Genomic DNA, 288,358 nt, shown 5'->3' on the forward strand with positions numbered 1-288,358 from the left:
GAAATTCAAAAGAAAAATTAAGTGCATGTTTTAACAATGCAGATGATAAACGACTAAAACAAGCTAGGATGGGAAGGAGTAGATTCACCAGTTCTTGATGCCTTCAAATCAAAACCAAAGGCTTTTCTAGCCAAACACAACTTACGGTGAGTGAGACGTGGTCTCTGAACCACTCTCCCCTACAAAACATGAATGATGATTTGGGTTTCTTACCAAGCAAGAAATATAGGTTTGCAACCAGTGTGCTGCCATCCTCACGCTGGTCCTGATGCCAGCTAAGAGAAAACCCAGGCATGACCAGAGAAGACCCAAAGCCCTAACACAGTCCACACTCCTCAAATGGCTTTCATCATGTCCCTTAAAGCTGTGTCCCAGCATGAACCAGCAACTGCTCATTCCCTCTGAACCCAATGCTGGTCATGCAGTGCCCCTGCCCAGAGGATCCACAGTGCTCCCAAGTGCAAACCGTTGGGCTCAAAACTTGCTCTGCACAGACTTGATAGTGACACAGACCTTACATGGTCCCAGGGCCGGGTCTGGTGGGAGAGCCCCACACTCAGAGCTGGACCCAGAGCTGGGTTTAGGCACTGTGTAGGGCATGGTCCACCCTGCCATGCCATTTCAACATCGCATAGTTCTGGCACACCTTCTATTGCACTCGATGGGGACTGCTGAGAGTCACTGCTCTCTCATGAGCTTTTCCCCTCCAGGTGGTGAGATTGTTTTTCCCAGTCAGCTATACCCAGAAGCAGGAAAAAAATGCTTATATATACTATCCCGTTGAGCTGTTCCACATCCCCTCGCCTCCAATTGCAATCCCATAGCTTCTGTGAAAGAAGAGCTGTGTCCAGAAAGATAGGAACAAGTCATCCAAAAAGCAAAATTTGGGGGAAATTACTTCACTGTGCCAGGCCAGCAGATGCTTCTCAAATATATTTTTCAATCTGTGCACATCTGGAGTTAACACAGATGGTGAATAAGAGCATCCAGAGAGTTACATGTGATGGCTCACCACTTGTCATCTATGGGATCCTGTTTCTTAATAGTTCCTCCCAAAATCGTTTTGGCCAATTTATTGAGCAATGATGCAAAAGCCTGAGGCTGCTGAAGTCAGAAGAAGGTTGGCCAATGACTCTGAAGGTTTGCAGTCTGGTTTTAGCCTTGATGGGATGAGAGGGATCAAACAGGAAAGAGGGTTTGGGAAGAGAGCCAATCTCTGGCCAGCACAGAAGAAAAACCAGTCATTTGTTACAGCGATGGTTGTGGGGACCCTACAGTAAACATGGGCCACTGAAGGATTCAGTGCCATGAGGTCAGGGCTGGCCAAGCTGGGATCTCAAAGACAATGCATGTGTAAAGGACAGGATGGAAATAAAAGGCGTGAAGACAGGCTGTGTCCATTGTTAATGCTGTCTCACATGGCAGCTTCCTCCTGGCCCAGCAGTGACCTGGGACATGTCCATCCCATGGTGATGGACCTACCACAACATGCTGTCTGGGATGGTCCTGGCCCATAACCCCCAGGTGGCATGGGAAATCATCTCGGTGACATGAATCACTCATTTTACCCAGCTTCTTCCAATTAAATGGTCCCTGCAAACCAATCAACACACAGTCCTGCCTTCCTGAAGCCTAGAAAAGTGCCACCATTTCATTTCCCATTTGTACAGAGGGCACTGGTTTGCTAAAGTGACCCTAGAATGCTAGCTGGTATCTCCAACACCAAGTGCTGTCTTATCCATTACTATGGACAACTTCAGTCATAAATATCACCTTCAGTGGTGGTAAATAGCTTCCTCCAGGCCAGACAGCAAGACTCTGCCCACCAGCTTACCCCAGGAGAGGAATGGGGCATCTCCTGGCCACAAAGCACAGGGCCCCATGTCCCATAGCATTATCAAAGTATTCAGCTACAAGGATCAGCCCAGGTTGCTTATGGCTGAATCCAGTCTCATGTCTCAGGATGGAGACTGGACAACCTGTCTCTTTGGCTTCACAACCTGTTCATCGTTTACCTCAGCTGGGCTAGGGTCAGGTCCCCCACACAGGCTCAGGCATGTCAGAGTCACCTCGTCATAAGCACCCCCAGAGGAGGTAGCCCAGGGAGGATACACGAAGGAGCAGGGCCATGCTCACGGAAGCTGAACGCAGCCTGGCAGCCTGCCTTCATCTCTCCCTAGGAGCAGGCAGGCCTATGATCCCACTCAAGGGGGTGCAAGGGGCTTTGCCATTCCCACTCCCTCAGCTCCCATCTTCTCGTGGCCTTTCCCAGGCCACGGGAGGCCAAAGGCACCTCGCACTGCTGCAGGATGGCTGCAGCTCCTCCCAGCTCAACCTCTCGGGCAAGGGTGCCCTGTGCTCCTTCTCCAGCTCACTGCCCTGCTGTGATTCACAGCTCCTCTCCTGCCCTTCCTTATATGGGAACTTTGCATTTCCTCGCATTTCCTGCCCTGGGAAAGCCAATGCCAAATAGTGCCTCTTTATATGCTCTGCCACCAGCCCCGTTTGTTCCCCCAGTCCCTTGCCCAGGGGCAGGTCACAGACCCACCATGCTCCATAGTACTCTTCACGCAACAACGGTTCCTCCATGCTCCCATCCCATGCCATCTCCCACCACCTGAGCCATCACAGATGCCATCCACATCCATAGACACACGTCTCTTCGCCATGCAGCAACCCCTAGTCATTCCCATGTCCCCAGACAACACCACATGTGCAGCAGAACAGATCAGCCAGGCAATGCATCCCTGCTGACTGCAGCATGGGCAAGGGGCTATGGTATAGCAGCCTCTCTCAACATGGACATTCACTCTTAAGTGCTGAGAAACTTTTCAGAATATTTTCCCTTCGAGGTCTCCAACCCGTTGTCACGTTTAGTTCCAGTTAGAGCATGAAGGAACATAGGGAAAGATGGACAGACATCCATTTCCTTATGAAACCAGGCTAAAAATAGGGTGGCATCAGCCCTTGAGAAGGCACCCAGTCCATCCCTTTGTGCCAAGGTGGGACCGCTTCTACGAAAGCATTTGGGACAGAAACTATTTTTAGCCCTCTCCAGCTCCTCCCCAGGCAAGCTGCACATGTTTGACCCCACCACCCTGCTCCCTCGTGTCAGGGGCACGCCACAGGGTTGCTCATCTCTTCCCACCACCGATTCTTCCCTTCCCAGCAGCCATTTATGGATGCAGAGGCTGTCACCATGTGCCTGCATTCGCAAGGCCCATGAAGATGGTGTGTCCTCACCCTCCTCTTTCTGTTCCCATTTCCAAATACGTCAGACACCCAGGGGTTCAAGCTCTTGTACCCAGACAACATAAGCCACAGAAGCAATGAGTACCTCCTTAATTTTTACAAAATAAAATGGAGTAAAATTTGTATCTATTCCAGCTATTTCTTTATGGTTCATTTCTGCCTCTAGACTTCATGGCTGATTTTTTCATTTCCATCTGTTTCCCTGGGAGATGCTTTCCTACAGTGAATGCCATCTGCTTCGATTCTCCTGTCCCTCCTCAGCACCAGATACACCCAGATCTCCCCAGCCTCTTTGTTCTGCTAAATATGAAATGGATCCAGAAGTCATATACTTACCCTGCAAGATGGACTAAACCTGATGATTCTCCAACCACGTCAAACCCATGTCCTCAAAGGGGCCACATCCTTGGAAATGCCATCCCTGCTCATTTCAAAATCCTTCTCCCAGCCAGCCGCTGCCCTGGCAGTGGTGTTCTCTCAGCTCACCCCCCTGATTTGAGTCAGAAAGTTTGCCTTTCCCCATCTTCCTTCCATTCTGCCCCTATGGACCAGCCATCCCCTGTGGCTGTTTAATCCTGATTAAGATGTTCCTTATAGTCTACTTGCAGCAAAATCAGAATTTTTGGCTTTATGTTGGGAGGTGAGGCTTTGTTTTTATTTTGGGAGGTAAGGGTCTCCCTATTCAAAAAATAAAGGCTGAGGATTTATTCAGGGAGCAAAAATGTAATCAAATAAATTAAAATAAAATAATAAAGTAAAATAAAATAAAAACACAGAAAGGAGTGCAGTAGCTAAATCTCAGAGCCATTAAACCACGTGCTTTTTACTGACTGCATCCTTGACGGAAAGATTTTGATGTGTAATCACAATCTGCCTTCTCAGCAGCTCTTTCTTGTCCAGCAATTTCCAGACAAGAGTATGTCAGTCCCGACTATGGCAGCCAGCTTGAAAATGCTCCTTTTGCAGCCAGGGAAACTGCGACACAGCAGATGTGGCAAAAAGGGAATGGCAGTATCAGGAAGGCAATTCCCAGAAAAAATCTTCTGTCTGTCAAGAAGAGCATGGAAAGGAAAACTCTCCTGGGACAGAAAAGCCTGTGGAGGAGAGACGAGATGATGCAGAGCTTCAGACACTCCAGCTCTCTCCAAACAACTGATTCTCCTGAATATAAAAATAAAACAAGGGAACACGAAGGGACAAACAAGTGTGGTGTAGGAATGAGCTGGTCAGAAATTCTGGAAGAGGAAAAAGCAGAACAGTCTTTTCCAAACAGGCTGGACAGGAGAAAAGCATCCAGCAAGTGGGCACACAAGCCCAGCAGGATGGGGAATCATTGAACAGTTGCCCCCCATCCCTTCCCTCCCAGCTGATGGCAGGCACAACACCCATAGTCACAGCCCCACTGGGGCAGGGGATCATTGCAAACAGTGCAAAGAGAAAGAAGTCTGAGCAAGAGGGAAAAAGGGACCCTGCTGGTTCTTGATCTGGATGAGCTAAGTTTTTTTATAATTTCTTGTTCATCCCTTTCTGTTTTGCTACCTCCAATGTTTTCCACTGCTGCGTCTCATGGTAGTTTTTAAGCTGTGTTCATCCCAGCTGGTTTCCAGTAGGTTAAGCCTTCCTTCCTCTCCATGCAAAGCCAGCTTGTCCAAATCTCCAGGAGACTGCAAAGGGATGGAAGATACTGCAGAAGTCCCCAGGGCCCTGATTGCACAGTCGTGTTCCTGGAAGGAACAGGGAGGTTTAGCCAGGGTGATTCCTGTTTGCAGATCTGACATGCACAGCTGGAGTTTGCAGTTTCAGAAATTTGGCTCCAAAGCCCCGGGTGTGATTTCAAATCTGACAGTCCGTGCTGCCTCCCTGCACTGCTGCTCATTTTCCATGTCCCTGGCAGGTGAACAAGGAGGAGATGACACGTAGTCTCATGGGGCTTGGGTGATTATTGCTTTTGCTGCTCACATTTAACAGCCACATGTTCCCATTGACATTTATGTCAGATGACTTCCGTTTCTTCATAAAATGATCACATCTCTCTGTATGGAAAATTTAGCTGCTCTAAGTATCAAGCTGTGCTGCTTGTTCCATATGGGAAGGATCGGAAACGGTTTAAGAGGGGTTTCAAAATGCAGATTAAAATGATGGGCTGGAACAAGATCTTGGTTTGGAAGCACCATGAAAACATCATCTCAGGTTTCGGCAAGCTGAAAGTTAGGAATGAATTGCATGCCAGGATTTTTCAGGCTGGAAAAAAAGATGAGCAATAGGAGGGATGACAGAGTTTTATAAAACCATGAAAGACACAGAAAGGATAGAGAGAGTGATTTTTCATGGCTTCATTTAATGCAAAATCTAGACCTTTAATCAAACCAACAAAAAGAAGATTCAAAGCGAATGCAAGGCAGTTCTTCATGTAACGTGTGGTCAAACTGTGGAAATCCTTGCCACAGTATTTTGTGGGTGCTAAAAACTGCACAAGTAAACAGGACAGTAGGTCATGAAGAAAAATACACCGAGGATTGCTAAATATGTAAAACCCACATGCAACTCAGAAGACCTTTAATGCACAAGTATTGGAGGCAGGGAGAGTACTTGAAGGAAAAATTTCATGTGTGTTTACTCTGTTCTTATACACTGTATGTACATACAGACCATAAAGCTTCAATTCCCCTGTAAGCACAAAGGAGACATCCAGCCATCCTGAGCTGGGTAGCACAGCAACTTGAAAATGCCCCAAATCCTGTGGTTTTAATCAGGTGAACACAAAGGCTGTGCAAAATAGCCCAGTCGCTGCTCAGGGACAGTTCATTCCTTCTGTTGATTCCCAGTTCAGACGGGCCCCCCTCCAGTAATGAAAGGATGAGTGAAGGGAAAATCCCCATCCACTGGCATCACCGTTTCCCTGGGGATGCTGTCAGGAAGCAGCAGTTTGACCGGAGGTGACTGTGAATGTCCCAGGACACAATGAACAGCCTTGCTTTGCCGCCGGTTAAGTTCCCTAAGGCGTGCGTACGATAAGGTACCTTCTTGGTGTTCAACCACAAAACAAACATCCAGCCTCCCTGGATGTACCCTGATGCTGCTTTGAGCCAGCAGAATGGACTAGAGACTGCAGAGATCCCTTCCGACCTGAATTATCCCATCACCCTGTGATCTGGTGTTTATTTAATTATCCCATCACCCAGTGATCTGGGAGGAGTGGCTGGAGAGCGGCCTGGTGGAAAAGGACCTGGGGGTGTTGGTTGACAGCCGCCTGAACATGAGCCAGAAGTGTGCTCAGGTGGCCAACAAGGCCAATGGCATCCTGGCTTGTATCAGGAATAGCGCGGCCAGCAGGACCAGGGAGGTGATAGTGCCCCTGTACTGGGCACTGGTGAGGCTGCACCTCGAGTGCTGTGTTCAGTGTTGGGCCCCTCACTACAAGAAGGACATGGAGGTGCTGGAGCGTGTCCAGAGGAGGGCAACGAAGTTGGTGAAGGGTCTGGAGCACAAGTCTTATGAGGAGCGGCGGAGGGAGCTGGGGTTGTTTAGTCTGGAGAAGAGGAGGCTGAGGGGAGACCTTATTGCTCTCTACAACTGCCTGAAAGGCGGCTGTAGCGAGGTGGGGGTCGGTCTCTTCTCCCAAGTAACAAGCGATAGGACGAGAGGAAACGGCCTCAAGCTGCACCAGGGGAAGTTGAGGTTGGATATTAGGAAAAGCTTCTTCACCGAGAGGGTGGTCAAGCATTGGAAGAGGCTGCCCAGGGAAGTGGTTGAGTCTCCATCCCTGGAGGTATTTAAAGGACGGGGAGACGTGGTGGTTGAGGACATGGTTTAGTGGTGGACTTGGCAGTGCTGGGTTAACGGTTGGACTTGATGATCTTAAGGGTCTTTTCCAACCTTAACGATTCTATGATTCTATGATTTGCAGCTGTGGTTGGATTCCTCCATTGCTTCCTTGGCAGTGGATCAGTCCATCCTTGCAGGGTTAAATCCACAGCAATGCAACACAGCATTTCGGTGTGAACAAACCACAACGACACCCTGTAAGATGGTGTTTAAGTTGACTGTGTAGACCATATTCAGGCCCTTGGGATGCTCCTGTATGATTTACTGGTGTAGACATAGCCTGTGCACCCTCCCAGCTGCAGCCATGACGGGACAGGTGAAGCCAAGACAGCCTCAAGGCTGAGCTCCACTGACATTGGGGTGCTGGACAAGGTGGGTTCAACTGTGCCTTAAGTCCCCTATGCTCCTCATTGCCTATAGCTGTCTGGACGTGCAGGGAGAAGATAACATTTTCCACCTGATCCAACCCTGCTGCTGATGCTCCCAAGCATCAACGATCACTCAGCATCGATTAAACGCTCAGTCTCCCCCCGAGCGTGTCTCTCTCTCCTGCTCCGTGCCCTCAAGTTCAGTCTCGCCTCAGGGGAATTGCAGCACAACTCAGCTTTAACCAAAATAAACTGTCCTGGCAGCAGTTCCTGTTTTTCAAGATACAGCTTTAAAATAATAAAGAGCAATTTTCCCCTTTCCTTGCTCTTACAGGCAGCATGGGCTCCATTGTGACAGCTTCAAAGATTGTCACCTACAACACCATAGTGACCCCAGAGTACCCGTCTATTTATTTTCTCATGAGAGGCAATTCTGTAGCCGATGGAGATTTATAAGTTGAAAACAGACAAGATTTTCCATTACTTGTAAACTTGTGGAAAAATCAGAGGGACAGAGACAGCTTGGGGCTTCGAAGCTGTACAACAACACTCAGCTCATCTGATTTTAAGCGTTTTAGACCTTATATCAATATTGTTCTTCCATCGGGGGGGTAGGAAGAGGGACCCAGCTACCCCAACAGCAGGAGAAATCTTTTGGAAACAACAACAAAGCCACAGGCCTGGGTAATCCCTGTTAATAAAAACAAAACTGCAGCTCAGATTGTCTGTACAAGCTGGAATCAGGCAAATTTATTCCCGTGGTGCTGTGAGACCAAAGAGATATCAAAGTGGTCGCAGAAGTATTTTGGAAGCTCCCCAAGTGCATCCTTTTGTCATCTTCTCTTTTCTCTTTTAATTTGAAGGCATCGAGCCCTGAGTACTATAATCCAGCTTGGATCTCCCACTCTGTTCCTCCTGTTATTTTAACTTTAGGCACAGCAGTCCTTTGAAAAAGTGGCCCGTTCCCACTGCCTGGGAGCTATGGGAAAAAGCTATCTTGGTCCTATCAGGAATGTGCCTCGCCTCTGCCCTGCGGTTGTGCTGCCTTCGGAGAAACTGGTGTCACGAAGCACCGCAGAAGGACGGGCCACAGCTTTCCCTTGGAAAAGCTGGGGAAAGTGGAGGACAATTACATCAGGCTGTACTGTCCCTTTGCTTCTTAGACTTGGAGGAAAGTTGGAGACACCTGTTTTGGGGGGGTTTTTTCCTGCTTCTTGGGGATGAGAATGTTTTAGAGAGGTGGAAAGTTTAGGACAACATGCAGCAGGGCTTTGGAAAACCCATGCCCTGTGAGCAGCTGGAGGCCAAGTGAGATGCTGGAGAGCATCTCACATAGTGCTAGGAGCCTGCACATTTGCAAGTGAATCAAGACCTTTTTGGCTGGTCTCTGTTAACTGGTTCGCCACAGGGTATAATGGGAGCTCAGACACCTAGTACACATGGATACATGGACATGGAGACTCCTACATGTCTGGGTGTCCATCCAGAGCTGAATCCCCCGCTGGATCTGGTGAGATGAATTCCCACCCACACAGCCAAAGGGTTTCATGGGTATGGGGACCATGGAAATTACACAGCAAGGGTTGAGTGGGAAAGAGCAGGTTTTGTAGCTTGGGTTTGCTGCAGGTCCTGCCTGCCACAGCTCCTGGAGTTCATCTTTAAACCCAAAGGTTCAGTCCCTTTGAAGGTGGAAGAGCTTAAGTGAGAAAAGAGGAGTCCAATGAGCAAGTACTGACCCATGATGTGAGCATCTAGAACTTGCCCCCCAGTCAGGAGGGGAGTGAAGCCGGATGACATTACATACTGAAAAGATACATCTGGCATTCCCCAAATAGAACCCCTACTCATGGAAAATTAGAGTATCCTGCCCCAGATTCCCTAACAGAACTACAGGGAGTGACCAGGACAGACATGCTGAGATATCAGGACACCCAGGCTCAGAGGATGAGTCTGTGCATTAGTTCAGCCTTCGCAAACAGGGCCAAAATCTACTTTCCATGTCAAAACCACTGTCTCCCTTTACCTGTGCCACTGCCCTCCATCCCACAGCTTATGCAGGCTCCAAGCTCCAAAAATGTCTCATGCCAGGGTGTCTGAGAGGTCCGTCTGGGGGTGGAAAATTTGACCTCCCAGGAGCTACAGGAGGTCCATGACCTTCTGAACGAATTGATCAGGCAATATTCCCAAGGGCATCTCAAATACTACTAAATGCCCCTGTTTAGGCAACTGGAGCCTGACAATGCCTGACCACCTTCTCATACACCCAAACCTAGCATCTCCATCTGGTTTGCAGGTTCAGCTTGTGACACCTGGTTGTTCAGAATCCAGAAATGGGCGGGCCTTCCTTCCCTTGGTGCCCATAGCAAAATTCTCACTGACCTCAGAGGAGAGGACCAGAAGTCCTTGGTGGCGGAAAATGCACAGACAAGTGATGAGGAGGGAAGTCACAGAAATGAGCTTACCCAAAGCTCCCTCAAGCCACTGTCATGGCCCTCTTCACCTCAGCCTCCTCCTCAAGCACATGACCCCCATCCACCAGTGAAACTGCTGGGGACATTGCACTTGGCACCTGATGTGCCTCCCCCAAATACCTTCAGCTGTGCAAAACATGGTTGGCTCCAGTCTGGAAACACAAGCCGCTCTGAGAAGAGCTCTTCCCCCACTAGCTGTGATTGGATAGAGCTGGTTAATCCTCTCGCAAGGGTGCTAGGCCAGCTGCCAAGCCTGCCTGTGGGGAAGCCATCCAAACCTGACTCATCCTCAAACGATTCAGATTGTTCCCTTTAGTACTTTGGAAAAGGTTATCAGTCTTCTTGCTTCAGGCCAGAGCAGGATTGATGGATGGGGGGAGAAGGCAACATGCACCACACTTGGCCTCCTTCAGAGAAAAGGACTTTATCTGTGGAAGGCAGATAGTAACGTGTGATTTGGGACTGGCTAGTTGCTTGCCCTCCACAGAAATCCATTTTCCACATGTGAAATGAAGGGGTTTGCACTTCTCTGCAGTATCTGACTGCCTCAGGAGATGTCCACAGGCTAGCCAAGCACCCCAGCTCTACTGGACAGGGACCCCGTAAAAAGCAAAGCAAGTGGTGAGTCAAGCGCTTGGTAAGCTGCCCTTGCAGCAGCACTCTGCAGTAAATGCATTGGCCAGAGCACAAAACCCGGTCAAAGAAACAGAGCGTCCAGCGCAAGCACAGCCTAAAGCTGGGAACATCACACTCTCCTTTCCACAGACATCCCCAAGATCTTGCTGTTTTCTAGGCTCTGGAGAAATCTGGGTGAGAACACCTCATCTTTGCTGAACCACCAAAGCCAGGAGAGGAGACAATAAGCATCAAGCCACAGGTATCACTGCTTCCTTCCATCCTCCCTTGGAGCAAGCAGGCTCCTCATCTGCACACTCTCAGATGGGTAGGATCTCCTTCACCAGTCATGCAGCCATGTCAGTGTGTCTTCTGCTAATGTCAGGGCTTGAAAATAACTATAGGGACCCTGTAGGAGGGAGAGGGGAAGAGCAGCACAGGTAGCTGGAAAGGACTAGGGTGAGCTGGTTCTGCAACACCACGAGGCTCCACACATGGTTATGCCTCCAGATTGTCTCCCCTTTGACTGAGCCCACATCTGCCCTTGCAGGCACCCCAGGGAAGATTGTACTTCAATACCTCCTGCCTTTTGTCCCTGTTCAAAAGGCAATCCAGCAGCTGCTCAGATTCTGTGCATCCAGAATTTGGTCTTTCCAGCCTAGTTTCATATGAACGTCTCCAGAGATTTTCCTTTCTCTGAGAAGCTTCAGCCTTGCTCTGCCATGTCCCCGTCCTCCTGCCCAGGGCTGGCAGAAGATGCCTCATAATTCCTATGTGTCCTGTCTGCTGCAGGCTGTCTGACTCTTCAGAAGAACAACAGAAATTGCACAACAAAAAGAAATTGCCCATGGTCTCTGCCCTGCAGGAGTGAAGGTGAGTTTAGATAGAGCCCACATGGATATGGTTCTATCTAGCAAGCTGCCACATGCCTGTCCATCCACATCCCCACACACACGCACACCTCTTGGGTGGAAGATGCATCTCTTCAGGTAGCCATGTCTCCTGGAGCTGCTAAGGAGGCAGCTGCTTGGAGGGGACCTGCTGGTTTGCTTTCCAGATGCATTTACTAAACTATCATAGGCAGGGATTGCAGGTGTTGTTATAGCACTTTTAAGACCAAGAATATCTTGGAAGGTGTCGTGGTTTAACCCCAGCTGGCAACTAAGCACCACACAGCCTCTCACTCACTCCCTCCAGGTGAGATGGGTGAGAGAACCGGAGGAGTAAAAGTGAGAAAACTCATGGGCTGACACAAAGACAGTTTAACAGGTAAAGCAAAAGCCGCGTGCACAAGCAAAGCAAAACAAGGAATTCATTCAGTACTTCCCATCGGCAGGCAGGTGTTCAGCCATCTCCAGGAAAGCAGGGCTCCATCACACCTAGCAGTTACTTGGGAAGACAAACGCCATCACTCCCCCTTCCTTCTTCCCCCAGCTCTATATGCTGAGCATGACGGCATACGGTATGGCATAGCCCTTTGGCCAGTCTGGGTCAGCTGTCCTGGCTGTGCCCCCTCCCAGCTTCTTGTGCCCCTGGCAGAGCATGGGAAGCTGAAAAGTCCTTGACCAGTGTAAGCACTGCTTAGCAACAACTAAAACATCAGTGTGTTATCAACATTATTCTCATCCTAAATCCAAAACACAGCACTAGACCAGCTACTAAGAAGAAAATTAACTCTATCCCAGCTGAAACCAGGACAGAAGGAGATTTAGGAGTCCTTTTGACTGAGTAATGAACTGAAATGAAGAACAAAGCAGATTAGAACATCACTTGCAAATACAGAGTCTTTGCAAATTAGGTTGAATATTAGGAAAAACTTCTTCTCCAAAAGGGCAGTCAGGCATTGGAACAGGCTGCCCAGGGAAGTGGTTGAGTCTCCATCCCTGGAGGTATTTAAGAAGGACAGACCTGGTGCTTGAGGACATAGTTTAGTGGTGGACTTGGCAGTGCTAGGTTAATGGTTGGACTCGATGATCTTAAGGGTCTTTTCCAACCTTAATGATTCTATGATTCTATGATTCTGTGATTCAAATAATGGGGTGTCAGAATAGTCCTAATTAGATCAAAGAAGACATAAAAAGCAGGTCATAGCAAATATAATCTAAATGGAAGGGCATGCTTATCTCATTGTGTCCCACCCAAAGTGGTCAGAAGTAACCTCGGAAAACCTCAGAACCAGAGGCCATTTCCGATAACAGCACAGAGCAGCCGCACAACCCGCATTTGTTCATCAACGCTTGATATTGCTTTGCCTCAGAGCTGTGCTGGCAGCCAAAGATGATTAACAACATCACTTTCCTGTTGATCTGTGGCCCACACAGCCATTGGGTGCATGGAAGCAAAACAATACGTTGCTGAGGTCTACTTCTTTCCCCCGTTTTTACATCCACTGTCCTTTGCCAAAAGCTCCCAAAGCCATCAATAGGAACAAATCAATAACAGGCCTGTAATCACTTCCAGGAATGAAATGTGTGCCTGTTTCTAGTAAACTCCTAAAGGAAAGACCTTGGCCTCATTGCTCAAGCACACAGAAAGGCTTCATAGAGTGCAAATTAGCCAGCTATAAAATATACCAATGAACTAGCTATTCCTTAAACACTTTAGTGCTTTCTTTTGTGTTAATACATCTTCTTGGGCTTGAGGCTGAAGGCACGTTGATGGATACCACCAGTTATGTAAGTAGATGGAGGGAGCTCGGCGCTTTCTCTTTAGTGCACATCGGCCAAGCTTACACAACACAGCCCCTCCAACAGGCTGGTACAACAGCACAGACGGTAATGTTAGAAGCTAAGTATGCATCAGAAAAGAAGCATTTTCTGACCTCAGAAGGATAATGACTCGTGGGACTGTGTCCTTACCAACAACTGACTGAGTGTAGCATGGCAGTCATCTCCAACCAACGCTTAGTCCATGCTGTTGCAGCAAGGACCAGTCCTGCTTCGACCACCATGACCTTCCTAGCACACATGAGCTCCCACACTCCTTTTCTGCAAAAAGGCTGGTCGGGGAACTGGTCCAGCATGGGATTAAGCAATGTTTCATTCTTCCAAGTCCCCTTCACATCACTTCTCTGAGTCAGTTCCCAGGAAGTGACTCCAGCATTTGTGGAGTGCAGATAGGGCAGGAGAAATGTGAGGCTGTGAGGGAGAAGAGGGGGTAATGACTGTGGAGCTCTGACCAAAGCAGAGGAAACTAACAGTGCTTCATCCTCAGGCATGACTCCTGCTCACCCATAGCCAAGAGAGGCAATTTCAAAGAGGGTGGATGTTTGTCACCACCGCCTGCAAGGTGTTCCCACAAAGCAGCCTCTTGTGGCAATCTGCCCCATCCATTTCAGTGCAAGAGCCTGCAGCCCAGGTCAAAAGCCAGCAGAAGTGGGTTCTTCCATGTTTTCTCTGGAGGATGTGGCCTCCAGCCTGGAAAACAGTCACCTGAGAGTGGTAACTTTGGCACTATTACCAGATCCTCTTGACCTCCTTTGTTCATATCTTTGTTTCCTCCATGCCAGAGCAGAAATGAAAAAAAACCTACATTTTCATCCTCTTTTAGGCTCCTTTGCATCATCAGAGGAAACTTTGCATGATTCAGAATCAGACTCAAAACTGAATTTGTCTCTAGGAACCTATCACTTGCACATAGCATGTGGCATGTTAATGGTTTGGTATATTCGTAGAGGAACTTGAGAGACCATTTTAAACTGTAGTTCAGGGACAGCCCAGAAAGCGTCCTTTCCAAGGCAGATTTCTGGCACCCTCTGATCTGAGTGTAGACAAGGCCACTCAGTAGATATGCATATCCCTGCTCATGGGAAGAGGAGCATTCAGCCATGAGCCACCTGATGCTATGCAGAAAATCCTGATGCTATGCAGTTGATTGATTGTTTTTTTCACAAATAGTTTTGGGAAACTCTTTTACCCAAAATTATTATTCTGCAGAAGCCAAAGAAAAGCTATTACATCTCACGTAAAGACACATAAAGTCCTGTGACAACTCTTGTATTCACGTCACAGTGCATGATACGTTGCCTGCCATAATTCATATTGAAGGCCCTGCCTAGAAGCTGAAGGACCCAAAGGCAGAACTCCCACTGATTTCAACAGGTGTAGAATTAGCCATAAAAGATTAACTCCTTTAATTGCACCATTAATGTTCAAATTGTTTACATTGTTACTCATCAACAAGATGAGATTGCCTGGGAGTCTACCTAATGTCAGCAGGCTAACTTTGGCCCAATAAAGTCCTTGCTATTCCTCCATTGGCTGAACTACTTTACATAAAACAAGTGTGTTATTTTCTTTACAAACATCTTAGCTCATTTCAGCCACAAATCTTTGAGTTCACTACACCCTTAGAGCAAACTGGCCAAGGGACAGCAAGGACACGCTTAATGAGAGCAGGGCTTGAGTCAGTGAAGCTGGAAGTCAAAGGGAATAGCTATTTCCCCTTCCCCCCTCCTTTTTTTGCTCTGGGATAGATAAGTCCCTCTGATGTCAAAGTTCATGTATTACCAAAGATGGTCAGCACTGATTGCATACCCACAGAGGAAATGCATTTTACCTGTCAAACTCACATTAAGTAGCCAAGGGGTAAGTGCACAAATCACCACCTTTGCATCAAACTGGCATTCCCATGGTACACAGTTTATTCTAACTCTTGTCAAGGTTGGGCACAGCTCTGCACACCAGCCCAGCTGGTGCTGGCATTGCTGCTGTGCTGCGGGGAACTTGTCCCATTGCAGTGCAAGGACGGGAGGAGGGGGTTCCCTCAAGAGCCGCACCTCCTCCATCAAAGTTTAAACCATGGAAAATTCCCACTTACCAGGGATCTGCCATTTGCAAATCAGGCAGTTAGTTATGTGTGTCCTCCTCTGACCAATTGAACTAGGACCTATATGGGTTGTCCTGTTGACTAATGGAAAGTTTGAAGGTTGGGCCACTCCGAAGTTTGGGCCACTGAGCCTTAAAATCGCTGTGCTTTGCCAGTTTGTCTGAGACACTTTGGGCAGTACAGGACATTGTTGTTGGGGTTTTATTTCTATTTTTAATCTTAATTTTAGCTAGAATGGAAGAGCAAAGCGATGGAAGAAATGTAGTAAGAGTATGTGAAATGGGCATGGAATTTTACACAGGACAGAGCTCCCAGAAATAGCTCCAAAACAGACTGCTTAAAAAAAATTTAAAATAACAGATTTTATTGGTGTTAGAAGGGTGATTTCTCAGGTCTGTTTACTGTGGCAAGCCTAGAAGGGAGGGAACACATATTCCTACACAACAGAAAGCAGGAGATGTGCCATTACGCTGACAGACAGCACATGAGACCAGGCTGCTCCACCATATATGCTGTTTAGATAGTGGCATTGCAGTCCTATATGTTCATATAGCAAAATGCTTTTGTAGATGTAGATGAAAGACTCCTGGAGATTTGCTCAGATCACAGGCTTATTGGTTTGAGGAGGGGAAGGGTAAAGATGCAGAGCAGCTGCAATCTGCTTCTTCACTTGGTCACTGAGAAAGGGGAAAAGAAATCCAGGTAACTGCTGCTACATGTTCGTTTTCTAAGTAAACTCCTTGGATATGATTTCACATCTCCCTAGGTCTGGGCTGATACCTAAATTTCTGCAAAATGGGAAAGAAGGGAAAGGAAAAGCTCCTAGCAAAATGAGCTCAGCCCAAGTTCCCACCATCCTTACCCCGAAGCCCCTTTCACAGAGGTCTGTGAGCAGCAAAGCAATGAAACCGCAGCCTCTGAATGCAACCTTCAGCTCAGGCGAAAGTGCCCTGGGAGAAATAATAACCTCTGGCAGGGCTTCAAACGAACCATTATGTCTTTACGAGCTATTGTTTCCCTTATCGATGGACCAGCTCTGATTCACAAAAAGCCACTTTTGCAAGGAAAAAACACATTTGAAAACACAGAAGTGAGGCTCTGCAAGGTTAGGGCACCATGGGAGTGTTTCTGGAGTGATGCAGATTTGCCTGCCTGCAGAGGTGGTTTGGAAGCAGCTGTTGGAGTGGAGAGATCCCACTCTGCTCTCGCTCTCCCCAGGATACCTTGGATATTCGTGTCTTCAAAGCAGAGAGCCATGCTCCTGCAGCCTCCAAGCACCACCTTCACTCCCAGCACTGGGAACTGCAGGTAATACTTTTTTCCATCCTAGAAAGCTCCTCAGATATTTGTCAAGCTAGAATCTGCACTGTCCCAGCTGCTCTGTGCTCCTCTACACAGTGTGGGCTTGGAAAGCCAGTGCATCAGCTCATCTAAGTACCTAAAAAGGCCCCCCAGCAGCTTGAAGTCTGACCCTGCCTGGGGTCTCTGCCCTGGGAGAAGGGGGAAGCTGGGGAAAGGAGCATCTCACTTGGAGCCAGGAGCAGCTGAATATGCACCAGGACATCCTAAAGGCAAGGAGCAGCCAAGTCTACCCTGCAGGGGCTGGACACCTGCTGTTCAGCTTTGAAGAAGAAAACATCCCGCAGGCTGCAGCCACCCAGCAGAGGACCTGTGGGACCCCATCCTCATGGAGGGTTTGAGAGCCTACAGCCTCCCTAGCTCCCACCTCAAGCACAGATGTCTAAAACTGTGGTCCTAAACCTCTCCTGCACCAGCTACACTGGAGCCTGAAGTCCCCAGTGTATCTGGGGGTGGGGTGGGGGGGTTGCCAATCTTTTTCACTGGGAGCCTGAAGGTACCTGCTTGAGCCTAGAAGGACCTGTGTTTTCAGATCTGGTCTGCTCACCAGACCCATCTCAGCATTGAGCCTTGCTGAGATCAGTGGCAGTTCAGCCCAGGAGGCACCTCAGCACAACCGGCCCTGCATAAGAGCCACCAAAGGATGAAGACCTGCTTATTCAGATTTTTTTATCTAGTAGCTCAGAAACTCACTCAAAATAGGGAGACAATGCTTTTTCTCACTGCAAATCTCCCAGTTAAAGTCCCTCCTGCACACAAAGGGGTTCAAATCCACATCACCTGACTCTCAGTTACCAAGTTAAAATATCCAGGGATGAGGGCCTCGTATTCACCTCTGTGGAAGATCTTCTAGTTTCCACTAGGACTCCCTGTACAGACAGGGCACATTATTGTGCAGCTGCATAGCCAGGATCATGGAAGAGATGCCATGGCAGTCCCCACTCTAATGAACATTAAGACATTTCCAAAAAATCAGACCCTGAATATACTCCTCCAGAGTTAACAGAGCAAGGACTGCAATGCAGGTGTCCAGCTAGATCTTCTTATCTATGAGGTGTGACAAAGAGACCCCAAATGTCTGCCATCCTTGGATGTTATCATTGTCCACCCATCAAGGACTGCCTAGGCTTTTCATTCAAATTGAGAGCTCTGAACATATGGCTTTTAAGTCCCTTCAGCCAGGTGTGCAGTGGCTAGTAGACCTCATTCCCCAGACATCTCTGAGAGCCCTAGCCAGGATATGCCACAATTCCCTTTCAATCCAACGCCTTCATGATCATAAGATCATAGAATCATAGAATCATAGAATCGTTAAGGTTGGAAAAGAACCTTAAGATCATAAAGTCCAACCGTTAACCCAGCACTGCCAAGTCCAGCACTATACCATGTCCTCAAGCACCACGTCTCCCCATCGTTTAAATACCTCCAGGGATGGAGACTCAACCACTTCCCTGGGCAGCCTCTTCCAATGCTTGACCACCCTCTCGGTGAAGAAGTTTTTCCTAATATCCAACCTAAACTTCCCCTGGCGCAGCTTGAGGCCGTTTCCTCTTGTTCTATCGCTTGTTACTTGGGAGAAGAGACCGACCCCCACCTCGCTACAGCCGCCTTTCAGGCAGTTGTAGAGAGCAATAAGGTCTCCCCTCAGCCTCCTCTTCTCCAGGCTAAACAACCCCAGCTCCCTCAGCCGCTCCTCATAAGACTTGTGCTCCAGACCCTTCACCAACTTCGTTGCCCTCCTCTGGACACGCTCCAGCACCTCCATGTCCTTCTTGTAGTGAGGGGCCCAACACTGAACACAGCACTCGAGGTGCGGCCTCAACAGTGCCCGGTACAGGGGCACTATCACCTCCCTGGTCCAGCTGGCCACACTATTCCTGATACAAGCCAGGATGCCATTGGCCTTGTTGGCCACCTGAGCACACTTCTGCCTCATGTTCAGGCAGCTGTCAACCAACATCCCCAGGTCCTTTTCTGCCAGAAGAGCTCTCCAGCCCCTCTTCCCCCAGCCTGTAGTGTTGCATGGGGTTGTTGTGGCTGAAGTGCAGGACCCGGCACTGAGCCTTGTTGAACCTCATACAGTTGGCCCCAGCCCAACGATCCAGCCTGTCCAGATCCCTCTGTAGGGCTTTCCTATCCTCCAGCAGATAGACACTTCCACCCAGCTCCTGAAATCTGAATCCTGAAATCCTGAGATCTCCCTGAACAACCCTTCACAAAAACCCTTCACAACCTTTCACCCTCCAAAAGCTGTGAAAGACTGTAAAAACCCCTGCCAGGTAAAGGAAGAGTTAATATTCCTGCTACCTGGGAGGTTATCACTAAAATGGGACTCCTGCCCAGGAATGATGGGTTATGGGCACAGCTCTGTTGTGATGGTTTCTTCAGAACTAGCTGGTCTGCCTTCTTCTGTTCAGGAGGTCCATTTGTAGTAAAAATCTATAAATAGTCTGATAGGGTGGGAGAAGAAATGAAAAAGGGCCACTGCTGGGTCATTTAATGTATAGACAAATACACGTTCACTTCATCTGCCATGTAAACCTCAACTGTTCAAGTTTATCATTCACTGCCAAAAATGCTATTACAGCAGCTTGAGATTTCAAAGACAGTTTTATTCCTGTTTCTGACTGACCTTTGGATGGATTTTTCAGCTCGGAAAAAGAAAAAAACTTTATGTGCTCTGAAATGGAGCTTAGAAGGTTTAACACATTTCTAAGTATAGACATGGTGATTTATGAGGACCTCTTTTTCTGGTTTTTATAGGACTCTGTCTTTCTTCAGCCATGAACAATGTATTGGTTCTGACAAGGACACCAGGAATCTTTGAGACTTTAGCATAATTTATGGTGGAGAGTGTGTGATCCAATGGCCGAGAAACTGGACTTTTGACTTGCCTCTGCCATGGACATGCTGAACAACCTAAGACCTTTTCTTTCCTGGGTCTCTTCTTCTCTGTCGTGACGGCACACTAGGGCCAAAAACTATTTTCTCACTACTGGTTTTCAAATAAACCAGTACAGCCCAGTCATCCTGGTGGTACCAGATGTTTCCTTGTCAATAATCCTTGCTCCCTGCAAGGTTTTATTACTGCAGTTTCCAAGGGTCACCCAACCCAATTACATCGATATAACCAGGTGGTTGGGGCTCTTTACGAGTGCTGGTGCCTGGATTCATACAGACTAATCTCAGTGCTTGTTCCTAAGAGGTTACAATGAATGGTTTGCATCAAGGTATCATACAGATGGTCTAATAACGGATGACAGAGCAGTTGCGTTAAAAGCTGGACAAATGCATCATAGAAAGGTGATCCGTGACCCAGAGGGAGCACAGGTTTAATTGCTGTTGTGCAACAGCACTGGGGCAAGCTCCATATTCGTCCTTACGTGAGGCTCTAACATCCGAGTGCTCAAGCATTTGCATCACACTACCCAAGTGAGTGAGTACTCACAAACCTACTAGAAAACTATCAGCATTTAGGGCATGAAAGCCTTACATAGGAATTCCTGGAAGTTGTTTGGCCACGCAAATAAATCTGGCTTCACTCCCAGCCAGAAAGAAGCCCTAAACATAGGTGTGATTAATCTGCTGTGAATAATTCAGCGTTAATGATCACACTAGCAGGTTCCACTTTCTGCCAGTGTTCTCCAAATCCCACACAAGCACCAACCCAGTGCATGCTCCAAAAACGTGTCCATGCACATGTCTGCTGCACGGTGGGTGCACAGAGCTGGGGGATGGATGTACACACCATGCAACAAAAATCCCACGATGAAGTCTGAGTCTTAACCTGACACAGCAGGATCTCCACAGGAGACAAGTAGTCTCCAGCCTTACAAGGGTCTAGGGAAAGGTGAGTTATTCAGGTGCTTGAATCTGAATACTAGATGCTGCGATCTCTGTAAGCCTGTAAAAGGTTGACTGTATGTATATACAGGCATATTCAGGTGCACGCTCATCTACAACTGCATGGCCCATAGAGCCCATGTCTTTAAGACCATTCTTTGTGACGGTAAAAGCAACCCAAATTAGCATCTCCTATTCCCTTGGAGACAGACACTGGCCCTGGCCTGGGCACAGAGGCAGCACAACTGGGCAGCTGTGTCCACGTGGCACTAGACCTCCCTCAGTCCCTCGACATTCCCTCTTTCCTTGAACCAGCACCCATGTGCAAACAACCGCCAATGTAGGGGAAGGCAGGGCTCGTGCTCCCAGTTGGGGTGCTGGTGCAGGTGAGAAAGCAGCACTCTGTGCAGATGTGAGGGTCAGGCCTCCAACATACCTGTGTCCAGGTGATGATCTACACCCAGGGTCAACGTGGGCTCCATAATTACTCCTTCTTTCAGCATTAGCCCCTAAAATCTCCCACCACTGGCTGCCCACATCACAAAAACTCATCTCCAACTCATCCTTGCTCCTCTCCCTTTCCGACCCCTCCCCTCCACCCTGAAGACATCCTTTTACCAAAACGAGCCGCGGAGGCTAGAAAAGACACTGACGTCAATGTAAAAGTAAACCAAAGAGGTCTGGTTCCTGTATCATCACTGCACCGGGCTAAGCGCTGGGGAGCAAGAGCACGGTCACTCAGTCGAGGAATCTGGGAGCGAGCTCAGGGATCAGCAGCTGAGCTTTCTCATTCAGGCTGTGTAAGTACCGGCTGTGGAATGCTTTGGGCTGGGAGAGGCGGACAGGCAGCGAGGGGGGAGAGGGAGGGAGCTTCACCAGCTGCAGCTCGGGAAGGCAGCGTGCTCTGGTCCCGGCTGGGCTGAGAGTTTGGAGGCATGCAGACGGGGATGGAAGTCCTCACAAGCCGGGTCGAGAGCAAAGCACGTGGGTTTGGATGCGGTTTGGCTCCATGCAGGTGGGAACAGCACTGGAGAGGAGGGTCTCCTATGCTGGGTGCTGCAAGGGTAGAGGAGGGTCGGGGAGTTTAGGGCTGGTGCAAAGGAAGAGAACATCTCATCGAGGGAAACGTGGGTGTTTCTAGATACTGAACTGGTCCATTTGGATGGCAAAGTATATTTGTGCTGGTCCATTATCTCAGTCAGCGACACAGGCATGGGGACACGCACATGTCTCTATGTATCAAGCAGGCTGTGGGCAGAGCCGTCTGAGGAATTCTGAATGAAAAACTGAGTGTTTCTGGTATTACTCCATATACTGACTACCTCTGTCAAGTCCAGGTACATATATACATACACGTCCTGCAAGTGTCCCTGTATAGATATGCAGGGCTAGACACAAGGCTTTTAGACTCAAGCCACGAAAAAGTGGTCTGAGGGCTCAAAATGAACTTTATAATATAGGTTAGGAAGCAGAAAACTTTCCCCAGGGAAACCGTATGGAAATGTCCTTACTTTGGGTACTGTGTGGATGGGGGAAGCAGCCGGGCCATAGCTGGGGTGGGTGAGAGGGATGAATGACCGTGCTAGCTCCATTGGCAAGTCACTGCCAGCTGAGACGTGTCCGGTCACAGTATATCATCTAGAGAGCACCTCCTGTCGTTTACACAAACTATATTCTGTGGCAGAGTGTGATGAATTGGCAATGCGGCTCTTCGGACTCATTTCAGCTGTGTTTTGGTAACATGAGGCGCCTTTTCTTCTAATATTTCTCACATGCCTGGGCCAATTTCTCTTCTTCAGCAAAAAGCCAGCCCTTTTCCTGAAATGGCAGCTCCTTCAGCAAAGCTAAAACTCCCCCATTCAGAAATAAAAGAGAGCAGGCATACAAGTTTAATCCCTATTACATGCGCGTGACAGTCCCAATTGAAAACCACTGGGGCAAATGCCTCTGTCGCCCATGATTAGATGCAGTGCTGCATCTCAGCTCGCTCTGTGAATCCCTCCCTGAGCGAGGAAAGCTGGGCAGCCACGGAAAAAAGGAGGCAGAAATGCCTACCACCTCCATGTTACAGCATCTCCTGGCACAGGTGAGGGCAGAATCCTGACATCGATGGAAACCTCTTTACTAAGAAACTTTTCTATCTCCTTTGCGCGCAGAAATCTCTGCCAACCCACAACTGGAAAGCAAATGTCCTTCTGCCCCCCTCCTTACTTACAAAGATACATGGCAACTTAGCAGTGCAATCAGGCAGCTACTTTATTTATCAGTTGATTTCAGTGCATTTTTGCTTAACTCGCTTGAGCCTCCTTCCCCCTCTCCCCAGTGCATTGAGATAAAATACAGACAGGGAGCCATTTCTTCCCTCCCCACAGAGCGTAAAGGCTCCAAAATCACCCTACAAGTCTTCCTTCCCCCGTTTTGAAGAAGGAGGCAAAGGCCAAGGAAGGAATTGTACATGAAACATCTTTCACGGCACGTTCTCCTGAAGGCAGAGCAAGCAGAACGGGGGAGGCTGCGGAACAGAGCAATAAATCCCACCATGCGCACGTACAACACCACCGCAGTTCTGCTCTCCCTTACGTGCATCGTGCCCTGGGGATGACGTGGTTCCCACAGGGATGTGGGCTGTCCTGCCCTTATGTCCTCTGTCAGGGGGGAAGACCGAGTCCGGCACTCCACCTTGTCAGAAGGGCTGTGGGATTTTGGCCATCTGCATTTCAAGGGGCTGGAGACATGTAAACAGGGATGTTTAGCAGGCAGGTGCTCAGCACGTTCAGGGAAACCTCACTCTTTAAGGAGATGTGAGTCCTGGCATCTAAAAACAGACATCCAAATTCCTGAGCCCTTTTTAAAGTGAGAGCCAAAAATCCCCCATGGGAGTAACGCTCTAACAAACACACAAAGCGCACATTGGTTGGACTTTCCTTTGCACCACGGACTGTTACAGCAGGTTTCTATAAATGCCCAGTTGCTAGGTTTAGGGGGAGATGAGACAATTTATTACCTAAATGTGCATGTTAGCAAACCTTCCGTGACATCTAAGGTAAAGTCTACAGCCCCTTCTGAGGATTTGCTGCTTCTTAGCAAGCCTTTCTGTAAATATCGTAAGGACCCTGCCATCCCTTCTTGCTCTCTCCTTTACCCCTCCTCCAGTTTTCATACTTGCATTTTAATTTGTAGTTTTTAGCTGTAGATTTTGCTCCTTTTCAAAATGACTGATTAAGGATAGCTGAGGAAATCCTGGTGATGGTTTAGCAGAGAAACACTTGCCATCCAGTAAGTCTTAGGCACGGCAGAGTCCAGCTAAGCATGACAAAGTCCAGAGACAGAAGTAGTTGTGCTGAGGTGAAGGGTGAATCAGGGGAATAGAAAAGTGAAGCCCAGGGCCAGAGCAAAGTGGATCAGTAAAGCTGTGTGGGTCAGATGGGACTCGGCTGAGCTGGCTGTGACACCCAAAGAAACAATGTCACCCATCAGGATGACACGAACCAGGGATGCTGCTGTTCACGCTCAGCGTGATATTTACTGGGATTAATACACCACTGGTGTATAGACACAGAGGAACTGAATTCTTTATTACCTCTTATGCATAATCCATAAAAGATGTGCATCTCATCTATCACAGCCTCAAAAGCACCACTAGAGCCATTATCACACAAAACAAAGGATTACTTCTTCCACATTGGTGCAAAAAGATTTACTGTCAAATGTCCCCTCCTCTTCATGGCTCTAGCCACCTTCTCTACAAATACCTGCCAAAAAGATGGGGCTCTGGGAAATACCCCTGAGGCTAACAAGCATGGTGTATGGCTCCTGGTGTGGTGGTCCAGTAGGTAGCTCCCCATCCTTGCATGCACTGAGGTTATCAGCCCTCTCTGTGGGACACCTGGAGAGATGGTTTTGGGTCTCTTTGGGGAGCTGCCCCATAATGAAGCTATCACAAAGTAGGCTTTGGCCTCATGGATGAGGCTGGGGAAGCTGTGGAGATTTGCCGAAATTCTGTTTTATCCAGAGCTACAAACAGCTGCAAAGACCTACATCAGAGTAGCTCGTTTGCCACAGGTAGACATTAGCAAGAAGAAATGGCACTGAGCTCTGAGCACACGGACTCACACAGAGACCATGGAGGGCATACGTAACCCACCAGGGTCCTCTCAGAGTGACGAATCCAGAAGGACATAGCGAAGTGGGTACCCAGAAGGACGTAGTAAAGTGGGTACGTGGGCACAGCAGGAGAGGACACTGAAGCAGGCTCAGCAGGGCGACCAACTTCTTGTATGACATGAAAAAGGTGTTTCTAGCATTCAGGTGCAGAGGACAGGAGATTGCTGGTGGAAGGCTTACATGGCAGACTGGTGGGCACAGACCTCTACCGCGCAGGGCCAGTATTGTGCAACCAGCCCCTCGGCTCCGTTGCCGGTCTGCTCACTCTCCAGGAGCCGGCCGACAGGCAGTGCAAGCTGAACATGCGGAGCACAGCTTCCCCTATAACCGGCATGGCCTGACTTGTCATTACCCATCTCAGCAGGGAGGCCAATGCATTAGCAGGCTTATTAGTGGAACATTTATCTGAGTGCAATTTCATCCTCACCCTGAGGGTCCTCTTCTGGAAGGATGGAGAGAAAAAGCTGGGTTGTCATGCCGGGTGTCACCTTCTTGGCACTCGCAGAGCCGCAGTCCCCCAGCAGCCAGGCTGGCTCCTTTTGCCTTGGTTGAATATGCCAAGCAATACATCTCAGAAAAATCCAGGCTGCCAAGCTGTGTTACGCTGTCTCCAGCTACTAATTATGTGGATAAATTGATTGTCATTAGAGTGATGAAGTAGCTCAGCAAATAAACTTTCAGGAACAAGGCAGCCCATTTTTCACACACCAGCCTCAAGGCTTCCTGCTGCTTTGCTCGAACACACAGAAAATTGTCTCCAGGCTCCACTGATGGTAGAGACACAAACTTATGAGGGCTGGAGCAAGCCAGGGAGGAACAGAGATTTATAATACACCAATAACGCCACGCATTTGTGCACTGTTGTGCAAGGTTGAGCCGATACTTTCCAAACAGGTCCAGGGCTGAGTTGTGGAGCAGGGTTGCACGGGGCAGGGTTGCATAGGGTAGGGTTGCACAGAGCAGGGTTGCATGGAGCAGGGTTGCATGGAGCAGGGTTGCATGGTGCAGGGTTGCACAAGGTACAGCCCAGGGAAAGAGGCTGCCCCCAATCTACCTCTTCTCCCACCACCCACAAAAGGATTTGGCAATGTTGGGAGTAGTGCATAGGCATTTCCCACCCCTGTCTCAACCATCCAGATTCAGGTCAGCAGCACAAAAAGAGATGGTTGTCACATCCCACTCTTGCATGAAGCCATCATAAAGTTCGCTCCGACCAGCAACCGCCTCGGAGGATACCCAGGACTGAAATAGCAAGGGGCAGACATCAGGAATCAGAGTCACTGGCAGGAGAGGGAAAGGAAGGGGAGTCATGCTGCCTCTGGCCCCTGCCTAGATTAGGGCTGTCTCATACCAGGGCTGTTCATCTCCCACTCACAACAGTATTAAGTTCACCCAGCAAATCGGAGCTACTAAGGCATGAGCAGTAATAAATCCCAATGTATGATTCCTCATGAGCAGCTTACCTAAGAAAGCGCATGATTATTTTAAATGTGCTGATTTATTAATACACTCGGGATGGCTCAAGCCACTAGTTCTTGCCCAAGGGAGTTCAGCAGTGGAGCTCAGCATCTTGACTCACAGTATTGGGACTGATATATGACTAGCTGTGATCAGATGGCATATCTAAAAATACAGAGCCTGTGGTTTATTTTTCTTGGAAAATGGAAAGACACCCAAAGAAGCAGAGCCCAGATTAGCAACCACAGCAGGCTGGATTTTTGCTTTAAAGAAGCCAGCAGAATTTGCCCAAAAGAAGGTGCCACTTCGGTTGTGTTACAGCCATGGGATTAACCTGCAGCTTTAGCACCATGGGGGGATCCTCTGGCTGCCCCAGCTGCTGCTGCTGTAGCTCTAACTCTGTATTACAGAGGGCAGGGATGCTGATCACACATCCCTGCCCTAGGAGACATGAGCCGTGGGACTCCTCTGATGCAAAGGAGGTCTCTACACTAGGACCATCAGGAACTGGGCTGGTCATTTAGTACGCATCTGTACCAGTGAACTAAGCCCTGCAAGATGAACTTGCCTTGCACCATTCCCAGGAAAGCTGCCACAGACATCTCTGGACCTGTTATCAGGTCTGCCTTCAGTCATCTCCTCTCTAGACTAAACAAGCCCAGTTCTGCTGGTCTCTCCGGTGGGTCATGTTTGCTGGACCTCAGCTCATTCCCACTGCTTTGGTTTGGACCTTTTCCAAGGCAGAAACACATGCCCCTTTTATTAGCCCTTTTAACACTATTTACTACATCTAATAGTGCTTTTGTAGAAAAGAATCCCTCCAGCCCACACAAAGGGCATGTCAACCAGCACCTTGCAGCACCTCGTAACATCACAAAGACTGACGCTATCGGTAACAAGGTGAAGCTATGGAGAGGAATGATTCAGCAATGGCAGGTTGAGCTTTTGCTCCTGATAAAAAAATTGTTTTGAAGCCATAAACACAAACTGGAGTAGGGCCTTGGTCTTCCCTCCATGATGCCATCTATTGCCCACACCTCAATGAGTTCAAGGCCTCCTTGATAACCAGCGGTGACAATCTGTTCCTGTCCATAACCTCATCCCAGGCAAAGAAAATATCCCCCAGGATTTCTGAACTGTCGTGTCTCCACCTGACTCAGGTCCACAGCAGGTTCCCTCTGCCCCATGTGAGAGCCAAAAGGGTCGATGATCCTATAGCAAAACCCACCACCACCACAAACAGTGCCTGCTGGATTCTGCTGCTCACCCATTGGTCTTCAAGAGAAAACTGATTATTCTGGCATTGCAATTTCCAGTAAGAAACCCCTTTAAATCACGCATATGATTCTCTTCTTCCCTTCCTGAAAACTTTCCAGGGCATTTCTGCACCTTGTGCTTAGAGGCGTTGTTTCAATGATAGGGAAATTGAGGCACCTCCCCAGAAAGTGGGTTTTTGTCCCCGATGAGGCCCCTTGCACAGAGCTCACTGTGGGAGCAGGAACTGCCTGCAGGGACAGGAGCTGTAATTCCAAACAGCTGAAAACACAAAGGAAAACACCCCCTCCGAAATAAGAGGCAAAAAAAAAATCAGCAAACGTACCAGCTTCTTCCAAAGGCAGCAATTTTAGGAATCACTTGTAACCAGGCAGCAGCAGCAGGGTGGTTGCGGGTTTTTTTTCTCCCCAAGTGGGGCCCTTTCTTTTCTTCCTGTTCCTATAGGGTTTTTCATCACTGTGGCATTTCCTACGATAATCCATCAGATTTATGCTGCCCTGTTCCAGATCAGAGCATCGCTAAGCTCTGTGCATGTCTAACAAAAGACAGCCCTGCCCTGAGCCATTCGAAATCTCTACAGACCAGGCAAACAAAGGGGACGGGAGAGGAGGATTAGCATGTTTGCGGAGAGAGAGCAGGGAGAGGATGTCTTTCTCTAAAGCCATGTGAGGAGCATGGGTCCAAAGACCAGATTTTCTGAGTTGCAGGTGTCCTTCCTCCTGGGCTAGGTTGCTCATACAGCAAAGGACCCCGGCCATTGAACAGACGGCCCTGGGAGCACCCCGCTGCTCCTTGCCAGGCTTGTGTTTGCTACTAAATTGGAGCAGGTGGAGGTACCAGACTGGTCCCCTAAGGTCCCCACCACTTCCTTGCCATGTGTTTGCAAATGCCCCTTCTGTCCTCTGCAGCCTCGCAGGGCACAGCGCACCTTGCATTCAAGGTTTTGCAGCTCAGCCCTGCCACGCTGTGCTTCCCACCTCCCCCGAAGCAAGAGCAGACTGCTGCGAGCTGCCTGGGAGCTCTCTTGACCACCCTCGAACCACATCCCCATGCGGCCACGCCAAGCGTCCTGCCAATTCCTGCTTTGCAGCCCTCGAACCAGAGCTGGGCAAGAGCCGCTGCGTCCGGCTCTGACCTTCCCAGGGCATGTGTGCCCAAGCGATGCCAAAGCCCTGGCTGCCTGCGTAGGTTTCCCCTCCAAGCACCAGTGTCCCTATGTGCCCAGTGACAAACAAATCCGGCAGGAAATACTTTGCTGGGAATGGGGAGAGCTCTGCGGTGAGGTTGTGACACTGGACATTGTGTTCTTGGCAATTAGCTCCTGAAACTTTGAAAAAATATCAAGAAAAGAACAAGAGGTGGCTGCTGGCCAGAGCTGGGTTGGGGGGCCAGAAAGGTCAGAGGGGACCCTGCAAGGGATCCCAGTGCGGGTTGGATCACAAGGGACAGCCAAGAGACATGCCTTGTTGGGTGGCCAAAGGGTCTCTGTGGCTCATTTTGTTGGTGCCTTGACTGAGGAACCTTGTCAGAAACCTCCCTGTTGTGAGAGCTGTGGTGAACTGGGCAGACTGGGATGGAGAGGGATCCTGACTCACCCCCACAGGGTACATTTACACCAGGACAGGGCACATCCAACTTCACACCCTTTATCATGCAAGAACTGGAGAAAGGCAGGACTGATGTACTCCAAATCAGTCACCGAGGAGAGACCTCAGGGTCACCCAGAGGACCAGCTTGCTCTTTGTGCCCTGCAGACATCTTCATTTTTCTTTCAGCTCAACAGGTCCATCAGCAAAAATGCCATGGAAGAAAAATGGAGGAGGAGGCAATGGTCAGAAAAGTCAATTCCCAAATATGCAGCAGGCAGGCAGGCAGGCAGGAAACTGGCTCCTACACACTTTCTCCCCCGTGCCTGACTCACCCAACAGGAGCCATGACCATCATTTGGGAACCACTTGTCTTTCCCTGTTCCTCATCAAACAGACAAATCACGGCTGGATCCCATCAGCAGAGGCCCCCATATGGCGACTGTCTGATCTCGCTCCCTGTCTAAACACGCAGATGGGGAGCCTGTTCAGAGGCAGGGCCACACGCTAGGGGTGGCCTCTGCCCTTTGCAGTCCTCTGAGGACAGTGAGCGACAGCCCAGCGAGCACTGAGAAGCGCTTGTGATCTCGAGCAGTTGGCAGAGGATGCTGACTGCTCTCTGCTGAGCTTCTTATGTCAGGTAGGTGCAGCTGCCTCTGGGCCCTGCTGAGATGCCATTACAGAGGCAGCTGGGCCATCTTTTATGGCTCGCCACAGCCTCTGTTGCCCATGCTGAGAGTCAGGCAATCAGCCCTGGGGGGGCTGAACATGACCGGGGCAGTGGCCCAAGCCCTCCTTCTCCAGGCAGAAGCAGTTTCTTTGCCTCTTTGGTGTTTCTGCCCCAGCATGGCAGGAGAGGGATGCAGATTCTGTCTAGGGCTCAGTGCAGAGGGCTTTGATCTTTCCCTACAGCCCCTCCAGCTACCACCTTAGGCATAGCCATCATGAATGTTTCAGGGTTCAGATCCTAAAGGAGTCTCTGATCTCCCAGACATCCCAGCCTGGCATGCCCGGATCACCATGAGAACAGCAGAGAATGACCTCTCGGTAGCCCAGCAGCTGAAACCCCTTCCTGCACTGGCCATGCAGCAGGACTGAGTGAAGGACAAGGAGCAACCCCCAGCCCTGATCCCCTGTGAACTCCCTTTTCCCTGCGGACCCTGTTGTGGCCACCCAAGCCTCTCTCTCTGCCATGGGGTTGCTGCACTCACCTGAATTCCGGCATGCCTGCAGGAGCCAATTTTGACTCAGCTTGAGTAAATGGAGTTCTGCAGGGTCAAATCCATCCCTGGAGCTCCCTTCCATGCCTGTCCACAAGGCCTCCCACCCTTGTGCCTCACTGGCAAGGAGACTGCCACGCACAGCATGAGCAGGACCCAAGCTGGATGTGGGACAAGGAGTCAGGGGTTTTCCCTGGCCCTTCTCAGCTCCACCAAATCAGAATAGCTACAAGCTGTTCCCACCAAATATCAGCTTCTCTCCCCTCTCCTCACTGTTGGCAGGGGGCTATAAAATTTAGGGCAGGTGATTTCATCCATCAGGCAGCACCTGCCAGATCCCTGCTCTGCTCCATTACGGTCTGCAGCAGGGCTGGGACCGAAGCCAGTGTTCTATTCCTCGTCCTTTGACAACGTTCCCACACTGCTGTCCAAAGCTTTCCTTCCAGGGAAAGGCAATGTATGTCCTGCTCATTAACAATAAGGAAGTGTGATGGGATTGAAGCACAAGCCCCTTTGCAAGGAGGGAAATTCCTACACATTTGGGGAGAGTCTCAGTGTCCACAGATTTCCCCCTAAACCAAATGCCATGTGGTGCTTTCCTGGCATTTATCCTCTGTAAAAGGTGGCTCCTGGAGGGTGGTCCGGTGCAGCAACTTCTCCACCCTTGGTCCATCTGTGAAAACCTACCTGGTTCTCTGGGTGAATTCTGAATCTGATTCACAGCATTCCACGATAGCCCTGGAGATTGTAGAGAATCAAGTATTTAGGGCTCACGGGCAGTGCATATCATAGGGACATACATGAATGTTTTCCAGCACTTACTAAGGCCTGGGGATCTTCTGGGACAGACTTACTAGAAGGAAGAGTAGTTGGGGAGGGTAAAACAGATGCAGACTCTCCTCCATGCCATTAACTTTATCTACCATGGCAAAGGGTTTACTCACCTGGCAGGGAGCAGAGCCATCTACTGTTGCCTCGCCATCAAGCCTGCAGCTAACTCAACTGGGCAACCTCCCCTGCAAGCAGTCTTCTGAGGACAGGCTCGTGTTTGTGAGTGGTTGCTGTGACTGTGGGCATTACTTGTTCCCATTTCCCCTTTTGGTTCTCCTGCTTCCTGGTGCAGGAGCAAGACAGTGGAAAAATGTCTCAGGAAGACGTTTGTTTGTTGGAGGGAAAATGGGAGAATGTTCAATGGAGAGACTACAGGCATGTGAGTTCACTTTCTCTGAAGTAGCTGGTAAAAAAGGTTTCCCAGACAGCTCAGTGAAGATCCCACCCTTCGGTGTCCTCCATGTAGTGAGGATCCCACCTTTTGGTGTCCTCCATGCAGTCATGACCATAGGTGAAGGTTCCTTAATTTTCTGAGCTCTGATTCCATTGGGTTTGGGTCCAAGACCTTCTTGGGTAGAAGCTCTCCTCTGCCACTGAAGAAGAGAAGTCATTTCTGATAATTTGTTCTGTATAACAGAGCCTAAATTCAACTTCCTAAAAAAAAAAGCAAACATGTTCAGACACTAAATTCTGCTTTGGGTCCTTACAGAGTTGGTCAATAGAGACATCTTGAAAGCTGATCCAGCCATGTGCCTTAAGCCCATCTCAGCAGTGCAACAGTTTGTTATGCTGTGCCCAATCTCAATCTCTTCTCCTGCAGCAGGGGATGAAAGGATACTCCACTCCCCTCTTTAGGGCCACAAAAATGATCAGAGGGCTGGAACACCTCTCCTATGAAGAAAGGCTGAGAGAGTTGGGGTTGTTCAACCTGGAGAAGAGAAGGCCTTATTGCGGCCTTTCAGTACTGAAAGGGGGCTTATAAGAAAGTTGGGGACAGACTTTTTAGCAGGACCTGTAATGATAGGACAAGGGGTAATGGTTTTAAACTAAAAGAGGGTAGATTCAGACTAGATAGAAGGAAGACATTTTTTACAATGAGGGTGGTGAAACACTGAAATGGGTTGCCCAGAGAGGCGGTAGATGCCCCATCCCTGGAAACATTCAAGGTCAGGTTGGACTGGGCTCTGAGCAACCTGGTCTAGTTGAAGATGTCCCTGCTCATTGCAGGGCAGTTGGACTAGATGACCTCTAAGGGTCCCTTCCAACCCAAACTATTCTATGATTCTATGTTTTTTTGAATAGGACTGGAGAAGTATACCCTTCTCCTGACAAAACCTGAGAAGCCATCTCCCCAGGGTGCTGTGTGGTATCAGACTTCTGACAACCTCCTTCAGAGCCGTCCGGCCTCCTACTTTGCTGCTCTGTGCCACAGAAGACTTTTAAAAAGAGCCCTGTCCCACCCCTATTTTCCATGGCACAGTTAAGGGATTACTAAGAATTATTATGGGCCAGTAGCACCCTTCCCTGCCGTAACTATTATTCCTTCTCCTACGTGCTAATTTCGGCTGAGTCAATACTTTCTTCCACCTACAATCTCAAGACATTCACTGCAATATTTAATACCGTTGCATATTCAGCGAACAAGCTTGAAAATTTTCCACTTACTAAAGCTTCCCTTTTTTTTTCTTCCTTTCCCCCTCCCTCTGGGAGGGTGATAAATGACTGAAAATCAAGAGATGATAGAAGCTCTTCATTCATCAGCTACGGTTGCAACTCCTCCTGAAGTCGAGTGTGGGAACCGCGTCTGGGACAAACCGTGGCCCCGAGCCCGGATGTGCCTTCTCCACCTTAACAGCAGCATCTGCTTCCCAATATGGCATGCTCTGCACTATCTCAGGCACAACTTGAAACTTTGCAGCTGTTACCACTCCGAGTCTATAAATCCAGCAGAGAAGGAGAGGCTGGGATAGTGGGGGAGTGCAGGGCACTTGTTATCCTGTGCACAGGGATGGGAACAAAGCTCACATGCATCACGCAGAAGCACAAAACCAAGGCAGTCCTCGCATAGGAAGGGCTGGGCAGTCCCAGAGCAGGTGAACAGAGCATAGGTACCAATATCTCATCCTGGAGAAAATTCTCTTTCTTTCAGTCTTGCATTTGTAATTCCAGAGAGCTATTCCCTAAATACAAAAGTTTCATTTACAGGCTGGGGGAAACTTAAGCATTTGCCACCAGAGGCAGTAAGAATGATAGGGTCAAGTTGATCCACCCTGCCCAACGTTGGACTATAGGCTGGTTTCTTCTTTTTTGTTCTTCCCCCTGTTCAACTCCCAAGATGGAAGGAAGCGAGGGCAAGATTATTACCCAGACAGGACTCATGGGAGGCCCTCCAATCACACTTGCTTTCCAAGTCATAAGGAAGTGAAAAGCACATGAAAGCCCAGGCACGTGCCTGAGCTGGAGGTCAGCTGTGAAAGGCTGGATGCCTGGATCAGGGGGCACATAAAGTCAAGGAGGATGTTCCTGAAACTGGGGGAAGAATCTGCCCCTCAATGTGAGGAAACTCAAAATAGAAAATCAATAAAATAACCAGACAAAAAAGATCAGCTCTTTCTTCCTGGGAAAGATCCAAGGGTGAAAAACTAATTCCAGAAAATGAGGTCAAGCTTCTCTAATAACCATAGCTACTGTTTGTGCTCCAGTGAGACATGCATGTGTGGAGTTTACCTCTCCTCTATTTATGGATTTGGCCTCTTGACCTGGAATTCAATGCCTCTCAGTTGATCCTGTCGTGTTGTGACGGGCCATATCCTGCATGTTTATTGCACTGGCACCAGTATTGTCTTTATCTAAAGGGTGAGGGAAAAGAGCAGTCTAGGGCTGACACTAATCCAGCATCCATCCTCCCTGTCCTTCTAAACAATTAAATTTGGTGCAACTTCTCACTTTATTTTTTTCTGCCTTTTTTCCCAGAAGGGTCCTCTAAAGCTACTGTAAACCCTCCTGGGGAGAACATCTGTGCAAGTCCCACAAAAGATGGCTTTTTTGGTACCCGATTTAGAGCAGGAAGTGTCCCATCATGAGGTGGGACTATGGGGGATTTGGGAGATTTGAGTCCTTACAGCATTGGTCAGCAGAGACATCTTGAAAGCTGATCTGTCCATGTGCTTTGAATCCATGTCAACAATTGGATAGTTCGTTATGTTTTGCCCAATCTCAATCTCCTCTCATGCAGCCAAAGGTGAAGGGTTACTTAAATCCCCACTCCGAGAGGGACCTGATACCCACAAGGACTCTACTACCAGTAGGGAAGAGCTGTGTGAGGATGGAGAAACATGTTGGAGGGCTCCTCAGTGGAACCTCAGACTCTCTGTTTCCACCCTCAACTCATCTACGCTCAGTCACTTCAGCCCAGTCCTTGGACAGATCTTATTAACCACTCTCCCAAATGACTGCAGCCAGAGTGTCACCAAAGTGTGCAAGGTCACCCTTCGTCTCACTGTGCCAGGTTTTTTCTCAGGGTCTGGACAGCTGGGTTGGTTCAAAGCATGTCACAGGCTTTGTGGCATTTGGTCCAGCACCTTCCTGCTACCGCCAGGCATGCTTCTGTCTAATCCCAGTTCATATCAGGAAGATGAAAAGAGAGGTATTTTCCTCTTGTGTCACACGGCGGTGGCTTGGTGGCATTGTGGTGGCCTTGAGCTGGCGAGTTCTCAGCAAGGAGATTTTGTTCCCACAGAGACAAAGGAAAATTGACCTGGGGAGGGGACAAGAGCGGGGCAGCAACATTAGTTTTAGTTTACTAGAGATGTTCAGGCATTAGCACTGTGAGGAAGGCTGGAGCACTCTTTAGCGTTTCCAGCACTTCATAAATTTCAGAGAGATTTAGGGCAAGGAGCCAGATGTTTAGGGAGAAATTCTGAACACTAAAGACAAGTGGAAATTTTTTTTTTTTTTGGTAGTGTGTATTTTTTCCCATTAGTTGCAAGGCTATATTTAGAAGAGAGAGGGAGAGAGAGAGAGCACGAGAGAGAGATTAGGCATTTCTTCATGTTCTGTAGTCACTCCAGTTGTTCTGCTTGTAGGAACAGATGTCTCTTTCCTGGGGTGATAGCATTCAGGTCCACAAGGAAATTTTCTTACCGGCAGCTCCTGTACCATAGAAGGGAGATCAGGCCAGAGGTAAGTCAGTCCATCGTGGGGGAATACGCTGCAAGGACCATTGCAGTGAATGCTTTGGGATATTGGTCAGAGAGAAAGTGGGGGCATGGGATCGGAGAGGTGACAGCGCAGGGCTAGGAGGGAATTGCTGGAGACCCTACCCCAAGTCCAGAGTGGAAAGCGTGGCTATTGCAGCAGGGAGCCCTGGCAGCGATGGGAGGGGAGAGGGTCCTGCGCCGAACACGTGGAAGGGCAGCTCGGGAAGCCCCTGGCTCTGCCCGTGTGGCAGGTGTGGAGGTTCAGCTTGAGGTGCCCGACCTGGAGATCCAGGCTGCACCAGTAACTGTGAGGGGCTTCCTCCACTGTGAGCTTCTCTGCTTTTGGGTTTTGTGGCAGTGCCATGATATTTCGTTGTTTCCCGAGGAGATGGGGGGTGATGAAAAGTGTATGAAGGTACCGGCTTTCCCCCATTGAAAAGCCAGCTCTTGTGAGGAGTGGGGTGATGCCTTGTTTGTATCTGTGTATTCCCAGACATAATTAAATTTTGGGGAAATGCATTCAGAGAGGTTTTGTAAGCCAGGAGAGGAGATGGTGTACTGCCTGGCATGGGGTCGGTTGCAACTGGTGATGTTTTACCTCTGTTTGGCTATGCAGCAGGGTGCGAGCTCAGCTCTAGGAAAGATGCTGTTTTCTTTCTCTGAATCCGCTTGCTGGGTCAGTCTAAGGAGAAACAGATCTGTACCGAGGTCCTTAACCAGGTCCCTTCAGAAATGCCCCCTGCTTTCATAGCAAGACACTCACCAACAGCTCAAGGTTTTTCCAGGTTAACCTAGTTAATCCAAAATTTGCAAAACCCTGAAGGTACTGTGGGGTCTGTCTGCACAGCACAGTGTCATATATGCCTAGCAAGGGAAACCACAGATACCAGCCTCCCAAACGGTTAACGATCTGGTTAACCATCCTGGGATGCCTCAAAAAATGTCTGCTCCCTGACTAGGTCTCCCATCTCTCTGCCTTCCGTGGGCCAAGCCCAGGCATAGCTCTGTGCCTCAGTTTCTCCCCGCAGCCAAGAGAGCCGCACAACTCTGCTGGGCTGCAGAGCTGCACCCACGGCGGGCTGGTCTGCTGCTCATGGCACACCTGACCCCTCTCCCCGCTGCATCGCCCCTTTATCCCTACCTGCATTTGGGTCACCTCCATTCCCTGTGCTCCCTAGGGTGTGAGCGTTGCCTCTTCTGTCCTGCATCCCTGGGCCAAGGTATTCCTCAACAACAAACCTCTGTTGCTGCTCTTCCCCCACTGTCTTCTCAGGCTTCTGAAGGCAGAAAGAGGGAAAAGTGCTCAAATATTCCTAAATTTGCAATTAAAAATTTCCTTTTCAAAAGCAAGCAGCAATGCACAGTCCAGAAGTTGCTCAGTTTAATCTCCCGCAATGTTTTTGCATTTGCCTGTGAAGTTCCTGTATGTGCCTATATGGTAATTTTCACTGCAGGGTTCCCCTTGTACACAGCCACAACAGCTTTTATTCCAAACTGACAATTCTAGCACTTCGTCCCAGGCACCCTTGAAATGCTAGATGGATTACTGTAATCCCAATAAAATCAAACACTTTTCTCTTGTACTGTTACAACCTCCCAAGAAGACAGGCACAAATCCACCCATCTCTCCTGGCTGGACCTATAAAACTCCAAATCTACATGTTTCTTTCCAGATTTAGGTTTTTAAAAAAATTTTATACCCTTTTGGAAAACATTTTCCCCCAAAACATGTGCTCCCCTCACGTTATATTGGTCCCCGAAGGACAAAGAGGGATACATGCAGGAAGTCATGCTCTGATTTCTCTTACAGTATCAGAGCTAGAAATACCCAGCATCTACTGCAGAGATGTCACTCCATGCTCCCTCGTGACAGATGGCACTTGGTGCTAGCCCTGACAGGCTATGAGATATTGGTCTTTTTAATGCTAACAGCATGATTTATAGAGCATTCACCAAGACACTTAATATTTCTGTCATTCCAAGGCCAAGATCTGGTAATGCAGAGAAGAGGACCATGAAAAATGCAACAGTATCAATAAGGCATTGTAGACGTCTAAACATTTCAGGAGGGACTTTTCTATACAGTGTGGTATAAACAAGCAAGTGGAGGTGTAAAGCCTTTATTAGCACTTCTAAGGTGACCAGTACTAGCAAGCCTCATCAGAGACGTGCTGAAGGACCTCTAGGTGCCCACCACTGCTGGGTGCACTTCTGCAGGTCTGGAGAGGCAATGTATGTACAATCCCACTTCTATGTTTGCTTGTACACGTACATCTGGGCTCCTTCTTTCAAAGGCTGAGGCATTACTGCTGCAAATGGGCATAGAGGAGGTATAAGCTCACAAGAAATCTGCCAGCACATGAATTTCCTGCTCTGTATATCTTTGAGAGCTTCATTCCATATCTTCCATGCATGCTCAGGACAGGGCTGGGGGAGGACCATGCAGATCTTTCCAAGTTTTAAATAGATTGTCTCTGGGGTGTCCAGGACTGGAGATCCGTCACCTGGTTTTAAGCAGCAGGTTCAAGCCTAGATGCAAAGAGTGGGCATCTGGGCCAAGCCGAGTGGCCTCCCTCCCATCTGGGTCACTTTGCTCCATGAAGAAGAGGAATGTAGTTCGGAGAGTTGTGCTCTCCCTCTTCTAACTGGCAGTGATCCCTCATGGCCTAGGATGACCTGTTGGACTAAATCATTGCTTGGGCACCCACAGGCTATTGCTTGTTCCAAACTGAACCAGGCAGCTGGGTCCCTCACTCACATAGGATCTGATTTTGGCCTTAGGCTTGATGGGGAGTATGGGGTGCACCCATGTGCACACAGAGCATTGAACACAGCATGGTGGGTGGAGGTCAGATCACAACTCACAGCGATACCCATTGCCCATCCACAGCAGGGCCTTGGAGGTGAGCGACCACGTAGGCTAACTGGGCACGTCAGGCAGGAGGCATATGGCTCAACAGCCCATCAGCAACATAAGCCCAATGACCACCATTGCATTAGCCTCCACACATCCTTAGGCCGTGATTGCTTAAATGGCTTGAAGGAGACAGCCCCTGACCGTCCTTGGGACTGGACAACCAAAAAGTCAGTAGGTGGTATTAGTCCCTCTTGCTGATGTGCAAAGTGAGTTCACACCTTTCCCCTTCCAGGCAAAGGCTGTAATTCAGCACATTACCATTCAAACCATTGGACAAGGTAGGAGTTGCTGGCCATCACGCTCTTCATTGCACGTGGGCAAACATGCCGTGTCTGACCAGTGCATACACCAGGCAACCAGCTATCATCTATCCCCAGGCTGGTTCTTCATGAGGAAGATATGATTTGGTGTAAATCTGAAATTATTTCACTTCAGGCAAAGAATGAGAGGCAGGCAATGCTCGCTCTTTGCAAAGAAGACATCCAGCCCTGCTTGCAGTGTTTCAATGCCAAAGCAACTGTGAAGTTGCAGCGAATAAGACCTAAATTAAAGGATGTGTGGTGGAGAGTACTAGCAAACTCCTTGCAGGTTCATATTAGAGAAAACAAGGATTGTGCTCAGTGCCTATTTACGTGTTTGTCAGCTCTGATTTCTTCCATCCTCCTAATGTTTTTTTATCTGTTGGCTAAATTCAACCAAAATTTGGCAGAAGGGAAAGATCACCTCAATTTTCAGGAAATTAGGCAGCAAAGAGAGGAGAAAGTCAAACAAGTGTCGGAGCCAAGGGACAAGCTGGAACGTGAGTGCTCATTAAGGCAGCCAAGTGTCCACATGGGAAAAAGTTATAATAAGCATCTCAGCCAGGGCAAAGCATTTATCCAGCCCTGCGAGCCACTGCAAGACATGAAACCGTAAGAAAGCAGGTGTCATTTAATCTGACACTCACAGAACTATGTGTTTTGTGTCTCCAAAGCACTTTTTATTTCCACAGCATTGGAGGGGAAGGAATAATCCAACTCTGGACTGGGTTTGACCGTTTCCAACTGCAATTCCCCAGCAGTCAAGTGTTTCACACACTCTGTCCAGCTGCCCTCAGACCTGGAGGCTTCTAGGAGACATCAATGCCTAGGAATCAAGTGAGAGCAGAGATCTGATGCCCACAAATATGGGATCTTCCCTGCCCTGGGAATAGCTCCATTTCTGCTTCGGGGTGGGATCTTTCTCCGCCGGACATTAGCTCCCTTCTCACAGCCTGAGGGCTAGATGGGCACCAGCTTTTCCCTTTCAGCAGCTGGATTCATTCCCTTTCTCTCCCTTTCTCCCTCAGTTCCCACTGTCAGCAAACCCAACCTCCCCGGGCTGAGCATGTGGCACACAGAATAAGCTCTACCACGTATAGGGCAAGGTCCTCGACATGCACAAAAACACCATATTTGGCCAGTTTGAGCCAGAGTTGAGTGAGAGCTTGCCAGAAGGAGAATCATACAATTTAAACTGAAAGAGAGTGAGTTTAACCCTTCATTTATAAATATGATGATAAATCACCCAGAGAACTTTAAACACAGAAAGGCTGCAAAACTAAACACATGCTGCTGCCATCCCACAGCGGGGATGATAGAGGAGCCATGTTGCCATATCAGATGTTCTGATTCAGGACAGGGAGAAGAGAAAAACTGAAGCTGTTTGTACTAAATAACACTCACTCTCACTTGTTAATGTCCTTTTCATCTTTCTGATCCCAGTGCATGGCTCTCTTGTTCTCTGTCTCTGGGTTTGAATGCAGAGATCTTATCTGCACACACCAATAAACAACCCCTTTGGAGAGAGGTTAGGACAAAGCTCAGTTGCCTGACCTGCCGTTTCTTTTGTATCCCATTACTTGAACTGCTGAGCCAGATCCAAATTTCCCCTAGGTCAAGGAAGCACTCCCCATTGACTTCAGCAAGTGGAGGGTGAGGCTTAAGGCTGACACTGAGCTAAAAGTTGGGTGGAAAGAAACACAGGATGGTCAAGGATATCCTCCTGGGGCAGACGTAGCACTGAACTGCCCATGCTCAATGAACAAGTGTGATGCCAAGCAGCGAGTGAGCGAGGGAAGAGGCTGCAGGACCCGGTTCCAGCACAGCGACCATCTGTTTCCTATTTGGCCCCAGAATGATGGAATTGGTTGTGTCACGCAACAATGAGACAGTATTTCAGAGCAAGTCCCCCTCTCCCAGTGCTGAGCAGGGACCTTTATCAGAACGAGGGAAACCAGGTCAACCTCCAGTCTCCGTCCCTCCCCTTATCCCATTTCTACCCAGATGCCTGCTGTACTTTTAAGGAAATACTACCCACAGTCTCACAGCCAGACAGACAAAATCCAGCCTGAGAGGTATAATATAACAGCATAGGCCAACTGGCGCAGTCAGACAGCGCTCAGAAGGATGCGTGTTTACCCATCTTGGGCTTTGCAGACTGCCAGCTCCAAGAAACAGGGATTGCATGGAAATCTGGGGGGCTGAGAGCTGCATTAGGCATGAAGAAGGCTGAGCTTCAAACTCTTCAAAGATTTTAGGAAAGGGGTTAGCACAGGGGCTATTTACTCTGTAAGCAAAGGTGATCACGGCTCTTGTAGCTCTGCATGAGCTCATGCAATAGCTGCAAGCAATAAATAGTGCAAAACATAGCAAAATAAAGGTTTGCAGAGGCTGCGAAGCTTCTCATGTATTTAGCCATGACCCCTGCTGACTCCTATATGCCACCGCTCCATGGTGATGGAGCGTAATTTTTTCACTGGGAGGGCAGGGGAGGGCAGAACTGGAAATCTTTGGAAATGTTTGCTTTTCCTCAGATGCGAGGTCACGCTGCCATTCTGTGCCTTGTTCAGCCTACTGCAAAATGGGGCAACGTACCTTTGTCAAGTGCTTGGAGACCCACAATGGAAAAATACTTAGTAGCTGTTAACCAGGGGTTTGGTCCAGCTCCATCTCATTAAAAGCACTCAGAGGAATGCTATTGCTTTGCAAGTCCAGCTCTCCATCCCTTCTGCTTGTGAGCCATGAGATGAGGGCAGTGCCACAAAGAAAGAAAAAGGCCATTCACCCAAACATCCATCAGTAACAATTTGATTAGAGGAAGACTTTTCCCACTGCAGCCCAAGAGGCAGCTTTTCCACAGCCTGTCAGTGAGTACATCTTCAGAATTACTTAAATTTGTTTCATGTAGCTGCTTGGATTTTGAGTTCAGACAGAGCAGCGATGGAGTGGGAAGAGACAGAAACTCTAATTCAGCTCCTCCGTTGCATGTTCAATTTGGCAAACAAAATGCTACTTGTTTTTTAGCTGTTTACTATATCTGGAGTTTATTTCACTGCCCATGGGGCTCAGTGGAAGAGGTGACTATGTAAGCTATCACACCATATATGCTGATGATTTTAATTTCTCTGTATGGACAGTCCTCATAGGGGATCCTTTTCTATCAGTCCGTAAAGTGCCCCACATACCTCAGCAGCATTGTGAGGATGAGGAACGTTTGAATGCATTTTGAGTTACTGATTTCACTGAGGCAGGAAAGGAAAAATATAAGATGAATATCAGGTGTTTGTGATAAAGGATCTGAGACTGAAGAATAATCTCCCAGAGAAGCCAGACTACTAACAAGATGTAGAATCAGAGGAAACAGCCAGTGCCTTAGAGTTACAATAAGAAGACAAATGCATACATAACTCAATACACTCTAGTGCAGGCTAAGGGATGAGATGGGTGATTTTGTCTTCTCCACTTGCTCAACTACCTCTAAGAACACAGATATACAAGCTCACGCTGCACTCAAGGAGCAACAAAGTCTTTATTTCTTGGTTTACACTGGTGCAGTGGCTTCCACAGTGCTCCTCCTGACAGCATCTGCAAAGAGAAATCCGGGAGCAGATCCAGGCATCTGCTCATTTCAGTTTGTTTTTGTAATTAAAGAGTGAAACAAACAAACAGAGAAGATCAGATGGTGAGAATATTAGGAAATCATTAGAAAATGGGCCAGCGTTTTGCATCCTCCCTGTGCATCTTTTTCAAGTGCCAGACTTCGCAACTTCACTACCTTCAGCCAGTCTTGGGTTCAGTTTTTCCTGTTATTCACTGACAGTGTGCTTGGCACAAAATGTAAAGAGACAAGACCCTCCTCCAGGAGTCTGCAGGCTCAATCAGACCCAGACAAAATAACGTGACCATGTGTGCTCCTTTGGCTGCCACTGGAGTTCAGTGCAGGGTGAGGTAATCTGGTCGTTCCCGAAACACAAGCTGTTCCAACATCCAGCTGCTGCTGGAGATGGCTTACTTGCCAAAGTGGACAGAAGTTAGGGTTGCTCCTCTTTGCCCAGCAGTTCTTAGGGACATTACAGGTGGTCTGACTCCAGGCTTTGAGATTTGAGTCCTGCGGCATAATCTGGCACTGGGTTTGATCTCAGGAGGGCTTTATGGTTGAGCACCAGCCATTGCAATGGACAATCCAACTACTTGGGCTCCCTAAACAGAACAAATTGCCATTTGATTCTAAATATCCTTCCAAGTTCAAGGATACTAAAAACCATCTTTTTCTTTCACGCTACTTCCATAGACTAGATGAGAGGCAAGAAGAAACTAGACCAATCACCAGACTCCAGGCCAACAGACCTAAACTCCATGATGATGGCAAAGTCACTTCTCCAAGAATTTCCAGAGGGAACTTCACACCAAGTCTTCTAAATTCTCAGTCCTAATCTCTGCTTTTGCCCAACAAATGTTCTGCTTTGTGCTCACCTGGCTTGAATGAACCACACAGAGTAACCACGGCTAGACTGTAGCATCTCATGAGGACTCTTGATCTTGAGTGTTGACCATTTACCAAACATACTTCATTCCCAGCCCTCTCCAAAGTGAGAAAAGTCAGGAAAGCACCCACACTTTGGTCACTCAGTCCTCCACAAAAGCCTGCCTGGCCATATCCTCTGACCCTATTCATCAGTACAGGCTAGGAACTGTTCTACTGAAAAGGTCATGGATGTTATGGTGGATCTTAGGCTGAAAATCAGCAAGCAGTGTGCACGCATTGCAGACAAAGCAAAGTACATACTGTGCCACATTAGGAGGTTCGTGGTCAGCAGATGGAGGGGAATTATTACCTCCATCAGTTCATCACTGGCAAGGTGTCCAGTTTGGGAGCTCTCTGCTCAGGGGAATGTTGAAAGACAGGAGAGGGTCCAGCAGAGGCTTTACCAAGATGGGAGGAATGCACCAGTACAGCCTGAGGCCAAATAGCTGGAAACTGGCTTTGCAGAGGACTTGGGAGACACCAAGTTGCACATGAGCCAGCAATGCACCCTTGTGAGAAAGAAGGCCAACAGCCTCCTGGGTTGCCTTAGGAGGAGTGCTGCCAGGAGGCTGAGGGAGGTGATCCTTCCCCTCTGCTCAGCACTGGTGAGACACATCAGGAGTGCTGTGTCCAGCAAATGCACAGAGACTTGGGAATCTCTTCTCCTAAATCTCAGTTCCCCAGCTCTTTATCCCAGACAGCTGGAAGCCTTCTGCTTTTGTCAGGAGGTGTGGAGGAGTTCAAAAGATTGAGAGTTACAGCTAGCAGGGATTAGTAGTTCATTAGCCCAACAAGCAAGCTTTTAGTGGCTGGGCAGGAAAAGCCTTTGTCACTTGTCAGGCAGGCTCAGAGCTGCTGGGATTCTCTCTGGACCCAGTTAGGATTGTCCCAGCAAAACATTTGCTTTTGGTCAGCAGGAACACTCCTGAGGATCCACTTTTCACTCAAAGGCTTCTGATCTAGGTAGCTTCCTCCTCTGCATTCTACACGGTCACCAACAGCTTGGAGCACCTCATAGGCAATGTGACATCTTCAGTCCATTCTCCAAGTCCCCATAAGCAGCAAAAAGGATGAGTGCAGGCAGAAAGCCAGCATGCTTGGGGGAGCTGGACATCCAGACCCCCTTAGCAATTCAAGCCTTCCTCATTGAGACATGCAGCCCAGGCACACTGCGGTTCCTGTGAGCACTGGAAGATGTGTTTGCCGCTCCTTGTCTCCAAGCCCTTCCGCACTTGGCGCTCTGGTAGCAGGGATTTCAAACCCTCATAACTCAAGTCTTTCAGCATCATTCTCTGCTGATTCAAGCTGATTTTTTTAACCTCAAAGTTCTGCTCAGCCGCTTTGAGATATTCCAGACATTTTTCAACCATTTATTTTTATTGAAACCAGCCAAGTCTCTGTATATATTGGGCTTTTTTTTATCTTTTTAATATACAAATCAGTTTAAAATAGTGTGTAAGTCAGGAATGATTTGCAAATTAAACTGTCAAACCCTGGCAGGAGTAGCGCCTGACACCCTTGGTTTGAAATCTCCCAGCTGCTGTTGCTGTGAGTGCAGATCTCTAGAAGATGCCACACAACCTGCTCGTGCTTTCCTGGAAAATTCAGCCATTCTTTGATTTTAGGAAAATCTTACCGTTCCTGAAAATGCTGCTGCACATAATTCTCTAACGGGATCACCTGGCCAAGGGAAGGGATGGGATATTTTAGGAGTCAGATGCTGGGGCTACGGTTGTACCAACAGGTTGGGCAAATGTCTTTCAGCTGCCAGCACTATCCTGCTCCCATGGCAGGGGAAGAAGAGCCTCCAGTCAGGAAGAAGCTGCTCCAATGTCGAGCAATGACTCAAAAGAATAAGAGCCATGTTCAGGAAACAAGACTTAGTGTGAGCTGCATATTGGCCTGACCCTCCCTGTCACAGCAGAAAATGGCCTGTGCCCTCCATGAGTATCAATGCACCCTGCTTGGACCCATCAACCCCATGTGTTTCTCTGGGCCATTTGCCACATGGCTGGCTCAAACATGACCACATGTAGGTCCCCTGACTTTCCCTTCTCCTCTGCTTCCCTCAGCATAGTTCACTTCTTTGTTCTTGCTCAGGCCTTAAAAAGACTTTTGCACAGGGCAGAGAAAGAGAAATTTGAAGTGGGGATTGTGTGTCTTCTCCAAAACATGCATCTGGAACCACAGAAGACAGTAATTATAAACCCAGATATTTTTCTAGCGATTATTGGTAATTCCATATTGACAGATGAGACGCTCAGAATACAGCAATATATATAACTACTGAAGATGTATAAATATGTTGGTTAAAATGTTCTTAGGTGACAATATTCTGAGCCCTAAGGAATGCTGACATACCCATTGATATGCCTCTGTTTCTTTTCTTCCAGATCACTGGGAAGTCAGTGACCATGTCGACCTCTTCCACCCAACTTCCAGCTCTTGACTCTATCAACTCCACCCAGCAACCCAACTCCAGCATCTACTTGTTCTCCAAGTTCATTCACCCCGACAAAGAACTGTACACAGAATTTTACAGCCTGTGGATTGCCCTGATGGTAGTCAATGCCATCATTTTCTTGGTGGGTGTTGTGCTGAACAGCTTAGCGCTGTACGTCTTCTGCTTCCGTACCAAGACAAAAACCACCTCTGTTATTTACACCATCAACTTGATTGTTACTGATCTCTTGGTGGGTTTTTCCTTGCCTGTCCGGATCATCATGTTCTATAGTGCAGGGGACTGCCTGAATTGTTCCTTGGTTCATATCTTTGGCTACTTTGTCAACATGTACTGCAGCATCCTCTTCTTGACGTGCATCTGCGTTGACCGCTATCTGGCAATTGTACAGGTGGAAGCCTCACGTAAATGGAGGAACCCCACCTGTGCCAAGGGGATCTGCATCTTCATTTGGATCTTTGCCACTGTGGTGACTTTCTCCATCCTGACCATGGCAATACAGTTTGCTGCATGCTGCCTGTCCAAGATTCTGGTCCTGATGGTCTGCGAGTACTTCTTCCCCCTCATCATAATCATCTTCTTCACCACCAGGATTCTGTGTGCTCTGTCCAAGCCCAGCCTCATGCACCAGAGTCGGGAGAGGAGAATGAGAGCTGTGCAACTCCTTATCACCGTCCTCATCATCTTCATGATCTGCTTCACTCCTTTTCATGTGCGACAGGTAGCAATCTCCATCAACCCAGACATGCCCCATGATGTCAGCCTCCTCGTCTACCATGTGACAGTGACTCTGAGTAGCCTCAACAGCTGCATGGACCCCATTGTCTACTGCTTTGTCACCAATAACTTTCAGTCAACCATGAAAAACATCTTCAGGAAAACCGAGCCAGAGCAAACCAGTGTGGACATCCTGGGTATGAACAAGAACTCCAAGGGCCCCAATGCAATCATCGCCTTCTCAAACACAATAGGAAGCCCTGTGAGCTTGCCGTCACCAAGCAGTGTCCAGATATAACCCACACTTGATGGGACACACTGCAGTAAGCCAGTGTAATGATGCTGGAACATTGCTAGGATGTACAGTACTATTGTCTTTGACCTCTTTGGTTTTTAGGCTGAGGTTCAGAATGACAGTGGTGGAATTTATTCCTCAAGAACACTGTGGTATGTTTGGAAAATGGAACTTGCAGTGCTGTTAGTACCCATACAAAAGAGTCTATTAATTACTGTTCCAAACAGGAAACTTTTCTTTGTATTTTAATACAGACATTTTGCTAGCAACAAATTCTTTACTGTGGTTTTCTTTTCGTGTTTGTCTTTGTAATGTGACACTCATAGGATGACTTAGAAAGCAGGAAATCTCTACTTTCTATGAAAGCTTTTGGGCCTTGGGCATGTGCTTAGGAGTAAAGGACAAGACGGATGTTTCCAGAGCTATCCACTACAAAGATTTTAGATGCTAATGGAGTGGGAAAGAAAGTATTCCAACCCACCTGTCACTAGTAACTACTCATTTGTTTCCAAAAACGTCTGAATCTTCTCAGGGAAGAGAAGATGAAGTCAAGCAGTGAAGTCTCCTCTCATTATTTCAGCTATAATAAAAAAATACATGTGGGTGTATATGTTTTCATACACATTGCCTGGGCTTGGGGAGAGGTTAAGGATACGTTCCACCTTCATTTGGATCGCTAAATCCCCTAAACTGCAGATAAACATACAAAAATCTGTGAAAATGAACATGCTTTCCAGCAAACTCTGCTGTTCTGCTCTCCCTGAAGAACAGCCAAGATGAAAAGCAGAACCAGACTATGATACTATACTACTCTTGGTTTATTTTTCTTCCTGGCATGTTGTGAAATCAGGGCTTGCTGTCCTCATTCCCATTATCAGTCCATCCACTCAGTCACTTAAACACTGATGCTTCCAAGGACAGAAAAAGAATCCATCTCAGGCATCCAGGTTGAAATTCACCCCAGTATAAAGTCACTGGGACGATTTAAGAGCCATGTTTAATAGGTATGTTAGGCTAAGGATGCTGGAAAACTCTGTCCACAATGGTGGGTAAATGTTTTCAGTTACACTGTACCCATTAAGCAATGCGAATACAAAAAATTATGCTAGGAAAACAGCAAGACCTGCAGCATGAACAGCAATAACTGTTGTTACTGCTCCATGTCTCCTCCCTCATATGCCTATTGCCCCTCCAGCTGGAAGGTTACTATGAATTCATCAAGTCTAGTGAGCGGCTTTTCCTGGCACTCACTGGTGTTACCATTCAGAACGGCAAGATTTATGGTTGGTCCAAGCTAGGGCATCCTAGAGTACTCTGCTTCCCCGGGGTCTGACCATGGGGCAGTCATCTCCATTTCACAGGAACACAACATAACCAATGCTTCAAACTGCCCCTTGCACTGAGTTTGCAAGAATTTGCCCCTTGCAACACATATATGTTTCCCTAACCTGTTTCCCTGGCCAATCCAATGGTAATAAAAATTGAACAGTCAACATCACTGCAACACAGGGATCTCTCCGGAGATGAGTGTAGCTGTCCCTAGGAGCACTGGGTGTCCCAGTTCCTGTTCTGGGCAGTGGAGTCCATGGAGAGCTATTCAGCTCATGGAAGCAGAGACCTCCCGGCTGAGTGACCCTGGCCTCCATGTTGCCTAGATCTCCAGGGATATAACAGGAGCCCAGACACCATCTGCATATGCAGACACTTTAATGCATGCATGCATCTCAATCTGGCACCAAAGTCCCCCAAGGGAAGGACTCAGTTGCCAACAGGCCAGTGCCTAACGCCATGGTAGGCATGATGGGGTGTCACCGCACCTCCAGCTCCTGCTGCACAAGACTGTGGTTCTCCTGCAAGTCCTGCACTGTCCCGATGGCCCTACCCTCAGGTATCCCATAGCACTCACTTCTGCTTGGGAAGTTGAGTCCTGTGCCTGAAATATAATTATGTATCTGGAATCTACAAATAGGCAGTGTTCAGTTGGCTAGTGCCAGGACCTACAGGTCTCACCCAAAACATCAGCACGACGCTGTCAGATGCAGTTGGTCCATTAACTCAGGCTCTTGATCGTCCTGGGGCACAGCAATTGCCATTGCTGGGTATGTGACTCTTCAAGGCTTTCCCAAGCAATACAGCTGACTTAGTGCCCTTTTCCTGGGAGCTCTATTCCCTTGAAGAGGATTTTCCTTCCAAGAGGTTGTGATGAGGGCCACCAACACTGTGGCACTACCCCATGGGAGGTAAGACTGTTGTCCTGGTCATTGTTTCCCATTCTAGACATAGAATCATAGAATCATAGAATACCAGGTTGGAAGGGACCTCAAGGATCATCTGATCCAACCTTTCTAGGCAAGAGCACAGTCTAGACGAAATGGCCCAGCACCATGTCCAGCTGAGTCTTAAACATGTTCAGCATAGAGGAGTCAACCACTTCCCTGGGGAGATTATTCCAATGATTGACTGTTCTCATTGTGAAAAATCTTCCTCTTGTGCCCAATTGGAATCCCCCTAAGAGTAACTTGTACTTATTACCCCTTGTCCTCACCATCTGACTCCTTGTAAAAAGGGAGTCTCCATCTTCTTTGTAGCTCCCCTTTAAGTACTGGTACATGGTGATGAGATCACCTCTAAGCTTCCTTTTCTCAAGGCTGAACAAACCCAGCTCTCTCAGCCTATCCTCACATGGCAGGCTTCCCAGACCCTTGATCATCTTGGTGGCCCTTCTCTGGACCCCCTCCAGCCTGACCACATCTTTTTTGTATAATGGGGACCAGAACTGTACACAGTATTCCAGGTGTGGCCTGACAAGCACTGAGCAGAGTGGGATAATGACTTATCTCTGCTGGTGATGCCCTTTTTGATGCAACCCAGCATCCCACTGGCCTTCTTGGCCGCAGCAGCACACTGTTCACTCATGTTGAGCTTCCTGTCCACCAGGACCCCCAGGTCCCTTTCCACGGAGCTGCTCTCCAGCCAGGTGGATCCCAGTCTGTGCTGCACTCCTGAATTATGTTTTCCCAGGTGCAAGACCTTACACTTGTCCTTGTTAAACTTCATAAGGTTCATGTTAGTCCACTCTTCCAGCCTATCCAGATCTTCCTGCAGAGTGGCTCTCCCTTCCGAAGTGTCTACTTCCCCACTCAGTTTGGTGTCATCTGCAAACTTCATCAGGCTACACTTGATCCCGTTATCCAGATCACTTACGAAGATATTGAATAGCGTTGGGCCCAGTATTGGTCCCGGGGGACCCCACTTGTGAGGGGTTGCCAGTTGGACACGGCCATGAACATGGTGAGCCTTCCCAGGGCCCAAGTGTACTGTGTTTTCCTTCTGCCTCTTCTATTTCCTTATTCATCTGCAAATCACTGACATAGGCACCTAACAGCCAACGCCATTTCTTGGCAGCTCTCTGTTAAATGATGCATCAGCACACACGCACTACGTTCTGACTTCTCGGCCAGGCTAGCCACTTCACATTTCTGCCACCATTTTCCACCAGCCCCTCATTTGGAGAAAGTATTTTATGCCTCAAAGGTCTGCGCTTCCCTGCAAACCCCCAAAACTCATGCCCACCAACAAACAACATGCTCTCAGACCTTCCCATGCCACCTAAGCTGTTCGTAATGAGAATGTGTCTCACATATACAGAGCTGTTAACAGTACTGTCTTTTGCCAAGACTATTTCAGAGAAACAGGAGGAAAAATGCAGGCACAGTGCATAGCTTATTTTAGTTTCTTTGTTCCAACAAGCTACAGCTTCACACCTCCCTTTTTTTTGCTATCGACAGTATTTTTGCCATATACAGAAATGTCTTAACATCTTTCTCAGTGCAGTTGCTCATTTGAGGTCAGAATAAAACCTCTAAGATTCTTTGCTTAGATTTTTAAGTTCCTAAACAGGGTCTCAGTTGAAGATCTCTCTGTTGTAAACTTAACTTGTAGTAGTCTGAATTCACTTTACTGTCAGTGTATTATTCACTCCTCATAAAAGCCACCTGAGATGGGATAATTCTCTTTATTTGGTAATGTCTATTGCCTTATCCAGAGCTGCCAGTGGTCCTTCTTCATTGTATACCAGCTCCAAAGCCGGGTCTGGTCCCTTATCAAGGACAGTCTCCAAAAATTGGAAAGAGGCTAAATCATCCACAAACTAGCTTATTTTTTCAGTGACTTTTTGCGCTCTTTGTTTAATCCGTATGGTTTACACATCTTGCTTTTCCTCAGGGTGCAGCACTTGCTAAACTTCTGTCCTATTTAAAGTCATCAATTTCTGCTCAGGGCACAATGTCGAAAATCAGTACTGAAAACTCAGCTATTGTCAGAAATACTCTGCCAAATGGCAGAGTTTTGGTGGGCACCTTCCACCTGCCAGTTCTCATTGCTGCTGAAGCCTCCCTCAGCTCTCTGTGTTTCTGGAGATTGGGGCCAGGTCTCTTGCCCCTTGACCTGCACCATCCCTCTGCTCAGGGTATCTCCTTGGGTTGCCTCTTACTGATGACCAACAGGGATTGCAATAGTCCTATTCCTACCCCAACCTGTCCTTTCTCTGAGGAGAAAAACCACACACGACACAATAGGGAAGCCTCCAAGGGCAACGTGAGTAACTTCATGCATCATTAAATAAACACAGAGACTGCTAAGGTAAAGCACGTACAAGTCAGCTTTTGCAGAGCAGCCTTTTATGCAGAGTATTTAAAGATTTAGATGCCAAATTCCCAATGGTTTCAAACAAAATCAGACACTTAGCAGCCTCTGAGGATCCAGATCATTACCCAGAGGCTGAAATAGTAATTACAGCCCAGAAACCTGTAGCAAGGCAGAGGTGCAGAATAGCCATCCCTCAGTCATACTGCAAATATATCTGCAAAGATGAAAATCTCCATTTCTGCACCAGAAAAGGAGACTCTGACTCCACACACCGGGTTATCTGTCAGACCAGCTTCCTCCTGGGCCCTGAGCAAGCTCTGCCCTCCCTCTACAACTGTCCTGATATAACTGCAAAGAGGAAACAGCACAGCTACATGCAAAGGCAATTTCTTCCTTCCTTGTCCCTCTGGGGTTTGCTGCCCCTCAGATGTGTGCACAAGAGTCTCATTAGTCAGCCTAATCAGCATTAATAAGTACTGTTAGCAGGTGTAGGCTTGACTTACGGAAAGGCTGAGGAAAGGGGAATTGCCCATGTTAGAGCTGTCAGCACAGGTCACCTGCATTAGCATTGAAGAAACACGGGCCTGGCACCCTGCCTACTCCATACTTGTTGGCTGCCTCCTTCCAGGTGTAAGGGCAGGAGTGGCTCTGGGGAAGGATTTGGGAGGAGAAGGCAGGTCTGATCCCCACAGCTGTTCCGGGGCAGGGGAAGATGAGAAAGATATTGCAGAGGAACCAGAGCCCTGGACAAAGTAATAACAGAGGAAGGAGAAAGGAGAGGGAGCCAATGGGTTAAACAACAAGTGGAGTTCCACGGAGGGGAGGGCTGGTGAGAACAACGACGAGGAAGCTAATACAGGAGAAAGCAGTCAGGGAACACAGGGACCTGATATCCAGCAAAGGGTAATATGGGAAAACAAGTGAGGGCTTGGCTTGCTTTTCCCCTTCTGGGCATCGTTAGTCCCAAAACAGGAGCTCTGGGGAGGATTCCAGTGCTTGGATCAGAGCTGGAAGACTCCCATTTTAGGAAGAAAAAGCCTAAAAGCAGAGCACTTTATCCCCTTCCCATGGTGAGGCCCACGAAAGGCACAAGAGTGATCTCCCCACACCCATCTGAGCTTTTGTGGTCTTGTGGTAGAAGACAGAAAGGTCTCCTGTGTGCTGGGAAAGAGGAAAAGGGCCTCCATCCCTCCACCTTTGGGAAAAGGGTGCAGGGGGTGCAGGAGGGGATCTGGTGCGGTGTGCGTGCTCATGGGCTGGTAGCAGCATCCATTGTGTATGTTGGCTACGTGATGAGCAGGACTGTCACGGGGAGTGCTGGGTGAGGCTTATGCTAGATGGTGCCACCTGAAATGTCACATCACAGCACAAGTCCCATGCTCTGCAGGGCATCCCAGGTAGAGGCAGACTGGGAGATGGCAGCATGTTCCCAAGCACAAGGAATGATTCACTGCAGTATTTCAGTGGTTTTTGGTGGGTACTGTTGGGCTATTGGGACCTAATAGGGATGCAGAGGGGAATATCCACTGCAATACTCACCCACTTTCCATCTCTCCGATCCCTTCTTATCCACATGCAATTCCTTTTCCTCATGTCCCCAGTCTGCTCCTTCCCTGTTCCTTTTGCTGCAAGACCCTGTCCCTGTATGTTCCCGGGTCTCCAGGCCTTATCTGCAGAGAAGTCCCAAGTCCTGCCATCTTGGGGTTTTGCCATCACAGGGTGTGGAGCCACGAGTCAGTTGCTCTCTGAGATTTGCAGCCTGATGTCTTCCTCTGCTGACTGCTGGCTGTCCATATAATCATCTACACAACAGTCCCATACCAAGCTGAGAAGAGGACATTGAACCAGCAGAGTCCTTTACCCTGGGCAAAGAACTAGCTTTGCCTAGACCTGGCTCCATCCCTTCTGTACACCCAGCAGATGCTCAAAAAGCACCAAAACTTTCCTGACAGAGATGAGAGATTCTCTAAGTGTTTTTATAATCTGCCAATGCTGGCAGCGTATCAAGGTCTTAGTTCATGAAACTATCCTCCTTCAGGATGCTTACCTATAGCATCAGAGATCAGATTAATTTAGGTATGGGTTTGAGTTCTAACACAAGTGATTTTGCTTTTCCTTCATGGCTCTATGTAGAGCTAACAGCCCAGCTCAGGACTGAGGTTCTCCTTTCCAGCTGCCCATGCAACAAGAAAGAGCCTGTCAGATGAAATAAAGCTCAGTTTATGTGCAGGAGAAAGTCCCTGTTCACCTCAGGGCAATCTCAGTGAAAGCTCGCAGAGAGGAGCTTCTGCCATCCCAGTGAGAAGGTAAGTAGACCTCTCCCAGCTCCAACCCCCTTCTTGTATTTGCCTTAATAAACCCAAGTCTTCATATTGGGAAGGGCAGACTGCTGTCCATCACCGGTCAACACTAGGCCACAGAAAAGCAAGGGAAATATTTAGCATAGATGTTTAGTTTAAGCACCAGTAATAGCAGGGAATTAAACAACTGGCAGCCCTTCCTTGCTGGTCTGCTTTCTCCATTGACTTGACAATATACGGCCATCTTGGCAACAGCCCACCAAAAAAATGAAACATGCTTAGGACCACAAGGAGAGATGAAACAAAGGGATAACGTGGACAAGCATGTCCCCCATCACTCTCGATGTTACGTCCTTTTGACTCAGTTTGAGCTGGACGAAGAAAGCTCCTTACCTGCCTCCTTCCAGCCCTACCCCCGCCTCAGTCCAGCTCTCTCAGGTAACGCATCTGACTTGCAGCTGCTGTAAAAGGGATGAATGGGATGTGAAGAGCCGATTTTCCTCGAGCGCTCTGCTCTTGACTACAAGATGTGATTGAGTAGGTGTGGTACAGCGTGTAGGCCTCTTGTAAGGAGGGAAAGGGGTCGCTTCAGGAGGGCTTTCTGGAGACCTGACTTGAAGCTGCTCATTGAAAGATAAACGTGGGCAGAGGTCAGAATGGGCTGCAGTGCCATGCCTCGGTGGGCAAATGTGATCCAGAGTTTGGTTTTCATATAGGTCATGGAGAGAAATATATTTGAGCACCAGCTGACTCTCAGACAGCCATGTGGAGTTAAGCAATGCTCCATGAATGTGTAGATCTGCCAGAATAGGTTTTATTTTGTCAAAATATCAATCAAGAACTCTGATCCAAACAGATCTCCTCTAACCATGTCACCTTTGCTCTTCTCAGTAGGAATAACCAAAGAGCAAGTACTACTCTGAGCTCCAGCCCCAAAAGAGGTATTCTTGGGGATGCCCTGAAGGCCTTGCCTCTCTCCCTTGCAGAATACCCCTTGGCTTCTCTTTTGTCCCTCAGTGGACCCAAACAGGACCTTCCTGACATGACCTTAAAGCAACCAAACAAAATTCCCTCTACACGGTTCAAGCACCCAGGAGCAAAATAACAGTCAAGATTTTACTCAGAGCAGCTTTACTTCCGTCTCCTCCAAAAGAGGCCTCTAAAACAGGCCTAGAAGTGCTTGTTTGTCTCTACAGACAGAGAAAAGTGGAGATTGCTGCAGGTCAGTTAAACAGATTCCCCCAAGAGACTTGCCATGGGGAAGTCCATATCGGAGTAGGGCACGGCATGAAAGCCTTGGGCCAGAGCCCAGCCATTTGCTCATCCTTCCTTTGATCTCGCAGGCAGCATCTCTCCAGCCAGAGAAGGACCCCTATAAATTCATCCGTGAAGCTCATGAGACAGAAGCCTAGACCAAAGCCCAGTATCTTACCCCTGGACGTTTTGGATAGCTCAGAGACTGCCCAAATCCTGGTTTCCCAGGGCAGGCCTCTCTTGATTGATATTATTTAGAGTTGGAAATGCCGTCCTGCCAGCATTGCTTGGAGAACACGGCAGTGCTCAAGACGCCGGTTCAGACGGACTTCTCTGCACAGCTGCCCATTCGCAGTGCATGTGGTGGGAATCTGTTGATAGGTTCTTGACAGAAGTTATGGCTTGTTTATCTGGTAGCTTTACTTTGTGCCTCCTACCCAACCCGGAAACCCTTCGTCTTCTAACCTCTTGGCCTGCTATTATATACAGACTAGTCTACACGGTAATTTTGGTAACCATGTTTCATCTTATGACAAACACTGCATAAAGCAAACAGATTGGTATTGTCATAATTAAAGCAAACTATTGGATGGTTTATCTATACAATCCTAACAGTTCTGCCACTCCTAACGCTCTACCTGGCCTGCAGAGGTTTCAGCAAGCCGCTGTGGGGTGTATTAACCCATGCGATATCAAACCAGGCACAACAACCCTGCTGCCTCCCAAGGCTGTAAGGACTTGGAAGCTGGCAGGACTTCTTCCTAAGGCTACTGCATGCCTAACAGAGGTGAGAAAGCCTCACCCAGTCATCCCAGCATCAACCCATTTAAACTGGAGCCCTTTTTTCAGAAACGCCTGCAGTTTTGCTCTAATGTCTCTTTGAGGATTAGAGAAGATAAAGCACCTTCTTTGTCTTTGCAGTGTTACGTTCCAAGCCATGGATATTTGCTCTGTCTTTGTCTGACAGATTACTACACCCCCAGATGCCAGACTTTTTTTTCTTCCAGCAAAGGTATTTGTAAACAACACTCCATTCCTGCACTCTGAAAAAATTAAATTACTCTGTCTCTTCCTGTGAGGCATGTTTCCAGGGTCAGATTTTCTGGTGGTTATTTGCTGAGCTTCTTCATATGTTTCATCTGCCTTTTTCAGGTAGGGGCATTAGAGAAAGATGGGCATGGGGGATGGAGGGGTGTTAGTCCATTGATTTAATGTAGGCTAAACCCCTTCTTTACAGTGGGGCAGATGGAGGATGATACAGACAGACTGGGGGACACAGCTGGTGCTCAAGGACGATGGGAGCATAGTGCTTCTCTACCCACCACCCAGAGCTCCAGGTCTGCCAGCACCAATGTGTATCCTTAACATTTTTAGCTTCCTTTCAGTCCCTACACTATCTGGCCAGACCTGCTTAGCAAAGCCCATGTACTCCGCATTTGGCAGCCATGTGTGTAGCTCTTCCAAGTCCAGAAGGATTGGAGGAGATGGAAGGTCTTCTCTGCATGTTGTCTCTCCAGCTGCCATGTTTAATACCAGCAGCAGCAGCTGCCAGTACAGGGGATGCGGATGTGCTATTTGCAACTTAACATTCACAATCAATAGAGCGGCTGTTTGTCCTGCAAGCTCCTGGGGGGCAAGAAAAATCAATTGGTTCTGCCAAGAGTATCCTGGAGGCTCATTTGTCAGCAATGCTGAACAAGGGAGCAGGAGAGTCCGAAGGGAGAGCTGCACAGAACAGAGTAAGATACCTGCAGAGAGACGCAGGTGCGCAGAGCCATGCGGAGCAAGTATGGGTGGCAATGCAGAGTGTGCGTTTGCAGTTATAACTGTGTGATGGAAAAACAGGGCAAGGAGGCTGGCAGAGACAGCTGCAGGCAGGGAAGTCCTCTCATCTGTGGCAGGCAGCAGGAGCCTGTGGGCTGTTTAATACATCAGCAAATTCCTACTACGTGATGCGAATCAGAGATCACCCAAATCCCAGTCCAGCACTCTCTGGCAGCCAGGGAGGATTTCAGTGGAGGGCTTTGGGTCTGTCCTGGGCTATTCATGGAAGTCCTTCTCACCTGCAGTTCCAGCAGCGTGGTGCCGTTGGTGACTTTGCAAGAAAAAGCACTCTTGATCCCCTGCCCTGGGGTCTGAGAGAGCTGAGCACTCGGCTGAACACCCGAGGACACAAACACCCTGAGAAGCAGTGAAAACAAATAAACCCAAAAGGGCCAAGTCTGTGGAATGATGTGTTCATGCGTGTGTGCATGTGAAGAGAGAAAGAAACGCTTCAATGTGGCTGGGGAGAGGACTTGCAGACCCCTACCACAACGCTACAAATCCTGAAGAGACACGGAGACGAGAGAGAGGCCACAGGTACAGCAGGGAGGTGCGGGGTGAAAGCGAGAGGGAAACTGAGGCACAATCTCTGCATGCGGTCTCCAGTGAAAGATGTCAGGAGCTTACCTACACCACATCCAGAGTCACCTTAAGAGGTCTGCGGAGATTCCCTTTCCCATGAGCTGTGTTTGTGGTGGGAGAGCAGCCGGCAGCGTGGGCACCACCAGACAACATGAGCAGATGAAAAATACGTAGGACAACTTTTGGGGGGTGAGCTTTGTAATGCAAGCACAAAGAGGAAGGGGATCCCTTCATTCTCTCTCCAGTCCCCTCAAGGACAAACTTTGCCACCCGTACGTGGCAAGGTGCAATTTTTTTCCCCTACCATCAGCAAAAATCTTTCTCAGATTAAATATGTTTTAATGGCTCCCTAGGGAGGCCTCTTTGCCCAGCTAGCGATCCGTAAAATCACAGGAAACAGCCTGCCTGAGGTCCTTCCAGCAACTGGAGAAAAGAGAAAGCTTCTGGGACTCAGGTGTAAATATCCCACCAGCTCTTTTTAGACTTGGGCCTGATCCTATGAAGTGGCTCATCCCTTTTGCCTGCAGCGGGAACAGAGGGTGCTCAGCACCAGGCAGGATTGGTGTTACACCTGTTCTGGGCATTACACCAGAACAGGCCTCCCGTTTGCCCTGGGCCCCTCCATCTTTCCAGGCTTTCACAGCTCTTCCCAGCTGGAACATATATGATACAATATATATGATATAATATAATATATTAATTATAATTAACAAATACAGCTAATTTTTTCTGAGCCATTCATCAGCCCTGATCCCTCTCTCCAAGGATTGATCCTGCCAGCAGAAGTGCAGGAGCAAGGAATTGATCAAACAGTTGCTATTTTCTGGCTCGTTCCTGTAAGTCAAAGTGAGACTGTCACTTGGGCCATCAGGACATATCCCCTCTGTGCCCTAAGAGTAGCCCTGTTGGGCTGTGGCTGGTCCCTGTACAGTCAGCGCTGAATGTGGATTTTGACCCAGATTTCACATTTAAGAGACCCATATATCTGTGTGGGGAAGGACAGAGGGCCATGGCAGGCACACGATGAGATGAAGGGCCCAAGCGGGGCAGGCAGGTCATGGCTAAGTGCTTGATTTTATTCTTGACCTTCTTCACTCCTGGTCCTCCCAGCCTGTCCGGTTCCTCACAAGCTTTGCTCTGCATTTATACTTGTGTTGCAGTCATTCTCCCCTCTTCTCTCATCCACCCTTACTCACACCAGCGCACCCAGTGTCAGTGAACTGGAATCCAACTCTTCCTCCACAGAGGTGGCGTCCTAAAGCTGGGCTACTCCAGCAACCCCAAGGCTGCCCCGCACCTACAAGTTCAATGTCATGTTGGTTGTCATCAGTCCCGTACAGAGCAACTGGCCGGGAATCCCCAGCCTTGGCCTCCTTCCTGCAGCAGCATCTGGCGTGCCAGCAGCCGCAGGGGGACCGTCACAGGAATTGTCCCCCAGTGTTCCCTTCCCAGGCTTTCTGGAGCAGCTCAGAGCAGCTCCATGCCAATTTTGCTATGTTTAAGTAACTTTCCCAAGGCCACCTAGGATACACTGCTCGGTCCAGGTGGCTGGTACCCTTGTGTTGGAGGAATCTTTCCATTTTCCTGCATCTCTTCCCTTCCCACGGGAACAGGATGCCCGGATGATGAGACGCTGTGTGGTATTCTTCACTCACATGAGCAGTACTGGTTCCATTTACTGTTTAGGGAAATTTTATAAACACATATATCAGGTTTAAGGGGTTTTTATTATTATTTCAATTAAACACTTGCAGATAACAAAATGCCAAACTTCTTGAAAACCAGCAGTAAATCAGCAGATTTAAACCAGGTCAAGGAATCATAATTTTTTTCCTTGGAAACTCTTTTTTAGTTTTGTGAACTGGCACAGGGTGGGAAGAGGGATGTTTGCTGAATTTCCCCAAGAGACTTCACTCACCCACCGTTACCTCTGCATTGCACTGCTGCAACGCAAGCAGGATCTGCTTGCACCATCCTTTTCTACAGCTTTGTCAGATACTCTGCAGCAGAGAGATTTCAGCAAACGGCAAATTCCATGGCGGTGGTTTAAGAGGTTTGACGCTGCCAGCCAAGCAGTGACCAAACCAACCACTGCCCTCTGCTGAACACAGCCCAAAATCCCCACGGAGCTCCCAAGGGTCCAGAAAATTATGGTTGAAATCCTGTCTTCCTGGGAGGATGGGGAAAACTCAAACTCCTCCTTATCCCAGATCATGAATCTCTCCTTCAGGTCAGCTGCTGAAGTCTTGTATTTTGTGGCTTCCGTGTCGCATCCCTGCTACACCGTTGCACCTCTACAGTACATTTAAGTATGCATTGCTACACAAGGCTGCTATTTTGTGCTGACCAACGAGCACACTTTGTATGTACATCTGGCTAGTCCACCAGCCACCCTGGTTAAGGATTTTGGCAAATATATAAGAAAGAGAACGGTTTCTCATGAGAATTATCACAGGAGCGCATCCAAACAGGCAAAGACGTGGGGAACGTACTACATTTGAAGGGAATCACCCACAGCAACCAATTTCTAAGGGACCTTGTGGAAAGACAGGAGGGCTGGGTGCCCTCCCCAAAGGCACACCAACATCCAGCCACAGGCGAGAGGTGAAGTCTCTAGCCCCTGTTTGGGTGAAGGCCAGACTAGGTAATGACCTCGTTCAACTTCAGAATATTAATCGCTCCCTTGACTAACACAGTTTGGGATCAGTTTCCCTCATTGGGAGGGCCCGAGGAGCCTTGAGGGTTGCCTCATGCATGCCTTGGTGGGCAAGAGCCCAGAGAAATCCTTGTCTTCTAGTCCTGAGCATCAGGCCACTGCTGGCAACAGACAGCGTAGCTTGTGCATGGCTCAGGGCGGTAAGGATTTCTTGTCACCCCCAGAGCTTGTTGTACAGCTGTCCCCAAATCTCTGAGGGTCACCACCGGTGCCCCCAGGGCAGCCCCTGCTTCAGGCTCTCTGGCCCTGGAGCTTCACCCGTTCCCCTCAAGATGGCTGCAGACCATCTTGAGGTCCCTGGTGCTACTTTTAGCTGCGGACAAGCGAAAAACTGTGTCAGAGCTCACGACAAAGCGTCTTTAGGGCAGCATTTGAGGGAACTGATGTTCACCCTTGCCTGGGAGGGGGGCAGTGGCAGAGAGCTGCATGTCATCCCCTGGGGCTTCTCAGCACCCCTGGTCAGGGCCCCAAACACAGGCTGGGCTGTTCTCCCTACTCATTCTCCGCAGCCCTTGCCCGAGCTGCGAGCTCAGATCTGATTTCTGGCTCCGCCGCCACCTCGCTGGTAAAGTGTAAGGCGGCCGCCCGCCCTGTGCCCGGCGGGGGAGGCTGAGGGGAGAGGGAGTGAGGCGCCGCCATGGCCGCTCTGCGCGCCGCCGCTAGATGGCGGTGCGGGAAAGGCCGAGGGCCGCCATGGCGACCCGGCCCCGCTCCGGGCGGCGGGGCCGGGGACGGCAGCGGAGGGGTGAGCTCAGCGTCCCCTCAGTGACAGGAGCGTCGGTGGCGGGGCTCAGACCTCGTCCCCTCAGAGGCAGGAGCGTCGGTGGCGGGGCTCAGACCTCGTCCCCTCAGAGGCAGGACTCCCCCGCTGTGTGGCTCTGACCTCGTCCCCGCAGAGGCTGGACCCCTGCTCCATGCCCTCCATGACAGGGCCCAGGGTGCTGGAGCTTTTCAGGCACTGCTGCAGCTGCTTGCAGAGCACTGACTACTCCGGGCAAGAAGACCGCGGGGACCGGGGCTCAGCAATGGAGGAAGCCCAAAGATTGCTCCAGGCACCCCCTGCTTCCCATAGTCCATGAGACGAAGAAAGGGGACATGCTCATCTCTTTCGCCCACCCCGGCATGTAACGTAGCCGAGGTTTGGCCCCATTTGCTCAGCCCCTGGGCACTGAACTGCCCAAATGCTCCCAAAGCCAGCGGCAGTCAGGCATGAGACAAGGTCGCGGCTGGAAATTGTCTTTGGGCGATGCTGTGCAGGAGCAGCTCCTCTAACTAAGCACGCAGAAGGGACGTCAGCCTGCTACAGACCCTGCTTCTCTTTGGGTGGTGCTGGCATCGTTACAAGAAGCGTTCCCCTGTTCTTGCCTTGGCATACTGTTGCATAGATCACCGTGGGATAGCCCTGGGATAACCTTTCCCACTACAAGTCCTTCCTCTCTACACTGTAGCCTTGGTTTGGTTTAAATGACCCCTTTCATCCTGTAGATACATGGGGGGGCGAGTAATTGTCTGTGTCTTGACTTGTTTGCCAGGCTGAAATCAGTGTCCTACACACACCTGGCTAGAGCTGCTGTAATGGTCTGCAACTCATCCACCCCAGGGACAACCGGTCCAAGCCCAGGCCTCCAAATGAACACCAGTTAGTATCTGGCCTGGGTGCACTGCTGGATCCAGGACTTGGAAATGCTCCGGGTCAGGCATATCACAGACAGCATGTGTGGGAATGCTTCAGCCCCAGTACAAACCTGCACAGTTACACACTGCTTTAGACTCTACCAGTTTCCTGTGTGAAACTGCTTTATTTGTCATCTTCTGGGATTGCTAGTAAATCAGAGGGGAAAAAAAAAAAGCTATGACTTATCCCTTCCATTCTCAAACACAAAGCGCTCCTGGTTAGGCAATGCCTGCATCAGGAATTTCCTTTGGGTTACCAAGTCACTACGGAAGGAAAAGGTCTTGATGGAAATAAGTCACCACACGTCAGTCCTGTGAACCACTTACTTCAGAGTGCAGAACTCCAGGCCAAACCACCATGGTCACCTTATGCATTTTCCCCAGGCGTTAGCTGCGTGTCTGAAAGAGCCCCCAAGAAGCCCTGTTCAGACCCTCGCTCGTCCACCACCTTCCATGTGCATCACAAAATACAACACAGCATCTCAAGCAGTTCGCAGTCAAGGGGAGACATGAAATACAAAGGACTTAGAAGCCTCCAAGGACAATGTGCCATTGCAAAAAGGCAGGAGACAGCAAGTGTGTTGCCAAGGTCATGGGTCCATGTCAAATGACATCACTCACCCTCTGCATTACAGAGAAGGAAGGACCCAGCCCAGTTCCTCCCTGACGTTAGGTCTGACTTTGGGATAAATTTTGGGTGTGTGGATGAGACGGGCACTCAAAACATTTCTTTCTCCTTCTAAAAGCACAAGTGGAGTGCTTGCCCCCCCAAGCCGATTTTCACTTGGGCCAGTCCAGTGCTAACAGGGAAGGGAGAGAAAAAAGCCCCCAGAACATATCAAACCCAAAGCCAAGTTCTGCATCTAGGAGGAAAGGTTTCCTTCCTCCTGGCAGAAACCCTGAAATATGGGAATGATTCAACACAGTCAAAGCAGCATGTAGCAAACTAAGAACAGCAATGATTATCCCCTTCCAATGCCCTCTTGAGGATATCAACAAATCCCACACCCTCACCCAGGCTCTCTTCACCTCTGCCTATGGGATGGCACCTCTCCTGTGCAGTCCTTTCCTCAACTTTACCTGTTGCACACTGAAACAGGTTTGATGCCTTTCTTTGGAAAGATTTCCTAAAATGTCTCTGAGGCTTGGAAATGTTATTCTCTTTCCCAAGCCAAAGATGCCCATGTCCAATTGATTCCCATTTGATCCTCCATTAGTACTATCTTTTAACATAAATACCTCTTTTGCCCCAACATATTTAACATAAGTACTTCTTTTGCTTTGCTCACAAAGAGCATCTTTCAGCCTTGGTTGACAAAGTGATCCATGTTCTTTTCTCACAAAATACATCCCCCCTTTCCCTGATCATCCAAAGGACAGTCTGAACTCCCTGAGATTGTGTGCAGCCCTCTGGGGACCGGCTTGTAACACCCAATGTTTAATTCCTGCTTGGTTTTACTTAGGCAGAGAAACATTCATGGCTCAAAATGCAGCAAGGGAGCCAATATTTCTATTGTCTCCCTTCCATCCCTGATTGCACGTACCTCTCTCCGTGACACATAGCCTACTGCAAGGCCATGAGGCATCCATATGCTGGGAACATTTTTTGACGTTCCTTTCCTAATCCATTTGAACCCTAACAATTTGACAGGTCAGGCAGACCTAACAGGTTTTGCTACCAGCTGTCAGAGCAGAACAGCTCATCCTTCTTTAAGTAGGACCCAAAGGACTAGGAGGCCACGGCAGCCTCCAGCCCTGTGAAATGCACAATTCAGTGGGCCGCTCAGTAATCCTGGAGCCTTCCCTCTAATTCACACTCACGCGGACAGGGCATGTAACCTGCCTGTGACTCATCTCGGGCAAACTGCCACAAAGGAAGAACATTCAAAACTGCCCACAATGACTCTCCCCTACTTCGCTCCAAATAAAACAGGAGAAGGAGCGGCAGCTGCAGAGCCTGTTTCAAAACACAGAGCCACAACGAAAAGGTGACACAGCAATTCGCACAAGCCCAAAACAGAGCAAGGCTCTGACATAAGCAGCCTCTTTTACAACCCAACCTACAGAGGCGGGGAGCTCGCCTGGCTGGTGATTTGATGTGTTTCTGAGTGACAAGTCAATGCAGAAAAATGTGGTGACGCATCACAGTCGGAAACAGTTGTGCGCAGCAGCCAGGCAACCCCAGAAACTGCCGTCTTTTCCCTTTTCCCTTTTAGCAAAGCGGTGTTGTATCCCAGGGGTCGTTGCTATTTCAGAGGCAGGGGAGTCCCCAGCCTTGCAGGTGAAATGTAGATTCCATGGAGGAAGCACAGTGAGTGGCTACATCTGGCTAAATATCCATACGGAGAAATTATACCACCTTGGCACCGTTGTCCATCAGGGCTCTGGGGCCTCTTATATCCTCTACCCTTACAGATCTTACAGTTTTCTCAGTCTACTGACACTTTCTTACTTAGACCACATTAAACCTCTCTGTTGCCACTGTGAGAAGTAAAGTAACTTTATTTCTACATAGCTTCATTCACTTTGACCTGGTTTAATGAACACACTTTAAATTCACCCCTTTGGGTAGTCCAGTTTAACTTGCAAAGATGTCTCTGCAGAGATGAGCTCCCCCATAACTACTCCATGCTACTTCTTCGTTACACACCACAGGCTTCTCTGCACTTATTTAGTCCGGTTTTAGAAGTGGAAGCTCTGAAAACCCCAGCAGGAAGGATTAACCTGACTACTATTTGTAGGGTGCTATCTACATCCTAGCTGGAAATTTCAACATAAGCGTTGACTGTATATCTGCTCTCCCTTGCATTTGCTAACACAGGATCTACCTAATCCTCTTCCCAGTCATGCCCATCTGGTGAGCTCAGCCTAACCCTTTAGATCTGAGTTGATACCAAAGCCATAGCATGGGAGGGCAGAGAGACATGTGGAGCAGGGAAAATACAGCTACGCCCATCCAGGGAGAGGAGCTGGCACAAACTGGCAGGAGCAGAATGAATGGGGCAGGAGCATTAGGTAGACAGGGTGTCCTGCTGAGGATATGGGTTTGTTGGCAAGTCTCAGGCCATGGTGGTTGAAAAGAGGAGAGTGCTAACAGCTCAGACAGCAATAGCGTAGGACACCCCAGTCAGACTTCATTTGAAACTCTTAGCCCATCATTTGTACACACAGAAATGGGGTGGGAGGGGGTCCTCCTTCACCTCCAGAAGAGGTAAGACCTAAGTCAACCTCATCAGCAGAGGATGACCCCAGCCAAAGACAAGGGAAAAGAAAAGGCACTAGTGGCTTTTGTGAAGAGGCCCAGCTGCATCCCAAATAATCTTGCTTGCTGACAGTACAGGAGCCAGCAAAGTCTGGCTGTTCTGCGTGTAAATCATGACCAAAACAGAGAACATGATGGATGTCTTCAGGAGGACTATTGAGCATGTGAAGGGAAGCTCCAGTAAGATGAAAGGAGCTACTGTATTTTTTTAAGTGTAAATTATGCCTCTGCTTGTAGGTATAGATTAGGTTTCCCATGGATTGGAAACTTTGCATTCTCAGGAACATCCGAGCTGATCTGTATCTATCTCCATAAAAGCCCGGTCTTCATTAAACCAAGCAAATGTTTCATCATTTGAAGGAAGCCATTGTGCACTCAAGACACTAACTTCTCCAAAATCCCCCCAGCTGGGGCAATTTGCTTGGAGAGTTCACTCTGCTGCTGCAGTACAGGCAGCCACTGTGTTTCAGCTGACATTCTGGTTCTGGGAGAAGGTTCAAGTCTGCCCAAGGTTATAACCAATAAGTGAAATTAGCAGTGGCTTCATCTCAGTTAACCTCAAATTGCCTATGATGTCTACACAGACGTGCCTTGAAGCAATTGAACTCGAGCTTTCCCTTGGCACTGGATCAAGCACCATGAATTTGCATTTGGGTTTTAGCTCACACTGCACATAAAATTTATCCAGACAACAGGCATATATGAGCAGTTATGATCAGCTTCCCTTCCTTCTTCCTATTTCCACAGCAAATTGCTGAGGAGTGTTTCTGACAGCCTTTTAAATACAAATGGTTAAAATATATAGATACGGTATTTATAGACTACTACAGCTATAGGAATAAAAATAAGAGTCTGCTACTTTGCTGCAAAGCTCAGATTCAGTCTACATTAAATCATGCTGTTTGCAAGCCCCTCCACGCACAGCACAAGACTTTGTCTGCACACGGAGATTGTATTCACATGTGACACGTGGTCACTATAGGTGAAGAGTTACAGTACTTGCAAATTATCCCCTTCACCCTCACCATTCCCAGCATTTTGAGGCACAGAGGTCACCAGGGATGCGTTCCTGGATCTAGCTTCAGCCACTGAGTCCCATTGCCTTCCCCACTGGGAGAAACAGGCAGATGGAAAAATCAGTGGTGCTCTGGAGAAGCTGGGAGTTTGGCTCATTGCAACCAGGTGCAAGGCCGGAGGTGACATATATTTTGTTTATACAAACTTTGCTCCTGGGATTGTCCCACGTTGCACCATGATGCTGAGGAGAGCCTGAGGACCCATGTGGACTGCTATATCAAATCTCAAACACTGAGGTTTTCAAAGACCTTGAGTTTTTTGCAGATCAACACAAGCCATTTTAAGGTATTTTTTGGTGCTTGAGAGTGAGTTAGGCTCTATGGGGAGCATAGCCACTGTATTAGGAGGTGTAAACCCCACTCTACGCTGCCCAGCCTGACCCAGCAGCAGGTCCACAGAGACAGCTAAGACTAGCCAAAGCACAGAATAATTCTTGCTCTGTGCTGCAGAGGATGGAGGTCTGCTGAAGGTCACTAGAGTTTGCTCTGTGGACTCTGCCCTCATTAAAGCAAAATGTCTCTTCTATGTGCCTATGTCCAGTGCTAAAGATCAGGAATTAAATCTTTGCTATTGTTGTTGCTGTGGCTGTTACCAGTGTGCATTTGGAGCATCCCTTCTCAGGAGAAATGGAGAATGGAGTGAGAACCCATCCAGCAGGTCATCCATCCTTGTACTCATTACTTGACCATGATAAGGTATGTTCCACAGGCTATGAACCACCCTGTTATCATGAGCCATATAGGAGCTTGATCCAGCAACATGAACACTGGCCTGATGGTGTTTCTGGCATTGGATGCACTGGGGAGAGCAGATCATGCAAAGAAATGAATTAATGGTTAACATTCAGTGTTTTTTTTGTGTAAACAGCAATGTCAACAACTCTTTATTCTTGCAAAGCATAGCTATGGGTGTGTCATGGCCAAATCTCTTCCACAATGCCCTAAAACTGGCAGCAATACTTTGCTGAGATGTGCAGATGGGCACATGTAAGAGAATACAAGGAGAAAATCACAGAGCCGTAATGCAGCCAGACACGTGCCCTGTTCCTTCCCATATCTCCAGGACTTTGCTTTGTCATCCTACACAACACACTGTGCTTCAACCATGAAGCTCTGCAGAAGAACAGCCTTGCTATCGCTAGTGATGTGTTACAAAACTTCAAAAAGTGACAAGGCTCCTTGGGATCTGGCTAGAGGAACTCAGAGACAGGCCAAAAGTGGAAGGTTGTTTACATGGGGAACAAGTTCTGCTGCGAGATACCAGCCTTCCCTTTCTTCTTTGGGGGATAACACCCACTGTGCAAATTCGAGTAGTCCATAAAAGTTACACAAAGTGAACGATGGCTGGAGGAGGCGGCAGAAATCTGGCTCAGAGGAGAGTACAGGCTGAGCTGTAGCAGATGTCTGCTCATACACCAGCCAGACAAAATCCTCTTTTGTCTCTCCCCTTACGAAACAGCAGTCAGATCCACCTCAAGATCTTGTGACGTTTGTCAAATACAGTGGGGTCTTGGCAAAAGACACAGGGAGATGCCTGGGATTTGCTTACCTGGTCCACGCATCTGGTAGTTGAACTGCATTTCTCAGGTCAAAAGGAGAGGCTAGGGTTTTTTTTTTTCCAACTGTACAAGGCCTGAAATCCCCAGTTCCCTTCATCATTTCTGTTTCTTTAGCACTTTGGAAAAATCCTCTTCTGTGCTGATTCTCATCTCCATCTGAAAGTCTTGACTCTTGGATCCAGGTGCTGTGCTGTGAATCAGGTACTGTCAAGGAATAACAATCTGTCCTGTTAAAATGACAATGGGTCCCTTGCTTTTAAAACAAGACTCATTGCTATTGGTACATTTGACAATAACGATATTACTGCCTGCTGGTCTCATCCCCCATTAATCTGTCCCCTTTCCCACTGTCCTTCTGGACACACAGACACTTGCAGATTGTAATGCTGCATTCCCATCTTCTGATAAACCTGCCCACAGACAGTCAGTTACCCACATAGATAATTGCAAGGTATGTTTTCTGCCTTTTTCTTTTCAAACCACTATGACCTGAAACAATTTCTACACCCATCGCTGCTGCTAAATTTCAGACCATCTTCCTCAGCTGTCTCTAGAGACCGGAGATTGCCACCAGCCCAGGCCCGTTCCCTCAGCCTGCTGTACGGCCCCACAGCCAGTGGCAGTCCCTGTTGTTTCAAAGATGACTTCACAGCAGAGACAAAACAGGAGGATGGAAGAAAAGGACACACTCACAGAGACTCCTTTCTCTAACACCTTCCCAGACCAGAGCCCTTACGACCAGCATAAGAGTCAGGCAGAGGCATCTGGAAGACCTCTGTGTCTCCAAGCCCTTTAGAAGTCCTCTGCAACATCTCCGCCTGGCCAAGCTCTCCCATCCCACCTTGGGCCATAAGGGGCTGCGCTGATGTACTCGTTCTCTAACAGACATAAAGCACATGTTGCTGAGCGCCAGATCTTTTTCCCTTGGCCTGTTTATAAGGACGGGTGTCAGTGTCAGGCAGTCCTCGCTCACCTGGCCAGGCTACTCAGCACAGGGAAGACGCTGGTTTTGTGCCGTTAGTCATACAGGCTGCTTGTTTTTCCCCTGCAAAACCAACATGATCATATCAGTTTTAATAATACCTGTAGGGTTTAAGCCCCTGGTGCTACACCTCATGGATAATTCGGGCCAGACTCTAAGCTGTTATAAGTGGGTATAGCACCACTGAAGTTGTTTAAGCTGGTGTAAATCAGGAAGGATCTGGATCCTTTGCCTCTGGTGCATCCCTGCATGTGTTGCGACTTAATAAGCAATAGCTAAGAATAACATTTAGTCTCCCAGCCTGAGTGCTGTGCAGAATATCAAAGTATTTCACCAGGAGTCCAATAACATGACTTTCTCTGTCCTTCACAATCATAAAAATGCCCTCACCTCCCACATCCAGGGAAACAGTGAAGTCACTTATCCCCTAAATTATACTGAAGCCAACAGAAGCAGCCGAGTCCTTGTTTTACCTGACGTTCCACTTGAAAAGGAGCAACGCAAGAGCCTCTGTCATGGCAACTGCCTGTCTCTAGCAGACGAGCTGTCTCCAGGCCTCTCTGATTACATCTTTGCCGTTATAATTCACATCCTGCACTTATTAGTGATAAGGTCAATGGGAGCAAATACAATGGGAGCTGCTGAAAACTCTGTTGTTGCACATGCTCCCGACGACACTCACTGTGCTACAGAAACCAAAAATAACTTCCTGGTCTCCCAGAGCGGCATGGAAAATATTTCCCTGTATTTTCTGGGTTATGGATAACTTCCCTTCTTTAGGTTTATGGTGGTTGTTTCTCCAGGAGAGCTGAACACAAATATCCCTTGGGGGCATGTGCCATTTTCCTCTGCGCTCTGCAGAAGTGCTCTCACCCTGGAGATCTCCATGCCCTCCTTACAAGGGCAGAAAATCACTCTCCCTCATTTTCTCTGACTCCTACTTATGCATACACAGCTTTAACTCAATATTTCACCCTTTCTTTGTTTTTTTCCCAACATCCTCAGCCTTATCTTCTTACTATAGGGCTCCTATACTTGTCTGAGAGTGTGGGCTCTCAGTGCATGCCCATAGCAGAGAGCAGTAAGATTGCTTGTGTCTTCTGTTGTTCCTCTAAACGAAATACACACAACCCCTGAAAGTCCCAGAGGCTCTTTCCTACCTGTTTCTAGGGCAAGAGAACATGCTCCAGAAGCTCCATTTCTTCCCTAAGAGCAGCCACATCTGCAACTGCTAGACAGCATGACAGCGATGGACCAGGAAAATTACTTCCGCTCAAGCGATCTACATTTTTTTACTTCTTCCTACTACTTTTCCCATTTCTTCCCATGCTGTCTGTCACTGCCTTCGCCTGGCTCTGGCTCTGAGTGGCGAATGCAGAGACTGTCTCTCTGCACTGGCAGGGTCTGCTCTGCTTAAAAGCTTATGAATTATCTTTAATGGTCTTCAAACGCTATTTGTTTTTGACATAGAGTTGTGAACTCCAGAACTGCAGTGCGTGTCAGAGGAGGTGGGAATGGGACATGAGAATCCAGCTGGGTTGAGAGTGAGCAAGAAGTGTATCCAGAGACCTTTGTGAAGGTCAAGTCCTGCAGATAAGCCACCATATCTTAAAAGCCATTAGCACAAATTGTTTTTCTAGTGAGAATCCCAGTCCCTTTCCCCCCATGTATTTGAAAATACAACTCACACACACAAGGGGTGAACCTAGAACTGCTATTGCAGTGACACCTGGAGACCTCAGAAGCCAGCAAGGCCCCATTGTGCTGCTATATGGAGACACATAGAATCATAGAATCGTTAAGGTTGGAAAAAACCCTTAAGATCATCAAGTCCAACCGTTAACCTATCACTGCCAAGCCCACCACTAAACCATGCCCTCAAGCACCACATCTACACGGCTTTTAAATACCTCCAGGGATGGGGACTCAACCACTGCCCTGGGCAGCCTGTGCCGGGGCCTGACTACCCTTTCGGTGAATAAGTTTTTCCTAATATCCAACCTAAACCTCCCCTGGCGCAGCTTGAAGCCGTTTCCTCTCGTCCTATTGCTTGTTACTTGGGAGAAGAGACCGACCCCCACCTCACTACAGCCGCCTTTCAGGCAGTTGTAGAGAGCAATAAGGTCTCCCCTCAGCCTCCTCTTCTCCAGGCTAAACAACCCCAGCTCCCTCAGCCGCTCCTCCTAAGACTTGTGCTCCAGACCCTTCACCAGCTTCATTGCCCTCCTCTGGCCATGCTCCAGCACCTCCATGTCCTTCTTGTAGTGAGGGGCCCAACACTGAACACAGCACTCGAGGTGCAGCCTCACCAGTGCCCAGTACAGGGGCACTATCACCTCCCTGGTCCTGCTGGCCACACTATTCCTGATACAAGCCAGGATGCCATTGGCCCTCTTGGCCACCTGAGCACACTGCTGGCTCATGTTCAGGCGGCTGTCAACCAACAGCCCCAGGTCCTTTTCTGTCAGGCAGCTCTCCAGCCACTCCTCCCCCAGCCTGTAGCACTGCATGGGGTTGTTGTGACCCAAGTGCAGGACCCGGCACTGAGCCTTGTTGAATCTCATGGTAAATCCTGACCTCAAGCAGGATAAACAGGCAGGGCAGAGAAGGCAGAGCAGGGACAGGCAAAGTGTTCCCCAGTTGGGCAGGGTAAGAAGGGATTCAAAGCCCCTTCACTATAAATTTATTATTGCACTGGCCACAGAGAGGGAGTCCTTTGCTGGGACTGATTGGTCTGGCTGACCCCAGACTCCCAAAAATGCACATGAACTTCTGTAGTTTTAAGTATGCTAAAGCCTTTGACTTTCCCTGATCCAGCTGCAAAAAACACCAGCTTTCTTGACAGCCACAACTGTGGTAATGACTCACTGTCAGAGCAAACATCTGTGTCTCATCTAACATATGGTGCAGCACAGAAAGGGACCAAGTTATTCTGTAAAGAAACCAACAATGACCTGCTGATCAGGCCAAGAGGAGGAAGGCTTCAAGCTGGTTTGCACTGCTCTGCAGTCTCTAGAGTACTGTTTAAATGTACAAGGATACGCAAGACCTGGAATGGAGATCACATGCCCTTTTGTGACCTCATATGCTGCATCCAAGTTAGAGATACTGAGCACCACAACTTGTGAGCAGCCAGCTACTTGGGAAGCAAGCCTGGATTTAGTAGGAAGGATTGAATCCTTCAGGGCAGGAGTAGGATCTCCTCTGAAAGGTAAAAGTCCCAACAATCACTGTACCAAGACTGCAAGGAGTCCAGGAAGATTCTGCCAGCAAGAAGGGCTTCTACTTTCAACTAAGCAATAGAAATAGTGACACATGTTGGATGTGTGCAGAGTGGTGTGTTTTCTCTCTCAGATGGGGAAAGCAAGATGAGCAGGCAGAGTTACCGTAGCCCACTGAGATCCTGGGCCATGTCATTAGAGCTAAGTGACACCATGGGTCACACTGGGAAGGGTTGTCCTCAAAAAGCCACTGGTGGTAGTGGGGACTCCATCTACCCTGGGACATGGTTTGAACAGTTGCACCGTGGGGCGCAATTCAGAAGGACCCTGTACTCGATCTAGCTGTCCCATGCTGGCCATGAACCCCCAGCCTCCAGCATGGCTCCAGTCACACCAGCTTTGGGGGTGAGCCTGGAAACTGGACTCAGTTATGGCCCAGCTAACTGCAAAATGCCATGCTGGGGGACAGTTGAGCCACTTTGGAGTCTGGGAGCCTGCATATCATGCTAAACATGGTTATTTAGCCTTTGGGTACCTTTGCTCAGGGCCCTGGCTTTGGAGCAGGCAAGAAGGCCAGCTGGCTTCAGGTCACCAATGTCACCAGCAACAATGACTGGCATCCGTTGAGAAAACTGAGCCCAGAGGCATCCTGCTGCATTGTCACCAGCATGTTACCTCCAAGGTCATGTCTAGCCCAACCTCCTACTCAAAGCAAGGTCTGGTATGGAAGTCAGACCAGGTTCTTCAGGGCTTTACACAGCCTGGTCTTGAAAAGATCAAAGGACAGAGACCACACAACCTTGCTCTGTCCCAGCCATCCAGGCGAAGAGCTGATCTGGGAATCCCACTGAGCAAACCCCTACCTCCTTCCCGCCATCAGCCCAGGTAATGAAGCCGTGGGTAGCCCTACTCTGTTGAACATGGGGCCTACACATCCGCTGGATCTGAGCCTCTAACACCTGCAGGACCAAGGAAGGCTGACACATCCCTGTGTACATGGGGAAAAACTCTAGAGACATCAAACCATGCACAATGCTAAAAGTCCAGTGTTGAACTTGCTACAAGAGTCCAGAGTTGTACCTGCTGCCTCTGCTCATTTCCAGCCTGTCCCGTGCATTTCCAAGAGCTCTAATATCCTGCTTGGCTCCCCTTTACTAGCAGAGGATCTACCTGCTCCTGCTCTTTTAGTCAGCCGGAGCCACAACACTGCAGATGAAATGAGAACTGCCATCCCAAAGGATGTCATTTCTTGGTGGCTTGGCCTCATGATCCAGGCCTTGAGGGAAGGATAATGCAGGAGCCGTAACTCCTTCAAAAGGTGCCTCCACACTGGCAGCAGTGAATCTTGGTAGCAGTGAATTGCCACAGCCTTCAAAGGGACCTGGGAGGCTGTCTCAGATACTGCTGCTGGGAAAAGACAGCCTGGACTAAAGGGGAAACCACTTTCTGGTTGCAGTGTTGGAGTCTGTGTGGGACTGGACACTTCTGCTTTCACACGCGGGTGTCACATGGTGGCTTGTGTCCTTCACTGGCAGGTCAACATGGATACACACAGGCAAAACATAGCCAAGGGTCTCCCTCAGGCAGTTTGATGGACACTGAGGGGGAAAGGAACATCTTGCCAGTGAACTGCATGATGCTCACTTCTCCAGCACTAGCAAGGCCCAATTTACGTGGGGTGCTCCAAGTGAAAAAAGCAGAAAGCTCCCCAGACTGCTGGAGGTTGGGTTGGGTTTGGTATTGAGACTCATGGCCCGGGGGAACCTAAGGACTTCCAAACACCCAGCAGAGCATCTCAGCCTCAACTCCCAGTTGCCACTGCTGAAAACCTTGCTTTGGAGTCTTCAGACCGGGATGCCCGAACACCTGGCCACGTGTACTGAAAGTGTATTCTTAAAGTGGGAAAATGACTCAAACATCTCAGACATCACTGCAAAATCCCTCGTTCAGTTTCAGATTCATTGAAGAGGGGAACCATTCAGAAGAGTTATTCTTTCATCTAAATCAAATTTGGGTGTTCGAATGCTCCCCTGACATCAAAACCGAGGTAAAAGAGCTTGAACAGAAATCAGGGACATTGAGAAATCTCCTTCCCTCCTTCCCAGCCAGCCCCACAACCACTGCCCAAAGTCTCAGGCAGTCTTCTTGGACCTTGCACCACTGTCTTTCCCAACACACACCCTCTCACCTGCATCACTACAGACTTACACCCTTTGCCTCCTTAAGTCCAACCCCATCTGCTATCCAGACCAGACCCATAACAGGGCACACAGTCTATGGCCACTTCTCACCTCCATGTGTTGCCCACCAATACTGAGATGCAGCTGACTTCACACCAAACTCCTCCTGTGGTCTTGTCCTCCATCCCAACCCAGGTCCCCAAGCCTATGGCCTCCTACCTTCTCCTTCCTGCTCACCTCAAACCAAGACCCTAACTCTTAGCTTCTGCTCTCCACCTCCTTGACCCTGTTCTCCCTGATTCCCTGTCCTCCTCAAGAGAAGCCTTCCCTACATCCATCCCATCAACCTCACCCAGCCTCCTTTTTCTCTTCCATCTACATCCTCTAAGGCGCAAACCATGGGTGTTTTAGAGCCAGTCCACCCCACTGCAGGGAACCATTTGGTTTACTCCTGCTCTCTTATGGGATCAGATGTGACAGCAATGAACACAAGAGAAAAGCTCTCACTAGAGGCAATATACAGAGACTGGACTTCAGATCTAATGACTGGGAACCATTTCAAGTGTTAATCATTCTTCTTTGTTGTTCTTTATCCAAGTTGAAGCTAAATCTTAATCTCCTTAATCCCACTATTTCCATGTGAAAGGTCTGCAGGCAATGTGGGAGATAAACTCATTTATTTCTCTTAGAAGTTATGTCAAGGAGCACGACAGAAAGATCCGCATAGGCAGGAATTTTTAGCGACACTCCCCCAGGGTGCGAGAGCCGTGTTCTTTTTTCAAACCTGATTAATTCTGCATCAGTTGGGCACATTACAGACACCATTTTCCTGCAGTCTACAGTGTATTCCCTGGGCCACAGCTGCTGCTTCTGCCATTACTTGCTATTTGTGGAGTGATTGCATCTGACAAATAGCAGTGGGAGAGATTTCAGGAATGACTCAGAGGCAAAGGCAATTTCACATCCAATTTTATATCCAAGGACAGCTTTTCACTGGTTACAGAAATATGAACGAATGAGGCTTATTCCTGCCCCAGCACCCTCTTGGGAGCTTGTTGAATGTCACATCTTAAGCCATGTGCAGTCCATCGCCCTTCAGCTTTTCTCTGCTCCAAGCACAAGGGACAATGACTATCAAGTCCTCAGCACATTCCTTGGGTTTCTCCCAGGTTGGTGACAGTGTGCTGCGTTTGGATGTACTCTTTTTTCCCCTGGAGGAGCTGCCAGTGATGGGTCTCTCCATCCTGTCCTACATTTGTGAGTCACCAGGATTTTACTCACTGGCTTTTGTCTCCCAGCCTGGGTGTCCTGAGTCAGTGCACGTAGATGGGCTGGGATCTTGCTGATTTGCTCATCTAGGGGCCATTTACACCCGCTATTTTTGTGGCCTTTCTGCTGTCTTTCCCTCCTGGTGCTTCTACACCAGTCTTCATCCAATCTCCATTCTTGCCAGTCTCAACATTTCCATTATAACTCCCCAGCACACGCAAAATCCCTTCTCCCACTGACAGCATAACATCTTCACGATGGGGAAAGATGTTGCCACACAGGAATCTGCACAAACAGACTGCAGCTGAACCAACCTGGTCTGAACCTTGCTTCTTGGCCTTGCAGGCCCATTAAGAGCAAATCTGGGACTAACACACACTCTTGGGCCTCTCACCAACCAACTAAAATGTGGGAAAACAGAGGAGAATGGCATTGCCCAGAAGCAGTGCTATTCAGCTATCTGGACAGGGGAAAATTTGCTGACTGCTTGATGGTAGCTTAGAAAGGCACGTCTGTATATGCTGAGCAGCAAAGTACACCTGAGACATTTCAAACACAGTCCCAAGCTCCTGTGGAAAATATTGCAGGATCAACAAATTTGGGCTATTGCTCTTCAAATCCCTTCGTTAGAAACAGCTGTAAAGTTTGTGTGTGTAATCAGCCAAGCAACATACCCTGAGCCAGGGGTATATGTTCACACTGAGCTGTCCCTAGGGGATCATTTCTCTTTGCTGGTAGTGCATTGGTGTGAATTTATCTCTGGGAAGGCTAAGACAACAGCAACCCTCCCTTCCTCCCCTCCAGCACCATTCAGCTGAGCACAAGCTCTCTCTGCCCCATCCTGGGGAGGTCTGTAACATGCTGTCTCCTCCTGGCAGCTCTGCAGCCACGTGCAGCCCTGGCATGGTACTCTCTCTTCCACTCTTCAGTAGCCCAACTAGCCTGTGTTCCCTTTGGAAACAAGTTTCTGTGTTTCATCACCAGAGACAGAGGTTTGGTCTCCTGTGTGCCACCTTGGAGGAGACAGCACGTCCACCAGTTTCACAGCACGTGGCACCACTGGTGCAACCTGCCAAGGTCAGTATGTGCAGCAGGGGCATGGTAAGAGCATCCTCAGGCTGGAGTGATGATGCAGCATTAGCAAGCAGCCACCCTGGCAATAATGAGTGCTCAAGCACCATCAGGGTAATCAGAATTCAGACTGTTCCCCTTCACGTCTAGTCCTTCCCGCAGCGCTAGCCAAAGCCCATTCAGGAAATAAAGCGGCAAGCGGCAGATGTCAGCAGAGTAGCTTGCGAGCTGCAACGTTGCCGAGTTTCTGACACAATCCCAGAGCTGGCATAATCCCCAAACAATGAAAAATGGATCTTGAGTGCTCAGTTTCCAAAGTGCCACTGGTGACAGAACATCAAGCAGGTTGGTATATAGCCACAGTAGTGACTTCCCTGCATCTGTATGACCCACCTGCTAAAGGAGACCTAGAGAGCCCTTGTCCTCCATGGTGGGTAAAGTTGCCCCCGTTACCACGTCCCTGCTAGCTCTCCACCTCTGTCTCTGCTTCTGCAAAACAAGCAACATCATCGATACTGCATACCATGGGAACACAGAGACCTGGGCCAGACTGTGCCTGCCATCTCAGAAAACCATGTGGACAGGAGCTGCTGTTGCTCCCAGGTTTTAGTTTTCAGAATCTTATTCCACATCACAACAATATTCCAGAAGTTTTTGGGTTTGGGTTTTTTTCCACAGAAGAAAATTATGTGACAGGTGATACAGAGGAGGATGGAAGGGGAATTTCCTTTTTTTCTAATTGGGGTTCAGTTTTGAAGTGCTAACTTTGCGTTAAAACACCATTACTTCACAAGTTGGAAACGGTCTTCTCAAAACACAGATTCAAAAAATATCTTTCAGAAATACTAAACCTCAGCTTTTCTCTATCATAGAATCATAGAATCATAGAATCGTTAAGGTTGGAAAAGACCTTTAGGATCATCAAGTCCAACCGTTAACCTATCACTGCCAAGTCCAGCACTAAACCATGTCCTCAAACACCATCATTATCATTAGAAAGTGGGCGAAATCCCCCCAGCTCCAGGAACCCCCACTTTGCGGTGGAGGCGCATTGACCTCCCAGGGGAACATCCTCCTACCTGTACCTCCATTGCTGTGTGATCAGGATGATCTGTGGCTACAGGCAGCGATGCACACAAAGCTGTCGTCCAAACACAGGGTTGAAAATTCAGGTGGGAAACCTTCAGGGTGAACATGACAAGTGCCACCCTTGCAGTTCTGAGCAGCATCCCTCTGATGTACTGCCAGAAGCCAACCCTTGACCACCACCAGTTCCTCTGCACTCCAAATATTCCTTATATTCCTGCTATAATTCCTAACCCTGGAAATTACACATTTGTGCATCTCTTCCACTCCTAGAATTTGCCCGTTCTGTGATTCTTTTTCTCCTCTCAGGAATAGCCTTGAGCATCTTCACAGACAAATGTGCAGCAGGTCACTCCTGCCTCTTCTACCTGGTCTGACCCAGGCTGAGCCTTTTCTTTGTGGCCTTTTGAAAGTAACGTGTCTCACAATGCCAAATCGCTGCCCTCCAATTTCAGGAGGACTAATAGCAGAGATGATAATTAATATGATGGAGGAGTAACAGTAATTACCAGTAGATATTAATGCCTATTTTTACTGCCATTGTTATTAATATTAATAATAGCAATTGTCATTATTCCTCTGGCAATTAGAAGAGCAATAGTGTTATTGCTGTTATCATATGCTGTTGTCATTGACCTGAAACCCTGAAGCACCCCGGAGTGCTGGTCATGGGTGAGGACACCCCTGTTCTAGGCTTTCTGTGATCCAAGCCAGCCATAGAATCATAGAATCATGGAATCATTTAGGTTGGAAAAGACCTGTAAGATCATCAAGTCTAACAGTTAACCTAGCACTGCCAAGTCCACCACTAAACCATGTCCCCGAGCACCACATCTACACAGCTTTTAAATACCTCCAGGGATGGAGACTCAACCACTGCCCTGGGCAGCCTCTTCCAATGCTTGACCACCCTTTCGGTGAAGAAGTTTTTCCTAATATCCAACCTAAACTTCCCCTGGCGCAGCTTGAGGCCGTTTCCTCTCGTCCTATCGCTTGTTACTTGGGAGAACAGACCGACCCCCACCTCGCTACAACCTCCTTTCAGGGAGCTGTAGAGAGCAATAAGGTCTCCCCTCAGCCTCCTCTTCTCCAGGCTAAACAACCCCAGCTCCCTCAGCTGCTCCTCATAAGACTTGTGCTCCAGACCCTTCACCAACTTTGTTGCCCTTCTCTGGACACACTCCAGCATCTCAATGTCCTTCCTGAAGTGGCCCAAGCCTCAAAGCACAGGCCAAGAGGCAGCTTGGGGAGATGCTAAAATGGAGATGAAGGAAGTGGGCACACAAGGCGTCAGTGTCAGCACCCTGGCATGAGCGAATGGATGCTAGCATGCAGGGTGGGGAGTCAGGAGATACAGAGGCGTTCCCCGTCTCCACCACAACCTTTCCGCATGACCTCCAAGCAGGCATTTGGAAAGCCACCAGGGACAGGAGGCAGCTGCAGGTTACAATGCTTAATTGTAGGTGTCTCCATGGGCGTTAGGTTCCTGATCTCACATTACAGCCACCAAGGAGCTAATCAGCACTGTCAGTGGAGACTAATAAGCAATTTAACTGACTGATGTACAGCTAACCCACTTGCCTAAACATAAGCACCACACGTTATTTGAGATGCTCGGACGTACCTTTGACTGAAACCCACTGAGTCTCTTCATGGCGCAGTTCCCCATCAGTTACACAATGTTGTGGCTCACTCCTCTACAACTGCGTGTTTCAACATGCCATCCTCCATGATAAGAGGAGTCCAGAGCTCTGTGCTTGGCTGATAGACATCAATTATATCACTAACAACATAAGAGTTTTGTTTTGTGGTAAAGTCACGATGCTTAGTGCCTGATATAACTCACAGTGCTGGGCCCCTATATGAATCTCATGTCTGGATGTCAAATCTCAAGATGAGCCAAACACTACATATATTTTGCATATATTTGCACACTTCAGCCCATCCTGGAAGCCTATGACATCTGTGGATGAGAAGACAGTCCAGCTCCATGGGCTGACCACATCCCTAACACTAATTCACCACCTATCAGTCAGGAATTTTGCAGAAACCAGCACTGGTCCTGCAGGCCACCCTCTGCTCTCCAGGAGTGACACATAAGAAAAGGGACTCCTTGTCCTCCCCCCAGGTATCACAGAATCATAGAATCATCAAGGTTGGAAAAGACCCTTAAGATCATCGAGTCCAACCGTTAACCTATCACTGCCAAGCCCATCTATACCATGTCTTCGAGCACCACATCTATCCGTTCTTTAAATACCTCCAGGGATGGAGACTCAACCACTTCCTTGGGCAGCCTCTTCCAATGCCTGACCACCCTCTCGGTGAAGAATTTTTTCCTAATATCCAACCTAAACCTCCCCTGGCGCAGCTTGAGGCCGTTTCCTCTCATTCTGTCACTCGTTGCTAGGGAGAAGAGACCGACCCCCACCTCGCTACAGCCTCCTTTCAGGCAGTTGTAGAGACCCGTAAGGTCTCCCCTCAGCCTCCTCTTCTCCAGGCTAAACAACCCCAGCTCCCTCAGCCGCTCCTCATAAGACTTGTGCTCCAGACCCTTCACCAGCTTCGTTGCCCTCCTCTGGACACGCTCCAGCACCTCCATGTCCTTCTTGTAGTGAGGGGCCCAACACTGAACACAGTACTCAAGGTGCGAGTATGCAGCAGGTTGTACTAGAGACCTCCCAGGGTCCACTCCCACCTGAATTATCCTGCGATCGTAGGCTCCTGCAACAAAGCATGGATGCCTCCATGTCAACATTGTGCCCAGCGGTGTGACGTCGTGTCAGGAAGGACACTTCAAAGGGCAGGGGTTTGTTGATTCCAGAATAACAGCATTTGTGCCATTTGTCCTTCGCTCACATCCCTGTGTCAGGAGCCCTGGGGGGCTCTGCCCTGACAGCAAAGCCCAGGTTGGCTTGGGCAGACATGGCCGTGGAAAGCCTGTGAAGGCGGGGTAGCTGGGGCACACCACCACCTCAGTCCACCTCTGGGTAACCGCACAGGAGGGCCAAAGCATTACCTTTGGCCCCTCTCCAGCAGGTGACTGACCTTCCCTCTTCTGAACAGGGCTTTTGCCAACAAAACACATGATCAGTACTTATTTGCGAGCCAGGCAGGTAATAGCAGTTAACCCGCTGCTATTACAGTTGCCTTTCCTTATGCGCTTTGTGAGGATGACAACTTTGCGCCCTGGACTATGGCTACACAACCAGACTGGCTCCCCATCCCAGGGTGCTTTTTCTTTTTCTCCATCCAGGTCCTCCATTCACCGTATCTCATAGAACAACCTCCCTCCGCTCAGCTGGTCTGCTCACACCACGGACAGACACATCTTTCCATGGGACCATAAGTGGTGCGGGAGAGGTGTAAAAAACAAAGCTCCTCCCTGCTAACATTGGTGATACTTCTTACATGGAGTCCGTGATTTCCTCCTCTTGGCCTAGGGCCGTGGGAAGGACTCTTTGTTACACAGCGCCCTGTTTGATCATTTCCACCAGGGCAAAGTCAAGGTGGGACAGACACCGTGTTCCCAGGACCTCAGTGCCTGGGGAGGTGTCACACTGCCAGGACCCCCAGCCTGCCCAGCGTGCTTCTGCAGCCTCACACCAGGGACTCAGCCCCTGCTGCGGCAGAGTCCTCCTGGCAGGCTGGGTTATTTTGGAAGGGATTTCAAACCGCTGTTAAGGTCCACATCCAGCCACAGATCTCCCAGGTAATGCCATTCCTGTGCTTCACACTATTTGAGTACTTGACTCACACCCAGTTCCTTGCCCTCCCCACCCAAAGAGAAATTAACTCCTTCCCACCCACGGTAAGACTCCCTGTCACACCCAGGGAGCCCCGGCCATTACCTGGTGACCTGCTAACAAACACAATCTCCATGCCACGATGCTGACACTCTCTCTGAACCCCGAAAGGTGCCAGGGGGCATCCTGGTCCCCCGCCCTGGGGTCAGGAGCACCTCTGGACTCCCCATCCCCAGTGGCATGCATTGGGGTAGGTATTCACATTTCTGGTGGGTGAGCCCCTGGCCTTGTGCTCTTAGGAGAGCTTTGCAGGAGGAAAGATAGTACCTGGTATAACAAAGAGAGAGAGCATGGTGTGCAGAGCAAACACCTGATGTGGCAGAGAGCTGATACAACATTAACCCATCAGTATTTTGTGCAGAAGCAAGAACCAGCAGCGGGGCTTGATCTAGGGATCTCTTTGCAACATGTACTGGTGACGCAGTTCAAGGAGCTCTGCGCATCTCATTCACTGAATCGTCCACTCACAGCCCCAGAGCCCCAAGCACTGTAAACCCTGTGGGAACAAGAGCATCAGTAAGACATAAACAGGAAGACTAAGAGAAATTTGTGTGTCACTGATGGGACGGCCTTGTTTCCAAAGTAACTGGGTGGGCCTTCAAACCACTGAGAGCAGAATTGGAAAGGACATGAAGAGGTGACCTCGTCCTTCCCTCTGCCCCAAGGCAAGATCAAGCATGCCTGAACCAGTCCTGAGAGCTCCCAGTTTAACCTGCCCTTGGAACATCCAGGTCCACAACATTTGTTGCCCCCAGCTCTGCCAAGTCCCTGCCTCAGTTTCCCGACCTGTAAAAGGAGGAACAACCAGAACAAATGGATCCATTGCTGGGTTACTGGAGAGGAAGGCAGTGGGGAGGGGAATCTTTGGCTGATGGTTGATGATTTGCAAACATCTCGTGAAAAGCAAGAAATAAGCATTGAGTATTGTGTATGTATGGGTGTTTACACCTGCTGATGTGAGTTTGATACAGCTACAAAGTGCTGTCGGAGTCTTACGCAAGATGGTCTGGGTGTGCACACACGTGAACATTTGGTTCTTCTTGCGGTCCTCCAAGCATAAGGTGGGCATTTGCCTTGCAGAGGAGTTCCCAGTGCAAGGACCGCGACCAGATTTCCAAGTGATACCAGGTATCTCCTTTTAACTGTAGTTTGTAGCACGCTTTGCTTTTTTATTCTATTGGGCATGGAAAAGTGTGGGAATCACAGGGCTGGACTTCCTAAAAAAGGTCAACATTTGGTAGATTGGGCCAGCATCCTAATTCAGTAAGGAAAGTGGCAAGAAGATTATTATTTGTGTCCAATACTGCATCTATGTGATGCTCATGTGGACACATGACTGCAAGTACACTCAAACGGGTGTTTTAAAAAGGGCTGCATTTTTATGGCACTACCCTCAAGCTTTGAACTCTACTGCTTCGGAAGACATCCTGAGCCTCCAGAGCTGGTTAACGTGGGTCCAGGTCTCTGGTCAAGACCAAATCAATGCTTTGCCTGAATTGATAACTCTCAGTCTTGTGCAAAATCATGCGATCAGCTTGGGCTTGAATATTCCCATTGCATCAAGGCACGCCTCGGACAGGGTCTGTGTGCAGCAGACATCTCAGAGAACCTCACAGGTGTCTACCAGCCCCTCCTGACCACTGCAGAGAGACGTTGCAGGATCTGCCCAGGATCTACAGGTTCTTAGTGTGATTCTCCAGTGCCCCATATTAAACATTATGGCTTGTCCCTGTGCAAGCAAGCATTTACCTTGCTTCCCACAGGTACCATCTCCTACCCAGCCATGTGAGAGACAGGGAAATGGACACCATCTCTCTAGTAGGACCTGTCAGCCTAAGCCAGTGCCTCAACAACTATGTTAGATGTAACTAGAAGCAAGAAGAGAGCCTGTTTGGAGACAGGAGGTGGTGAAGGCTACAACACAGGCTGTGGCTCATAGAGTCCTTTGGGTCCTGGGGCTCGTTCAGAGGCACAAGCCTATTTCAGCTGGCCGAAATCACTATCCAATGACCTGCACCTCCACTGGAAAATGTGGGGAGCCACAAACAAAGTGAGGCTGAAAACCAGGCTTTTATGCCCAGATGCTCTCCTGCCCTGTAACAAGCACTGAAACATACATTCCAGAAACCTCCAGTGACTCCAATTTGCCAAAGGATTGGGGAAAAAAAGCAAAGACAAGTAGGATTTTTTTCTCAAATCTGGACAATAGTTTTGGTACCTGTCAGAAGACCAGAGCAAACTTAGCTGACATTGGCTCATTGTCCTATACCTTATTATGTTCCTAGATTAGCTCTTAAGTCCCTGCTCCAGTCACTACTTAGAACACTAAACCTGTGTCATTAAATCATCTCACAGCCCTCCAGGGAACAGTTAAGACTCAGGATGGCCTCTCAGCATTACGGTGTAATTTAGCTCTGTTTAATTCCCATTAGCTGAGAAAGATGATGAAAATGTATCCAGGAGACCAGTGATCAGCAATACAGCTTCTATTCTTGACAGATGCACAAGCCCAACTTTCCATTGATAGTAACTGCTGAAAACTAGGACTTCATGATTTATCCAAGGCTCTTAAGAGCTTGATAGCTGCTGTTCTTCCGGCACGGAAATGCAAAGTTTAAATATAAAACCTGCTTTGAAAAGTTCTGTGCAATCCAATCAGCCAGTACATTTCTTACAGATGATAGCACACTGATCCTGGCATAATCCAATGTTTCATAAATGACTTAAAAGATTAAGGCATCATTTTCTGCCCAAATGACAGAGGAGATTCACGTCTCTGCAGAGTAAACACTGGCAACAGTCTTGCATAAGAGCCAGCAATATTGCTAAAATTCTCCTCTGTGCTTCCTTACAAGGGCAATTACACAATCAGAAGCCTTCACCTATCAGAAGCAATCCTTTTCCTTAAACAAGATGCTCTGGTGTGAGCCCACAAGTGCACTTCAAATGGGAAGGAAGGGAAGGTAGCTGGATTGCGTCCCCTGACAGACCGGGAAAGAGGATTTTTAATCTTTTAATGACTCATCCCTGCTTGCTATTTTCTTTTGTTAATCTCTAGCTCCAGCTGTAAGAGTATGGTTGAAGGAGCGCACCAAGACCCTTTGACTCATGAACCATGGTCCCCAACACGCAAGGCTCTGTGCTTAGAATCACACGTGCCCATCCTTCTTTGTAAAACAAGGATTGTACCTACAAAGGAGAAGGGGGTCAAGCAAGACTGGCTGAAAGACCTGTGGGTGCGGAACTGCCCAAAAAGCCTCACTTGATCCTTGGCAAAACTCTGAAGAACTAAAGACACTGTCCTGCTCAGCCAAGCTCCTCTAGGGACAAGTAGTTCTGCTGCTCCCTCTGCCAAAGGGTCCCTTAGTTCCTAGTTTACCCTAAATCCCAATGAAGTCTGCAAATTAAGGCAATTACTGCTTGAATCTTAGGGTCAGCACAGACAGGAGTGGGTGTCTGCACGTGAGCTTGTTATCCAGACTCCGTAGCATCCATGGGGAGACAATGCTTAATAAGAGATGTCCTAGTCATGCCTGGTCCTCTCGAAGGGTGAATCTGTCACAATCTGCAACGCTCCTACTATTTCCCTGCATCAGCTCTGCAAACAGATACAGCAATGGGCACCATTGGCACCACCTCCTGATGAGTAGAGAGCTACAGACAGCAGCTGTCTCAGGACAAATGACATCAAGACCCATATACGTGTCCGAAAGAACGATGTCCAGTTACAAAACCATCAAATATGCTAACTAACCTGTTACAGAAGATCTCTGCTGTGTTGTTAACAAGAGCTGCTGGGAGAGCCTGGGCTCTAGCACAGTTTGCTGCCTCACAGGAAAGACATGGGACCTCTTGCCCTCACTGGGGCTTCCTCTTGAGTTGGTGGCTCAGATTAGGACGCAAATATTGTCCTGAAGGAAGATAAGGCCAAATTGTGCAGGGGCCCTGAGATTGCCCATCTGGGTTTGAGATGGGCCTCACAACTCTGTGCTTATTGCCTCTTCATGGTGCGTCTGCACGGGGAAAATAAAGGACTAAAAGGCCCGGATTTAACACACGCGATCTCCTCTAAGGCAGCTGAGTGAGGGATGTAATTCACTGAAGTGCCTTCCCTCAGCAGGAGAGACCTTCCTGACTGCTGCTAATGAAATAGCAGGAAACAGTATTTTCCTGCTCAGACCTAGCAAGCAAACAGCACGGAGCGGCAATTTTTGGCAGAGTTCCTCTAAAAGAGTAGAAGGTAACATGGTAATTGGATGAAGGCAAGTGGGAAGCAAAGAGAAGGAGGCCATGACAGCAAGGTCGCTACGGAGGAGGTCAGAGGCTGTGAGACAGCTCAGGACAGAGTCATGAGCTCCAAGAGATTAGCAAGGACAAAATGGGACAGGGACGGAGGGGCAGGAGGTGGGTATCCCCAGAGAGTTTCCACCTGGAGCAGAACTGGAAGAGTCCTGATGTACAGCACTGCTATGACCTGCTAATGTTTCTGGGCTTCCTCAAGGGACCATCTCCTCTACAGAGCAAAAATGTGAAACCAGATGGATTTTGTTCAGATTTTTATTTCTGAAAAGATCCCACCTTATATTCGGGCTGATGCAGTTGTGATCGAAAAGTCCCACGTTATCTCTCACTGCCGTTTCTTTGGCTTCAATTCAGGCCCCTTAGGTTTCAAGGCTAAAATGATGGAACATCCCTCCACCATGACCCACCCAACCTCAGTACTTCTCTCCAGCAAATATATTCCTGCTTCTGAAGCTGCAGCTGGTTCTCATGGTGGCAAAAGGAGTTGATGTAACTAGCACAGAGGCACGTACCAAGGCTGGAGGATACTGCTGTGGTCTTCCCTTCTATTACCAGTATCATAGAATCATAGAATGTCCTGAGTTGGAAGGGACCCACAAGGATCACCGAGTCCAACTCCTGTCCCTGCATAGGACAACATCAAAAATCACAGCATATGTCTGAGGGCGTTGTCCAATTGCTTCTTGAATGTTGTCAGGCTTGGCACCGTGACTGCCTCCCTGGGGAGCTTGTTCCAATGCTCCACCACCCTTTGGGTGAAGAACCTTTTCCTAAGGTCCAACCCAAACCTCCCCCAGCAGATCTTCCTGCCATTCCCTCGGGTCCTATCGTTGGTCACCAGGGAGAAGAGATCAGCACCTGCCCCTCCTCCTTCCCTCGTGAGGAAGCTGTAGACCATGATTAGGTCTCCCCTCAGCCTCCTCTTCTCCACGCTGAACAGACCAAGTGACTTCGACCCAGTATGACCCAGGCCACAAATCCATCCTCCTGCAGTAGCACAGTTTCGATGTTGTATCAGCTCATCCAAGCCAGGACTTACAGAGTGGGGAACTACAAGCCCAAGAAGATACACGAGAGGACCTAGCAAACCCTTGCAAATCATCCACTTCAATGGACAAGTTGTCCTTGGAGAAGTGGAACAATGAAACCTGTGTTTTTAGAGAGAGATTTTGGAGATTTTTAGAGACTTCTGCTCTGCGGTAATATCTAGTGTACTCATAGCATTGTATTTCCATTAGCGGAGGCACGAAAAGAGACGTTTCCTCTATCCAGCAACCAGTATTTGCAAAAGTGGTAGGAATTTTGATATCTAAGATCTTTGGTGCTTCACCAGACTTAGCTGAAATGGGTAAAGGATTCAAAGGTATGGGAGAGTGAGGGGGGAAAAGCACATCAAGAGAAAGCAAGGCAGTATTAGCTTTTTATCTCTCGTATATCAGAAATCGACATCCTTAGCTATTGACTGTGATATTCATTAGCTATTGCAGGATCTGGCCTTGAAAAGCTCTGAAAAGATGGCCCAGTCATTTCAGAGGTTCAAGATGATTTTGCCACTTCCAGTTAGTATTTTCAGGAAAAGCTGGGCACACACTGAGAGGAGGAGAGTAAACACAAGGCGATTGTCTGACTAATTTTTGACATACGTTCACGTGGGCGGTTGTGCAGTGAATAGACTCATTGAAAGCATGTTTCAAAGCCAGGCACGAGATTGGTTGCAGAAAACAAAGTTTTTGTTGGAAAGCATTAGCGCTGGAACTAAATACCTGTTGTGTTCTGCCCATGGGAAGGCTGCAGCTTATCTCCCCAGCAGCGAGAAAGCAACCCAACACTGCCAGCAAAACAGAAGACAGCGGCGGGATTAATCAACAGCACTCAAAGAAGAGAAAGTGGAGGAACAAGCTGTTAATACTGTACTCAGAGGACAGATCTGTTCTGGGAAGCCACTTTCAAATACTCTAGGATGAAATGAAAAAAAGGCTTTTAAGATCAATTAGTCTTTGCAAATGATCCCCTGCAATCGAGTTTCCATGGGTCTGGGGAAGGTAACACACAGGTTGTGGTGGGAACCGGGGGCACCTCTCCATCCTTTTGAGTCTCAACAGGGTAAACATGATCCTGGGACAGTAGAAATGTCAGAGCCTGCACCAGACAGAAAAAAAAAATACAAGGAAAACTGCTGATGTTGCAGCCAAGGGGATTGAAAAGCTGAGCTGACTTAAAGCAGGTCACTTCCACAGAGCTTGCAAACTGCCTTCAAATTATCCAGCCGAATGAGCGTTAGATAAGCAGAGAGTCTTTTTGGGCCTTGAGGGGAATTCAGACAAGAGGGTTATTCAGCAGCTGGGTGATGACTAAAACTTTCTGAGGCAGGTGGGGGATAAATCACTGCTGCAAACCGAAGACTCAGCTGAGGCCGGGAGGGCGTCTGAGGAAACCTGTGTGGCTGAGCAGAGGCAGGGGCAGGGTCCATCCTGCCCAGCTACCACATCCCCGAGCTCTTTGAGGAAGCTGATTTCAAGAAGGGTTTTTTTGCTTGGGTTTGTTTTTCAGCCAGGTTTCCAAAGTGCTAGGAAATCCCCTTACACAATCGCTGCGTATGTCTGTAACTCTCCTCCTGCCCAACAATTTTTACCCTACCAACCCAGAGCTTTCAGAAATCCAAAGAAAAGTTTGCCTACACATGCTGTGAAAATGGGTGGACGAGGAGAGGGGGGAGTTTGGGATAAAAGGGTTTGAGCAAAGCATCATGGGGTCACAGTCCCTCTGTCCCCTCTGTAACACCAGGGGAGAGGACCAGTCTCTGTAGAAAAGCTGGAAGATGGCCACCCTCAAACACACATCAGATTGTAGAGATGGACAGGAGACGGAGAGCATTGCTATCCAGTGGGGACCATCTCTGCCTGCCTGCAGCCAGAGCTGGACCTGCTCTGAGACCCTGGTGAACACACTGAGGCTGTGCACAGAGGACGGACCTGGAGAGTCCCACATCTGTGGTCTGGCACAGGACTATCATAGGAGATAGCATGGCTGGAGACGAAGAGGGCTGGGAGACAGGAGTCTGGCTTCTGCCAGTGTGTCACTGCAGAGCTGGGCAAGCTGCCCATCCTCTTATGCCTCCAGTTCTGGAAAAAACTAGGCTACAGAGCTATCTCCACATTGGGCTCCAAAATGCTCTGAAGGAGGCAAGGTATGTGCGTTAGCCATCACAAGCCTAGCCTTTTGACCCTTGAAAATGGAAAGTGCAAGGTTTCTCCTGTAGGCAGTGATTAGCAGTGCCATGTAAACCAGCTGATGATGATTCAAAGTATATCACTAAGGGTAATGAAGGACACTGAGGTCATCGCTTCCCCCTGCTCGCTCTTCTCCTAGTCAAAACAAAGATCTTCTCCTTCCTGTGCTGTCTGAGAACCACAGAATAACTTAGGTCAGAAAGGACCTCTGGGCATTTCCAGTCCAATCTCCTGCCCTAAGAAGGGTTATCTTCAAAGTTTGATCAGGATCTTACCCAGGTGACTTCTGAGTATCTCCAGGTGTGGAGACAGCACAGCATCCCTGTGCACCTGTCCCAGCACTTAGCCATTCTCAGAGTGAAAAATGTTTCCTTTGCTGTGCAGGGCACCGTAACAGAAATGTTCAGACTGGTGTGAATGGGGATGTTTTGTGTGGACGCACCAGAAGGAACAATGGCAGGGGAAGGGCTATGCAAATGCTGATGGCACCTAGCAGAACAAGTCAGCAAGATGCTAGCACATCTCTGTGCACCATCTCAGGACACCCAGGCTGGGAGACAAAGGCCAGTGAGAAAACCCTGGTGACTCACAGACATGGGCCAGGATGGAGAGATTCAACAGACGGCATCCCTTGTCCTCCGTGGCATTGCAGGGAATCCTGGACAGACCACTTGGACACAAGTGGTTTGGTGCTGAACTGGTGGGTGCACGCCTCTTGGTGCTTGTGGGCATGAAGGTGAGTGCAATGAGTGGCAACATTTTTTGTTTCAGTTTTGTTTAAAAATTAAATCACCTTACCCCCTGCACGGTCTCACATCATGCATTACCATATTGTCACAACATCATTTCCCATAGCTGCAACTTGTGTTTGTTGCCTCATCCTTTCACGGTGCACCTCGGAAAAGAGACCGACTGTCTTCTCTATAGCCTCTTCTTATGTAGCAGAAGACAACAATTGCATTCCCCTGAGCATCTTCTTTCTGAGGCTGGTCAAAGCCAGCTCCCTCAGCCTTTCCTCATGTGTCTTGTGCTCTCCACTGGACCTGGTCCAGTTTGTTGGTCTCTCCCTTGTGCTGGGGGACCCAAAATTTAACACAGTGCTTCAAACAGAGGGGAATCATCACTTCCCTCAACCTGCTGGCTAGGCAAGGAACCTGCAAGGCACAAGTGTGGGCCTTGCAGGAGGACACCAACTCCCACTAACTTCAGTGATGGATGAATCAAAGTCATCTCAGAAGGGCCTGATAGTCTTGCACCATGTCTTCGGAAATCTCATCTGAGAATGAGACAACAGATACCTCCTGTTACTCGCCAAATATCTGGCTGTGTGAGCAGCAAGAACAAGCTCTTGCATCTTTGATGGCAAAGCTTTAAGTATTTGCTGACGTGAACTAACATTCTCCGCTCCGCTCTCTCTGTCTACTCCGCTCTGCCTGATAAATTGGGTCCCACATCTTCATGTCTGCTGAGCAAAATCCGATTAGCAGCAAACCTTAGAGAAATGAACAATAGAAGGTTCCTGCTGGTCTGGAGATGAAAGGGTGCCTTTAAATCATTAAGAAAAAAATATTTTTTTTCTTGTTCCAAAGCAGGAGCCCAGATCAGCTCTTAATTATTTCCTCACCCCTACAGCCTCCATTGGCAAGTTGTTCCCCTGGCTGATTGAGCTCGTTGTGGTCCAGAAGCGACAGTAGGAGGCTGCAAGACAGGATGTCTGGGTTCCTTTCTGAAGTCTGTCCCTGACCCGCTGTGGGAAACACAGCTCGGCCCTGCTCCTGATGGGCCACGTTCGCAGATGTCGAGGCCGAGTCTGCCTGAGCGGTGGTTTTATGCAGCATGCGTCACTGCAGCTGTGGTTTCCACTGCACTTACCATTATGGCACTGTCTTATGGAAGTGTCAGGAAGATTAGTTGGTGTTTGCTCAGCGCTCAACAGATGCGAGGAGAGGGGAAAGGTCCCCTGCCAGCTCTTCCTTCTCACTGAGCAAATGTAATTCTCTTTCATGATGTTTTCAAGCCCTGCCAGGATCCCTGTGCTTGCCTTTGCCTCCTCCCCTCTGGTGTCCCTTGCAGACCAAGGTCCCAGAGCACAGCCTCTCCACCCAGCACAGCAGGAACCTTCTCATGGGAAAAATCAGAGCTCTTAAAAAGCTCTTCTTTCTCATACCTTGCTTTTGCTGAGCTCCACTCTGGACAAGCTGAGAAACATCCTTATCTGCGAAAGCTGACTTGGCCATCAGCCCTGGGGCATGAAAAGGGTCCCCCCCCAGCTCTCGCTGCCTTCCTCAGACTGCACTTGGGCTAAAGCAAGCAGCACAATGTCCCTATGTCTGAGATGGGGGGAGGGGGGGGGAATTGGAAGTGGTGACACACCACCGCAGAGGTGACACACACCAGAGTGCCACTGCAAGAGGGTGCAGTTCAGCCTGGCTGCCACTCGCTCTGTGCACTCTGCAATGCAGCAGCCTTTCTTCTGCAGGTGGCCAGCCAAGAGCTACGCTAGTTCAAAAGCACGAAGCCAAGCCTGGACCTGCCTCTGGCAGGGACATCCCGTTCACTTCAGCTATGGTCCCTCTAGGTTTGTCATTCTCCATGCTGAGGACTGCCTGCATTCATTGAGCATCTCCTGATGCCTCCAAGACCAGTCTGAGCTGTCAGTCTGGGCTGCTGTGTCCCATGGGTCCCTTCTGCTGTCTGGGCACAGATCAGGGTACAACACATGCACAGCTTGTAGGAAGCACCAGACAGACCAAGTGTGGCCAAGCTGGTCACTCCTGCAGCCCCATGAGGCTGGTGATGTCAGGAGCTCTGGTTTTGTGGCCATGTCCTATGCTATGCAGACCTTCACTTCTTCCCACCATGTCCTGATCTTCTCCCCAGCTGACACCCCTTCATGTTTGTCTTTGCTCTAGCCGTTCCTCTAGCCACGGCCTAAAGACAGCACATGCTGCTCTGCTCCACACTGCTTCTCAAAAGAGCTGTGGCCATTTTTCCAAGCCAACACCGCCACGGTGGCAAACACTGTGGTTTTAATGAGCCCCGTGGGCAACAGCCATCACGAATGCAGAAAAGCAGCAGCCAAGCAGCATCACGGGTCTGCACAGCCGAACTACTATTTGAGGAATGAAGAAAGAAATCCCATTTTACGTGACCCTGCTTTTGCCCTGCTCCACTCCCTCTTCACTGCCTGATGCGTAGGCGTTGCGATGGATTCGTCCCCAGGAACGAGAGGCAGGTTAGCTCTGAACTAGCTCTGCTCCCTCACGCAGCACGGTGCCTGCAAAACTCCACATTGCTACCAGCTGAACCAGCTGATGCTGATTGCTGAGCCCTTCTCTGAGGCTTTTCTGGGTTGCAGACCAGCACAGCTGTGGGGCAGGGGTGTCCAAGAGCAGAGGGGGAGCAGCGGTACAAAACCAGCAGGATCGCTTCAGAAGAGCAACACACATCTGGCTGCAGCAGGGAAAAGGGGATGAATAAATGCACTCGCTTCCAACTAAAGGCTGAATTCAATGAACAGCATTTGACTTGATGCCAACCCCAGAACCGGCAGATGTTGAGGAAAAAAAAGCAACCCAACAACAAAAGCCCAAAGCGAAGCATTCCCGTAGTCACAGGGGGAAGTTTCATGAGGCCTTGATCCACAGGATTTTTTTAAACCTTATCCTTTAACATAATCAAAAAGAGGGCAGCCAGGGGATAGGAATCTCGGCAATTAAGAGGACCTTCATCCAGCCAAGCTTTCAAACAGTCCTGAAACCTTTTCCATGAGGTACCTGCTAGGCTGACCCAGCCATGAAAAGCCTCTCACCGTCCTGGAGCCTCTGCTGAGGCAAGGTTCCTGCTATTGCCAAGCTTCCCAGCTTCGACGGAGGACGGCAGTGTGAGCCATCAAGAATTGATGCAGAATGCATCCTCCTCTCGTGATGGGAGAGCTGCCTCTCAGCATCATGGCTCAAGCTCATCCACCAGGCACAGCAGCACAGCCTGGTTGTGCCGCTGAGTTGAGCAGTAAACTGGGCTCCTGCTTTTAAGAGGAAAAGAGTTTCTGCAACGCACCGTGGTGCCCGGCCACAGCTTGCTAGTTAGCATGGGAGCAGTTGCCATGGCACTGCAAAGTAGGAACATTTCTGGGCTGATTAGGATTAAGCATCGGCTTCCCGAAGATGAGGCTCCCCTCACCAAGCACCTCTCTGGCGTTTCTGCCGGGCCCTGCTCTGCTTTCTGTGGGCACACTGGGGTGCCAAAGGAGCAGCTAAGGAAGAGGGTCCAGGAAACATGGGGCGGGTTAAGCGCAGGAACCCTGCAAGAAAAGCTTGGTGTGTTGCAGACAGAAAGACTGCACATCTCCTGGTCTCCTTCCTTTCAAGCAGCTCTTTTGCTCAGTGGTTTGTGGCCAGCTCAAAGCCAAGGCATAAGGATGCTCCCCTTATCTCAGTATCAAATTCTCCCCACATTTATTTGCATGGGGAGCAGCAATTTTGTAAGCAATGCTGCAGAGCACCTCCCTCTCTGTGTAATGGACCCACGTGGCTTCTCAAATGACTGGCTAAGAGGGACTGGTGAGCAGCTGCTGTTTCACAGAGTCACAGGGTTTGAGACACATGGAGTGTACAGTGATAAGCAATCTGCCCTCTTGCAAAACCCAGCACTGACTGCCTCTGCCAGCCATCAGCTTGCCTCCGAGCAATAATTTTGCTGTCTTGATTTAGAAATTTCCAGCAACTACCCCAGGTGGCTGGTCACAGTGGTTCGTAGCCTCCACCGGTTAAAAACAGGAGAGCATCTATCTGACTGAGTCTGAATGTATCTGGCCTCTGCTCCAGATCACTGGATGCAGTTCCATTTTCGCAGTGTGGCTGGAGTGTTGTTCACCCCTTAGCACTTCTTTGCATCGACCTCACCCAGATCAGCTCCTTCGCTTCTGCACTTCATAGAATCAGAGAATCGTTTAGGTTGGAAAAGACCTGTAAGATCATAAAGTCCAACTGTTAACCCAGCACTGCCAAGTCCACCACTAAACCAGATCCCTATGCACCACATCTACACATCTTTCAAATACCTCCAGGGATGGAGACTCAACCACTTCCCTGGGCAGCCTGTGCCAGTGCCTGACAGCCCTTTCGGTGATGCAATTTTTCCTAATATCCAACCCAAACTTCCCTTGGCGCAGCTTGAGGCCGTTTCCTCTCGTCCTATCGCTTGTTACTGGGGAGAAGAGACCGACCCTCACCTTGCCACAACCTCCTTTCAGGCAGTTGTAGAGAGCAGTAAGGTCTCCCCTCAGCCTCCACTTCTCCAGGCTAAACAACCCCAGCTCCCTCAGCAGCTCCTCATAAGACTTGTGCTCTTGCTTCACCACTGCTTTGGGCACAGTGGTGTCTGGTCATCCCCAGTGGCAAAGAAAGAGCTGTGCTCTGTTCCCTGCTCTGATCCCCTTGATTTCCCTCAAGGCCATGTGTTACACAAGATCTTCTCAGATGTTCAAACAACGGAAGAGCCACCCCAGGGCTGGGAAAGGCCAAACCACCATCCTGCCTCTGCCAGGTAGGTTTCTCTAACAGAAATCATAGTGGAGGTGCAGGACAGGCACACAGGGCCTGTGGATGCTAATATCTGGTTGTATTTTTATTAGAACTCAACATCATGTACTGTCAGTCTCCAGTGACGCCCAGCACACACATTTTCAGTGATCCTGGTAGTGCCAGCAGCCTGGAACCTCAGTTCCAGCTGTCCTGCCTTCTCGCTGCCCCATGGGTAGAGGCAGGTGATCTGTCCCCAGAGCATCTCATCCTTCCAGTGAGAGACTGCTTTCAGCCTGGAGACATTTTCATTGCATTCAGGTCCAGCGTGCAGCTTGTTTTCCCCAGGAGCGGCAGATCCCTGGGGACGCTCTAGGCATCTGCAACTCCCCATGCCAGAGGTGCATGGGGAGGGGGGAAAGTCTGGCGCTGCCTTGTCCTCGAGTCCAAACCCCCGGCAAGTGGGTTGTTGAATCCCTGCGATAGCCCCCCACAAGTGCCGATAAACCCAAACCCTATGAAGAGCCTTTTGCATGACCTCAGTGGCCTACCAGCTGGAGACCTTACCCCCAGTTTCTGTCTCGCACATCCCTGTGGCCACTTCATCTCTACTCTGGTTATCTCACCAATGCTGTTTTCTGATTTACTTCAAACCCCCTCCCCAGTGTTCAGCGCCATCAGAGAAGCCACTTTGCCTTTCAGTTGCCAATTTTGTGGACGTCTTTGATAAGCCAGCTCCTGCCAGGTGGGACACCGCAGGATCCCTGAGCAGTGGAAGACCCGCAGGGATGATCCACCTAATGCCTGAGCTGCAGCCGGATCTCGAGAGGAGCAAGAGAGGGAAAGCTAAGGTGTGAGATCTGACAGGCTCATAACAAACCCAGCTGGCTGGCACACACCCCAAGCCCAAAACACCCCAGGCCACCCCCCTCCCACCCTCCTGATACCATCACACCCCTCCACATTTAATTAAAAAAGGATTAAAGCAGGCTGTAAGGACGTGGGCGGCGGCTGAGGTCAGGGGGTGCCTTGCAAACCTACGCCAAGCCCCACAGCTGGTGCTGGGACAGTGGGCTGTCAGCTGGTGACGCCAGCTTCCCCAGGACTATGGCAGGTCTAATCTGAGACCCAGGCAACTTATCCGGGCTGCTTGCCTCTTGTAGTGCTGCTCTGTAAGGAGAGCTGCAGGGCAAGGATGGGACCAGGGGTCTGCAGGGAAACGCTTATGCTGCTGGTAAGACAGCGAGCAATGGTTACGGCATTCCTCCGAGGCCTCCATGCTGTCCCGCTGGCCCTTCACGGGGCTTGTGTTTGGTTGTGTCTCCTTCCAGTGCTCACACCCTTATCCTGTGCGAACCACCTGCAACCATCCCAGCCCTGGCAGTGAGATTCGGCTCAGGCAAGCAGCTCTGTCGCAACAGTGCAGGCCGTTCCAGCCCACTCCCCGTTTCCCAAAATATGAATGTTTCACCAGGGCAGAGCCCAGAGGCTTTTTCCAGCCAGCCAGATGCCAGGCAGGCAGGTCCTTCCCAGCTCCAGCCTCACAGAAAGCCCTGGGAACGTGTCTGTGGTTGAGGCACAGTGCCAAGGAGTCCCCATCTTACCTGGCTGGAGCAGCCATAGTCATAGATGGCTGGAAGTCATCATTGCACAGGAGTTAACCCTGGGATTAAAGCCTCATATTGGTGACCTTCCCCTTCAAGCGGGACACATTCACAAGAAGGTGGAGAAAACCCTAGCTGACTCTCAGGCCATTCCTCCCCTGGGCAGAGGTCTCCGGGAGCAGAGTCAATGGCACAGGTGGGTATCATCTCCCACATGGAGAGAAGCAGAAGGCAAAGCTCAGCAGGAAGGGTAAGGGCAAATGGAGAGACTGTGAAAGCTGGAATTTGCTAGCACAGAAACGAAGACATGGGTCCGGGTCTGAAACCCACCCCTGAGTGATGGGACATGCTGCGTGGTGGCAGGAGAAGAGATGTCTCAGGCTGGTGGATGGACCGTACTGCACCAATGTTCCTGTTGAGAGCCCTTGGTCTCTTGGCTTGTATCGCTGCACGGAGAACTGACCTGCACGATGCAAGCTGGTCCCTCGGCAGCAGCTTGATGGCCCACCCAAGCCTATAACATGGAGCCAGTCCCTGCAGGGAGGACAGGTGAGTCCATGGCATGTAAGTGCTCCCCATTTTACCCAAATCAGTCTCACATCCCCTAAAGCATTTCAGTTCAGCCCCAAACCCACCTCTTTCACAGTGGCTTGGCCGTAACAAGCCTGAAGAGCTCAGAGAAGCTCCTTGTGGCCTTTTTAGCTCTTTCTGCTATGAATTCATTGCCTTTCCTTTCTCCTCTTACCTCCACAGCCTAAGCAAGCCCTCAGAGCAGGCTGCTCTGCGCAGGATCATAGAATCATAGAATGCTTTGGGATGGAAGGGACCTTTAGAGGTCATCTGGTCCAACTCCCCTGTGATGAGCAGGGACATCTTCAACTAGATCAGGTTGCTCAGAGCCCCGTCCAACCTGACCTTGAATGTTTCCAAGGATGGGGCATCTACCGCCTCTCTGGGCAACCCATTCCAGTGTTTCACCACCCTCATTGTAAAAAAATTTCTTCCTTATATCTAGTCTAAATCTACCCCCCTTTAGCTTAAAACCATTACCCCCTGTCCTATCGCAACAGACCCTGCTAAAAAGTCTGTCCCCACCTTTCATGGGGACACAACCTCTCTTTTAGGTATTTCTAAATGCTCCAAGTCCCAGCAGCCTCAGTAATTGCTGCTGTCCCCTAACCAACCCATCGTCCTGTCACCCAGCCTTGGAAAGTTTTCTCCCTCCTTGCACTTGCCAGAGACCAGCTGATTCATCCACTATCTGCCTCGGGCAACCCACGCAGCCACTGATGATTGAGTTACTTAACAATTAAGCAGAACCTTAAATCTTTGCAGCACTTAACACGTATTGACTAATTAATCCAAGTGCTATCTGAGGTAGGTTAGTTCAGTCTTGCGTGTAGCTTCCAAACATGCCCGTGGCTGCCTCATGGGTCAAAGGCAGAGGCAGTTCTGCAGAGGTGATAGGAGGTCCACATCCCCATTGCCCACACCTCCAAGGGACCCATGCAGCACTGCCCATCTCCGTCGTAGGACCCGCCGCGACTTCAGAGGTCACTGGGCCCAGAGGACCATGTCCCCAGCCCAGGACTCTTGCAAAGCCTGCCCTTGAATGGGCTTTGCTCTTGCATCTTCTCGGGCCCTGCATGGTTGCTTCATTCCCCAGCTCTCCCCCTCTCCCACCACCGGTGGGACACCCTGCACATCCAACAGCTGAAGCCAACTTGGTCAGACAAGCAACGAGCTGCCTGAGGCTCTGCCAGACCTTGAGCGCAGGTGGGGAAAACCTTCCTCTGGGCTCCCATGGGCAGCCAGCCACCAGCCCTGCCAGTGCAGGAGAACAAACCTGGCCTTCAGGACAGTGACAAGAGAGCATAGCGCGCTGCCCCGCTGCATCCCGCTGCAGGCACCATCCAGAGGGAAGCCAGGCTTGCCCTGCAGCCCGCCGTATTAAGCCTATTCACACAGGCTGTCTCAGGCACATCAAAACCCACGTCCCAGTCTCGGCTGTCAGCAGGGGAATGAGGCCAGGCGTGGGAGGGAGGGAACCCGCTCCCCGTGCGGATGAGCTGCACAGGAGCTTTGCGCGGATGAGGGGGCTGGGCAGATGCAGGGACGCACCCAAGGTTACGGAGGGAGGCTGTGGCAGAAGTCAGTACCTAGGTGACTTCCAGCTCTGGGATTCAGGAGAGGGAAAGGGAGGAGGTTTGCCCTAGCTAAAGCTATGGGTAGAGACCCGGAGAGCTGAGCTGTGTTCCGAGCCACACAAGCCTTGGGGCCTGATCCCCTGCAAATCACCTCACTTCTCCCTTTTTCCTCCAACACAGTCGCTTTTCACCTAGCCAAGAGTACAAGAAAATGCCACGTCCTTGTGCCACGCAGGTTCCCAACTGTTAGCTAAGGCCAAGGCAGGCGTTAAAACTCCTGGCCATGCCATGGTCCTATTGCACTGAAGAGCACAGGATCTCCCCAGCACAAAGACAGAGACCCCAGAGGTCCCTGATGCTGTTTGACTCCCTGCCACCAAAAAGTTTCAGCCTATCTGAGTCCTCTGAGCAGCTCATGTCCTTTCCCTGCCTCCCTGTCACCCCAGGGTTGCAGCACAGCGATGTCCCCCCTCCCGGACAGGCAGGTGATGAGGCTTGAGAAATGCTTGATGCGAAGGACCTGGCAGCAGAAAGGCACTCTGCCGACCTGGGGAGCTGCAAAGCAGCCAGCCAGAAGAGAGCTTAAGCTGAACAACCTTGCTCAGAAAAGCCAGGACCAACGGAGTCGGGATCTGCTCAAACCATGTGGTAACTGTAACAGCAAGGTACTGGCTTGAGTCAAAAAGCATCAGCGTGCATAAAGGCATCTCTGCTGCTCGCAGTGGTACCCTTCACGTGCCCTCCATCTCATGCTGCTGAGCACGGGGTTCCTGCTACCCTGTGGATATACCATTTGCGTGCTTTTTAACATGCGTCTAACACCACCAAAGGGAGACAAGAAACTTCCTCTCCCTGTGAAATTCACCCCAGAAAATCCTGAGTTGTAAAGCAGAGGAACTTGTAGACCAACACTTTACCTCTGGGTCATAAACCATCACACAGATCAGGAGTGAATTTTTATTTTTTTTTTCGCTTGCCTGCATATGTGCTGATCTCATTCATCTTGGGAAAAGCACGGGGTGTTCTCATCCAGGCTATACCTGGCAAGCTGCATACACTGTGACAGAGGGAGCGAACTTCTGAGCAAGCTCTGCAGTGGCTGCGGCCAGGCTTCTTGTGGTTTATTTCTTGAGCGAGAGGCCGGCTTCTTCACCTGGCGTTCTTGAGAGAGATGAAGGGTAAGTCAGCAATTCGGCTTCATGCACTGCAAACATCCTCTGCTTTCAGCCATGGCAGAATTAGCTCAGGTTGGGATTTGCTGGTAGCTGGGGGAGAAACGTCTGCAGGGCTTTCTCCCCCCCCCACCTCCCCTGGAGGGAGAAAGCAAGCAAATGTTTTTAACGTGCTGTATGGAGGCAGGTTGCAGGAGCTGTGGTACCCGGCATGGCTGAGCAAGCCCTGCCGGGGAAGCAACGGGGAACGTTCCTGATGCTATTTTAAACATCGGCAGAAAACGCTAGCTAGCAACACTGAATTCGCCGGGGCTGCATAAAGCCAAGAGCAGCGACGGAGGCATGAGCTGCCTGCCCATACAGCAAGGATCCCACACGCCGCAGAGCGAGCCGTTCGCACCTACGCGTGGGCTGCTCGCTCGCTCGGTTGGTTTGTTGATGTATTTGCTAACTACGACGTTGCTTTGACATGTCAGCTGGCAAGCCGGCGTCCGGGTGCCTCGGTGTCACGCAGGCAACTCCGTTTCAGCCCTGGGGAGAGCAGCTTAGATCCGCTGGCCGGGGTTAAAAATGAGTCGCAGCTAAGCTGTTCAAAGGGATGCGCGCTGCCGCCAACGTGAGTGCTCCGCGCCCGCCAGCGCAGGTGGAAGTTGCATGCCTGTCTCCAAGGGGGGATGCAGCTCTTGCGGGGTGGCTGCTGAAAAACACCCCTGCTCTGCCGGCTCTCTCTGGAGCCCCTTGCCTTGCTTGCCTGGGAGAGGACGGAAAGAGGGCATGTGGCGGGATTGCTGCCGCCGGTGGGTGCTGCTAAAGGCAGTATGTGAGATCAAAGGCGGTATCTGCGAATAAAGATGCCGCGGCAACTCCTAGCTTAAGAATAATGAATATTGCAGGTCTGGCTACTGCAGGAAATGTCCCCTTTGTAAATCGTGCTGTTTGGAGCGAGAAGAGCAATTATGCGGATTCTGCTGCAGCTCATTTTGGTTGGGTTAATTTGGGAAGAGGATGTTTGCTGGCAGCTAAAGGAGGCTGGCTAAGATGCAGCATTACCAGACCAGGCTAGCGTTTGGGAATGGTATAATAATCTCAAGGCAGTGCAACACGGTTTGGTATGATTTACCTTCTGAGATAGTCAGGAGAGGAGAGACCTTAGCTTAGAGGGCTCCTTTTGTCTTAATTTAAAAAAAAAAAAAAAAAACCACACAGATTTTCAAAGACAGAGCCTGTTTTGCAAAGCCCAGACACCACAATGATGGGCAGTGCTGAAACCAGCCGTCTTGCCTGCCGTCTGAATGCCAGGCCTTTCCAGACACCCTGGTTGTGCAAGCAGAACTCGGCCGCAGGGGAGTTTTTTCACGCCCTGGTTCTGTGCGTGGGTACGTGTGTGGGGGGGTGTCTGGGGGGAGGAGGCGTGAACTGCTCGCTGCACCCCGAGTCTGACTTTGCAGCCATGGTATTACCGTAGCTGTGACGATGGGTATTACGCAGGGCTGTGCTTTTAACAGGAGAGCCCCGGCTGGGTTTAACGTGATGAACGTTCCTGGTGCTCTCAGTGCTCACAGGTTTGGGCATCTCCTAGCTAAAACTGGTGCCTGTTTCTCAAAAGCTGGTGTCAAATGCCCAGTGCCAGAGGGGACCTCCTGCGTGGATGCAGCAAGGACGTGAGGTCTGAGCTCACAGGCAGCTCCAGCCAGGGTGATGTAGCGAAAATGCTGATGAGGGCGAGTTGGCAGCGTTGATTTGGATGGACTGGAGATCGGAAAGGAGCGCAAATAGCAGCGAATCCTCCCAGAGAGGAGGTGACCGGGGATCAAAAGGGAGAGATGGCATTTGTGTGTGCTGGGACGGTGCCTGGGGTGTGGAGGGGGCGACGGGTATGTAAGTACACACACACGGGGACAGTGACAGCAGGACTGCTCCCCACGCCAACTCATCGCTGTCTGTGCTCGCCAGCAAGCGCACAAAGCCACAAACGAGAGATTTTGCGTGCTTGCAAGAAAAGGGACCTTTGCTCCTTCCCCACTTCTCTATTAATGTTCGCGTTGCAAACTCCACTTTAGCTCTGCTTCCAGAGGGAAAAGAACAGTCGCTGTGAAGGCTGGTTTTTTAAAAGCAGTAGCAGAAGGAACCTAAAGCACAACCTTCCTCCTGCATAACTTTACTCTGTTTCAAATTCCCAGGGGCTGCTTCAGGACTGATCGTAACCAAACTGTTGAGCAGCGTAAGGGCAATTCCTCTGCAGAAGTAGCAGTCTGCCATGGATCGCTACTTCATTTTCTTTCACTAGAGTTTTTCCACTAAATTTATGGCCTGTATTATTTTGTTTAGTGCTGTTGAGGACAAAGGGCCCTCTGTACTGACCAACCATTTTAAAACATGGCTATTAAACCTCACCCTGTGAAACCACAGGGGCTGACGGCTGCAGGCTTTGGTGGCAGTCGTGCCGATGTTTCTAGTCTTGAAGATGACAGGAACGGAGAGCAGAACAACGTCGCTATTGTCGGACAGGCTGGAGGTCTGGTGGTATGGGAAGAAGAACAGTGCATGAGGAAAGGCTTGCAGATCTCAGGCTTGCAGAAGACCATCCAGCTGCCTTCACCTAAGGTGGAAAAGGAGACAGAGCGAGGGCTGTCCCTCCATGGCTTGTTGACAGTTCGTCAAGCAGCGGTTGGAAGGAGGCTCCAGCGAACAACTGGGCATTCCGGTCATTTCTTTCCGCCAGCACCTAATGCTGATTTATAATCTGGATCTCCAGGAATCCCTTCATCCATCTCTGAAGCACGGTCAATGCTTTGCCTTGCAGGGATTGGAAACCTAGTTATCATCTGCTATAGAAGTGGCTGCAGCATTTTAGCCCTCCCACCTTCCCACCACTAGCAAACCGATCTTGGCTGAGCTTCTCTCCTGTCCTGACACCCACAGTGTGCCTCTCTCTGCCATGAAGTCGTGTGTCAGTGCAAGCTGCTCTGAGAAGATGGATCCAGACCCAAAACGAGATGAGGGCAAACATCTCCAACATCCCAGAGCACGGGGGATCAGATCACATGCAAAGCAAACACCTTGCCCGCGGCTGCACGCATATGCTGAAGCAACCACAGCTCCAATACAAAAACACTGACCTGAACAGCAGCCAGGTCATTTTTTATGAGAATGCACCGTTCTTGAGCAATTTTTCCAGCACATCCCATGCAAACATGTTTTCTTTGAACACCGCAAGGCAGCATTTACCATCTCATGTCAGCTTTTTATTTTCTAATTGTAAGGGGTGGGAGGGCTCTCACGTATCACTTAGCGTCTCTATGCTGGTGAGCACAGAGTGTGAGCGGTGTATCCTCACGGACACAAAACCCAGCAGTAAACCATTTCATGTGATCAGTTCTGCCGGAGTCAGACAAGATCCCAGTCTTCCGCAGAAACCTGAGGCCTTTGACTTGGCACATATATACCGGTCTAATAACATGTCCTGCCTCTTCTCATCCCCAGAACAGCCTTCCCAGGAAGGGCACATTGACTCTTCCCAGTTTGCACGCAGTGCGTTGCACTGAAGAAGCGGTGTTGCTCCTTCAACACTGGCATTAGCTATTGGGGTCCATGATATTTTGCTAAATTAGCTAAATTCTTGGAGGTAAAAAAGGGATGTGGAGGGAAAATGGATAGTGTCTGTAGGGCATAGCTAACATCCCACACATTTCTGGCCCAACGTAGCCTGTGTCCACTCTGACCTGGAGTTAGAGCTACTGTGAGAACAGGGAGTTTTTAAGGCCTTATTTGGCCCAATTTATGAACTTTCACCGCACAACAGTACCTCAGGGCTGTATCACCAGACACATTAATTGTACTTCTTGGTTAGTGGTGAGTGATGGGCATGTGCTATTTGTTCCTAATTAAGAGAAAGAAATGGTCGGAGTCTCTCCCTTCCCACACAGGAGAGCTGGAGGGATGTTTCTAGGGGAGCAGCTCAGACCTATTTCAGGGTATTTGAAATAATTCTTAGTTAATTGTCAGGCACAGGAGCAGCTTCTGGCTGGGATCATGACTGTGTCATTAGCTGGGCCTCCTGTGTTTGACTGCTGTATTCATGAACATCGAGCAAATACCTCTTAGGAGAAAGAAAGGATGAGCCGGCTTCTTCTCAGTTTGTAGTCTGCAGGCCACTCATCGCTGCCAGAGGATTCACTGTGCTTTGGCAGGGAGGAGAGGGAGTTTCAGATAACAACTCTAACATGCACAAGCCAACAGAGAAAATAATGATAAACACGCAAAGAAAAACACAGCTTAACTTTGCTTTAGCGACCTATGAAAACCACAGCAGCAGTGCTGCACAAGGCGGGATTTGCACACTTAAGTCCAAAGATTAAGTGGCTGTGGGAGTGAAGAAACATTGACAACTGCTAATATATTATGCAGTTCTTGTCTGAACATCCTGAGCATCTGAATTTCCCCCTAGCGAGCTGCATTAGGCTGCAGAGCAGCCTGCTATCAGGAAGCTTTGGCAGGAACAGCGGAGAGGCTGGATGCTCTTGGCATCCATTTTGACAAGTCTATTGTGCAGGCGGGTTTGCAGAGCCACGCTGGGTACCAAGGAGAACAGTGGCCTCTTCTGCGACTGGGCAAGAGCTGTGGCTCTCCACACGTTATGCAGTATCCGCTTCGGCCTCCGGCACAAAGCCCTGTGAGCAACGGAGCCGGGACTACGTTGCCTCTTTGTATGAAGTCTGGGCAGACACATCCAGGTCACTCGCTCCAGACAGCATTCATGACCTGCGTTTTTGCCATCTTCCAGTTGCCCGGAGGGGAGCTCGGTGCCTTGGCAGCAGCCCTGCCTCTGTCCCCAGGGTCCCTGGGCTGCGCTGCCTGCTGGAGCATGGCCGGAGCGTGTGGCAGCTCAGGCACTTGGGAAGAGGCCACCACGTTTTGCTTGGATGTGATGTGCCTCACGCCACGGTGCCTTTTGGGTTCACTTAGGCACACAGCTCATTCTTCGCTGGCTGAAGGGAGATCCAAGAACAGGATTTAGTTGTAGCTCACCCTCCCCTTCCTTCTCCTTCTTGATCCTCTAGGAGGAATAAATGCAAAAGAGAATGAAGGTCATCCATGGCCGAGGCAAGTCCGTGCTAATCTCTCTCTGGAGCCTGGGTGGAGTCCAGCATTCAAGCTCTGGGAAGTATTGGGAAATGGATAATTGAGCAGGAAAGGCCAGATTTTGGTAGCTGTGAAAAGGAGAGGCACATTTCACCCACGCCATGGAGAGAAAGGTGAGGGTTTTCCTCCGCTCCCAGGCTTTGAACACTAAGGTACATGGGTTGGAAGACTGGAAGACGAAAGACTGTGCCACGCTTCTTGTCGGACGAACAGGGAGGGACCACATGGGAGAAAACACAATGGCTCGAGGATGACTTTCACACTCACGGGGCAGCTCATTTCTGTGCATACCCCTCCTGTGCTTGCTCCTGTGGCATTTTCAGTAGATGCCCTTGTACGCATTTGAGAGGGAAAGAAAATCTGTCTGATAGTCCGTTCTTCTAGCAGATCTTCCCTTTTGTTTCTGAGGCCAGCTGTCCATCTGAAAAAAGACTTTTCTCTGACATCCCAGAGAGAGAACTGAAAGTGCAGGATCAGCTGAAAAAGATGAACTTGCTGCAAGCAAACCCGAAACCCTCTGCAACATCCAAGAGACCGGAAACTTTGTTTGCTTTGTTTCTACACAACTGATCAATTGAAACCAATCAATGAAACACTGTGGGTTAGCATGTTCCTGCCTCCACCCCGCAGGCTTGTGGTGCCGCCTGATCTGAGCAGCAGATCGGAGTTAGCACACACGCTAACACACACACAACCACGCTCTCCTCCAGTGAGATCCCAAGTCCTCCTGCAGGCTTGTTTTGGCTCTCACTAAGGAAAGACCAGTCCAAAGGAATCATCCTGGGTGACAAGACATCTCAGGGATGTCTAATTATTATCACAGAATCATAGTATCATAGAATCATAGAGTCATTTGGGTTGGAAGAGACCTTCAAAGGTCATCTAGTCCAACCCCCCTGCAATTGGCAGGGACATCTTCAACTAGATGAGGTTGCTCAGAGCCTTGTCCAACCTGACTTTGAATGCTTCCAGGCATCTACCACCTCTGGGCAACCTTTTCCAGTGTTTCATGACCCTCATTGTAAAAAATTTCTTCCTTCTATCTAGTCTGAATCTACCCTCTTTTAGTTTAAAACCATTACCCCTTGTCCTATCGCTATTGGCCCTGCTAAAAAGTTTGTCCCCATCTTTCTTATAAGCCCCCTTTAAGTACTGAAAGGCTGCAAGAAGGTCTCCCCGCAGCCTTCTCTTCTCCAGGCTGAACAACCCCAACTCTCTCAGCCCTTCTTCATAGCAGAGGTGTTCCAGCCCTCTGACGGTTTTTTTGGCCTCCTCTGGACCCTCTCCAACAGGTCCATGTCCTTCCTGTGCTGGGACTCCCAGAGCTGGACGCAGTGCTCCAGGTGGGGTCTCACCAGAGCAGAGCAGAGGGGCAGAATCCCCCCCCTCGCCCTGCTGGCCACGTTACTTTTGATGCAGCCCAGGATACGCTTGGCTTTCTGGGCTGCAAGCGCACATTGCCCGCTCATGTCCAGCTTTTCATCCACCAGTACGCCCAAGTCCTTCTCGTCAGGGCTGCTCTCAACCCCTTCATCCCCCAGCCTGTGTTGATACCGGGAATTGCCCCGACCCAGGTGCAGGACCCTGCACTTCGCGCTGTTGAACCTCATGAGGTTCACACAGGCCCACTTCTCAAGCTTGCCCAGGTCCCTCTGGATGCCATCCCGTCCCTCAGGCTTGTCAACCGCATCACTCAGCTTGGTGTCATCTGCAAACTTGCTGAGGGTGCACTCGATCCCATTGTCTATGCCATTGATGAAGATACTAAACAGTACCCGTCCCAATAAAGGCCCCTGAGGGACACCACTTGTCACTGATCTCCATCTGGACATTGAGCCATTGTCCACTACCCTCTGGATGAGACCATCCAACCAATTCCTCATCCATCCAACAGTCCACCCATCAAATCCATATCTCTGCAATGTAGAGAGAAGGATGTTGTGGGGGATCACATCAAAGGCCTTACAGAAGTCCAGACAGGTGACATCCATGGCTCTTCCCTTGCCCACTGATGTAGTCACTCCATCATAGAAGGCCCCTAGGTTGGTCAGGCAGGATTTGCCCTTGGTGAAGCAGTGCTGGCTGTCTTGAATCACCTCCCTGTCCTCCATGTGCCTTAGCATACCTTCTAGGAGGATCTGTTCCATGATCTTCTCGTGCACAGAGGCGAGGCTGACAGGTCGATAGTTCCCAGGGTCCTCCTTGCTAGCCTTTTTAAAAATGGGTGCGATGTTTCCCTTTTTCCAGTCCCCAGGGACTTCACCTGACTGCTGTGACTTTTTGAATATCATGGAGAGTGGCTTGGCAACTACATCAGCCAGTTCCCTCAGGATTCTGGGATGCATCTCATCAAATACCATAGACTTATATATGTTCAGGTTCCTCAGGTGGTCATGAACCTGATCTTCAGTTACAGTGGGAAGGACTTTGCTCCCCCAGTCCCCGTCTTGCGGTCCATCCACTCCAGAGGTGTGGGAAGAGTGGTTGCCAGTGAAGACTGAGGCAAAGAAGTTGCTGAGTACCTCAGCCTTCTCCTCGTCCATTGTTACCTGTTTGCCAGTCTTGCTTGTCAGTGGGGGTACGCTTTCTCTGACCTTCCTTTTCTGGCTGACAAACCTGTAGAAGCCCTTCTTGTTATTCTTTGCATCCCTTGCCAAGTTCAGCTCCAGCTGTGCCTTAGCCTTCCTGACCCCATCCCTACACAACCGGGCAGTGTCTCTATGCTCTTCCCAGGATACCTGTCCCTGCTTCCACTGCCTGTGCTTTTCCTTCTTGCCCTTTAGTTTGACCAGCAGGTCTCAACTCATCCATGTTGATCTCTTGCCTTCCTTTCCTGATTCCTTACACTTGGGTATTGAGAGCTCTTGTGCTCTATGGAAAGCGTCCTTAAAGATCTGCCAGCTCTGTTCTGCCCCCTTGTCCCTGAGGGCAGTTGCCCAGGGGGTCCTACTGACCAACTCCTTGAACAGCTGGAAGTTTGCTTTTCTAAAATTCAGGGTCCTGACTTTACTCTTCGCCTGACCCATATCCCTCAGGACTGCGAACTCCACCAGTGCATGATCACTGCAGCCCAGGCTGCCTCCAGTCTTGATGTCACCGATTCGTTCACTTGCATTGGTGACCAACAGGTTCAGTATCACATCCCCTCTGGCAGGGCTGTCTGTTACCTGGTTTAAGAAGCTATCCTCAATGCATTCCAGGAGTCTTCTGGATTGCCTGCAGCTCACTGTGCTACTTTTCCAGCAGATGTAGGGGTGGTTGAAGTCCCCCAGCAGGACGAGACCCTGCGAGCACGATGCCTCCTGTAGCTGGAGTAAGAAGGCTTTGTCAGTAGGCTCCCTTTGATGGGGCAGCCTGTAGTAGACACCAACCACAAGGTTCCCCTTGGTGCCTCGGTCTCTGATTCTTACCCATAAGCTTTCAACCAGCTCATGGCTATTCTTCAGAGACAGCTCTTCACACTCATTTCTTGACTTAGAGGGCAACCCCTCCACCCCTCCTTCCTCGCCTGTCCCTTCTGAACAGCCTGTAGCCATCGATAGCCACACTCCAGTCATGGGATTTGTCCCACCAAGTTTCAGTAATGGCAACTAGGTCGTAGCTTTCTAGCAGCATGGTGGCTTCCAGCTCCTCCTGTTTGTTGCCCTATGTAAAGCTCAGCCTGGGTAAAACAGAGTTTTTGACATCCCTTTCCTCCCAAGCCTTCTCCCGAAATCTTCTAAAAACACAGTGAGCAACACGATGTGTTATCTGCCACGCAGACACGGCTCCTGAATGCCACCTCACACCTCTCTTTCAAGGTCCATGGATTTAGGCTGCAGTTAAACCTTGTGGATGTTTTCAAGCCTGGCTTCTCCAGCCCTGAAGGTAAATCTGTTGCATATCTCTTCCTTCCTCTGTTACTAAAGTACCTTCCATGGGCCCTGTTCATGCCTCACTCTTACCCATTCAGGATACTACCATGGAGATTTTTCTCCTAACCTCTCTCTTTTGTCTGGCTTCCCAGTCTGTATCCCTCCACTGGCTCCTCCCTTCCCGTAACATCGAACTCAGATCTTCGCTCTCAAAGCCCTGTGACTTCTTTGACCATGGTGATTCCCACCAAAACCAATCCCACGATGGCAACCTCTGCGGTCAACCTCCTCATACCTTCTACCACGTGTCTTTGGAAGGGCTCCTCGGAAACATCCACAAATCAACCCCATGACAGCCCCCCCCAGTCCCTGATAGAAACCCATCTTTGCCCTCAGTAGAATGCTCAGGTTGCCACACGACATACTGACAAACATGGCTTTCCTTCCCCGTGTTCCCCTGTTTGGCTGAGCCCACCCATTTTCCTATGTCTCAATCTTGGAATAGCAAAGGTAAGGGTTTGTTGCGTAGCACAGCTCAGCCCAGCTGCAGCTTCTCGTCCTATGGCAACAGAAACCAGGAATAATAATAGCAAGGTGGTGACTCATTAAAACCAATAACCTCAATAATTAGGCTTACTTAACTTTTCCAATTGTGTAAACAACTGAAAAAAAAAAAAAAGATCTTAAGCTTTTCCAATATTTTTTACTTTTCCAGTTTCTCACACAGAAATTGTCAGTATTGGGCACTTGTCTCAGTCAAATTTCCTCTCTACACAACAGTAAATTCATAGAGTGAGGTGAAACGTTTGCTTTGCCCATATTCTGTTAGTGCTAAAGACTCTCCAGCACCTCTTTCCTTCTGAGCAAGGAAGAGCCCAGCTGCAACCCTGCCTTGGTGCGGACACTCTTCCAGCTGCCGTCGCTATAGGAAAAAAAACCAAAGACAGAACTGTCCAAGTTTCGAGTTCCTGAAAAATCTGTTTAAATCAGCAGGGATAGAGTCTGGATGCAAATTTCTCTCCAGAGCTGCTGCTCGGTGGGTGCATCTCTGCCATCCACCGCTGCGTTCAGCTGCTGCTGGCTGAAGTTGTACCCTGGGTACAGCCTCTTCTCTGCTACCCCTGCTACCTGCCCCTCTCTAAATAACCCTTGTGTGCCCGTTGCCTCTTGCCAGAGGCAGAGAAGGAGGCATGGACCAAGACAGGAGCTGCCTGTGGGATTAGGAGAGGGTGTTTGTGGGACAAGGAGCCGTCAGAAGGAGGAGAGCACTTGGAAGAAGGCACCTGAGGGACAGATGGGCAGGCAGCCTCAGGGCAAGTGGGGCAAAGAGACTGGGACAAGGTGGCTGCTGAGATAAGGAGGATTCCTGATGGAAAAGGGGGGAAAAAAGGAGAGAACGAGCCAGGGAGGAGGATATGAGAGATCTGGGCTGAAAAGGGGGCAAAGGGACCAGACTGGGAAGAGAGGTGGGCATCAGATCCCTAAGCAGAGCCTCACGCTCCACTCCCCTTCGCTGGCCCTGCATTTTGGGCACACCAGGACCTTGTGTTCAACTTTGCCTTTTTTTTAATTGCAAAAGATCTCAGTATCCTGCAGCTCCCAGGCAGACTGGCAGCAGGAGGTGGCTACTGAACCAGCACTGCCCTGGAAAGGGCTGCTTAGACCCCAGCAGGGCAACTGCCCTGATTCCAGCATGGGGGAAGCCTTGATGTAGACAAGACCTCAAGAACTTGACCTCCAGGCTGTCAAACCTGCCCCATAGCCCTCAGTCCCCCCCAAAAAAACCCCAATGACTACAATAATATGGTGTTAAAAATGGAAAGTGCTTATGGAGAGAGATCAGCTTGCTTTGTTATGCAGCTTTATGTCCTGGAGTTTCTTTTGATGTAAATGTGTGAAATTACACGTTTATTGCAAGATTCAAATGTAGCCATGGCAACGTGTTTATCAAACAGTTGCATATGGAAGTGTAAATCCATACAGGTTTCTGGCTAGCGAGATTAAACTGCCCAGGGACAGGACTCAATGTACACCAAGCCCAGGCCCTCCATGTCCAAAAGGAATCAGCTCTGGCTTCTGTGCCAGGGAAAATTTCATTTCTTTCCATCCAAATTGTCTCCATTCAGCTGGGCTCACCACCAAGCAGATCCAGAAGGGCGGCTAAAGAAGCCGGTACCCACAGCGGAGACGCAGCATCACGCGCCTTCCCTGCACGCTACGCGGGGCAACGCTGCCTTCAAGGCTGGTTTAAACAAACTCCTTTGCCCAGGGACAAGGAGAGTTCAGCCAGGAGCTGTGTCTCCGAAGAGTAGGTTTAAGTTACAACTCGAGCAATCGTCAGGCTGTATTCATAGATTTACCATGCACAAAAACAGGCTGGGCAGCCAATGGCACCGTGCTCAGAGCAGCCAGGGCATTCCCCCACCCACGGTTCACTCATGTGACAGCGATCCGGTGACATCCGAAGAGGAGACGAGCAAAGTTGGCATGCATAGTGGCTGCAAGGAGGAAAAGGCTGTGCCCTTACAGCCTCAAAACCGTGACCTTGCCGGCCATTCCTCGGAAACGGAGCCCATCAATTAATTTGCCGCAGCCACCAGTTACAGGCTAAGCCACAGTATCGCAGCCGAGGAAAGTCTGTCGCAGTTCTGCCTTCTCCCCTGGACACGAGGCAGGCTCCAAAACCTCACGTAGCGGCGTTTGCACGTAGGCTGTGCTCAGCTCAGAGTCCTGTTGTGTCCGGACTGATGAATGTATCATCAGGTAGACTGTGAAACAACCTCAAAACTGTTATTAAAAGAAAAAGGAAAAAAAAAATAAAAGGAACATGCACCCCAGCATGGAAACAGGCCAGTGGGGAGGAAATAAAAGTTTTAAATAGACACTCGAAGTTTGGTTGAATTTGGCTGTAAATGAAGACAGAGTAGTGGAAGTGCACACATTTATCCTTGTTTTGCTTTTTTCCCCGAGACTTGAGGTGGTTCTTTCACTGAGAAACACAAAAGTAGGGCAGAGTCCTCCAGCAGGCAGCCAGGAGGTACTCACAGCCCTGAGGTCCGGGTACCCGAGGCAGGAGCCCTGGCGTCCCTCTGTAATCAGCAGAAAAGCAGGTTATCTCCACGACAACATGGTGAGCAGCTCAGGAACACCTAAAACACCTGACGGCAATGCCCCCGAGCTGTCACGTAGGAATTCAGGGGATGGCCTCCTCGGTAGGATGTTCCTATAGCTAATTAACCTCTGATCCTTATTTCCAGCAGGAACATCTCTTGTTTCTGTCTCCAGCAAATAGCTCTTGTAGCGCTTTGCCTAATAGATCAGGCAGCCTGCTCAAACCTGGCACCTTCTTCTGCCGCAGGTATTTCTGGGGACCGATCAAATCCCTTTTAACCTTCCCTCCTGCAAGGCAAACATACCAGAGCTCCACCACGCTCTTGTTTCCAAACCTGCCGAGCATGTGAAGTCCCAGATCAGCCGTCCTCCTCGGTTTCTTTCTCTGCATCATGACGTTTTATAGCAGAACCTCTTTACTTTTTCTCAGAGACTATTATAAATAGTACTGTTTCAGAGGAAATTTTTGGCTTGAATAAAACACAGGCTCTCGTCACTAGACAGCCCTTTCTTGGTAAACACGAGGCTTTTGACTTTAAAAGTGACAAATATTGTTTCTTAATTAAAAAAAAAAAGGATTAATTTCCCCAAGCCGCTTTAGAAAATTAATAAAAACTATTGCTGTGCTAATTGCTATTACCCAAACAATTTTCACATCAGCTCCTGCCTGTGGCCATGCAGATATGGGTCATTCTGCATACAGCCCTGCCATTCCGGGCTGCAGCAGATTAAGTATCTGATTTTTGGTTAACCATGAATTATCACTAAAATAAAGGCACCACTGCCCTGGCGTTAACGCTGCCTGATGCAATGCCCAGACACTCGCAACGTGGGAGCGCCGGCGTGCTGCCGAACCGCCCATGCTGCCGCGGCATCTGCTCCCCAAACTCAGTCCCTGCCGCTTGAGAAAATGGACCAAACCCCTCTAAGAAGGTCTCTTCTCCCAAGTAACAAGGGATAGGACAAGAGGAAACGGCCTCAAGCTGCGCCAGGAGAGGTTTAGGTTGGATATTAGGAAAAACTTCTTCACCGAAAGGGTGGTCAGACACTGGCACAGGCTGCCCAGGGAAGGGGTTGAGTCTCCATCCCTGGAGGTATTTAAAGAACAGATAGATGTGGTGCTCGAGGACATGGTATAGATGGACTTGGCAGTGATAGGTTAACGGTTGGACTCGATGATCTTAAGGGTCTTTTCCAACCTTAACAATTCTATGATTCTATGATTCTATAAGAAGGGATGCGAACCTCGTTCCCCTCGCTGCACTGCCCTTTGTAGTCCTTTGATCTCCATAACCGGAGGATACTAATGGGAGCACTAGAGTCTGAAGTGGCTTAAAGCCATTTTCTTTATTGCGGGATTAGTGCTGGGAGGGTATGAAATCTGCCAGCGCTCAGCTCAGAGCAAGTCAAGAGCTTTCTGCTTCTCGCAGACATGGGTATGCTAAGCGTACCAGCCTGCCTCGCTACAGCACAGCTAACTGCTTTTATGAATGGAGTTAAAAACAACAGATGCTGTGAAGCTGTTGCTAAGAAGGTTGTTTTTTTTTCTGGTGTCCTGACTGCTCCGGCCAATATAAGCCACAGCGCTGCCGAGCACCGCACAGCCCTGAAATCAAGGAAATGGGCAGGAAAAGAAAAGCACAGGTTCCCTATCTGTTCTCAGCCTGCGTTTAGTTGAGCAATTATACAATTCCAGATCTGCGATTATTCCTGGCAAGGTTTATTCATCTCATGGGAGACTTTTAGAATAACACAGTGCTTTTGTAGGGAGTGTCAACCACCAGGCGAACGTGCCTTCCAGATCTGATTTTTTTTTTTTAAATATGTAAGTAATTGTTTCTTTACAGTTTGGTCTTTGCCTTTTAATGACTCACATTTCTACCTTGTCGGCTTTCAACACAGGCCCTGCCCTCCCTCCCAGTACTACAATCCTCCCAGATCTCACCCACTGCGCCAGGTCACCCAGGGTGAAATCGTGAAAGACGAGAATCCATTTTGTCAGCGCCCTGTCCAGATGTTCTGCTTACGGAGGCTGCTTTTAGGGGGCTGCAGAGACTACGGGCACAGCAGTCAGAAGGCATAAAAAACGAGGTGCAAGCCTGCCTGTAACACATTGAAACAGAGGTTTGTCTGTGGTTTATTATTTGGACAAATCCAGATGCGTTTTCACAGAGACGGTGACAGACGCTGATCCCCAGCACTGCTTCTGTGCCAAGTGTCTCATTCCTGTTCCAGCCCCCCGCGGTGCAGAAGTGCTCTGCAAAATAAACAGGGAGAAAGCTTAAACATTCACAAAACTAATTCTTTAGTTTTAATCCCAGTGAAATATGACTGCACCTTTTTTAGAGGGTTTTTTTATGTTTAACTTTTCCCCCTTCATTCCTCTCCAAAAAAATGTATTCAACTTGAGGCAGGGAGCAATTATGGAAAATTTCAGGCTGAATGGTTAAACCATGGCCAACTCGTAAAGTAACTGGAAACATAAGGATAGAAAGGAAAGTGTTTGGCAACATGGGATGAAAGGTGCTGTGTAAGTGGAGGATTCTTTTTCATTGCAAGCTCTCCTCTCTCCGATACGTTAATTGTGTTTTGCCTGATCCCTTGACAGTTCATTAATTTTTTGTCCAATTGGAGGCTGTTGAGCACAGATAAATTTCAGGCTATTATGGGAACACCCTAGAAGTTTGTGTAGAAAGGAAACTCTCTGTTTCCTGTATCATCCTTCTGGGGATCTTGAAAGAGTTCACAAAAGCCACTTAAGCAAACTTTCTTTGCTGGATAACGGAAGGAAAGGAAACTGTGAACAAGCAAACAACACTCAGTTCCATGAGACAAGAGATACTCATAGGTCATTAGAGAGAAAGTAAAATCAATGAATGCAACACACACACAGAGAAAGTATCTTGTACTCCGAAAATAACGGGAATTTCTGCACCTGCGCGCTATTTCTGATCTATGAAAAGGTAAATCATCCCAACCGCCGGTGAGACGGGGGGTGCAATATCCATCCCTGCAGCGCGTGAAATCTTTTTGAAGTTTTTTGCGGTTCAAATACCGAACCGCGGGCTGAGTTGGAAATGGTCACGGATCAGCTGAACAGCTTCACTTTCTTCTTGTCATTAACAGCACGGCTGCCCGAGGTCTGCTACAACCAGCTCTGTATTTTTTGTCACATACGGATCGAAACAAAAAGTCTGAACAGCTGTCAGTTCTCCTGGGGCTGGCTTCGAGCGCAGAATTCGGACAGAGCTCAGAAGGCTGGGGCAAAACACAGCTTCAGGTGTGCAAACGCAGCCTCTGCCTCCAAGCCCTGGAAATATTGGGGACTCCAATTTATAGGCTTGTCCCTGTCTCCGAATTTTACGCCGGTTTTCTAAGGACGTGAGGTTGGTCCAACAGTATGCCCCCTTTCCTGACAACTTTTAAACCTCTTGGCTTCAGCTGCATTTCAGAGGGAGATCAAAATCACAGAGCGGATGAAATGCTGCAAGTTTGTTAAAAGAAGTGCTTAGAGGAGGAGATTTGCAAGTGGCTCATCTGGAATATGGATTTTGTGGTATTTGATACGAGTAAATCCACATGGTGGAGAGACCTCATATCTGCTTAAACCACAGGAAAACTTCTGGTTGAAGTTTGCAGGCAACAGCAAGGCACGGACCTGTAAGAAGAAATGGTTTACGGGAATACTTGGTTCGCAGCAAGCAGAGCAGGGAGCGGGGAGAGGAGTGACAGGGAAGCAGTACAGCAGCATCTCGCACTTCTGGGAAGTGAAGTTTAAAACAAGGCAGAAGGGATGACATAAGGGTGACATCCCCTACAAAACACCCTCGCACCTCTCAGAAGAGGAAAAGTTTGTGCAGCAGGGTGGTTGAAGATCAATATGAAAGGACCAGGCCATCTGACAGGTCATTTTCAGGACTATTAGGAAAAAAGAATCTAAATTTCAGCTCAGTTCAGTGCCCCATAGTCCCTGAGTACTCCTCTGAACTTCTCCAGCCACACTCCAACCACAGCCTCATCAGACCACACTGAGAGGTCGCGGGGAACAGCGTTGCTCATCAGGGGCCGAAAAGTAAACCTCTAAAGGTAACGTCATGGGCTTGCCGGGCATCTCAGAAGGGAGGAGAAGGACAGAGTGAACTATGGAGCCAGCACCAGCAGGTCTCCAGTTTGGGTCTGACAGATGATAAGAAAAAAAGAGGAGGTGGCTGGTGTCTGCTCTGTACCTGTTGGATCATTGAAGAGGAGATTTCTGTCCCCAAGGGCACTGACTGGCTATTTTTGAAATGCATTTAAGAAAATATCAATTGTGAAAACATTTTTTCTGGCAGATTCTGCAGCATATGCTTCTGGTCTGACCAAAACCACTAAGAGGGAAAAAAAAACAGAGTGAGGAAAATACACGAAACTTTTGCCAGCTGGAAAAAAAATATTTCGTTCAAATTTGGAGCAATCCATTCAGGCCAGTTCTTGTTTAATTGGGACTGGGGAGGGCCTTTTTTTGCATAAATACAACTGATTACTTGACAGGAAAAATCCAAACTCCTCAAAAACATTTCTCCTGGTCTCTTCGCAAAGTTCTCCACAGCAACACTGCTTCCCTGGGGAGCTTGTTAAACCTCCCAAATAACCTCATTGCTAGGAACTTTCTCTCCTCTCAGTTTTATTAACTTCTTTATCTTAAGCTGTAATCTCTCGAGTCTGCTCTCGAGGTTGCAAATAATCTCCATTCAAATAGTCACCTTCTGAGCTTCTGTCGTCTTTCTGTGCTCTGGCCCAGGTGAGTGCTAAGACGTCCTTATGGAGAGCATCCGTCTGCACCCCGCATAAATGCCTCGCCAGTCCAGAAGAATGGGCCGAGACCTATTCAAGGAGAAAGGACCTTTATTTCTATTCTGACATATTCAGAAAATATTGCCTGCTGCATTTTATTCACTAATAATAGGAGAAAAAAAAACAGTAATACAAAACTTTTGGTCCTACCAAAGCAGCCCTGGGTCTTTGAGGTAATTAAGTTAGGAGCTTAGTCACCAGGCTCCCTTTAAAAATAAGAAAAGAAGCTGCTGAACTGATAGGATTGGCCAAGTAAGAAGAGCAGCAGGAAAGGACGTCTCTATCACCCTCCTGGTTTCTTTGCTGTTGGCACAGTGTTCACACACAGCCCTACAAACCTCCAGCAGGTTGTGTCGTAGCCTTGGGAAGATCTGGGAAGTGTTTGAGGAAGACGATGAAATTGCTTGAGAAGGAACTGGAAAGTGCAGCTGTTTTTATAGGGGTCAGAAGTGAGAACTGGAAGGTGACTTACCCTTGAGTACGGCGTCCAGCTCTGGAGCCCTCAGCACAAGAAAGATGTGGACCTGTTGGAGCGGGTCCAGAGGAGGCCACAGAAATGGTCAGAGGGCTGGAACACCTCTGCTGTGAGGAAAGGCTGAGAGAGTTGGGGTTGTGCAGCCTGGAGAAGAGAAGGCTGCGGGGAGACCTTCTTGCAGCCTTCCAGTACCTGAAGGGGGCCTACAAGAAAGCTGGAGAGGGACTAAGCTCCTGTAGTGATAGGATGGGGGGGTAATGGTTTTAAACTAAAAGAGGGTAGAGTTAGACTAGATATCAGGAAGCAATTTTTTACAATGAGGGTCATGAAACACTGGCACAGGTTGCCCAGAGGTGGTAGATGCCCCATCCCTGGAAACATTCAAGGTCAGGTTGGACGGGGCTCTGAGCAACCTGATCTAGTTGAAGATGTCCCTGCTCATCGCAGCGGGTCGGACTAGATGACCTTTGAAGGTCCCTTCCAACCCAAACCATTCTGTGATTCTATGATACCCTGGGAGAGACAATACTATCTGAAAGGGCCTGACCATTATCTGCCAGCATCTGCAAGCTGAAACAAGGTTCAGGACTGTCGCATGAGTCAATGTGCATGGTTTATCCGGCAGAAAACTATTCCTTTTTTATAGAATCATAGAACTGTTTAGGTTGGAAAAGACCTTTAAGATCATCAGATCCAACCGTTAACCCAGCACTGCCAAGTCCACCACTAAACCACGTCCCTAAGCACCACATCTACATGGCTTTTAAATACCTTTATGTAGGGTTTCCCACCAAATGAGCTAGATGAACTGACTCATCCTAGGCATATACAATCAGCGGTTGAAAAGGAAAGGAAAAGCTTCTCCTTTGGGGAGAAACTAGCTTTTAAATCATTTTGGCTGTAAAGTGAAACTAGACCCCAAGAACAACAGTGTGCAGCATCCACACTGTGCTTCAGGTAGAGGGACTTCCCCAAATCAGTGCATGAAAATTGATGACTGGGGTGATATTCAGAAAAGGGAAAAATTGTGGAATGCAACTGTTTTGAGTTAATTCCAAAAACTGTGAATTTGTCAGTTTTCATCCAGCTTTTAGGGGGGGAAGCGATTAAAAGAACCCTAAAAAAATCTCAGTATTTTGCTGGGGATTTTAATTTCCACTCCAATCAACTTTGGACTTTGGAAATGCATTTTATTTTTTTCCTCAAAGTTTAAAATTACTTTCACATGCAACACTTCGGGGTCTGCAGTTGTTTGGTTGTGTTTGGAAATTCAAGCAATTAGAATAAAAACTATTCAGCCAATTCATTTCAGTTTTTCAGTCACAACTACAATAACAGTCTGCTCAGGGTTATTCTTGAGACTTGGGTTGCTTAAGTCATTTAAATAGATTTCTATTTCAGAAACAAAATGGGAGCCAACAGTTTCACAATTAAAAGCTCGAGGGCTATAAAACTTGGCTTCACCTAAGACTCTTAACATTGTTTTTATTATCTTAATCGCTAGGTTCTTTACATACTAATTTTCCGTCCCATTGCCAACCAGTGCGAATCCAACTCGCTTTTCCATCACCCAGGTGAGTGTTACTCATGTTTTCAGGGGAATGTACAAAACCCCTGAATACAGTCAGCACAACAGTGCCTATTTTGGCGACTGCTCGTGGACCTCTGCTAACACTGAGTCATGGCTGCAGAAGTCACTAGCTTAGGTGTAGCTCCTTCTTGAGCCGTTTCCCAGGATTTTCCAAAAATACAGAGAACGCTGCCGGTTTTCCAGATGCAGTTTTGATGACACAGGGCTAAACAATTTGAAATCCTGTCTCTGCTGGGACCCAGAATATTGCAAACACCGATTAGGTATGTGACCGATTAGGCAAGGGGAGAGATGAGATAAATTACAACACGTGGTTCTAACAGGCCTTAGCAAAGAGTAAAGCGAGTCCTCCAGGAAGGCTATAGAGGCTTCAGGTCCCACCTGGGGATCAAAACAGACGTGCCCAAGAACACCTGCGTAGTTTAAATCCAGGTGTAGCTCAAAGGCTGCAAAACAAGAAGGCACTGTGAATAGGGATAAACGCTCAGCTCTCTAGAGGGCATGTGGTAGTGTCTAGAGCTATAGGCTAAGAATGTGTCTTGTGACCAGATAAAATACAGTATTTTATTCTGCACTGGACTAGCCCAACTGGCTATCATCTATAAATTCATCCATGAAACGTGGTGTTGTTATGAGAAAGCATTAAGGAACCAAGATCTCTCAGGTGAAACTTCAGTAAAGTCGGCTTTTCAGCAGGCTGCAGGAGCCTGTGCAGCCAGAAAACTAACTGGTCTTTTTTCTGTATTCACCAGCATAAACTGGCAATAATACCGGCCAGCTTTCACCAGGGTAAGGCTAATGTGAATGAAGTCACTTGAAAATCATTTCAGAATTAAACAGCCTCCTGTACTTCAGGCTTTGGTTCAGGGTTTCGGTTCTTTGCAAATCCAGTACGATGAAAATGTATCCATTTTTCAGTTTGGCTTTGAGTAAAAATAGAGAGGCCAAAGCACAAATATCCCTGTGCAGCAACGGAAACCTCACAAACATCATAATCGTGGTTTCATATGAGGCAGCTCAGAAGGAAAACTGACTAATCGCAGCTCATTGCCCAAGTGGAGAGAAACGGAAAGAGTAAATAGCAGTAAAAAAAGAGAGGTTCTGATCTCTCCATTGCAAGGGAAGAAGTGACTGAGCTGAACAAGCTCTGCAGTTCTCAAATGCTGTCATTGTAACTGCTCTTAGGGCTTAAGTGCGAACTGAAAGCCACTGCTCTTGAAGGCCTGTCAAGCCACCCCTTGTCAACTATAAACTGCACCGGAGCTTAATTTCTCGCAGTTTTATTGTGCAGATAATTATAGACCACATAAATTCAAGAGGCAGGATAATTCTGCAGCCATTAATACCACTTTTTAGCTGTGCAAACCAGGAAAATAATGATAGGTAGCTCTCATTCTTCAAGGCATGAACTCATGATGAGACCTCACAAGTGGCAGCAGCAGCAAACGCATCTTACAGCCTGTATTAGCATCTTGCCAACGTAACTGCTACCAGCCTGAATCTCCACCATGAGCCGTTTATTTTCCATATGGGGATGGTGGGGGAAGGTATAGCTACTGCTTTTACTCCAGGTTTCAGCCCAGGAGAAAGGCAAAGAGAGCCTCCACCTGCACCGCCCTGTTTTGCTTAGGACTGACGACATTGCTGTGGGGTGACATGAGCCAACTGGCTCCAGACTGGTAAACTCTGGGCAGGAGACTGGGCAAAGGGATGGGTCACGCTCTGTGCCTGCAGGTCCTGTCTGAAGCCATTTGGCTCTCAGAATTCAAAGTCAATTTTGGCTACCACAGGCAACCTAAATTAACCAGCAAATCTGCCTGTCTGGGTCCCAAGCACAAACTCGCACGCGGTATCCTGCTGTCCATGACTTGTCTGCGTCCAGACGAAATATCTTTGGTTGGCTTGCTGCAAGCCTACAGCCCTCATCCGACAGGCAGAAACCAGAAGCATCCAAATGCTTTTCAGGGGGAAAAAAAAAAAAAAAAATCATCAAGGGACAAGGGCCATTTTACCCAGCCATTAAAGTTCCAATTTAATGACAGCATATGTTGGGGGAGGGTGGGAAGAAGGATAAACAGCAGTTTCAAGCCCAGAGCACTGGTTTCCCATCAGATATCTCACCCTTTGTGAGAGATACCCTGGGGATAAGTTACAGGCCGAACGGGTAAAAGTTGAGACTCATTTTTCATGTCCTGTTTACAAGTGTCCTGGCTGGGAGACCTCACCTGGGCTTTTGGGTGCTCAGATTTGCTTCAAGTCTAGCCTCAGGCTTCCCAACCCCACGGCCACTCCCCGTTGGGAGACACCTCTAAGAGTTGGCTGTGTCAACCGGCATGAGGTCTGAAAACAAGTCACAACAATCCCGTGGGCTTTTGTCCATCCAGATGAAGAATTACCTTCTTTTAAAGCCACAGCTTTCAAGGGTTGAGGAGCAAAGGCAGTCTCACGAGGTTTGCATAATCTAGGAATCCCAGCGTTTCATATAGAGCAATTCACACTAGATCTGAACACTGGCAAACAGTCAGCTAAATCCATTATCGCATGATAATGCTCAAACATTTCATTAATTCCTAACCAGCTGTCCTCTGCTCCCTTACCCCTTTCATCATACAAACATTTCTTTAACTGTCTGAGGGAGGAGAGAGGGAGGATCAGACGCAGGCTCGTAAAATTCCTTCACCCGCTTTGCCTGCGGCAAGTTATTTCTTTTGACACGCATGTAAAATAATACTGGGGGCGTTGTTTGTTTGGCTTGGCTGGATGGTAAATTTTCATAACAATTTTGTAAGCCAAGTACCTGCAAAATGGAGTAGAGGGAACTCAGGGCAGCTTGTTGATGGTCCTGCCATCTGGTTAATTAATGTGTCTCATTAAAGAGGGAAGACCCCTCACTCCAATTTCTATGCCAAGACAGAGGGCAAGGCTTTTTGATCAGGGTGTTGCTCTCCAGTGTTTAGAGGTCCTGTAGATTTTTTTTTTTTTAAAAAAGTCCTTGGGTACTGCATGCCAAACAAACCAGTGGAAGCAGGGATAAAGTGAGGGATCAGTACCTTGGGGGTTTCTCCAACTACGTGACTCACAAAATGGAAACATGCATAAAAAAGGTCGTAGAGCGATTTTAAGGTGACTTCTGGATGCTTTCTTTAGGGAAAGCTCTCGCTGAAGCGCCTCAACTCGCTACACATTGCCTAGGGTCACACCGAGGAACGGGACTCACAACCACCACCCTGCTGAGCAGGGACCCGCTAAAGGTAGACCCTCAAAACGCCGGGGAGGAGAGCACGTCTCCAACCTCTCTCTCAACCACAGTTTAGGGGCTTTTCTCCCAGTCCCACAAACATCAGCCCCAAACGTAGCGCACGTCTGGACAGCACATCAGCCTCTTGACTGACACTCATTTCTCCCCTGCCAAGACTTGAGGATGCGTTTATTTATTATGGGTTAAATATTTGGAGTTGAGTAAGAACCTCAGAGGGAAAAGGCAGGTCTGCTTCCTTGGATTTTTCTTCCTCACCCCCTCACTCTCATAAAAAATTAGATTTTTTCAAGTAAAATGTTTGTTTTATGGAAAATTACCCTTTCTGACTCTAGGCTCAGCCAAGGGCTGACAGCTAACAACTCTCAAGCGAAAATCACATGAGGAAATACAATGGAGAAATATCTGGACACGTCTGGACACGTCTGGACATTGCTGGAACAGGTCTAAAATGTCAGGGCGAGGTAAGGACCACGCTTCGCCACAACAGCAGGCAACAAAAGGGCAAAAAAAAAAAAGTAATTTTTTTCAGTTATTTTAAAGCCAGGTGTCAAATCACCAGGTAGCCCAGGCTGCCACAGATCTATGGGTAACAAGAAGCACATCTTAGAAGCTGTATCTACACCCACATCTTCAGATCCCTTCTTGGTGTTTTCAGTTGGGTTAGGGTCTCATATAATTTCCACTTAAAGTCACTGTAGTCTTTCCTCTTACCACGAGTCATTAGACTTTTCTACTACTATAAATACAGGTATATTTTATTTCTTCTGTGGAACGTCAATGTTTTATTAAGCTATACTACATACATTCAGTTGTGATACAATGGATGTTGTTTTACTGTCACGAGTAGGTGTTACACTCGGCTGTCATCAGTATGGTAGCTTTATCTTTACCGTTTGGCTAAGGAAGATAATTTTTTTGCCACATTTCTTTTCAAAAACCTAGCAGTGTCATTACAATATTTATAAACAATATTTAAATGTCAAAAACCCCATCATTCTCTGAATAGACTTTGGGAATCCTCACCAGAGGATGGTTAATTTAGTGAGTTGTGGATGACTGTGGTCATGCACGCTTTTCTGTCCCTGGTCTGAATTAACCTAAAAATAAATACATGGTGATAATACCATTCTAGAATAAAGGGTTAATGCCGGTTTTTTTGTTTCTTTAGGGCTTGCAATCACAGTATTTTTGTTAGACTCAAGATTCATATTGCTTTTTAATAGTGCGTAGATGTGTACCGTTCTTCCATTTTGCCTTCTGTGGTTTTCCTTTTTCTGAAGTCTGGTATGCTTCGTGGTTTATTTATTCATGAGCTGCAGAGAAAGAAGTTCACAATTAAAAAAAAAATTGTTTTGGAATATATAGTTAACGGTGTGTCAAGAAACAGAAAACAATTACACATACGCAATGTAATGTGCATTTTTACATGCCGCTCACACACTACTTTATGCATCCCCAGTTTATGTAAGTAATAAAGATTAAATATTATGCTACCCTGCCCAACGCAGTTAGCAGAATTAAGGCTAGGAGACGTAAGTAATTGGGAATAAAAAAAACACGCGCCTGTGCTAAAAAAATGTGGTCTTTTATGGCAAGTTTGCAGAGGGTGCTTACGACGCGGCGGGACCGAAGCGTTTTAATTTCTTTAATTTGCTGTACGCTGTACATTGAGTGTGGTATATGGCAGACGGGAGGATCGCCAACTGCAGCCTTGCCCAGGGCCGGCGATGGCTGCCTGGCACGGCTCACCCCGTGAAGCGCTGGGCTGGACGGCGCGGAGGCCGGCCGGCACCTCGCTGCGGGGCCAAACCTGAGGAAAAGGTGTCATTTTTCCTCATGCTGAAGGAAAATTTCGACAATTTGGGGGCCGACGTGTTCGCGGCATCTCAGGTAGGGAAGGGTGTCCGCCCCAGCGCTTTCCAAGGTACGTTTGGAGCTGTACTCGGCACAACTTTTTTCGGAGAGGGGCTCCGGGCCATGTCGCCACCGAGTTTCTGTGGAAAACGCTCTCCCTCTCGGCGGGGGATGAACGGGTGGCAACCTCCAACCGCCCCCAGGTCGCCGCTCGGACCCTTTCCGGCCACGAAACCCCCTCCGGCCCGGGGAGGGGTGCCGGCGGGCCCGTCCTTCCCAGCCCCGGCGGCGGGAACGGCCGCTCCACCTGACTCGCCCCCGCCTCCCCTCAGGTGGCCCCCCCCGGGGGGATGCCCGGTCGCCCCCGTAGCTCGCCCGCCCGTCACCCTAGCAACGCCCCCCGCCCTCGCCACAGCCACGCCCCCCCTCGTTGCATATTCATGACCCCCGGCGCGGGGAGGGGGCGGAAGCGGAAGCGGGAGAGGGTTTCCGAGGAGCCCGGTATAAAGCGGCCGCTGGTGCCCGGTGTCGCCTGCCGCGCTTGTGCCGCCGTGAGTGACCTCGTCCCTTCCCTCCTTCCCCCTCCCCCCCCAACCCTCCCCGCCGGCCGCCTCCCGGCACCGCCGCCTCCCCCCCTCCCCGCTGCACGGAGCAGGTCCCGGGTGCAGGGGGAGACCCGGGAGCAGGTAAGGGGGTCGGTGGGCGAGGGGCTTCGGGGGGGGGGGCGGGGGGCGGTTGGGCGGTAAGGGGTGCCTGGAGTGGGGAGGCGGGGTGTGAAGGGAATGAGCGGTTGGGGAGGTTCGGGGTGAGGGAGATGAAGGGCTGGTGGAGGCGAGGAAGGGTTTGGGGCGAGGGAGATGAGGGGCTGTAAAGGTAAGGAAGGTTTTGGAGTGAGGGGCTGGTGGAGGTGAGGGGCTGGTGGAGGTGTGGGAGGTGAGGGGCTGGTGGAGGTGAGGCAGGGTTTGGGGCGAGGGAGGTGAGGGGCTGGTGGAGGTGAGGCAGGGTTTGGGGCGAGGGAGGTGAGGGGCTGGTGGAGGTGAGGAAGGGCTTGGGGCGAGGGAGGTGAGGGGCTGGTGGAGGTGAGGAAGGGTTGGAGAGCTGCAGGAGAGAGATGTGGGTGGGACTGAAGGTAAGGAAGGGCTGAGAAGCTTTTGGGTGAAGGACTTATGGGGCTAGAGAGGTGAGAAAGGGCTGAGGAGCTTTGGGGTGAGGGGTGTGTGGGGCTGTGAAGAAGGGAAGGGGATGAGGAGCTTTATGGTGAGGGAGATGTGAGGCTGCAAAGCGGGGAAAGGGATGAGTGAGCGAGGTGGGGGAGGCATGGGGCTGCAGAGGTGGAAATTGGAGATGTGGGGCTACAGAGGTTGGGAAGGGATGAGGAATGAATGGTAAGATGAGTAAGGTGGGGTTGGAGAGGCTTATTTGGTGTGTCTGGGATAGTGAGTCCTAATGAGGTGAAGATGGGATGAGAAAGAGGTGGCCAAGTGCCCCTTTGGGATTATGTTGGATGGTGAGGATTTATTTTGGCTGGAAGAGGACTTGACAAAGGGACCAAAGATGGAAATTAGTGTAGCTTTTCAGACTATTAAAGTTCGCTAGTCTGCCATTTGAATAATTCCACACTTAATCTGTAACCTGATCTCAATGCTTTATCATAAAACAGTTGAGTCTCACCTCGCCTAGTTTGATATGATGGTGGAGGAAGTACTGGGGGAAGAAATTACTTAGCACTTAACTCTTAAATCTCCCATGAAAGCTGCAGTTTTCCTTAAGATTGTGTTGTCAGTGATTTTGAACTCTTAAGATGCCCTAATTTAGCACCTTTAGGAGGTGCAGGAACTGTGTTTGACCTTGAAAAATACTCTCTCTGTGGGGCAGTTTTCTGTTGTAGTAATTGGCCTCCGGTATTCTCTGTGTATAGAGGAAAAAAGGAGGGGAGGAAAAGAGCTAACCAAGGCTCTGACTTGGCACTGGGTGCAGTGAGCGAATCAGTGTTGCTAGAGCTTGGCTAATGCAGTGAATTACAAATGGGAAAGGATAGGAAAGATATTGCAGGATGTTGAATGTTGGACAAAGGAGGTGATTTCTCCTGCAGGAAAGGAGAGATATTACAAGAAGCGGACCTACAGGGATAGGCAGCACTGTAAGTGCAGAGCACAGACAACAGCAACATTATGAGGATTCGTGAGAAGAAATTGCACTGTTACAGCATGTATCCTTACTGCTCTGTTAAAAACTGCTCCAGCCTGATCTGCGTCATGTTCCACTGCCTTGATCAGACAGTGCTACTAAAATATTTAGTGAAATATGGCTTGAGCAAGGCACTTGAGCTCCAAGAAAGAGCGAACTAGTGAATACTTTGTTTCCCTCTAGAAGTCAGGCTTTTTTGTAAACACCTAGCAGAAGTGGTTGCTGATGTGACTGCACTGACATAGCTTGGACGGCTTCTTCCTCCACACCAGTATTGCAACTGATAAGGTCTTCCTCGCTTGGTTTGTTTAATGATTATACCGGCTTGATGAAATGTTCAACAGGCCTAATTATTCCCTTCCTAAATAAGGAAAAGAGCTTCAGATAAGAGATTAAGGTATTTAGTTGATACTCTGGCTATAAATGCTTCCAGAATTACTTTTTACTGTAAGTTTGAAAAGCTGACACTACCTTAAGCTCTGAAAACTGCATCCACTGGTCTCCGAGGCATCCAGAGACCTCTGAGTTCCTGTGTCTGTCAAAGGTAGTGGCAGCTGCTGTCTTGGAAGCGAGAGCTTCATTCCTGTATTAATGAGATTAAATTGGGTATTTAAGGGAGTTTTCATGACAAAATAACAATTTCCATGATGTAATGGATGGGATCAGTGGAACAACTTCTATTTTAGTTAGCTATTTGTAATATCAGCGGCCAGTTTGCATGGGTTGGCTCATGCCTCTCTGTGCAGTTCTTGCACTCAATTATGTATGACTGAGGCACTTTAGTAAAATCGAAAACGTATGGTGCTATAGATAACCCTCTTGCGTAATGTGCGTTAACTCCTGTGGGAACCTGTTGCTCTCTGGGAGTTTGTCATTGAGAAAGAAATGAGCAGTATCTGCTGACATGATCTTGTTTGGATCCCATGGGGACTGCTTGCAATCAGAAGCAGTCCTCTCCCTCAAAGCTGAAATGTCTTAGCAATTCACTTTGGTTTAAATACATTTGTGTTGCACTGCCTTAAGCTGACAAGGGAGGATGTCTTGTGGAGGTGTCCTTTGTTAGTGGTGAGAAGGTGGTTGGAAGACTAATGTAGCTGGTGAGCTTGCTGCTCCTTCTCTGTCATGTTACAACAAAATTCATGTAGTGCGGCTTTGTTCATGTGCCTTTTCAGTGGGGCAACACAAGTGTAATAGTTACATGGCTTCCAACAAAGCATGGTGTAACTCTGAGTGAAATAATACACATGCTTGTATGTCTAAGTACGTGTGACTTAAATTTTTCAAACTGAAGCGAATGTGTAGCCTATTTGAGGAGCTTTCTGAAGCAACTGTCTTTATTCTGCCATGTGGAAATACAGGCTCTGAGGAGCTTAGAGAAAGCAGGCTGAATTTGGACCCATCTCACAAGGCTGTGACCTCAGAGGTTAATTACCTTTAAACTCACTCCACCCCTGGATTCACTGACAGCTAGAAAGTGAGGTCTTGGTAATTTAATATTGCTCTGCTTGTGTGCTAAGGCTGGAATGTGTGGACCCTGCCTCTATCCCTGTATAAACTTGGTTTAGATGGATCATTCCTAAAAGCTACGAGAGTACTAACATTGGATGGTACCTGCAGAGTGTTTCACCAGTGAAACTGTGTCTAATGTGCGAAAAACCTTCTTGAAGTCAAAATGTGTTGCCAACTGAGTAGCTTGGAAAAGATGCTTAAGCTTTGAGAGGCATCTTATCAATGCCTAGGTGGGAAGCTGGTGGCTGAAATGACCTACTAGCTGCTAGATAATGCCTGCAGTTGTGAATACAGTTGCATGTAATGCTTCTGTACTTTCAGCAGATGCTGATTTAAGCAATAAACAGTTCCTTTACACAGTAGCGTTTGATCTTGCCTAGCTTAATTTGTAAACTCTGCCTGTGATGTACTGCTGTTGTTCTTAGTTGAGCACCCCATGACTTCAAGCTTCAATTCCTAGAGAAGGGAGCCAGTTTTGCCTGCAGTATGTGGGCACCTCTACTTGCGTGTTAGGCAAAAGCAGTGAAATCCTTTCACATCACCCATCACAAGAAGCTGCAGCTGGCAGTTCTTTTTGAGCTTAACTAGCAGTCCATACCTCTGCTAGAACAGTAGAATCCACCCTAAAATACTTGCATCAAATGATCAATCGGTGTGCGTTGAGCAACAATGCGCCTGCAGTGGTGTCATGCTTGAGATAAAAACAAGCCTCACTTGCACTTCAAGCTGACTACGATGTGATGGTTAGTGTAAAACCACGCTGAACAGAGGCAAAGCTACTTGAGTCGAAACGGGGCTTTCCAGTTGATCTGCCAGGAGAGCGGCTGTGGAAGCGATGAGGCATCATGTGATGGAGGGGGAAGCTTTAGCAGCTTGCACAGTTACTGCTAACACGAAGAACTGTTTGTGCTGCATTTTAGTTTGCAAGGGTTGCTCCCATGACCTTTACCTGTAATACTTGCAAGATCCCAGGCTGTAACCTATTCCAGCTATAGGCATAAGATTCATTGAAACTACGCTGACAATGGCAGAGCCTTGTGTGCAGTTGTTTCCATTACAGAAGGCTTAATTGATTTGATAACTACTGTTAGAGCTCTTGGTCCTTCAACTTGCAGCACATTGTCAGCCTCACTAAACAGCTTCCATTCAACAGTGTGGTTAACTTGGGGAACGCAGAGTGCAATGATTGTCACTTGGCTTAATATACCAGTGCTAAACTGATATGAATGTTTGAAACAATACTTTTCCTAAGCAGAGCATTACTCCTGCCCAGTAACTGCTTTAATGAGTACCATAAACTTTCTAGCAGAGCTGTGTACTTAAGTTGCCATACAGAAGCAGAAAATAAAAATGATTCTGGCAAATCCAGTTGCCAGAAAGCTGAAGCAGAATGCCTGCTGTCAGGATGAGTGGCACCATGTGTGTAGCTTGACAGCTGATCTTTCAGTTCAAGAGTCACCTTCCAGATGGGGGATCCTGGACAGCCCAGAAACCAAGCCTGGAAGCAGACACTGTTAAGCTGTGGAGCTCTGTGCTGTAAACTAAAGACTTTACGTGCTTTTGGTAAGCTGCTGCTGGTCAGATGACTGTTTTAGTCAGCAGCTTATCAGTTACCCACACATCTTGCATTTGGGCCACAGCCCTACTCAGAGTAACCACCCAAAACTTCCACTGGTAAAGGATATTACGTCCTCCAGCTGGGACTGTGAGGGTCTGTTGAATCTTAGCACTGAACAGTTATTGCTATCTTGAATAAACTGGTTATTCTGTGATATTTCTGTATCACAGTTCACTCCTCTGAGTGGAATAAGATACTCTGCATGAAAAAGAGCTGAGTTCATGCTATTAAATCTAGACCTCCGATAGAGTTGCTGGAGACTGAATTTGCCTCAAGTTAAAAGCTGAACTTTAGGCATCTCAGCAATGGATTCACAACACTGCAGCGGCTGAGTCACTGAGCGGTTTGTGTGCTGTGAACTGCCATCTTAGGGAAACTGGCACACAGTAGCTTAACTAAAGCCCCTTAGTGCTGGTATTTCCAACAAGTGCTGTAAAGTCATTTAGACTGCAGCTGGCATACTGCATTATAACGACTCTGGAGAAGCAGCCAGGTTTTCTCATCAAACTTGCTCTTGGCAAGTGACTGTGGCAAGCATCAGGATGCAAAGCTTACACTGGGTAAGGATTTGGTTTGGCTTAGGAGCTGCTTCTGACCTTGGTTTGGCTCTTACTGGCACATAGTCTGCTCAAACATGAATCTCAATATATAGGTGATGGGAAGTTGGTCTCTGCAACATGGGCAACTAATAAAACTCAGAGCTGTGGAGGATTTGCTTACTGGGACTCCCACCTATGGAGGGTATTAAACTAGTCTCTTTAGCTTTAAGACACCTGCTGGCTTGACACTTTAGGCTTGACTAGCAGTCTCTTTTGCAGCGTTATATGAAGACTAATCTGCGGGCCTGAGGTGCTCTGGGAGTGGGCTGAAACCTACTTTCCTTGCAAGACTGAAATTGTCAGTCAATAGCTGCTACTCGTTTAGCAAGACATAAAAGGGTAGGAGGTAAACAAAACTTGGCCCTAAGGAATAGACTGAAGATGCTTTTAAAAATCTCAATGTGTGAACAGCAGTAGGAAAGCATTACCCTTGAATTGTTTTGCTAAACTATCTCTGAGGTGGATTTTATCAATGTTCTGGGGAGAGCAAGACTGGCACTCTTAGCAGAGCAGAGAGAGAACCTAGTTTCCTCATCTTGTTTTAAATGAGACCTCTAATGTTTTTGTAGCTGAAATTGAAACCAGTGTTATGCTGACCCTGCATATTTTCTATCCTCTGCTGGCTGGCCTGGACTACTTCTGCATGCAGTATAGTTCATTTATTTTGGAGACTTGAAAACAAGCCATTATCACCCTTTGGTGCCAGATAAATAAATGATCTAACTGGGGGCTGAACCCAAAGCACTCTTTTACAAAAGCACAACTGCATGTCATGCTTATCTTCTCCGTTCTGTCCTTGAATATATGATCAGTCGTCCTGGACCACATCCAGAAACCAGTGGCTTAACCCAACAAGCGATGACTACAGAACAGTCAGATTTCTATGCCACTTAATTTCCTATCATCACTTATATGCAGCAAGCAGTCTTCCGGAATACACTTAATTTGAGCACTGTTTAACCTACAACTTGCGTATCAGTCATGTGGGAGTACAAATAGGAGGAACGGGAATCAACTGTTAAAGTAGTGTCAATGCTGGATCTCTGCTTCCAGGTAACAAGAGCTTCAGGGTGGGGTTTTTTTGGGGGGGAGGGAGAAGACACACATGCAGGGTAAACATACTCCTCCCCTTTTACAAGGGGAATATTTGAGCAAGTACGCTGGCCTGTGCAGTCTGGCTCTGGGTATTCCCAGAGGAGTGATTTGGCAGTCTGAACTATTGCTCCTTAGAGTAGTGTGGCTGGCCAGCTAACTCCCAAGAGTTCAAAAAATAACCCAAAACAAATGCACAGCTTGCTTTAACGCTAACACATCTAGTGCACATGTCCTGTTTGCTGTCTGAAATGTATCTGGGGAAATCTGCTTGTGATGTAGGTTTGTTCTTGTTCTTTTTCTTGGCTCTTTTTCTGCTTCTAACTTCAGTGTAGAGAGGGAAAAGGCTTACGCTTCTCAGTGCAGGAGTTAGTCTGATTGTTTCCAACATCACAGCGTTTGTGTGGCTCTGGCTGCCGTTCACATTGGTTGTCACAGCCTAAAAGTGAAAAACACTTAGCTCCTTCAGCGGGCTGAAAAGGGAGTGACTTGACAGTTACCTGTACCCTTCATGCTCCTACAGTTGGAGCTTTTTCTACTGCTTTGCTTTCAAGTCACCTTTCCAATTTGTTGTCTTCCAGGTATGTTCAAAACTCTCAATATGCAGCTGCACAGTAATAGATGTCAGGCCACTGGAGAAATGGCATTGAACCAGATAACATGTGTCCTCTTCCAGATGGTCACTCTGGGATAGTTTGTGTGACAATTCAGGATGCCATTTCAAAATAATCTTTTTGACCCTATAGTACTAGTGGGATCTCTAATCTTTGTATGCATATGAGCTGGACTGGAGTGCTAGATAAAATATATCTGCCATGGTCTTTCAGCTGTGTAGTAGTCCCCAGTTAAGCTGTGTATAAGAGGGCTTGGGTTTCTATCCAGTGAATCTTGTGCTAGCATCTTCGACAGATGCCTATTCATCTAGTGGGCTTGATATTAAATTGTTAGTAATTCTTTTACTAGTTAGGAACAGTAGAATATACTTGTGGGCAAGTAAGAGTCTTTGGTGTGGTGACTTAAGATAGAGCCTTACTACTCTGCCTCAGGGTATCCTTAGCCTGTTCATGGCTAGATCTAATTAATGCCACTTTGTTTATGTAAAACCTAATGTGTCTCAGGGATGTTCAGTATAAACTTGACTCTGTACTCCTTGAACAAATGTCTTTGCGTCTTGCTACCTCTGCACAAGTCATTTTGTGGAAAGCTACACTTACACAAAAAAACCTCAGTGCCAAATAACTGCAAACTACTAAACATACACGTTCATCAGACTACAAACTTCCAGCTCACTCCAGCAGCCCAACACTGCGCAGTATTTCCCTGAGCTGCACTTAGCAGCTTTTCCTTCCTCATTAACTATGCTCCTAAATGAACCCTCTTTCCAAGAGATCAGTTCCAGTTCTGTGTTAAGGCCGGTTACTGAATAACCGGTTGTAATGAATGCCTGAATTTATCATTGCTACAATAATAGCTACGCTGTTCCCTTGACTTCAGCCTCTTTCAGAAGCTTTTGGTCAACAGACTCACTGTCTGGGTGGCGTTGTAAGGAGTCTGTGTAGGTATTTCTAAATATCTCCCTTGCAGGATCCTTCAAGGAACTTGGCAACAAGTTGCCTTGATTGTGGATCACAACCTCATTCTGCCTACTGGGAATTTAGTAATTGATGTGTCCCTGATGGCATTCACCAATCTTTCAAGTTTTAAGGGCTTTTTCCACTGACAAAGCCACAGGCTGGTAAAGTGGCCCATGGTCAAACATTCCCACTAGACAAAGCTTTCAGTTCCTAATAGCAATTACTGTATTAAGGTGGAATATACACCACAGCTTACAAAAGACAAATTCTTTGAGTAGGGAATAAGACTTCACATTACATGCAGAAATTGCTGCAGACCAAATGATTTGGAGATCCTGCCTCTAGGAAATGGAATAAGAAAGCTGCTGCAGTTCTGTGCTTCAAGCATTTGCAGTAAAATTGCTTTGTGGTTGAAAAAATAGTGTGACCTAGAGAGGTGTTGGTAGTAGTTCCTGAAGCTTTAATACCAAAGGTGTATTGCCTAATAAGGGTGGAGTCTAATGTTAATGTGTTTAAATACTTCAGTTCTGTGTTTGTAACGTCTCCGCTATGCAATGTACTGTCCATCTTGCATCTAAATTGGTGTGGTCAGGGTGGAAGTACTGTGCAAATGAAAGCAATGCTTTATCCCCAGTAGCAGCATTCAGTTCATTAATATTGCATCTACCTGTAACTTGGAAAATGAGCGGAAGCCTGCCAGTGACAAATATTAAATAAAAATGGGTCCCTTATTTTTGCTTCAATGACTGTCCAGCGTACTTTCTAATTCTTACCTGGTGTGATCATGCTAGTGCTATTATAATGCTTCATTTTCTTGCTCACTGTTGATGTAGGGATTAAATAACTTCCTCTTTGATTGTCTGGGTAATAGTGATATCTCTTCAAATAACAATAAGAATACGGGCTAATTCTTGGCTTTCACTGAAGAAATTTTCAAAATATTGGACTAGACTGAAAGCAAACCAGGAAGCCAAGGCTGGAAACTTCTCAGCTCCACTGTATCTGATAAGGCAAGCAAGAGCCCAGAACTTTCCTTCATTAATTTGTTAGCCTTGTAGGACAAACTGTAGCTCTAAGTTGTTTGTGAGCAGCTAAGACTAAAGCTACACAAGTGTGTCTTTTTGCATCCGAAAGGATTTAGGCTTGTAATATTGCCGTTGCTCTTGCAGCCTTGCCGGAAAGAATGAAAATATAGAAAGAAGGCTTATGTGACCGATTGAATACATTTCAAAGTGTTTATATCTGGGCTTGTAGTTCAATGTTAGATCTGCATTCTACAGACTTCGAAGTGAACTCTTAGGCACAGACTTAAACTGCAGATTGTACAGGGAAAGCCTGAAAGTCTGGGTAGCTTTTCTCATCAGTTAGGTGCACAGTTTCACTCCCAGCATATGGGGGGAGGATGCATCCAAAGTGACAGACAAGTTCGCAATCTCGTGGGATTCGGAGTATGGCTTTAGTGTATCACTGCCAACTTCTCAAATCAGCTTAACCACAGCAAATGGTAGTCAGAGCTGCTCCTCATGGTAGGAAGTCTTTAATAGAAAGCATGTGAGAAGGCACATACATGTGTTCAGTTTGTTTTCTGTCCAGTGAAGAAATTTGGGATCAGGCCACTCAAGAGCCTACCCAGATTCCTGGGTCTGTTACCCCATGTGTGTCCTAAAGTAAACTGGAGTCTGTTTTGATTGCACTATTTTCTTCAGTAGGAATTAACATTTTATACTGAACATGGGAAACTTGTATCTCTGCTAATTTCAGTTCCATGTTTTGAAGGCTGGTAACACTTCATTTGCAGAGTTTTGCACTCCACGTCAGTGAAGGTTTAAGCCTGGTTGAAGCTTACTGTTACAGGACGAGTATTCTTTCATTGGGGAAAATACAGGATATAGTTGCATGTTTTATATTCATCCGGTTTCTCCAGACTTCATGTGTGATGAGTGCTGAGCAAGGGCATACTAAGTCCTCAAAGGAAGGTGAGCTGAGAAAGTTTTCCTAGACAAAACTGTTGTGGGTTATCTGCAGTCAATGCAAACTGCAGCATGTATAAGTAGGAAGAACTTTACAGACACCACATGAACTCTTTTCCTGCAGGATTTATTTTTTCCTAGTAAATCAATAATTTGTTGTCCCCTAACTGTCTACCACAATTAAGTTAACTTAAAATCGCTGCAACCTGATTGAAAACCAGAATGCAAGCTAAGGATAGTAATGTGTCACATCATGTCTGTTTTAATGTGGAATTGCAACTTAGAAATGTAGGTATCTTTTGGCTTAAAAATAAAGGTTTAAAATAATGGAAGTGACCTTTTGAACTATGTCCGTTTTACTATATGGTGATCTGTACTTCTCCAGAGAAGTTCATGGGTCAAAAGTCTGCCCATTTATTTTGCAGAAATATTTTTATAGAGGAAATATGTTGAACTTAGAAAATTGCTACTGGATGAACAAAAACTTAAAGCTCTTACAGGATAAGAAATGCATGTCACTTAAATGACATAACAAGGATGTGTTTTGTCTACTAAACCTCAACTGCTCCACAAAGCAACATTAAGATATTTCAAATCTATTTAGGCTCTTAACCTGAGACATTTAAGTATGTTATGCTTAACTGCTCATTGCTTTAATCAAATCTTATTCCTCCTAAAAATCTGGCAGGTGATTGTTCAAACAGTAAACACATTAGTTTATTGCATAAGCTCATATTGGAATTGGTAAAGTAAAATGACTAAGCACAGTGTTCTTGGTAAAGCTGCCAAAATAAAATACAGCCCAGAAGGGCGAGCCACACTTTTCATTAAAATAAGCTTCAACAACCATGAAATTTTTCACCCTAAGGGCTTCCTCACTCTCACGAGTGACTAAAATGTCAAATACCGCCATGTGCTGACCAGTAACTTGCATCAACTTTAAGATCTTTGTTAGTCAAATAGTAAATAGTACTTTCTTGTTCACAAGCTACAAGAATCGTTTTCTTCCTCGGCTTCCTGTGTTATGGCTGAAGGCACACGACTACACATGCAGCACGTGTGTGTCTGTGCCTTTGTGGAACCTGGTAGCTGGGCAAGTGTGTGTCTCTTCACAACTGAAGATGCAAGAATTGTAAGGAGCAACCTCAGCTTGCAGAGCCATGAGAACGTTATCAATGAGTGTGGCAAGGACGGCGTGAACCTTGCTTTTTCTTTGTCATGATTGGATGACAACACTTCTGTTACTGATAGCATGTAGAGAATATATTATAATCCTGGTTACAACTTGGGCCGATCATTACTTCTCCGATGGAGAGATCATGTCCTTTCAACAGCTTTTACATTTGAAACCTACTGTCAAGTCTAAGTAGAATAAGCTCCTGCCCTTCAGACTTGTAGTCATGTCTTCTGGCTCTTGTCCTTTCTCTAATTTCCTTCCACAGCTTTTTCTAGTTGGCTCAATCTGTTTATGTACTGCATGCTTTGCTTGCTGAGGTGTTCAGGCTGAATGTTGTTGTGCTTGATGAGGAATCATTAGTCATCTGAGGTGATCCTCACCTCTAGTATAACACTGGGACAAAAGTAAGAATATCTGCTTTCAACAGGATACTGACTTGGGTTCTGCTTTTCTGCTATAATCCACAGGTCTTCCTGAAAAATGTATAATCCTTTCTCTGGTTAACCTGCTAGCAGGAGCAGTGTTTGAATAAATATTTGCTGGGTTTTGTTTTTATTTCAGACTGTCCTTTGCAGTCCTTACAGATTTCTGTTCAGTAAGCCTGCTCTCAGTGCATGAGCTGATGATGCTTCTGGACCAACACTAGAAAGCTCCTGAAACTGTACTTAAAAATACTATTTTGGAGTCAGCTGGTCTTCATAGCAGAAGTTGTGGAAGCTGTTGTAATGTTCTCCAAGTCCATCTGAGTGTCCTACCCACTCCTGCGGTGGCTTCATCTAAGGTTGCCAGAGCCTTAATATAGGGATGCATGGCACCTACTACTGCTTATCAGTAAGACCTGTGAAATCCTACATAACTCTTAATTAAAACCTTCATGTGTCTCAGAGTAGAGTTTTCCTGGAAGACTTCTTGAGTGACCAAATTCAGGCAACTTCAGTTGTCTAGAATTGATTCTAAAAGTCTCCAACTCAAACCAGAGAAGGCCTATATATAACAAGCCCTCCAAATTGCCAAAGTGCTTGCAACAGGCTTTTTAGAAGTTGTAGGCAAAGTTAACGTCACCACAGTCTGACCTGGATAACTCTGCCAGTTGCTGAAAGCCTCATTCACTTGATGTTTGCCTGCTCTTAACAGCCATATACTTTAAGCAGATGGAACACTTCAAATACTTCGGGCTAATATGTACATCACTATATCAAGGTAACAACTTTTTGTCTGCTCTTCAAGGACTTAGCCAAGTACATGGTAAAGTTGTTCCTTAACCTGCCTGACAAGGCTATTAATTCCAATAAACTGTTGCCTATAAACACCTTGCAAACAGTGCAGGAACCAGCCCAAAGCAGCAAAATAAGGGATAATTCAGGGGCAAATGTGTTATCAACTGCATGTGTGATAAATGGATTTAGCTAGTTCTGATGTTACAGAAAGGAATCCTGCAAGTGTTAACTATCTTCATGGGAACTGGGTTGGAAGCCAAGCCACTATCTTTTACCAGAATAAACTGATAAGAGAAAGTATTCAGTTAAAAGTAGAGCAGTTCTTTAAAGAAATAGTCGGAAGACCTAAAACTCTTTTGAAAAGATGAGATTAGGTAATATTATGCAGTATTCATTCAAGTACTTGACTTTGGTTTTGCAACTTCAACTCATCCCTTTGTTGTAGGAATTACGACTCTCCTCTTATTTTCCCCCACAGATGTAAGCCTGTGATTTCCTCTGCACCACAGAAATAAAGTATCCCTTTCTGAAATTTATCTAGTCAAAACCACCTAGCGGCTTCAACCAGGTGTATGGGTGCTCACATCATACTTTATCTGGCCTTTATATCTTTATATGATTCGTGATGCTCCTTGCTTGAGTTGCTGCTGTGGGCAGTTGTTATCTCCTGCAAGATGAACATCAAGTCAGTTTTGAAAATGGAGAAATTAGTATATTATAGCAAATAGAAGCCATCAAGAGTTGATCAGGAGTGACAGATCAGGGAGCTGAAAATGTGACATCTGGAATACTGTAAGGTCAGGCTCAGCTTTCCAGAGGAGCGGTGAGAAGGCTCTGCATCTATTACACTTTTAGGATCAGAGAACAAAAAGCAATGAAAGCTTAAAGTGAAGAGCTGAATGCCCTAGCTTGTGGTATGCCTGTTCTCAACAGCTTCTGCTGAACCACAAAGAAGATTAAACCAGAGCAAAGAGTAGAGGATAAAAATCTTGTACCGGTATCTCTTCTGCCATACAAGCAGAGTAGCGGAGGTGAAGCCAGACTGAATGTGAGTGGAGCAAGATGAGGAAAAGTCAGTGGTGTAGCCACAAGCTTTAAGAAGCATAATAAAGGTGTGTGGATGACGGAAGATGAATGGAGAGCTATTTAACCATCTTCATGAAGCCCATGCTATTGCTACATGCTACATTACTCAGGAATGGTCTACTAGTTTAGGGAAGGCTCCTGTCAAACTGCTGAGATGCGTAAGCAGATAGCTTCGGTGCATTAAAGACAGCGTTCATTGATCAGCTCTCAATTTGGTCAGTTCTTGCTCCGATACATTCTGTGAATAGCCATACAGCCCCTGAGACAGGAGGTCCCTTAATGTTAGGTGCATGTTAGACTAATCTTAAAGACTTCTCTCAGCAAGACAGTGCTGTTCCTGTTTATCCTTCAAACCAACACTCAGCAAATTTCACTTGCTACTCTCCAAGATGTAGTTGGTATGTGTTTTAAAAAATGTAAAGGCGATATTCAAAGTCAGTTCTGGGGTCCTGAATTTAAGTTGTAGCTGTTATTTACATTGAAAATATACTCACATAGACTATGGAGTCCATTTTGTTTTCCTTCCTCTGAAGATGGCTTACGCTAACTGCATGTGTAGTTTAATGTCTCTTTAAACAATAAAGGCACAAAACCAAACCTATTTTGTCAGGTGTTCAGGTTGCTACTTCTTTTCCTATCTCCTGGCTGAATTTCCCACTTGGCTTGAGACTTCAGGATCTATCCAGGGTAATAGAATGAGAAAAATTATTGCTTGTTCTCTGACTCTAGTGAATGCACTTCAGAGCAGACGATCTGATGCCTTTCTGAGGATATTAGATGTCTAGTAGGATAACCTGCCAACTCCCCTGTTGCACTGAAGTATTGTGCTATTGTGTACTGAAATTTTGGCATTTCCCTCATTGTCCTGCTCTTCTCAGATGCTGCTTTCAGTGCCTGCAAGTATTACAGCAGCTCTACCTACCTGCAGAAATACATACGATACTATCTGACCACAAATTCATTCTGCCTCTGAGAATGATCTCGAAAGGTACTCTAGCTGGTATGCAATTAGCTGTGCATAAAGAAACAACCACTAGATTAGCTTTGTTTTCTAAACAATCAATCATGTTTGTATAGGCTGAACTTCTCACTACCATGCTCTTTATGCCAGCAACCCTGCTTCTAGAAATGACTCAAGTGCTATCACTTTGAATCTTACAACTAAATTAATCTTGGCTATGATTTGTTGATGTTAAATACCTTTTTTTATGCAAAGAAACTCCCCTACTAGAAAAAGCCCACCTAGTCCAGTAGAAACTATTGCAACAGTATTTTGTCCTTATGGACATTCAAGAAAAGCTGCTTTAGCGTGTGTAAGATTGATTCACTGAGGTTGGTTTAGGTAATATAAGGCTGCATATCTGATAGTAACCTCCAACAGAAAATGCTTGTGAGAGACTAAATGCTTTTCAAACAGCATTTGCTGGGTTTGGTTTGTTTTTTTTTTTTTGGGGGGGGGGAATAATGGTTCATAAGGCCAACCATATTCAAGATAGTTAAATGTAGGTTAGCATCTCTACTGCCTGCACCGCCTGCTTGCGGTAGCCCCGTCTGGCTTGTAACAAATAGTTACAGCGCAGTTGGCAAAACCATTACGCCGATTCCTCTTAACCACTCTGCCCTGGCAAATGTCTCTGTGGGGATTTAAAGGGGCACAGGATCTATGCTGTAGATGATCTGATAATGCTTACAGATGCATGGACGAGATCTGCCCCCATCTCACAGCGCAGTTTTGTCCCTAAAGGATTCCTCGGGTCATATGTAAAACTTCCCTGGAAGGAGAAGGCAACTGTATATTTTGCAGCAAGCGTACAGGAAAAATTTGATGGACTGACAGAGCATGGTCAAATTATCTGTGACGGGACTAAACCTAGACTGTGAGATGTGCTTACTTTAATTTTCACTTGCAAAGGTGACTGTCAGCTGTAAGAACTGCTGTAGTGATTGCACTGATAGGACAGCAGACTATAGAAGCACTTCAGCTTTGTTACAGAACTGCTGCAAGTCCCATCCCGTAGTGGTCCAGATGTATGCCATTAAAGTGGTATGGATGCTGGAGCTTGCGCATCCCATAAGAGGAGAGTGGCTGACAGTCATTCCCAAATTAGGTAAAAATGCCAAATTCTGACAAGCCTTTGCCAAGTGTTTCGTAGTTCTACGAAGTCACAAGTGGAAGAGGTCTGTGTCCTCTAAATATTTCCCTTCTAGCAGGTCTTTATGTATCAAGTTCAACTGCCAAGCACTTGTAGCCTCTTATTATTTTAGTGTGTGTGCCAGTAAATACTTGCCCTGCCAGTTCTAACAGGGTTACGGCTTGGCAAAACACATTACTAAAATAGCATTTGTTCATAGTCCAAAATCAAAGTATGTCCTGATCAATCTGCTCTTAAATGTGGCCACCAGCTTTTTACAGGGCTGCTTATAAACCAGCTGTCTAAATTATATTACTTGCGCTAAAATTTTCTAAAACGGATGGTTTGTAAATACCCCATATTTGCCAAACTGCTGTCTGTTCATTACCTGTATTTCTTTCTCCTAGAAGGTGTAACTCTTAAATGGTATGATTCACCTACTTTGCTTAAAGTACTGTTTTTAGAGATTCTTACTGTATGGTGTTCCTAAATGCTGTCGATATGGTCTGAAATCGGTGTGGTGATGCAGCCCTTCTAAGCACTGATTTATCCCTGTTATTGACCGAACAGCATTCCTCTGGTATTCTTCAGATTTATTAATTTTATTAATTATTGGTGTTAAGAGGGGATTCTTACTTGTAGTCCTTTATCTTACACCTTACTTAAAATATATGGACTATGCAGCACTGCTAGGTCAGTTCAAATGTTTATTTAAATAATTGAGAAACTAAACCAAATAGCTATACTTCACGACAATGACCATAAACATGTCTGTCATGCTGGTATTTGGGACAGCCTGAAAAAACTGGAGCATGGATCTGCTCAAGTGCTCTAGCTATATACTTTTTATGGCATACGATTTCTCAAGGCTTGTTTGTAATCACTTGTGCTTCAAAAGGGAGGCACTGAAGATGTTTACCAAAGGTGCTGCACCATAAAACTGCGGCTGTAACCTATAGCTGTTTCCTCTATTAGCAGCACCTAATGCATCGCAAGCTTGAGGTCATGGGGCTGAGAAGCTGCTGTTTTACCGCACCCTCTGCAGCAGGGTTGCATTAGGAGGAGGCAGGCCTCCTTGGATGCCAGCGAGGAAGTAAGAAAGAAATAAAAACCTATCTCTATTTATTTATCACCTTTATTCCTTTCTCTCAATACCATAGCAGTCAGCTCCATTTAACACCTTATCAGGGGATGTTAGAATATTTTACCTGGCCCAGATGGAGGGAAGCTGTGTGAAGTTGGGGTGGGGAAGAGGCGGAAGGGAAGGGATCTTTCTCCTTTACTCTGACAAGAGACGGTTTCCAGCAATCATGCTGAGTCAGTGTGGGCTCAAACTGCAGGTTAGGCTGTAAATGGTTGCTTATTGCCAAGCTGTCACAGTGATGATGTACCAGTTGGTCTGTGAGTCATAGAATCATGGAATCGTTAAGGTTGGAAAAGACCCTTAAGATCATCGAGTCCAACCGTTAACCTATCACTGCCAAGCCCACCACTAAACCGTGTCCCTGTGCACTACATCTCCCCGTCTTTTAAATATCTCCAAGGATGGGGACTCATCCACTTCTCTGGGCAGCCTGTGCCAGTGCCTGACTACCCTTTCAGTGAAGAAGTTTTTCCTAATATCCAACCCAAACTTCCCCTGGCGCAGCTTGAGGCCGTTTCCTCTCATCCTATCGCTTGTTACTGGGGAGAAGAGACCGACCCCCACCTCGCTACAGCCTCCTTTCAGGGAGTTGTAGAGAGCAATAAGGTGTCCCCTCAGCCTCCTCTTCTCCAGGCTAAACAACCCCAGCTCCCTCAGCTGCTCCTCATAAGACAGCAAAATGAGAATATTTAGTGCAAGATGATACAACCAGTTATATATAGTTGTTTATAAACCCTTCGGAGAATCTGAAATGTGAGAAACCCTCTTCTGTGTTGTTTTGGTTTTCCTCTGAGGGAGTAATTATTTCCTCAGAGTTAGTAAAATCCAGCCAAAACCGAAGTTCTCCATCTTTGTTGGAGGGTGAACAAAATGCAGTGGATGCTTTCAAAAGCTTACTTTAACAGAGTTTTCTGAGATTGAATGATGGTAATGCGTTTAGGGACTGGTAATTGGAGATAATTCCAATGAATTAGACTTAGCAGACGTTAATGATATGCTAGAGGAAGTCAGCTTATGAAGATCTATGCTGTGCTCTTTTTTGTCTTGATCTATTGAATAGCTTCTGTAATTGTCTAATGCATATTCTGGCAGTATTTGGGTTTCTTAAGCATTTACAGCCTGAAGAAACCAGCCTGCAAATTTTCAGAGCAGTGAATATAATTAGTTCAAATGCCAGTACATGAAAATCAAGTATTGCGCTCTTCATCGTAGGTACAGTAACATCTGCAAGGAATATCTAACTTTGCATATAGAGACTAAGTAATCGGTCCTGGCTTGACTGTTTTTTATAGATGAATATTCATGCAAAATACTAGTCTCAACCTATTACAGAAAGTATTGCTCATTCTGGAGAGTAATTTGCAAATGGCTGCGCTGGTATACTTGATTTCCCACACTGTGCCATCAGGAGGACAGCCTTGGTGAAAGAACTTGCAAAAAAAAAAAAATGCTAGTGGCAACGATGTACTGATAGGCTCATTCTTGCACCACCAGCCCCGCTGGGTTAGACATTGTCCTTCCTTCTGCAGGAAGGTAAGATTGTTCCAGTTAATCCACTCGGTAACGTATTAAGATGTTCCCTGATGATAGCCTTAGTTTTGTTTTCCTCTGTCCTACCTCATGGAGACAGAGGGAATGAATCAATTTAATTTTGATGGGAGATGTGTTTTGATGATCGTGTTCAACATGTTTAAAAACCCGAGGATCTTTTAGTAGGGCATGCCTAAGCTGGGCCGTACTTAGCTTGTGCCAGACTGAAGTTTGACTGCGCCTATCTGACCAAATTAGTGGATTTTCTTAGTGAAAGTTGTTATTTGCAGCAGTGTCAGACCGTAACAGCGTATTCGCACACTGGCCTGCGTGATCTCCATCCCCATGAGTTTTTGAGTTCTTTGTGCTTGTGTGGTGACTAGGTTGTTATTTTTTGGTTTTGAAAGTACTTAGCTGTTAGAGCTTGCTATCTTGCCCTTAACCTTGAGCTAATTTTGGGGGTAGAACCTGTTACTTGGAGATCCAGCTGAATAAGGCATGCCTGTGTCTTTGCTGTAGTGTACTTCTTAGGGCCTGTTTTACCAGCATCACTGGTCCCAGCTGTTTTCTGCTAGCTGGGAAGGCTTCTCTATTGGTATTTATGCCCATACCACCTTCGCTGTTTACTTGTTTAATGTATCTGTATTAATAAACATGAGGGTAATGGGAGCATATATGAAGTTTTTTACCTAGCAGTAAAACAAAAAATAAGTTTAATCAGATAATGCTACCTCCCCAGTTCAAGAAAATGAAGTATTTCCTACTAAAAACAGCAGCAGCAGTGATTTAACAATGTAATCTGATCTAATATTAGTAACAGCCTGTGCCTTTAGGGAACAGTATAATATCCAATCCGCTGAATAAAGTCTGTCTCACATTAAATTCTGGATCCCTTTTAAAAAGATGGCTTTCCAGAATTGTTTCAGTAATTTCATAAAGACCCATGGTTTCCTACGTCTTTTTCCCAGTAATATAATCAGACTGGGGAAATTACATTGGCCCCCAAAATATAAAGAATGAGGAAATAGTGCTTTCTTACGAAGATGTTCTCCCTGATGCCACGAGGACCTTCATCTCTCCACCTTAACGGCTTAGGCTTTCTATTCCTCCCCACACGTCTGGGCAGGAAAAAGCCCATCGGGGAGTTTGTCATGCCCAGGCTGCCATCTGTGACTCCATCGCCGTGTCTTCCAGCACGAGCCAAGGTCTTGCTCTTGGTCGTTTTCCGAGTAAGCTGGAAGGGGTCCCAAGAAAGCAAGGGGGCATCTAGTCAAGGCCATGCTTTATGGAAAGAAGTAGCCAGGAAACCCTGCGGAAGATTTAATACTGGCAGAGCTGGAGTTGGAAGCCTGTTTATGTCAGGTTTTAATAATTTCTGGAATTTTGTATACATACCAAGGAAAGGGTGCAACAAGTCTTTATTAGCCCTTTCAAAATGAAGCGGCACACACCCTCGCTCTTATGTTTTGGGGGGATTGTTGCTCGGATATTTTTATGGATTTATTGGGGAGGTCGAGGATGTTGAGGTGTTCAGCCTTAATAGCAGGAGAGCTGCCAAAATCATTTGCTTCTCTTGGATGAGTATATTTTTTTAAAAAGTTATGCCCCGGCTTAAACAACAGCAAGGCAGAGGTTGTAAAAGACATCAGCTGGATTACAGTGTGTGAAGAGTCCTGAGGGCAGGCAAAAGTTTGCATTGCAAGAAGTGGAAAAAATGCTGCTTCTCCGTGTGAGGTGGATTGCTCCATATCATCTTCATTCGCAATGTGCTGCAGAGTGATTTCCCCTCTCCCTGACTTCGCTTCGGTGGCCTAAATCGTGTGGTAGCCTCAAAAGTAGGTCATGATGCAAAAGCACCGTGCTGGTTCCAGTGGTTTGTTTTTGTTTTTTAAAACCAATCTCAGGTTTCAAGATGAAGTCGTTAAAAATCTCATCTAAGCCTTCGTTTGGTGTCAGCTGTAGGGTTGCTTAGGCACGGTATCCTTGTAGAACAAGCTGGTGTATGCTGTTGTGTTTCGATGCCTTTGATTACCCGAATGATGGATTAAATGTTAGGACATGTCAAATGTGGTTCTTTATTGCACCCAGTTAGCCTTAACCTTTTTCCTTTGGCAGGCTTTTAGTGATTCAAAACCGGTTAGTCCAGTTTAATATAAGACTATTTTAAAATTAGAGATTGACTTTCCTCTGAAGATCTGGAGTGATGTTGCTCACATACGGGACTGTTGTTAAGTAATATGTGGTATAATTGCATTTATTTTTTTTTTTAAATTATTCCTGAACAAGCATAGTCTTCCCTCCCCGATAGGGTTAATACAGTTCTGGTTTTAGAAAGCAGTAGCTAAAAATCAGTGTTTGCATTTAACTATGTGAGAAGTCTTAATGGGAATTTAAACAGCTACCTGCCTATAATTGCTGCCTTTTTGAACCAAAGGCCTCATGACTCACTTATGCGATGGTGCTGATAGAAAGTCACAGGATTTTTTGAGTCTAAACTTCTATGAAGGAACAACCTAGTCTCTTCATGGAAGGACACAGCCCCTTTGCTGAACTTCGTAAAGTAGTTGCACGCATTTGTCCAGCTGGGCCAAAAACTCCAGGTATGTTTTCTAGATGCTTTTCTTCCTACTGCAGTGGCTGAACACAAGTCTTGACATGGGCCAAACAAACTTCCCCTGTGGCCAGTTCTGTTACTATAAACAGCTGCTAATAATTAGCAACAGAGCCGCAAAACAAGCGGGGAGAAAATAGCTGCCTGTTGGCTAAGCAAGTGGTATTCTGCCTTGCATCTGGCAAGTACTGGGAGGGAGAATACATGATCGTTCTCACAGCATGACTGAAGATCCTTCTTCTGCCTTCTGAAAAGGAGGCATCTCGAGCTGGGCAGGTGAGTCTGCTTTTTGACCTTGTAGCCACAGGGCTACACACCCACAACTTCTTTTTTTCTATGTGAGCTGCAATTTCATACTGGCTTTGGGTATTGCTACCCAAAGTAATACTTCTAGCTGCCCCTATTCCTCCCTTCCCCCATTGTGTTGGTACGGATCCGTGCAGCCATGCAATCAGATAAAACCGACCTGACTTCATAAAGGACTTTCTTTAGCTGCTTGGATGTGTTTTTGTCAGCTTAGTTTTCAATCTAAATCAGTTACGCTGTCTGGTTCACTACTTGGAGACTTGTGCGGCTGTGCAGGAAGGGGTGGGAGTAAGGAACCTGGGGCAAAGAAGAAGAAGAACAGACAGCTGCTTTTAGAGGAAGTACTTGTTTATGCCAGCTTAAAGTGATTGAGAAACCTATAGTGTAAGCAGTATAATAAGCCGGTAACGTACTTTATGTGATACTCCTATGCAAGCAGCTGACTGTAAAACAAACCTACCCTTGCTAGCAAAACAGGCTGTCGTAGCAAAAGTATAGTTTGCTGTTACAATTTGAAGCTGCGATCAGGTTTGTACTGCAGAGAGTATCTATCTGGTTTCAGCTGCAACTACCTCTGTAGTGGGAGCTGCTGTCCTTATGGCAGATCTGTAGAACAAAATTAATCCGGGGAGGGGAGTCATCTGTACAAAATCAGTTGGATCAGCATCTTAACGGAATCGTTTTTAACGTATTTAGAGAATCGACAGATTTTTGTGAGGTGGCGTAGCCATGCTTGCAGAGGACAGCCTCCCCTTTAAGAGCTGCTCTTTCACAGCAACATGCTATTGCTCTGTTGGCTTGGTGGAGCACCAGAGGATTTGAACTCAAAACATTAGTAATCATCCTTGGACAAATGCCATTTTAGTCTTGAAAAGGCGCAAGTTCAAACGATGTATCGTTTTGCAGGCCAGTCAGATGTTGAAGCAGAACCCAGTGTCCATTTTGCATTTAATCGTAAAAGGAATAATAAGTGATGTTTGTCTGCAGCATAGGGGTAGAAGTGCTCAGCCAAACATTTCTTTAGTCCGAGTAAAAGCCAGATCAACTCAGAATGCCTTTCTTTCCAAAGCTAATATTAAAGCTATACTTAAATCAGTCTAGATAACTTTGCATGAGATGGCCAGATTACTGGAAGACCTTAGCATAAACCAACTTGGCAGAAAAGTTAAGTATTTGACAAAAAAATGGAATGACTGGGCAATTAAAGGCTTGCCAGCCTAACACGATTCACAGGTGAAACAGCAAGGTTACTAGTGTGTATGTCTGTGGGACCTACTCTTGCAGAACTGAAGGAGGGTAAGGTGTAAGACTCTGGGAGGAAAAAAAATCTTATCGTATTAGACCGGCAGCTTCTGGACTCTTACACTTCTTTTTTTCCAGTCAAACATTTGAATATTTCATGAAGCAGAAGTACACGTACCTTGGTTTGTTGTTGTTTATGGTTTTCTTGATGTGTCAAGCAGAATGTCACATTAGGATCTGTTAGTGATCCAATGACAACTGTGACCAGAATCATTAAAGCCTAGTTAAATTCTGGAAGAATTGGTTCTTAGCTATTTTCCCTTATGAAGTTAGTGGTAAACAATGAAAAGACATTTGTATGCAATGACGGCTCAAGCTATCTCTTCATCCTTCCTTTCGGCATCAAGAAGGTAGAATTCTTTAAAACTGTAGAATCTTTGTTTGAGCTAGAGTATATCCTACGTTGCTAGAAAACAATTCCTGTGGAGCAAAACTGAATTCAGCTCTTCGCTATGGTTTGGGGAGACTTTGATCAATCTGTATACTTGCATGTAAAAGAAAGTAATGATAATGGAAGAGGCAGATCTTGAAGACATGAGATAGCTAGATTAGTTACTGGAAGTTAATGCAATAAACTTTATAGACCAGTATGAGTGAAGGGAGTAGTTTGCCTCTGCTCTATCCCCTCCTTGTTCCCTTAGATAATCAGTAGTGTTGGGACAGAACTGTTTCCATCCTCTTCAGTTTGCTCATTCCAGTTTTTCTTAGGCTGTGCTTATTTTTCCCTTCAGAACTTAGGATTTTGTAACTAGTGCACACCTACCCTGTTGAAATGAATTGTTTCTTACACCAATAAATGCCTTAAGGATTGCCTAATGCCTTCAGAGGAAGAAAGCCCTCCTAAGGAGTTGACATTTTCTCATGGTATCCAGTTGAGCCCATTTAACTGTATCTACTTGGCCAGGCTTTATTACTGCTTAATAAAATATGTGTGTGATTACCTGAAACTTACTGTATACTCCATGCCTTAATTAAAGTCATATGCTTTGGCACTGGGTCAGAAAATCTAGTTGCTTGTTGAACAGTACATTCCTATTCCTTGTTAGCAAGAGATATCTGGAAACGTGCATTAAAAATAGTTCAGTCCTAAAAGATTTGGGCAGGATCACTGTTAACCCTGTTTATTTTGGTATTGATGGTGTATTACCAATCTTCTGACCTCCAGATGATGGTATCACAAATGCAAAAACACTGCTTGTATTTTTAGGACTCCAAGTCCTAAACTTCCAAAACATGCTTGTGCATCTCTAGCATCTTAGTGCTTGCTGGGGAAAAGAAAATCACTGAATTTTGTGGGCCACGGATATGACCCATACAACTCTTCCTCTTCTTTGCAAAGCCGTAAAGAAAGGCAGTAATTTTCCTCTGGTTCTTCGATGATTCACGTGCTTTGTCTGTGAACGCTGCCGATTTGAGACACAGGTTTATTGTGATATAGCCTTGTCAAGCCTATAGCATGTTGTTTAGTGCTTCACAGAGTCACGTTATGACTTATGCCTACATGGAAGATAGATAGTAAAAGTATAACAGATAAGATTACAAGCAATTTGAGCAGCTTTTATAAAATGTTGCTTACAGATTAGTTTTCAGAATATTTTACTTGCCTGTTTTGTTGAAATATTAACTACCGCTTTATAGGTTTTGTCATTGTCACAACGTGGCCAAAGGTCAACGTAAAATATGTGCAATTAGGTTGAAGAGCTGGCGTAATCAGACTCCTCCTCCCATATACCCCTGTATGAACCCCTTTCCATGCCTGAAATTCTTCGCTCTACTTCCTTATTCTTTGTTAGTCATGAAAATGCCTTTTAAAACTTTATGGAAAGTACAGTGAGAGTGCATGGCAGAATGGGGAACGTGGTCTCAGCTTCCTGAGATAAATGCTGGCTCGTGTGCCCGTTTACGTTTTTAAATTATTTTGTTTAGCCCCTGCATGGCTGGATGGTCAGAAAGGTACAGATGAAAGGGAAGCGGTCTTTCTGAAACCTTTTGCCACCATGCCTCTCGACATCTGTTTAAGGAAGGGATGCCAGCTCTCTTAGTACCTAGTCTGCTTGAATGACAGGTAAAATGTAAGCCTAACTGATCATTTCTTTAAAAAAATATTATAATAATGCTGGTGTGCTTCTCAGGTGGACTACTCACGTCATGAAGCCTTTGAACTGCATGAGTAAAGGGGATGTATTGGAAATTACCATGGATAATCAATACTACAATTAAAAAAAAAATTGCTGTCAATTAAGGTTTGGTTTTACTAGCCAACAAACATGAAAAAACAGATCTGTGCTAGGTGCAGGCATGGGAGCATGCCTTCTTCGGTATTTTAATCCAGCTCCTCTTTAGATGCCATTTCCTTTGGAGTTCTTTGCTGCGTAAAAGCTTCTGTAATATTTGCTACCTACTCCCAGCAGGTAAATGAATTTGTCTCCCTTTTCAATAAGGAAGAATGCCACTATTCAAACTTGCCAAATTCACAATGAACTTAGAAAAGGCAGCAGCAGAATCTGGATCGGTCTAAAATTAGTATGAACACAACCTAGCAGGACTTACGAAAGAACTGGAAGACCTTTCTGAAAGGCTCTTGTTATTCTCTGGCTCTTGTATTAGACACGCACTTGGAGTGAGATGAAAGTGCTGCAGGAAGACTAGCGTTATGCTTACCACAAAATTGGCATAATGGAACAGTAATTCTCTATTCCTTTAGATAAAACCTGCCCATTGTGCCTCTTGCTATTGCACTTGAATACTCTAACTGCTTTTTCTGGCATGTTTAAAATAGACTGTTCTTATCTGTGTCAATTACAGCTTCAAAGTCTACCTCCATCTATCATCCATTATTCCTGTCTTTTAAATTATCTGATCACACCCCATCATCTTCTACTTCAAGAACAACTTTTTCAGTCCTCTCTTAGAGTCTCGCTCAAATGGGCTAAATCTCAGATACCCTCTTTTGTCCTGCCTCTTTATCCTTTCCAGTGACAAATGCTCCCAGCCTGGTGGCATCCCGCTTGCCTATGCGGGCTGCCCCAGTGCATCATGAAACATCCTGGTGTGATGAACTGCCTTCCTCTCCGTGCCTCATTCTGCTACCCTGTAACTGCTATTAAATGAGGTGTTTAGGGAAATTGAGTTAAATCCTTCATAGGCAGTGACAGGAGGGGAAATTAAGCATAAGAAAATGCTAGAGACTTTAAAGCCATCTTGTACAGGAGTGTTATCCACGACCATTAGTCTGTAATACAACACACATGTTCTGAATGATTTCTGAATAATAAGAGCTGATATGTAAACATTTAAATTCTACTGAGTGCAATTTTGCCTGAGTCTGCCAGCAATTAAACGTTTTATGACTAGTCTGTAATTAAAATAATTGCTCCTACTCTGGAACCTATTGTAGGTTTTACTCACCCAGGTATTTTGTAGGTTTTCCTCACCCAGAACTTGTATTATGAAAAGTGGATGTGTTTTGTGTTTGGTTTTTTTTTTTTTTTAATACACAGTACTTAACTTCATATTTATGATAAACTAATAGCCCTTCAAGGATTGAGTTGAAACCTCAGGCACTAAAGCAAAGTAAGAGAACCACATCCCTTCCCCTCCTGATGCGAGTTCAACGCTGTACTAACTGCTGGAAGGAGGCAAATGAACTCTGCCGCGTGCAGAGCTTAGCAAATCCAAACCCTGACTGGTGGAAAGAAAAACCTTTATAAAAACAAGGTGCTTAGGGAGAACTTGAATAAGTACGTGTCTGTGCCATAATTCATAACCCTAGGCAGTGCATCTCAACTCCTCCTGTTAATTCTGAGTGGGTGGAGAAACGCTTTCTTGAGTCCTTTTTGTTCTGAGCGATTTAATGCTTATAGATTAATACTTGGAACTTAAAACGCTGCTTATAGCACTTGCGTTCAGTAAGTTATTTTAACTTCTCTCATGCGATTTAAAGGTTTGACTAGCTCAAAAGCAAATTATAGTATTAAGTTGTTATTGAAGTCATCAAATCTGAGAACTCCAGTAATCTTGGGGAGCCGGGGAGGAGGAGAAGCCCGAACCAAAAAAGATGCTTTTGAATGGAAGAACAAAACAACACGCAATAAATGCCCTGGGGGTACAGCTCGAAGGAGGGTATCGGCAGGAGAGAGTGCTCAAGGTGACGTTCCCGTGCTGCGCTTTTAGCAGAACAGTGTGTTGGGTCACGCTCAAACAAGAGTTGCTGTTACGATGTGCTTTAAACCCCAAACATGTCATCTTTTTTCTTAAGGCTCATTTTTAGGTTCACCACTTAATGATCTGGTTTCTGCTCTAGCCCACAAAGAGTTTTTGTTGCCACAACTGAAGGGGCAGTGAACTGCAGCGTGGGGACTTCTTGGGCCAGCTTTGCTGCCAAAGCCAGCATCTCGTGGAACCATAGCCCCAAGGGGTTTTGTCCTGGGATACGAGTTCAGTCACACTGTTTGCATAGATGTGAATATTCATCCTTCTAGTACAAACGTTGTGTAATCTGACTTTTTATAAAATGCTTTCTTTTTTCTCCTACGTGCTTAAACACATTTCGATTGACGCGGTACAGTACGTACGTCTGCTTAGACTTTGTGGCACAAAGGACAGGGAAATACAGAGGAAGCTTGTCTTACCTGGTTGGAATATATTTTAATAATTTTAGTGTATGGTGGAAGATCTTGTACCATTCTACTTTCATGGACTTCAGAAGCCTCATAGGATGTGGGAGTAAGAGGCTCTGGTCTTGTGTGCAGAAAGTGAAGATGGATGCATATGCTGTATATATCTTTATTAGAAGTTTAAATATTTAAATATCAATCCCCAAAGTTATACTCCTAATGGCTTATTTTTGTTCATGCTTGCTTGGAGGAATATCTTTGTTATAAGATGGTGTGATAGCTACTGCAAAGTAACCGGCAACTTCCAAAAGTCTAAACGGAGATGTCTGTGTGGCCAGTGAGTAAACGGTAATTGATGAATCATCTTCCTGGCATAGTACTGGAATATCCTACGCTGTTTCTGAAATGGAACCTGCATTAAATTTCCCAGAATTTTAGTCTTGTGCTCAATGTTCTGAGGATCTCAGACAAATACACTGATATATTTTTCTGTGGCTTCGTGTAGGACCACAAACTGGAGGAAGTTAGGGAGTACAGTTAAGCATCGTTTAAATATGAGGAGTAACTGCATTTCAATGGAAAGTCCAGGGGTAGCAGGGAATGTGGAATAAAAGACCCTACACTAGGCAAGGACAATGGAAAGCACTAAGCAGGAAATAGGGCATATAGTTGGGGGGGGGGGGGGCACAATATCCTGAAAAATGCTATTGAAATTTTTAAATGCTTGCTTTTTGTTGCAGATTAATCAGCCACTCGATGGGGATTAACAGTGGAGCACCTCTTTGTGTCGCCTTTCCACCTCTCTGTAGCAAGAATAACAACTTCAGCACTTCTTCAATAATAATTATGAAACTGGTATTAACTGAATGGCAATTATGGATTTTTAACTCTAACTCACAGTAAACCAGCAAGCCATATGTTGAAATTCCTACCAAATAGCTTTTTGTTCTTAATGTCTATACAAGAAGTTGCAAGATACCTGTTTGTACAAGAGGAATATAAGCGTTACTTGCCTAAGGAACAGAAGCTGAAAGAGAAGACACGCTAACTTGTTTGTGGAGTTATGGTAGTATTATTTATAGAGATATAACAAATATATATATTTTTTATGGTAATGAAAATGGCTCCCCAGAATGCTGACTCGGAATCTATGCAAGTTCAAGATCTACCTGTGGCACAGCTTCAGAAACCAGAAAACAAGGAGAATGAAAGTAGGGAGGAGACCATTAGCGAAGGATCCATAGACCGGATACCAATACGCCTGTGGGTGATGCATGGTGCAGTAATGTTTGGCAGGGAATTTTGTTATGCCATGGAGACAGCTTTGGTAACACCCGTATTGTTACAAATTGGTAAGTAATTCTCATTTCTGTTAATCGAAACTTTCTATATCTTTTTTATTGACTGAAGTCAGAAGAAGAGGGAAGTGGGGTCTGCCAACTGAAAATACACAAGGTAACAAGGATTCTGTTTTTTTGTTGTTGGCTGTGCCACGGATTCAGTTGTGTAACCATGTTTAAGTGGGAAGGATTTCTATATGCATTCGTCTTCTGTCTAATATTGCTTCCCTCTCTAAAAATTTTAACCTCGTTTAAGTCTAAAATTCTTTACTAAAAGGTAAGTGTCCTAGAAACTAGAAAAAACATTAGACTATAAAAGATTGCAGTGAAGCTTTTTTTCATTTATGGAGAAATGCTTGAGGTTACAGTACTTTGGAATGAACAGTTAGATAAATTGGTTTTTCCAACTACTAGTGAAATATTGCATTTATTTCAAACCACTGGTGAGTCTTGTTCTGTGCGATTAATGTGTTAAGTTTATAACACATGAACACATATGAATGAACCATGATACCAATAGCTTTAGATAATAAGGGGGGAGGTAATGGGGTTTAGAATAGGAGTAAACTGTTAAATTTCATGTTTAGTACTGTAATTGGGTTTCCAATAAACTGCTTACTGTATTAACGGTATCTGGTATTACCTTTATCAAAGCCAGAAAATCATGTTCTCTATCAGATATCAGAAAATATTACATGAAACTGAATGGAAGTACCGGGTTGAGCGTGCTTCCATGAGTGAATAAGTCAACAGTGTGTGTGCACTGTGTAAGTGTCTATATAATATATGCATGTTATATGCTTGCTAATGTTTGCTTTGGCGTATACATGCAGTTGTTGTACCTTACAGCATGCGCAGCTGTGGCCGAACAGAAACACTCAACCAACTCTCTAAAATAATGTTCACTGAATACTATTTACAACATTGTTTAGAAATTTCAAGGTTAGCATCTCAAATGAAACATCTGTATTTTTATATTTGATGTGACAAAAGGGCATCAGAGATTGAACTTGTGAGCATGCAATGTACAAATTCTTTTGTGCAGTCTTTCCACAGTTAAAAATGTGTTTTCCTATGAAATTACTAGTCGGTTTATTTTGAATCAACAGAGGGGTCAATAATCAGGGCAGTTAGTGCCATGAGAGATGCTGATGAGTTATTCCTCCAAGTTTTCCTGAAAATTTTCATTTTCAGAGCTCATCAAATGTCCTTTTTGGATCTATTGGTGGCATAGTTGAAATAACTTATAAGCGTTCCCCAAATAGGAGCTTTCTGATCAACCTGACTTGCTGAATTAAACACATGCAACTTCATCTGGGAATGTTTATAATGTCCATAACTTGTTTTGAGGTTTTGTCTTTTGGGTAAGTTGAGATTTAAAGACTTAAGTAATTTGTACCAGCAGCATTGGTTCAATTACTGTCTACCATGAATGCAAAACCTTGCATCCTGCTTTGCATGGAGAAGACCCCCAGTTTTGTAAGTGACCTGTGTTTTTTTTGTTCGCTTTCTTGTTTGTGCTGGCACGTGGATGTTTAAAATGTATAGCTGGCTAAGCTGACTTTACCTTACCATAGAGTAAGGTCAGACAGTATAAATAAACCATCCTCTTAATTACTGACCAGTCTACTAGTTTACATTTCTTTTGTGAGCTCCTCTAGCGGATCTGTTTCCTCCAGATAATTGAGAAATATCTCTTCCCTTCCTTCCCTAACCCCAGTGATCAAAATAACATTGGGATTTGGGGGAAGGGAAGAAAAGAGCTCTCACTTCTAGAAAAGCTAGCAAATCGACAAAACCATGCAAAAGACTGCGGGGATGCAATGATGATGTTCCATGCTGTAGAGATAAGAAATGGAGGTAGCCGGTTGCAAATGTTAGCGCTTTGGGAACTAATTGAGCTGTTTTGTGACTGGCTCATGTTCCCTCAGCAGGGGAATAAACAATGTTGGATTCACTGTAGGGTTAAGTTATTCACGGGTGACTTATCTAGCCTGTTTGGTAATTACCTCTTACATGGTTCTGTTTACCTTTATCAACCTCAACATCTGTCTGCCTCAACATGAGCTATATTTATCCCTCACTGGAGGGGGTTGCATATAGCTGTCGCAATGCTGTAATATTTCCTTTGCTTCTTGTTTTGGTAAAAGCAATGTTCGGTTGTTTTCTGTGAGATTAAACTGGCTCGAGAAACTATTTCTGAGAAGTGGCACCCAGGGAAGTCTGGTGACTCGACCAACTAACTTTGCTTATAATAAATTGAAGAACCAGAAGCCTTTTGGGTATGCAAAAAAGACTCTTCCTTACAGATGTATGTTGAATATTAACAATTAAGCTTTACGGTGTGTGCTTGTATTCTATACCTCAGAGAAAACTTTGGTCACTGAAATACTCTGCGATTCTTATCTGATACCACCATTCAAACCTTAGGCATGTTAGTATGGTGTTACATACTTTCTGCTTGCAGGTATTTGACTTTCCTAGCTGTTGTGTACCCTGGATCAGAGGTGTGGTTATGATCTGGCAGATCAATGACCTGTCTTACTTATTCCGTGAGCCACGAGATTTCAGCAACTGAAGGAGATAGTCCTTTGGATAGTCCCTTTCCAATTCAACAGTGGTTGAATTCTCGATGTGTTTAAATTTCCTTCTTTAAATTAAGTTTTGAATTCTTAACAAAAGAACTAAAGGCAACAGTGAGAGCTGCTTGGATCGATGGATACTGTGAATTGGAAAGGTCTGGAAGGGCCCAAGTTGCTGTACCCCTACCAAAATAAGTTCTGATTTGTGACTTCAATCTTTGTCTTTATTGCTCTGCTTAGACTGATGTTACATTGCCTTGTCAGAAACGCAGCTACAATCTATAACAGCCTTGTAGTCATAACTGGGCTTTAGTAACTTAGCAACAAGAACAACCCAAATATATATTACACGTTTTTTTTATTCTAACTTGCTCTTTGATTTCTTGCTATCTGCAGCTTAAGAATTCAAAATGAAGCAGCTAACCTGTTTAGAAGAATTCAGAGGATATAATAATATGCCAAATACAAGAAGTGGCAGAGTGGCTCCCGAGGAAATTATATTAGTTGGCGCTTTCACAAGTTTTGATCTCTAGAAATCTTCATTAACCTTTTTTAGAGACCTGTTCAATCAGCAGTTCCTCCCAGCCAGCATTAAAACTTTTCTAGAAAATAAACTGCTGGCACCTTCAGCACTCTAGGTTTACTTGTTCATCAGTCGGAGATTTTTGAGACACAGTGATTTCTTGTTACTATTGAATATGTTCTGTACATTAACACTACTCTTTGCTTCCCCTGTCACGTTTCAGCCACATACTATAAACTCCATAGGAGCAAGATCAGGCCTTTGTCTTCTGAAACATCTGGTGCTTAATGCTGCTTATTGGTGAGAGGGACTTAAAATCCCTGCTATTGTTTATAAATGACAGTGTATTTTCTTCCATCATTAAACATGGCTTCTAAGAATTAAATCTCTCAATCTACTTCCAGTTCATAACAGTTCATGGAAAATTTGGGTACATTTTAGAAATTATTTTGCAAGGGGTTTTGAGTGGATAAAGGTGAGGAGAAACTAATGACTGGTATGGTGTAAACTTAGAGAAACTGTTAGCTTTTTGAAGAAGCTTGTTCAGTGAAATCACAATACATGGCTTCTGTTAGCAACACTTGAAACCGTTAATAAATAACATAATTTGGTAATTTCAGATTATTTCAGTTGTAATTCAAGCACAATTTGGGTGGTAATGCAACCAGGAAATCCATTTCAGTTCTTCTGAAAAGTGGGATCCATGTCCCTGTTTCATTAGGACTACGGAAGAAAAACAATCTGTATTCTGTGACTTGGGGTGGCTGTTGCCTTTCAGCATGAAAAACTTGCTGTCTGACTAATGAGTAGTGGTAACTGTAAACACGAAGTTTCACGTTTTATATTTAATAGGATAAAAGCTTTGCCAAGGCTTTCTGTTGCTTCAAAGGATCTTTCCAATGCTATTGAGTGGTTTATGAATAGTTAATAAGCACAAAAGTGACTGTCAGCACCAGAACTGTTCCTCATTCTCCTGCATAAATTAAATATATCACACTAGTGCTTTTAAAAAGAAACTATGTACATTTACATAAGGAAAAACATGAGCAGTTTACATGTGCTGCTTACCTTTATAATGTCACTTAAATTCAGGGATGTTTCTCTGGTACGGTAAAGGAATAGCCTCGATTTTTATGCGTTTCATATCTGAGTGCCTATCTCTGATGGCATTACTTTGTTTTGCTGTGAGAGTTAATAGAGTCTTGTAGTAAACATTAGCTAGTCTAGCATTAAATATTGGTCATTTTACGCTTGACCCTGAGCATAGTGTTCTTTTTAGGCAGTAACACTAAGGAATAGCATTTCTGGAAACTGCATATTTCAGTGCTAATTAACAGATTTTAATAAAGAGAAAGGCTGAGCTAAGCAGAGCAGAATACCATAGGTTATTTTTGTTTGGAAAAGAAATTATTTCTCATTAAATGCTCTCAAATCAGCAAAATACTGTAGTTGCTGATGTCTCATATGAGACATGAGATACGTTTCCTGCGTGTCTCATACATGTAGAAAAGCTGTTTAGGGGTTTGAGCTGTCATTTCTCAGTTAAAGCATTTAGACATAATATCTCAGAAAAAAAACTATCTAATATTCAAAATTCTTCCAGCCTAAAGCTTAGCAGATCATGCTTAAAGGGTCTTGAAATGTAGTTCATGTGAAATTGCCAGTATGGAAAAAGTGTGTTAAGCAATAGTTCAAACTGCTGATTCTGAGAAATCTCAAAGTGGTAGCTGAGAAGTCATTAGGCTGAAGAGATTTAATATTACGGAGTCAACTTGTAGCATGAAGTGGTGAATCTCCCCATTGAAATTTAGTGTTGATACCTGTCTGAGAAGAATGCACATAGGTAAAGAGGAGATTATGGAGACGCATTTAGAAACCAAGCATGAAATGTTACAGATAAGTTAGCTTTTAGGTATGTTTCTTCGAAGGAATTAAGGTATCAATTACCGCCTCAATTCAGTGTGGAAGGGGATAGTCTTCCTAAGGCTAAGCCTGAGATCAAAGGAAATCTAAAAACCGTAAAGATCTGGTGGGGGAGAAGGGAACAAAGGGATTGGATGAGCTTTTAGAGGCCGCCTATAATTCCAGTGAGAAAAGGCTGACTGGCTGGAAAAACTCGCAGATGGAGGAAGCTCTTCAACATAAAGCAGCACTGACTCTTTATTTCAGCTCAGCTCAAGTAGTCGAGTTTATTCCTCATCTCTGCCAGAAGTTACATATATGTTAAGGTTATATGTATTTATAACTGTCTTTCTACAAAGCTGCATCTTACCATTTGAGCTGTGCCTTACCTTACCTTGTCGTACCAGGAAGAAACTGTTTGAGTTGCTGTAACCTGCTCTTTGACGCTCAAAGTTAAATTCCCGTACGATCCAGCCGCATCTGGGCTCCCAGGTGTAGCTGCATTTGATGCTGAGAGTGAATTGCAGGGTCTGAATTCCTCCTTGGAAGAATTAATGGCTTGAGAGCTGACCCGTCCCAAGAAGGGACTGTAACGCAGCTAACCTAAGGACAAGAATTGACTTCACAGTTGATCCAGAAAATCTAGAAGAATAAACACTTAATTAAATACCTTTTTCACCCTTGTTAGCTTTGAAGTTAGTCTTTAAGATGATGTAAAGTTTGTATTCAGATCTCAAGTGGTGGAATGTATAAAACGGCAAATATTGTGCCTCAGGCACGTGTTAATTGCCCTGTAAAAACTCTCCACCCGTCATTTTTTACTTATTGACTAATTTTATGGCCACTAAGGGGTTGTGTAAGACTAATTTTACTGCACTTTTTTTTTTAACCAACAAGCAAGTCAGTAAGGCTTTCATAGCGTTATCACTGTTCTCTTACATAAAATATCTTTTGACCTCAAATCAATAGCAGCACACTTTTTGAACACATGGGGTCCTTAGTGGAAGGTTTGGTTATGGATACTTTAAAAGAAAGGTGCTATGCAACTATTAAGATTTTTAATCCTGGGGGCAGTAGGAGCACATGCTTCATTTTCCTATCAAGGCAAATGCCACGCGGTCTGGGGGTTGTGCAATAACTGTTACTTACAGAGCTTTTTTTATAGTAACGTTCTGTTTTTCTTTAAGTAACACTGAATCTGGCCTTCAGAGGCACAACTGATAACACATGGCAGATTTTCAGCTGGGGTAACATGAGGATTCGCGCTGGCTTTAGGATTGTACAGACCATGGGACTTTGGATGAATAGCCTTACTAGGAAAGGGAAGTTGAGTGAGAAGGAATTCAGAGGCTTCTCCCACAGCACGAAATGTGTTTTCTATTACTTAGCAGCAGGTAACTTTTTATTCCCCTTTTTTTGGCTTTATTACCCTTTTTTTGGCTGAATAAGGTCTGCCGAAGAAGCTGCTTCTAAAGTAAGTCTCATACTTGCTCTGGTGCTGTTTTCTCCCATTCCAAATCTTTAACAAAAGTCCTTGATCTTTTAATTGTGTACTGTGGGAATGTTAATACTTTTTTTTTTTTTTTTTTTTGCCCTAGCATAAAGAGCGTTGGCAGTAAATACTGTGTGTGAGAACACTTCTTCGAATCCTTAGAAGTTTTCCTTTTGAGACCTATGTGATCTGAGGTTAGTGCGAGTGACCCTATATGACAGGCAAGAAACGCTAACAGGTGAGACCTGTGGACTGATAGAAAAAGCACGCTGCAAGACAAAGCAAACTGTATAAAAATGCAGACTGTCAGCTCTTTTATAAGGATGGAGGTTTAAAAGCAGTTTTTAATTTCGTCGTCATCTCTGTTCTTCAATTTTTTATTTTTTTTTTTTACGCAGCAATGGACATTTTAGTCTGTGATTTGTGGAAAGAGCTTGAGGCCTCCAAAAATAATCACTCCCTAAGAAGGAAATGGACATCTCTGCCCCTATGCAGATGCTTCTTTTTACCAGTAAATCTTTCCTGTCCAGCATGCTGCCTCTTTTTTATCTTGAGTAGCCAAGGTTTAAGAGAGACTAAGCTTTTTGGAATGACTTAGGAGTACTTTGACATCTCTGTTCCCCTTCTTTCCCAAATGTCTTGTTCTCTCCCACCCCAAGGAGATCTAGTAAAGCAACAGAAATAAGGACCAGTTAACGCTGCTACAGGCTAGTAGTGCTGAACTGGTTATGGGACTATATTAAATTATAAGCAGGGGTTTTTTGTTGTTTTTAATTTACATATCAGCCAATAGTTTTCAAATTTTCTTTCAGTCTGTTGTCAATGTGCTTTTTACTTGTCTTTGTCATCGGGTCACTGAATTGTCTTGCAATTCTTCCCTCCCACACATACTGGACCCATCTTGTTGCTATAGCCAAGACGAGCCTATATGTCATCTTCTGTTTTCGAGGGCAGCTCTTAAGTAGAAAGGGACACGTATAGGACTCAAGGAACTGCAGGATCCCTGTATTTTTAGTGCACCCTTACAAAGATTTCCTGTGGGTAGTGGGGAAAGGATGGGAGAAGTAGGGGACAGACTTTGGCTTCCTGAAAATGTGCTAAAATTGCGTGGTTTTAAACACGCACCTTTACACAACCTCTTTCCTAGCCTAAACCCTTCCTCTTAATGTGCTTTCCACCCACGTACGCTCTCAGCCAAATTTACAAAGCCCGCATCTTTTTATACTTCTGTCTAAACACCCTGTAGGAGAGCAGGATGCCAGGTGAACCTGTGAATGCGTGTGCACGCACAGCGGCCGTCTGAGTTTCAGTTTTCTGTTCAGAATTTAAGTTTGACCCTCACGTCCGACCGAGAGGTAGCTTTGCCATAGCGATAACTGATGAAACATGATAGTGTTTCCATGCTCTTTATTACGAAGTAATTGCCACCAGGGCAATTTTCCAGCAGGCAATTGCTTGTTCTTTACTGTAAAAAAAAAAAAACAACATTCAGCTCTCTGGATGGGGTTCTGGTTGCAGAGACTTGCAGATGCAGAACCGAGATTTGGGCACCCAGCTCTTGAAACTTGCAATGCCAAAACTCAAATCACTGGTTTTCTATTGAACGTGGATTGTGAAACAGGTTATGAAAAGGGAATGGCTGAGAACTCCTTAATGAACAGGAGTCTTACTTTTCAAGGAAATAAAATTAAGGCCACTTCTGAAATGAAAAGAATGTCAACAGGCTGTGCCAGATCACGTAATGCTTTAATAAAGCTTGCTTCAAGAGGATTGTCAAAGCTGCAGCCCCTTAAGCTCTATTCTCCTCCGAGTCTCCTGCGTGCTTGTTGCAACAGTATTTCTGTTGTGATGCACCCTCTGGGACTCCGTTTTAATCATCCTCTTTTAACCAAACAGCAGTTGAGAAGGTTTCAGATATGCTTCCTGCAGGCTATTTTGCAAGAAATTATTGGAAAAGTTTTGAGCTGCTGATTCAGTTTGACAATAAAATTTCATACAAGTCCATTTAACTAAACAGGGAAAAGCCAGGTCATAGATTTTATTTACATTGGTTTGGATAAATCCCCAGTAGCTCATGTCACTCCGTAAACATATTCTTCTTTCTGAAGTCTTCAGTAACAGTGGGTACAAAGCAGCACAGATGCAGAGTTTTCCATAAATAGATAAAACCAGCAATATACTATATTAACATTTGGTGATCTTCTGTTGGAGCCTCGTGGTGGATTTTTTGCAGTGTAGTAGATGCAGAGCATGTAAACTGAATATGACCTGTTTTTCTACAGAAATAAATTGGATTTAAAAGGATTTCATCAGACAAGCAAGCATAACTTGCCTGCAATCAGAATGACCCGAAAGCCTAAACTCTGCAAAGAAGAATAGGATGAGTAGGTAGCGAAGGAGAGGGAAAGACTTTTAGCTGGGGGCAGTGATGGGCAGGTAGTGGCTGGCAAGAGCACTAAAGTACTTAGCAAGTGTTGCTAGACCTGGTACGTGATTTCACTTGTGCTTTGAGTCACTCCTCGTTTGGGGAAAAACGTGTAATCCCCGTTCCCACTGCTGGGGAGGATGTCTAGCAAACGTTTTCCCCTTCTAGGCGCAGTCTTTGGAAACTGTTCCACTTTGTGTAAAATAGCATAAAAGTTCATCAAAGCAAGTCTTCTAAATAACTGTGCTGTCACTGTAGCATCTGTCTCAGCTGTCCCTATTTATATTGAATCCCTTTGTAAAGTTGGTGCTTTATGAAGTTGTTTCAACCTTGAAATGCCCCGTGTCCGTGTGGCTTTCTGAAAAGTAAAGATTTGGACTTCTTGGGCTTGGATAAACAGAAGGATTTGAGTCTGAGTTTCTATTCTATATATAGGGAAAGGTGACTGCTGCATTACTTTGCTCTATACAGCAAAGTTAGATGCCATCCTACAGGGCTGTGAGGAGTGGTCCGTGTGAGGACGGAGCTGACGTTTTGCATGGACACAGGTACCAGGCAGCTGAAACCACGCGGACGCTCCTGCACATGACCCCACCAGCATTTGGCACAGCAACTGGAGGGAGACTTTGGAGAAAGTCAGATGAGCTTAAACTTCGGAGGTAGAGCAGTTGAATGCCGAAATCGCAAGTTCATCCCCTACCTCCAGATTACTTTACTAAGTAAAAAGCATTTTAGGGAAGCAAACTTTCTGCAAATAGAGACTGAATTACCTGGAAGACAGAACTGTGGCCACAAAGTAATGTCAAAACATAGACATTATTGGGACAAGCAGTCTTCAGAAACAGCTTCCACACTCGGCTCAAGAAGCCTTTAACACTTGCAGAGTAAGACTGCGTTTCCCCACAGGTGTGTTGATACGGAGAACAGTGAGTAGAAAGGATCAGTCCCTACGGTGGCCTGGTCCTGTCCTTGCTATCAGTTTCGTTTTTGCTAAGGGTTCCACCACGACGCAGTGCAGTCTCTTTTAATATGCCAATAAATTTTGTATAGCTTTCTGTTCAGATCATCTTAACCTTGAATTTCTGTCCTCCTCTGGATCTCGGTTTATGTTCTCTCTGGCTCAAGTGATAAACTGAGATGGATCATTTTCTATGTGTTCTCATGTACAGGCTGGTTAAAAACATGAATTTCCTCCTTTTATCAGATGTGCTGCTCTGTAAACAATGGTCTTTCAATAATTCAGTCTATCAGAATTGAGGCCCCGCAGGATAATTTGCAAATTCCAAAAATATCCTTCTGGCTTTAATGGCCTCTCGATCTGGAGGTGTTTAATGTTATGTACAAATGTTAGATCTGGGCACTTCTGGAAATGAAAGCATTTCTTTGGAGAATGGAGATCAAGTTCACACGCTTCAGAGTTCATGTAGGTGGCAGGAAAACTAATATTAAATTACATATTCTAAAATTAGTATTAAGCTTTGACACTCCAGGAGAAATCTTCACGAATCTAAACCCAACAACATGCCTCGGTTGTTCAGATAAATGATTGTTTACCAGGGCGGATTAGTTATAGTGGATACGGTTGCAGCATTCGCTGTGTTTTCCTTGCCTGATTTGGAAAGTCAGACATAGCGTCTCACCAAGCCAGACATTTTCTGGCAAGGAAGAGTCATTGCAGGCATACCTGCTGTCTTACACGGACTACATCAGGTGACTTAAAAATGATTGTTTATCATACTCTGATGCAAATTAGACAATTTATGTAGTGATGCGATGCTGTTGCGGCCTCGGAAACATCTGATCTGGTGTTTTGTTCCAGGCTACAGCAGAAATGAAGAACAGATGCCCTGTGCTCGGCTCCTTCTTTCTCCCCTTGAGTCATTATTCCGTAAAACTTTACAAAAATAGATTTCTGGTTCCTAGACTTTGAGTCAGTTTATCGTCTCTGTAGCGGTTCTGCACTATATCTGCCTTTTCAGGAAAACTGCGTGTACGAAGGGTTTGGGTTTTTTCACGATATATTCCTAATATTAATGCCTTTGCAACATAAATCGAAGGATGCTGACTTTATACTGACTTTAAATGAGAGCAGAAGGAAACTGTCATCTGTCTGAAATGGAAATTGAGTTTAAAATTTTTTTCTTTCCTTTTCGGTTCAACAAAGAGCGGTATGCAAGAAACACGGTTTACAAGCCTGAACTGGCTAGCATCTCAAGAGGTCATCACTAGCAGCCTGCGGTGAGCAGCAGTGTTGACACCCCTTCCCTGGTGATCTGCTGGGTCCCCCCAGATACGGACACACTGTGTAACAGTAGAGAAGCTGAAGAAGTGCATGGGGGAGCTTTCAGGCTATTTGGGGATGGAGTGGGAAAATAAGATGATGTAATCGGTTAAAAAGCTGAGGGTGGCTCTTTCTCTGATATTTAATTAAGGAGTAGTCTTAACAAGTGCTCCCCATGTCTCCAAGGTACTGAAAGTCATGGGTCATAAATCTTGTGCCAGGGACTCCATCGGTTTGGATAGCAGTCAGCGTATGCGAGAGGTTATGGAGATAAATGAGGGGGAAGGTTATTTTTCTGCACTATGGATTCCTATCCCATTGACGTGGCAAATATGTTTAAAATGTCAAATGTTTTTAAGCTGCAACCTGCAGGGGAGGGGTTTGGTACAACTTTCTCTCAGTCAGATACGAAAGGATTGCCAAATTCCATCTTGAAAACTATTTAGGTTTCAATCTCTAAATTTATTTAGGTTTCCTTTGTTGGATGACTAAATAATGCTGTGTTGCTGACTACACCTGTAACGCATATATATAACTCGTTCCATTCTTCTGTAAATTCAAATGACAAGAAAAAGGTCACAAGCAGAGTGATGTAAAGTAAAACTGCTTTTCACAATGTGATAAAAATACTTGCCTGGTTGTTTGGAAAAGCGTTGTGTTCTACTTTGTCCCCATTAGGGCCTAATTCTCATAATTTGCACATTTGGGAAGGAAATGTTTGCTGTTTTATTTGCTGGTGTGCTCTGCTTGTTTAACTTCAGATTTTATTGGTAAATTTATCCTTCCAAGCAGAGCCTCACTGATTGTGAAACATAACACGTGTGAGTAAAGACTGCATATAAAAGAGTCTGCGGTAAGAAGTCTTTTTCATCTTGTGTAATTTCATTTTATGCCAAACTATCAATTCCAGTTATTTGGTGCAAAGTGACTCCGTGGATCTCATTATCCTTCACGTAGAAATGCAAGTAATGCAATTTTTAAACGGCTCAATAAGGGTGGGGGAGCCACTCCTCTGGGGCACAGCGAGCTTGTTATTTGGAGTGCTGGCTGAGACTTGGGGGTTAAGTTCTGCTCTAGTTACCGAAATTTCCTGTGTGTGCAACTTTGCAGTATGACCCTGCAAGCTCAAAATACTAAGATCAAGGTTTTTATATAGCTAGAGTTTAGAAGAATGCAATATGAAAGCAGCTCTGCTTGTAAATCTCTCTGGTACGCATGCAGAACGTGTTTCAGGTCAGTTACTGTTCAAGCCAAAACACACAAGTTATAGAGAAGGCGGCGTGTAGGAAAATTTGAAATTTTGAGGCAGGCTACATAAACACCAACACCGTCGTTTCAATCAGCCGCCATAATTTCATCTGAGAGGATGGTTTTCTGTAATGCTTTACCCACAAGGCAGGCAGTTGGTGGCATGAAGAGCCAGAGAGGAAGACCACTTTTTTTTGGGGGGGGGGGGGGGGAACCCTCAGTTGATTAAAATTCTCTGTATAGTATTCCTGTTACCAGCATTTGTATGTCTAGAGATTGTTAAAACAACTGGTGAACTGCAATGTTTTTCCTGGAGCAACGGCCTATGTGAAAACCATGCCTGCAAACTACAACCTGCAGTTCATTTGTCAAAGCAAATAGGAAAAGCACTAATAGGATTTATGTTTCGCTTGATACAGCCACATGAGGAATTAACCCCAATAAAGGCAACTGCGTAGAGGAATGCAGTTTCTCTTTAGGAGCTTAGTATGGGTTATTTTAAAAATTCCTCTTTTTTTTTTTTTAAAGTGTGCAGTGAATAATGAGTTAGAAGAATCAGTGTGTTTGTTTATGTATAATTCAGCAACATTTTAAAAATAGCAAATAATTTAAAAGTGAATGCAGTGTTACTGTTCTTTGCCGACTGGTAGGGCTTCTCAGTAACAGTTGTGACAAAAATGATCACAGGCAGTGTGTTTATTCCTATCATAAACAAACCTACAGTCCCAAAGACTTTAGAAAGGCCAGAAGGTTGATTTTGCAATGTAGTAACAATTAACAATACACTTTTTGTGAGTCTGCTATGGGAATGGTGGCTTTTGGGAGGCTTCGCGTATTGAAAAGATGGGGAGTAAAGCACTCTGAGGCTGCATGGATGGCCTGAGGAGGGTAGGTACGTTCAGTTCAGCTTTTTTCCCCCTCTGAATAGTTTGGGCATTTCTAGCTGGAAAAATGGCTTTTAGAATATGAAGTTTATACGAGTTACCTAATGTTTGTTAGCTATTATATTTGTTTTGCTTTTAGTCAGCTAGGGTAATTACAGAAAGAGCTGGCTGCACCATATACTGACCCTTAAAAGGACTATGCAGATGTGATCCCAGTTGAAATTTAGAGATAACTGTCTGGTCAGTAATCCCCAAGAAGATGAAGGTTCTCAGATGGTATCTGCAGGGGGACGCAGGCCAAAAAACCACCTTCTTGTGTCACCACGTTCACGTGGCTTCCAAGCGCGTAGTCAAGCCTAAAAATTGGGGGGAGAAGAGGCTGGTTTTTATCAACGTGCGTTGATAAACGAGCTCCTTGCGTTTTACTCTGCTGTACACTTACTGTATTTTCTAATAAACGCATCTTGAGGCTGGAAATGAACTGTTTTCTTTGCTGCTTGCAATTGAAGGATGCGAATGTTGTGCTGACCATACTATGCCTGGCTGCCTGCTCAACAAAAAAAAATACTTTTTTGGCTACCTTCAAGCCTGTTTGCCCTCCTTTTTCAAGTTCTGTTCCTGGATACACGGACCAGATGCCATGCTGGGCTAAGTATATGCCAGTCATTTGTTTGGCAGCGTGAACTGGATCTTTTATGGTTTCCTAGGGCTTGGGGGTTGCTGGGGTAGAACGGACACATCAGGAGTCAACTTCTGCTGCAGTGAATGGGAGTTTTAACATCTAGGTGATGCCTTCTAGCCCAGTGTTTCCTTTAATAGAATGGTATTTTAAAAGTCTTAACTCCGAGCGAGTCTCATAAAATTTGGGATGTCCTAGCCATGCCCTTCATCTTGCCCTTGCTTAGTTATGTTAATCGTGCTTCTGCCTTCCCTTGAGGTCTGGTTAGAGCGGTGCAGAAGGGCAGTCAAAGCTTCCCTTGGATGCAAAATCCTTGCACCGCAGAGCAGCACAGGACCGGAGCACCCAAGGAAGGGCTCAGGCTGCACCTACTGCTGCCTTGTGGTGCTGCTGGGCAGCCCCCTCCCAGCTATGAGCAGCCCCATTAAGCAAGTATGATTTTAATTGAAAACTTGTTCTTAAGCAGAACAGAAAAGTTGTTTGCTAACCAGATTTTTTTAGGGAGTGGGAGAGGGTCAGTTCAGTCTGGGCTGAACACAGATTTCAGAGTTAACAGTTCAGGTTTGGCTCTACTTACAGGAAAAAAATAGGTGTTAGCACCAGTTTCTGGTTAGGATTTGGTTCAGCTGTGTAAGTAGACAGTCATATTCCGGGGTATTAATGTGTTAATCGCTGCAACAAAAGCTCCACTGTGAATTAACAGAACAGGCTTGCGAGTTGGTGCTGAAAGATTTTCTATTGTATATGTAAGAGTCTTTTGAGTTTGGGAATTTTAAAGTGCGTTTGAGCCGAAGTGCCTTTGTTTATAAATTTGCCAATATTCTAGAAGTGGTGACGAAAAACCCTATTGAGCTTTGGATAAACTGGGATGCTGCGTATCTTCAGGCAACACATGTCACCGTAACCGATGTCTGATCCTGCAGCGAGACAGAGCGGCGGAGTGCTGCAGCGTTACGCAATGCGCGCGGAGCCGAAGTGGGGCATCACGTACAGCTGATGCATTTTAATTACATCCGTAAAGGCGGGGGAAGGATTAGCGTGGCAAAACAATGTATTGATTGCTGCATTCGTATACATGTCTGCATACATTTAGACACTTGGGAGTGGTGGGAAATGGATGGTAGCGTAGTTGTGTGTGACCTTTGAGTCCTCTTGTATCTGTAGCTTGCTTAACTGGCCAGCAACAGGAGACAGCCTGGGAATAAATACACTGACATTGTGAAAGTAGCCTTGGGTGGTTTTACTGAGATACAGAAATGTGTGTGTGTGTGTGTGTATATATATATAAATATATATAAAATATATAGTTGAATGCAGCCTGCATTTTTCTGGGACTGTGAAGAAAGTTCTCAGCTTTTTATTTGATGTAAACACCTTTATTTTACCCCTAAAACTGCTCTTTGGTGGAGGTTAACAGGATATTTTGTTGCCTTTTTTTAATTACTGCTGGTTCAGCACACTGGAAGTTGCATCAGATTTAATCTACATTCAATATCAGCTCGTTAAGCACTGTGATGCAAATTTCTTATTAGTGTCAAAGTGATATATTTCTAAATATTGATTAATGAGCAAGAGAGGAAGAAAAGTTAAAAACAAGTTCCCCAGGAGCCAAAGAGGATGGCACAGATAATCTAGAAAACTCCAGTGAATCAGTTTCAGCAGTCGATAGGAGCTCTTGGCAGCGTTGCCTTTCCTTGCCCTCTCTGGAGCTTAATTACCTGCTGCAGCATGGAGAAAGCTTGTTTGGCACTGTCAGTGTTTCAGTATAAAAGGTTCAGCTTCTGGCTTAAGTAAACCTGGCACTTTTCGCTGGTCTGAATGTACCCTGGCAAAAATAAATACCATCGTTTTGGTAAGGATGTCATTCTGCGCAACCTATAGGGATTGCTAAGCATTTTTACTATAATTAAAAGAAAAAATCTACAACAGCAATTGATTCTTTGGTATTTCCCTGAGCAGGGCATGTCATATGTGTTGCCTTTGTTTCCTCCTCTTCAGCAGCAGCAGGAGTAGCTAATATTGGCATATATGTCTATATCGCAGTATATAATTGATATATTAGATAAGGCAGTAGAAAGCTGGATTGATATAAGGGCAGTAAGCTAGAAATCATCTTCGACCTGAATTACTACAGGTTACTGCTGTGGAGGTAGGTTAGTAGGAGGATTAGAAACGTAAAAATAAATAATTAAAGCTTTAAAAGCATTACTTGAAAGCATTTGTGATCATGCTAAAAGGAAAACCATATTTCCTTGCCTGCAGATCAGCGCATGTGTTCTTTCTCCGATGCCTCAGAGCTCAGCTGTTCTCAGGCTTTTGCTTCCCCGCTCCCCCTTCCACACGTACCTTTGGCTCACTTCTCTTAACATATGCTTCTCCTTCCTGACACAGCATCATAAAACTGGGTTATAAACTAGAAATTGTCAGGGAAGCCACATAAACCTTGCTACAACTTTGGCAGAATGGCAGTGTAGCAGCAGAGCTTAATGAAACGCTGATGACTCCCACGGTTGCCAAATATGAGAAGGGGAGGACAGTTGTAGGAGGTTGAGAAGCAATAATTGAGCCGAGACAGAAAATGGGAAAACTGGATGATGAAATCCTTTATGAGGCCTGTCACTGATTTCCTTAATTCCATTTTTCACAAGTGTTATTTAACCCAACATGGTTGCTGCTGGCATGCTATTGCATGGGTAATTTCAAAAGCTGTTGCTGTACCGAAAGGCAGAATAGCTTTGCCAGAAAGGGATATTATTCTTCTACAGCATAAAAGCACCTCCAGGACTCTGTATGTGAAACACCGCACTAATATTTCTGTAGTGAAGCTGTTGGAAAGCAAGAGCATTGTTTTATTACCAGTTTAGTACCTGTTCTTTCAAAATGGTGGCTCTAGTCTGGTTGTAGGCATGGCATGTGATAGTTGTAATAGTTTCCAAATTTTTAAAATTTGTTTCTGCTGTAAAAGTGTGACTTGTTTGCATCCAACTACTAAGGCAATTTAAAATTTGAAATACAAGTTTTAAGGAAATGTTGGACAGTTTTTCCAGCATCTCTAACCTAATTTCATCCTTTTTGTATTCCTATTAATTATTTGTTCATGTATCTCAAATCTAGATCCAGCTTCCATTTATAATCTTGTCCTTATGACTGGGAGTGACTAAAGCAGAAATGTAGGTCCATTTTAAAGGCATGCATCTGCTGTAAAAGTCTTGGCTGTCACAGCAATGCAGACAGCGGATCGCCGTCCTGGAAGAGCAAGACGGACAGTGCTCCAGCCCTCTCCCCTCCAAAGTGTCTCTTTGGTCCTGTGGATTTTTCCCGAGGCGTTGAGGGTGGGCTGCAGCTGACTTTTGCTGGTAGCTTTGGAAAGAATTTTGTGTGTTTTGCCCTTGGATATCAGTCGTTCGAAGTACTGTGCTTTTTATGGCCCTGTAATATTCCTATTCATTATTTGTTCTCTTCGTTATCACTCCCCTCAGTGCTAATAACCCCATCCAGATGGGGGAATCGTGCTTTATCCCCACCGTATCCCACGACTGATTCCTCTTTCGCACCGAAGAGGCAGCCCTGTCCTCGCCTTGCACCACCCAGAGCCATAACGGGCCAGCCGAGGGAGGCCGAGCGCCCCGCGCTCCCGCAGACATCCCTGCTGACGAGAGCTAAACAGGAGGGGGAAGGAGAGGATAGACTTCTTGCAACTGGGTGATAGTTTGTGTTCCAGAAAAGTATGTTCAGATTGCAGAGCGCACGTACTCCTGCCTATAAGATGTATATAATGTGCTGACAGCTTGTGAATGTTGCAGGCTAAGCAGAAGGGCTCTTATTTGACAGGCAGAAGAAGGATTTCAGGATGTGAATTTTACCAGTGGGAAGATTTAAGCCACGGTTTTGATACTGCTCCTATTTTATGTGGTGTTTATTGTAATAGGTCATTTCTGAGACACTGAGCGAATAAAGATGCCTGACAACTTGATAGGCTATCATTTTTATGTAGAAAGCTAGCAGCAATTAAAAACCTCACAGTACTGATTTTATTCTGAGTTCTTCCACCTGCGTGCTTGCAACCAAAATGATCACACATACTGGTCAGTATAATTTTCCTCCAGTATTGTTGTGCAATTTGTAGCTTGTTAAGAGTGGCTTCTGAACAAGCACTTGGCTTGAGCAAATGTCATCTCATGATACAGGCTGAGCAGGCATAATTTGATGAAGAGCAAAATTTTCACATAAAAGTGAAGTCCAGCATTGGGCTTCATTTCTTCTCACACCAGCAGCCATAAGATACTGAGCATCAGAGGTACAAACTAGAGGCTCTCTCTTCTCGTATGATATCAGACTGTGATTTCAAGTAGTACTTAAAATTATTTCCCTCTTAAAAGCTTGTACTCCCACATTTGGAAGCTGCTCAAGTCATGGTAATGGGCACCAGGAGAAATTACTGTGCTTTTTCATACCCCTTCCCTCTTGGTCAGAGGTCTTATTTCAATCCAGAAGCTAGAAGGTGGTTTCTCATGGGTGCAATAAGCTCAACGTGCAAGTGCTGACTGTACTGCAGTAGTGCTCAGACCACCAGTCAAGCCTATTCCAGTGCATCAGTTCAACATATATTGGCTCAAAAATGGTTTTTTTGGCAGCTCGGTGTCCCACATGAGCTCTAAGCCATTGGAAGCCCTAAAATCTGAGGGGAGAGAGAGCAAGAAGCAAAAGGATTCGTGGTTGAAATTTCATGGTGATACAGTTGTCAAAATAGGCATGCATCTTTCTGGCAGCTTCTCTGGGGGACCCAAATATGTTTATATTTTAAATATAAGGAGGTGGATATCTGGGTGCATTTATGAAATGATTGCACCTGCATTCCTCATATAGACACCCCAAAGCTAAAATGCTTGAGTTTGCAGTGGTTTCCACGATTCTGTTGTAACAAGAGGAAGAGCAGATACTGGGGTTCTAACTTTTTCACAGCTTTTTGACAAGCATTGGTTTTGCTTGCTACTCTATAGTCTAAACAAAGCAGCTTGTATAAGCAATGCATTTTAAACAGATCGATGTAAACTATTTTTAGCGGCACGCAGTATTTTATACAGGGATGGAATTGCAGAATACAAAGTATTTGCAGGGTATGACAGCTTCTTATGTTAGTTCAGAGATTTGTATGGTGTTTACTTTAAGAGTACAAACAAGTCTCGAGGTGATGCTTTCTGACAAATGAAAATAAGAGCTTAGCATCCTATTCCCATATCAGATCTTATTGTTAAGCTTATAAAGAACTATTTTTCCCCCAATAGAACTTATCAAAAAGAGGATTTGAATAGAAACTGCTGCATGGGACTTAATCTTTCTTCCATGTAACTCGTGACCTCACGCAGCCCTTAGACTGATGGTGACACAGTGAGCATTTCCTGTGAACCGTGAGCAGTGCTGGTCCCACTATTGTTGGGCACTTTTTTTGTCTGGGAAAAAACAAACCCTTATTTACTAGAAGCCAGTGTCCTGTTTGTTTGTAGCTGGCTGGGAAATGCCATATTACAAGGGTCTCAGTGGCAGTCGTGGCTGCTAACAGAAGCTGTTGTTGTGTTTTGCTCTTTTTCTCACTGATTTGTATGAGACTTCTGAGCCTGCCTTGTGACCTGCTCCAGATTCAGTTCACAGCACAAATACTAACCTTGTTTATCCAATATGTTTTTTTCCTCCTCGGTGTTTCCTCAGATTAGCTGTCAGTAAAAGGCTAAATAATAATCCTTCTGTTGTTATCCTCCCCCAAGGGGCCACCAGGTTACTTTTCCAAGTTGGAGGATGGCGGTTCGCTGTTAGAGCTGCTACCTGGCAAGGCAAGCATGGCGGTGGAAAATTACAGACAAAATAAAGGAACACCACTAAACCGGTAATGGGATGCAGCTGCTTTGGCCTTCGAGTCCACATATGAGTCGCAGCAGCCTCTGGTAAAGTATTTGCTGCGTGATACTTCTCTTGGCCGTACGAAATCAGTCCCAGCCTAGTTATAGCCTGTTCCAGGTGGGTATAGCAGCTCTCAGCGGTTGGGACGTTTTACATTTGGCTGTAAGAGGTTGTGGCGAGGCAGTCATATGGATGACAAGCTTGCTGTGCGGTACTGCCTTGAAATCTAGTCAGAGCCGGCATCCGTACATCTGTTCCGTACATCAGAGAGTGGGTGCTGCAGGGCTGCTGGCCAGACACATCACCGTAGCCAAGTTTATTTAAAATCCAGGCTGCATATGAGTCCTTGCCACTAGATGGGAGTATCAGAAGGAACTTCTTGGTGTCAAAATATTCCCTTTATCTTTTCATTTCTGCGCGTCGTCTTGTTCTCCTGGCTTGGATGCTGCCTTCTCCTGGCTTGGATGCCTTCTTAACTGTCTTCCCATTTTAAAATATGGCCAAGTCGTGTAGGTATAGTAGCATATATATATATATATATACACACACACACACACAGAAAGGAACCATTAGGCTATGTAATTATCTTCCTTGACAGCCTGGTGCCCTTCACAGACATAATTTCTATAAAATTTGATTATTGGAGCTCATTCTTGTTGTGAGGCAGTAAACATTTGGATGACTTGTATTTTTTACGCTCTCTCTCTCTCTCTCTCGTATTTCAATTTTCAGTTGTCTTATTTATTTTGCTTCTACTGCCAAATCATGCACACCAACCTAAATATGCATATCATATATGGAGATATTGAAGATACTAAAACCAGAACAGCCTCTTTTAAGGGAAAAAAGGTATTTTGGGCTTGGAGTTCTCCTCATCTGTCTGGAACTTTCTCATTTATATGAAAATTTCTAGTGCTAAAGCAAACCTACTGTTGAAATGAAGGTCTTGTAGACTCTGCCAGTATGAAGCATGAATTTTAAGAACATCTACAAGGTATGTTTTGAAGTCTTGCTTCATGGGACAGTGGAGGTTCTGCTCAGGGCCTCGGAATGCTCTTTCCTGGAGGACCCATGGTAGAACCTGGAGGACCCATGGTAGAACACGGCTGTGAGTTTTACAAAAGTCCAGCACCAGTGCTGAGTGCAGACATCAGAGGTGACAACTAAATCTATACAGAGAGAGAAGGCTCTTCTAGGCACCAGAACTGTTGTCTCGCAGAGTTTTGGTTCACCGGGTAGACTACGGCTTACCAATAACACATCTCAACTTTAAGATACAGAAGGCAAATGCAAAGGGAAGTTTTGGGTAACTAACTTTACGACCCGTTTCTAAAATGATTGCTCTGTTTGCCTGGCCGTACATTGTTCAGGTGAGGAGTCTGCTGGCCGTCAGGCAGGTTCAGGAGGGAATTCTCCCACTAGCAAGTTAATTTTTCCTGTGCTGTTTTATTTTAGCTTGCACGTGCACCAGCTTCCCACCGGGAATCTTCTCTAACCCCACTCGGTAGTTTTCCGCTTGAGTAACCAACTAAATTCTAATGTGGCGATATCACCCTTTACATACTTATGATAAAGAAAGTCATACACTTCACTTAAAAAATGATAACTATTTTGAATTCTGCATAACTGTATATAAAACACATATGATGATTTTATAAACTGCTAGCTTACGCTTGGAATGCAATTTATAAGAGCCCTGCCACTTAGGTTATGGAAGTAGTCCTACAGCATGACTTCTCCAGCAAGAGAAAAAGCAGGTTGTGCTCATGTTGATGGTTCCTACCATGATACAATCTGTGGGAATCGCTCGTGTTTCACTTGAACTTATCCCTTTTCCTGTTTACTTGGAGGAGCACTGAAAGCTTTTTAGAAATTCTTCCATTTTTCTTGGCATGGGGCTATTAATTCTTCTATAGATTTTTATCGTGGCCTCTTTTTCTAAAGATAGATATTTTGGCTGCTAAAAAGTAGTTCAAGTGAGAAAAAAAAAAAAAAAAACAAAACCCAACCCAAAGTGGTTGTCTAAAGAAGGATCTCCAAACATAATGTTCTTGGTTTAAGTGTCCTTTTTACCCTTCCGTAAAAGCTACATCCCTAGCTCCATTCTGGAATCATTGAGATTCATGTCTTTGCAAAGCCATTTTCAATGTAAATATTTGGATTTAAGCTTTTATTTATAATACTTAGATGCTAGGAAGATCACCCTTTTCAGACAGTGGAAATAAAGGCTTCTCAAGAAAGCATTTCAGTCTCTCTCCTCTGACTTATACATGGAAAGATAAGACTCCCTGATTGTAGGCATGTAACAGAGGTTGGGTAAAAACCCTTTTTTCCTTTCTTTTACTGGCCTGTAAAATCAAACCAGAATGCAGGCCTTAATCTGATTTTGAGTTATTACATGCAAAGTTGACCTTGAAAGTACTGAAGTCAAAGTAATGCTGGCAGTAAAAATCACTGTGTTTTCTAATAATCTTGGGACATCTTTATGACAGTTGGTTAACTGTGGCTATAAAGCATAAAAGCCCCCTTATCTTTCCAATTTAGAAATGTGCAGTTTTTACAGTTGAAGGAAAAATATTTGTAAACAGGTTTTAATTCTCTGCAGAAGTCATCATTTCGAATGAATTAAGTGTTTCCAAAACTTTTTTTTTGTTGTTAAAATTTATATACACCACAGAGAAGTGCCATTGTAGACCGGAGACAGACAAAGTGGTGGCCAGAAGGACAGAGGGACGGTGAGCTGTGCAAGCCCACGTGTCCCTGGATATACACTCCTATGGCTTGTCCCAGCTGTACTAGCATTTCCTTGTTGTTTCTGCTCATAGTCTCCGTTAAAATGAGTTGGTTTTCCCAATGTATGTTGGAATATGAAAAGAGAGTCTCTTAATTGTATCCATTTTACTTATATCTATCTATTTAAGGTTGTTTGTTCATATAGGATAGGATTATGCTTGTAATGCTAGTAACGGAGCTCTTGCTAGCCTTCATCCCCTGTGTTTATTTAATGCAACTGTATGATTTACTGCAAAACCTTCCCTACGTCTCTCAAGTGTTTACTGATGGATGAGCTCATTTGAGATGTCCCAGCTCATAATTCACAAGTCACAACATAATTCAGAAAAGAAACTTCTTTTCTCAGCATACAGCCCTATTGCAGTGATACGACATCAAATTATTTCAGCTGTTGGTGATCGCTACAGCAAAGATCAATGATGACGGTTAAGCTATAGCTTCTAACTTTGTTTAAAACAAACTCGCTGCAGCGGGTTGGCATCGCACAACAGCAAACTCTGGTGCATAACTGCTGCTCAACAGGATGGCTCTGTGGAGGCAAAATGGGATGAGTATTTACACATGACCATTTCTTCTGTGTCCCACAGAAAAATCATTCACACTAAGTGAATCATACCCTGCCTACCATGTAGTTTTGCTTGCCTTGAACTAAATGTTTCCACTTCCCCATCATTAATTTTTTTTGAAGCAGACCCCCCCGACCCCATCTATATGCCAGGCACTGATAAGCATTAGCATCAGTGATAGCGTTAGCATCTGGAGCAGGTAAGATGCCAGTGAAACACACAGTGCCTGAACCTGCTTGCTCGGGAAGGTTGTTGAAGTCGGTGAAGTCAAAAAGGATGTTAAAACCACGGGGAGATGGAGGTTTTCTCTGCACTCTTATTTGGATTGCTGGCTTGCTGAGTTGTACCTGTGGTTAGGATAGTGCTCATTAAGAGAAGCTGGGTGGTGCAACTGCAGGGTGGGATCTGGAGGAACGTTGGTTTCCTGAACAAGAGCTTTAAACCTAATATGCCCCCCCAATCCTAGTGTTCCCTACTAAGTATGTCTCAGCTAAAACTTCCGTGCCAGCCAAGACATCACCAAACAGTTGGAAAAGCTAAGCGAGAGGTAGTGGTTTGAACCATGACGTGAACAAGGTGGCATCTGTACAAACACACCCCTGTCCTAGAGATCTAAAACCTGCTGCAAAAGGAGTCAGTAGTTGTATGGTAAGTGCCAATGTGGAGTCTTGGCCTCAGGTACAGTCCTGTAGCAAGGAAAGATGGCTAAACCATGATGCTTTCCCCGTGCCCCGAGGGCAGCGTGCTCGTGGGCACGTTTGGGCCGAAAGCACGGGTCGTGCAGATTCGGAAGAGGCAAGTCCCTTCCAATAACTCTGTACTCGTCAAGGCGGCTGTCGCCGTTAGCTTGTTCGTTAGCCAAAGTTGAGTCAGACCTGGATTTTGAATCCCGATGGTGAATTTGGTTATTTATGCTAAGTTGTGGGCAAAACATGTCTTATTTTCCTATAATATTTCTGCATCGCTGCCGAACGCACCAGTCTCGGGAAAGTGTGATTTATCTCGTGGAAGAAGTCAGCATCGTTAGTCAAGATTTGACGGCACTTTAACCAGCAGGAGATTAGACTTCCAAATTTGCAGCATAGGCTATTTTGGGCAGGGATTGGTATAATCCTGCTTGGTAATGGGTGCCTCAGCACGCTGCACAGGGAGCATAAGGTCCAGGTTGATCTCACCAGCAAAGTTCAAATACTACTCGTGCTCACAACATGTGGTTTTGAATAATAAATGATTGTCCTTCCTAGGGTAAAGACACTGAGTTTTTCAGTCTTGGCATCAGTTGGACTGCAAGAAATTGATTGCTTTGTTTGTAATGCTTTGCTAAGAAACACGTCAAAGTGGTTACCTGACCTGTGCTGATAAACCGAGGGGGAAGCAGGTCTCCAAGGTCAGATCTCCAAGCAGCCGAGCGTAGCTGCTCTTCTGGGCCAGTCTGCCATCTGCAGGCCATTGCTCTCCATGCTGGAGAGGTGTAAAGCAGGGCTCTGGGGGTTGCTTTCCTTCTCCAGATATTATTATTTGTAATAAGTTGGTTTTGTTTTTTTTTTTTCCCCTAGGTAAATATTACATAATAAATGCAATTTGTTTCTGTTTGATCCTATGAGTAGTCACCTCAGTTCTGGGAAAAAAAGCAAGGATGGTAGAGATAAGCAAGCCTCTTTAGCTGTTCTCTAAAGGTTAATGAATAATTGCTTTTTCTTTTATTGTCCGTTGTTCAGTTTTATGAGTAAACATTTTTGTGCTTAGAAGTGGGACGTTTCATGTGACCGTCAAATTCTGTCCGTCGTTCTCAGTCCGTTACATCTTTAGTAACTCTTTATGGTGGTGGTCTTAGGTGAACAGTACCGCTATAATGCTCAACTCCTGTTGAAGTTTTGCTGAGAAGGGGATATGCGTGTACGACAACCAGGCGGCTTTCCAAGCATTCCAAAGATCTTTGTTTTTATAGTCCACAAATTGATAGAGGATGCAGCAAAGCTACTGGGCTTCTGCACAGCAGACCTCGGCTGCTACTTCTTCACAGAGGCCGTCCCCACCAACAACCCCATCAAAAAAAATTCAGCACATGCAGCAAAATTCAACAAGTGTGTGATTTTGTGGACAGTAGTAAGTAATCTAGATGTATTGGGTTAGCATGGCAAAGTTTTGGTAGCAGGGGGGGTACAGGGGTGGCTTCTGTGAGAAGCTGCTGGAAGCTTCCCCTATGTCCAATAGAGCCAATGCCAGCCAGCTTCAAGATGGACCCGCTGCTGGCCAAGGCTGAGCCCATCAGCGATGGTGGTAGCGCCTCTGTGATCACATATTTAAGAAGGGAGAAAAAAAAAAAATGTGCAACTGCAGCCAGAGAGAGGAGTGAGAATATGTGAGAGGAACAACTCTGCAGACACCAAGGTTGGTGAAGAAGGAGGGGGAGGAGGTGGTGCGGGCACCAGAGCAGAGATTGCCTGCAGCCCCTGGGGAAGACCATGGTGAGGCAGGCTGTCCCCCTGCAGCCCACGGAGGTCCACTGTGGAGCAGAGATCCACCTGCAGCCCATGGAGGACCCCACGCCGGAGCAGGGGGATGCCCGAAGGAGGCTGTGACCCCATGGAAAGCCCGCACTGGAGCAGGCTCCTGGCAGGACCTGTGGAGAGAGGAGCCCAGGCTGGAGCAGGTTTGCTGGCAGGACTGGTGACCCCACGGGGGACCCACGCTGGAGCAGCCTGTTCCTGAAGGACTGCACCCCGTGGGAGGGACCCGCGCTGGAGCAGTTCATGAAGAACTGCAGCCCATGGGAAGGACTCACGATGGAGAAGTTCATGGAGGACTGTCTGCCCTGGGAGGGACCCCAGGCTGGAGCAGGGGCAGAGTGTGAGGAGTCCTCCCCTGAGGAGGAAGGAGCGGCAGAGACAATGTGTGATGAGCTGACCGCAACCCCCGTTCCCCATCCCCCTGCGCCACTGGGGGGAAGGAGTCAGAGAATTTGGGACTGAAGTTGAGCCCGGGAAGAAGGGAGGGGTGGGGGGAAGGTGTTTTAAGATTTAGTTTTTATTTCTCATTATCCTACTCTGATTTGATTGGTAATAAATTAAACTAATTTTTCTCAAGTCAAGCCTGTTTTGCCCCTGACAGTAACTGCTGAGTGATCTCCGTGTCCTTATCTCGACCCACGAGCCTTCCGTTGTATTTTTCTCTCCCCCATCCAGCTGAGGAGGGGAGTGAGAGAGCGGCTTTGGTGGGCACCTGGCGCCCAGCCAGCGTCAACCCACCACACTAGACTAGTGATTCCACTGTTAAGATTTTTTTTTTCTTTTTTTTTTTTTATTTCAGTAGCTTAAATATACCTATTGTTAACTTCTTATTGCCCAAGTGTTTGAAAGATATATGATATGTACTTTCCTTAGCTGTTTTTTTAACCATTGATAAGAAATCTTAACAGAGTTTTTCATTTGGGAGGTAATTTACTGTAGGTAAATTACGGATCAATTTACAGTTTTGAAAGGTATAACAAAATCTCATGTATAAAGTTAAATGTTTGGTGTGTACCACATAACCTTTACGTAATTTTTGTCTTTGTTTTAGGTCTTCCTGAACAATACTACAGCCTCACTTGGTTCCTTAGCCCTATCCTGGGCTTGATCTTCACTCCGCTTATAGGTTCGGCTAGTGACCGCTGCACACTGAGCTGGGGCCGCCGGCGGCCTTTTATTCTTGCTCTCTGCATTGGTGTCCTCTTTGGAGTTGCACTTTTCCTTAATGGCTCTGTTATAGGTAAATAATGATGAAATCCCCTGCATATATCTCCTGCTATCATATCTGCTTTAAGATTTTTATGTAGGAAGATAATGATACGCAGTTGATTTAACTTACGTTTAGTGTTAAAATCATTAGAAGCCTCTGCAACACTGCATTTGAGCTATCCATCTTGCATGTTTTTATTCTTATTTGAAAGCTGCGGTGCTGTACTAAGTATTGTGCAATCATAGCTGTAACTGTTCATACAGCGTTATTAATACAATGGTTGCCAGCATAATGTTTGCAGTCGCTGAGACGAATTTGGTCGATCCTTGACATGGGAAAATTGTAGCAACCTGTTCACAGGGAAATGTTTCCTGTTGTGATCCGTTTTCCCTTTAATGCATATCTGGCAACACATCCTGTTTCCAGCATTATTTCAAAAATTATCTTTTCACTTTTTCTTGTGCTTTTCTTAGACCTGGTATTGAAAAAGTCCAGAACACAGTTAATATTTGTTTATCAAAAACTATGTGGGAAAATAATTTTTCCTGAGCCCCCATCAAAGCTGGTAAAAATAGTTTCCCTTGAACATAGTTTACTACCGAACTTAATCTCCAATCTCTAATCTCTTTGTAAATTTAGTGTAGAAGAGGTGACAGCAAGTACATTTGGGGAAATGTTTACATCATGGTTGGACTGATGCAAATGGAAGGAACTTAGCACCTAATAATATCCTCTTGGCTCTCTTTTTTTTTTGGGTTAGGTGCAGCCCTATTGTGAAAAAGTTTTACTAATTGAGGGAAATGAGTGGAACATTACCTTGGCTCAGCATGTTAGCTTTTTAAAGCCGGATTGGGGTGCCATATGATGGTTTGCAGTTTTCTACAAACTGCAGTGGACAAAGTGCTCAGATGAATGATGTTTAGCTTACGTTTTTTTAATTTACCCAAGCAATACCTATTAATTATTTCAATTGCTATCCCATGGTATCAATTGTACTTTGTAGTTGTGTCTCCAAGACTTATTCCGCCTCGTCCAGATACATCCAAGATGTTAGACTGCAGCCCTCTTACAAGATTTTAGTGGATAGGAAGCTCTTACTTCCATACGGTGGTTTAGGTCAGTAGCCATTGATACTGGCAAGGAAAGGTCATACGCAGTTTATAGTTTATTTTGAAGTCTCTCACCTTCTAATAAATCAGCAGAAAATATTGTCTTTGATTTTTCTCTAATTCTTTGTTACACAGTATAGAGTCTGTTGCATAGCTTTCTAGAAAACCTGCGCGTTCCTGGTACTCCAGTGGTACTTTGGTGCAATGACACTTCTTTAAAACACAGAGGTTGTTGCAGTGCGCCACAGAAGTGAGCTGTATGCTTTAGGCATCTGTTCCTGGGACGTGGTTGTGGTAGATTTTGAATGAAAACCCTCTTCTGAAAAGCACTTTAAACACTGCTGTGCCTCTCCCAAGGGAGCCTGGAGCGAACTGAAGCGAGAACCATTCCATGGTCTTCTCTTAGACCTGTTCCATACTAGAAGATAGAGATTTGCCACTAACATTCAATTTACGTCAGCATAAAACAGCACTTGATCTACTATTTAGAGCAGATGCACAATATGATAAAGCAATATGAGTCTCTCTTTAATTGAAGTTTTTGAAATGGGGGCTTGTGTTACTTTTCAGAGAGAAAAGGCACTGCTTACCAGTCATTTGTAACCAGATTTTCTTCTGTGTGCTTTCATTGCCTGCCTTCTTCCCATTTTATGTTCACACATTCCTATCCTTAGTCTCCAGTTACTTGCACTCCTAATTTCAACTTGCTGCAAAAACCAAGGTGGTCGTTGTATTGTAGCCGTTTTCATAACCTGGCCTCTGGCAATAGGAGTCATCGGGAGGGGAGCAAGGAGCACAAGAGCATGCTAAAAAAGAGGTTCTCCAATCCTAATAATAATACGACCGTGTCCCAGGAGAACAGCTGTGTATAGATCTTATTCAAGTCTTGTTCTCTCCACTGTAGGCACTGTTCAGGTTTCCAGCAAACCTAAAGCACTGGCACCGTTGGTGTTTTCTGCTGTAAGATTCAGCCGAGCGTGGAACACATGTAAACTCCTTTAGCATTCAGAGGACTTGGTATAAATGAGGATTGAATATGCAGGAATCATAGCACTTGAGATTTAGCTGATTTTTGGTGGCTTAGCCAGTTCATCTCTTTCCACTGTCATTTTCATCAGTGACGCTAATGGTTTTATCAGCGTCTTGCATGTGTAACATTGAAATCTCTCTGATTCCAGTAATTCATGCTTTTGTCAGTGGTTCGTTTCATGAAAAATTCTCCAGCTATATACTAATGCTGCCTTTCTACTCTGTAGACAAAAAGCATTTCATCCCGTGCCATCTGATTCTTTTTGCAATGCAAAATGCCTTCATGTTGCTTCATCCTTAAAAGTTCTGCTTACAAAAGTGATCTAGGAAATATGAATGTTTAAGAAAAGCAAAGAGAGAGGTGGGGGGGTTAAATTTCATTTTATCCTGTTGTGCTGCGACCATTACATGTTAGGCACGGGGTCAGGAATGCTGTCAGCAGTGCAGTTACCTGTGTTTGTAACCGATAGGTGAGGTATGACAGTGTGTTTTTGGATGCTCTCCTCTCTCACCACGGCTGTCTTTTATAAAAACAGCCTTCAGCATTTGAAGGAAAATACACACAAGGAACATGAAATAGGATCTAATGCTCTCAAAGGTTTAAGAGATACTTTTAAAATAACATTTTGAAAAATAAAAGTCAGTCCTAAAAATTTTAAAACATAATCTTCTGTCCCAGACCTTCCATGAAGAGTTGAAATTGCCATTTTACTCTGTAAAGGAATGTTTCCAGTGAGTGTGTTGGCCATGTTTCTCTTAAGGAGTTAAGCTTGCTCTCGGTAGTTTTCCCTTGTTGAATGACATGCTCAGATTCTTCTTCCGTTTTCCCTCAGGTCTGGCTATTGGTGATGTCCCAGACAAGCAGCCCATTGGTATAGTTCTCACGGTGCTTGGTGTTGTGGTGTTGGACTTTTGTGCTGATGCAACAGAAGGGCCAATTCGGGCCTACTTGTTGGATGTGGTGGACAGTGAAGAACAAGACATGGCCCTTAACATCCATGCGTTTTCAGCTGGTACGGAGTTAGTTGATATGTTTTTGGCAGCTGCCAAGTCTTGCTGATGACCAAGGAAATGTGTGACTGAAATGATTTTTCCTGAACTCAGTTCTCGCTTTTTCTCTTCCACAGGTCTTGGAGGAGCAATCGGTTATATGTTAGGAGGGCTGGACTGGACACAGACCTTCTTGGGTGGTATTTTTAAATCTCAAGAGCAAGTCCTTTTCTTCTTTGCAGCCATTATTTTCTCTGTCTCCGTTGCTCTCCACCTTTTTAGCATTGAAGAAGAGCAATATAACCCTCAGCAGGACAGGATTGATGATGAAGGAGACACACTTTCCAGCGTCAAATTCAGTGGTAGTCTCCCCCCTCTGAATCGACTGAATGTAATTAGTGAGGAAGAGCCGTATGGAAACTCTATGTTCCCCGATGAGGTTCAGTCGGAGCATGATCTCAATATGGAGTTCCTTGAGGTGAACATTGTAAGAAGTAAGAGTGACTCAGTTCTGCACATGCCCGATGCTACATTGGAAATTGAATCGGAGCTGCTTTTTCTGCATGACATCGAACCCTCCATTTTTCAGGATGCTTCATATCCAAACACTCCCCACAACACCAGCCAAGAGATCATGAAGTCCAAACTCAACCACCTGTCTGCTTTCCTCAGGGACAATGAGAAAGAGGAGGAAATGTTGCTTGATAATCACTTAAATGAAAATAAAGTCCCAAACGTGAATGGCTCCCTTCCAAAGGAGTTCCTCAATGGACACGCTAGAATAGGCATGAAGCAATCTAGTACTTCAAACTCCATGCGAAGGCGGAGGCACATGTTCTACCGTCAGCCATCTTATACCTTCTCATACTATGGTAAAATAGGCTCTCACCGCTATCGCTTTCGTCGGGCCAATGCCATCGTCTTGATAAAGTCCTCACGCAGCATGAATGATATCTACGACATGCAGAAGCGGCAGCGACAGAGGTACAGGCACAGGAATCAGAGTGGCACGACAAATTCAAGTGGAGACACAGAAAGCGAAGAGGGGGAAACTGAAACCACTGTCAGACTCTTGTGGTTGTCGATGCTAAAGATGCCAAAGGAGCTGCTGAGACTGTGCGTCTGTCACCTCTTAACTTGGTTTTCGATCATTGCCGAAGCTGTGTTCTATACAGATTTCATGGGCCAGGTCATCTTTCAGGGCGATCCAAAGGTAAGAGAACAGTCACCGTTGACCAACCTGCTTATTGTTACTCATTTCTGAGACGTGCTCGTTACGAGAAAACGGCTTTGCGTTTGTGTTTGTGGCAGGCCCCTTCTAACTCAACTGAGTTACATGCCTATAATGCTGGAGTCCAGATGGGATGCTGGGGACTGGTAATTTATGCTGCTACTGCTGCCGTTTGTTCAGGTAAGAGACTCTGCACAATCAGTGGAATGCACCTCGTAGATGTATTTGCAAGGTAAAAATAGTTTTGCTTCAGTTAGCATCCGCCTCCTTGTTTGGGGGGAAGGATATTTCGGAAAAGCATTTCACGTGGGCATAAGGGGAGAGGCTTCTTTAAGAATCAATATTAAAAAAATTCCTCCAAATGTAGAGGTGGAAATATGAACAGATTGGTTAAGTGGCATAAAGCACAAAATGATACCAAAGGACATGGAATAGCTAAAGCTAGTCATCAGGAAACCAAATTATGCTTGTTAGAAGATTCAAACATATGTATGAGGGTTTTTGCAAAGACTTCTTAAAATCAAAATTAAATTATATTTCTGAAAGTCTCTTTCTTGCTCTCTAATAACAAATAAACCAGCTACAGACAATTTAGGCTTGGAATACAGACTGAAATTGAAAGCTTTTGCCAAACTTAAATTCTGCCATTTGCAGCACGTGTGCCGGCACGCCTGCACAGGTCGGTATCGTGGGGACTGCCTCTTTGTTGAGACATGTCAAATTGAAGTTCAGGCGAGCAGCTTGTTTCTGAACACAGACTGAAATGTGGCTATAAACGTCAATTATCTGATCACTTTGTTTAGCGAATATGCTTGTATTAGAATCTCCTCTGTGCTCGGAGTGTACCTGCATTGATAAAGTTAATAAATAGATAAAATTAATGAATGGACTGAGTGAACTGTGATACGTTTGAGTCTCAAAGCATTTTATTCTGACTCAGACTTGTAGCCTGGTTTAGACAAGTCTCTGAGCTCTTTGTTTCCCCAGTTTCTGAAGTAGCGATACGTCCTTTTCCCAACGAGGGCTGAGCTACGCTGCTAAGACAAGCCAAATATGCAGTGAGCATCCAAGTCCCAAACAGCATATTGAGCTGCCACAGCCACATCAATACCATAAAGCTTCAGTGAGTAAACTGATATTTATGTTTTACTCTTGATCTCTGCAGCCTTGTTGCAGAAATACTTGGACAACTATGACCTTAGTATAAAAGTGATCTACATCCTGGGCACGCTGGGTTTTTCTCTTGGCACTGCAGTGATGGCTATGTTCCCCAACGTGTACGTCACCATGATAATGATCAGCACTATGGGAATAGTCTCGATGAGTATCTCCTACTGCCCCTATGCGCTTTTGGGACAATACCATGATATTAAACAGGTACGTGGAATATTTGGAATATTTTAATCAAGGCAAGGCATTCACATTTCTCTGAAGATCACAGTGGCAAAAATGGATTTATTAAATCCCATTATTTGAGATACCTGCTTTGTTGGGATGTGTGCCAAAGCACAGATTCATCCTTGATAGTAAATCGCAAGAGCTGCTGCTTAAATCAGATGGCATTAGCATCAGGTCAGCTCAGTGGGGTCATGAGTGCTTTACCCTGTGCTGAGGTATAAAAGGATTTGGGTGCATATGGTAGATGAAGAGAGATGAAATAATTATTGGAGTATTTATTACATACCTCGTTGTTACTACTGTTTCCGATGTGTTATGTTAGCAATACTGGGGTTCTTCACAGTCTTAGATACTGAGGTGCGTCTGGGAATGCAGCTATAAGTTTGGGGAGGCGTGAGGCAAACTGATTCCGCTGGAAACAAGGACAGATTTACTTTCTACTTTTTAGCACTGATCCATTTGTATTACAAATTACAGGAGGATCATTTATGTTAACATCTTTCTGCATTGGGATTGGGAGGGAGATTCCTTTTTATAATCATAAAAAATAATTTCCACCAAGTGTTTCATGTAAATTTTTTTTACGAAACCTAATCTTGGAGCCAGTTCACGCTAGGAGCGCCCCAGTAAATATCTGCCTCTTGGTGGAAGATGAGGAGGCCATTGGTAAGTAGGTAAGGAGGCTGTTGCTCTGGACTCGTATAGCCTGCGTGATGCACAAGGATGGCGTAAAGTTGACCACGAGAAATTCGAGGACGATACTAGTGTTTAAATATTTTATTTCATCCATTGTTTTATCTCCTGACACGTTTCTTGTCTTCTTCCAGTACATTCACCATAGCCCCGGGAACTCAAAGCGAGGATTTGGCATAGACTGCGCTATTCTGTCCTGTCAGGTTTACATCTCTCAGATCCTCGTGGCTTCTGCGCTTGGTGGTGTGGTAGACACGGTTGGCACAGTCAGAGTCATTCCCATGGTGGCTTCAGTGGGATCCTTCCTGGGTTTTTTGACAGCTGCCTTCTTGGTGATTTACCCCGAAGTCAATGAAGAGCCAAAGGAAGAACAGAAAGGACTAGGTCGTCCAGAGACAAGCGAGGGCAACGGCACGAGCGCAGAGAAGCCGACTGTGCTGAAGCTCACGCGCAAAGGAGCTGCCGCGTCGGAGCTGGAGAGCGAGTCAGCCGTGTGAGGCCGTCGGTTTTTGTTCACCCACATTCCAGGGAGGGCAGGTGCAGGATCAATAACTTCCCCCCCCCCCCCCGCCCCCGGAAAACAAATTAGGATCGTCACTACTTGTAGCTAAAATTGCAGAAGAAAAGGCAGTTTCATGCAAAAGTGTAAATGAAATTCCATAGTCCTTAATATAGGCTTGAACAGGTAGCTATGATGCTAATTGCTTTCTCTACAACTTAGAAATGTCATTTCTGAACACTTTTTTTATTAAGAATACATTTAGATTTCGAATAAGTTTTATTAATCTGCATGAGACTCACAGTGTATACAATTAGCAGTTAGAAAAATTAAGTTTTCAGCTGTTTTTAAACTAACTGAAAATGGAAGCTATCTTGACTTATAGTCTCTTGCTATTTTTTTGTCTGAACATTTCAGATTTCACTAGTGTAATAGCTGAATGAAACGCTTAGACATCTTGATCAATTTTTTCATAAGCATGATATTATTGGTCTGACAACTACAGTTCTTTAATGTTAATTTTAGACTTCATGTTTTTGTTAGTGCAATTACTACAGAACTACAGTTTTATTTGGAATTATTTTCTAGCAAAACAAAAGCAATTACTGCGGTTTCTAAGAAACCGCTGTGAATCCTTTTAGTCATACTGTTCAACAACTACTCCCAAGTCTGCTGCTTGTCAGGAGAGGGTGACATTGGGTGCATGACGTGAACTGTAGATGGAAGGAGCAGCAACTGGGAGAGGTGACCAGCACTGACAGGTTTTTATCGCAAGTGCTGAGTTTTATGAATGTCGTTGGAATACGCTGTGACAATTTTTAGCTCAGAGTTTTGCGTGCTGGTGAACTCGGGGAGGGGGGGGGGAGGGGGTGTTTCTTGGCATTTAAACCTGATCATCTCTGGATGAAAGGGCGTCTCTGGGCTCGGCTTCGTGGGAGGGGGCGTGCGGCTTCTCTCTCGCGGGGAAAGGAAGTCGTTGATTAATTGCACTTTTTATGATCCTTTAACCTGCTGGCTGGGAACGCGGCGGCCAAGGTAAAGGCACAGTGTCAGTACAACAAGGTAAACCGAAGGCCTACCTCTGTCACTTTATGGCGTAGTCTGGGTGTATAAAAATCTGTCAGAAACAGTTTTTAGGCCTTAACATTCAATCCACTAGCATGTGTTGCTGTTCCAGTCCCTGTGTTGGAGGAATTGTAGGCTGGAGCTCTTCCGAGCTGCTGTACCAATGTCATCAGCGCAACCTCCATGCCCCCTTCCTTGATTCAGGACATAGCTGCAGTGCAAAGACATTTTTCCGTGAAGAGCTTGAAAGAGTTGTGCTAATCTGATTTATAATAGTGCTTGGATCGCTAGCACTGTGCCCCAGTCCACGGGCAGCCAAAGCTGAGAGATCCAGCAGCCATTTAAAGAAACTTTAGAAACCGAACTTCCGTTTGTCGTCTGATAAGAAGTGTTTGTGATGCTATTTACTCATTTTCGCATGGACCTCCGGGCTGCAGTCAATCCGTGTGCTAAACAGACAACTCACAGCTCGTTGTAAGATTTCTGCTGCCTCAAACTTTCTCATACTCCAGTACTTTAAAATACATGTGTAACTCATGCTGCAATATAGTCATTCAAAAGAAGAATATATATTTCAAAAGGAAAAGCAGTTTTTAATAAATTACTTGAATTGTCAATGTATTTAAGAAATGTATGTTTTGGTATATTTGAAGTTAACGCGCAGTCTTGGCCGGCATCGTTGACGAATTCCTGGTGGCATAAGTGGGTTTCTTAGGTGAAGGCTTTCCGTCGGTGCCGATGTCCTATGCCACCGAGGGTGACAGTGATGTTTTTAGGCTGGTGAAATCGCCGAGCACTAAAGTACGTGTCATCGCACCGGACTTAGGGGTTTTTTTGTTTGTTTCAAGTGTCTCGAGAAAGTCTTTTTTTCTTTAAGGTGAATATTTTTTTATTTAGAACACAAACTGTGAACTGTGTTCAGACAGGGGAATAATACTACTGAAGAACATGAGACCTTATTGAAGAAATCAGTTGTGAGAAATACTTTAACTGAACTTCTGTCGCGAATTTTATCATCTCAGTTACATTTAATATATTCTGGTGATGTTCATGTATAACAGAGATGCGTTGTATTTCACCCTATAACTGGCATTCGTGTAAAATACACACTGAGTTAGACATTTTAAAGTGACTTTAATATTTTATTTTTAAAGCTCCTTGAAGATTCTGCTTCTGGTTAAACGAATGCTGTCAAGTACCCCTTATTTTAATCTCTGTTTCTGGAAAGGTTCTTCTACAGTTTAAAAATCTGCATCTTCTGGCCGGTGCCAGCCTTACCCTTTTCCCCATGAGCTTCGTGGATCCGCGTGGTTTCCAATCGCCGTTACTCCACATAGCACCTTCGTAAGCCGAGATCTCTTTCACAGCACCATCGAACTGACCAAGGTCTAGCAGCAAAGAGGGAGGAGAAGTTGAAGCTCCCTCTCCCTTCACACCCAGCGGAGGGAACGTGAACCATTTTGGGGGGTGAGCTCACACACATTTATTGAGCTTTCTCAAGTCAGGGGAAGGGTGAGGAGGGAGGAAGGACGTTTCAAACCCAGAGGGTTTCAATCAAAGGCAGGGCAGGTCCAATTTTGTCCCAGCCAGCATCTGGCATAGCCTCGTTTCTAAGAATTGGATGTTAAAATCCGTATTTGGAGTTGTTTATGGAGCTGTTTAATTACCGTTTGTAACGCATGAATGTGTACGCTGCCTTGTAGCAGGAAGCTCTCTTTCACTCCCCTGTAAAGCCGAAGGAAATCATTATCCATTGTAACGCGCTGAAGTATTTGTAGTATTGCCAGAAGAATTAACTTGGGGGAGCCCCTGCCAAAGTATCTCCTCCTGTACGCTGGCCAGCCTGTGAAACCGCCGCGCTGGCTTCCGCCGCGCTGCCGGTGAGGGCTCGCGGGATCTTTCATAGTAACGCTTTTTCTTGAATTTGAGAGAGTTTTCTTTCTAGCCCCGGCACTTCTCAGGGTAGAGTGGGCAATGATTTATTTCTTCACGTGTCCCTTACCTTATCTTTTGATACAGAAATGACTTCTTTTTTTTTTTTTTTTTTTTTTTTTTGGTCATGATTAAAGGGTAAAGCAGTGCAATTTTATGTCTTTATTGCAAAAGTTGTGGGAAGATAGATTTCAAGGGGCTTTTTTTTTTTTTATTCCTGGTGACAATAAGCATCATTTTTTGTCGGTATTACTGTATAGTCAAATTCATTCTGCGTGCTCCATCTCTTTGGGCCTTCACTGCAATAGGCTTAAGGTTTTGTGGTTTCATTCCATGTTGCTTTTACTGTAAACAGTTTTAACGTATTAAACGTGATGTGTAACACCTCGGACACGAGACACCGTTAGTGCTCAGACTCTCGAGTGCTGTAGTCGGTGAGCTGCACGTCTGGAAGTGTTTCACACGAGAGCAGAGAAGCTCAACCTTTAACCGCTCGGAAAGGCGTAGCGTGGATTTTGCACCGTTGGGTTATTGCAAGAGTCGAGTCGGATCTGCACTGTTCGTGGATGGCAATTTCAGACTCCAGAAGCAATAATTTCTTAGGAATGTTTCTCTTCTTGCTGGTTAGATGACTTTCATAGAGATTTATTACCTAAATAGCCTTTTAATAACATGAATCTGGTCGTTTGCTAGCGCTGGCAGTAAGCAGCTATGGAAAGATGTGGGTTGTTCATCATCAGAAGGGAGGAAGCCAGTAAATCCAACGGAGGTTAGTGCTCCTTGAAACACACAATGTCCTTTCCCCTTTCACTCGGAGCCTTTTTCTAGACTAATTCCCGGCTCGGCGGGCTGAAAAGGAGGCAGCTGCAAATTTAGCCTCCCGGTTTTCTTGCCGGTGCCGGCATGCCGACCCCATGATGAAACAGGCTTGCGTGAGGTTTTCCACGCAGGCGCGGAAGCGAGGGCTGAGCCTTTCTCATTCCTCCCCCGTCTGATCTGAATCCCCCCCCAGCACTTGGAATGACAGCGGCAACAACAGTGATTATTGCCAGGTACCTCATTAAAACCTCAGTTCCATCGTTAGAAACGCATCCGCCCGCCCTCGGTTTGCCGTGACCTTGGCCTTCCTCCGACGTCCACCATTACAGGCAGGATTTTCATGGCTACCAGTGGGGTCTTGCGGCCACGCGGGCTGAGGTCACGTTTACGGATAAAGGTGGAGAAAGTCACGGTTTGTTCCTGGGAGAGCTCCAGGGGAGGCTTCCTTCCCGGCAGCGTGGCGCAGGGCTCAGCTTTTCGTTTTCGGCGGTCGCTCGTGGTTTCAGTACTTTTGCGTAGACGCGTGGCCGGGTTGCGCCACACTCCATTGTTCAGTCCCTGTGACGAGTTGTAGCTCAGTCACTGAGAGCTGGGGTTTTTTAGGTGCGCGCGTGTGTGTATATACGTATCTGTGTGTATATACATTTATATACACACTGCTCGGGCCAAAATATCTTTGGTGGTTGTGTGCTTGTCGTCATTGCGCTCGACAATGTTTGCAACTGAGTTCTTCCAGGTTTCCCTCCTCCTAGTCCAATGCGAGACGAGCTCAGCTATAAATATGTATCCTATTTAAATAAATAAGTAAACTCCTGCATGATATTCCAAGCACATGTAGCAGCTTCGGCATCTGAAGTATCTGTTGTGAAAGAGAAGTTGGTTTTACTTGCAGCCGTTTTGTCCTTGTTTCCTTTTAATAGGCCAAATAAATGTAACGGACACCAAATGTTGCACAGAAATGTTACTAATGACTGTGTAGAAGAAATACCAAATTTTATTTTTCTTTGCAGAAACTTTATGGTTACAGAGAGTCCTCTAGCTGTTATTCTTCCTTAAACGACAAAGCTGAACGTTTGTAAAGTGCGTCGAAAATGGTCATTTTTAAAAAGCGGAGCTACCCAAAGTTTTCTGTTTCTCATGTTGCATCCAGAACAAGCCATGGGCAAAGGCGAGCTGCAGAAGCTCACAGGTCAGTTGGCGTTTCGTTTCCGAGCCTCAGCAGCCCAGACAGGTAGGAAATTGTGTTGGATAACAACAAAAAGGCTCAGTTGCCTTTTCACGTCCCGCTAACGTCTCCCCGGGCGGCACGGTCTGCTTGTTAAGATGTTCTAGTTTTTCCTTTAATTTAAATTAAGATCACCTCCTGGAAAACCCGTTTTGTTTGGTTCCTCGACCCAAGCAGGCCTGCGGCTCACCTGGCTTTCACCCGCGCCTTCCCTCGCCCCGGGGGTGCCCAGGAGGGACAAATACCCCCCCAGAAGAGAGCGTCTGCTAAAATTAAAAGGCTCTGGATGCCCTTGTGACCTGTAAAGCTTTAGCGAAAACACGGTTCAATTTGACGCCTTCTGGCACATTTTCTTCTTAAATTTTGAAGCCGGGGGTGAAGCTGTCGGGGCGTTTAGGCATCCCCTTATTCAGTCCCCGGTGACAGCCAAATTGTAGCAAATAGCCCCAAAAAGCAGAAAGCCTTTTCTCTCAACAAATCAGCAGTTCCCAATATCATCTTTTTTTTTTTTTTTTTTCTGATGTAACATGAACACTAAGCCCTTTTGGTAGCCAAATGACCAGCTTATTTTTAATGCCTCATATTAATAGAAAGCTGCGTATAGGCACCTCATAGCGGAGAAAAAAAAAAAAAAAAAAAGAATATTTAGTTCCTTTGTGAACTGGCCATATGACAACTACTTTTTTATCAACTTATTAAGTTGGGGCACTATAATAGCTCTTGCTGAGTTTAGCAATGTTTATAAGCATGTGTTAAACACATAATGTTAAGATTTATGAGGAAAAAGGGATAAAGAAAAGTAATGTCGCAGATGAATGTTTGGGTGTGTAGACGGCATAATGTATGTATGTTTTTTATTTCTACACTGTTGAGCTTATTTTCTGTTTTAAGGTTAAAAAAAGAGATTTGTTGCATGAGAACTGTTTTATTGTGTTCTGCACTTTCTGTTCTTTTTGTATAATCTTGATTTTTTTTTTTTCATTTATGCATAGAAAAGAAAAAAAAAATCAATTTAGAAATATTCTACTCCACAAGACGTTGTGTTCCGATCCGTTGTTCTGAAGTTCAATCTTAATAAACATTTCAATAAGAGTTGGTGGCCGGCGTTCCTGTGGTGTTTGTAGGGAAGGTGAGCAGAGGCCCGCGTCCTTTCTCTGACGGCGGCGACGCCGGCTCCCTGCTCCAGGCCCAGCGCTGCTGCTGCTTCTCCTTCTCCCTAAGCTGTGCAAGACAGATAATACTAATCTTTCTAAAAATGCTACTACGAAATATTAGCTGACAAAAATCCCAAGTGTTATAATGTGCAAATGCTTGAGAAACTCACCTGACGCTTGCAGGGTTCGGGTGCAACAAGGGAGGGAGCAGGGATGGCGGCGCAGAGCAGGGGCGCACGTCCCTGACTGCGGCCTCTGCTCTTGCCCTGGTTGCTCTGACCGGTTCCCAGGAGGCGAGGGGTGGCGGCCGTCACCAAAAAGCAGCCAGCACACCCCGCCGTCTCTCATGCCATCACCGAGAGCGCTGCCGGGGCCGAGGGGCGGGATGTCGGGTCTTCCCTTCGCGCGGGTGGCGGGGGCTCTGGCTCTCGCCATCGCAGCAGGGAGGCTCTCGGCCCTCCTTTGCCAGCACATCGGCCTTTTCCCACTCCTCTGCCTCAGCGTGGCGCGGGATCCCTCTGCACGGGCGCGCCTGGGAGCGCTTCGGGAGGCAATAAGCATAACCATAAAGAGCTTCCAAAGAAACCAGTTCACATCCAAACCGATGAACCGCTTGGGCCGCTGCGAGTGACGAGAGAGGGGAAAGCCGGAGGGACCAGATGACAAATGCCAGCTGACAGGGTTAAACTTGCAGTGTTGAAGAACTCGGTTGTCCTGCTTTGATTTCTGGCGGTTTACTTGATGGATTTGATCTGTGACTTCTCCTGAAGGCACTTCTTCAGAATCGGTGTCAGCAGCTCAGAGATTTTGGTTCATTTTTGACTAAACACAGCTCAGCTGCGCTCTTCTCTCACCGGACCTGAGGTTAAGGAAGAAGTGAAAACATAAAATGTGGTAAATCTGCCTTTCGGCTTGGGCTGTGACCTTGCTCTTCCACCAGCACCAAGGGGAAAGCGTGAACCCTGCCTCGCCGGGGAAGGAGCTGCTGCAAATACCCACAGAAGACCCAGAGGAGGGCTGTGCTGGGTTTAGAATCACAGACTCATAGAATCGTTAGGGTTGGAAAAGACCCTTAAGATCATCGAGTCCAACCGTTAACGCAGCACTGCCAAGTCCACCACTAAACCATGTCCCTGAGCACCACATCTACACGGCTTTTAAATACCTCCAGGGATGGGGACTCAACCACTTCCCTGGGCAGCCTGGGCCAGTGCCTGACAGCCCTTTCGGTGAAGTTTTTCCTAATATCCAACCCAAACCTCCCCTGGCGCAGCTTGAGGCCGTTTCCTCTCGTCCCATCGCTTGTTACTGGGGAGAAGAGACCGACCCCCACCTCGCTACAGCCTCCTTTCAGGGAGTTGTAGAGAGCAATAAGGTCTCCCCTCAGCCTCCTCTTCTCCCAGTTTGGCTGGGATAGAGTTAATTTTTTTTGTTGTAGCTAGTACAGGGCTCCTATGAAGTGTGGGGGCGTGAGCAAGTGGCTGTGTGGTGCTTAGTTGCCCGCTGGGGTTAAACTACGACAAGGGCAAGAGCCGCTTGGCTCAGCTGGTCCTCGCTGCGGGGGGCTCCACCTGGCAGAGCCCAAAGCGAAGCGGGGATTAGGGGATTAAGTGGCAGGGACTGTCCTACATCCCGGCCCTCTCCTGGCACAATTAAACGTGCAGAGGCCAAAGGGATGTGAAAGCAGTAAAGAAATAAACCCGAGCCTCCCTGGGCTGGGTCTCGCAAGACGCAGCACTGAGCCCCTCTCTGTCCAGGCATCTCCTCCCGCGTATCTGCGCGTCGGCCCTGTGCCAAGAGAGCGGGAGGACGGGGCAGCCCCCTTCATCCCTTCCAGCGCTGTGGCGGGAGAGCGGGAGGAAGCAGAAACCTCTCGGGTGCGGTTGTTCCTGCAGGGTGATCCCTAGCGAGGAAGAGAGGCGAGAAAGCGCCTTGCGTGGCTCCAGGAGACGTGACTCAGCCCCTGGCCCTGGGAGCGGGACGCTGCGATCCCCAGCCAGGGGCAGCGGGTCCTTCCTCGGGGTGGGAGCGGGGCGTGGGGTCCGGGCTGGCCGGAGCATGCCGAGGAAGGGGTGAGGACAGAGGAGCTGCGTCAGTCCCCGAGCTATTGTTCGAGTTAAACGCAACCGTTACAAAATAGCTCGCAGTGGCCTTGGAGTGGCTGGGAACAGCTTGGAGAGGAGCCTCCCCCGGCGCTGCCCCCACGCTCCAGTCTGGACCGAGGACGGAACAGCCAGCAAACCAGTAGCTTCCCCCCGGTCTGCCCCAGGGGGGTCTGTCCCCCTGTCAGGATGCAGCAGCCAGGGTGGGATCTCTCCCACCCGGGGGGGGGTGGGGTGGGATGCGGTCCCCATGTCCCTCACCAGCCCTCAGCGTTGGAAGGGGAGGTAATGGCGCCTGCTGCCAATGGCTGTCGTTAGGTATGTACAGAGGAAAAAGCCAACGGCTGCTTGTCACCGCCTCTGCGTGGCAGCTGCTGCTGGGTGCAGGCTCTGCTGAGCACCCCCGACCCACCCGTGCCCTGCAGGATCAGACCCTGTTGTGCACGTTGCGTGGGTACCCCCACGCAGGCACCAGGCAGAGCGGAGACCTCGTGCGCCCCCAGCCCGCTGCTACCGCCCACTCCCCAGGCCTTGCTGCGTGACACACGCGTGAGCACAGCACTCACCGGGGACCTGGGACGTGCCTGGGGGGGTGTCACCATCTTCCAGGCGGTGACACCACAAACGCACACTCTCAACTCGGGGTCCCACGACCCAAAAAGGGGCAGCGACCCAGCAAGGACCCAGCCCTGGAGGCCACAGCAATGGAAGGGGAGCTGCAGCAGGACAGGGGCCCAAATCCTGGGGCAGGCAGCGGTTGCCTCCTTTTCTGGGTCTGGGAGGCCGCGCTGGGGCCAGGTGGCATTTGTGCAGCATCCTCCCTGTCCTGACACCTGGGGTGGCACGAAGGCCCCCCACCCACTGCCGAGAGCGGGGGACGGGCCGAGGCACTGGGGTAAAGCACCATGGAGGGGGAAGCCAGACACCGGGGAGAATCCTGCAGCTTACACCCTACCTCGTCCTCGGCCCCCAAACGGCAGCCGACCCCATCGCAGCTGGGCCCCACAGCCACGGGCTGTGCTGCGTCCCCGGGCAGGCGTGGGGAGAGGGTTGGGACCGCGGCAGCTGAAACGGCTGCAGAAAGAGCAACAGCAATTCATGGAAGAGGGGTGAGGACGGCTTTTTGCTTCATTCGCTGTAAAAGGCTGACAGCGAGAGGCAGGATTCGGTCGGTACTGATGGGGAAAGGGGCCTGCTCCTACCAACAGGCCCACAGCCGCTGGAAAGGAGAGGAAGGGGCTTTCCTACCTGACGGCATGGCCCCGTCGGGGCGATCACAGCCAGCACAAGACAGCCTGAATTTCCAAGCAGCTCCCATCTCCGCAGCCAGGTTATTTCTAGAAGCAAACACTGCCATCCCTTGGTTTGAATCATAGAATAGCTCAAGTTGGAAGGGACCCACAAGGATCGTCGAGTCCAACACCCTGCTCCTTGCAAGACTACCTAAAATTAAACCATATGACTAAAAGAGCATCGTCCAGATGTTCCTTGAACTCTGACAGGCTTGGGGCCGTGACCGCTTCCCTGGGGAGCCTGTTCCAGTGACCGACCACCCTCTCAGAGAAGAACCTTTTCCTAATGTCCAACCTGAACCTCCCCTGATGCAGCATCATCCCATTTCCTCGTGTCCTGTCGCTGGTCACCAGGGAGAGGAGATCAGCACCTTCCCCTCCGCTGCCCCCCTTCAGGAAGGTGTAGATTGCAATGAGGTCCCCCCTCAGCCTTCTCTGCTCCAAGCTGAACAAACCAAGTGACCTCAGCCGCTCCTCCTAAGTCTTGCCCTTGAGGCCTTTCACCGTCTTGGTTGCCCTCCTCTGGGCACACTCTAATAGTTTGATGTCCCTCTTATACTGAGGTGCCCAAAACTGCACACAGCACTCGAGGCGGGGCTGCACCAGTGCAGTGCAGAGTGGGACAATCACTTCCCTCGACTGGCTAGCTATGCTGTGCTTGATGCACCCCAGGACACGGTTGGCCCTTTTGGCTGCCAGGGCACACGGTTGGCTCATACTCAACTTGCCATCAACCCAGACCCCCAGATCTCTTTCTGCAGGGCTGCTCTCTGTAGTCCTCCCGTGTCACCTGTCCTTGCTTCCAGTGTTCATACACTTTCCTTTTCTGCCTAAGTTCTAGAAGGTCCTTGCTCAGTCCAGCCGGCCTTCTGCCCCCTTGCTTGACTTCTGACACTTCAGAATTGCCTGCTCCTGCGCTCTTAAGAGATGGCTTTTAAAAAGTGATCAGGATTCATGGACCCCAATACCTCCAAAAGCAGATTCCCAGGAGACCTTACTAACTAGCTCCTTCAGCAGCCCAAAGGCTGCTCTCCCCCTGCACAGGGTCAAAGTTTTGCTGGCGGTTTTTCTCCTAACCCTTGGAAATTCAACCCCTTCGTAGTCACTGTGACCAAGACAGCCACCAACCACCACTTCACCCACAAGTGCCTCTCTGTTTACAAACAACAAATCTAGGAGGGCACTTTTCCTAATTGGTTCCCTTAGTACCTGCACCAAGAAGTTATCATCATCTGCAACGTGCTTCAGCAATACCTTGGACCTTTTTGTGTCCACTGTATGATATTCCCAGTTGACATCTGGGAGGCTAAAATCACCCATAAGGACAAGGGCAGTCGATCTAGAGATATCCCTTAATTCCTTGTAGAATAATTCATTGGTGTCTTCATCCTGGCTGGCTGGGAGGTCTCAGAGGCTGCAGACCTCCCTAAACAGAGGGTCCAGTCTGTGCATTGGGCCTTCTGTTCCCCACAGAAGGGAGTCTCCTATGACAAGGACTCATCCTTTTTTCCTTATGGAAGTGGTTTTGACGCAGGGCGTAGGCCGACTTAACCTTGGTGACACCTCCAAGCTAGATGAACCATCGTCCTCATTGTCGTTCAGTCCCACGTGCAGAGCCTCGTACCTATTACGCAAGGGCACCTGGGAAGGTGGAGCAGTTGCGGAGGAGACGCGCCTGCTGCGCCAGGCAGGAACTTGTCGCCATTGCCCCCATCCCTTAAGTCACTGTGTTCAGCCAGGCGGAGAGAGGACAGGGAGTCCTCCGTATCATGGGTCCTGTCTGCCTGACAGGTCTGTCCCAGGAAGGCAGGGTGCAGTTCCAGTAGTCTCTCTCTCTTGCTCTCCCTGATACTCCTCAGCCTACTCACCTCTGGTGAGTCCGGTACTGGTTTAAGAGCAGGGCACAGCCTGCGGCCTGGCACCTGGGTGGCAGCGTGTTCCCACCGGAGCTCTGTCTGGGCAGCTGCGTCAGTCGTGGTGGGCGCAGAGCTCCGAGAGGCCATGGCCTTCTGCCGGGTGGAGACCGTTGCTCCCTGGCTGAGCCGGCAGAGCTACAGCGCCCTGCCGCACCGTGGCCTGTTTGCCCACCCTGGTCACTGGCGCTCACCAGGGGCTTCTTTTATACTCGTGTGGGCTTGGCTGCCATTGCTCCTGGGAGGCAACTACTGGGAGAGAGGTAGAGAGGAGTCAAAATATCTGAGCAAGGGGAAAGAGAACAGACTGGCAGGATGCAGGGGCTCTGTCTGGTCCATCAATACATTTGTAAGTAAGTATTTATAAAACTTCTGTTTTCCATTCATGTAGCAACCTCTAAACAGTTTTAAGATTGAGACAATTTCAGGCAGAGCATGAAACTTTCCCAGTTTGTCAGCCTGTTTTGAGCCCTGACAATCTGCTTTTTAACCGAAAGACTCAACAAACAGCTTACAAAATCGAAGCCGTCAAGCGCTCATATTTATAGTGCCACGGTTCGCAGCAGCCCTCGCTACGGGCCAACACAGCATCGTGCCAAGCGTTACATGAGCACAACCAGAAGAACGGTCTTTGCCTCAAACAGCTTACCCCAGGGTGAAACAACAGCCGGACAGAGAGACAACCACACACGGATGTCACGAGCCAGTATCAGTCAGCAGGATCAGCGCGGGCTGCGCACCGGCAACTAGACCTGGCAAGCTTTTAGTAGCCGTCGTGGCAAGGAGGAGCTCTGAGGCTCCCTTCCCCTGTGCCTTCCCACCACTGAGGGGCTGACGGGAAGGAACTGAAAATCCACTGAATACTGAACCAAACCCCGCAGCGCCGTTCCTGCGGGTTTGTCTCTGCAGCTGTCGCGCTGAGCAAAGCTGACGTGGTTAAGCGGACACGTACCCGAGCTTTCTCGTCCCGCCGGTGAGACAAACCAAGGCGTGTTGTGCTCCTCCGGTCAGCTGAATCGGTATTGCTGCTCCTCCTGCTCTTTGGGGATGGGTTCGTTTTCTTGAAGGATCTTTGTATCTCATGGTTTTGTCTGATGCGGTTAAACCCTTCTATATACTGGCGTTCAACAGCTGGTATTAAAGAAAGCAGTGTTTTTAAAAGGAGACGTCTACTCGATAAATTATGTTCCTGTTCAACGAATTACTTTGGAGTCTTTTATCAATAAAAGAATTCACAGCATGAAAGTGGACGTTTGCTAGTTTTGTCATCCGACATTTTCACAAGCTGAGTACGAACCAGTTGAGAAGGCAAAACCAGGTTTAAAAAATCTGGCAGGACTGAAAAAATCAACGAAGGCAGTGACGGGCAGGCGGCAGGTTGGTGGAGCTGGGTTCATCTCTGCAGCAAGTGGAACTCCTTCAGCAGCACTTCTGTGTCTCTGTGCAAAGACATTTTTTAATTCAGTAAATAATTCATTTCGCTTACCACCAGCAGCCTGACGGCTGCCAGGGGAGGAAACAAGGAACCTGAAAGTTAGAGATGAGGGGCTCAGAAGAGGACACGTTACCAGCAGAAGCTGGTTTTAGAAAGCAGAATATATAGAAAGAAAAACCCAGGCAATTACTCTCTGCAGAGCACAGACAGGATGTCAGTCACTGCTGAAAACCATCATTCTTGTACTGAGTTACACAGGAAAAAGACCAAGGTACAAAGACAGGCCAGAGTATCAATATAGTGTTTAATATTCTGAAATTGAAAAAAAAAAAAAAACCCTAAAAAGTTAAAATATCAGTTACCATCATATGATAAAACCTTTCATCAGCACATTGAAAGAGTTAGGAATATTACACGGAGCATACTTCCAGTAGCTTACACTTCTGTTAGACCTACACTGTTGTGTATCTAACTCAGAAAAGTAGCAGCCCATTTTTTCCTTCTATTTACAGTATTTTAAATATTGTATTCCACTTTACTCAGCACTGATACAGTTAAAACTATTCTGCATAGATTTATTGTTTTACTTGGAGATAATTGTCATCAATGGAAAAAACGCGGTAGGTCAGGAAGTGATTAGGGAACGCTGCTCGAGGGAATCCTCGAGGCTGCAATCCGATGACGCTCGCTTCGGTAATTAAGGAGTAGGTTGATGACTCTGCAGTACTTAAAAATTAAGCAGGTTCTACACAAAATAACAGCAGTTCCTCTGATTACAGAGACGACGACTGCAGGGAGGAGTGGCAGAGGTTTGTCTGCACAGAAGCCGAAAGGTTGGTTGCTTCCAAAAGCAAGTATAAGATGTATGGAAATTAAATAAATTAAGTGCTTCAGACGGGAAAAAAAAAAAAAATCAGTTTCACAAAGTGTTACAAATGCCAAGTGCTGTGCATTGTTTTTAAAGGAAAAACAAGTTTAAAAAGTAAAAACAGTCAATAAGAAGAGCCAAGTATCTCGTTTCACCAGCAGGGAGCTTTCAGTGCTATCAGGGAGAGCCTGTCTGCGTCTACCTTTTAAATAATACATAAATATAGATACAGGGGCAAAGGACAGCCCTCCCAGCCAAATCTAGCTGCCAGCTCAGAAAGATACTCAGCATTTACAGTAACTCCATAAATCCAACAAATGCACTTAATTTTTTCCTTTCGGTGACCGTTTCCAGCTATTATGGGCTGTAAAGACGGTATCGAGGCAACCCGTGCACAGCCCAAAAGAGCTCCAGTGGAGCTCCTGAGCTGGCTCCGGCTCTCTCGATGCAACCTGCACCAGACAGCCTGGCCTACAGCCCTCACCCTTCACACCACCACACGTCAAGTTTAAAGCCAGTGACCCCTCCATTCACATTTCTGTTTCTTTATCAAACGTGCGGGAGCAGTACAAGGTGCAAGGAGAGATTCGCTTCTATTTTGATTTTCTACAACAATGCAGGGACTAAAATAACTCAATAAATACAAAACAATAACACTGACAGGTAGTTGAAATATATGGAAAATGCTGGAGCAAACACAGCCTGAGGTCTTCACTTTTTTCCGGCACAGGTAGACGTATTTTTAATAGCTTAACTATTCCACTTTCCAAATGGCAATCTTCCCTTCTTCCTTTCCAGAGCCGCTGAGGACGTATCTGTCCTCTGCCGAGCACAGCGCCTTTACTGTATCGGCATGACCGACCAACTCTTTCTCCACAGTCTTCTTCTCAGCACTGATCACATAGATCTTCCCTTTGCTTTTGCCTTGTGATCTTCCACTGCTGCCAACCCAAATCTGGAGGAAACGAAACCAAACCACAATCATTTTCACTGCTTTACATTTCAGTCTAGAATACAGTGAAGGAGTAAAAACATGCCACACTGATACAGCGAGGGCTCTCTCTGGCTAGGCTGGAAAAGGGAAACACTGAAAATTTCCTATATATATCTATCTGTTGGAGTTCATGTCTCTCTCTCTCTCTCTCACTGTCCCTGATACTCCTCAGCCTACTCGCCTCCTCCCAGAGCTCTGCCACCAAGCGGAGGAGTTCCCCTACCTGGGCGCGCCCCCCACGGGGTGCTCGCTGCTGCCGCCCAGTATTGGCATGAGAGCAGGGCACAGCCTGCAGCCTGGCACCTGGGTGGCAGCGTGTTCCCACCGGAGCTCTGTCTGGGCAGCTGCGTCAGTCGTGGTGGGCGCAGAGCTTAGAGAGGCCATGGCCTTCTGCCGGGTGGAGACCATTGCTCCCTGGTCGAGCCGGCAGAGCTACAGCACCCTGCCACACCGCAGCCTGTTTGCCCACCCCGGTCACTGGCGCTCGCCAGGGGCTTCTTTTATACATGTGGGGGCTTGGCCACAGTTACTCCTGGCCCTGCCCAGCTCTCCTCAGCCACTGTCACATGAGCTGCGGGCTCCCAGCAGGTCTCCTGGCTCCCCTGAGGTTCCCCCGGTTCAGGAAACCCCTCTGTGCACCACATTAGAGCGCTCCACTGCTGATCGTGCTGGCACTGGAGCTGCTTGCCTCAGCAACTCCATTTGCCTTTGGTTCCACAGACCCAGTGCAGAGAATAAGACAGAAGGTGTCACTTTATCACTGTATAAACCACAGCATGCCCATACCTTGAGTGCTGTGTGCAGTTCTGCCCTCTGCACTGCAAGAACAGAGGAAACGCAGGGACAAGTAACTAAAACTACCAAGAGAAAGGAACCGTTGTCCTATGAGCAAAGATGGAAAAAGCCAGGACTCCTGAGGCTGGAGAGAAGGCAGCTAAGGAGGGATCACATTAAGGTTTACAAAATCACAAAAGTGCAGATAAACAGAATGTAGAACCATTGTTCAACACATGCCACAATTAGAGAAGTAAGGGACACGTGGAAACCAGGGAGAGTTCAGTTTCACTTAGAAGAAAGTACTTCTCTGTACATGGCTGGCAGTGAACTTCTGGAGCCTGCTGCTACAGGAAACTGTGGCACCAGCAAGTTTGAAACGAAATCAGATCCACAGAGACTGGGTCCCAAAATAGATAATAAAAGACTGAGGCAGAGGTGTACTCTTTAGTACCCCTAAATAAGAAGCATGGACAGCGAGGGAGTTAAGGGGAAAGGACTGCAGATACAGGCCAGGTTCACAGGCTCTCCCTACGTAGCACTGCGATGCCACCGTTAGAAGCAGAATACGGGGTCAGCTGCATCTTGTCCAACCCAGCAGAACACAGCTGTGGTCTTCTTGTGCACACTTTTGTACAGGGCGAGTGCTCACCGTTGTGTATTAGTAATGCTTGCCAGCCAGAAAGTATCCTATTTCAGATAGAGACATTATGCAATCTTAAGTGGAACAAAAGAGAGCTTAATGCCTTGGGGTTTCCAAACAATCCTCTAACTCCCATGAAACAGGGGTTAAACATATCCATCTCTACTTTGAGGACGGATATCTCAAAAGGTTTTTCCATTTCGGTTCACAAATCTAACCAAGGGCTGAATACACAGAAAGCTTCCCTATTTCATGAGGCAATTCATGCAAAAAAGTCATTTCTGAGGAAGGAAGGAGGGAAAAATCTGAGAAAAAGATTCAGCAAGTGGCTTTCCCAATAGATATATATTAGCTATTTATTTGCAAATTAACCCTAAACCTGTCCATGTGGTATCACGACTACAATCATTTGCACAGCTACTGATGCCATGCAGACAGCGCAGGTACACAGCCTGAGGCCAGTAATGACAGGGACACAAGATGCTAACGTAGGAAGCCATTGGCTCCTTTGGTCTCTACTGAGTTAGGAATGTGGTAACTAAACAAGAAACAGGTCATGTACAAAAACAGGCCAGCTAATTGGCATTTATTGTTTGTCTATTAACCTTTTCCAAGGCTTAGTCCTAGGAGCCCTGAGATTAAATATCAAGGGACGTAAACTTTCAGTTTCTACAGTTCCCTGAAAATGTCAATGGCTAATAAAAGTCACCATGCATTTAATTACTGATTACTTTTTAATTCCTTTTGGCTTGACACACATTTTGGGGTATACCTGTAACAGCCAGTTGTGTTGGGCGGTCATTAGCTTCTCTGATTTCAAAGAGGAATCAAGGTTTCAAACCAGTATGTATGCAAACACCCAGTAAGGAAGCTAACCAATGACAGCCCATGAGAGCTGCAAACAAACAAACCTTTAGTAAAGAATTCCACAACAAGCAAAAACAGTCCAAATGCCTCTCACCTGATTTTTAACTCTTATCATACAAGTAATCTCAGAGCAATCTTGAAGATGAATCTTTTGAGGTGTACTTGTAAGGTCTCTGGTGTTCCAAATATACAGGTCACTACTCCCTGAATAAGATGCCCATGCTTCGTCTCTCTAAAGCACAGAAAGAAACGTTTAACATGAGCATTGCTGACAGAAGTATATTGCGATGAGTAACTATGGCTTGTAAAGCCACGTAGTCGTGCTTCATTTAAACTCTATTAAGGGTTTAAATATAATACCTCCGGAAAGAGCTGGAAGCAGAGAAAATAGGAACACACATCCTTCAGGTGATGCTCAATTTTCATCTGTAGTTGAAATTCATAAGTAGACACAACAAGTATGCAACTTCCAGTACCTTCAATATTAAAGATAAAGAGTTAGTAACAGAAGTGTCTACTTCCTCCATCTTTATAAACAACAGAGAAAAAAGGCAAAATAAAATGGATGCATCTAACAGCTGTCTTGTTTCTCAATCAACAGTGAAATCTTTGAGGTACTTCTTCCTGGTTCTCACAGTATCTATTTTTTAGATCTGTTCTTTCTCCAAACGCTAGTTGCTATTCTGCAGTGCATACACCTGTTAGTTTGGAGTCCAAAAATGATGAGAGGAGAGGAAAGAAACTCCTTAAATTAGGACATCTCACACTTAGGTTCCTGAGTACACAATTATTTTCATCAACAGAACTGAGACCAAGTGTCTGTGCTACGAAGTTAACGGGGCTGCATCCTTACCCACCACAGCAATGGCAGCATCGCTACTGCCCACAGCAGGACCAGGAATTTCCCAAGGCTTTAGCTGCTGTTCTGTTAAGATATGTTTGGATCCAGGCTCTTGTGTATGGCAGTACTGAGAATCAGTGCAAAATTCTTGAATCGGTCACCATTCATGAAACAACTTCAAGATGATCTTTTACCCTACCACGAAGCTTTACTTCATTCATCTGAACTCCTACAGAGGGGATCACATTTCTAGAAGTGGCCAAAATGCAGGTCTGGGGATTACCAAGTCAAACCAATACCATAAAGTCTAGCTGAAATACCAAAAGCAATTTGCAACCGCTATTGCCCCTCTAAACTCTAAAAGGACTATCTTAAAGTTTTCCATTCCAATTTACAGGCATTGCCAGGAGAGGTCAGACAAATCCAGCGTAGCCAGAAGCCACATCCTGCAGCAGGGGCAATACCTCCAGGAGCGATCCAAGCCAGCCACCTATGTAAGCGTTTTGGAGGCCTTACCTACAGAAGGCTGCTTAAACAGATTAAGTGGAGAACGGGGGAAGAACATCACAGAATCATAAAATCGTTCAGGTTGGAAAAGGCCTTTAAGATCATCAAGTCCAACCGTTAACCTAGCACATGTACACGTTAAGTCTGAGTTTGAGATTAATGTATTGTTCTGTCTAATAAAACACCGTATTATGTGAAGACTTTTTTTTTTTTTTAATTATTTGAGGAATGAACTTACAGCACCACAGTTGATCATTATGAAGCTTGATAGAAGTGAGATTTTGGCAGGGCAGCTGAAAGACACGGTTAACTTTCAGAGTGCTGATGTTCCAAGCAATCACTGTTCCATCTAAACTGCTTGAGTACGCTTCGCTGTTGGTACAGATCAAAGAAATAACAACAGCAGTATAGTGTACTTCCATGTTCAGAACAGAGTGCATACACAGAAGAGACTTACTTGCAAAATAACCTATTTTACAGTAAGGCAAATTAATGTTCTTCATTTCAGAGACTGGGAGCACAGTAACTATTTCCAACAGAAAATGGACTGAAGTCCAAAAGCCTTCAAGGCCAGATACTATCATTATTTTAATAGCAAACAATTAGACTGGTTCAATTCTTTTAAACAAGGTGACCAGAGTCTTGGGCGGACAGGAACATGTCCACCCTGTGCCCACCAAGATGCCTAGGGAAGGATCTAAACTTTTTTTCTTCCCTCACTATATTCTAGGTAGCTGGCTCTAGGCAGCTGAAAGTGCATTTAAGCAACCAACAGCTCTGGGTTGCAGCCAGGCATCCACCTTTCAAGCTGCTTCGGTCTCCTATTGGAGCAAAAGTATTCTAGAACAGATGCTTTTTTCTTCTTAAGATTATACTTTACAAACTCTGTATCATCAGAAACACTGCAGGCTGATTCAGAGCTCTAAGTGAACTAGAGCACGCATTACATCATGCGGGAGTCGTTAAGCACAACAAAAACTTCTGTAATTCTCCTGAATGTTGTTGCCTCTTGGATTTTCTCTTTTTTTCTCTCAAGTGAGGACAAAAATATCTCAAAACTGTTTGTCTTTGCCACTGCACCTGAGAAAACAAATTATACCATCCCTTTTTTTTTTTTTTTTTTTTTTTTTTTTTAAACATTTGTCTTCAGATGAGAAAACCTTTTTCAGGAGGTTCCAGCAACACCCGAGCAAATTCTCCCTGAAACCCAGTTACACCTGCTGAGCCACTGGCAGAGCTATGGCTGATGTCTGGGCTGGCCTGGGAGTTGCTGCCCCCACGGAGTTGCTGCCCCCACGGGAAGAGAGCAGGTTAAGGCCTCCAGCCAACACTCTTGCCAGTGCTACCAAAAGATCAAAAGCATTTTGCCTGAACAAAACAATAAATGTATTATTTCTTTTACAAACAGGCAGAAAAAAAATCCAGAAGCATGCTGTAAACATCTAGTCGATGATGTGCTCAAAGCAAAAATTAAGTAGTCCTTAAACTGCATCTGTATCGATTCATCGCTGGATGCTGCCAATTCCTGACTGCTCCCATCCTCATCCAAAAAAGCATTCCTTTATCCTCTTTGTTCCAAAGTACATAATGCTCTTTCTTTAAAAAGGAAATTCTTAGTTTACCATATACAATATGGGAGCTAGAAAACAGGCTAAATGAAGGCTTACGTTAGCAGGATAAGCTCCCCTGTTTAAAACAATAAATTCTTTCCAACATCTAGGAAAATCAGTCACTGGTTTCCTATATGGGCTCCTTTTCCTTCAGCACAAGTTAACTTTCTGCCTTTGTTTCAGTCAAATAATTCAAGCACAATACTATATCATTTGGATCTTTAACTAGTCCTCTGCTCGCTGTGGGCCAAATTCTCTAGGCTGGTGAATGCTGTTCCAGCTACATAAAATGGCTTCCTGTTCAACCACAGAAAGATTCTCCACATGTCCATGACTCTTCGGTGGTACAGACACCCTTCACATTTGCTTGTACATGTATTTTTAAGAAGAAAACATTGTAATTAAATATACCTGGGTATTCCATTCTTCATCTCCACAATGATGTCTGTAACATCAGAACGATGATCATTTAGTTGCTTATTACAAGACATACTGTGGGTGTTGATTATATAAATAATGGAGTCTTGAGAACCGATCCACACTTGACTCTGTTCTACCATGATCATACAAGTCTGGGGAGAAAAAGCAGAATTAAATAAAATCTAGAAGAAAAAAAAAAATCACTCTTTAATGTAACATGGAAAAAGGCTATACTAAGATGCTACAGTTTTTTGGTGATGACAGTAAGAGATGAAAACTGAGCGCTCCAGTATTCTATCCTTTGCTCTGCTCTATAAATAATGAGAGAGGACAGATCTTTTTGCTGAGTTTATCCTTCAGCAAATAGGATTAATAATGTATCTTGGTAACTGACTCAAAGCTGTGTTTCCTGGCCCAAACAAAGTAGAAGTTACAAAAGGCATCAGGGGAAACCCCAGAAGTTAAGTGTATTTCTCTCTTCTGGATTGGAAGCCGTCCTAACCATCTGATATAAACACACTTCCTACTTCAGTTAGAAGTGGTGTCTAAGAAAATACTGTATTTTCCTCTACTCTCTCTGGAAAGTCCTTCCCCCATTCAGAAGCTCTTCATTTCTCTCCCTCCTGAGTCCCATCTGTTCCAAACTTTCCTCCTCTTTTCTTTCTCTTCTTTAGAATAGGTCAGTATCTGACTCTTCTCCTGGATTTCCATCTTCCCTCCACCCAGGCCTTCACTATCAGCTTTACCTCTCCCTTTTTGACTCTCTCCCACACTCATCCACAGTGATGTTTCTCAGCTTTCACGCAAGTGACCTATCCAATCCCTTTTCCTGCATGTTCCTTCTACTGCGTGTTTTTCACTCAGTCTGCAGCTCTGGTTCAGCTTCCCCTTTCATTGAGAGTTATTCTTTTCAGGTGGTCTTTCACAAGCAACTCTCTTGAACCTGCTGGTTGAGTCATCTTCTTTTAGAGTGTTATCTCTCAATATCATCTACCTGGTTTCCTTACACCTTTCCCCAATTTCCAGTTCTTCAGCACAAGTGACTTTTCATCCATTCTTAGGGCTCATCTCATCTTCTCTTTATATTGATTCTTTCCATTATTCTTTCTCCTCAACTGTTTCAAACTGTCGTGGTTTAACCCCAGCTAGCAACCAAGCACCACGCAGCCGCTTGCTCACTCCCCCCGTGGTGAGATGGGGGAGAGAATCGGAAAGGTAAAAGGAAGAAAACTCATGGGTTGAGATATGAACAGTTTAATAACTGAAGTAAAATAAAATAGAACAGTTAAATAGGTAAAGCAAAAGCTGCACATGCAAACAAAGCAGAACAAGGAATTAGTTCGCTACTTCCCATCGGCAGGCAGGTGTTCGGCCATCCCCAGGAAAGCAGGGCTCCATGACGCGGAACGGTTACTTGGGAAGACAAACGCCATCACTCCGAACGTCCCCCCCTTCCTCCTTCTTCCCCCAGTTTATATACTGAGCATGACATCATACGGTATGGAATAGCCCTTTGGCCAGTCTGGGTCAGCTGTCCTGGCTGTGCTCCCTCCCAGTCCCCAGGCACCCGGCAGAGCAGGGGAAGCTGAAAAGTCCTTGACTGGTGTAAGCACTGCTTAGCGACTACTTAGCACTACTTAGCAAGAACCAAAACATCAGTGTGTTATCGACATTGTTCTCATCCTAAACCCAAAACACAGCCCCATACCGGCTACCAAGAAGAAAATTAACTCCATCCCAGCTGAAACCAGGACACAAACCCACCTTCCTGCCCCAAGAAGCCACGCCGTTAGGCCACTAGGCCCTCCCGATATCTGATCTATCGCTTCCCACCCATTGACTTGTTTTGTTAGGAATCCATTTTCTCTCCTTTCCTTTTTTCTCATAAGTCTCCATTTCTCCAAGTTAACTGAAGCCCAGACAACTCAAGCGTCTTTCTACAGCTTTTAAGGACCGACAGTGATTCAGGGTCATACAGACTATAGCAATAAAAACACCAAGCTAAAGCAGCAATTGCGGTATGTGCGTCAGTCTTACCAGTTTAGAGCGTCCCATTCTGAAACAGTGCTGTTGAATAGACCAGGTAGATGCATCAAAGACCACCACTTTGCCCTCACTTAAAGCACACCATAGTTTCGGATGAGCGTTGCCAGGTCTTTCTGAAGGGTCAAGATGCCCTAGAAACAAAGCAGAGAAGATGAGAGAGGTAAAAGAAAATAAACCACTTTTGGAGACGTGTGGGAGAACCACTATTTGGCAGAGCAGCTTTCTAACAAAACACATCTGTGTTCTGGAACTCACATCACTAGTTAATGAATGACACAGTTTTCACAATGAATTTGTGCTCGTTCTCATCTATTTGTTGAGCTCACTTTATGGTTTAATCTTACACTTCAAAGTTATTCAGAGCAGAGAGAATCTTTTTCATTGATGACTAAGTACGTAGCTAACTGGGATTGCAGGAAGGCTTTTAAGCCCTATGAAATACAACTAATAAATCACTCGTTCTATCTGCTCCATTAGAGCTCCACTTAGAAACCTCTTCCTACAAAGAACAAAAAGCACCACTGAACCCACCACCACCCACCCACCCACATACAGTTGCTCCTGCCCACTTTCTTAACTTTGGAATTCCACTAACTTTCTTCTTTTGTCTCAAATTGCCCAAATACTAGGAATTACACGTGAACTTACATCAGAAGCTAGTAAGGTTATGAAGTTAAGAGTTAGAAATTTCCAGAATTAACATATCTGCTACCTAAATTCATGTCCATGGCACACAGTCCTTAACTTTTCTTTTTTTCCTCCAATGCTTTTTGAATTGGTCAGATATAAACGTGCCAAGTATCACACAAAAGTTCACAAGGAAATTGATAATGCTTTCTTCAGGGTTGGACTTAAATGACATGCAATGAATAGTACATTAGATCACATACTATACAGTGAGAGTTACGGGTATATAGGTCTGGCTGGGATTTCAAGAGGTGGTACGCTATTCCCTGCACTGTGGCTCAACCAAACACCCCCATGTGTCTCTACTGAAAAATAAAAAAATAACAATGAATATTGATCAATATTGGAGCATCATTCATCCACCCTGCTCAGTAAACGAAGCAGAAATCTTAAAGGGAAATTGGCACATTAGCACATAATTGAAGTCTATTATAAGGCATATACACGCAGGAAGACAAATTAAGACTGTGAAAGCTATGCCTTGGAGTATCTTAATATGCAATATTACTGTTCTTTTTTAATGATTTTCTGGTTTAGTATTCAACACACAACCAAAGCATGTCAGAATGTGAACAAAATCAGGCAGTCATAATAGCAGGTCTTATGAGATAACATGCTTTATTGGCTAATTAAAGCTGGGCTAACATAAAGAAAGCAATACATCACCTTACCTGGCGTATAAAGCAAGACATCTATTGCCTGTGGAAATGTCTCACCAGCTGAGGGGTTGATCTTGTGCTTTAATGTCTCTGAAGTTGTTTTCGGGACCATCATAGGCACTAAAATAGATTTTTAAGAGGTCATGAAGTGCACACTTAAGCCTGAAATAGATCTATAATTCTTATGAAATAATAATTCTGCACCATTTATTCACATTTCTCACTTTTCCTTCCCTCTAGCCTTGGCTGACTAGGAGAGCCCAAACACCATTTGTATGAATTTTGGCAGCAGAAGCATGCATACAACACCCAAGCAGCCTAAACAACCAAAACAAAACCACAGCAGCCAACAGGGAGACAGACATGCCAACTAAGGTTCTGATGCACAGAAGCAAAACACACCCCACCCCTAAGCTTTCTATTAATACTATTTAATGAACTACGTCCATGAAAGTGCAATCAGACTAACATCTTTTTATATTTCTACAGATAATCAGTTTGAAAACAGGAATATAAACAGAAAGAGCTGAGACAAATGATGCAACAACAGCAGGCTTTGTAGCACTGCTATGTGACCAACCTTCATTTTTCATCCTGTCAAAATAAGACAGTTTAGAGGCTGCATATATGGTTTTGGAGGACTGCAGGGCACCAACCACAGCATCCATCAGGAGAACATTTGTCAGTGCTTGCTGAATATACTGAGGATCCTAAAGACAAAAGTCTTAATGTAGTTTATCTATTGCTCGTTATTCTTACAAGTCTCTATGTTCAATAATCACCACGCATGTCACGCTTAGCACAAGCGCTAGCCAGGTGCTGCCCTGCAGCATAATTCATGCTACTTGCAGTCAAACCCCACTCGCACATCACATGTTCCGCTCGCAAGCACGGTCATGGAGCAGGGAGCCAGGAGCCAGCATTAATTCATTCCACTGAAAGAAGTATTTCAGATCTGGCACAATCTTGATACAGGATGTGCAAACGAAACCACACGAACGGCACTGATGGAAAACATACGGCAGGCACAGGATGGGTACCCATTTTCAGGCTGGATCTCTCTTCACAAGAGAAGAAAGCCAAGCTTCCTCTTGGCTAAAATGATTCAAATCCTTCCTGAAAGACCACCAAGCTACATTTTCACTAAATTCAGCAGTCATGAAGAATTATGTGGTTTAAATGGAAACCCTGCTTGTACAATCCTTTTTCTCAAGGTTTCTGTGGCAGAAGACATCTTGGTCTATTCATTGAAAGGATCTATAGCCACCAGGGTTCCAGCATGGCAAAACTCTTTCTACGCGTTATGTTTTGAAGCAAGGTGGGGAAAATTTTCTGTTAGTTCGGATCACTATTCTCATGTGTTGTGAGCTTATTAGAAGTTCCATGCCAACAGATAAGAAATAATATCCTGTATTTTTAAATGTAATCTCTCTCTTTTTTTCTTTTTTGTATTATTCTGGAAGTAGTATATTTAGAAGTAACAACAAAAATAAAAATTTATGACTTCACTATTGTTTGCTGAAACCTGGAAATTCTGAGATCGATGCACGAATTATTTAGGACAGAGACAGAAAGCACGTACTTCATACTTATTTGGTTAGAAATTCCCATATTTATACCTTGTGATCATCCGCCATTTTCTTTCCAGCCCACATTTCTTTCACTATCAGGTACCAGAGATCACACTCAGTTTTAAGGTTAGCTTCGAAGGCTTCTTTTTTGGATAATGTTTTAATCCTCAGAGTAGGTATTCTCAAAAGCAGGAAAGCTACAGTTGTGCTCTTAACATCCTAGAAGCATAGGGAAACAAAGAAAACACACCATGCAATCACAGATAAGGTGCACTACACATCCTACAGGGCAACTTTCTCTCTTCATAACTACAGCTAATGATTTCAATTGTCCATACACACTGTTAAGCAGAGATGGTTTTATGAAAATATAAGTTTCAAACAACATCATACAGACTTCATGAGACAGTGGGTACAAGCCAGCTTGCTGACCGCACAGTCAAATAAGCACACTTAATGCTCATGTCATTAAAACGTCCGTAGCTCGATATCCTGCTGTGCTTTGCACCTTTCTGTACATCTAGAGGTTATGACCCCTGGATTTTTGTTCCATGTCATCCTAGCACCTAGCAAACTGTATTACACCTGCTCTGAAATTCTTGGTCCAAAGACCCAGAATTTTATCTAATCACTCATAAGTTACGAGTTCAGAGGTGTTTCCTACACTCCTTACTGGAACTTCAAGTTGAGAGACGGATCTCTGCAGAATGGAACATGGCCTATATCCTTACGCGTGCAAGAGAACAAGAAGTTACTTGATGCTCACCTCTATATCCCTGAAAGCAGCAATCTGGACATAGCCAGGATGTCCTCCTTCAGTCAAAAGGAACAGGCGCTTTTGGGTCAGAGCTATTTTTCCTACACCATAGTTAGTTTTAACTGAGCAAGATAACTTGTAGACACATTCATTTTTATCTAGATGCTCTATTACTGTTGGTGGCAGATTCACTTCTTGAGCTTCTGCTTCAGTTTCTTTCCAGTAGTTGTAGAAATCTCTGAATGTTTCAGGATCGATTTGTTTCTGATGTCCTGAAAAATTTTTAAAAACTTGTTTACTGTGAGAAACGATAGAAAGATAGCTGCACAGAAAGATAGCTTTAGAAGATACTAACTTTCAAATTGTGCCCCTAACAGCATAATGTGTAAGCGAGGTGCAAAAACTACAGATAGGCCTGGAAGACAGTTAAGAGACAAAATCCTTCTCTTAAAGTACAAAGATTCCTCTGCAGTTAGCCTAGGCCATAGGTCCCATGCATCTGGCATCCTCCCTTCTACCCCACTGTACAGAGGGAGGGAGCAAACACTGTGCCAGTCTCGCTTTTTTAAATTCATGCCAAAAATCCAGTCAGCCAACGGGAAAGGATTTGTACTTCCCTACTGAACTGAATACTTCTCATTATGACTTTCCAGTTCTTCATTCTATTGAACGCTACTATATCACATACTTAACCAACCTGGATAAAAGCTAAAGTTATAACAGTTAAAAGACTTCAGCAACAGGTAATCTAAGTAATTAATTGTTCTAAAATTTCAAGCTTTTGGACAGCAGAATCTCAAACAAACACATTCTTGCGAGATGTACGCTACCTCTGGCTTCAGAAAGTCTTGCTATAGTCTTGCTATTTTGACTAATGTTTAATCCTTTGTGGCCACAAAATACAACAGTTACCAGAGTAACTAGGCACAGAAAGAGAACTGAGTATTTTATAAAAGCACTCTCAAACTATGTTTTTAGAAATCAATCACACGATTCAGATCTCATTCAGGAGAGAAGAAAGTCCTCTCAAATATTAACGTAACCTCTCCTTTTGCTATGATGACCATCAAAGAGGAGATTAACTGTACCTACTTGAATTCTGGATTTTGTTAGTTTATTTTTAACAGACTGCCACCCTGCCATGTTACCTAGTGGTTTTACAACACAGAACTATTTTCCATTAGCAACTAGGACAGTCTTGTATTCACTTTACCCATAATCTAAGCAAAAGGAGAACTGCACACCGTTAGATCCCAAAACTACCTCACCTACACAACCTGAAAAATTGTAAATTGTGTGCCCAAATATGAGTAGATGCCTCGTCTTTATTGTGGATGCAAGGATAGACATTCTTGTATACATTAAATGTATTCTCCATAATTATCCTAATTAAGTTGTCCATAAAGCTCACATATTGTGAGTTCTTAGAGGCCCAGAAAATGTTGAATAAAAATTATAAAAAAAAAAAACTGGAGACAAAAATTTTATTTTCGTTCATTAAAAAAAACAGTTTGAAATTGCCATTGCACCAATGTGGACGGTCACTAAAAATGTATCTTCTACTCACCTACTGTTAGGGCATCAAATAACCGATGTATAGTGTCTATATCTTTGACAATCCCAGATTCTTGGATTCGCTTCACAAAATCATCCAGTTGCATGTGTGTTTTTGGCAATTCAAAATTTTTTACGTGGTCGTCTATTTTCATAACTTCTCTTTGTTTTTCCATCACTCGACTTATGAGCTTCTTCAGCTCCGGTTTGCGGTCTGCTTGAGAACGCTCAGAAGGAGGCATAGTTTCCACTATTTTTCTTACAAGATCAGTAGGGAAAATTCTTAAGTCTGTTTTATCTAGGTTCTGAAAGTCAGAAAGTGCATTTAGTAGTTTCCCTTGCATCAAGCTAATAAGCCCCCGGAGGTAGAAGTACCTTGCCAGCAATGCTGAGTTATCAGGTGGTAAGGTATTTATAGCTTTGCTGAGATGGTTGAAGAAGTCTGTATAGTAGGAGTGAACGCACTGGAACATCAGAGGAAAGTGAATTTCTGGGATTTTGAACGTACTAACTGATTTGGAGGGCATTTTTACAGCTAAAAACAAAACAAAAAAAAAAGTACATCGATTAGTGTAAGCAGCAAGTAAAAGCATGAGTATCTTCACAACCTGCCATACTACAAACAACAAAAAGAATCCCCGTCACAGCCACAAGCAATTACATCGCATGAAATTCAAGTAAGATTACAGTTGTGCTAAGGACACAAATATACTTCTATGTCCATCATCCGTATTATCGGAATATTCCCTAATCTGATATTATAAACTCTGGGAAAGCAAAAAAAAAAAGATAAAAAGAAACAAAAGTAAAAAAGCCCACCCGTGCAGTTTTATAGGACTTGCTTTGTTAAACAGTGATAAGCCCAAGCCTACGTTTAAAGGTAGTGGAAAACCAGAAATAAGGTGGGTGAGGACTGAACATGGTTACTGACTCAGGAAGCAATTCTACAATATCAATCCTATTGTGACCCATCAGTCTTTTCTGGTACAGCAAAACTTACAGCAGGCTACAGACTGATTTTTTCCAGCATCTGACACTGTTTCTGGGAAAATTACTCAGTGATGTCACCCATAAAGAAAACAGAAAAGAGACTGTATTTGTTCAACACGTTCTTCCCTTACCAACACCTGTTTCTATTCTTCGAAGTGAGGAATTTCTAGTAGGGCCCTCTGGCAGCTTGATATCTTGCAGATTAGGCATACTGATTACCATACGCCTACTAATCATGTACTGTGGATTAAATCGTTTAGAAGCCATTTTCTCCATGGTCAGTCTTCTTGGGGTATGAAACATCAAGTTTAATCTGAGAAAAAGAAAAAAATAGAACTAGTTTTAAAATTCAGTATACATACACACTAAATTACTACTTGATTTTATTTTTTTCTGTATACTAGGACTAAATTACCCTTATAGCACCAATTTACAATTCCAACAGCCATGGCTGGACGTGTTCATATCACCCTTTTACAGTAATCTTAATAAAATGGCCTATCAATTAGTCATAATCTTATTCATAGATGACCTGATCTCATACCAATAGAGTCAAATGCACTTTTATTGTTGATATCAACAGAAGATTCAAAAACAGAATAAGGAATGAGAAAACTTTACCTGTCCTCTTCGGACTGGGTACTCAACTCAAGTCGAGCAAAAGCATCCATCTTTCTGTTCAGACGAGCTTTAAGAAAAGAGTGAAACATGTAGGTCTCTAAAACCTGTGAGACACAAACCGGTTAACTGTGGATCATTTACAAATTACATTTTTATTAGCATGTTTTGATCATTTTTATTATCCTTGCATATGCAAAGCTGAGAACTTCCAATTCAGCAATCACAAAACCAAAAATATTTGAAAGTTTCGACAACAGAAAACTAACTCAGTTTCCATTCACATTCTGTACTTTCAGGATATTTGCTTAGTGGCAACTGGTAATCTCAGACCGCTCTCCAAAACATTAAACCAAACAAAAAAGAGAAGTACCGAGAAAAACAGAGTTTTAGCTACTGAACTTTATCAGTATATTTTCTGCCTATAACTAAGTGCTGATAATATTGTCTATGGTTTGGAATAAGAAGTTTGTGGCACTCTAAATTAACATTACGTCATCAAACTGAAAAGACAAGTGAGTCATCTTTTCTCCTAGTAACGCCCAAAATTGTTCCCTGCTCAGGTAATTATCATGGTGTCATCCAGAAGTAATTTCTAAGAAGTCAAATTGCTACTTTTAGGATAGAGGACACCATAAAAAATGCCAAGTGTGAATTAAAAAAAGTAGAAAGTTACCATCTCCCACCTTTGCAAATTAAAGTAAGATGAAAGCTAGGATTTGAGGCAATACAAGATGTGTACTATATAAAAGTTAGTTCTAGCACAGGGTTTTTAGTATTGTTTGAAATAAACAATTCAGAAAATGAATCTGTTCAGAAAAATCAAATGCAAACTTCATCAGGAGACAACATTGTTATAATCAGGAATCCTGTCTGTATGTTTATACAATCTCCACCCTTTACAAACTTACTAACAGAAAGACAGTTGTATCTTTGAATGTAACCATGAAAAATTACTTTGATTAATGATATATCCCAGAGGCTTACCTAAAGTACCCTTGTTAGTCCTGGACTTTATCACAGGACAAAAAAAAAACCCCAAAAAACCCCCAAAACCACAAAAAAACCCCAAGCAACCCCAAAAACCCACTGATCAGACATCAGTGTATTTCTGCGATGTTTTTAAAAAGCAAATGAGAAAGATTCATAAGTAATCTAGGTACTCTTAAATTAATGGAAACATTTCACCAATAAATAGGTCATCCTTACTCAAGATGCCTCTTATCAATCCATTTCAAATGTATCCTGTAAAACAGCATCTACAAAAGCATTAAGATTTCTGCTTTTAAGTATTTCTCCAGTAGATGGCATATCTTGTTGGCAGTTCTGTGTACAATTCTATGACAAGCTGCAGGAACTGAAAGGGTCCTTTCTAATGGTTTTTGGAGTTCTCTTAATATAATTCTAGACACAACTAGTAACTACTCTGTATTGTGTTGTCTTCCCAGATTTACTTGAAAGCAAACGTGCCACTGTTATTTACTATTTAAGTGAGTCAACTGCTCAAAGCTCTTCTTAAATGTGCACTTCTGAATTTTAAATGAATTTTAAATTTCAATTCACAGAATTGCCACTACTTTTTTTATAGTATTAGAAACTGATAATGAAAATATTTTAATTATTTCTATTAGTTTGAAATCCTGGTCAGAACAATTCCGATTAATTTCTCTCCTGATGACGTATTAATAGGTTCTTTTTAATTTTTCCTTTTTGTTCGCTTGTTTTTAAGAATTTTTCTTAGTGTTGCAAGCTTTATCCAACAAACTTTGTTTCCTATTTAGGATTCATCAGTTTGTTATCTTTGAATTGCCAGATATTCTGCCAAGTTTGTCAACTACCGCTGAAGTAAAATGAGATACTTCTCTGATCATTTCCTTCACATGCTGACATCATTTGTTTTGACCCACAGGTTTGTTAAACAAGGTATAGTATCACCAAAAGAAGTAAAGACACAACTCTAGTATTTTACTTTTGAGAAGCTTAAATAACAGCACAACACGTCTTCCAGGAGGTTAGAAGAAGCTGCTTAATAAAGTATCTGTTAAAAACTACTATATAAATTGCATCAAAGGGTGCAAGAACCTGAGAAAGATGCCTTGCATCTCTTCAGAAATCAGGTATTCACCATAGAATCATAGAATCGTTTAGGTTGGAAAAGAGCTTTAAGATCATCAAGTCCAACCATTAACCCAGCACTGCCAAGTCCACCACTAAACCATGCCCTCAAGCACCACGTCTCCCCGTCTTTTAAATACCCGCAGGGATGGGGACTCAACCACTTCCCTGGGCAGCCTGTGCCAGTGCCTGACAGCCCTTTCAGTGAAGAAGTTTTTCCTAATATCCAACCTAAACTTCCCCTGGCGCAGCTTGAGGCTGTTTCCTCTTGTCCTGTCGCTTGTTACTGGGGAGAAGAGACCGACCCCCACCTCGCTACAACCTCCTTTCAGGGAGCTGTAGAGAGCAATAAGGTCTCCCCTCAGCCTCCTCTTCTCCAGGCTAAACAACCCCAGCTCCCTCAGCCGCTCCTCATAAGACTTGTGCTCCAGACCCTTCCCAGCTTCATTGCCCTCCTCTGGACACGCTCCAGCACCTCCATGTCCTTCTTGTAGTGAGGGGCCCAACACTGAACACAGGATTCGAGGTGTGGCCTCACCAGTGCTGAGTACAGGGGGACGATCACTTCCCTGGTCCTGCTGGCCACACCATTCCTGATACAAGCCAGGATGCTATTGGCCTTCTTTAGGATACACAAAGCCGTTACACAAAAGGCAGATTCATGCGCCAGTACTGTCTATGCTCCAGAAGAAAACAGACCTGCATCCTGCATAAAAACCTGGTTCACTGTATACACTGGGTGAAAACTGAGTCATTTTGGAGCTTCAGCAGATCAAGCTTATGCTAACGGAAGGATCAAGCTGATCAGGGCAGCTGCAGAAAGGGACTCAGGGCTTATACAGAAAAACTCCACAGCTCTACAGGGTTTCAAGCTCAGATCAGTTAGCTAAGTTAGCAGAAGGACTAAGAAAAACTAAGCGGGGATTTCAGGTTGTCCTTTAGCCTCCAGCACTATTGGGCCTGGCCCAAGGCTATGCACTATTTGAATATTACTTCATAGGCTTCACCAGCACATAAAAGTAAGCTACGGTTACATTACCAGGTAAAGCACATGTCAGGTAAATCAACCTACGTCCCGTATGCCCTGTCACACTGCAGGCCCTAAGGACACCAGTGCTACTCGTGCTCAGAGTCAGCAGCGTGCATTCGCTGTGGCGCGTTGTGGGAAACAGGCGCGTGGCCTGGAGCCAAGCAGGCATCGTCCACTCCACGCCCTGTTGCTCAGGCTGCAGATAAAACAGGTACTTTGACTTGTGTCCTTTGAGCTCCCTTCTGCTGCGCTCACTGGCTTGCTGAAAACTCATGTCTACGTATGGGCTTCGATCCAAACAGTCTGGACAGGTGCCTGTGCTTAAAATACAGTTTAGATGTAGCTTTACTGACCATCTGCCATAGGTTAATCTCACCACCGAGGAATTACAGTTAGTTTGCTCTGGAATTACATAGTACCTTGCTCTCCAAAATGCTGTCTACTGTTTTATCTGTTTATAGTAAATAAAACAAATTTGTGAAAGCATTCTGTGAAAGTTGGGGGTTCAACACCACCACACAGACCAAACTGTGACCATTCTATTACTTTTTGGCATTAATCCTAAAATACAGATGAATAACAGAGAATCACAACATATTTAACACTGAATTTACCTTTTTGTAAAATGGCTGGTCTCCAATTGCTCTTGTTTTCAGAAATTCTTCACTGTTAAACACCCTATGTTCGTAATTTAGATGGTCTTTTACCTCCCTGGAGACAAAAATAAATAAATAGATAAATACACTTGGAGATTTGTAAGCAAGTTGCACTTCTGCAGTAGCAGCAGCCCACTGGTACTACTAGAAATACGCTGCAGCATCAGAAGGCAAAATACAAACATGCTGCAGTATCAGAAGGCAAACTCGGTTCTAATGAACAAGTCTGAGTTACTGAATCATAGAAAAAGAATGCAAACTCTTGTAAGTAAGACAGGCTACCTGCTGCCACTGCCATTTCAAATCAGCAAATTCACTTAAGAGTCTGTGGGATCGATTTGAGTAACCCACAGAGGAGAATCTATATACTTATGTCATCACTTAGGCTCCAATCCTGGAATTACATTTACATACATGGTTCCTGAACCACGTACAACCCATCTGGAGCAGTAAAAAGACAAGTGCACCTATCCGCATAGGCAATTTGAAAGATGGGAACTGATCTCACACTCTCCCATTACATTGCAGCTGTAACACGCACGTGAAATATTCTAGATTACGTATTTATTTGCTGCACTCTCAAAGCCAGCAACAACTGGAAATTGTGTTAAACTAAAGAGACAGAACTATCGAAATAAAAGAGAAAACGAGAATTTAATTCTGTGAAGTCTGTGAGTAAGAAAAGATAATTATTTAAGCTAGATACGTGCAAGGAGCTAAAATCAGGGCTCCTTTTATTATTACATCTCATTTCATCTACTTATGCTGGGTATTGAGGAATAAGAAATTCTCATTAAAACATGTGAACAAAGAAAATAATTTGGTGAGCTAAAATTTGAATGTAAGCACAAAAGGGGAAGCTCATACCCATGCGTAGCCCCGACAGAAGGCCTATACATCACTTGTCTTTCATAAATCAGTGATAAAAGCCCATTACCAGTTTATCAAGCCACATGGGTTCAGAAAAAAGATGGTTAGTAAAAGCATGTAGTTCTGTAGAATTCTACATAATTTAGCATTGATTGCTTTAAACACAGAACCTCCACGCACACAAAAATACTACAGTGTTTCACTGAAGACAGTAGCAACTGGCAGCACAATTGCATCAGAGATTTACTTTCCTTCACTCCTGGACGCTGGTAGATATAGCATTAGAAGATAGAAGAAACAAGGCTGAAAAAAAGAACAAAGAAAAAGTTTGAAGGAAAGGAGAAAGAAAGCAAGAAAAGAATCAACCCCTTTGCAAAATGTATTACCTCTTAGAGAGCAAGGCATTTGTTAATTTTTTGTAGCCAAGCGTTTAGTGCATTAAAGAGTTCAAGCTGTTAGCAGCAAAATGCATTTCTCCCCGTCTTTATCTGGAACATATTGTTGCCAAACACTGAAATCCACCAAATCCCACAGTAGTAGCCCATCAGGATGTAAATGCATTTCATTTTCCTCATCCAGCCGTGCTAGCTGTAAAGCCTGTTCTACCCTGCATACCCAGCAGCTATTGTCCCCCCTGGAGGGCCCAGCCACTTGCATGAACACTCCCCAAGCTGACCCAACAAAAGCGAGCAGGTTAACAGAGACCTGATATCTAGACTATATAAATTAACCCAGCACCTTCTGACTGAAAGTGTTAGGGAGCATTTATGTGAGCAATTCGGTAGCTGATCCAAACGGGAGCAAGAGGCAGCAAGAACGAGCTGGGGATGGTTATCTACACCACTATTTGTAGACCTCTGTCCATATAATCAGATTTTTTAGGAACATCAGGTAGGCAGTTTCATTTTCACGTTCAAGTATGTTAGTATCCATGTAAAAAGAAATGAAGCATATGCAAACCAGCCATCCATTTGCTGCACTTTTTTGTACAAATCACCTATCACACTTCCATTCCCTCCCCAAATACAAGCAAGTAACAGCAGGAGTTACAACCAGTACCCAGATAAAGCAACTGTGGGTATCAACACATTAGATTAGGTTAAGAAACAAGGAAAATTAGCATAGCTGGACCTTTTTCTAGAGGAAAAAAACCAAAACAAAACACGACCTACCCCACATCATTATTACAATGTCACTCCCAAACCACACCAAATACCCAGAAGTTCTTGTGCCAACTCTGTCCTTGAGCTGAAACAGCTCCTCTCCCTCCTTCATTCTCTTGTGGTTGCAATCTCCAGATCTCTCATCCCTTCTCAGAATTTGTACAGTTAGCCAAAACACATGCAGGTGTTCTGAACTCCCGATCCCGCTTTCAGCTCTTCTACCCTGTCCCAGTTCAAATTCATTTTTCTCTAATAGGAGTGAACGTTTCCAGTTACAAATTAATACCGCTACTGGGCCTTAAGCTTTTCCTAATTATGAAATGTGAGGACTGCACTCCTCTTCCTATAATCTTCATTCAAGAGACACAATAAGGTTCAAAATTAGAACGGTTTTATCTAAGATGTCCTAGCGATGTATATGTACCTGAATACATTAATTATTGATATTCCAGCAGGACCTCCTTCTCAATTTCCCTCAAACAACTTTATCGATATTTCATAAATCTCTTAAGTAAGACAAAATAAAGAATATTTTCAGTGACAGTGGAAGTGTCTTAACGAGTGCCATATGCTCTTATAAAAAAAAATACTATATCCACTCACCTGAAGATATTAACAATTAACTGCAAAGTTGTTTGCTGAACTTCCGTATTCAGTTTCTGTTGCCAAGCCCTTCTACGCATTTGGAGTTCACCAAGATCTGTGCTGGCTCGGAGATGGCAGAGCTCTAGATCGTAATGCAGCTGAAGACTCTCCACTCTACACAGAGAAGAAAATTATCAAGTTACATCCTAACACCAACGATTTTTTTCATACCTTTCAAAGAAAAAGTCATTTAGGCCTCACACATCTTACAGCTAGAGAAAGTGCAAGGTTGATTTGCAAGTGTTGACAAGCTAACAAGATTCCTGGAAGTCCTACTAGTACATGTAAATCACAGGGCACTCAGTCTTCTGTGTCAAGAACAGTAAAGTTCAGAGAATAATCAGTATCAGTAATAAAAAAGCAACAAGCATTCCAGGTATTGTAAAACAATATGGTTATGATTAGGACTGCTTAGAGTTACTTGTTTATTAATTAATTGAAATTTTCAATTTGCCCTTAGCAAATATAGTGTTCTTATATGAATGATATAATATAGGATAGTAACTAATAATACAAAATAAAAAAAAACTTAGAGGGTCAAGCATGATTTATGCACTAAGATAAACACAACTTCACCATCTTTTCACCTTTTTATGAAAGTTTCTGCTGCTTGTGCTGGAACATCTGGAATTTCAGGTTCCTCTTCAGCCATTTTTGAATGTGTAATATCTCCATTATCTATATTAATTAGAATTAAGTCTTCAGTTTCCTTTTAACAAAAGAACATAGAATGGCTGTAAATATACTTATGTTGTAAAAACATTTAGTTCTCCTTTATGTACTCCTCAGACAATGAATTATTTCAGCAAGAAGGTAAACCAGAAAAGGACTGGCTTTTTTTCCCCAACTAGAAGATCATATGGATAACTAAACTATTACTTTCAAGAAAAATAAAAGTCACTAAATTAATAGATATTAATCTCAGTACATAAACATATGGTAACCTAATATGTGCTTCACGTAGTATTAAATTAATCCGGGATCTCTAAGCCCATCCTTGAAAAGGTATACATTATGAAGATATGTACAAACCCATATATATGTACACAAAGAAGCTCCCGGCAAGCTTTCTCCATTCAGCATTTACTCCTGTACTTACCCTGTGGGCTAACAGGGAGAAGGAGGGTTTGTATATTAGTCTCAAACACAGAAACACATGCTAATACACAAAAGTCACATGGAGGTAAAGCACAGGCTGATCCCTCAGTTTGCAATTTTAATAAAGATCAGACTGCAACACAGTGTATATACAAGCAAACATAAAGTCTTTCAAATTATATCAAAGAAAAGCATGTTCTCTAATCTGTACTTGTTTCTGATAGTGACATCATCTTACTGCTAACTAAAATAAATATTTATCTCCTTCATTTTAACTTAATTCTTTGTTCATTTTGGACTTGCCTAAATGGACCAGTTTCACTTTGGCTTATAATAAGACAGATTAATCTAATACAAATTTACACAATTTTTCTGTGTTTGGTTTTGAACACTCACAGAAACCCTGTGTGACACCCTCAAAAAAGCATATTCACATTAGCTCTCCACTACAAAGCTGAGTTTTTCTTAAATCTTTCTGGGTAATCAAGATTAATGTTACCCACTGAGAGAGGCTTAGTTAAATAAGATTCTGAAAAAAAGAAGACAAAAAAACCCTCAGAAAAATCACAAGATTATATTCTTTACATTGCTTTTTCTTTCTTATTTTATTAAATACTTAACTCCACAATGGGGAACAGCAGCATCATTAGAGTATTTTCAAGTGCATGCTCAATTCTTAACCCAGATGCCTGGAAAAGGCACCTAATTCATCCCACACAACTCTGAGGAAAGAATAACCTCACCATTCTGAAGGGAAACTATTTATACTACACAAATGACATGTAAGTTGAATTTTTCCCCAAATGAAACTTGAACTTACAAAAATCATATTATCTTGCAAAGAAAAGAAAGGTAATAAAACAATGAGTTTTTTCCAGTAAGCCAGTGGTCACATCAGTATGGTTCCATTACTTTTCATTTCTTCACTTCTCACACACCTAAATAACAAAAGCAAGTTTCTAGATGCATCTGAAAGAAGGGGACAAATGCACGGAAAGCGAACAGCAAGAGTGGCAATTGTCTAAAACGTACCGTGCTAACTTCTTTATAATGATCAATATGACATCCCATAAGAAAAGACGTTGGGGCCATTACAAAATCCAGCATTTGCCGCGACAGAATAGGCACAAAAGTGTGTTGCCACTGAAGAGGATGAAGGTACAACATAAAGCATTCAGCCACGAGTGTCAACAGAGCCCAATCAGAAGAGAAGAAAACTATTCTCTGCTCAGTCAAAATACAGGTCATAATCTGGAAAAAACCAAAATGTTAAGTGTTCATAAAGAGTTATATCTAGAACATACTACATACGCATAAATATTTCATCTGCTTGCAAAACTCAGCCTCACAAGTTCTGTTTTCTAATAGCTACCTTAACATATTTATAAATTGAAATAACGTCCACTTCAGGATTCTTACAAAATTAAGAAGAGCGGAAAACAGAAAAGGAGAGAAAATTTAATTGGCACTGAAAGTCAATGAGAGCTTTGCCACCAACGTCAATGAGGCTAGGATTTAGCTGGAATTACTGAGAAGACCTGTTGCCTTTCTTTCGCAGTATTAGGCTGTAAAATGCCTATAAAAAGTACCCAGATGAAGAATATAAGCAAACCTGTCTTTGATGATGAGCACAAAGACTATCTAGATTTTAGACATCTCAGCCAAACATCTATTCAAGACTCTAGCTAGTCACATTCCTTATAGTGCCACTGGAGAGCAGCGCTTTCACAGAGCAATTCAGGAAGCTATCTGAGATGCCCACCCTTTTCCACCGATGCAAAGGGACCCAATGGCATTTAAGCAGCAAACTCAAATGCATCAAGTTAGGTGGGATGAATTCAAGCCAAGAAGGCTAATGGCACACATGGGACATCTCACAGAGGTGCTAACGCATAAAACTCCATGCTTAAGGTGCACCAGTTGCAGAGAACCATTTTGGATTTAAAAGAGTAATACAGACTATTTCAGTTGGAAGTTTTATTCATAACGTGCACATGCGGGCAGAAGCCCACATGGGTGGAAGAATGGGCATATCCCCCCAAAAAAATAAGCCAGTGTTTCCTGCTTTTGGGACTGAGGAGGTTTACAAGCACCCCTGGAAAGAGGCCTCCAATCTGTTCTTTTTAGAGGAAGTGGCACCAACAATACTGACGACCTTGAGCAATCTGATTTAACTTCACAAGTGCTCTTTGAGCAGGGAGTTGGTTCAGGAAACCTACAAAGGATGCTCCAAACCAAAATTATTGTATGATTCTATGAAGCACTGAAAAAATTATTTGCAAATAGCTTTTTGTATTTTCCTGTCTTTCTACATCATTTACACTTTATTTATATGAGAGTGCCAACTGTTACCAATCCATCCTACAGACCCCTTTCTTACACATGAAAAGGTTCTTATGAATCTTGTAGAAAGGCATGTAATGAGAATTCAAAATAAAATCTGTCAATCTGCTTGGGTATTTATATTTTAAAATATACTCTTAAGAAATTTAGCACCTATTGCTAAACCACAGAAGAAATCCAATATGACTTAATCTAATCTGGTCTATAAATAACAAGATATCTTAATAAGAAGTATATTTTATTGTGCCATATCTCTAATATGCAGAACTAACACTGTTCTGAATTCCTGGGTTTATAATGGTTTTTGGGTAACTAAACATCTTGATTTTTTTTAAACCGCAAGTTACCAGCACTGTCAATCTAATACATTTTAAAGTATCAGTTAGTTTTACCTGCAGCACCTGTTCTGGCTTGAAACACAGCAACGGAAGATGAAGATCCAAGTCAATAATTGGACTGTCTGGATCCTCTCGTGAAGGAATTATGATTTGAAGTGGTTTCATATTAAATACCTGTAATAACAGATGTTTTCCATTTAATTCTTAATGAAAATGTTCCCACAACATATTTTATTCGGGATTTTATTTGCAACTACAAAATATTAATTGAGAGCAAGAAGACAGATATTTGCATACTACAGAAAACTGAAATAGAAAGAGAGGGAAATATTAAAAGACATAATAACTAGCTTGAAAGATTAACATGGACTTTGTCCCCTTTCATTCTCATAGCCAATAAAACTTTAAATATATATATATAATGTATATATATTCCTTTAACAGAATTAAACTTGCTTTCTTATAAGCATAATAAAATAATGGAATTTATATTTGTAGGTACCACTGGGAAATCAAAAGTACTGATAAAATTCATACAGGAAATAGAAAAAACATGAACAAAAGAACTGAACACAGGTGCTCATGTTAAGAAGACAGAACAAGCCAAAACGAATGAGCTCTTTCAGCATTTCAAATACTCCAGCTCTAACCTCTGAGGGCAAAATCCTGCACGTGCTCCATATTTCAGCACTTAGCAGCTGGTTCAGCCAATCATTCAGACAATTTTGCAGCTATGCTATTTTTGTCTTCGCTCCTAACCCCTCATCCCAGGGTCAAGGAAAGCAGCTAAGGAGAAGTCCATGGCTGAAGTACTGCTTCCCTAGAAGCCATCTCAGTAGACAAAAGAGAAAGTGTGCTGAAATCACTGACTCCGCTAACATATACCTTGACTTGGGACGGGTTATAAAGAAGGAAATACAGCCCACACATCTCAGCTTCTACACTGCATACAAATGTTTATGCAAGCTTCTCTTCTCAGCTAGGTCTCATCCAGGCAGCAGGCAATCCACAACATTTAATCCACTACACACTGTTCTGCTTCCCCAGAGTCATTTAGACACAAGAAAAGAACAAGTCCAGAGCTGTACGTGTTGTTCCAGCAACTTACTTCTTTGGCCTCTTTTCTCTCAGAGGGACTGCATTTCACATCCACCCATCGCACAATCAAGATGACAGCCATGAGCACCCACATCAGACAGCACGTCTCGATACGAGACACAGGATAGGGAACTCCCACACTTTGGTTGAGTGATAGTTACATCATTTACGGGAGTTTATTCATGTGTATTCAATGAGATGGCAATGGCATACTGTTCAGGTGAACGTTAAGCTTCCGTTCTTATAGAGCAGTTACCGACTGGAGCTTCCAGTCGCTTCTAGTAGAGACTATGTTGGCTGCCCCTCTAGAAACCGAAAGCCAGATTATGCTGTCCCCAGACCTACGCAGGCATCATCTCAGACAAATAGTTGGCATGAGCCAAATTCTTCCCAGAAGAGTATTAAAAATTAAAGAGCATGACCAACTGCTATGCCAGTGCTCAAGCCTGCACCCTGGGCGCACCATTATTTTGTGCGCTAATAATGCATAGCCTTATTTTCAAAGCACAGGTATTGACATCAGTTTTATATCAGCAAGTAACATCTCTGACCTGACAGTGAAGAATTTCCCCCAGTTTACAGAAAACAACATCTTAGTGCTTTATAAGACATAATGTTAAAGTAATTATAAAATTCAGCATCAGTAGTTACCAAGTGGAGTGGTCCTGGTGGCGGGCTGGGTATTAAAAATAATTTTGCTGCAAATTCTTTTATGTGCTCCTCAATATCTAAATCCTTGAAAGGTCGCAGTTGCACTAGTAAGCTGAAATTAAATTACAGAAGATTACTCGTAAACAGTAATACGTGAACAAAAAAAAAAAAGAGCCTTTTTGCTGATAATGTAGAACTAAAAAAAAAAAAGAAAATAGGAGCAATGAAGCTATTATTCCAGCTAATTAATTTCTAATTTATTAGATACCTTAGCGGTTCCATTTAATTTTAATGATGCTGCTGTGTCAGAAGCAGTTTTTTTTTCACTTCCATGCATAACATACTACTGCATCGTATGTATCAGAGGATGCAGATGGCACACTGGGTCCTATGATGATGGCAAAGAAAACCTAGAGGTGAGACACAGCTAAAGGAAGTGTCTTACAGAGATTGCTTGAGGAACAAAACACCCACAGCTGCAACAGTGCCATGGCGTTCCTCCCATCCCAGGCATCAGACATCAGCTCTGGGATGGAGAACAGCATCAGAGGAAAAGAGAGGTTGTAGACGTGGGCTTAACAGCAGAGGAATGTGGAGCAAGAGCCATATTTAGTGTAAGGCCTCAGCCTGCATGAACGCTGCTCTTCGCTATTGTTCCTACCCATACAAAGAATAAATACAGTTGTACAAACCTATCAAATGTTTCTATTTTAGAACTGCATTATCCTAGCTGTGTCAAAGCCACAAAGGTCATGCGGCTTATATTATATGCCAGATCAATTCATCAACATCTAAGCATACACAAGACTGCAAACCATTAAGTCCAACAGCATTTCTGAAATGTAACAATTAAGAAGTTAGATATTTGTAGTCAGAAAGGGCATTTTGTTCAATATAAGATTCACATGCATGTTTATAGCAAAAAAAAAGAAAAAAGAAAAGACTGCAAACCTTTACAAAATCAGAAATTTAAGCCTGCAAATCTATATATACAGAAACTAGGAACTTAATATGGTTATATACTCCCTTGAGGTTTTATTTCAGTTTGCAGTTTTACTGGTTTCCTGCAGAAGAATACTTGTTCTTCAGGAAGAAAGTGTTCTAGAAAGCAACTGAACAGGTCAAGAGATATATTAGAATCCAGGACATCATATCTGTGTATGGCATTTAGATTCCTGAATAAAAATATTCTATTGTATATTACTGAGCTTTTAATTGGATTAATGAGACATTTAAGTTTACTAAATTCACATTTGGAAACTGCCCTGGGCTGAGTACTAGGCTGTTACACATATTCCCAAAAAGCCCATCAGCTATTTAAGGGCACAGAGAAGGCAGGGGGAGGGGAATTTAAGAATTGTCAAAGCAAACCAGACAGTAGAGTCATCAATTTAAACAAATATGCTGTCACGCTTAGCAACACCTTAGATGTGGCCTAACAGCATAGGTAAACCCGCCTTTTGTTTGTTTGTTGGGGTTCTTGGAGACAAAAAGCACATGTCAACATATCCAGTAAATGTTACAACAGAAACAACCTGATCCCGATGCTGAAAAAGCAGCAGATGTACAGAAAGGACGGTAAGAGCTCCCTAATCAGTACGCTGTGCCCATTAATGCAACGTAATAGCAGCTGACAGCTCTGCACTGCAAACGTCTGCTGGAATAAAGGAAGTAATCTCTGAAACATTAAAGCGGAGAGCTAAGGAGTTTATCAACCTTCCATTACCTCTATTAACTGTCCACAGACAGAGCTTTCAGAAAGCAAGAACATCTAAGAATAGGTCCTTTGTACTGCCTCGATGCTGTGTGCTATTTGCACGCTTCCACCTTTTCTCAAGGCGGCTGAAAGGACTAGTACACAGGTTGGAAGATTTACTGTCTGAATGGAGCCCATTCATCCATCCAAGGCGGGAGTTCATCCAGAAGGAGATGACTGCCAGGAATATTTCACTTTTCATGTAGTGTAACAGATGATTGAAATAAAACTACCTGTGCAAAGTGCCAAAACCTCTCAATTTAAAACTGAACCTTTTCAAATAATGGCATAGAATAATCCAACAGTCGCAGTGTTGTGAAACGGTCTAGACACACATCCGCTTGCTTTGGAGAGAGGCGGACACGCTCCATTCAAATTATTCTGGATTTGGAAGCACTGAATGCTAGCAATATGTGAGTTAGTTATAAAATTAATTATACAGAATATGAAGACCTTCATTAGTATGATGAAAGTTTGCAAGTTCGCCTTGCAGATCAAAGCACCTGCATGGATTTATAGTTTGAAGTTGCCTTTGTATCTCAGTTTTTGGTTGTAATTTCTACTATACTCTGCCCTTTGAAAAAGTTTAGGAACGGAGGTTTTATCTGGGAATGCTTATGATAATAAAATACTTTTGAGGACTCTTCTGAATGAAAACAAGTACCACCCCACCTATAAGCAATCCTGTGCACTGCAGGTCCTGGAGAAAATAAGCTCTGCACAGCAGAATTCTGGAGGAAAATTAAATCTTTTGTTGCAAAAAAGTCCTGGATGGAAGCAGGACCCCTTTAGATGCTACTTCCAACACCCAGCCTTCAGTAGCAATAACAAGTAGTATTTTTTCACTAGTTCTCACAAGGAAAGGGCTATGCACTAGAAAGAGGTGGTCTGAGGTCCACCAGCAAGTGTTTTCAAATCCCCAGACTCGCAGAATGACTCATCAGTTGAAGCATCCTGCAAATCGCCACTGAAGCATACCAAGGATACAAGCCCACTGTTGAACATGTTATTATTTGTTGAGTATAGCAGGCACTACTACTTGAGTACACTCGGTCAACGAAAACATTTCATTAAATTTTTAACCCATTGGCCACCTGACTACAGCTATGGCATCTGAATCGAAAATCAACTCCCTTTCTGGTTTACAGGAAAACAATGTCAATGTTCCGTAACCTTACAAAAAGCTGAAACATCCTTAGCTGTACAGCTGCTCAAAATGTATCGTTGAGGTCTTTACTGTAATTGCTTATATTCCATTCAGAACAGCCACACATCTCAGCAGCTGTTTCATGCCATATGGAAAAATTTCAGTAACACAGCCAAAATGAGGAGAAACGGTACCTCTCCACCCCTTCCCTTCCTCCCACTCAAGTGCACTCTGACATAGTAAAATACTTTTTCTAAAAAAAAAAAAAAAAAAAAACCACCACAAAACAAAACAAAAAAACCACGGAAAGGCAGACATTCTGAAATTATCTATCAAATAATATCATGGAAAATACATGGTGATCATGAGATTTTTAGAAGAAAAAAATCCAGAAGAAAATATCATGGAAACTTAATCAGTCAAGTTTCCAGTACAGCAGGAAACGCCAGCACCAAATGCAGCTTTGTCACTTGCATTCCCCCTCTCCTGCCAGTTACACACGCTTGCATCTTACACCCAGATGCAGCAACAAAAAGGAGCAAGAAGAGCTGTGCAACTATACGACAAATTCCCCTGTTAAATGACCAGGACAACACACAGTACTACCGTGGAAGGCTATTGTCGTGTTGACAACTCCCCTATAATTATTCACATATTTACAAATCACTTAAAGCTTAGATGGTATGTCACTGATAAATCTGAACTCCGCTTAGAAACCAGTACAGACTCAGCTTAAAGGGAAAAGCCATCCATAGTAGTTAGCTTGGACATTAATGCTTTAAATAGGTGCAAAAATATATATATTTTATATATATATATATATATATCTCAAGGCAGAGATGTTCAATTATAATGTTTAAAATACCCACCCAGAGGCAGAAGTTTGCATCTCTACAGAGTTAACTCCACCTGGTTCCTGTCTGCTCTAAACAAATATGAAACCTGGAAATGTTTTTGTTACTTCTGGAATTTTCCATGGTTTTCATGAACATTTTCCCCTCTTCTCCCTTAGTGAGCTATTTAAAAATCTGTTCGCAAATTGACTGCTTCTCCCAGCTCAGAGATGTCTCACTTCAGAGAAGAGATTACTCATTTATGAATACACTTACAAACCACTGATGAACACCACAACTGTAAAGCTGAATCTATACTATTTCCCACCCAGCGGACAGCTAGTGTGTAATGAGCCTTCATCCCGGCTGAGTTCACAGTATAGAAGAAGCATGAATGCTATTATAAAGACTGGATATAAACAGTAAAGCACCGCAGCGCAGGTATATAGCTGTTAAGAGTGACATATGCAGAGTAGCGTTTACTTGAGATTTGAGACTATAAAAAGGCAGCTATGAATCAGCTCCTGCAATACCAACAGCTGATGTAATTGACTTAAACATAAGGAATGGAAAAAGTGATCTGGGCAGGAAAGGAGAAAGGGAAACAGACATTTCCTTTTTATTTTACTGATTATCTCAATTTCGCACTAACCTGTGAATACCTAGCTATGAGGAAAGGCTGAGGGAACTGGGGTTGTTCAGCCTGGAGAAGAGAAGGCTGCGGGGAGACCTTATTGCAGCCTTCCAGTACTTAAAGGGGGCCTACAAGAAAGATGGGGACAGACTTTTTAGCAGGGCCAGTCGCGATAGGACAAGGGGTAATGGTTTTAAACTAAAAGAGGGTAGATTCAGACTAGATAGAAGGAAGGCATTTTTTACAATGAGGGTGGTGAAATACTGGAATGGGTTGCCCAGAGAGGCGGTGGATGCCCCATCCTTGGAAACATTCAAGGTCAGGTTGGACGGGGCTCTGAGCAACCTGATCTAGTTGAAGATGTCCCTGCTCATCGCAGGGGGGTTGGACCAGATGACCTCTAAAGGTCCCTTCCATCCCAAAGCATTCTATGATTATGTTGAAGTCCCTTGTCCACATGAAACCCCGTTACTCATGCTTTGAAAATGACAGAGCAGAGGTAGCATGAACAGCATCAGTGATGTGTTTGCTCATAGTTAAGGGCTGCCAGAGTGACTCATTTCTGATATCACAGCTTTTTTGGAGGCAACATCTGAACTGCCCAAGAGGAAGGCACTGCTTTGTTCCTCCAGGGCTCCCTCTTCATCGAAGCCAGGGAAAGCCAGTCAGTGCTCCAACCAGATCCAAGCTCACAGCATTAGGAAGAAGAGGTGCATGGGGTGGGGAAATGACTGCTCAAGTCTCATCCTGGCCCGGAGGCAGGTTAGGAGCTAGTGATGCACCTCAGCTAGCACCCAGGAAGCACAGCCTTGCTTGCTCATCTGCTCAGCATACCAACCGCCAGCAGAACAAACTGGAAGATTCAAGCTCTGACCTACAACCCTAACATCTTTCAACTTATGTATGAGAAGCAAATACCTGCAAACGGAAAATACCTGACTTCAAATTTGACTCTAGAAAGCTTGACTGGAATTTAGTGGGGAAAAAAAAAAACCAAAAAACAAACTCTTCTACTTGTGGACTACAAGTCTGCAAGTGAAGATTACCCAGTAACGTCTAATGTACAGAGACGGGCTCCCTGACGCAAGGCATTTTTAATCCACTTCAGAATAGAAGCACATAGATTTTAATAATTCAACAATAAAGCAACACACAACCTCAAAATAAATTAAATTACTAAATAACAAGACAGGCCTATGTTCACCTCTCTTTTAATTTATCTGCACTGTGGAGTATTTGAGTGTTTCTAACCAGTGAAGTATTCTGCATCCTAAGATTTTTCTCTCCTAGTTCTATGACAGCCGAGTAACCACTGTACTCCCTCAAGTGACTTGGATTATTTAGTTAAAGAATAAAGTGTTATTAACTGCTTATTAATACATATATTCATGTTCTTATGACATTTATTTGGTGCATTATAAAGAGGTCTTTGTGCTTTCAAAAGTGATTTTTACCAGCGTGGCAAAATTACAGTTAACCCTCTTCCAAACAACCAAAATCTGAGAAATCTGTTTCCTGTAAATTAGTATTTTCTAGACTTACCAAAAACCTCAAAGAAAACAAAGACAACATCATACCTAATTTCCTTGATATTTAGGACTTGCATTTACTGTCTGGGTAACATTCACATTACATTTCTTCTTTTCCTCTCCCACACATCTCACACTACTGTAACTTAAAACTAACGCCAGTTTTAGCATTATGCAGCTACCCTGACCACATCGTGCAAATTCACGTATTAAAACCTACACAGTTATTTCCAGAAGAAACACACAGGATAGCAAGTCTTACCAAGAGAGACAATCCTTGAGGGCATTAAAATACGGATATCTGGATATAACACAAATAGCAAGCGGTACAAAACAGACAGGCATCTTCCCAGTCTGCGCAGATTCCCAATGGGCCTGCCCATTCGAGGAAATACAGCCATCCTGCAAGAAAACTACAGATTAGTGTGTTTATGTTAATCATGAACTTATGGCTGATATTTTCTTGAGAACACTAGAGATACGATACCCAGTTCCCTCTAAATTTCAAGGGGATTTGGGTGCCTATCTCCCTGAAGCTCTTCAGAAAAATGTCAGCCTCCAAGACTTAGATATACGTATTAAAAAGAATTTCAGTGCAAAAGATATTTACAAAAAGAGAACAGGGTACAATCTTCACCAAACAAAATGCCCGAGGGACAAAGTCTGCTCCTAAATATTCAAAACTCCTAAATGAAATCCATAACTGTTTTTCCTAATGCAATGCTGTTCCAAGGTACTTCATTTACAATGGCAATATAAAATATGATTTGTTCTGTATTCCTACTAACATAAAAACATATCTTGTAACTAATTTCATAAGTTAAACCTGACATTATTCTCAAAGTGTTTTGTTTTATTTTACATCTTTTAATATGTTTTAATAAAAGCATGAGTTAAATAACATACTTGCATGGGCTGGTAGTACTGTGCAACAACACCGTATGTTCTGTTACCACAGACATCTGTGAAGACCAGGAAATGAATGTGGTCCTCTTTTGATTCAGAAGTTATATAAAGTCCTCCTGCAATGAAGATAGAAACCTTTTTTTTTTAACTACATATTTAACTACAGAGGCTTCAAAAGCGATTCATGACAAATACTGCACATTTCCACTTAATTTCAAGAGAAATGTCTCATTTTAAGGGATTAAAATGCACATATGCAATCCATTTGGTCTAAGGGTTGTTACAAAGGCTGTAAGCTTTCTGAAGAAGCAAAAATATTATATAATTATTCTGCATTTTAAGTGGCAAAATACAATAGATGGGTTTTGTTCACTTTTTTTTTCCTTTCAAGATATTTATAAGGCCTGCAATAGTGACATGCATATTAAAATTTCTGCAATTAAACCTGGAGGAAACAGTCACTACATCAGGTGTATCTTAATACCAATTGAAAGGTCAAAGAGTACTTAGTCATTTTGGGGGGAAAAAAAAGATTTAAAAGTGTGTGCGTGTGCACTTCACTCAAACCAAGATTTACCAATAAGGGCTAAAGCGACTTTCGGCTTCCCTCTCTTGCAGGTGTTGCAGCTACTATTGCTAATAGATCTGTTTCACACAACGTAGCCATACAGGGTAAGGGCACCCCATTCATGCAACAGCTGCTTTTATCACTGACCTGCTCACAAGCAGACACATTTCTTTATACTTTGAAATACAAAGAGATAGAGAAGATGAGCATAAAAAAAAAAAAAAAAAGCTGTAGTATGGGTCAACAAATATATATTAAAACAGTTCTCCTTAAGAACTGTGAACCCTGCCATACCTGGGAAGCATAGCTGTGGCAAACCAATAAGATCAATGTCCTTTGGAACTGTAATATCTTCAGTGTCAGATGCTTTCTGCTCCCCATTGAGACTCTTGACATTTTCAATCTTTGGTCTCTCTTTCTTCTTTCGGAAAGACCGGCGTTTACTTTTATTCAAGTTATTACCACTTGTATTAGTCACCTGAATATCATCTCTGCTGATAAATGGAGGCACAAATACAGAAAGAACTTCTGGATCCAGGGGAGGAAGACTTTTGGGTTTTCTTTGAGTACCCTATTAAAAAAAAAAAAAACAAAAACAACACACCAAAAATAAAAAATACAAACAATGCTAAGTTGACATTAATCCTGAAAGTTTTTTTTAAACTATTTTTTAGCCCTGTTTTCTCTTTACCCCTAAAACTGTGGGTATAGAATACATTTTTTCTTCTTCCTGAATAATTAGTTTTTCCTTCTAATCTCTTGCTTTACATGTATTAATGCATGTAGTAAAGGGGAATACTCTGGGCATTTTCAGCAGGCAAAGAATCATTCTTCATTCAAAAGGCACCATATCAATACTATGCCGCTGGCATAAGAAAACTAATAAATATCAAATACGGTATTTCGTCCTTTTCAAGTGTTAGGATACACTTCTAAGCTCTACTTAAAATAAACACCGGTAGTAAGAGAAACCAGGCAACAAATAAATGCAAACAAAGAAAACAGCTGAATTCCCTAGATAAGTCTTTGTTCAACTTTAAGAAAAGCTATGTTTTTCCTCTACAGAGGAAAAAAAAACCAAACAACCCACCCACACAAGCTTTCACAAGACAACTTTTAACTTTATAAGGCAATTAAGAGCATACAATTAAAAATGACAATCACTGTTACAATAAACACAATTTTAAGACATTGTACAACATGAAGCCATGAAAATTTCTCTGTATACTGATGACTAAGTGGGACAGGCATCCCAAGAGCAGGTATGAAATTACATTTTCTAGTAGGCAGCTTTGTAAAGTGCTACTGCACTGAAAGCCCTTGCTGCCTTGCTATGAAAAACCTGTGGAGGAAGTGATCAGGAGATTTCCTTGTACTTGGGAGCACTTTTTCTATTCTTGACCATATAATAGAGACAAGTAGCTGTATTTTCAATTACTTCACTGCAATTTTAATTCTTCTTGCAAGGTCAAAAGAGCAAGTAAAAGCTTTGTTTAGTCAATGGATATTTGGAAACAGGAAAGGTAAGCCTCACTGCGGCTAAAAAGCTGTTTCGTTTTCAACTTTTTGCTAACTGATTCAAAGATAGATGAAGCATACATGCTGCTTTTACCTTCAGACATGATGCATCAGTATTACTTGTATTTAAGTTATTCCTTGAGAACTAACGCTGGCCTCTCTCACCGTTTCCCTACTTTTTAAAATAGCTACAACATACAAAACTATTGCTTCACTGAAGCCAATCTTCCACCATCCAAGTTTTGGAACAGAAAGTCTCAGCTTATTTGTCTTAGTAGACGAGCCCACCAGTGGTGGTCTTCACATTTGAGCATCATAGGAAAAATGAGAAGGCATACTTACTTTCATGATGTATTAGTTACTATACCTTAAGCTCGACCATATTCTATAATAGGATATTTGAAAGAAAATACTTCAATAAAAATAAGAAGTGAAAAAACACTCTTTTAATGAACACACTGAGTCTGAACTAGAAAGAAATTAGAGTGGAAAAGATAAAAGTTCAGATAAGTATCCACTGGGATATTCAAAGGACAGCAATGACTTTTAAAAGCACGTTACAAATTGGGATACCGAGTGCCATACCCTGCCACGCTAAAAACTTCAAGTGTCATTTTCCTTAGTTGGCAGCTGACATCCATTTCAAGTGAAGAAACTGGAAACACAGATAAATCCAACATGATCACTCTCAAAATAACATGCAGCTAAACATTTCGGAAGGAAATTAAGAATTAAGGCTCAGCCCTGAGGCTGTCATGCAAGAAAAACACAGACCTACTCAAACACTAGCAATCTCAACTTGGCAGATTTGCCCTGCAGAGGTTTTCATACAAAGTTGCTTTGACAGGGCAATCCCTGACTTACATTGAAGGCATCTCTGTGCTACAAAGTGCTGGATGACAGCCAGCGATTTAATAGCCTCACAGTGTAACAGCTTCTAAAATGGCAGGTCCTTGATGTCTTGAACTACAACAGAGGCATTAAACACCATTTTTTTTTTCCACAGAACAGCACTGTCAGCACTGTCACTGACCCAGTGACTCAGTTGTCAGCATTCAAGTCAGCTCATATTAATGTCTATGGCCAAAGTCATATTTTCTTACCCTTTCAGTTCAGTAATAGTGAATAGGCAGCAACAGAACAATATTCACTTGTTTCTACTATTCTTTGAACACTTTATATTCTCTGCTTCTACTGTTACTGCTTCATTTTGAAATGCTTCTCTTTTGTCGCTGTTTACTATCAAATGTCCTTGCATCATACATAGCTTCTTATAAACACTAATGCCTTTTCTTTCCTGTAATTCTGCAAGATTCCAGAAGTCAGGGATTATATTCCAACGCCATTTACCGATGATGTTCCTGTAACAATGGTGCCATTTAGGACATGGATAAGAGACAGACTTTTTACAATGAACATGCTAGTTTAGACACAAACAAGAAGTAGTGTGTTGAAACCACAGATCGGAGTGTGATCTCTGCTATTTGGAGTTTCCTTGATCTTGTTCTCCTCTTCCCATCACCGAAGAATTTAATTTCATTTTGAATGTCATGAAATAACTGGCTACTTTAAGGAATAATTGGGCAGGGAAAAGCATGAAGCCTTAGAAAAATCAGGTTGGAAGGGACCTCTGGAGGTTCTAGTGCAAGCCTTTGCTCAAAGCAATGATCACTTTGAAGTTATATCAGGTTGCTCTAGATCTCATCCAGCCAAGTTTCAGAAATCCCTTAGGAAGGAGATTTCCCCCCTTGTGCTCCAGCCCTCGTATAGCTTAGCTTCTTCTGGTCTCACTCCCGTTTGTCAGCGGTTCTCCGGTATCAAGGTACCCAAATCTGGGACAGTATTCCAGATGTGACTTCAAGAGTGTGGAGTAATAACAATAGCAGTAACGATCCCTTCCCTTCGCCTGTGAGCTATGGTCCTGATGATGCAGACCATTACACAGTTACTTTTCACTGCCACAAGCACACGCTGCTGACTAATGCTCAACGATCACACCTCATTTCTTTTGCACAACTTGACACCCACGGGGGTATTACAGAAGGAGGAAACAATGGGTTTGGTGGTTATGTCTGCGTTAGCAGGGCCAGAAAGCATAATGCAGGCACTGTAAGAGACAAGATCTGTATCACTGACTGTGGTAGGTAGATACAGAACCCAACGATGGAGCCGACAGGAAGATCTGAGACCTCTCGCAGACAGCTTGCACGCCACACTTGCCATATCAAAACCCAGCTTTAGAGATGAAGATAACGTGGGGTAAAGAAGTCTTATCAAAGATGGCTGTAGGATCTTCACTATTGTACATCTTATTCCTAACAAAATACACTAAAAAAAGTTATCTCTAACTGAAAATAGCAGCCTTTCATCTCTTCAAATGGAAATCTTACAGTGATAATTATCTTGGCAGTAAGGACAACTGATGGATGACAGCACAGAAACTTCAGTTTCATGAGCTTCAGTGAAAAACTGTATCTTTTTTCTTGGAATCCCCATCGACGACAGGTAAGTCATATAACACTTTTCTTACTTTGGGAGTGGGTTGCGTCATGTTCCCGCTGACTATCGACTTTATTAGTCCATACTGCAATAAAGTTAAGAATGCACAAACACATTTCAAGACCAAGATTTGAAGCACTATCAAGATTTTTATCCTATTGTTTCATCTGTAAATATCATCAGAGGACCACTACTTTCTGTTGAAGTGTTCTTATTTTCTGTCAATAAGGTCTCTTCTTTCTACATTCACTGAAATTAAACACAAAACATATTCCACCATTTCCTCATGTAGAGAGTACCACAGAAGGAAAAGGAAGCGGAGTAAATCTATAAACTTTCCCTGAGTTCTGAATTGCCCAGTGATTGAAATCCCTGTGGTGCAACCGCTTGCAGGGATGTTACTACAGTTAATATTGACAAGCGTAGGAACTACTTTCCTTTCTGACACTCCATTTTATACCTTGAGCAAAGAAACAATTCAAAACCTGTAGTGTGATCGGAATGGCCTCTACTTTTTGTAGCCAATTTCATATTTGTTGTTCTACAGGTTTTTTGGATGCAACGAGATCAAACTGAGCAGACTGGAATGAAAAAGAAATTCCCCTTCTTTTGGGTTTACTTCTCATGCAGATGCTGAAACCACACATACACACTGATTTCAAAAGTCTGGTGGTGAGATTTATGGCACAACTATTTCCCCAATTTGAATGTATACATAAATGAGATCCTGGAATTTGAACCTCTGCTTAGCTGGTATCACGTAAGAAGCTGACATCAGCAAAAGCCGTCTCCTGAGTGAGTGAGCAGCAACAAGTTTAACAAAGATTTCTTTATCTAATGCTATTAGAACACACAATCAAATTCAAGTTGAAGCAAGACAACCGAGATCCCTGGGAGCAGCCCGGCTTTTCAGCACGTGCTGGCCCCACAGCTACTCCCACAGTGGGGCGGCTCATAGGTACCTAACAAAACCATCGGTACGTTTTAACAAAGCAAAATCAGGAAGAGGCGTTTAGTTGTTAACTCACACGTGAAGTGGCTATAGTCATAAACAAATTACAAACCACATATTCAAAGCAGAAACCAACCCATCAACTTCTGCCGTATCTGAATTGCTCCGGCTGTGCCAAATTCAGAGCACTGAGCTCAGAGGGATTTAGACCTCGATACAAGTTACCTGGCTTTATTCCCCTATCTTTAGCTTTTATCCCCAACAGAAGACGGGAACTGGGATATCATCCAGGAAAGGACATGCACTGTTCAAGCATTTTGCTGTTCCTGCGTATATAAAGCTACACTGCAGTCTTCATCTACACTCAGACCTTTGAAAAAGTGTAATTATTTACCACCACTCCTAAACTATCCCTACTTTGTTGATGACCGCCTGTCAAAACAAGCTTTCTTTAAAGCATTTCAGCTCTATCCAATGATAACAGCAACAAGGCAACCCTTGTTTTACTCAAGTCCGTACTGGGAAGAGAGAGGCCCGGCCAGGGAGGAGCTGACCCGGTTACACCTCCGAGCAGAGAGCCGCCCTGACAGAAGCTGCCCCACAGACCAGCCGGGGCACCCGGCCGGCGGGCACCGCCGAGCCTGCCCGCCCCGAACCCCCTCTCACCTGGAGGAGCGCTCTCACCCTCTCCCTGGGCACACCGACCAGCAGGCAGATCTCCAGCAGGCCCGAGGGCAGCACGTCCTCCATGGCACGGCGGGGCAGGGCAGGGCAGGGCCGGGCCGGCCGGGACAGCCGGCGGCGGCAGCGGCGACTCCTTCCCGCAAGGCCGCTGAGCCCCTCCCCGCGGGCCGGACCGGGCTTGGGCGGTGCGGGGGGAGAGCGCCCGCTCCCTCACACAGCCCTCCCCGCCCCTCACCGTAACGCGCGCTCTGATTGGCTACCTCTCCCGTCGCTCTGAGGACCTATGACCAGTCAGAACGGCATCGCGTCTCTGCGGCGGCCTCGAAGGCGGGGAGGGGGCGGGGCGTCGCCCTGCACCGCCCGTTGGCGGGCGGGCTGCCGGGCGCGTGAGCTGAGGGGCTGAGGGCGCTCGCGCCCCAGCGGCCCGCGGCGGCCGGCGGTTGCTGTCGGTCCCCTTCTCCTCTCCTCCCCTCCCCTCCCCTCCCCTCCCTGCCCCGCCGGGAGAGCCCCCGGAGAAGACGCTTCCCGACCCAAAGGGAAGTTCATTTTTCTCGCGGGTTGATTTCCCGGTGGGGCCGTTGGCCCAGAGAGGCTGAGGTGCCTCAGGGCTGCCCGCCGCCGGCGCTTCAGAGAGGTGGGTGTTTATCGTGGGTCATAGTTTCAGTAAGCACAGAGCTGAATGCAAACTGCGTGGTGCTTTCACCTGCGGAGCAGCAGCGCTCTTCGTGGAGCTGCCTGAGCAGCAGAGAAACAACCTAGGAGACTCCGGGATTTCTTTTTGAGCTGTTTTATCTAAATAGACAGTGAGTCACTGTGTATGTATTGGCCCTGTGTAGATCTTCACTGAGAGAAATGTGTTTCCTCTGGGACTGGTGCATAAAGTACGCGAAACTGTAGAGAGCAGTTTCTCTGAAACTGAAGGTATGAGACACGGTTTCATCACAGCCACAAACTTTTTTTGCGGTCTAGCGTTCGCGTATTGTAAATGCAAAAAATCCCAGTATAAATGGCTCCAGGCTATCACGAGTTTGTTATCAGCCCGGGGTTCAGAACAGACTTCTTCAAAAAGTACAAAGATCGTTGGAAACACCAGGTGTGGTCTTCTCAGGGATTTTTATTATCTGAACTTTTGTGGTATTAAAGCTTCAGATTATTTGGCCTCCGGTGTTCTCAAACTTAGAGGAAGTCATGAACGCAGAACATAGGAAACTATGTTTGTATAGCACTGACTAAAAGAAGGAAATTCTTGAAAACCTGGAAGTTCAGGGATCACTTCTTCAAAGGGATAGAAGAAGATCACGGGCTCAAAGATTTATGTTAATAAACTTTAAGGTCATAAGAGATTGTTAAAATCATCTTCTTTAGCTTGTGTAGCCCAGGTCACCGAATCAGAGTGATTCCTGTATTAAATTTGTAACTTCTGGCTGACACCATGAGTTCCTGCAATAGGGATCACTAACAGTCACTGTTAAAAGTTAGGCATCTCATTTTTAGTTTCGTTGTTTAGCTTAGCTTTTTGCCACTGCATCATGTTACGGTTTGCCTGCTGTTTGAACAGATTCTTTACTACGAAGAGATTTCTCCTTGCAGAGCTCAAGATTATTAATCTCAATTTGTTTTTAAGAGATTATACAGTTTACACTTTTTAAATTTCTTTCCTAATCACTTGTGTGCATCTTTTCTCAACCTTTTCAATTTTTTCTGATATTCTTTTTGAATTATGAACACAAAAAATAAGCTTTACTATTGCTGAATATACAGTGGTAAGTCACATTGCTATTTCTAACTGATATCCCCGCCTAATTAAAACAGAGAAAGACTAATATATGAATCATTCAAAAAGGGTGTAATGTTTAATTGGTTCTCCACTGTAACCCTGTACGGTTTACTTAGGGTTATTACTTCCAACATGACAGTCCTACATCTTACATTCATTGACCGATGACTATGACCTAGCATTTGACCACATTAAAAGAAAATTACAAATGAACCAAGGCTGTTAAGCAATCCAGGTCACCCTGTAGTTAATTAATCTGTATCATTATTAGTTTCTGATTTCTCTGCTATCTGCAATGATAAATACTGGATGATTCTTGTTCATAATTAATGTAGCCCTCAAAGCAAGGATACGGTGAAGTTATTATCAAAACAGGACTACAAGATGAAAGGTACTAATGTGAATCTGATAAAATCTCGAGAATTCTGGAAGTAGGAAACCTGTTATGTGGGGTCACTGGTAAGAGGCAAAATAATTCTTATAGAGAAGAATCCCCCTGTGCTACAAAAAGACTCATGTAGTTAAATCAGTTTTTTCCTAAGAAAAATTGTCAACTGAGGAAGAAATGCCAGCTTTTATTATGTGTTTTCTTTTTGTAAGATCACAAATACAGTAAATGTTTGTTTGTTAACTCTGATGCGGTACTCGGCTGCTTAGAGCTGTATGCAGAAACAACTGCTGATCTTCATATAACGTCAACATGGGTAAGGTTTTATTAGGATCTGAGGGCCATATCTGAATAATTAAAGATTCCCTTGATGTAGAAATCTAATTCAGCTTTCAATAACAGTGATTATGTTTTAGCTAGACTGCCTCTGTTAAGAGGAGAAAATAATTTTACAAGTCTTGTGTTTCTTTGATGCGATCTTCCTTATAAAATATAACATACCCAATCAGATGAGAAGCCTTGAGCTGGCTCTAGCTTTAACAAGGCCACCCTCAAAATCCTGTACTCATTGGTGACATAGTACAGCCTTCCATGTTCAGCCTTACATTTGAAATACCTTCCAAAATCATCTCCAAACTTCTACCCTCACGACTTTCAAATTACTGCTGTAAATTAGGAACTGTGAATGGGATTTGTCTGACGATCATGCTGTAGACTGCATGGAAATGGTTGAGTTGCTCACCATCAACCCTGAAGGGAGCTCTGAGTGACTCATTGAGTTGTAGATGCCTATACTGCGAACACCTCCGTCTTGAGGGATATGGGCAAACTTTCAGTTGTTTAAAGAATTAGTGAATGGGGCCTCCTGGGATACTGCTCTCAAGGAGCCGAGAAGAGCTGGCAGCTCTTTAAGGCCATTATTCTTAAGAGTGCAAGAGCTAGCTCTCAATTCCCATGTGTGAGAAATCAAGCAAGGAAGGCAGGAGACCGGCATGGCTCAGTAAGGACCTCCTGATCCAACTAAAGTGTAAGAAGGAAGTGCACAAGCCGTGGCAGAAGGGACATGTATCCTGGGAAGAATATAGGGATGCTACCCGGATGTGTAGGGATGGGATCAGGAAAGTTAAAAGCACAGTTGGAGCTGAATCTGTCAAGGGATGCCAAGAATTAAAAGGGCTTCTACAGGTATGTTGGCCAAAACCAGAAGATTAAAGAAAAAGTGGGCACACACCTACACACGCCTCCAGATAAATAAGACAGGAGAACTAGTTAAAACCAACATGGAGAAGGCTGGGGCACTCAACAATTTTTTTGCCTCAGTTTTCAACGGTAATCTTTCTTCCTACATCTCTCAAGCACCTGAACCTCAAGGCAGGGACTGGGGGAATGAAATCACTCCCATTGTAAGTGAAGATTGGGTTCAAGACCACCTGAGGAATCTGCACATACCTAAGTCCATGGGACCCGATGAGATGCATCCCAGGGTCCTGGGGGAATAGGCTGATGTAGGTGCCAAACCACTCCATCATATTTGAAAAGTCATGGCAGTTAGGTGAAGTCCCCAATCACTGGAAAAGAGAAACATCATGCCCATTTTTAAAAGGCAGGACCCTGGGAACTACCAACCTAGTCAGCCTCACCTCTGTGCCCAGTAAGATCAAGGAGCAGATCCTCCTGGAACACATGTCGAAACATAGGGAAGACAGGGAGGTGATTAGAGACAGCCACCGTGGCTTCACCAAGGGCAAATTGTGCCTAACTAATCTGGTGACCACCTACGACGGAGTGGCTGCATCAGCGAACAAGGGAAGAGCTACGGGTGTCATCTACCTGGACTTCTGTGAGGCCTTTGATATGGTCCCATGCAACATTCTTGCCTCTGAATTGGAGAGATTTGGGTTTGATGGATGGGCTGTTAGGTGGATAAAGAATTGGTTGGATGGTTCCATCCAAAGAGTTGCAGTCAATAGCTCAATGTCCAAATGGAAATCAGTAACAAGTAGTGGCCCTTAGGGGTCCAGACTGGGGTGGGTACTATTTAATATTTTCATCGACAACATAGTGGGATTGAGTGCACACTCAAGTTTGTGAATGACAGACACCAAGCTGAATGGTGCAGTTGATTCACTTGAGGGAAGGGATGCCAACCAGAGGGACCTTGACAGGCCAGGAGTGGGCCCACGCGAACCTCGTGAAGTTCAGCAAGGCCAAGTGCAAGGTCCTGCACATGGGTCAGGGCAATCCCAAGCACAAATACAGGCTGGGCGGAGAATGGATAGAGAGTGGCTCTGAGGAGAAGGACTTGGGCGTGTTGAGTGATGAGAAGCTCAACATGAGCCGGCAACATGCACTTGCAGCCCAGAATACCAATTATATCCTGGGCTGCATCAAAAGAAGTGTGGCCAGCAGGTCGAAGGAGGTGATTCTCCCCCTCTACTCTGCTCTTGTGAGGTACAAACCTGGAGTACTGCGTTCAGCTCTGAGGCCCCCAACATAAGAAGGACATGGACATGTTGGAGTGAATCCAGAGGAGGGCCACGAAGATGATCAGTGGAGTGGAGCACCTCTCCTATGAAGACAAGGCTGAGACAGTTGGGCTTGTTCAGCCTGGAGAAGAGAAGGCTCCAGGGAGACCTTATAGCAGCCTTCCAGTACCTGAAGGGGGCCCACAAGAAAGCTGGAGGGGGACTTTTTACAACAGAGCATAGTGATAGGACAAGGAAAAGGGTAGATTTAGATCAGATATAAGGAAGAAATTCTTCACCGTGAGGGTGGTGAGGCACTGGAACACGTTGCCCAGAGAAGCTGTGGATGCCCCATCCCTGGAAGTGTTCAAGGCCAGGTTGGATGGGGCTTTGAGCGACCTGGTCTAGTGGAAGGTGTCCCTGCCCATGGCAGCGGGCTTGGAACCAGATGATCTTTAAGGTCCCTTCCAATCCAAAACATTCTGTGATTTTTTTATTATTATTATTATATTTCAATCATTAAACTGTTCTTATCTCAATGAGTTTTCTTACTTTTGCTCTTCCGATTCTCTCCCCCATCCCACTGTGGGGGGAGGGTGAGCAAGCAGCTGTGTGGTGCTTGGTTGCAGACTGGGGTTAAACCACGACAGCATATTCTTTTAGTGCTGATTTTTATCCATGCTTGTGCATCTTTTCAAATAGTGCTGAGAACGATACGTAGGCTAACTCAGGACTTTGTACATGAACTCTTGCAGCATTTCACCATGATGTGTATGAGGAGTACAGGAATTTCGTTTTGAAACTGAATGTAGACATCATTTGTATTCTTCAGGTTTATTGATACGTTGCTCAGTTCAATAGCCTCTTTGGCTTATGATTAAGGTTGTTGCACAGCAGTATCTTTAGGTGGGAACTGAAACTCAGACCACTGCTTCCTTCTGCTGCCTGGCTCACCTGAATATACATTGCCCAGAGAGGTGGTAGATGCCCCATTCCTGGAAACATTCAAGGTCAGGTTGGACAGGGCTCTGAGCAACCTCATTTAGTTGAAGATGTCCGTGCTCATTGCAGGGGAGTTGGACTAAATGACCTTTAAAGGTCCCTTCCAACCCAAACCATTCTACGATTCTGTGATTTCTGTGTCTATGGTAAGCAAGATTGCATAGAGAAGAAGTCTTTATTCTGTTTGGTAAGAACTGCGTGTTCTAGCCAAAGAGAAGCCAGGAAGTACAGCATGAAGTATGCAGCTCTAATATGTATCAGACAGCTCTTGGCAGTCTAGAAGTCCATGAAAAAACACCACATCTCAGGATTTTAAACCCTTTGTCTCTAAAATAATTTCTTACTAACAAGGTCATTCACAGGGGGAAGGATTTGTTTTGAACAAAACTCAGGGAGTCAGCTTGACGTATTCTCTCCAACTTCAGCATTTCTCATTTTATATTCCTTCTTCTAGAATAATGAAGCAGGACAATTCCATGAATCTGCAGAGAAAGATCTTTGTTGACAAATACAACATTTCTTTCACTGCAGGACAATACACTTTCTAAATTTACACTGATGTTAGCAACGAAGCAACCACTTGGTAACTGACTATGCAAATTGAATCATGATTTTCAAACTAGGGTCCTGCACAGTCTTAAAATTCCTCTCTCAGTGTCTCAGACATTTATTCCCATTCTTAGTGCTACAAAAAACTACTATGAGAATTCTTTATCGTCCCAGGTATTGTCCAACTGAGTGCAATGACTTTGACCCCAATATTATTCTGTAAAATGTCACCAGGTTCAGCGTAAATGTATCGGAGGGAAAGGAGGGCGGTTCAGGGATCTCTGCATCTGTTAACCAGTTCCATTTGCATTTTCTTTCTGTTTTTACTTGGCTTGTCTGGTTTGTGCTGCCACCATTTATGGTAGAACAGAATACAAATTTTTTGCAACATTAACTGCCATTTAGCATGCATGTCTTTAATAATACATAGATACGTTTCACTGACATTACAGAAAAATGCTAGCAGGAGACCAGTTTTTACAACGTATCACCAGATGGGATTTGTATTCTCCACAGATTGTACCTGCCCGTGTACTGGAGAAGTCAGCTACTGTCTGCTATTTCCTCAGTTCTTGAGCTATGGAAAGTTACCCCCATTTGAAACTTTTGTAGGGAAACACACCCCTTAAAGCTCAGATCTTTGTGATTTGTCCACATACACTGAAGGGCTTTGTCGTGTTTCTCTGCCACCTCTGAATAAGGTAGTGCAAGTACTAAAAACAGGTAGCAGTGAAGGCTGCCATTTCACCCTGGGAGTGCTCTTAAAGTACCTGAGCTGGTACCTCTACTCTGCACTACGGTGTGCAGTATAGACATATCCTAGGACTGTCAATAGTGGTCTTCTTAACCTGCAAAAATAATCAGATTAATTTAATATGCTGTATGCAGAATACTCTTTGGTTTATATTATGGCTGTAGTTAATGACCTTAATGTCTGCCATCTCCTTTTAAACGTAAAGATAGATCAAGCCGCACTGTGAATGAGGGTAGGATATGGGAGGGAGAGGAGGGTGCCATAAGCACACATGCATCTGTGTCGTGTGACCTGGTGTTTGTGCCCCACCGGGGAGGGAGAGAGTGCTAATGAGGAGAATAAAGTCTCCTTAGCCCCACTGTCATCCCATAGCCCAATAAAAGCTTCTACAAAGGACTGTAGGATAACCATGTGCAAGACTGGGATAAAGACATTGATAAACCGGAATAAATTCAGCGGAGAGCTGCCAAGATGGTCAGGGCTGAAGCACTTGCCCTGTGAGGAGAGTCAGGCAACAGGGCCACAGAAGAGATGGCTTCTTACAGGGAGGTCATCAAGAAGACAGAGCCAGGCTCTTCACTAAGATGCACAGCCAGAGGTGGAGAAACAACGGTCATAAACTGAACAGAGGAAGTATTGACTGCATCTAAGGAACACAGTTTTCATTCTGAGAGTAGCTGAGCACTGGAGCAGAGGCCTAGAGATGTGCTGTCTCCATCTTCAGAGGCTTTCAAGAAGAGACATTCAGTCTTTATTCAAAAGCTGTGAGCAAAGTGCTCTGACCTGACAGCTGGCCCTGCTTTGAGCAGGAGGTTGGACTAGAGATCTCCTGAGGTCCCTTCCGACCTGGATGACGCTGTCATTCTCAGGAACTCTGTGTACAAATACAGCACAAGGGTTAAAAAATTTTATATGAACGAAGCAAAATGTTAGAATTCCAGTCAACCAAGTAGGGAAAATCCTCAGCCAGTTGCACAGTCAGTGACCTATCAATTTAACACAAATAATTTTTTTGTGATGGGATAACTGAGGCCCAAGGAAATAGCTTTAGGTGTCAGTGCAACACTTATTCCTCATCGTCTCTGTATTTCTGATAAGGAGGCTGGCTGTAGTTTTGTTTTTCTGAGAAGAATCTGTTGAAAGTCCTGGGAGAGGGAAAAAAAAAAAGCTGAGCCTTATCACATCTCCTGCATCTAGAGAAATGTAGCAACACTAAGCTGTCAGGTCTTGGCAAAGAACCAGACTAATGTGAGTGCTCTGAATATTAGAAACACTTTGCATTGTAGATATTGTGGGATATTCCTGAGGCTACAGAAGAGCTTATTCCTGAGTCTAATCACTCTAGGGTCAGTTTTAGCAGTGTTTTATTTATGTGGGATGCATAACATGTCCCTCAAATCTGACTTGCTTAACATGGTTCCAGTTCTTTACCATCTGGCACAATCTCAGGCAACCAAAGAGATTTTGATAGTTTTGCATGTGCTTTTATAGCAGCATTAAGACTAGCAATAACATTTGTCCTTTTGCTGCAGTGCTGTAAAAGAAGTGGAGGTTCAGAATTACTGAAGCGGTGGGACAAGAGAGAGCAGATGTCAATTAGTGCACAAAGGTAGAAAGTCAGATACAGAAAATGAATTTTCAGGTAGAACAGTTTTTGTGTAATAGCTTCTTGTTTACATCAATGTAAGAAACCTTAAAATACATGAACAGAGATATCATAATTTGTAACTATGAACTGCTTTTTTTTAAAAAAATAAAGTAAACTTGGTTTTGTCCCTGGAATCTGAAGTATCTCTGGGGGTGCTCTGCTGTGTTCAGAAAAGATCTATCAGCAGTTTGTAGCTTGACAAAAGCACAATATAGTAAACTTCACCAGTAATTAATGTTAGCTTAGTGAAACACATATTAAAAGCCGAACACTTTCCCTCTTGATCTTTTTGTAGCTGCCCCTGCATCACTTTCTTTATGAAAAGCAGCATATAGAAATAAAATTAACTTTGTTATACATAAACCGATCTTCTCTAAGCTTGGGAACTGCTTAAATATGATAAGGTTGTTCATTTATAAATATTCACTTTACAAGTTTGTTGAAGAAGATTAATTCAGGTTTGGATCCAACCAGAATACCAAACAGTTGTATTTTCCATATAAAATAACTAGCTTCCAAGTGACCTCAGTTTATCCCCAGATAAAAAATGCATCAAGAAGAACCGCAATAAGGCAGCACACAGCAGGTATCCTTTATAGCAGTCTAATGTAAACACAGAAAGAAGAGAATCCATGGCCATTAGCAGTATGGTTATGTATAACGTGAGACCATTCTAACTTGACAGCATTTCATGCTGATTCTCCTCGTTCTCTAGCAGGCGGTGCGCAACATTGTGGAACAACACCTCATGAAAGCCATTTCTAAGCACGGAAGGGACAGAAGGTACCTAGAAGTGCTGAGCATGGGTTTACCAAGGGCAATCATGCCTTACCAACCTGTCTGCCTTCCTTGATGACTGAGGAGAGGAGAGAAATCGATGTCGCTTACCTTCTCACAAGGCTTTGACACAATCTCCCATAGCTTCCTTGTAGCCAAGTTGGGAAGAAATGGACTAGATAGGTGGACCACAAGGTGATTGAAAACTGGACCATCAGGTTCAAAGGGTTGTGGTGAACAGTTTGAAATCTGACAGCTGGTTGTGAGTAGCATTCCTCAACGTTTGATACAGGGGCTGATAATACTTAGCATCTTCATCATGAACGTGGACGGTGGGATGAAAGGCATCCTCAGCAATGGATGTGGATGCCACTGTGGGGGCAGAGCTGCCAGAAGAGAAGGCTAAGGAGAGATCTAATTGCATTCTACCTGGAGAAGGGTTATAAAGAAGAGCGATGCAGATTCTTCTCAGAGGTGCACAATGGGAGGATGAGGCAACAGTTGAAAGTTGCAGCAAGGGATATTCTGATTGAATAAAAGGAAAAAGGTTTTCACTATGAGAGTGATTAAGCACTTGAGCAGGTTCCCCAGGGAGGCAGCATAATCTTCTTTAGAGGTTTTTGAAACTTGGCTGGATGAGGACCAGGGCAACCGGATCTAACTTTGAAGTTATTGCTGCTTTGAGCAAAGAGCTGGACTACAGACCTCCAAAGATCCTTTCTAAACAACATTTGTCTTTGATTCTATAATTAATTAAGCCCATATTGTTTTATTTGCATCCAAGGGTCCTTAGAGATTTAAAAGTGCAGCAGACAGAGAACAAAGTTCAACCATTTGCATAGCTAAACATATCGTATACTTTTAGGTGTACTTCTATATTACTATAAAAGGATTATATTTAAGTATTGCCTGACACGTCAAATATAGCAATTAGGCACACGTTGCTGTGTCATGTATGACTGAAACTGGACCGAACGTAACTTCTCGTAACTTCTGTTTACTGCTTCAAAATCCCTGATTTGCATGAGAACATAATGGGGCAACTTCTACTATGAGAGCAGGCATGCTGTGCTGCCACAAGGCCAAGGAGGATTCTGCATAGCTGACTGTATAAAGAAAAATTGGAGTAGTACAAACATCACCCAATAGTCTGTGCTTGTTTTCCATGTTGCGCTTCTCCTAATATTAAAAAAAAGAATTGCCAAATTTGGGGTTGAAAAACTTAATTGGCAGTGTGTCCCCACTGTCTTGGTTTCTACGGTTCTTGTTTATTCCTCCATAATAGCTATTTCAGTTTTCTGTAAGGTATCCGTTTAGTTGAAAAGCAGAGAGAATATCTCATCTACAAAGGTGAATTATTCATCAAAGGTATTTTAAGAAATCATTTTTAGAGCAATTTAGGCTTTCTTTTCTGGCACAGTTGAATCTAATGCTGTCTTTCCTTATTTCAATTTCTCTTTCTTTGGCATTTGGAGAATTTTTCAGAGTTGATTTACCTCAAATCTTCAGATCTTCTAGTAGGAGAAAACCACCAAAATATAACATGTCAACTTGATGAAGGAACATAACCTGACATGAGTGGAAATGACTGAAAATTATAACAGTTGGTTCATATTCCACAAAGATTAACCTTATGTCCAATTTTCAAGTGTCAGGAAGAACAAACCGTTTACGACAACTCTGGCCTTCCTACTGTAAGATGATCCTTCTGAAGGGTGGCTATTAGTTTTCCGTGTTTGTAGAGCACACACAGCGTCAGGAGCCCCGTTTGGTCGGCTGCCAAGTACTTTTGTAATATGTTACAGGAGTGCTCATGGCGATTGTCAAAAAAGAGAGTTTCTTATTTTATCAAGAGTTGTTGTGAATGCAAAGGCAATTATTGAATTCTAGAGTGGAAAAAGAGTTTGTGGTGTGATTTGGGAGAGCTTCCTCTTAAGCAGTGACTCAGAAAACACTGCTCATAGCTTCTGTCATATTGTCACCAAAGCTGTTCACCTACTGAGGTCAAATTATGTAATATAAAAATAGGTAGAATTTTCAGAGCTTGTATTAAGTACATTTGTATGAAAAACTAAAAATATATATAGCCCAAGCTAGAGTTGGAAACAGATTTATTAGTACTTCCCCAGAGGGCAGTATTTATTTTTAAGTCCTGGCTTCAAGAGACAGATTTCTTTTGAGTTCTCAGGTTATGCAGACTGAAGTCTTAAATAACTATGTTTTGTTATTAGTTTTGTTCTCATCCACATGTTATGTATTGGCAAGTTCACTTGCTGCATCTTTTCTAAAATTAAGCCTTCAGCCCTCAGTTTCTTCTTCAGGATCAAGCCCACACAACTCATTATTGCACTGCAACCTTAGACAGTAAATGCCTCAGGGCAGGAGGCGTTTCTCTGAGTGTAGTACAGTGATCCTACAGAGCAGGGCACTGATCCAAGGCATGTGAATAACAGCACGACCACAATAACTAATTGCTTTCTGGTTTTTCTTTGTTAAAGTTCTGCCATTGTTTTAAAAGACAGCTGATTTACATCTTTCAGCAGATTGCATTTTGGCCCCTTCACCAAACATGCCTGAGAGTGATATTAATATAAATTGTGAAATACATCATTCTGCACTGTCCTATATTGCACCAAGAGAGAGGTAATTTTTAAAGCACGCTAGGAATGTGTAGCTTGGCACAACCATGTGAGACATTCCCTTTCAGGCCTTTCTTCAGGCAGTGCAAGTTGCTCAGAGGTCAAAAAGTTGCTCATACACTGATAGAATCCAGGTGTTTTTAATGACCAGAGTACATGCTTTTAGTAAAAGCTGGTTCAACAAAATTTCTTCTGTCTTTCCTTAGCTATAGTTATAAGAAAGCAGCATTGTTTAATTAAGAAAGCATACTAGTGGAGTTTCATAAATGAATTTATGAACAGATTCTCCTGCCAAGTCTGTTCTTTAATTCATATTTCCCTGGGTTTTCTGCTGGATTTAACAAGATTTTTCACGGAAGCTTTCTTACAGCGATTTGCTGCCAATATATTGCAGCACCAGTAGAGAGCTGACTGACTTGAACAAGATACGATCACCTCTTCATAATGACATGCATGATTACCCTTGCAAATCATGTAATTATGATAAAGATTTCAAAGGAAAGAAGGTAATTTATTTACATACTGCCCAGAAACGTTTCGTCTCTTGATGTAGAGCAAAACCTGCATCTCAATGTGGAAGTCTTTAGAGTTACTGCAACAAGACTAATCTGAGTTAACCAGGAAGGAATCGAAGAGACTATTAATAAAGCAGTGCCGAGAAGAGTGCTACAGGACACTGTGCTGCAGTATGTATTTACAGTATGTTATAAAGGCTGCGTTTATTTCAAAATTAAAATCTTTTAAAAGCAGCAAATTTTGTTTGGGAGAAAGCAACCCTCAAACTGAGTTTCCGAGTGATCTGGACCTATCTAAATCTTGTGAAAGAACAACAGCCAAGCCTTCTATTTTTCAGCTCAGCCAAAATGCAAACCCTAAACATAAACAGCACAAAAGCTTTGGCACTAAGCAAAGTCTGTAATTCAGCACTGAGCCAGCTATTGAATCCCCTATACAATATTTTTGTACTCTGATTTATTTTTCCTTACACCTAGATACCCCATGGGGGCTTGAAACACCATTGATGCTTGGTGCCCTATAGACCTATGGCATAGTCTTTTCTCCAAAGAGCTTACAGAACAGCCAAGCAACATGGGCTTGTTTTGTCTTTATTCTCTGAGTACAGATGGTGTTCAGTTCTGCTAAGTTAAAATAAATATCAGAACTTAAATATAACAGCTACATCCTCCAGACAAGTGATTGCATAAATATGCAGAATTTTCAGCCTTGCTTTTCTATTAATTCTAACTGCATCTCACTTATATCATCAGGCAATCCTTTGCCCTTATTATCGTTCACTACCAGTCTCATTTCAGACAGCAAAGCCAGCTCCAGACACATGCTAACTCTATGATAACAAAACATCCATGGTTACCTCTGTAGTCTATGACAGAGCTCTGAAAACCTGTGCTTACCCCTCCAGCTGCCAGCAAGGAAAAGAGAGAAGGTGTGTGAGATGAAGATTCAGAGGTTGCTGGCGCATAAGCAACAGCTACTGACTTCTACTTTCCCGTTCTGTTCAAGGCAGAAAGAGCAAACCCAGTTCTTCATGGTTTTCTCATGAGTTTCTAGCCCAGGTCTTCTCTTTCACCTGTTCATCCTGTTTCCCATGCCAGGAAGCAGTTAGTCTCAGCCAGACATCTGTCCTCACTCCTTAGGATGACAGTATTCAGCTTGCCTGCAATGACAGTAACCCTGAACCATCTGTACCTGAAAAACAGGGTGTTCATAGGTATCCTCTGGTTTCAGTGCTTAACATTTGTTAATGTTGGTTTCACCCTGTAGCTATAGCACCACTCAAAAGCATCATGGAAATACCCAGAATCACATTTTCCTTTTGTCATGTTACAAGACATTTTCTGATTTGCAGCAGGGGAGCACGCAAGGTTTCTATGAAAGAAAAGGGTCAGGAAGGAGGCTGAGATCATCAGTTTTTTCAGTTACATGCGTGACCCTTTCCTTTGGCAATGGAGCTCAAAATGGTTCCTACAGAAGTTAATAGTACTTGTACTCCAGTGGTACCTAAAGCCATCAGGATCCAGACTCTGCTAAATGCAGTATAAATGCAGTAGTCTTTGTGCTAGGGAAAATTCACTCTCCACCATTTTTCACCCTCATTGCATATTCTGCCCCCAAGGCAGAATGGAAGCACTTAATGGTAGCTGTAATGATGACTGCTGTTATGTGAACACTTTCCACTACAAACTGTGGATGCTAATACTGATTTCTCTTCAAACACAGTACTAATTTCATGGCATTCAGCCACCCTCACTAATGGCTAAGTCTGAACTGCAAACTAGACTCTAGTCTCCACTCTTGCAAACACCTACCCATCCAGTTTTGCTTCCTTTAATTGACAAAGAGAGGTGGTGAAATTCCCATTCCTGAGCAACCTAATCTAATTTCCATGTTAGTCCTGCTTTGCGCAGGGGATTGGGCTAGAGACCGCCAGAGATCCCTTCCAGCTTGAATTTTTCTCTGATTGTACATTTTATGAAAGCAGGTGTATTGGGTGTCCATGTCCAGGGGTGTTCTCAGCGAGAAGAGGCCAGGGGCTGCCCCTGCATCAGACAGAGCCAGCTCCAGCCAGCTCCAAAATAGACCCACCACAGGACACAACTGAGCCCGTCAGCAACACTGGTGGCACCCCTGGGAATACGTAGTTAAGAAAGGACAAAAAAGGTGCACAGCAGCTAAGAGGAGTGAGAAAAATGTAAGAGAAACAGTGCTGTAGACACCAAGGTCAGTGAAAAAGGAGGGGGAGGAGGTGCTCCAGGCACCAGAGCAGAGATTCCCCCGCAGCCTGTGGTGAAGACCATGGTGAGGCAGACTGTCCACCTACAGCCTATGGAGGTCCACAGTGGAGAAGAGATCCATCTGCAGCCCATGGAGGACCCCATGCTGGAGCAGGTGGATGTGCCCTGAAAGAAGCTACAGCCTGTGGAGAGCCCATGCTGGAGCAGGTGGATGTGCCCTGAAAGAAGCTACAGCCCGTGGAGAGCCCATGCCAGAGCAGGCTCCTGGCAGGAGCTGTGGCCCATGGAGAGGAGCCCATGCAGGAGCAGGTTTTCTGGCAGGGCTTGTGGCCCATGGGGGACAGTCTGTTCCTGAAGGACTGCACCCCGTGAAAAGGACCCACGTCAGAGCAGCTCTTGAAGAACTACAGCTCGTGGGAAAGACCTATGCTAGAAAAGTTCGTGAAGGGCTGTATCGTGTGGGAGGGATCCCATGCTGGAGCAGGGAAAGAGTGTGAGGAGGAAGGAGCGGCCGAGACGAAGTGTTATGGACTGACCAGAACCCCAATTCCCCATCCCCCTGCACTAAACGGAGAGGGGGGAGGTAGAAGAGTTGGGAATGAAGGAGTGAAGTTGAGCCTGGGAAATAAGGGAGAGTGAGGGAAAGATGTTTTTAGTTTTATCTCTGTTTCTCACCATCCTGCTCTATTTTTAATTGGCAATAAATTAAATTAGTCTTCCCCAAGTCGAGTCTGTTTTGACCATAACGGTAACTGCTAAGTTATCTCCCTGTCTTTATCTTGACCCGGGAGCTTTTTCATCTTGTGTCCCCCCCCATCCTGTTGAGGAGGGGGAGTGAGAGAGCGGCTGGGTGGGGTCTGGCAGCCAGCCAAGGTCAAACCCACTGCAGCAGGTACTGAATTTTGCAAGCAGTTGCAGCTGCGCCCTGATCACATTAAGCACGTGAACAACACTATAGAATTCATAGTGGGATTTATTCAATTGCATAAAGGCATCGGGATATGCCCTTTAATGATTGTACTAGATCTCCACCACTACCAAATCCCTTGAGCCTGTGCGCAGCAGAGTTCAAAAAGCGTTGCACTCTTGCCACTCACAGCATAAAATGCTAACACACAAAAATACATGTGTCTCATGTGGTACAACTGTAAACCTATACCTGTTTATGAAACCATTGAAATGATGCTAGCATATTTCAATGCCAGTATTTTTTGCTTATAATGTTGAGGAAAATATGAGTGAAAGAAAATCTTGCAGCAAGGCTTTTCTATTTACAGCTAGACAGGCTACTTAAATCATTTAATATCACTCAAACTATTTAATAATTTCCTAATTTAATTAGGAAACAATGAAACTTTAAATTCTCGATTTGTTCTTTGGTTTCATTGCTGATTCATTGGGTGAATAAATACAAGCATGATATATAAATGTAACACAGACTATTTCTCAACAGGGATAAGAAAAACAAGAAAACCCAGTAGTAAGGCAATACTAAATGATGGCAAACCAGAGTTACTTACGCCAAACAGAAGGGCTGATTGGTTTCACACACAAAGGTGAGCAGGAGTCATTGTTATCTCCCTTCCTCCACCACAGCTATTTTCTTTGTAAGTGTTAATCCTCTGCTCTCACTAGTGTCCACTTTTTTCCAGAAGGAGGTAAAAAATGCTTCTGGTAGCACCGAGGATGGAAGGAATAAGGAAAGTACAAGCTTGGGAAAAGGCTGCACACATTTACTAGTGAGTACTGTGTGGCATTTATCCTGCATGTATTGATAAAACCTGCTTTGAATGTTTCAAAACTGGGAACTTGCAGCTCCAACAAAAGCAATGCCCAAAATCTTAGCAGCTGCGGAACAGAGCTACAGGCCCAGGTGACAGCTAAGGAATTAGCAATGCCAAATGAAGCATGTCACATTAGATTCGCAACATCAAATCTAGCCACCCCTGCTTGCAACATATACCAGCACTAGCTGCACGTAAAGAATAGGAAAAAACAAGAGGTGAGTTGGTAAAAAAAGCTTGGATGGAAACATGACTTTTCCTGGGGAAGAGAGGGGAAATGCTATATTATTATTGATGTATTTAATATGACAGACATGACAGCTGTTTGTGGCACAGCGTAGACGTGCAAGGTTCTACTGGAAGGAACCTGTCTTTGTAAGTGTGTGCAAACATCCCGGATGCAGATCATGAAACCCTAAACAAAGGTGGAAAGGTCTGCTTTTGACTAGTAGTAGTGTGGGCAAATGTGGTATGAGAAAATAATTGTAGCTCTATAACCAGAAGTTCCCTGTCTCCCAAGATTACTCCCAAGTAGCAAACTCTGCAAAAGGATGTTCTGCAAACATTTGAATTTCTGAGCATTACTGTCACTAATTGTATGTTTAGCAGACCAGAGCAAGTCTTTTCCCTCCAGCTTGTTGTGCTTTGGGCTTGTAGATACTGATTATACACAGCAGTATATAAAGGTGATGAGTTGTTTTTGAAAGTGTACCTCTTGCTCATAACTGTGGAGCACCGGGATTCAAACTGACAGTGGGATGAAGACACCACTGAGAACGGAAGGAGCTTAGGGTGGATTTCAGCTTAGGTACTTCAATTGGTACCTAAAGACCAATGTGATAAACCTCAGCTTAACTGTCCTAATAAGAGTACAGAGACACAAGAATAACTAATAAATACATATAGGAAGTTGCAGATTTCTCAAGAAGCATTTGCACATCTGCATCTTTCCAGTTACAACTGAGGGGAAAAAAATCCCACTCTTTATGTCATCTGTGCATTCAGTGCTTAGATTCTTGCTGGAATGATTAAGAAGATGCTAAATTATATACAGGTTTTTTTCACCTGTTTTTGACTGCTAACAACAAGTGACTAAGACTAGCAAATGACTCTGCCTGGAAGGTTAGTCCGAAGTTAATAGTTCAGATGAACAAAAAGTAACAAGCTGCATTTCCCTTCCCTGCCAGGCCATTCACGTTGAATAGTACAGGCAGCATTTTCCATATGATGCATAGTAATGCTGTTATTTGGTTCCTCCAGTTTATGAATAAAATACTTGTATCTGCACCTCTCTTTGCCATGACTCACCTCTGTAAGATCACATGGGAAGAATCAGTGCACTGCTTTCTTCTCTGTCAGGCAGTGTTGGCTGCCATCAGGCCTTGACATTCAGGACCTGAGCTGTCTGCTTCTTTGTTTCACCCTCTGTGCAGAAAAAGCAGGTACAATAGCTCCACAGGATTTATTTTTAACGAGCATATTTACCCTGCTCCATCTGTTCAAAGCAAACAAACGTGAACAGGACAGGTAAGAGGCTGGGCTAGATGTATGGAGGTGGTTACCTCTGTTCCATTTTATGCAACTCCTCATCTCCAGATTTAATAAACATGGACTTCTTTCAAGCTCTGTGCAAGCATTAACTCATAAACATACCCATCAAGGAACAGGTAAGAGGCAACCGTTTCACAAATAAGACAAAATATGTCAGTTCTGGGGGGAAAAAAGTATATTCTTAACTTGGGCTGGACAATTTGAGCTAAAACTGCCATGAGTATGGCAGCTGAGGTTTTTAACCTGGGTTAGTAGTAAATGAATACTTAAAAGGGAAAGTTGAGGATAAAACCAATCCCCTTCCCTCTATTAAAAGCCCAGCTGACTTTATCTTAGCACAAATGAAGAACAAACTTTCTTCTTTCATTCTGTCTTTGGAATGTAAGCACATCCTAAATGGAGGCAAGGAATTTCAGAAGTAGCTGCTGATTTTGACTATGTTTTTATATGTTGAGTTTGAAGTAGCTTAAGAGAAATTTTCAGAAATGCTGTCTCTCTGACTCTGGTTGTATTCAATGTAAACTGGAGGTGTACAGTCATCACGGCTTCTTGGCAGCCAAAGACATCTCTGAGGAAGCTTGGAGGAAAATTACTTACCGTTTCTCTGAAAAACAGAAATCAGATAAAATGCTGGTGAACTGTGGACTTCCCTTCCCTAGTACTGCTGATAACAGAAGAGAAAAAGCTATAATTATTTGTTCCTTGCCAGCATGTGTACAGACTGAAATCAAAGTCCTGTCTTCTTTGAAGGGCCTACTTGGAGTGAACTGTTTCCTACAACTGAGGTCGGGGTTTCCCCCACCACAAAGTACTCCTTTTATCTTCCTTTTTATGTGCAGTATCTTCCAGCTGAGAAAACCCCAGCTCCTTTTGTCCACTGACACTTAACTCTTGGTAGGCCTTGTTCCGGATTCTCTGGAAAAACTGTCTATTTGATTGTCACTGAGACTCAACAATCCTGTTTTAGGTTTCATAGAATCATAGAATTGTTAAGGTTGGAAAAAACCCTTAAGATCATTGATCCAACCGTTAACCTATCACTGCCAAGTCCACCACTAAACCATGCCCTCAAGCACCACGTCTCCCCGTCTTTTAAATACCCCCAGGGATGGGGACTCAACCACTTCCCTGGGCAGCCTGTGCCAGTGCCTGACTACCCTTTCAGTGAAGAAGAAGTTTTTCCTAATATCCAACCTAAACCTCCCCTGGCGCAGCTTGAGGCCGTTTCCTCTCGTCCTATCGCTTGTTACTTGGGAGAAGAGACCGACCCCCACCTCACTACAACCTCCTTTCAGGTAGCTGTAGAGAGCCATAAGGTCTCCCCTCAGCCTCCTCTTCTCCAGGCTAAACAATCCCAGCTCCCTCAGCCGCTCCTCATAAGACTTGTGCTCCAGACCCTTCACCAACTTCGTTGCCCTCCTCTGGACACGCTCCAGCACCTCCATGTCCTTCTTGTAGTGAGGGGCCCAACACTGAACACAGCACTCGAGGTGCAGCCTCACCAGTGCCCAGTACAGGGGCACTATCACCTCCCTGGTCCTGCTGGCCAGGCTATTCCTGATACAAGCCAGGATGCCATTGGCCCTCTTGGCCACCTGGGCACACTGCTGGCTCATGTTCAGGTGGCTGTCAACCAACACGCCCAGGTCCTTTTCCACTGGGCAGCTCTCCAGCCACTCCTCCCTCAGCCTGTAGCATTGCATGGGGTTGTTGTGACCCAAGTGCAGGACCTGGCACTTGGCCTTGTTGAATCTCATGCAGTTGGCCCCAGCCCAACAATCCAGCCTGTCCAGGTCCCTCTGCAGGGCCTTCCTACCCTCCAGCAGATCAACACTTCCACCCAACTTGGTGTCATCTGCAAACTGACTGAGGGTGCACTCGATCCCCTCATCCAGATCATCAATGAAGATATTGAACAGGACCGGTCTCAACACTGAGCCCTGGGGAACACCACTCGTGACCGGCCGCCAACTGGATTTGACTCCATTCACCACCACTCTCTGGGCTTAGCCCTCCAGCCAGTTTTTAACCCAGCACAGAGTGCACTTCTCCAAGCCGTGAGCAGCCAGCTTCTCCAGGAGAATGCTGTGGGAGACTGTGTCAAAGGCCTTACTAAAGTCCAAGGAGACACCATCCACAGCCTTCCCCTCATCCACTAAGCGGGTCACCTTGTCACAGAGGGAGATCAGGTTGGTCAAGCAGGACCTGCCTTTCGTAAACCCATGCTGGCTGAGCCTGATCCCCCGGTTGTCCTGCATGTGCCGCGTAATGGCACTCAAGATGATCTGCTCCATGACCTTTCCTGGCACTGAGGTCAGGCTGACAGGCCTGTAGTTCCCCAGATACTCCTTCCGACTCTTCTTGTAGATGGCTGTCACATTTTCTACCTTCCAGTCATCTGGGACCTCCCCGGTTGACCAGGACTGCTGATAAACGATGGAGAGTGGCTTGGCAAGCTCCTCTGCCAGCTCCCTCAGTATCCTCGGGTGGATCCCGTCTGGCCCCATGGACTTGTGAGCATTCAGGTGGAGGAGCAGGTCGGTGACTGCCATCTCTTCGACAACTGGGCCTTCATTCTGCATCCTATCTCCATCTCCCAGCTCAGGGGCCTGAAAACCCTGAGGATGACCCGTCTGACTATTAAAGACTGAGGCAAAGAAGGCTTTAAGTACCTCTGCCTTCTCCTCATCCTTCGTGGCAATGTTTCCCTCCGCATCCAACAAAGGATGGAGATTCTCCCTGGCCCTCCTTTTGTCGTTGATATATTTGTAAAAACATTTTTTGTTATCTTTAATGGCGGTGGCCAGTTTTAAGTTCTAGCTGGGCCTTTGTCTTTCTGATCTTCTCCCTGCATATCCTCACAACATCCTTGTAGTCCTCCTGAGTCACCTGCCCCTTCTTCCAAAGGTGGTAAGCTCTCCTTTTTTTCCTGAGTTCCAGCCAAAGCTCTCTGTTCAGCCAGGCTGGTCTTCTCCCCCTCGTGCTCGACTTACGGCACGTGGGGACGGCCTGCTCCTGCGCCTTTGACACTTCCTTCTTGAATAACATCCAGCCTTCCTGGACTCCTTTGCCCTTCAGGACTGCCTCCCAAGGGACTCTGTTAACCAGACTCCTAAACAATCCAAAGTCTGCCCTTCTAAAGTTCAGGGTAGCGGTTTTGCTGACCCCCCTTCCTTACTTCTCCAAGAATTGAAAACTCTATCATTTCATGGTCGCTGAGCCCAACACAGCCTCCGACCACCACATCGCCCACCAGGCCCTCTCTGTTCGTAAACAGCAGGTCCAGCGGGGCACCTCCCCTGGTTGGCTCGCTTACCAGCTGCGTCAGGAAGTTATCTCCCACACACTCCAGGAACCTCCGAGACTGCTTTCTCCTGCTGTGTTGTATTTCCAGCAGATATCTGGTAAGTTGAAGTCTCCCACGAGGGCAAGGGCTAGGGATTGTGAGACTTCAGCCAACCACTTGTAGAATGCTTCATCTGTTTCCTCGTCCTGGTTGGGTGGTCTGTAACAGACTCCCACCAGGAGATCTGCCTTGTTAGCCTTCCCTCTGATCTTTACCCATAAGCACTCAACCTTATCATTACCGTCGTTGAGCTCTAGACAATCAAAACACTCTCTAATGTACAAGGCTACCCCACCACCTCTCCTTCCTAGCCTGTCCCTTCTAAAGAGCTTGTAGCCATCCATTGCAGCACTCCAGTTGTGTGAGTCATCCCACCATGTTTCCGTGATGGCGACCACATCATATTTTTCCTGCCACGCAATGGCTTCCAGCTCCTCCTGCTTATTGCCCATGCTGCATACATTGGTGTAAATGCACTTCAGTTGGGCTATTGATCTCTTCTCCACCACAGGCATGCCACCCCTAGGCTCATCCCAAGCAAGCCTGGTTTTATCCCCTTCCCCTTTGAATCTAGTTTAAAGCTCTCTCAATGAGGCCTGCTAACTCCTGAGCCAGAATCCTTTTCCCCCTTTGCGACAGGTGAACCCCATCTGTCTCCAGCAAGCCTGGTGCCATGTAAACTGCCCCATGATTGAAAAACCCAAAATTCCGCCGCTGGCACCAGCCTCCGAGCCACGTGTTCATGAGGTGGGTCTTCCTGTTCCTTTCCATATGCCTCCCGGCTACTGATGGGATGGAGGAAAACACTACCTGCGCTCCTGATCCTTCAAGCAATCACCCCAGTTCTCTAAAGTCCCTTTTGATCGTCTTTGTGCCTCTATCAGCTACCTCATCACTGCCAGCCTGAACAGCCAATAATGGATAATAATTGGATGACTTTGCCAGCCTAGGGAGCTTCCTGGTAATGTCTCTTATCCTTGCCCCAGGGAGGCAACAGACTTCCCTGTGGGATGGGTCCGGTCGGCATATCGGGCCCTCTGTTCCCTTCAGAAGGGAGTCACCTGTGACAATTACCCTTTTTTTTTTTCTTACCAGTGGCCATTGTAATGCGTGGGGCTGACTGGTTCCCCCTAGTCAACCCCTTGGATGGATCACTGTCCGTATCTTCATCCTCCTGGCCCTCGAGTTCCAGAGACTTAAAAAATTTGGACTTGATAAAATACCGCAAGATGTGTCCACAGCCACAGAGTGAGCTCATGCCTGAGCTAGCCTGAAACTACAGCTTAGAACTTGTGAAATTAGTTCCCTATGATGTCTACACAGATTGTCTAACCCACCACCTCTCTTCAAGAGCAAGGCAATACTTCCCATGTCATAAACTTCCTTTTTGGTGTAGGGCAATCAGACTTATATTTGTCTGAAAGAGGAAGAATGCTGTTCTTCTATGGGACTCCAGCTCTGAAGGTCATGAGGAGAAGACAGGAGTTATTTCAATTGGTAATGACAGAAAATATCCATTCAAATACATTCAGCATGTCAAGTGGCATTTTAAAAATCCTTTGAGGGCAATATGGACACAGCTGCAGGCAACTGCTTTTGTCTAGGCAGGAGTAGGGCACAGAGGGGTCACATTTGCTCCGGCCTGAATCATCTTGCACAAATCACACTAGAAAGATCTTTCTAAAGGCTTCTTGAAAAAGATCAGATTTCACAACCTCAAATTCAACTCTTACAACTAGGACAGAGAAAATCTCCTAAGTTTAAAAAGTAATAATAAACAAATCTTCGCAGTAATTCGAAAGGATACAAAACCAGAGGATCTGTTTTTCAGGAAATACATTTTAGCTGCTGTTGCAGATAACTGTAACTTCATACAAAGTCTTTTTTCACAGTGGTCCTCCCAGTTGTCTTCAGTGCAGACAGCAGACCGAGAGTATTCAGGGTCAGGGGGCTGTGTCAGGAATTGACTCTGAGGAGCTTTGTGAGATTAAGAGTTGGAGTCCTTTAAAAGTTATTTTCTGTTCCAAACAACAGTTTCAAAATCAAATTTTATACGGTACTGAGACATGCTTAAAAGAAATGTTGGGTTTAGATATGACGCTTCCTTCGTTGTAGTTACCTCACTTGTGCTGAGATACGCTAACTGCTTGGACAGTAATGTGCTGGCCGTACGCCTGGCTGTGTATTTTAGTTCTTTTATTATTTAGTTCACTCAGGTAAGTAGTTCCCTCACCCCCAGTGAAATGTCTTTTCCTTCCTGAAATCAGCACACATGCTAGTACTGAAGTCAGAGCAACCACAACCAGTATTTTAGCCACTGCAAATGAAAATAAAACCCAATCTGATATGGCAGAGTCTACAATTGCTAAAAAATCCCTTTGGCAGTTTTCATCTTAATGACCTCTGCTCATATCAGGAGGTTATGGCCTGGCGGCTTCCAATTTCTTCACTCATCACCTGTCTCAAATCATTCTGCCTTTCTTTAAAATGATTCTAAGACTTTTCCCTGGAATGATTAATTTAACAATACTCTACTCTTCAGTGGTATTTAAACACACTTAGACATGCTCATGAATTAACCTTCATAACCTCCATTACGAATTCATGGGTATCATACTTACTACACAAATTAGTTACTGTTAGATGTTCAAACAATCAATTTCATGCTTTCTCTCATGCTTTGGGCTTACAAAAATATTTACAGAGCTCTCTCATTAGCTTTTCTCAAATCCGTCATTACATTTTTTTTGCCACAATACAGAAGCCTTGGCAACAGCCTATACCCTGTGCTGGCTGCCTATCACACTGATCAGTATGCTTCACTGTTGCCTTAAATTCCCCTCCGTGACTGTATCCATCTGTTGTTTCTTGTCTTACACTTCAAAAGCAATTTGGGGCAGGATTACCTTTTCATTTCAGATTTTTATTGCTTCAGTCACAATGGGATCATTTTCTGTGACTGAAATTCCAACATGCAACATGCACAGTAGTGAGCAAATGGGGAGACAGATAGGAAAAGGCAAAATGACTTGCCTAAAATATCCTGTGATGGCTAGGAGTCAGGGCACTATCCATCTTTCTGTGTTTGCATACTTTTTCTCACAGTTGTCATCCTCCTCATTACAGAGGAAACCCAGGCATTCTAGCAAGGATGAAAAATCACATTTAAAAAAGGAAGGAAGATGACAATGGGTGATTCTAGGGAAAGGGAAGAGCTACTCATCCAATTTTCCAAGAGCTTCAAAACTCTAGCAAAGCTCATATAAAACGTGTCATGGGTGCTTTTAACCACTAGGAGCCGTATTCAGACCATCTCCCGCCTATAACGGACCTGGCAAATTTTAGCATTTAGGTCAAGGGAATAGTGAAGATATTCTGTCATCCAGGCCTGCCAGGTGCTGCAATCACCTACACCTCATCCATCCGTGTGTTTGGGATTGCCAAGCTCCCAAGATGCCCAGCAATGCTCGACATGTCCCAGCCTGAGCTGAGACATAAGCGCCGTTATAACACCAACTCATGAAGAGGTACCTACCTCCAGTCTAGATTTCCTCACTGTCCCAGTGCGATCCCATCACACCCAGCACAGACAGCCAGTATTGACAGAGCTGGAGGGAAGGGAAGTGATTCTACTGAATCTTACACAAAAATGTTCAGCAAAATTTGCAAAGAGAGGGTTGTAGGCCTTTCTGATCCCGGAGGGGTTTGTAGCTCTAACTCCTACTTCTCAGGAAGTCACTTCAGCTAAAGGGCCCATTCTCATTAACGACCCATCCTGTTTTCACAAAGCTCTGGACTCCACAAAGGTCTGGAAAGGGGGCAAACGTTGTTTGGCTAGGATTGCTGATTTCTATGGGTTAATACTCTTTTTTGCTTTCAATCTGCCTGAAAATCTGATGACGTTGGGCATTTGATTGTTTCAAATATTCATTCTTGCAAAGCTTGAAATGTCTCTTTTGGGGGATTTTGCACTCCTGTGATATTCACCATTTCAAAGCTCAGATATCACAAATGCCTTTAGAAAAGTATGCTAGGTCAGCTGCAGAAAGACTGGAATCTTTTTATCCGCTGCCTGTGTTACCAAACAGGCTTCAAAATATGAGGAGCTTAATGCAAAAAATCCAGATCTTTGCCACTTTTCTCAATCAAATTCTGTCCAGTCTAACCAGTTCGCACACACAAAAGTTTGCAAGACAAATTCACAAGCTTGTACAGAATTCAAAAGCTCAGAAAATTATTTTGAAAGCAAACCTTTTATTCACTTTTTCATTATCCAAGGAAGTACATAATAAACAAATCTGCATTTAAAAATGCATATGCAATTTTTTAGATATTATGGCCATGATTTATTATAGCAACTTCCACAGCCCCACTACACTGTCCACCTTCCTGTAAGCTGAAACAGATCATCTCCTATTTCCCTGCCTACTACAGATGTGAGCGAGGAGGATTAATTAGTTGATGCTTTCAGAGGTTAACTTCTGTGTGATGCAACAGGATTGCAGTGCTGTGTGGTTCTCATATAAAGAACAAGCACTTAATAAACACCTAAATAATCCACAGGTGAAATTTGGTCTGATGAGGTTTAGAGTTCAACAGGTATAAGCCAAACACCTCTTGCTCCAATTGCAGGAATGAGAAGAAGCAGCACTGAAGTCATCTTTAATGAAGTGCGTGGCATCAGAGTGACCAGTGTGTCACAGTTTGGATGTAGGTTTGAATCTTGCTTGGCAAAAAAGTTGGAAGTCAGCTGGCTCAGCTGTCAACCGTATCCATTTATACCTGATCATTCAGGCTAAAGACTCATAGCTGGCTGCATATGCTGCTAGCTACGTCTCTCTCTTGCGTGCTAGTAGCTACTGAAATTGCAGTGCCTTATGCTGCCTTTGGCATAGCGCAGTCTTCATGTCTTTTACAGCTACATAGAACAAGCTGGTTGTACATGACTTAACAGTTCTCTGCTCTTCATCTGCAAAGACTACAGAGCCAGAGCTTGAAAACTTGTGCTGAGCAACCAAACCACAGGAACCGAATAGGTGAGACCTGGCCACGGTGTGTGGCAGCAACGCGATGGATGCACAGTAGCCAAAAAACTCTGTGTCTACTGCACGCCCCTCATGCGTCTGCAGGGCCGGACCCCCTTTCCCAGCCTGTCGTGTAACCCTGAGCAAACCATTTTACCTGCCTGCCACACATTTCTCCTCTGTAAAATGAGAATGAGAAGGCCACCCTCATCCATGGGAATCACCTCCTAACATACGCAAAGCGCTTTGAGAACCTCCAATTAAAGGGGTAAATTTGGATGTTTTATTAAATAGTACATAAATTATTTCAAAGGTCAGACTGCATTTGTAGCATGTGATGTTGACACACTGACAGCCTTTTCTAAAAGGAACCAGCGTCACAGCTGTGGACTAGGTTTTTTTAAACCAGCTACACACAGAAGTCTTTCTAGCAACCTGCAAAAACTTGCACAAGTAATTTTTGAGCACCAGCACCAGTGAATCCTGGTTTCCTGGGGACTTGTGCCCTGATGGGCTGATTTCCATATCTAAAGAAGCAAAATCACCAAGTGAAGCTTTTCCCGCAATAGCAGGACCTACAAGGTGTCCCTCCCACCTGGATTCTCTTACGACGCATGAGTTTCCAGCCTTTACTTCAGTAAGTATGCTTACAGGTGTTTTATTTTCTACCCATCTGCCTATTTTCACAGAGGTGGCATGAACTTCTGTTCAACCTTTTGCCCTTCTGTCATATTTCACTGCAAACAGATTTAAACATTATTAGCAAGAGAAGGAAGGATGGGGGGAAATCCATCAGGTGCCGTGGTTCTACAAGTCTCTGTATGAAACCAGTCAGAAAATAAGAAATTAAACCCCAGCCAGCATCAGAGAAGGACGGGAAGACACAGCTCTCATCAGACAGAATGAAAATGCTCTGACAGTAAAAAATAACAACCGTTTCACTCTCTGTGAAGGTCTCTTTCCAGAAAGCACAGAACATCCAAACGCAACCTTTTCCTCTGGAATCCAGCACTGACTGGATTTTTTGCTCAGCTTGCATATGTTGTTGCTGTACGCAGGAAGCACCTAGGTCTTTCTCCGATCTCCATGATAAAAAGCAAGAATAGATAGGTAGATATGCAAAATCTGCTTTTTATTTCCCCGCTTAGAGAAAATAAATTCTGTAGAGGGGGCACAGAGAGAAGAGCTGACAGCTTTCTGGAGACAGCAAGAAAACCTCCTTTGGCTACGTTCCCAGTAGAAAAACATTCATTGTCGTGATGCTAATTATGTCACACACATCTGTACCTTTTTGTGCTTTTCAAGGAGTTAATAGGTGCTGCCACAGATCCAGCTGTTGCAGCACTAGCCTCCCAACTCTGCAGGGTTAATGTTTGCAAACAAATGCACAATCATTTGTTTATGCTCAGCTGCGTGGACAATACAGACACAGTTATGTGCAAACAACACCTCGCCTTGTAGGCAGCCAGTCACATGCCTAACATTAAGCGTAAGTCATGTGCAAACTCATCTCTGGCCCTTGTCCAAATCCCTGCTTACCCTCCCGTGTACGAATATACAACATTAGATGGCACTGAATACCTAAATCAAAACTCTCCTTAGTTTTATTGAAGTAACAGACTGCAGCTCCTTTTGGTCTTTGCCAGCACACAGGTGGGAACAGCCATCTTGGTCCCAAATTACATGCAGAAGGCAGCACACTTAAGCATCTTCCTACATTACTACAGCATCTTAAATGATGTCTAACAACAGTTCAGAGGCCTCCTATCCAGGCTTGGCAGAGCCTGGTCCCCATGGCCTAGTAGTCATGGGTACCAGGTGGCCTGAATTGCTCTCATGAACTCAGTATGCCGTGTTATTCCATCTGTCATAGGCACCATAAGGTATGTCCACCCTATATATTAAGCCTGCCATGCAGGGTGAACTGCCCAGCTGAGGCTGTGTCTGCTTGTGAGTTCCTCAAGCCCTCTCATTTTTCTCTCTGCTAGATCATTGAGCAGAGCTGAGCTCGGGGATCAGCTGAACCAGAGGAAGTAGCAGCTGAACAGCAATTAGGAGCAGCTCAATGCCATCCCAGACCACCCCACCAAGGTCCGACCCTGGGGTCTCCTAAAGACTTTGACCCTTGGCTAAGCACCCTGTGGCCTGGGGACAGAGGATTTATGGTGTGATCAGCAGGCCCAGGTTTAATACATGATGTGAACACGGCCATAGTAAGCATGTGGGCAAAGTCTTTAAAGTTACATATTATAATACAATTATAATTAAATATATGTAATTATATATATTTAGAACTGTTTTAGGATATAGTCTAAAAAAAGAAAAAGGCAGGTGTGATTCGGTGTGTTTTCCAAACTGTACATACAATTGCCAGCACTCTGGGATTCAGGGAGGGGACCGTCACTGCATGCCCCACTGACGAAACTGCTTTCTGAGATCTGGCTTTGAAATGTTTTGTGCTCGATAGTCAAAGTGCTGTTTGTGCACAGCCCAAACAGTGCAAGGGGCCAGCACAGCAAACGGCACTTCACCCGGGAAGAATTGCCTCCGGGCTCCCACGGGAGCAGAGATTGTTTGTACCCATCGCTCAGCAGAGCATGAGGGTATGTGAGTGCCATCCCCTCACTTGACAGGCTGTGAGATGTGGTTTCAGTGGGTATTCGCTAATTTAAATATTCTGGCTAGAGGTTGTAGTATTTCAGATATGCTTTTTAACTTCAAAAAAGGCACACCTGACAGTGCAAATTAGTCACAGCTAAGGAAAACCTAAGAAAATGCATTAAAATTAGAGCAAAGACTTGGCTCCCAGGAGAGACTAGTGTTTTCATTAGCTGCAAAATACAGATAAGATTTTTTGACTGTTTCCTATTTACATTTTGAGAGCCAGAGTTGCTGGATATTCTCTTCAACCAGCAGCTCTTGAGTGCTTCACACCCCAGTTGTTTTCCGTGATTTCTGCACTAATCACTTCTCTTCTAGAAAATTCAATTCAAGCCCATGTCTAGCTCTAATGTAGGGAAGCTTCAGGAATCTGAGGCATATTCTTTTTGTATCAGTCTATTTTTGTATCACTACAATCGTTTTCCTGCTGTGTGGGTCTGCAGTAAAGTCCTTGCTATGAAACTCTTACCTTCTGAGGTACAATAGAGAAGGAAACCTGAAGGGAAATGTCCCTTTTGCAGGTTGTGGGGAGGCTTTGTGAGCCAAGGCACAGCCAAGCCAAGAGGCAGATGAGTTCAAAAGGATGCACACAAGTGCCAGACGTGTCCACCTCTCACCGCTCGTGCCACACGCCGCAGCTGGAGCAGGATAGTTTGCCAGGAAGGAAGTCACCTCCTCACCCCCGGTGGGACTTCCCCTAGGAGGCAGATGGCTCTGGTGTGATGCGAAAGTCCCACCGCTTCCTAAGCAATTCCTCATCCCTCTCCTGTACCATCAGCAGCTGCCACCTCACTGCTGAGGCCGCTCTCAGGTTTTATAGGGAGATAGTCACAGCAAAGGGTGCTGGGCGACTTTATCAGCCTTGCCCAGGCAGCAGCATCCATGGGATGAGCAAGGATCTGGCTACAATAAGGAGATTGTAGGGCCTTTCATTTACGGTTCAGCTCTAGTACCTGCCAAGGAAGGATTTCGCCAGGTTATGTTCAGGACCAGTAATTAGACTCTGTTTCCAGATGTTGCCCAGAGAGGGACTCTGAAGGAGGAAAGGAGGTGGTAGATTTTTTTTTTTTTTTTTACAAAAGGTAGAATTTTGTTTCCTGACAGCTGGACTGCATTTAAACAGCCTGGCAAAACCTTCCATCAGTTTTAAAGACACCCTTTATGTTCGGAAAAGAGGAGGCTGAGGGGAGACCTTGTCACTCTCTACAACTCCCTGAAAGGAGGCTGTAGCGAGGTGGGGGTCGGTCTCTTCTCCCGAGTAACAAGGGATAGGACAAGAGGAAACGGCCTCAAGCTGCGCCAGGGGAGGTTTAGACTAGATATGAGGAAAAATTTCTTCATGGAGGGAGTAGTTAGGCATTGGAACAGACTGCCCAGGGAAGTGGTGCAATCACAGTCCCTGGAAGCATTCAAAAAACACGTGGATGTGGTGCTTAGGGACATGGTTTAGAGGTGGACCAGACAGTTAGGTTAACGGTTGGACTCGATGATCTCAAAGGTCCTTTCCATCCTTAATGATTCTGTGATTCTATGATTCTAAGTGATTTCTGCTACACAAAAACCACTGGGGAAGTAGACTGGTTTTTATAAAAATATTTCAAATTATCATTCTAGCAGAGGAAGCAAGAGAAAAGGCAAGCTCAAAGTTTCACATTGTCTTCCCCATGGAGAATAATCCATTACTGTCCATCACACATGGTGCAGGTGGATGGGAAAGGAGGAGGTGAGCTGCTGCTGGACCAGGACACGGGAGTTCAGACTCAGAAGGAAGATGGCACGTTCTTTGGTGTTACGGTATACAGAGGCAATACTTAGCCAGCAGTAATGTCCCAACAGCACAAAATACCATCAGATTTTCATAATAAAGACAGAGCTGATTAGCCATGAAGAAACAATTCGTTTAAAGGACAGATAAATGAAAGTTTGGCCGTTTACCTGAAGCCTCATATCAACACATTAATCAGGAGGAGAGCAAGGGAAGGATCCAGGAGTGAAGGAAACGGACAGTGCCAAAACCAGATAAATCACCACAGAGGAAGAGCATGAATATTAATTTAGTAATGAATATTAATTTGTGTGTGTGTGCTCTTTGCGGGCTTGAGATAAATCCTGTTTGGGGTGCATCTACCAGAGTCCTGTGCAGTGCTGGAGAATTTGCTCCTGAAATTCAGGACTGAAATCAGAAACTCTGTGGTCATACATACGAGAACCTACAGCTATATATACATAAAGTTTTACACTTTGGAGAGGTGGCAAGCAATGTCTGTAATAGCTTTAAGTTGCTTAAACTTTATAGTGAAGTAGGCTGAAAATATGAAGTGGGGGAAATGGGCTGGACAAGGATGAATGACTCTGGACCAAAGGGTCTGAGTAAGATGACTCAAAGTAAGGATTTGAGCTAGAGATCCTGAAAAGACACTGGAACAGGACAGGACCTGGAAGATTTCCTTCCTCCAGATATGGCTGAGCAAGACTATCCTTTCCGCTGCAGCTGAGATGGCAGTCTGCTACCTGAGCTGTTGCTGTAAGCATGGTGGCTCATTCCTATTTTGCAGACGTCTTTCTTTCCACCCACCATGAACAATTCCCTGCCGGCAGCACCCTGCATCGCCTCTCACATGGCTTTTGGCCACGCCCTGGAAGATGCAGCACTAGATGTTTCTGGTTGTGAACTGACGCACGATGTGCAGAAGCACCCAGGATGGGCTGTGCCGAGCTACCCGCCAGACACCTCCCCCCACCTGCCATCCTTCTCCAGGCAGCACTGGACCTCTTGCCTTTTCTGCGGTGGCCCTTTGGCATGTGGTCTCTCCCCGCTTCCCGCACTGGGGTGGGGGATGATTTTTTCCTCTCCTCAGGTCCCTTCCCTTCCTCCCTCCACATGGGCGTCGCTGCCCGTTGACGGCAGCAGTACTGGATACCAGCACCGTGAGTAAAAGCTGGGAGACTACCAGCAGAGGAAATGCTTTGAAAATGAGATCTCCTACTTCTGTGCAGAGGAACAGGCTATTTTAGGACCAGATTGTGTTGGAGATATGGGCTGGGACAGGATTACTGCAGCTGCTAAAGGAAATGCTGTTGTATCCAAAGCTTCCCAATAAGCAAGGCAACAAAGAAACCCTCCAGGCTCATCGGTTCCTCTCCTCCCTCTTTGGCATGGCCTCTCGACTCAGAAGCAGTAGGCAGGGGTTTCCCCAACCACAGAGACCACCGCTGGTTTACAGCAACGTAAGGGAGCAACCCCGCCATTTGCACCTTCCTAGAAGAGTACGGAGAATCTTCCTAGAAGATTTCCACACAGGCTCCTACGTACAACAGAAAGAAAGGGTTGTCCTGCTCTCAGTCTGAGGGCAGCACAAAGGAGCCTGGTAACAGACAAAATTCCAGCAGTCCTGGGCATGTTCAGCAACACTGGTAAGAAAAATTCAGTCCTGAGCAGCTCCCAAGGAAATCACACCCGCTTGTCTGCCTGAGATTCACTGATTCCCCCTCCAGCTGCAGCTCTCCAGCCATTTAAATGACGTCAGCTAAGGAAACATACTGTGAAAGCGGCTACAGTGTCTGTCAAAGCTCCGTTGGTTTTCACCAGAGATGCTTCAGCTGAAACCACCCGTTCTTAAATTTTCTCGTAAGCAGTCTGTTGGGACTGGCAGGCCACGTACATTTGTCATCACCTGTATCTTCAGGACACAGGTCCCATCTGCTGAGGCAGCAGTACCCAGAAGCAGTCCCAGTAGCCTGACTCAGTGTATACTTCTCCAAGCTACATCTCCGTGCTACAAGCAGGAGAAGCTGCAAGCCACGCTGCAGAGCCCTGCAGACCTTTGTCCGTCATCGTGCTGAACAGTTGCTCCGAGAATCACCTGCAGATTTATTACCCTTCAATGTAACTTGAGAAGAATGTTGCTGTCTCTGTTCTTATAGAGATTTACAGCTCATTCTGCCTAGAAATGGGGCTTTTTTCTTTTTTAATTGAGTGATCTGTCTTTTGGGGAAATATTTTATTTTGTGCTGTATGTTTCAAGGTCTTTGGCTGTGTCACTTCCACTTTATTTAGCTACCCTGTCATACCAGCCCTGTGTACTCCCTGTTCCACTATCCATGGCAACCTTCATGGCTCATACATTTATTTTTCCTTTTATGCATCTCCATGATTCTTCCCAAACTGACTCTCGAGACTGGAATGTCGCCCTAAATTAGGACTTATCTACATGGGAGAATTTTCCAGAGATTTTGGGATAACTCCTCTCTGTGGAAAGACTTGCTGCAGCACACGTGTGCACAGCTGGGAGTTACACCAGTGAGCTGTCATAGTTCACTGTGCCTTTGTGCCACGATAAATTAGTACAAGCACTAACTCAGAAAAAGTCCTTGGCCATTACTGGAGAAAGGTCAGTGAAGAACTGTGTACACTGCGTGGCCGCATCCAAAAAGCAAACATATATGAGGCTATATAAAGGATGGGATGAAGGGTTATGTAATTCAGTTACACAATGTATGTGATTGCTGTCCTCGGAAGACTGTTTTCAGTGCTGTTTCAAAAATAAATAACAGGACTGGGGAGTTCAGGGACAAGCAGCATTCTTATACCGATGAACAAAAAAATCTAAAAGAAGGATTGGAGCTATTTATCTGGGAAGGATAAGATGTGATAAATCAAATAATGAACAGTCTAGGACATGTGGATTAAGAATGCCTGTTTTCCCTTTCATATAATAAAAGAGCAAAGTGTCATTCAAAGACATGTGAAATATCAAATTACGATTTTACAGCAGCAGCACTTGCTCGACATAATTACAAACCACGGAGCTCGGGAATTTACTTAAAACCCAAAAGTGAGAAACCTTGATGCGGTAACAGGAATATATACAGTTGCAACACTGAAAGCTAAAAAAACAGAAGGGAGATAAATGCTTCAGTATCTATTATATATAGGGGATTGATATTACACCATCAGGGAAAAAGAGATATCAGGGCTTGTTTCCACCCTCTACTGATGTCTCCATTACTAAACCCTCTCAGAAACAAGCTATCCCACCAAATGGCCATGCATCCAACAGGACAGTGATGTCTGTGTTCCTAAAGAACAATAACAGCACTGAAGGCAAAGGAGCTGCCTCTTATTTCCAGAAATGTGTAACGTCTGCCTATTGTGCCCTTGCTGATGCTTAACATGGCTGCACACACTAGAGCCACTGTTCAGAAACAACTTTCAAAGATGCCAGTTCAGCCAGTGAAAAATATTATGTCTGAAAGAGCTCAGATTTGGTGAACTTTCATCAGATCTGAATTCCAGCTCTGGTTGCCCTGGAAACACTGGGATGCTGAAGACACTTCATCTCAGGGCAGCTTTGTCTGAGGGGTTTGCTCAGCTCCGGGAGCCTTGGGCACCGCAGCACTTGCCGAGACACCAACGAGAGCATTGATTTCACTCAGCAACTGCGGGGTGGGTCAAATTGCTCCTTCCTGGAATTAATATTGGTTCACATCCAGCCCAGACCTTCTAAGCTGAGTTTTCTTAGTTCAAATGCACATCTGTGCCCTATGGCAGCTGCTTCTGGCTTTGAGTTACTCATTCCCCTAGGTGGGTGCAGACACCGTGTCTCTTATTTGCCCTGATGAAGCGGCAGAGGGAGCTCAGGCAGTTCAAACATATCCTAGAAAAAAGTGAACAGTGAATAGACTTCTGGCCACTGTATCACGGTTTGCTACCAAACACACAGCTGTTCTCCAGTTGCATTGCGAGATGGAGCCAGACCGACTATTCTTCTCGGCTCCGTTACCAGTTTTCCACTAATCTTCACGGCTGCCTGGCCTCCGTGCTACATGAAACTGAGAAACTGCAGCATTTATAGATTTCATTAGGAGTTATGTGTGCTCAGTGCCTCTCGGACCAGGACCCTATTTTAATCTGCTCTAAAGGATGATATTTTGTGACCAAGTTTCTCCCTTAATCCCGAGGTTTTATAAAAGTCCAATAAAAAAGTTATGCAGCCACGATCTAAATCCCCAGATTATAGGGCATTCCAGGAGTTAATAATAGAATCATTTAGATTGGAAAAGACCCTTAAGATCACCGAGTCCAACCGTAAACCTAACACTGCGAAGAACACCACTCAACCATGACCCTAAGCACCACGTCTACACGTCTTTGAAATACCCCCAGGGATGGGGACTCAACCACTTCCCTGGGCAGCCTGTTCTAATGCTTGACAACCCTTTTGGTGAAGACATTTTTCCTAATATCCAACCTAAACTTCCCCTGGTGCAACTTGAAGGCCATTTCCTCTTGTCCTGTCGCTTGTTACTAGGGAGAAGAGACCGACCCCCACCTCGCTACAACCTCCTTTCAGGGAGTTGTAGAGAGCAATAAGGTCTCCCCTCAGCCTCCTCTTCTCCAAACTAAACAACCCCATCAGGACTTGCTCTCCAGACCCTTCACCAGCTTCGTTGCTCTTCTTTGGACGCTCTCCAGCACCCCAATGTCTTTCTAGTAGAAAGCATTAAGTACCTCAGCCTGTTCCTTGTCCTCTGTCACTATGTTTCCCTCTGCTTCCAATAAAGGATGGAGATTCTCCTTAGCCCTCCTTTTGTTGCTAACGTATTTATAGAAATACTTTTATTGCCTTTTACAGCAGTAGCCATATTAAGTTCTATTTGGTCTTTGGCCCTTCTAATTTTCTCCCTGCATAGCCTCACAACATCTTTGCAGTCCTCCTGAGTTGCCTGCCCCTTCTTCCAAATGTCATAAACTCTCTTTTTTTCTCTGAGTTCCAGCCAAAGCTCTCTGTCCATCCAGGACAGTCTTCTCCCCCGCCATCTTGTCTTTTGGCACATGGAGACAGCCTGCTCCTGAATGTTTAAGCTTTGCTTCTTGAAGAATGTCCAGCCTTCCTGGACTCCTTTGCCCTTCAGGACTGCCTCCCAAGGGACTCTCTCAACCAGGCCCCTAAACAGGCCAAAGGCTGCCCTCCAAAAGTCCAAAGTAGCAGTTCTGCTGACCCCGCTCCTTACTTCTCCAAGAATAGAAAACCCTATCATTTCATGATCACTATGCCCAAGACAGCCTCTGACCACCACATCACCCACAAGTCCTTCTCTGTTCGCAAACAACAGGTTCAGTGGGACGCCTTCTCTAGTTGGCTCCCTCACCAGCTGTGTCAGGAGGTTCTCTTCCCCACATTCCAGGAACCTCCTAGACTGTTTCCCCTCTGCTATATTGTATTTCCCGCAGACATCTTGTAAGTTGAAGTCTCCCACGAGAACAAGGGCTAGTGATTGTGAGACTTCTCCCAGCTGCTTATAGAATATTTCATCTGCCTCTTCATCCTGCTTGGGTGGTCTACAACAGACTCCCACCATGATATCTGCTTTGTTGGCCTTTCCCCTGATTCTTACCCATAAACACTCGACACTTTCATCACCATCATCAAGCTCTAGACAGTCAAAACACTCCCTAGCATACAGGGCCACCGGGCCACCCCACTGCCTCTCCTTCCTTGCCTATCCCTTCTGAAGAGCTTATAGCCCTCCATTGCAGCACTCCTGTTGTGCGAGTCATCCCACCGTGTTTCCGTGATGGCAAGAAGTTGGTCTGGTCTGCATATTGGGCCTTCTGTTCCCCACAGAAGGGAGTCTCCTATGGCAAGGACCCATCTTTTTTTCCTTATGGAAGTGGTTTTGACGCAGGGCGTAGGCCGACTTAACCTCGGCGACACCTCCAAGCTAGATGAACCATTGTCCTCATTATTGTTCAGTTCCACGTGCAGAGCCTCGTACCTATTACGCAAGGGCACCTGGGAAGGTGGGGGAGTCACAGAGGACAGGCGCCTGCTGCGCCAGGCAGGAACTTGTCGCCATTGCCCCCATCCCTTAAGTCACTGTGTTCAGCCAGGCGGAGAGAGGACAGGGAGTCCTCCGTATCATGGGTCCTGTCTGCCTGACAGGTCTGTCCCAGGAAGGCAGGGTGCAGTTCCAGTAGTCTCTCTCTCTTGCTCTCCCTGATACTCCTCAGCCTACTCACCTCTGGTGAGTCCAGTACTGGTTTAAGAGCAGGGCACAGCCTGCGGCCTGGCACCTGGGTGGCAGCGTGTTCCCACCGGAGCTCTGTCTGGGCAGCTGCGTCAGTCGTGGTGGGCGCAGAGCTCCGAGAGGCCATGGCCTTCTGCCGGGTGGAGACCATTGCTCCCTGGCTGAGCCGGCAGAGCTACAGCACCCTGCCACGCCACACCGCGCCACACCCTGTTTGCCTGCCCTGGTCGCTAGCGCTCCCCAGGGGTTTATTTTGTAGGTGTGGATCGTGCCAGCACGGGAGCTGCTCAGCAACTGAGTGAGAGTGTTCACTGCAGAGCACTCAATAGCTATGATAGCTGATGAGCACATGCCAGAACATCATGACTGGGACCCAACCATGACTGATATGTGCTTGCTTGTTTCTTAAAAGAAGCAAGTAGTTAATGACTACCATAATTAATTATGATAATTACTGTTCTCTCTCCAGTGCCTGCCACTTAAGAATCTCCACAAGCTTTTTCTGCATTGGTTTAATTGATGGCCCTGTTCTGTGATGTACGTGATAGCTATGACCAGGGGCAAGTCACTTATCAGCCCTTTAACTTCCGTATTAATAGAATGAGGTTAATAAGACCATCCTGATTCACCGGCAGGATGATACTATTCAAGATTATGGGATGTTCAACTTAGGAGAAGCTGCAGACCATATATCTAACTAAAGAGACCCATGGAGGAAACAGAAGTAGAGGAATTCACCAGAGCTAGAAGCTTAACTGTCCTCCACACTTGCTGTCAGACCACACCGGTGGCATACCAGCTTGAGAACCCAGAGTCAAAGTGGATTTGGAGATTGGCTGTGGGCAAGGTTTCCACAGGTATGTTTCTGATAAATGCATTCAGGCTAAGTAGCTATTAGGACTAAACACAACCTTTGGTTTAGATTCTTGTTTTCTCAAGCTACCCAACCCTAAATGGGCTTCCCAGTTGTTTCCTTAGTAACCAGTCCATATGTCAGGAACATATTTATGATTACTGTGTATGAGGTAAACAACTCAAGATTAAAACAGGTTCAAACAGTAACCCATATCTACCTGATTTAGGGAAGAAAGCCACAGAATTTCCTCCATTTCTATTAATTCTTTTACATACATGGGAGGAAGTGTCTGTGGACTAGAAATCATGAAACTGTCATCAGCTCTGCTGTGGATTTATTGACTGGGTAGAGAAAGAAGCAATTACAGTTAAGGGAACGGTATGAGAAATAACTGCTTCTGAATATTTCTTTCCAATTTTAATCAACTGATAAAACAGTGGAAAAGATAGTGTTTATATTTAATGTCTAAGTTCGTAACTCTGCAAATTATAAAGTTCTTTTCAGGTAAAAGCATTGATAGGGAGCACATTTCACATTCAGAATGAATGGATAAGAAGAGTTTCATTTTCAGACAAATATTCATGCCTGATCCTTCATGCCCTTGAATATGCAGGGAATGGAAACAGCATCACATTACTTCTCCGACTAGGTGGAAATAACACAGCCCTAATGTTGAATCAATTCACAGAATAAACCCTGTGAACAGCTGCTGAGGAAATCAATATGAGGAAATAGTGAACTGAACATCTATTCTGCAAATAGTCAGAAAAAGAAAAAATAGATTGCGGCTGTCCTGGTTTTGGTATCCCTGAAAAGTCTGGGCCTAAAAGCCAGCTGGGTGCCCAATTCCCATTTAGATTAACAAATTCATTGAGAACCAAGTGGGAAGGTTGTGGAGAAATAAACAAAGGCAAGCAATTGAAATTAAAGAAGAAGGGTGATGGAGGGAAGCTGGGCAGGTACAGATAAGCAGTAGCATGGATCGGTGAGGGGAGAAGAATATCAAATGAAGGAACTGTTCAAAAGAGGAAGGAGTAGAAATGAAGTGGGATGGGGTTAAAGGCAGCAGGTGGAGAAAAAGTTCAACGTTTTTTCTTTCTGATACAAGATGGGAGTACCAGCAGGGAGTATCCTGTAAGAGAAAAACCGCCAGATGAAGAGGACAAGACCTCTGAGAAGGTGGAGGGAGAAAGATACCAGAAATAGAGCCAGATGTGACCATTGCCTTTGACGTCCTGTATAGCACAGCCCTTAAATTTCACTCTGCTGCCCTCTCCCTTTTCAACAAATGGCAGAATTCCCTGAAGTGATGCAGTGTTAAAGACTCAGAGGTGGAAAATTATCTTGGAAAGCTGTGATCTTGGCCGTGATAAAGCAAGGGTTCCAGGGACAGCACAACCAAAAGAGAAGGACAGGCGGAAGATGGTTGCAAGCAGTGAGAGTACACAGAGGCTATGGGAGGGGAGAGTCAGAAAAGAGAGAAATATTAAAGATGAGGAAGAAAAACAGAGTAAATAAAGTTTTATGCTGGTGAGAGGAGGGGAGGAATGGCGTGGAGAAGGAGAGAAGGAAGAGATGACTGTTCTAATGTGGATTAGGATGACATCAGAAAAACTGTCTGTGCAGTGATGCTGACACAGCAACCAGTTTGCCCAGGCTAGGAATAGATAATTGATACCATTCTTTGGGAGATGCCGTTCATCAAAACCCTTTAGTGTAACCCTAGAAATGACCAGTCTCTCCTTGCCCTTAATTTGTTTTAATGGAACACTTGTCCTGCCTCTTCCTGTATTTTTTAGCAACTCCTTGTAACCTGTCTTTATCCTCAGCACTTTAAGAAAGTGATAAGCTGCTGGTAACCTTGTTTGCAATTTGCAGTTCATTAGAAGTTCAGTCGGAGGCAAGGGCAGCACTTGTGTGTGGGGTGAATTGTTGAGCAGATGTGTTTGGCCTGACCCTTGTCTCTGCCACTCACTTGTAGGTGCCACCTAATCCTGATCAGTCAGCACTCACTGGGGTTTCTTGCTCTGCAAGTCTGGTGTCAGTGGTGATAACCATCAAAATGGGGAAAAAAACCAATATTAGTTGTACAAAAAGCACAAAGTTAAACACAACATCACTGAGAAAAACAAGGGACAGGATAAGATGAAGAAGGAACAAGACAAGTGAGCACTGAGGATGTACTTACTGCACCCATCAGTTGCCACCGAGTTGCAGGTTGCCAGACTGAGTCCCAACTCCCTTGTTTCAGACTCACCAAAATGCCACTCAGTAAAGGTGATGATTTTCGGTGCTCCACGTCTTCTTTCTGACCTGAAAACTGTTCAATGCCAGGAGGCCTGCGGACCCAGGACTGTGCCCCTCTTCCCTAGATCATGGACTGCACACCCAATCCTGCAATTGGGCTGAGAAAGAAAAATGGAGGTGGATGAGCAATAAGGTTAAGTGATTTATATTTGAAAACACAGGGAAGCCCATCTCCACTGGGTACGGTGCCCTAATCGTATATACAGTGCCCTAATTGTATATACAGTGCCATGCAACTCCAGGCAGAAGCCTAACACCTTTCTCAGCCTTTCTGGTTTCCACTGTTGTTCCCCATGTAGCACCTTTAAACGCTGCAAGGAGGCTCAAAAGGGTGCCAGAAGGAGCAGGGGCAGCTCCCACATACTCTGAAAGAGATGCAGGATTTGAGCCTGTCACATGGGAAATGTCCTCCAACGCAGAATTTCTAGAAAAGCTGTGGCTCAGCAGTACAACTCCTTATCCGTAACCTCTGCTCTCACCTGGCAAAGGAGAAAGTTGACTCCCCAGTCCATATGAACAACCCTTCATCAAAAGGGCTGTCAGGCACTGGAACAGGCTGCCCAGGGAGGTGGTTGAGTCCCCATCCCTCAAGGTATTTAAAAGACATGTAGATGTGGTGCTTAGGGATATGGTTTAGTGGCGGACTTGGCAGTGCTAGGTTAACAGTGGGACTTGATGATCTTACAGGTCTTTTCCAACCTAAATGATTGTATGATTCTATAATTCTATGGTCAGAGCCCTTCTGCATTTTATTTGCCTGTGTCTTCTTCCCCTGTTACAGTATTTCAAGGATCTCCAAGGTTCTTGCCCAGATCTCAGCCAGGATCTCTTCTGATGAAGTGTCACAATGTAATTTCTGTTTTGCAGTCCAAGACTGGTCCCTTAAGATGGCACTTTCTGAGTGTTTGTGCTCTTGTTCATCTTCGTGCAGGTCCAGAGCTTTATGCTGACACGGGGGCTTCCTGTGCTTATACATAGATCAGTGCTGGGGACTGCATCTTTGTACACTGAAACGATAAGATCTGAAATAAAGTTAATAATCTGGGAAGTGACTCCTTTTTCTCCCACTGCTGCTCAGTATGTTCATGCAACAGATGTACCCAACAATCCTAACCATCTCCTATATTGTCAGCTCTTGCGTGCTTTAGAGTCTTGTATCTCCACAATTCGCACTTCTTTTTTCTTTAATCTGCTGGATGGAGGTAATGAAGATTTAAGTACTAGGTGTAAACCCATCTGTCCTGGCAGAGTGGCTGGAGTTGCGCAGAGCCGCAGAGTTGATCATTGTAATCGGCTCGATGGGTGGTTTTGCTTGTGGCCAAATGGATTCCATATGTGAGATCGTCTGTCATGCAGAAGGCACCGTGATTAGCTCCCTTTCTAAGAAGTCCTTCTGCTCTCCTAGATGAAATACACTGTCATTTACCCCAGCACGTTGACTTGCCGTGATGGTGGAGCGAGCTCTTCTTTGGTAACTTTCAAAATTGTAATGCCCCTCTTCATTTTTTTTGGACTGCAGACAGATAATGTTGCTATTTTATTAATTTTATTCTTGACGCAATTTGGAGCCTCTGCATGAAGAAGATTCCAGTGTCCAGATACCTTTGAGAAACATCATCTTGGATGAGGAGCGTAGTCTGGTTTGAAGATCTGCCATACCTGTGCTTTTAATTTTAGGCTTACCCCACTAACCAAAGAGCAACAAGCTGTCACTCTCCATATCTGTGTAACATGCTGAACAATCAATCTATTGCAGCCAACATCTTCATCCTTATTTCTCTTTTTATAAGAAAGGCAGGTTCTCGTGCCCAGAGTTCCTCAGAGAATCTTATATGAGAGTGGGCAAGGTAGCTGTGGAAAGGGAGAATGTAAACTGCCCTCCACATCCCCTGGGGCTGGGTCAGGTGTAACGAGTTTAAACTGAAACAGAAGAGTTAAGTTAGAGATGACGGAAACCTGTTCTATAGAGGAAAGGGCAGTGGATAGATGCCTAGGAAGACTGTGAAACCTCTAGCACTGGCAGTTTGTCCAACCTGTTTCTCATCTCCCAGGACTTAGTTGGGAGCTAGCTCATCTGGATTTTTTACCAGTCAGTTTTTCAACTCTGCTTTCTGCTGTTATGTAGCAGCAGATGTTCAGATTCTGAGTATTTTCCAAAGCTACCCAATTATTATTAGGTATAATTAACACCAGAATCCTTAATCCATACGCCTGCTTTAGGTTGGACCCAGTCCTGTTTGGCGTTTACAAAATAAAACCTCAATGTGAAGATCACCTCTTTGAAAAGCAAGAAGCAATCCTAGCTCCCAGTCTCTCCCTGTGAGGTACAGAAATACTTGTAGAATATAGAAAGCAAGGAATATTACTAGAACATGTAGCTGTTTGCCATAACAGCAGCACAACTTAACACTTACAAACTCTCCAAATTTATCAGTGCTGAATTAATTACCTAGCCATATATCTAAACTCAAATGTTCAGGAAAGTGATTAATATTACTCAGAACTACCAGTTTATGGATCATTGTCTGTAGTCAGGTTGTGGTAGTTCAACGAGATCCACATTTCCTGTGGTTGACAATGGATTATTCACATAGGATGTGCGGCATAATTGAGTTAAGGTTATGGAAGCAAACATACCTTCTGGAATTTACCCAATCTGAGTCACATAGTTTGGTAAAGATAAAGTTGCATAATTCAGGGATATTTTTATGCACTTGCACTAAGCAAACACTGTGGTCATGCGTTCTGAAGAACAACAACAATGTGATAGGAACAGTCTTGGTTCATACTAGGATCTGATTAAATAAATTAGAAGTACAGTGCAGTGTTTGGGAGGTTTCAGTTATAAAGCTATTTCAAGAAACCCATGAGGATTTCACTAAACTCTGCAGCTGCAGCGTGTGCAGGCAAACAGGATGCTGTTCTATCACCAAAGGAATAACAAACAATTCCAAAAGAGGGGGTAATTTAGTTAAATATAGCACTTGAAATAATATACTAAGAATTCACGTCTTTTGTGGTCATTCTACCTTTTTTATGCAGTGGGTAGTAGCAAAATCCTCAAACTGCTAATGACTGCAAACGGTGTTCCCATAAGAGAAGAAACGAAAATTTGGAGATAACAGGCTGAAGGACAGCAAGGCAAGCACAGGCTCTAGGAAAAAAGATAAAAAGAAAAAAACACCCGAATGCCTGAGATCATTGCTTTGTCTGCTTCCTAGGCCAGATCCTTGAGGTCTTAAGTGCACAGCGACGCTGAGAAAAATGTGCAATGCTCTAACCACTGTGAAGGTGGTGATGATCAGTGCATGAGCTTAGTCTCTGATTTAGTGCAGCCCGAGGACCAGTCTCTGCTGTCTCTAAGAATCCTTCTCTGACATCAGCCAAAGTAGATGCTTCAGGAAGAGGGTAAGAACTGGACAAAGCAGACTCCCAGTTTGCAACCATTTGCAGTTCAGGGACTTCCTGAAAAGGTGGGCTCGGTATATTAATAACCCTCAATCGCTTTCTCTTCCTTGAAGAGGCTGCTTGAAGGGATGCTTTTGAAGCCACATCAGCTCTTAGTTCCCACAACACACTGTGGCAGGAAGTTCCAAAGTTTAACTACAGGCATGAAGAGTCACTTCCTTCCGTTCGCTTTGAGCTTGTCCTCTCCTACTTAAAACTGCTGCTTCCTTATTCTCTTATTGGAAAATGCAGTGAAAAATCAATCTCTTCACCTTCTCCATGATGTTTGTGATGTTATAGATTTATCCTGGTCATCTCTTAGATTGAAGAGGTGAACTAAATAGTTCTTCCTTATATCGAGTAGTTCTGTACTCCTATCATCCTTGTTATTCTCATCTGAATCTTTTTAGCTCTGTTGTTTAAGGGCGAGGACCAGAGCTGCACATGGGATTCAAGCTAGAAGAGCCATAGATTTATACAGTTGCGTAACAACATTCTCTGTTTTGTTCTCCGTCCCTTTCCTGGTGATTTCCTAACATTTGATTTGCTTTATTGACTGCTACTAAATGCTTAGCTGACATTTTCATGGAACTATCTATTATAGCCCCAAGTTGTCACTTCTGGCCAGTAACGGCCAGCTCAGGGCCACATGTGAGCTGAGGGGTGCGTTTCCCCTTGTGCATCATTTCACTGGCCATTCACTGAGATTCGGCAATTCTTCACAGTCTATCCCCATCTTTAATACCCAGAGTAGCTTTGTATCATGACTAAACCATGTCACTTCACTGTTTACTCCTTTCCAGCTCATGTATGTGTTTGCTGAGCAAACAGCACGTTTCTCTAGGGGACACCACCGCTGATCAGCCTCTGCCACAAGACCTGACCATAACCTCCCACTCTCTGTTTCCTAGGCTTTTTATTCATTCCTTTTTTATTCATCCAGGGACCTTCCCATTTACGCCTTGACTTTCCTTAAAAGCCTTTGGTGAGAGATGCTGTCTGCAGCTCTCAGGAAATAAAAGCTGGTTATATCAACAGGATATCCTTTATCCAAAGGCTTGTTGACACCTTCAGAGAACTCCAGTGGGACCATATGGCAGGACTTCCCTTTATAAAAGCCATGCTGACTCTTCCACGGCACATCACATTTACCGATGTGTCCACTAATTCCATTTTTTTCACTAGTTTCTACAAAGCAGCAATACAATACCAATCTGCACTTAGCTTCTTATGCTGCTGGAAGAGCTGAGACCTCATGGTAATCTGAAAGGCTGGGACAAAGGCGCTCCCACTGGATCTGTATTTTCCAGACTGCAACTTTCAGGTGCCGGAAGAGCAGGAGTTGGGATATTTTTTCCAGAATTTCCTCTTAGTGTTTATTTTTGGTTTTGGTCAGATATACAAGTGAGTGCACGACGCTGAGAGAGCAGCATCGTTTCCCCATGTCAGGATTCCTCTGCCTACCCCAAAATGTTACAAGCAAAATTCCCTGCTGTGGTCAGTCCCCTCCACGTTGTCAGAACTACAAGGTGAGCACTCGCCTCCCTTCGGCTGCATCTCCAAGGGGTAGGAAATGCCTTTTTCTCACCGCGTCCCCTAAAAACCTGGGGGTGGGCGTCCTGCCAAACGAGGGGAGGAAGCACCAGACAAGTTAGTTGCTGCCAGCTGCCAGTTGCAGTCAGTCCCCAAGGGAACGCGGTTATTGAGTGTGTGCTGAAATGATTCTGTGCGGTGAATCAGGAACACGTTTACAGCTCCCAGACAGCCAAACCTCGCCCTCCCTTTTAAGAGGGAAGTTCATGCAGGTGACAATCTGGCGTCATCGAACAAGCCAACGTGAATTATTTCCTGATCATTTCAATGATGATTTTTGGTTTTGAGGGTGCAGATTGATCAATCAATTTGTCTGCACTGATTAGCTGGGAAAGCAGAGGACTGGCTAAATCATCTAACCAGTGTCATACTGCTCCTCTTCTTGGGGTGATGGGGTTATGACTTCTTCTTTAAATTTTGGAAAATATTGAAAGCAAAATAAATGATGGAAAAAGAGCAGCTGCTAAACAGCTCAAGAAGGGCCCTGTGGTCATTTCCTCAAAAATAAACCACCGAAAGGTAAACAAGCATGCTTCCCTCTCATGAGGAATACATTTCATCCCGTTCTAGGTTTTAACAACTTTTGAACGAAGTGAAACACCAGCACTTTTGAGACTTGCATCGACTGCAGAGATCTTTCTCGAGCCCTGCGCTACCCCAGGGAATGTATTGCTTTGACTCTTTTCACAAAGCCCATTCCCATATATTGCACTGGGCTCGCAGCACAAAGCTGACCTCTCTTGGAAGCTTGAAGAGGTGTAAAGGTTTTAGCAGACACGGGTAGGAACCAGCTGTCCCACGGCAGAGTGACTCACCTCACAGAGTGCTGCTGGCAGGAACACAGAGCTGCAGGAAGCAAACCTTCATCAGACTGAGTAATGCAGGTGAGCACAAGCGCGACACCTGAAGGCACGTACGTGCTGGGTGTGATGCATAAGGTTGTGTAACCCGGTGTGTCCTTATATAGATGACCTCAGGGGTCTATATTATGGCTTCCCAGTACTTTGAATGTGAACCACACTGTCCCCTGCCATGGAGAAGAGCTTCCACTTGCCTGCACCAAGGGAAGCATGGCATGCTTGCCTGCCATGCCTCGTGCCTCTCATCCCAGCAGCCCTGGGATGCTCTCAGATTACCAAATCAAGAAGCCTCTGGTTTTGTTCAGAAGGTTCCTGAGATCAGCCACTGTGAAGGAAGATGGGGTCTGTAGGCTGGCAGACCTCAGGATTCACTTTATGATTGTAAATCAACCTGAACGATTCTGTGATTCTATGATTTACTCTGCTACGTATCTCATTCCCTTAGGAAGGGAAGAGGTAGTCTAAATCCCATCTGATTTACCAGGACTTTGGACACCTCATTCCTATTAACTTCAGTAAGGAGTATCCATATCCTGTGGGAAGTTTTGAACACAAGCCTCTGCCATGTTTTGATTCAACCCCTTCCCAATACATCAAGAAGTTACCATGAAGGGGAAATAAAGGACTTAGGAAAATCTTAAACAAAACCCCAAGCCTTATGAATTCAGAAGACCAAGATCCACCTACAGCTTTGACTGTAGGTGAATGATGATGAGAATAAAATCAGTCATTTTCATGCATTTTTTTGGAATAAATGGAAAAGCCATTAAAATAACATGGACCACAGTCTAAAATACCAGTACAGGCACAGAATAGCTGCCATGAAAATGCCACAATAAATGGTCATGGAATCTGAAATGTGAGTTGTCAGCAAAATTGCACCTTCATTGAAGACAATATCTCCTTTTGCTGATTTATTTGTACTCTACCTCAGAGAAACAGGAGCAATGCAAAGTCTTTAGTCTCTTCTAGGCACTCTTCTCTAGCAGTCGTCCCCAAGTTAGTATAAAGGTACTAGTTATAAAGTGACAGCTAAGAGAAATTGGTGCCTTGCCCATTTGTTCCAGAAGAAGCTGTCTATGCAGGACAAATTCCTCCAAAATGTCCTAGCAGAACTTTCCAGTAGGTAAAAACCTAGGTAGTTTTGATAAGGAGGTTGATAAATGAATGAACTGCCTTGTAAATCATGACTGTCCTACTTAGGAGAATATTGGATTAATTTAGTTTCCAATTTTAGACTTTTCTACTCCTGTGTTACTCAGTTTATGCTGGACCTGTACAAAGCATACATTGTATGCACCGGCATATTGACAGCAAAGAAGAAAGGAGAATTTTAAATATAGCTGCTACGTTGATCTCCTGTGCCCAGCCTGCTCTGTTCTTCCGGATATCTATTGAGATAAATTCCAATATGCAGAACAGTCTCTCCTCTTTGCAGTGCAAAGAGCTGTCCTTGTTCATTCATGCATGGAAATCTACCCTGAAAGCCAGAGGCAGCAAAGGAAGTTCTCCTATGGAAAACTCACAGTGTTGTCTTAAGATCCCATCTTCTGTCCAGCTGCAGGGATGGCTGCACATCTATGGGAGCAGTGCAGAGATGAAAACGAGCGGCCGGATGAAAACAAGCAACAATAGCAGAGGATGGATGGAAAATCCTGGAGCTGCCACTTACATCCCTGTATCATCAAGCTGTGATTCATCTCAGTTAC

At 45.4% G+C, this 288,358-nt stretch overlaps 3 protein-coding genes and 1 long non-coding RNA gene across 14 annotated transcripts; 2 read left to right on the forward strand and 2 right to left on the reverse strand.

The window, feature by feature from the left end:
- The first annotated feature begins 21,278 nt into the window (after nt 1-21,278).
- GPR20 (G protein-coupled receptor 20) lies at nt 21,279-46,510 on the forward strand. 2 transcript variants are annotated; one of them, XM_087734542.1, is made up of 2 exons: nt 21,279-21,360; nt 45,428-46,510. In XM_087734542.1, exon 2 carries the CDS (start codon nt 45,449-45,451, stop codon nt 46,508-46,510), a length of 1,062 nt encoding a protein of 353 aa, XP_087590668.1. In that variant the 5' UTR covers nt 21,279-21,360; nt 45,428-45,448. The 2 variants fall into 2 exon arrangements, with proteins under 2 accessions (XP_087590668.1, XP_009472326.1); XM_009474051.2 differs by lacking the exon at nt 21,279-21,360 and adding an exon at nt 35,168-35,276.
- A 52,359-nt stretch (nt 46,511-98,869) lies between these two features.
- On the forward strand, nt 98,870-192,194 carry SLC45A4 (solute carrier family 45 member 4). Of its 9 annotated transcripts, none has more exons than XM_087741029.1 (8): nt 98,870-98,999; nt 151,523-152,134; nt 178,954-179,142; nt 182,084-182,263; nt 182,378-183,453; nt 183,552-183,651; nt 184,637-184,848; nt 185,697-192,194. In XM_087741029.1, the coding sequence occupies exons 2-8, from the start codon at nt 151,891-151,893 to the stop codon at nt 186,057-186,059; spliced, it is 2,364 nt and encodes a 787-aa protein (XP_087597155.1). In that variant the 5' UTR covers nt 98,870-98,999; nt 151,523-151,890; the 3' UTR covers nt 186,060-192,194. The 9 variants fall into 9 exon arrangements, with proteins under 9 accessions (XP_087597155.1, XP_087597294.1, XP_087596848.1 ...); XM_087741168.1 differs by lacking the exon at nt 98,870-98,999 and adding an exon at nt 123,642-123,663; XM_087740722.1 differs by lacking the exon at nt 98,870-98,999 and adding an exon at nt 123,662-123,798.
- A 37-nt stretch (nt 192,195-192,231) lies between these two features.
- Nucleotides 192,232-198,793, reverse strand: LOC148057230 (uncharacterized). The gene is made up of 3 exons (XR_015700923.1): nt 198,516-198,793; nt 192,427-193,115; nt 192,232-192,323 (listed from the first exon to the last, which is right to left on the reverse strand). It is a non-coding gene; the product is annotated as an uncharacterized LOC148057230 (long non-coding RNA).
- Nucleotides 198,794-199,343: 550 nt separating this feature from the next.
- On the reverse strand, nt 199,344-240,582 carry DENND3 (DENN domain containing 3). 2 transcript variants are annotated; one of them, XM_087734564.1, is made up of 23 exons: nt 240,420-240,582; nt 235,079-235,355; nt 234,217-234,332; nt 233,573-233,712; nt 227,412-227,523; nt 225,717-225,836; nt 224,014-224,232; nt 222,471-222,592; nt 221,842-221,997; nt 219,164-219,260; nt 215,408-215,511; nt 214,924-215,099; nt 213,810-214,331; nt 212,252-212,514; nt 211,534-211,704; nt 210,495-210,624; nt 209,927-210,034; nt 208,560-208,699; nt 206,514-206,674; nt 204,731-204,864; nt 203,505-203,620; nt 203,239-203,376; nt 199,344-200,821 (listed from the first exon to the last, which is right to left on the reverse strand). In XM_087734564.1, the coding sequence occupies exons 1-23, from the start codon at nt 240,501-240,503 to the stop codon at nt 200,621-200,623; spliced, it is 3,807 nt and encodes a 1,268-aa protein (XP_087590690.1). In that variant the 5' UTR covers nt 240,504-240,582; the 3' UTR covers nt 199,344-200,620. The 2 variants fall into 2 exon arrangements, with proteins under 2 accessions (XP_087590690.1, XP_009472298.1); XM_009474023.2 differs by having other exon boundaries at nt 214,918-215,099.
- Between the last annotated feature and the right edge of the window lie 47,776 nt (nt 240,583-288,358).

The sequence above is a fragment of the Nipponia nippon genome, unplaced genomic scaffold, assembly GCF_047370975.1.
Source record: "Nipponia nippon isolate SJK-2023a ecotype South Korea unplaced genomic scaffold, ASM4737097v1 scaffold_1, whole genome shotgun sequence".
Taxonomy (NCBI): Eukaryota; Metazoa; Chordata; class Aves; order Pelecaniformes; family Threskiornithidae; genus Nipponia; species Nipponia nippon.

What these genes read in the sequence shown, in the direction of transcription:
- GPR20 (XM_087734542.1), top strand. Translation starts at nt 45,449, where the DNA reads ATGTCGACCTCTTCCACCCAACTTCCAGCTCTTGACTCTATCAACTCC.
- SLC45A4 (XM_087741029.1), top strand. Translation starts at nt 151,891, where the DNA reads ATGGTAATGAAAATGGCTCCCCAGAATGCTGACTCGGAATCTATGCAA. An exon ending in TCTTTCAGGGCGATCCAAAG is followed by an intron (nt 183,454 to 183,551) that starts GTAAGAGAACAG and finishes TGTTTGTGGCAG; the next exon opens with GCCCCTTCTAACTCAACTGA. An exon ending in AATACCATGATATTAAACAG is followed by an intron (nt 184,849 to 185,696) that starts GTACGTGGAATA and finishes GTCTTCTTCCAG; the next exon opens with TACATTCACCATAGCCCCGG.
- DENND3 (XM_009474023.2), bottom strand. Translation starts at nt 240,503, where the DNA reads ATGGAGGACGTGCTGCCCTCGGGCCTGCTGGAGATCTGCCTGCTGGTC. An exon ending in AAGAATAGAAACAGGTGTTG is followed by an intron (nt 214,332 to 214,917) that starts GTAAGGGAAGAA and finishes TTTTGTTTTTAG; the next exon opens with CTGTAAAAATGCCCTCCAAA. An exon ending in CTGCTTTCAGGGATATAGAG is followed by an intron (nt 211,705 to 212,251) that starts GTGAGCATCAAG and finishes CTATGCTTCTAG; the next exon opens with GATGTTAAGAGCACAACTGT.